Below are 214156 nucleotides of genomic sequence, written 5' to 3'. Positions count from 1 at the left end.
TAGAGTAGATAAGACGAATAAGCCGGCATATACAGGGTAACGATGTTATTCTTCTTACAAAAAATCTCGAAATCCGCGGAGTAGTGACTTTCGTGTCCGTCGATGACGAGGAGGCGGTATTGACCCTTTGCTCGCGGTCTTATATGCCGTTCGAAGTGCCGAGCCTAGTCTAGACCTCTTTCATTTGTTGTCCATCCATTTTCAGGCGTTACGATGACCTAGTCGTGTGGGAGACCGGATTCCGTGTACCAGGTGGAGAGGTGATATTGGCCCGCAATGATGATGTACGGCGGAACGCTGTAGCCCGACGGGCTGATGGCCTGAATGACCGTAACCCATTCACGATTGCCAGGCTGCATCATTTTCGTGTTTGAACGTCTTTCGGCACTGGTCACGACCATGCCGGTTGAGATCTGGCCTATTATAAAGCTAGTCTCGTTAAAGTTGTAGATGTTTGAGTCTACGATGCCGTACTTCGCGATTGTGTTCGCCACAAGCAAGAACCACGCGTTAATTGCGCCCGGATCTTCGCATTGGGCCCTTTTGTAGTTGTACTTACGAAAACGACGCGTTCGCAGCTCTAGTTGTCGCTTTATGAAGTTCGAAGCCTATCGCTTCCTAACATGGGGCGCGTCATGATTAGCAAGTAATCGATTCGCCATTTCTTCAACACCGCGAAGACGGGGAGGAAAGCATCTGGCGTCCAGGTCGAGGATGTACTTAATCAGCTTCTTCTCTTCTAGCAGTATCAAATTCCGTGAGTTGGGTGTGTGTGCTATTACGTCGTGATAACGTTCCCTCTAATCTGCGGCCTAAGGTAACGCGATTGATGTTATAATGCTTAAATAGCGAATACGTAGAATGGGACGACTGTAGACACGACCAGTGCTAGATCCACTACTTACCCAAGGTAAAGGCCTGGAGAGAACACTAAGAACGAATCGAACAAGATGTTAGACTAAGGAACAGAATGATAAAAAACTAAAAACGCTAATCGACAAGAGATACCGAAAGGCGGAGAGTAAGGATAAGCGCCTATACTTAATAACACGTCTTAACGACGAACATCTGAGAGTGAGACTCTAGATAAACGGATATAATATATACGCGATTATCGACAGCGGCGCTTAACGAACCTTTATATTACTAAAGATAGTGAATAAGTTAGACCTTCTATAGGTATAGAAGGAAGAACCTTATACCCTATAGAATATAGAAGGAGAAAGAGTTAGGTATGACGAAGGAGTTGTCATTCGCGAGACTGTATACCTTACGATATACGTTAACAATTATCTAGAATAACTCCAGTACGACATTATGGAGATCGGAGATATCGATATCATCCTAGGAATCTCGTAGTTATAAAAGCATAATCCACGGATAGATTGGGTGAATGGCCACATCTAATGGACAGATTTAGTCACTGAACGACCTAAAAAATAGGGTTTAAACGAGTCTTACGCAATACCTAACGAATAAACGAAATATATTGCCTACGTTAGATACGTAGAGCCTACTAGGGCGTTAGCACCCGGCACGGGCGATTAGGGATCGAACCTATTCTAGACTATACCCGAGGAATACCGGAAGTATAGCTAACTGTTCGTTTCTAAGGAAGGAACAGGACTACTAGAATATAGTAGCTAGGACATGGAAATCGAACTTAAAGAAGGAACATAACTAAAGTTCTACCTACTGTACCCTATGAACCAATAAGAGTAGGAAGAGCTCAATAAATATATCGACGAAAAGCTCGTAAAAGGGCATATTAGACTGTTACGAGCTGGACAAGGCAACCAACTGTGGCACAAAGCAAAAGCTTCGATAATGATGACCCCGGTCATCATTGTCCCTTGTTCTGCATATATAGCTACGCGCCCACAGTGACAAGTTGCGGCGGGCGTAACATAGACCCTTATCATTACCCGCTGGAGCACTACTCTTCTTCGTCCCGAAGAAGGGGAAGAAGAAATTAAGACCTATAATCGATTATAGAGGACTTAACGTAATTACTAAGAAGAATTGCTACCCCCTACCCTTTATTACAGAGCTTAGAGATCTATTATACGGAGCCCAATGGTTCACCAAAATAGATCTTAAAGAAGCATTTAACCAGATCCGAATTAAGGAAGGAGACGAATAGAAAATAGCATTCCGAACCCGCAGAGGACTCTTCGAGTACCTCGTCATGCCCTTTGGACTCACCAACGCACCCGCCACGTTCCAGACAATGGTAAACCATGTTCTTAGAGAATATATAGACATCTTCGTTATTATCTACATCGACGACGTCCTTATCTTCTCCCTAAACATAGAGATATATAAGGAATACGTCCATAAGGTATTCTAGAAACTTCAGGACGCGAAACTCTTTGCTGAACCTGATAAATGCGAATTCTATATATAACGAGTCGACTTCCTCGGATACACGATCACACCCAGAGAAATCCACATGCAAGAATCGAAGGTAGAAGCAGTTAAGGACTGGCCTACACCTCAGAACGTCAAGAACGTTCAATAATTCTTAGGATTCGTCAATTTCTATCAACGATTCCTCAAAGACTATGCTAACATAGTTAGACCTCTTAACAACCTGACACGAAAGGATATGCTATTTATATGGGGCGATAAATGCGAAGAAGCATTCGTCAAGGTCAAGAACATGGTGGTTTCCGAACCAACTACGACGATCCCAGACCCAAGGACACCATTCGAAGTCGAGACCGATGCCTTAGACTTCGCCATGGGAGCATTCCTAGGACAACGAGGCGAGCAAGGAAAACTTTACCCTTTTGCATTCTACTCCAAAGCATTCCACGGAGCAGAATTGAATTGGTAAATCTACGATAAAGAACTAATGGCCATAATCAAAGCCTTTTGAGAATAGAAACCATAGCTATTAGAAACCAAGTATGAAGTTACGGTCTATATAGACTATAAGAATCTTATAAACTTTACGACGAACAAGAACCTGAACAAACGATAAGTTAGATAGAGTGAATTCCTCTCCGAATTTAATTTCCGAATCATCTACAGAAAAGGTTCAGAGAACAGTAGAGCCGACGCTCTTAGTAGAAGACCCGACCACGAGGTTAAGGTCCCCAAGGAAACGTAAGTTATCCTTAAATACGACGACGATAGTAACCTTATACCTACTACGAAGCTCCTTATAATAACTAGGAAGATCAATACCAGCCCGACTAGAAGAATGACCCCTCAGCTCATCATGGAAATTCATAGCGCTAAGGTATACGGTCACCAAGGCGTTACAAAGACATGGAAACGAATTCGATAATATTACGATAAGTTTACCACGCGAGCAGAAGTCGCCGTAGTAATCAAGGATTGTAATATTTATAAGAAGAGCAAGAACAGCCCCCATAAGCCCTATAGAGAGCTATAACCGCTTCCGATACCACCCGAAGCATGGTACTTAATCTTATAGGACTTTATCATTAAACTATTAAATTCTAGAGAGCCACTCACGAACGTACTGTACGATAGTATCTTGGTCATCGTCGATCGACTTACCAAGTTCGCCTACTTCGTACCATACAAAGAAGTAAGCAATACAGAGGAACTGGCATAAGTTATACCTTCCTTAAGACTATTGTTGCCAACCACGGTCTACCCAAGGAAATTGTCTCTGACAGAGATAAGCTGTTCACCACTAAGTTTTGGAGATCCCTGATCTCGCAACTCGGTGCAGACCATAAGCTATCAACCTCTTTCCACCCGCAGACCGACGGACAGACAGAAAGGATTAATCAAATCCTCGAAATATACCTTCGTTATTATGTGAACTACGACCAGAATAATTAGGTATCGCTACTACCAATGGCCCAATTCGCATATAATAGCGCAGTTGGCGAGAGCACGAGAGAATCCCCGTTCTATCTTAACTATGGATTCCAGCCAACAGCGTACGGAGAAGCACGACAGGGACCACAGGCCGTGAAAGCCGTGGCCGACGTAACAAAACTCAGAGAGCTCCAGAAGAAGGCTTCTCAGGACCTCGAGTTTGTACAGCAGCGCATGAAGAAGAACGCCGACAGATCAAGGATTGGAGGACCAACCTTAGAAGAGGGGGATAGCGCCTATCTCCTTCGACGCAACATCAAGACGAAAAGACCAAGCGACAAATTGGACTACAAAAAACTTGGACCCTTTGAAATCGTTAAGAAAGTCTCACTAGTTAATTGTAAACTGAGACTCCCAGACATAATAAAGTGTTACCCGGTATTCCACATCTCACTCCTCGAGCCAGCACCACAAGGCTCGCACACGAACGATTACATCGTTGTGGAACCAAACCAACCAGAATATGAAGTCGAACGAATCATCGACCATAGAGTTAGGAACGAGACACGAGAATTCCTGATTAAAAGGAAAAACTACGGACACGAGGAAAACACATGGGAACCTTTCGCGAACCTTCAAAACGCAAAACAACTCCTTGAAGACTACAGGAAAACAACTAGGCCCCAGAAGGCTCGCTCGTAGCCGGAATGCCTACATCCGCAAAACCAGTCCCAAAAAAAGACCAGTCGGTCTCGTCGGGAGCACCCTAAGTAGCTAGATCGCCTATAACGCGCATCTCCTGCGCTTCCAGAGCCTCCTCCTCGGCCTCCCACTCTTCGACAGACTTCATCCCACGACGAATTAAATCCGAACCACGCTCTTTCAGAAACCGCTTCTGCTTTCGCAAACGAGATAAGCGACCCAAGGCAGTCGCTAGCTGAGTCTGCAAAATCTCCAAAGCCTCCTCGGCTTCTTGCTCCTCATGCTCTACTTTTTTCTGTTCTTTGAAACAACGATTCACTACGAACAAGTCAACAAAAAACGCAATAACCAAAAACACAAGAAACTTACAAGCACTCGCCACATCACCACCATCGCAGTTCGTCAGACCACGTACGATACATTCGCCACAACGCTTGGAACTAGCAAAATCCATTTTGCACACACGGTTGTGCTGTAAACAAGGAGAACACGGCATCACGTCGTAACCTCTATGCTCTACGAGAACTCCGAGGGCCTGACGATTCCGTTTAATTTAATTACGACGATCTGCGCGAGATTCAGATTTTTGGATACGACCTGACATCGTATCAGTATATTATGAAGGAACAAAACTTGACGGACCCCAACCTGGGCCACGACCACTTACTTATAGGTCTACGGGACTAGACCTTTGAGAGGGAGAGCTGATGTTACGACCCAACATGCACGACCAAGAACAGGGCCTGCCCCGCAGGCTTACGACGGTTACGATACGCCATACATGCACAGGACAAGGGGGACACAAGGCACCCTCTCACGGAACGGAAGAACTATGGTACAAGTCACGTGATGATAAGATAAGGATCATTTGGGATCAATATGATCCAACACGACTTGGGGGCTAAACCCCGGCAAGAGCCGGATAAAGAATGGACGTACTATCTTAAACGGGGTTGGTAGTCTGCTATACTAACTGGACGTAACGCAAACCAAAGCCATTAGAGCGATGGTCCCCGTATACAGAACTACGCCTGTACCGATCCTATAGCGCGAGGCGGCTCTACCCCCAGCAGAGGTGATACTGGACGCGAAGCTCCACACAGCGTCCACCAGAATCTATCGTCTGGACGAGCGACACCCTCTCCGAACGAGACTCAGGGATAAATCAGGACCAGACTCACGGCTATGACGAATAGCAAGCCTCGTAAGCAAAGATACCGAATACATCGATCCGTTAGAACTCCCCCCTTGGGAGCAACTAGCGGACTGGCAGACAGCCCTCGCCAGGGTCGGCTACGAACCTAATAAGTCCAAAGAAGAACAGGCCCTCTCCTTTACAGGCAGGATGGCAACTTTCTCCAAGCGGGACATTATTGTCTATACTAACGGGTCCCAGATGTCGGACGGCAGCAGCACCTCCGCCGGAGCAGGCTAGGTAGGGTACCAAGCTACACGGCAGATCTTCCGCGGATCCGTACCACTCGGCTCCCAAACTAAGGTGTATAACGCGGAGGCACATGCTGCATATCACGGCCTGATGGAAGCCACCCGGGCTCCTACGGCTCGTATGGCAGATAACGTCCACATCTGCCTCGACAACCTCGCAGTCGCGGCTAGACTATACTCCCAGAGCACAGGAAGCAGCCAGGCTAGATTTAGGGCCTTCAATAGGCTCTCTTCCTCCTGGACTCGGAGACAAAGAGAGAGCTGGACAACCCCCGGCAGGGTTTATGTTTGGTGGTGCCCTGGGCACACGGGAGTACCAGGAAATGAAGAAGCGGATGCTCTAGCCAAGGAAGCCTGCAAACTAATCCCAAAATCACAACCACAGCCCTCATTAGCGCACCTAGAAAGGCAAGCTAAAGCAGCTGCCTTCCAAGCCTTTGCCAGAAAATGGCTGTCCCAATGCCCTCGGCAATATGCCGACCTCGAGATAATTCTTCACCCCAAGCCGCCCGAACTCCGCCTCCCTCGGCACTTACTAGGAAGGCTATACGCAGCAAGATCCCATCATGGAGACTTTGCAGCATACCACGAGAGATTCGCTCATCAAGATGCGTTGCTCAACTGCAGCTGTGGGAAACCCAAGACACCAGTCCATTTCTACTTCTGCAAGCGTGGACGCAAGGCTACACCGCGCTACCTCCGCCAACGTATGGCTAAAGCAAGTATTGATTTCTTGTTAGGTTCTGCTAAGGGAGCCTCTCTTCTATGCGAATGGATAGAGGAGACCAATTTCTTTTCCGAAATTTGCCCGAGTCATTGAACAGGAACGTTAGGTGAAGACGGTAGCCTGTAATATAGTTTAGATTAGTATAGACCATGTCGGCATTGCGCCCGGCACGTCCTTTTGTTACCAGACGTTAAATACATCATCATCATCATCATCATCATCATGGGGGCTAAACGATCATTCTGGATCAGAATGACCCAAGACGACCCAAGGGACAAGGGACATGTTCAGGATCAGGACTTGTATATAAGGATGGACTTGAGCTGGACTCTAGGACAGACTTTCCATAGCTCTTCAGCAATTAACTTCGTATCAGGATTAACATCCGCTTTCAGCTACTACCTTGACAAGACTACGATTGATCACCGAAGCCTTACCTACCCTTACGATTGACAGACATAGTTTCCTTGAAACTATTCCACGACTACGATTACTGTTACCAGTTCCGCAGCCTCAACTTCTGCAAACTACCCCTACGACTAGCTGGCCGTAACACAAGTGTTTGGCTTAGACGTCCGCAAGAACCTTCTAGTGCCTAGGGTAATCGATGAGTATAATTATAAGATGAATGGGGTTGATATAAGTTACTAGATGAGGTCCTATTATTAATATAGCTACCCTATTCGTCGAGGGGGCTGGTAGTTAATTGCGTGGAATTTCCTGCTAGAAGTTGTAATTATGAATAGCTTCCTACTGTAGCTTTAGAGCAGCCCTAGATGGCAGAAGGTGAAATTATACCACTAATAGCGGTAGCTGCTTGTAGCCCAGCTTATTTAGCAGTTCGGACCATTAGTATAAGGGCGGCAGAGGTCACGGCCTAAACGGGCTATAGATAAGAGGAATACCTCTGTTTTATAGGAATAATATAGAAAGGGGTTAAGGAAGGTTAATTCGCCTTGCTCTTATTATAGTAATCTTCGGGTAATAAGAGCCCGCTAGACCCTAGATAAGATATCTGGGAATAACCTCGCTCGAAAAAAAATACGGAAGGGCTGCTTGGATTATAATGTACCGTTATGTATGAATAGAAATTACTGGTACCTCTGGTATATGTAGAATTTATAGGCGATAGAAGTATTGTACCCCTATGTTACGCCCGCCGCAACTTGTCACTGTGGGCGCGTAGCTATATATGTAGAACAAGGGACAATGATGACCGGAGTCATCATTATCGAAGCTTTTGCTTTGTGCCACAGTTGGTTGCCTTGTCCAGCTCGTAACACCCTATTGGTTAACTCAATAGATTCACAACCCCTTATTGGCTCTACCCCGCCCTTGGCGAAAATGGGGTCAAGCAGCACCCGATGGGTTAGCACCTTTCCTTGCTCGATTCTATTTGGGTTAATATAAGCCACTTTTACCACACTTCACATGCCCATTGCTGCGTGCCATAACTCGTGACACAGTCGCTCAAGTTGGCAGCTCAAAACCAGACGCTCAAGCATGCAAGGAGGTGATTCTACGCCCGACGTGATCAAAAAATTGAAGTGGGAGAAGAAATCTCTCGCGTCAATGATATGTGTAATTGCCAGTTCCCTCAAATGAAAGCTGGTGGGAACCGCTGTCTGAAGCACCTCTACCAGCTCGCTTGCTTCCTTCGAGTCACTTTGACTTTGAGCTTGAGATATCAATGTGGACCGAGACTCCCATATGGATAGTCTCTGCAGAGAAGGGATTCGATCCGCAATCGAGAAGGCGAATCGGTTTCCGATTGCTTGTTGGATGGTTTGCGTCGTTCCCAGCTGTTGTTCAAAACCGAGTCGTTGAAGACACGGCAAGCTGTTGGCGAGACGAAAAAGTAAGAGAGACGAACAGCTCCAAGAGATTATTGTGCTGATGGAAATTGCGGTGATACAAGGAACCATCTTAACGGGCCCTTGCTTACTTATTACAATGTCGATACTAAGGATTTCCACGAAAAGATCTGGAACGGCGGGCGATCGACGGTGGACACAATGACGGCGACCACGCCTAGGTACTAAATCGCCTGCGTTCGGAACCGAGATACCGCTCAGTTCAAGCGAAATTGTCAGAGCCCTCCCGGACAGGGGCTAGTTAGAGGTAGTAAGGAGTCCAAGCAACAAAGGAGTAGCTCAGATATATATATACAGCGCAGGGAGTACACGTCGAGGGAGGAGCAGATTTCAGTAATTCATCATTCTACCCCTAACTGCAGTTGGCCTCTGAGAGCTTCCACCCTGCGTCAACAACCCCAACTTGACAGAAATGCCGTATTTGGGTATGTCTTCGGTCCAAAGAGCAAGGATAAAAAAAAGCTCTTCCAAATTCTTAAAAAGCACCCTCTCTCTCTCTCGATAATTGTATGTTGGCCTCCGACCTCCCGGAGGCATCGACGACAACGGTATTCTTCCATTCTCAGACAAAGGCAGATGGTCTTGATGAGAGATCTTTGATGACTTTGAATAGCCTCGCGAAAGCCTTGAAAGTTCGACTCCGAAGTCCAGGGCCGGAAAGTCAACTTTTGCCAAAGCAACGGTTCGCAATTGCTCTGCCATTCCTTAGAAACAGTAGCGTAGATGGCGATAGGGATTTCTTCAGAGGTCAAGACGGTGGCTAAAGACTGCAGAATACTGCGCCGAAGGTCTTGTGGAAGTGCTGTCCAGCGAGTGTTTCTTCTGCCTTCTGCTTGGATGACTATTTGCTGCAAGGCTCTGTGAGATGGGAGATGCATCATGATGGCAAGAGAATGTGTTGGAAGAATATGTCAGGAGACGAGTGGCGAAGGATTCGATCTAAGCTTTTTTTGTTGGTGGTGAGAAGATGCAAGCCAGGGTTCGTTCCGTATTTTCTGTCCGCTTTATATTGCCCTACAGGGGCCATCAAGCCCCTCAAACTCAATCAAAAAACCATACTGGAGATAACTCTATTTTCTTATTGCTGCCTGGGTCTCGCTGAACTCTCCATGAAGGTGGCATTCAAATGATCATTGGAGAGTAAGAAATCGTACTTGCGGTAATCGCCAAACCAAATCCCTCGAGAATAACAAGGTGAAAGTCCCCTCGCCCATACATCTACAGTGAGACAAGATAGACTTTTGCCGGCGCCAGAATGATGGATCGCTGCATGGTCGCGCAATGCCGAAATTTTGCAGACATTCTAGGAACGAACCGGAAAAACCTCGATTACGGGAGCTGCGATGTCGGGGGACGTGTAAATGCTCCTTCTAGCTATCTACCCTCCCTCGCAGCCCGACTCGGACAGCACAGATTTCGCCGGGCTCCCGTACGGACACGTCATCGTTGGCCCGATGGATGATCAGGGCTACGAACGCTATGAAACTCGATCAGTGGAGGGTAGCGGGAGAACGTACTTGAGCTTTTGCTCGAGTCTGGCATGAATCCCGAAAGGATCATGGGCGACATATTATCTCCTCTGGCTGTGGTAACACGTGCTGGAAGTATTTCCATGGTACGAAAGCTCGTCGATCACGGCGCGAGTCTACACGATGGGCCCGGAATCACACTACTTCAGTATGCCGTAAGCCTCGAGCACACAGCAATACTCGAGCTCCTCCTAGACAGGGGGGTTTGTGGTGATGAGCTGTCAGATTTCAAAGATGTTGTGGAAAGAGCAATAGAATTAGGGTCGGAGTCTATGGTTTCTACAACGACAGGAGAAGGAATGGGAAGCCAGTGATGAGGCTTAGCCTACCCGCTACATGTACTTAGCAAAGGTAGCTTCACTGAACTTGACGTCCTAACACATTCTTTACAAATCTTCCTGAGTACCTTGCAAAGATGTACTCATACGAGTGATTGTTATCAATAGGTCTTGGATCTTTGAGACTCCAACTGAGCCACATGAGTGAACGTTGCATTCACAGGCCTATGTCATTATTTCTCTTTGCCCATTGCTCTATTTCCCTGCGGTAGTCAAAGCGGTCATGCAAAGGACGCTTTAAGTTACAAGGTCTCTTGTCTCTACTCATTCAGGTCCACGCTGTCAATTGCTTTCGGTCATGATGTTGACTCTCGAAACAATTCTCTCGAATATTTGAGTTAAATCTAGTTTCAATGGTGGTCAGAGTTGTGAAAATCTCTCCCGTGAGAAGGAAGAGCTCAGCAGTTTCCTGGTTGTCACGTGGACAGCAAGGGATGGGCTTCGTCAATATAATCTCACTGTCACAGATTTGAGAATTGACAATCAGGACTCCTTGTATGAAGATCCCTAGGCCAGTCAAGTGGTATCACGTGCCTCCGGAGTTTATCCTCCGGATATGGCCTCACGGAGGTGTCCTAGGCGCCTGAGGCGTATCCCTCTCGGTGAGGTCTCCAGGTCACCAAATCACGTGTTGAAGAGGCATCAGCATGCGCTCCTTCCTTTCTTCCAGACGGAGAGAATTCTAAGCGAGGCGCTAGTGAAGTTGTGTGCCTCACTGCCTCTTCTTTGGCTGCCCACTTGACTTCTCCTTATGTCAACACCACGATCCCAACTTTCCCTTCCACCAACCTTCTCCCCACAACAAACCTCATCCAAACAAATCCATCCTGAGCGAACGCCGTCCATAAACTTCCTTTTCCACGCCGTCACTGGCGTGAAATTGATTCCTTCTCGTTCACCTTCACTTATTCCCCCCTGCAGGCTACTCTTTCCCACTGGTCCTACACCTTGAGCAATTGGCCAAGATGGCAGCTCATAGCCAGCTGTCCCTTCGATTCTGTGCTTCACTAGTCTTCTGGATTACAATTGCTCTCATCCAGGTTCCCCTCGCTTTGTGTGGCCCTGTCCACATTCGCGATGCTTCGCCACGAGCAGCCTTTGTCTCGCTGGTCTCGGAACAGCAAAGAGAACAGATGGTAGCCTCTGTCGCACAGCTCGAGCAGCGATTCAACCACAAGTACCACTACGACTGGGTATTCTTCAGCCACGAGGAGCTTAGTGAAGAGTTCAAAGACGCTACCTCCAACGCCACTGCCTCCACTGTCACCTACAACCTGATCCCCCAGCAACACTGGACAATCCCGAACTCTGTCGATCCCGGTCGCTTCGAGGCTGGTCTGGTGCGCACTTAGGGAGTGAATGCCGACAAAGCCCTCATCAGAACGGTCTATCACAAGCGTCGTTGGTCTGCTGGACTCTTTGCCAGAGAGAAGCGTCTCCAGGCCTACGAGTGGTTCTGGATGGTCGAGCCTGGCGTAAGTTGACATCGTTCTTTCTTCCCATCCCTGCTTTGCATTTTCTTGGCTGACGAAGCTCCTGTACTAGACCAAGTTCCTCTGTGACATCACAGTCGATGTCTTCCGTCTCATGCGAGACCGTGGAATTGCCTATGGAGTCAATGAAGTATCCTTCGAGGGCGCCGCTGACTCCAAGCTCCTCTGGAAGAGCACAAAGTCCTTTATGGATACGCATCCCGACATGGTCCGACCCACGGCCGACATCACCTGGATCCTAGGAAACAGTACAAAAGCCAACAAGCCTACTCGTTCATCAGAGTACTACGTGGGTGGGACTGACGATATGGAGAGGCTCGATCTTGCCTTGGAAGATGAAGGCTGCAATGCCAGCGGACAAGGAACTGAGGGTGACATGCCTCCCGGTATTTCCCTTGAAGCTGATCCTCAGCAGTGCGAGCCAAACACGGTTGCCGACGCCTTCACTACTCGACTTGCTGCCAGCTACGACCAGTGTAACATGGATACCCCTATCGAGATTGGCAACCTCAACCACTTCCGTGGACCTGAGCACAGCTCCTACTTTGACTATCTCGACAATGCCGGCGAATTCTACTACGGAAATACCGGCAACATTCCTGTCCACTCCCTGAGTGCCAGCATGTTCCTCCCACGCGACCAGTTCTGGCTTCTCGGTGACATGGTTTGCGAGATGCATGGCCTCCACAGTTGCCCTCCAATGCCTCACCAGACCTCCAACTCCAACCTACAGACCGAGAGCAACCCCAACTTCCTGGCTGATGTAGTTGGAGCTTCTTGGTTCGGCGCCTGTGAGGACAACCAAGTCTTGCTCATCCATCGGGCCTGGGAGACAATGGCGTTCGAGATGGCCCGCCAGAGAGGTATTCCAGCAGCTCAACTCGGCCACACCGCTCTTGATGAGCGCAACTTCAAGCTCTACAAGCCCGAGAGATACCCTGTCGATGTCACACTGACTTGGTACTCGTTGGAGGATAGCTGGTGCTCCTGGTCTTGTGATCGCCTCAAGTGGTTCCTTGGGGTCTTGGGATGGTAAATCTTTGGCACGGAAATCGGGACTGTCCCTTGAGACTCGGATTCTTATGGAGAAGGGACGTTCAGGCAGAAAGGCAAGAGTTCCAGACTTGGTATTTCGTTTGTTTCACGGTACAATTTAACCTACACAGCTTCTATCAGCACCGAGTAGCCATCCTCAAAGAATGACTGATGATTCATACCTACCATCTTCGCCTGGCCCCACATGAGTGAAGTATTCTGTGGACTTTTCTGGTTGATCAGACTGTGAACATGCTTGTGAACATGGCGCAACACACGCATCGCATCGGCTTTGCAGATAAAATACTACCAGCGGGTAATCAAGACCATACAAAAACACAGGAAAATCATGAAGCTGATCAAACTCGTATTTTGAATGCTACCGAAAAGTCAAGCAAGTCCCCCCCGAGCCTCATCCCTAGTATCTCATAACAAACCCAGGCTCTCGGTAGCAATATCAATCTTCCCAATAATTTCAGTGGTTATGGTTTCCTGTCCAAAAAGGGTCTGACCAGAACCCCAGTTCTATTTCATCTCCTGAGCTCTCATCTGTGTCCTCTTCCATCAGTATACTCCTCTTCTCGGAAGCTATCTCCCTACAAGCCCGGCAATTGTCGACCCTTTCAGGATAGGTCTCCTGTCCCCAAATTGTGTACTCTCTGAATTCCATTCTCACTAGTCTCTTGTGATCGTTGAGGTCCGCTGTGACGAGCAGGTTGTGGCCGGGATGGTTGGAGAGGACTTCCTCATCGCTTGGCCTATACCACGCATGACACGCAATGTGGCCTTGGCCATAGGTTATGAGGAGTGGAACAAACTCCATGCGGGGTTCGGAATTGTATTGGCTAGCGAGATGATCGTTGATTGCCTCTATACCTTCGAAGGTTGTCCCAGTGTACCGTGGAAGACCGATGCTTGTAGTCAGCGTTGCGTTGTCGGTGAGCCATTCCCAGCTGCCATGGAGTCTTCCGGAATTGATGTTGTCGATGAGGGGCTCGAATTGGGTGGTCAGCATCTGTAGGAACCATTGTTCGTTTTCGGCATTGCACAAGGACCAGAATCGGAGGACGTTCTGGACGGGATCCATCACGGAGGAATCGTTGAAGGCGGAGACCTGAACCAATGGTTAGCAATGCAGGAATAACCGGGGGGGCTCTTTGTCATTCAGCTTACAAGTCCGATGGGATCCTTTTTCCTCAATTTTAGTAGAGATTGCAAAACACGAGATTTTGCAGGGTTGGAGGATGATGAGCAAATGTGGCGGGCGAACTTGTCGCTAGACGTTGAATCGTTTTGGGCGAGGAGATGAACACGGCAGAAATTCAAGAGGGACTTCCTGGCGTACCTCGCTAGGTCTGTGGGGACTCTTTCTGGTTGTCAGTGAACCGGAGAAGGAAGAGCGACCATTTCAGGCTTGCAGCCGGAAAAGGTCGTTGAAGAAGTCGCGATGTGAGCATGTCGGGCAGGCGTCCCTGAATTGCTTCCCTTCCGGTATTAAATGGCAGGTTTCACTCGCTGACTGGGGACTTCGGGAAATCGTAAAGAATACTTTTCTTTTTCGGCAATTCATTCTCGCCTGTCGCGGCCGCGTCATCTGCCATGTAGTCCCTGTAGAGGACGGAGGTTTTTGCAAGTCTTTTGTCACCATCAATCAGAAGGTCATCATCTTGGACATCGACAACGCAAAGCAGACCCGAAAAATGGAGTATCAAGACATGTATGGCGGACCCCGTGTGGAGTATGTCAGCACCAACTTCGACTATTTTATGATGGAACAAGAAAACGCCGAGCTTGTCGTCGACTAATGATGATGTCTCGAAAGGCAATGTCAATTCCAGAACCGAAGGCAGTATCTCGATCCTGGCGGCTGATATTATGGTTGATACGTTGAGATGACAGATTGGAGGTCTCGGTGAACTGAGAAAAGGGTGAGTGGGGAACGAGGAGGACATGAATGCGATTGCTTCTTTGCGCTTTTACATGAATGGAACATGATTCCAATTCTCACTTCTCGAGACACTAGGATCCCAAATCGCCAATGATATAGAAGTGTTTGCCACTGTGCAGTCATTCTGACCGGTGCAGATAGATCATAGTCAGAAAGGGTGCTGCAGAAATCGCATGTGCATATTCTTGTCGTAATGACGCGAGCAAGTCACAAAGTCACGCCTGTGATGGGACCTTGCTTGAGAAATTTTGCCGTACTTTTCCGACGATCGAATGTGTCTATCTCCTCCCCCCAAAGGTATTGCGCGGACTAAGAAGCACGACTCCCTCTCCCTCAACCACGAAATGTCCCCCAGAATTAATATCCGAAATGCTCCATCATGACCACGACATCCTTCTCAGATTCCGCTACAGCGTGATTCATTTTCTTGCGACTGCCCTTTGTGACGCTGATACGTTCGCTTGTGTCTCGATACTCGATTCGTTTGATAAGGTGATTCTCGTCCAAGTCAATGACACAGACTTCACGTTGCCGCATGAGGGTCGTTGCCTTCATGGCTGGTACATCACAGCGATGTTTATCTACCAGCCAGAAGGACTCCAGAGAGCAGGTAGCCCTGCCTCTGTCGATAACCAAGAGCTTGATCACAGTGCGTTTCAGTCTGTAGTAGCGAGCTCTGTAGTAATCGACGACCGAGTTCGTATTTTCGTGGATAGAACCTGGCATAGCTAGATCCGCCACGAGCTTGGCGTCTTCTCTCAAATACTCTGCAGCCGTATTCCAGTGTCCGTTGTCGATCGTTTGGTAGAAGCCTCGGATTTTGACGTCGATGATACCACACATGGGGCGATCTGAGACCTCGCCATTCACCTCTGTGGCGAAGAGTTTCAGTTCCTCTTGGCTAAAGTCAGCCATCTTGACGTTCCGGCTGCATGAACATAGTCAGTAAAATATCTGGGAAGGCGAATATATTAGTTACAAGCATACTTGCGAGCTCTCAAGGCAAGGACGTTGTCTGCTTATGAGTGGTTTGGAGGTGGTTTGTGCAGAAGGATGGATAATGTTGGATAGCGGTGGAAGTAGACAGTGTTTGCTCGAGGCCGTCGGCTATTATCTCATGTGGAAAGCGAAAATTTTGAAGGCGGCTTGCTGAAGCTGGGCACCAAGCCCGCCGAGTCGTCTACCTTAGTGGTGAGAGGGAAGAGAGGAGGGAGGGCCGGATGCTCATTGAACTTTAGAGAAGGGAGGCATTTGGTTAGGTGGAAGGGAGCAGATAGAATACGGAAGGTACGATTGTGGTTTAAAGGGCAAGTACGCCTCCGTAGCTTCTGTTCTTTTCTGATGTATTCTTTCTTACTTTGGCGTTTCATGAAAGCAGCGAGGTTCACAATTTCAACACCAGCAGATGGGTAGAACGATGGGACGCACTTAAATTATAGCTCTTTCTCATACTTTGCTCAGCCAATCTTCGAATACATCCAGTCTTGCTGAAAGCTAGCCTTACCATCAGCACCTACTGTTAAAGCCAGCCCTACCTCCGCGAAACTTCGAAGGCAACACTGAATGACCGCTCCCACCCTCACTACACTCGCCGGCAAACATTTCGAATCTCTGGCCGCTGCCAACATTGTAACATGCTGAACCGACTTACAACCATGGTCGATGCACTTCAAGCTCTTCCCGGGCTGTCAGGACTCAGAGCGTCCATATGATCTGCCTCACAACACGTACTCTCTCTGGATTTTTGAATCAAGTGTTCTACAGATATCTCGCAAAGCAACAGCATCAAGACTGCCAGGAATACGAATTGCAAGAATGGAGATAATAAGGTAGTGGGAGGGAAGGAAGTGACTTGTTTGTTGGCCGGCGTAGTAAGGTATTCTGTCCCCCCACTTTAAGCCCGAAGGCCCCATATATCTGCACCCGCGACCGCGACGAGCAACGGAGCGAAGGGACCCCACCCGGAGCGAGCTTACCGAGAGAGGTATAGCAGGGACCCCGGCAGATGGTCTACCCCACCTCACCGGCCCAACCCTCCATTCCCTTCATAGACGGGGGTGGCGGCTTGCAAAAGTCCCAATCCGGGCGGGCATGACGTGAGGCGATGGACATTTGTTCGGAGGCGGGGGCGAACCTCCCGCTCGATCCTCCTCCTCCGCATGCAGTCTCGAGCTCAACCCTCGTAGAGTTAGGTTTGACAAAGTACCTTACCTTACGGAACGGGCACCACAGACAGGGTGGGAGTTTCACGTATCTTTCAACTACACCTTCAATTCTTTCATTTAGGCAGCGGGCTACGATGCCGAACCAGATATCTAAGCAGTGGTACAAGGACGAGTACCTCATCTCCACCGACCGGTCGCTAGTCGACCTAAACGCCGTGAACGATGCCTTTGACTCCGAGCTGCTATGGTGGACGAAGCGCGTGCCGGAAGTCGCTCTGAAGAGGCTGATAGACAACTCGCTGTGTCTCGGCGTGTACAAACTCCCACAGTCTACCGCCGACATTGCAGGTATGTCGACAGGACTTTCACCTAAAGCTCCTTTTCTGACCGTCACGCAGGGAAAAAAGGGCCTGAGCTGATAGGCTTCGCCCGTATCGTGACGGATTACGCCACCATTGGGTATCTGGCAGACATATACGTTTTGCCCTCGCACCAGGGTAAAGGGCTGGCGCCGTGGCTGATGCAGTGCTTGAACGAGATCTTGGACGAGTGGCCCGACTTGCGACGCTTCTTGCTCCTGACGTCTTCGACGCAAGCGAGTAAGTTGTATGAGCAGGCCTTGGGGACAACTGAATGGGGTATGTCGCATTCAGGGAAGCTATATTTGCTTGAGAAGCGGGGGCCTGCAATGCCGAATGGTCCGTCGGATGAGGAGGATGAAAATTGAGCGCAGACCCAGGCGTGGTACTGAGAAGATTTTGTACTCATCATGCCTTGATTGACGTCTTGCCGTACGCCCCACCGGCAGCTTTTCTCAACTCAATCGCGCGCTTGTACGGGGGTGCCGTCGGGGGTTGAACAGGGTCCAAGGAGACATGATCTTCGGGCAGTTGGTATGATGCATCAGAGTCGAACGCCGACAAGTCGCCGCAGGCAATGAAGGGCGCAATCCATCTAATGTGTTTCTCGTGATCCGTTATCTCATCCGTTTCGTCGTAGGCTTCCACCTCAACAGCCTGGCCGTCTCCTCTTGTCGCAGACGCCGTGGGAGCAGAGTCCCATTTCCCAGTCAGGGGGTTTTGCATGAGCGCATCAGCAGTAGCAGGCAGCTGGCTCCTCCTCTCCTCGACCATTTTCGGTAGCTCGTGGCCAACGCCAAGCGGGTTCTCGAGACTGGCCTGGAAACCGGCGGGGGGCTGGAAGTTGATGCAGACGATGAAGGCCTCAACACTGCTTGCGCGGGAGGATCTTGGCTTCGCGACGATGACGGTCTCGAAGAAGATCTTGAGCTGTGCGTAGAGGAGGTCGACGTTGCGGCCGCGGAAAATCTTGGCGACAAACTTGCCGCCGGGCTTCAGTACGCAAAGCGCGAGGTTGAGGGCGGCGAAGAGAAGCTGTGACTGGACGTAAATATCCAGGTCGTGAAGACCAGTAACGTCGGGGGCACCGTCGCTGATGACTAGGTCGACACGATGGCTAGCTTTCTGGCTCTTGGAGTTGGCAGCGTCGTAGTCGGGATCCAGAGCCTTGAGGAGTAGAGGCACCGTGGCGGGGTGCGTAATGTCGGCACGCAATGTGATGATGCCAGGAAGAGGACTGATGGGCTGCAAATCGATGGACACAATCTTGACGTCCTTGCGAGGTTGCGTTTCTTCAGGAGCAGTCTCGGTCTGGGTCTTCTCCCCTAGTATGGCAGATTCAGGGGTGGCGGGGAAAACGCCCAACATTTCCTGGCGGAACTTGGCCTCACGATCCTCCCATGCTGAACGGCCGAACTTCTCTCCCTTGATAAGAACACGGGATAGAACCTGAGACCAACTACCGGGGGCAGCACACAGGTCAACGACTCTGGTCACGTTGGCGAATAGGTCAAACTCTACATCGCCATTAGCGTTCACAGCCAAACTTCACGGGATGGCGGGGTAAAATGAGTCACCTTCATCCAATTGCAACAGCTTGAAGGCACTGCGTGCACGCCAGCCTTGCTCCTTGGCCAGACGGTAGTAAGCATCGCGTTTATCCTTGGAAGACTTTCCCATTTTGAAGTGAGTGCAAATGAGAGAAGGGATTTATCGAGTGAGTGGTGATTTGAGATGGGAAATTGCGGGGGAGGGGAAAATGCCAGCAATTATTTTTTTTGGAGGGGTCGACGCCTGCTGTGGCCGCCAAAGAAAATTTGCTGCAGCGCTGTTCTCGTAGGGCTGAATTAAGGTGCGGTCTGTGCATTCGTCGGCGTCCAGGGGTCCATTTCTCCGGCCGAAGTATTTTCCGTGTCCGCCAGAAATTTCGAGCAGCGCAGAGCAGCGGCGCTCAATTCCTTGGGCGAAATGCACATCGACTTTTTTTTATTTTTTAGTGGTAGACGTGAAGATTACCTACTCGCGGGGCATTTTCCACGACAAGTCTTTTGCGCCCTCTGTATATACGACATCAGGACCGCCAAGATGCAGCACAAGAGAAAGCAACAGCCTTCTGGGGCTGCCCAGAACCCCCAGAAGCGCCAAAAGTCTGCCGCCGGAAAGACTGCGGCCCCGAAGAAGCGCAAGGTCGCCGTCAGTGCTCTGCCATGGAAGGCGGTTGAAGTTCCCGAGATGTTTGAGGATGCAGAGGGCTTCTACGGCTTGGAGGTTATCGAGGGCGTTGATGTAGTCAAGCATGGCGAAAACGTCGAGTTTGTACGTATTCCAACTTATGCCCCCCTCCCTTTCCCCTTCAGTGCATTGTATGACTGACTAAAGAGCAGGTTGCAGCTATTCCCTCTGGCGACGAGAAGGAGAACGACGAAGACGATTTCGAAGGCTTCAGCGACTCTGAGCCCGCGCCTACACAACCCGATACAATAATGGAGGCTGAAGCAGAGGTAGCACCAAAGGCAGAGACTAAGAAGACCAAGAAGGAGAAGAAGGCTGCTGCCAAGGCAGAACAAAAGGCGCAAAAGGTGGAAAAGACAAAGGAAGACAAGCCTCTAGACAAAGCCGACGAGAAAGACGCCGATACACACGCACCCGCAGCCGAACCCGAAGGCAAGAAAAAGAAGGAAAAGAAGCAGAAGAAGGCTCAGCCCAAGCCGGAGGACGCCAAGCTTGAGAGCAACGTCTTCAAGGCACTCGAGGAAACTGAAGAGGCCGAGGAGGATATCGACATGACCCCCTGGGTGGACCTTGGTCTTTCCCCCGCGCTCGTTGCGGCCATTGCGAAGTTGAAGTTTGCGAAGCCATCAAAGATTCAAAGCTCGTCGATACCCGAAATCCTCGCTGGCCACGACGTCATCGGCAAGGCCTCTACGGGTTCCGGTAAGACGTTGGCGTTTTCGATTCCCATCGTGGAGGAGTGGCTCGAAAAGTTTGAGGGAAAGGAGGACGAGAAGAAGCCGGATAACACCCCTTTTGCACTCATCCTCTCGCCGACGAGAGAATTGGCTCATCAAATCACCAACCACATCAAGAGCCTTTGCGCCGGTTTGCCCCACGCGCCATTTGTTTGCTCGGTGACGGGAGGTTTGTCAATCTTCAAGCAGCAGAGACAACTAGCCAAGGCGGATATCGTCATTGGTACGCCAGGTCGTCTGTGGGAGGTCCTTAGCTCGAGCACGGAGCTGCTGAAGGGTTTCAGGGAGATCAGGTACCTTGTGGTCGATGAGGCTGACAGACTGTTGAGCGAGGGACATTTCAAGGAGGCGGGAGAGATCCTCGACGCCCTCGACCGTGAGGTTGTGGACGAGGATGACGAGGATGAGAAGGAGCTTTCGGAACGGCAGACACTCGTCTTCTCTGCCACGTTCCACCAGGGACTGCAGCAAAAGCTGGCCGGCAAGGGCAAATGGGGTCTCATGTCCGAGACGGAGAACATGGAGTATCTGCTGAAGAAGCTCAACTTCCGCGAGGAGAAGCCAAAGTTTATCGACGCCAACCCCGCAAAGCAGATGGCTGCCGGTCTCAAGGAGGGTCTTATTGAGTGCGGTGCCATGGAAAAGGTAAGATAGCATCGCCCTCCCAGACTATCCCAAACGCCGAAACTAACGCTGTTCCAGGATCTCTACCTCTACACGATCCTCCTCCTCAACCCCAACCGCCGCACTCTGGTCTTCACAAACTCAATCAGCGCCGTCCGCCGTCTCACCCCCATGCTCCAAAACCTCAACCTCAACGCCATGGGCCTCCACTCCCAAATGGCGCAAAAGGCTCGTCTCCGCTCCGTCGAAAAGTTCACAGCCACGAAGGCAAACACCACATCCGTTCTCATCGCCACCGACGTCGCCGCCCGCGGTCTCGATATCCCCGGCATCGACCAGGTCGTGCACTACCACGTCCCCCGCGCCGCCGACATGTACGTCCATCGTTCCGGTCGTACCGCGCGTGCCGAGAAGACGGGTCTGAGTATCATTCTCTGCGGACCCGAGGAGGTCGTGCCAACGCGCAGACTCGCGGCCAAGGTTCACGAGAAGCATTCGAGTAAGAAGAAGTACTTTATGCGGACCATTGATATCGACCGCCGCATCGCGTCCCGCCTCAAGCCTAGGCTCGATCTGGCCAAGAAGCTCACCGACGCGACGCTCGCCAAGGAGAAGGGCACAAAGGACGAGGACTGGGTCAAGGCTGCTGCTGAGGAGCTCGGTGTAGAGTACGACAGCGACGAGCTGGAGAAGGCGGGGACGTGGACGGGTCGTGGAAGTCAGCGGAAGAAGAAGCAACAGGAGGATAAGAACATTAGCAAAGCGGAGATGGGGGCGATGAGGGCACAGCTTCGGGAGTTGCTGTCAAAGCGCGTCAATGCTGGTGTCAGTGAAAAGTACATCACGTCGGGCAATCTCGATATTGAGGAGCTGTTGCGAGGCGGTACAGGAGACTTCCTGGGCAAGGTTGACGGCCTGGACTTGGAGGATATGTAGGATGGATTGCATCACGCATTCACAAAAGACAATACCATTTGATTTCAATTGCGCAATCAAAGCTTTTCATTCCTGGTATTCTTGAGCGACACATTCGGCTCAATACCACGACCAATTATTATATCCGTAGCGGAATTCCGTAACCATAACCGTACCCGTAAACCGTGTTCATGACCGTGACTATCCTATTATAAACGAAACCATTCCATGACCACAACCATGTCCGTATCCGTGAACTGGGCTCGCCGGCCCTCATCACAGAAGTATAATACAACAGAAAAAATGGGTTCGCACCGAACAGGAAAGAATCGAAGCACATGGCCTCCTCGCTCACTCCTCCATCGCCTCTGAAGGGCCCGCCTTGCTCTTCGGGGGCTGTTCAGACTTTCTTTCTTCTGTTGGGCAATGGCTTCATCGGTCGCATCGTCTTCGCGCCGCTTGCCTGCGCGCTTTCTGGCTTCTCCGCGGGAGTTGGGGCGAGTGAGAGAGGGTGCTTGCCATCTTCAATCTGCTGGAAGATTATTGCCACGCTTCCGGCCTGAAGGGCAGTGAGTTTGGGGCGGGAGTTGGGGTCCCGGAGTTGTCCCTCGAGATCTCTGATTCTCGAGACCAAGAGCGTGAGGTCCTCGCGGCCCTTCTTCGTCTTATCGCGTAATCTGGTATTGCCCGCACAGCTCTCAGCGTACTGCGATGACAGCTTTTCAATCGTGGCCTTCCTTTCGTCGAGCTTGGTTTGCTTTCTCTGAAGTTCGGTCTCGTGGGTTTTCTTGAGGAGTTCCAAGATACCGTCCTTGTTGGATAGCTCCTGCATCTTGCCTTTCTTCACCAAGTTGGCCTTGAGCAGCTGGTCGTTGGCAAACTTCTTCATCTCAGTCGTCAACTTGGTGTTCTCGTTCACTAGACGTTGCACTTCCTCGCTCAAGCGTTCGGTCTCGGCGCAGAAATCATCCCTGGCCACTTTCAAGTCGGCGATGGTGTGTAGGGCAGCCTTCTCGGCTTGCAGGGCATTCAGCAGCCTCTCTTGCTCCTCTTCAAGCTCTTGGGTGAATCCGTAGACGTCTTCTTCCGCCTGCGTGGTTTCGTCGCGGGCCTTCCGCAGATCGAAACTCAACTGGGTTATTTGCGCCGCCTTTGCTTGCAAGGCCACCATCGCTTCGTCCTCTACGACGCGGGCTTTTTGAATCGCGCTGTCCCTCTCTTGCTGTAATATGGCAATCTGAGAGTTCTGGGCCGTCAATTGCTCCACTTGCTGTTGGAAATAATCCTTCTCGAGGCGCACTTGCTCCGCCTCTTGTTGCATCAGGGCGATCTGAGGGCTCTGGGCAGCCATTTGCTCCACCTGATGCTCAAGATCATCGTTCTCCTGGCGCATCTGCTCTGACTCTTGTCGTAACACGGCAATCTGGGAGTGATCGGCAGACATTTGCTCCAGCTGCTGTTTGAGGTTATCGTTCTCCTGGCGCATCTGCTCTGACTCTTGTCGTAATACGGCAATCTTGGGGTGGTCGGCAGCCAAATGATCCACTTGCTGCTTGAGGCTATCCTTCTCCTGGCGCATCTGCTCGGCTTCGTTGCGAAGATCAGCGACCACTCTCTCAGCCTCCGCCTTGAAGCCTGCGGCTTCTTGGATCTGGGCGCCTTGCGACTCAATGGTCAACTTAGCTTCGCCCTTGACATTGGCCAACTCTGTTTGTAGCGCGACAACGGTTGCCGACGTTGATGCATTAGTATCTTGCCGAGCGACTTGCCATTCTGTGGCAGCCGTTGCTTGTGCTTGGGTCTCGATCAATTCCGCGCGAAGCTCGGCAATGGTCGTCAACAAGCCGTACTCGGTATTCTGGCTATCAGCCTTGAGATCGTCCATCTGTGTCTTTATGATGAAACGCTCGAATGCGGCCGAGTTCGCTGATGTGCGGTTGAGCGAAAGCTTGGCCTGAGTTGCTGCTAACTCGGCCTGGGTTGTGGCGAGCTGTTCCTCGAGGTCATTGAGTACTGCGTTTTGGTCTGTGACGACGAGAGCCGACGGTTGTGTTGTCTCGAGAGTAGCCTCCATCTCTTCAGTCTGGATTCCTACCGCCAACAGCTCTACCCGAAGGGGATTGTCTTGCTTTCGCTGGAGTGCCCTGATATCAGTACGCAACACGCCAATCTGGTCTTCCTTGCGCAGGGCGTATTCTTGGAACTTCGCCTTCTGGGATTCGATCTCCCCTCTGAGGTACTTCTCGTGCGAGTGGGATGCCTTTCGACAGACGTCGGCGTTGTGGGCCTTCGCTTTCTCGTCCTCCATCTCTGCTTCAAGTCTTGCGATGGTAGCTCCGTCTGTCTCATGTGCAAGAAGTCTCGCCTGGGCTTCTCGGAGATTGCTTTCGGCCCTTTCAGCCCGACATTGCTCCTCCTTGAGATCGTATTGGAGATCTAAGATCTGCTGATCAAGCTGGCACCATTCCGATGCGTAGGAGTTGTTTTGCTGCAAGGACTTCGTCAGGCGCTCCTCAACATTGTCGCACACCTCCCGTTGACTGTAGCATATGTTGGGATCTGCTTGGATTGGTGTGGGACTTCTTTGTTCAGTTGGCTGCTCGGTAGCGTATCGGAGGGCAACTTGCTGCTTGCCTGCATTCGAGGCCGGCTGGCGAGATGTGAAAACTCGGCGCAGGTCATTGCACAGGCTCATGACAGCCGCTTTGAGTCCCCAGATAAATTCCAACATGACAGCACCCACGCTGGCTAAGACGCCGAGGACGTGATTTCCGATCAGTGGATGAACAGAAAGGAGTATGAGCACGATGAGGAGAAGGAATCCGATGCTTTTGGGGTCGAATAGGTCGTTCTCGCGGAAGAGCTGGTAGATTAGGCTGCCGACATAGCTCAGGGCCATGAGAATAGCCATGATGCCGGCAAAGACAAAAGCGACGATAAACGGGTCGATCATGATGTTTGCCCGGCGTTCGCTAGAGGGACGACTTGGTGGCGACCTTCTTGGATTATTCTCGCTGAGCGATGGGAGGATGAGTGAGGAGTGAGATGAGAATGAGAATGAGGATAGGATGAGGGGAAAGGGCAACTTTCTGATGATAATTGGTCGTCTGGAAAGTACTTCGGCGAATGGAAGTTCTGGCGAAATTTAGGAATTCTGTCGTGAAGTTCTGTCGACGAACGGTTGAGAACAGGAGAAAATCGGAGGGATGGATGAGTGAGATGAGAGGGTGAGTGAGAAACGAGGATGAAAATACGGACGGTTGGAAAGGTGAGGAAGGCGCCGATGGGGAAGCTGCTGCTGAGGGAAGGTGCGTCGAGAGGAAGGCGCGAAAAGGTGAAGCAGGTGCGAAGGTGAGGCAAGTACGAATCGACGGAGCAAGCGGAAATTCTCCAGTGTGGAGGGCTTCGGCGCGACCTTATTCACCTTTTACTTACTTGCCTGAGGTGAGATATTGAGATCTTGAATATCACAGGTTTCTTGATCAAGCGCAGCTGTTTTGTTCTGCATCTTCCTACCTTTCCATACAATGAGTTGGGCATACAAAGGGGGTGAGCTGCAAGAGAAATGAGTTCACTCTTTGCTAACCAACCCCCTTTGATACGAGCTGTTGTGGTTCAAGGCGGCAGTGCGCATTTAGACTCAATCATCAGCTAAGTATTTCTTAGGTCGAGGACGATGCTAATTGCGAGAACTTGGGGATATCATACGATCTGGAGTGCGTCCGACGTCGGGTCAGAACTTCAACCACAAAGGTGTCAATATCTTTGGTATAGCATAAAAATACGACACAACATAAGAAGCTGATCTCTGATGAGTAGGACTGTTGAGGTTGATGAATGTAGTGCATGATCGGCTTTCTCTTCTGTGGGACTCCAATCTCGTGATATCGGACGCCACCGAGGCCTCACCGAGGCCTTACCGCTCGCTCACCGAAGTCTCCACCTCTAAGTGAAAAGCGTTTTCGTTCCGCCAGGCTCGACGGATATCAGAGTATTCCACATTTCCAAACAAGAGTAATACATAGTGTCAAATTTTCAAGAAGGTGTCTTGTGGTGGTATGCGATTTCGGCTTGATTCGTGATGGCGGGCCAGCTTTGAAGGGCAATCGGTGAACCCGTGACGAGTAACATCTCATGGGAAGGCCGCAAGGCAGCATCACTCTCCGTCTACGTAGAGTATTTATGATCGGAAAGTTGCAAAATCAATTACGCCATCATTATCCATGACTCGAATGCATTGGCGAGGTATAGTAAACAGCATCAGCAGGTCTGCTCATAAGGTTGTTTCGGAGCTTTCCTCACTATTCTCGGTCCATCTGGCTCCCATAAGCACTCAGTTGCAGATTTACTAGAACTATCGGTTGTCATCTCCAATCGACCTCTATTCAAATCATTCATATCTGGTATCAAGTGGCGCTAACTCATAAAATATTAATAGTGCAAACCCTCGTCCGAGGCCAGCCTGGATGCCCATCAACTGTCGGTTTCGTGATCTCATCTGTGACCCTCCTTGAACCAGTCGAGCTCTATTGAGCTTTCGCCTTCGCTGAGTCCCGTTAATCTTTCGTGCCGCACTCTCACTTCTTCGGTCTTGATGATGCCGTTCATGCCTGGGAGCGGCGATGCTTGGCCGCCTTCTGCCTCCTGAAGGGCTTCCTGCGACTCTTGCCACCCTCCGGTGGACATGACAACAACAGAGTTTCGACCATATTGTGAGCCTGGGCCATATCTCTTCGTCGACCTAACCTCCTTCCTCGTTCCTGTTTCGAGCGCATGCGACTGTGACTTGTTTCGCGCATAACTTCGTTGAGTTGACTTGAGCTCTCGATACAGCATTCTCCTACTTAATGTCAGACCCAAGATACGACAGACGTGGTCAAGGGGAAGATAACTTACAAGACTGGAATAGATACTGCCATGATCGATGCGGCAGGCTCTGTCAAAGTCCAGATTGTCAAGTCGACGCGTTCGTAGGTGATGTCTGGGCTGGTCATGTGAACCACCAGTACAGCTTTCACGATGCCGCATATTCCGGCACTGAGTTCATTGTTAGTCTACCGCAAAGTGGTCAAGGGGATTCCGAGAATCTTACATGGCACCCAAGCTCATCGCTACAGCGACACCAAGCCTTTCGCGACGTCGCATCGTTGCGCCCATGAGAATCGGCCAGGGGAGGAACGCCAAGACGAAATCGAGAATGGCGGAGTAATCTGGAAGCATGTGAGCATGCAAGCCTCAAGAGAACAATACTTTGTGGCAGTCTTACAGGCAGCAAACAACTGGAATTTGACGAGTTTCTTCTTGTCCCAGCAACTCCCAGGTACGTTGCTGTCCCATACTCGTTGCAACGGCGTGCATTTGGCAAACCCGAAGATCCACACCAAGTTCATCGAGATGTTGATGGAAACAATGATGAAGATAAGGAAGTGCTTCAACCATTGGTTCGTGACGATCCGGTACAACGTCAGGGCGAATGAGCTTTTGCTCGTCGTCGTTGCGATGATTCCGAATGTGGCGACGAGGATTGTATTGAGTTTAATGAGCTTGAGGTCATCGCTGCTGATTGTATCGATATGGCGTCCGAATCCGAGAGAGACGATGTAGGAATTAATCGAGATGGATATCACCAGTGACACCTGCAATCATGAATTAGGGCAGCAGGACAACAACGACGATCTTTCTTCACATACCATTGAGACAATCAAGAGGTGGTCATCCCACCATAAACCACGTCCACGCCATAGCTTGCAATAGATACGCAATGAGAGAAGCGTAGCGCTAGCGACACAGAGAGACCATGTTACGGCGAGGAGTCTGGTGCCTCTGTCGTCGACCATCGTCAACCTCACGACACGCGCACAGTGCCACGAGATATGATAGAAGTCGTCGTAAGAAACAAGGACGGGAGTCAATCAGTGGATCCCCAGGAATTCTGCTCAAAAAATCGGTCGAGATCAGCGCGCACGCGGGAAGGTGCATCACTCCCTCATATTATACATTGGCATCGCACATGATGAAATCTGAGACCAGCATCCTTAGCAAGGGGGCCCCCAGGTACCAGAAAGCCTCCTACCCTCCATGAACAGTCCTTAGTTTCGGTGAGTGCACCCGAATTTTCACGCTATGTGCCCCCCCTCGAAACCGGCGCGAGTATTGCCTGTGTCGGCGATAGGATTTCTCCTCCCTACAGAGGGAGAGGCAGGGAGGGAGACAGAGTTCGGACGAAGTCCCGCCACCTGCCCCTAGGGATACCTCGTCACGGACAGGCGAAAGACAGATCAGGCTTCGGCCGGTGCACGACGTATATCACGGCGGGCGGAAGCGGAAGATTTGGGTTCGCAGTTCGTACTCGCAGTTCGTACGAAAAGTCGAGGCCAGCCGCCGCCAACACGGCGGTGCTGGGACCAACTCATGATTTCTGCAACTACGGATACATTACTCAAACGGAACTGTTGGATCGCTGAGCCAAGTTCGTTTTGCGTCTGAAAATCCGGGAGGTACGGATGCAAGGGAGCTAAAAACCTGACTAGAGTCACTGGCTCATCACTGACGCTGTGGCTGTTGGTTACAACCACACTTGTCTTGGAATGATCTGATGGGAGCATGAAGTTGGTTACCATTGACTGCTTAAACAGTAAGGTAGGACTGGAACGTTCCCATGGGCTTTTGGGTCGGGGTCCATCAATCGGAGATTCAGCCATGCTCCAACAGCGTCTCCGCATACAGACCACGTTCTCCTCTAGAGACGCATAAAGGGTCCACTGGCATCACGCAACTGTCATCAATGAAATTGTAGTGTGCGTGGTCTCGTTAACTGATTCTGCTACCAAAGTTCCTTTAGCCCTGCCAGGCCGGCCCAGCAATGCCGGGGCAGCTGAGGAATGTTCCCACTTCTCAACTCAGGATGGCTGGGGTACTGGGTCTCTAGTGCCGAACTCTAATCCTGGGGCTTGAGCGGAGAGATCCCATTCGTGCGCCAGCGATTTTCCCCAGGATTATAGCCGATGGTCAATATTACATATCTCGTTTAAACAGGACTCTTATGGACTTTCCGGGGCTCTAGAGAGTCTACTAACCAACACGACATTGGCTGCGCCGTTACTGCGCAGTAGCGTGGTCTCACCATCGATTTTGCTAACCACAATAAGGCATGCTTCTCCGATGTTCCGCCAAGTCTTTGGGGGCAACGGCAACAGGGACGGTTACCAACTACGACTTCAATCTGCGGGGGATGCTGGGCATCAGGCCACAACCCGTCGAACCCGTAATGGATGAATCCTCGGCCGAGATATCGATAGGCAAGCCTCGCCATGCTCTCGCCATGCCACACAAGGATGAACTTACGTAGTAGTATCTAGTCGAGCCCCCTGAGCCGAAGCACGCAAATCGTGTTGGAGGGTTGCCAAGTGCCATCCGCAGGGGCAATGACACGGTACGGACTTCTTGTATGTGTCATCGTAATCTAAGGTAATAGACCAAGTCTGCTAGAGATTATCGGCAGAGCCTTGGAAGAGCCGGTGATTATTTTCCAAAACGGCTCTTAGTCCAGAGTCGTCGTAGCCCAATATTCGGGGCAGTGCAGGGACTAAGTAGCCCTCTTTACGGAAATTTCTTTTTACGCCAGCAGACGTTGAGGCAATTTCTAGACGATATGTCATGATTGGTTCCCGAGTAGCGTCAACGGGCGTGATCAAAATCTCCCTGCCTGAACCTCTGTGCGACTGACATGAGACACGCAGGTGTTAGCCTCCCTTTCCTTCTACACCGCATTCTAGAAGCTGCACTTCTTCGCCCGTTGAGCCTTGCCTGCCATGCGTTCCCACGCGATTAGAGTTCTTCTGGCGTTTTCGTCGTGCTTGGGCGTGTCCGAGTCCTCCTCGCCCGGCTATTGGGGTCCTCGTCCCAAGCCCACGCCGCCTGGACCTCCTGCTGTGCACCTCTCAGACGGAACCTACGTCGGAGTGCGGAACCAACAGTATGCGCAGGACCTCTTCCTTGGTATCCCGTATGCACAACCACCCGTTGGGCCTCTCCGGTTCGCTGCTACTCAACCGCTCAACGAGACGTTCGAGGGGACTCGGTCAGCTTCCGCATATGGCTGGATGTGCATTGGTTATGGCTCCGATACTGCCAACTTGGGAAACCCCGTTTCTGAGGACTGCTTGACCATCAACGTTGTGCGTCCGGCCGGTGTCCAGCCAGGGGATGATCTGCCCGTTGGAGTTTGGGTTCATGGCGGCGTAAGTTTCTGCCAAGTGTAAGACAACCTTTACCTGGTACTTTGGCTGACTTTGTCGAAACAGAGTTATGTAAACGGAGGCTCGCGCGACCCGAGGTACAACCTAAGCTACATTGTCGATCAATCCGTCAAGGATGGAAAGCCTATTGTGGCTGCATCCATCAACTACCGTGTTTCGTATTGGGGCTTCCTCTTTAGCAACGAGCTGCAAGACGCTGGTGCTGGCAACATTGGTCTCCGCGACCAGCGTCTCTCTTTGGAATGGCTCCGGCAGAACATTGGCGCCTTTGGCGGCAGCGCTGACAAGGTCACCATCTGGGGAGAGTCTGCCGGTGCTCGTTCCTTGGGCATGCAGCTCGTCGCCTACGATGGTCAATACAACAACTTGTTCCGCAGCGCCATCCTCGAGAGCGGCAGTCCCATCGCGAGGTTCGCCGACGCCGACGACTGGCAGCCGTGGTTCAATGCTCTCGTCGACAAGACGGGCTGTACCGATGCCGCTGACAAGCTGAGCTGCTTGCGAGGACTTCCCTGGGAGACCATCAACGCCATCTACAACGGCACCAATCCGTTGAGCGTCACACCGCCCACCATCAGCGCTGTGGTTGACGGCGACTTCATCACGGCTCAGGGATCCGAGCTCTTGGGCGCTGGCAAGTTTGCACACGTCCCCCTTCTGCTCGGTAACAACTTCGATGAGGGTACCGCGTATGCAAAGCAGGGCATCAACACCACCGAGCAGTTCCAGGCCTGGCTTACTGCCCTTCAGCTGGACAGCGAACAGGTTGCCGCCATCTCGGAGCTCTATCCCGACGACCCTGATGTTGGAATTCCCGTTTCTCAAGTTGGCCGACCTGCTGCCTATCCATTCGGTCTCCAATGGAAGCGAGCAGCTGCCTTTGCTGGTGACTACCAACAGCACAGCGGCCGGAGACTCCTGGCCAGCACGTACGCTGGTGCTGGACTGTCCGTCTACTCTTACCTGTGGAACGTCTACGTCAACGGTCTTGCGGCTGTCTACGGAGCGACTCATTTCCAAGAGGTCGCGTTCGTGTTCAACAACGTGAATGGTGTTGGCTACGCTACCAACCCCTTTGCAGGAAAGCCAGAGACCTTTGTCGAGCTGGCGGATCTCATGAGCAAGATGTGGGTTGCCTTCATTCACGACACCGATCCCAATATCTGCAGCGGACCCAAGACAGGTCCTACGTGGCCATTGTACACAATTGATGAGCCCAACAACATCGTCTTTGATGTAAACCGTACGGGTCTGGCCTATGTCGAAGAGGATAACTACAGGGCGACAGAGATTGAGTATCTGTTGGAGAATGTCTTCGTGTAATGTTGAAGTCGCTCTTGACTCGTCCATATCACCGAAGCTTGCAACCTACATCAAATCTTCCCTGCCTAAAGTGCTTGGATTAATAATATAGATCAATCATTCTGTCTTAGCTCTTGTAATAGAAACACTTTATCTTGTTGACCTATGTATTTCAAGGGCCATCAGCCGGATCTTCCTGCAATACCATCGTTTCAAGCAACACCTTTTCGAGAGGATCTTTCACCCTGTTCAAGTGCCCACCCATTCATTGAGCAGTAATCAAGGAAATGCTCGGGATAATCCGGAGAGTTTCTACAAGCGAGTCCAAACCGGTTGCGTTTGGCGGCAACTCAGAGCGTTTAAGGTTCATTTATATTAATATCTGCCTCTTGATCAATGCAGACCTAGCCGTTGCTCTGCAGGCTCCGGCCCAGTGAGTGCTTGTGCCAAGACTCGAACCCGCTTCTCGTCATAATCCCAGCGTTGATCTTGCCGGCTTATCAATCACCCCGATCGTGAACCGAATATGCCACACTACCAGCCACTCCACTGCGGGGTGGCGGGGTAAATTAAACAAGGTATCGCAAACGATGGGTGGGTGATTTCAAGTTTGGGCTGGCCGTGGGATATGCAGGAACTCATGGAACATTAACATGAGGTTGTCAGGATCTACTTACGCTGAGGAAGACATCCTTAATTTGCGGTCTCTACCCCTGTGTCAGCAGGACATGTACATGTAGTCAACCAGATCAACTGAGCACAGTCGACGGGAAAGAATTCGGGCCGAAAATAGCTGCCGGGGCTGCATCGTCGTCAACTGATCTGTTTGGGACCCTGTTGACTCCTCGATCTCCACAGAGGTTGTGACCGTTTGTTGCATGTGAGCTAGGTACCTTGTGTGGCAAGGGCTAACACTCTCAGCCGCATTCAGCCATCGCTTTCAATGTTCGACTACCTCTGGAGTCTGGAACATCCGAGGGCTGTGATTCAAGGCCTCGCCCAAGATTTTGCAGATCTTTTCAGAACGCAACCCGATACCTTCCCACCTTCGCGTCTCCAGTTCAAGTTCTTTGATCTACAATCAGTGGTGTATAATCCTTACGGTCATCTCTTCGAAACAGCCGATGTTGTTCATTTAGCGCCATTGAGATGGAGGGTAGACCGATTAAGCTCCTCGCTTGGAGTATGAATAAGCCTTGCGCCTCATCAGTCCAGACCAAGGCGATGGCTTGCCAGGCTTCCTGCTTTCGTCGCCAGCCTCGGCCATGAGGGTACGGTGATCTGATATGGAGAGGTCATGTTCCGATGGCGTGGCGGCCCCATTGAGCTCAGGTCTGGTTTGAGCCGTCTCGAGACCTCTATAGGTATGGAACTACGCACCATTGTGAGCATACATGTATATAATCTCTAGATGATCTATTCCCGAGCAGGTTGAATTGTCAAAGGAACTTACGAAGAAATCCCCGCGAGAACTTTGACCATGTACGGCATTCAATCAACAGTTTTTGGGAGGTCGAGAGATTCTTCACCTATCAAAATGGCATCGTCGAGGAAATCGGCTGGGTTCGAGAGGAGAATGAGCTGCTTCTCCGCCAGCAACATCAGCAAAGCCGCCCCTTTCATGATGGCGTTGGACCAGCAGCTATATCAACCTTACAGTCCACGGACGCCTCTGATTATGCCGCCCTCGCAGAAAGACGAGGCATTTCACGCAGCCAAGCGAGAGCAAGACGGCGGCCCTGGCGACGAGTCCGACGTTGACAACTACTTCGAAATCCCGTACGATGCCAACGAAACCCGAGCGGCGCGGTCCCCGGAAATTATGGAGGAGGAAGAAAACGAACCCGAAATAACTCAACGAGAAAGGGACGTCGCAAAGGCATGCACTTTTCTAGAAGGCTTCATCGAGGAGCGATGGGAATCGCAGTGGCAGTCGGGATACATCAAGATCGACTGCGACTTGACCTTGGATGAGATCAAAGAGCTTGGCCGACTACGCAGGGCAGAAGGCACTAGAGAATGCCGAAAGCTCGTCACTGCTCCAGTAATTCACGATGCTATTGGCCATGCTCTTTGGCTTGAGATGGCAAACGAGGTTGCTGGGCACGAGACGACGACACAACTCGTCAATACGAACCTGACCGCAATGGAAAAGAAGGAGGAGACACCAAGACCTTCGGCCATCAAGTGGTCGAGCGAGCAGGAGGTGGTCGAACGCAGAGCAAGATCGATGAGGAGGCGAGCTACGGAGAGCGAAGTGTCTACTGAGCCGATGGCTTCCTTGAACCACTCAGTCCCGCCCACCACGGATCGTGTAAGGCGAAAGAGCGAAATGCCGACGCTTCGGCCCAATCAGATCATGTGCACGACTTGCGGTAGCCGTGCGATGCCCGACTACAAGTCCGACGAGGAAGATGGTCAGACCGACGAGGACGAGGACGAAGACGCGGACTTGAACACCCCGCAAGAGAATGGCGACACTGAAGTACAGGAGACCAACGGCACGGAGAGGCAAGTGAAAAAGCGGAGCAGCATTTCCAGGCGGTTGTCCCTCAAGGTGAACCGGACTCTGACAAAGTTCGGTGAGGGCCTCGCGCCTGGCTACATGTACGCCGGTGGCGCGGGCGGCCGGGTGCTCAGTTGAATGGCAAGAGGAGGGAGGCTCTGCCATAGTAAAAGTGTTTGACCGGGCTCATCTATGATACACAGGACACCCTCGTTCTGGAAGATTGAAAGGTGGCAGAAGTCAGTTGGCACGGATCGATGCCATCAATGAGTACCTTTTGTACAGATCGTAACCCAAGAAGCAAGGTAGGTGGAGGAGGATACCCAGAATGATACCATCGTGGTAGAATGAAGAGACTCTTGTATCTAGGAACCTGGATAGTCTGTCAAAGAGTGAGTAATCCATTTGGTTGCGGTTGTGCATGACTGACTCTGTTGATCCTCACGTTCTGAATAAGGTGATTGTTAGCGACAGGATACCCACCGAGCTCGGCCGGGCAACAATCCGGCTGCCGACGGCTCTTGACTTACCTTATGTAAGCTGAAATCCTCCTTCTCTGTCCCCAGATCCCCCCTGGTGCCCTGCTCCATGCACCTTATGAGGAACCCAGAGGAACAGTCAAAGACGCTGTGCTTCTTTCAACCTCACATTGGCAAATTGTGTCGGCGTGGCACAATGATTAAGGCTAGCCCTTAGCGGAAAGCTTCATCTTGGCACGCCAATCGCGTCTACTAGTGTCTGTCGCCCCTGGTTTGTGGCGTCTGCCGGCTCCTGAGTCATTTTTGCGAATGTCGGAGGTTATCATCACATCACCATCACGAAGCCATCACGACTCCGTGAGAGGTCTGCAAGTACCGACAGGTTAGACAATCAGCCTTGTCTTCTGCATGGATCATTTGTCGACCCTCTGAACCGACATCTGTACTGTCGGCGAGGGAAATGGGCTATCGCAAGTGCGAGGTCCACTGCTGTACACACCAGACAGTGAACTTGCTTTCGAGACCACGCCGGCTTGGGCTGAACCAGTGTTTGATTAAGTAACGCCATCGCGGCTGCAGCTAAGCTGTCTTGTGGACACCTCCAACGGTGCCCCTATCTCTCGCAGCCCCGGATGATTAAAGACGCATTGAATTGTAGTAGGAAAGGCATTTTACTTATCCAGCTTTGGCATCACCGCATCAGATCCGATGTTTCTGGGGTAGTGAAGACTCCGCCAGACTCCGCGATGAGTCTGATTATTCGTATCTGTCCGGACAATTGAAGCTGAACATGAAGTCCCCACTGCGGAACCGCAGACGCGATCACGTTGAAGCTATCCCTGGTTCAGCCCTTCAGCTGTCAAGGGGGTTGTGCAACTTTAGCGCCATCATGACAGGGGCTAGTGACAGCCGTGGTGGTGATTGACCATCAAACCACCAAAGTCTGCCTAAGCCAAGATGGAGAAACTAAGCTTCCACGCTTCTCACGGCCCCACGGGCTCAACGGTGGACTTCATTACCCCTTGCAGGGAGTTAGGAACTGTTTCTCCCCCGCGCTTAGCTTCCCATGCCTTGTTGATCGCTCTAGGCAGAGACATGGCCATCTGGTCCCCTCTTCCTTCTCACATCATGCTTCGTGAGAGGCTTCCTGTTGTTTCTGACTCTGTTGGCCTTCGTCGACGTCCCATTCCTTGATACACTTTGGTTCCTGTTGCAGTTCGCCTGGGAGAAATGTCGCGGATATCAGCCCAGCTATGGCTGTCTCTCTTTCTCGTCGGCCTTGGGAGAGCCGCAAGCATCGTCTATGTCACAGATCTATCCATTTACACCTTGTTGGTATGTTCAAAGCATATGCCGGACTGATGATTTGGACGACACTGACCCATGTTACCTCTGGCCTCGCTTTCTACGACGCGTACTGCGCTATGAAGGGCACCACATCGTTCCCGCAGCCCTCGCCGCCTCCAGGAGATATGACCTACTACATGACGGCGCTTTCCCAATACAGCTCGCTGGCTGCATGCGCGCAGTCAGGGTTTTCAGATGCCATCTACTCGCTCACGAGATATCAGTGCCCGACAGGGCCTCAGGCCTTGGCATCTTGTATGTGCTTGAAAGACGGAGTGACCAACATCGTCATGACCACGGTGACATCAGATATCAAATGGTACTGCTCCTCCACAGCTACGGATGATGTATCTTCTGCGGTCGCCGTGCTGGATTACTATTGCAAGGCTGCTAGGAATGAGGTGGTGGCCACCGTCGCTGAGTCAAGTGAGTAGATCATGCACCCTAGGACGCATCGGCTTTGACTGACCTTACGATAGTTGCCCAGACATATCCAACAGCACAAGCTGGCACAGGGTCAGGGACTTCGGGAGCCGAAGCTACTGCCACTGGCTCGTCGGGTACCTCTGGTGACAGCACGGATACCAGCCGCAAATCAAAATCCAGCATTCCAAGCCTTGCAGCCATCATTGGAGGCGTCATTGCCGTCGTTGGTGCCCTGTCTATTGCCGGTCTTGTTGCCTTCATCATCTACCGTCGTCGGAAGAAGAACGAGGCCGGATTCCCGCTTTCAGGGACTGCTGGCCCTCCAGAAATGACGGGCAAACCCGAGCTAGGCGGCACGATGCTGTCCGAGCTGCCGCCCAAAAGTCCTCAGATGAGCGTCTCTTACACGACGGGATCTCCACATCCAGACACGATATCGCCTGCGTCCAATGGTGGCGGTGTATGGGCTCCATCCCCAACCGGCGTGGAACTCCACGGCCAGACAAGATTGTCGTCTGAGATGCCAGCCAACTCCAATGGTCAGCTACAGCCTGCGGGTCAATATCTGCCGTCAGAGCTGCATGGTCAGCAGGGCCAACCTGGATACGTGCAGCAGCAACCGTATGGCCAGAGCTTGCCACTACCACCTGAGCTCCAAAGCAGCTACTCCCAGCCACAGGTGCAGAGTACCCTAGCAGAGGCTCATGGACAACCCATTCACCAAATGCCGAGTGGACCACCGGCGATATATCAACGGCAAGGACAAGATAGGGCAGAGCTTCAAGGAATGGGATGGCATGCCGGCCCAACGCCAGGATACTCTGAAATGGATGGAGGGCAGCAGCGACGATAATAGTGGCGCTGACACTGGTCATGCTGGCGGTGACTCGGAGAATAATGGAGTCAAGGCGTAATGGGGATGATGAGGAGGATTTTACGAATAAGATACTGTCAGGCCCATCCCAGTACACTCGTTACAACGATTGTCACACTATGCCTATGAAACAATATGGTCTTACACAAGCATGACTAAGTTTGCCAAGGATATGCCAGTATAAAGGGTCTTCCACTCACTATATAGATAGTCGGGATATTCCCATAGCCACTCGTTCGTCATACTCATCAATACATCCCATTGACCCCCTACCTGATAATCGCTGCCCAACAGATACCTTGATTGTTAGATAGTTGAATTCGACAACAGAACAAGACAAACACTTGTTTCTTCCTTGTTTAATTCTATTTAAGCTTCATTCCGAGAGACCTGCTACGTTTGCAGCAAAAGGAGTCGAAAAGAATAAAGAAAGTCAATCAAAGGCGACAACAGTAAAACAAGTGGAATGGAAGAACTTGTGAGAAGGTGAAGGGCAAAGAAAGATGCTTCCCGTCGTGTGGAGCTTGCCTGGCCCTTGCGCTCTCACCGGCCTAAGACTTCGGTGAATTGTGTTGTCATCGAGTAGGGGCGTCGGTGAAGGCAAGGGATGATCGGTCAGGAAGCTCTGATTTCCCTTCACCGAAAAATGGCTCCACTTGTCTGCAGAGCCTCTGATGACTCAGCCGGGTAATCTTCGGTGGTCTATCCATCTTCCTCGGGCAAGGCTCTCTGATTGGTCCAATGAGCTCCTTTGTCGCCGTTGGTTGCAGGCAGCTCTCCCCCAGCCTTGCACTTGCACTGTGCGTTGGCTGGAAAACATTCGCCTGGTCGCGCTCTTCTCAAAATCTTGCGATCTACCTGTTAGCCGCCAAATCCCACCCAATTCCTCGTCGCCTGGATCCAAATCTTGACAACCGCCTCAACCCAAGTTGGCGGCTCTTGGTTGTTTCCTCACCTTCCTTCGAGGGACTATCCTTTTTGCTTTTGTTTTCATCACAACAACACCTGCCTCAGCCTTCCCGACCGGTGGGCTGTTTGACGCGCGACCTAGCGAACCTATCGCCAAAACACACCTACCTAGATTCCGAACGCAAACAACGCCGAGATCCGCTTTCGATGTCTATGACTATACCTTGAGATAACAACAACATGGCAGCGGTGGTGGATTTTGGCTATGTGGCCGGCCACTTAGGGCTGTCCGAGTCGACGGTCTCGACGGCCACAACCGATCCGACCCCCGAGCTCGTCGCGAGCCTTCTCGAAGCCGTCATTGCGAAAGCGCGCGAGCATGATGAGTTATATGCCCAGAAGCTTCAGGTCGACATCGAGCTCGAAAGCGCCCACCACAGCGCCGAATCAAGATGCCAGACTTTCAAGGCGACAGCCGACAAAGCACTGAAGGATGTCGAGGAGATTCGCCAAAAGCTCAAGGAGGAAGGTTCGTTCATCCACGGAACTGCCAGATGTGGGGTTATAAAGATTTGAGGGACTGACTATACCATTACAGAAACAAAGCGACAAACGGTCGAGAATGAGCTCCAGTCGCTCAAGTCCCGCGGATCCGACCACGACTCCGAGATCACTACTCTCCGCGACCGCATTGAGTCCCTGCAATCTTCTAACCGCGCGAATATGGCTTTGCTTGAGTCCCGAAACGCCCGCGATTCAGAGCTCTCCGAGGAACTAGCGAAGCAGCACCAGAAGAACGTCCAGCTCCAAAAAGAGATCACAGCTTTGCAGCAGTCCGTCCAGGCTGCCCAGGCCGCAGTCAGCAGCGCAAAATACCGAGAAGAGTCCCTACAGCAACAACTCGATCTTGCGCGACGCAACGGCGAATGGTTCGAGACCGAACTCAAGACCAAAAGCGAGGAGGCTCTCAAGTACCGCCGCGAGAAGGGCGCTCGAATCGCCGAATTACAACGACAAAACGAAGACGCCAAATCCAGCATCGAATCCCTGAAGCGAAGTGAACAACAGCTCCGAGATCGCCTCGACGCAGCACAAGCCAAGGCGGAAGAGGCCCTCACCAAGGTTCAGCAACAACAGGAGGCATTCGCCCGCAGCGAGGAGAGCTACAAGCACGAGATCGAGAGCAAGCAGCGCGTTGTTGACATGACCAACCAACTTGCCGACAGTCATAAGGCCCGCGTACAGACTTTGGAGGGTGAGAAGGAAGGCCTAAAGGAGAAGCATGCCAACGATATCCGACGCATACAGCACGAACTCGAACGCGAGAGGGAGACGTGTCGCGCCTTGGAGGAGCGAGTGACTCAGCTTGAGGGCGAGGTTGACGAGCTTCACGCCCGTATGGAACAAGGGCCTCCCCCTGGATCTACACCTCAAACACCCCGTATGAATGGTTCTCTTCTTGGAAGACCTGCCTCGCCTTTTGCTACTCCCGCTTCTGCACGCAACAAGTCTGCCATTACCGCAACCCAGGCTATTGACGAACTGTACAAGGTCAAGGGGCAGTTGGCAGGAGAGAAGCGCCGCAACCAACAACTCGCCGAGGAGCTCGACAACATGATTGCTCTCTTGGAGGCCAAGACACCCGAAATCGAGGAGCTCCAGAACGAAGCCGACACACTTAGGGCTGAGATCACTAGGATGTCCGAACTTTCCCAATCGAGCTTCGAAGAGCGCGACGCGGCTAAGAAGAGCGCGCGAAAGGCTGAGAGTGCCTTGGGCAATGCTCAGGCTGAATCCAAGATCCTCCGCACTCAACTTCGTGACCTCAGCACACAGATCCAGATGTTGGTTTTCAACATGCATGCCCGCGAAAAGGGCTTGGAGCAGTTGACTCGCGAGGAGACTGTTCGCCTGGAGCAGCTTTCTCGCGGCGAAATTGCCGAGGGTGCACTCAACGACATGTCGGATACCCACCAATTCATCACCCAAAAGTTTGTCGTCTTCAAGGACATCCAGGAGCTCCAAGCCAAGAATCAAGAGCTTCTGAGAGTTACCCGCGAATTGGCAGAGCAGATGGAGAGTGAAGAGGCCGTTGCCGCCAAGAGCCAGGCTGTGGAAGACCACCAGTCGGTCGAACGACTGCAGCAAGAGCTCGCCAATATGATTGAAGAGACCAAGTCCCTGAGATCAACAATGGAGAGCTTCAAGTCTGAGCGTGACATGTTCAGACGTCTCCTCCAGCAGAAGGCCTCTGCCGGCGAGCTTGCTTCCATCCTTGGCTCTGATGACGGCCAGCGCCTCCCGCTCACTAGCATCGAGACCGAGGACGGCGATGGCGTGTCCCCACAAGCTGCTCTGCGTAACCTACAAGTCGAATTCGACACCTACCGAAATGACGAAGAATCTGTCCGACGTTCCTTGCGGGAGCAGATTGACAGGCTTTCAAGCGAGAAGAACTCCCTCCAGGGTGAGGTTGCCAAGATCACCAGCCAGATTACTCTCGCCTCCGAGAGATACGAGATGCTCCACTCCAACTTTGTTGCGCTGCAGAGCGAGAACAAAGAGATCCAGAAGCGTAACCAATCGCTCTCAGAGGACTCTATCAAGCACGAGATCCGAACCCAGCAAGTCGCCGAAGAACTCATCGATGCCAAGGGCTTGCTCGAGAGCGTCCGAAATGAGGCTGCCAACCTCAAGGCCGAGAAGAAGTTGTGGAAGGATATTCAAGATCGTCTTAATCAAGACAACGAGAGTCTTGTCCAGGAGAAGACGAGACTCAACAACCTTTTGGCCAGCCAGCAATCCATGCAGAACGAGCGCGATATTACCGAATCCGAGTACAGACGGAAAGCCCAGTCCAAGATCGACAACCTCGAACAAGAGCTGAACAGCACGAAGCGCAAGCTGTCTGATGAAATGGAAGAAGGCAAGAAGCTCCAGCTCAGGAAGGAGTTTGATGCCCGCGAAGCTCAGAAGCGTATCGACGAGCTCTCTACCAGTCTGAGCCAGATCCGTGAAGAGCACGTCGCTGTTAAGACCAGCCGCGATCATCTGCAAGCTCGGGTTGATGAGCTCACCATCGAGCTTCGCAACGCAGAAGACAGAGCTGGTCGCCTGGCGCCCCGACCCACGCCAAGGCCCGGCACGATGGCACCTCCTACCCAGACTGACCAAGACAACGAGGCCGAGGTTCGCGAACTTATCAATGAGGTTTCTGACCTCAAGAGGGAGCTCGACATCGCCAAGTCTCAGCTCGAGAATGCCAAGGAACAGACGGAGCAATACAAGCAACTCAGCGGACAAAACGAAGAAGCTTTGACTGAATTCACATCGACCACAGAGCAATTCAGAGAAGAGATGGATGCTGCTTTCGCGGCCAAGGACGTCAAGATCAAGGAGCTGGAGCAGCGTGTTGAGGATCTGTCGTCGGAACTCGCAAACTCCAACAAGGAGTTGTCTCACCTTCGCGATTCCCAAGCGGAAGTCGCCCGCAAGTACGAGGACGAGAAGACGATTCTGGATGAGGAGGTCAAGCGTTTGAAGGAGGAGGCGGACCGCCACTCAGAGGCTGCTAAGTTCCACCAACAGGATCTTCGTGCCCAGTCGGAGATTACCGCGAAAGCTCAACAGGACTACGAACATGAGCTCGTCAAGCACGCCGAGGCTGCAAAGCTCGTCCAACAATTGCGCACCGAGTTCAACGAGCTCAAGAGCCAGTCGGCGACTCTGAGAGCCGAGGCGGAGTCGGCCAAGGTTGCCCTGTCTCAAAGTGAAAGCTCCTGGGAAGAGAGGAAACAGCGAATCGAGCAGGAGATGTCGGAAATCAAGGCCCGCCGTGATGATGTCAACGCACAGAACAAGCTGCTGCACGAGCAGCTGGAGAGCATCACAAAGCAGTTCTCGGCACTCAAGGAGGGTCGCAATGCGGCAGCAGGAGACGCCAACGAAAACGCGGAAACCGGAAGCGACGGCGCAGCTGATGGACTTCGCGAACTCAACAATTATCTCAGACGCGAGAAGGAGATCTTGGAGGTGCAGTACGACCTCAAGGTGCAGGAATCCAAACGCCTGCAGCAACAGCTCGAATACTCCCAGTCCCAGCTGGACGAGGCTCGCTTGAAGCTCGACCAGGAGCGACGCTCGCAAGCCGAGAGCGGCCAAGCCTCCATCGCCCACAAGGATCTGATGGATAAACTCAACGAACTCAACCTTTACCGCGAGAGCAGCGCTACTCTTCGCAACGAGCTCGCTCAGGCCCGGACTCAAATCTCTGAGAAGAACACCAAGATCGAAGAGTTGGAGGGCAGGGTGCAGCCCCTGGAGGCTAGAATCGAGGAGCTCCAGACTCAAAAGGGCTTCCTCGAGGAAGAAATTAAGCAAGTTCAGGAGGACCGTGACAGATGGCAGAAGCGAACCGAGGGCATCCTTACAAAGTACGGCCGTGTTGATCCCGCCGAGATGGAGCAACTCAAGCAGACCATCACTGATCTGCAGGCTGAACGCGATGCCCTCAAGGAGTCTGAAGGCCCTCTGCGAGCAGAGTTCGAGGAAACCAAGCAGACGCTGGAGATGGAGAGGACCAATTGGGCGAACGCTCGCCAGCGTATGACCGAACAGTTCAAAGAGCGGTCACGTAAGATCACCGGCGAGAAGAATGAGGCCTTTAGTGCGCGGAACGAGGCTGTCGCAGAGAAGGACGCTGCGATTGCTGAGCGTGAACAACTGCAGCAGCAACTCACCTCTATAAACACCGAACTCGAGTCAACAAGACAGAACTTGCAGGCGACGACGCAGCAGCGGACAGAGTTTGAACAACAAGTCAAGAATTTCCAGCAACAGGTACAGAAATTACAGCAAGATGCTCAAGCCAACCAATCTGGCGCACCACCCCCTGTCGCTCAACCCGCCGCAGACGCGTCGACATCAGTGTCTTCAGAAGTAGTCGCTCAGCTAGAGCAGCAACTTGCCGAGATGCGAAGCCAGCTGGAAGCCATCTCAGCCCAGAAAGCGACCGCCGAGCAAGAGCTCGACGGCCTACGGACGCAGCTGCAGACGGTCGTCTCCGAGAGAGATCAGGCTGTCGAGGCCGCACAGCAGGCTGCTCAGGCACAGCCGCAGCCCGCCGCTGAGCCGATAAGCACGAACGCGGCGGAGACAGGTGCCACGAACGGCGCGAGTGGTTTGTCCGATATTGAGCGCAAGGCTTTGGAAGAGAAGATTGCTGCCGCCGAGGCCAAGGCTACAGAAGCTGACCGCAAGGCGAATGAGCTCGAGGAGAACATCACCCAGACCATCAAGGAGCGGTCGGATAAGATGCGCAACGCACTCAACGAGAAGCTACGCCAGTCTCGCGAGAAGTTGGAAGCCGAATTCACCACCAGGATAGAGCAAGAAAAGGTGATCTGGAGGGCCGAGCAGCAAGGTGCCGCCCCTACTAAGCCTGCAGGGGAACAACCGGCTGTACCTGCTACGCCCATCAAGCAGCAAGACCCGGATGCAGTCCCGGCAACGCCAATGACCGGCACACCCGCCGGCGCCGCGGACTTATCCCAGCTCCCCGATGCCGAGATTCGGAAGTTCCTTTCCACTAATGCTACTGTGCGAAACATCATGTCGGGAAATCTTAGAAAGAAACTCGAGGAACAGACTGCCAAGGTTAAGAACGAGACAGAGACGAGTTTGAGAGCCGAGTTCGAGCAGAGAATCGCAAACGCTCGCGAAGAAGGTCAGCTGCTGGCACAGAAGAAGTCTGCGTTGCAAATCAACATGAAGGACAACCAGCTCAGAGGTGCCAACGCCAAGATCGAAGTCGTGTCCACGGCAGCGACCAAGACACCTCAGCGACCCGTCGGGGAAGTCTGGGAGGAAGCTAAAGTTGCCAAAGCAGCTCCCGCCGCGCCGCAGCAAAGCCCGGCGAAGCCCGCTGGCAACACACAACCCACGGCACCCCGTCCTTCGATCTCGGCGCCCTCAGCTGCCGCGCCGGCCCAAGCTGCTGCTTCGACAACTGGTGAGTTCCGTGGTTCAAACAAGCAACACCCTTCTCTTTCTAACCGTTCCCAAGCCCCCGCAGCCTCAACCAAACAAGCACAGCCATCTGGCGGCTCTGCTCCTAGCGAGATCCCTCCGCCGGGCAGCAGCATCCCTCAGAAGAGACAAATACCTGCTCCCGGAGATACGAAATCAGCAGCCAACACTGCTGCAGCGAACCCGTTCGCGGCCGGTGCTGCTAACGGCGCTCCGGCCCAGGCCAATCCTTTCTCACAAAGTACACAAGGACAGCAACAGCAACCACCGCAGCAGCAACAGAACCCCTTTGCTTCAAGCACACAAGGGGCACCGGTGGGCCAGGCCGCGCAAGGTCATGGGCTACCGCAACCGCCTGCGCAGGCTGCCCCAGGCCAACGTAGTGGCATTCCCCTCCCAGGACGAGGCGGTGCAGCTGGACGAGGTCGAGGTGGTGCTTACGCTGCCGGAAATAGGGTGTCGAGCGGAGGTGCAGAGAGAGGTGGTCTGGCAGGACGTGGTGGGCGTGGTGGTGGCCGAGGAGGACACAATGCCGGCCCGTTGAACCCTGGTGCCAACGATTTCCAGCCTGGTAACAAACGGCCTAGAGGAGATTCCGAGGCTGGCGGGAACGCTGGCGCAAAGCGAGCCAGAGGAGGTGGACACTAAGTGTCGAGACACGAGTTCATGGGCGATGTGGTAATAGCGGTGGTTATTGCTTTCTAGCTTTCAATCTGTATCGATATGCAAAAAGGGTGCAAGGTGGCTCAAGGAATGGATGAAAACGGGCAGGCCAAAACGGTCTGCGTGTGTGTACAACCAGCATATACTCTACAAAATGAATTTTCCTATGTTTGTCAAAACTGTTTCTATTGCCATGGTCGCCAATGGTGTGCTAATGCGATTTTGTCCTCTTTTGATTCCTGGGCGGGAAACCAAGTTTGAAGCAACACAGTCGAGGTGTCTTATTGATTCTGCCTTACCATAAACAATAAGTCGCCATCTTGCCTTGATTTATGAAGTCTCCTTCAAGTCACTTACCTCACATGCAAGCAGAGCAGGTACCTTACTTAAAACATGAGGTATCTCAAAGAGCTCTGGTTCAGCGTGCTACTCGGGCATATTTTCCTTTTTGCCACAGGATAGGTAACATGTCCCGTTAAGTATCAGCGTAGTCTATCGGTTTCAAACATGATAGAAAGCTAAGAAGGCACGTTTTACATGCTGGACTGTCCACGCATCCTGATTGCGAGGACATCTTCTTGGAAACAAGCCATCCGACTCGCGCAAGATCGAGAACTCGGTGTCATGGCGGGTTTCTCGGCCTGGGGCGTTCGTCCGGCCCCTCTCCAACTGCATCCGGGACCCCGCACCGTAGTCCCTAGAAAACAAGCCCTATTTTCTGGAAACGCGATAACCCCTGTCAAGACACAACGCGTCCAGAGATGGATCGTGAAAATTGCACACCCCGTCCGGTCCACCTACCAAGTGGTCCATCAACTGACTTTGGCTTGCCCACGGCAACACACCAAGCCATTGGATTCTATCCGCCCGGCTAGCTCAATCGGTAGAGCGTGAGACTTAATCTCAAGGTTGTGGGTTCGACCCGTAAGTTACAGCTCATCTCATGTTGATCACCGAACATCGTCACTGACCCCTCCCAGCCACGTCGGGCTCAATTCCCGTCAGCGATTGACGCATTCTCTTTTTGCTTTTCTTGCTGCTTTGCTCCCTTTTGGCTTACCCGATCCTTCGTTCTTTTTTGCTGCTCGTGTATCCTTACTCTCATAACTCAATCTCAGGTGTCCTCGCCCTACACCCAATGAGCGCCCTCGGATCCGGCACAAACCGGCTGACAAACATGCTCGTCGGTGGCTTCTCTTCCACAATCTTCCAGTCGTAGTTCATGATCAGGTGCGCCAGCACAATCTTCATCTCGTTGCTAGCAAAGAACTGCCCCGGGCACGCGTGCGTTCCATGGCCAAAGGCGAGGAACTCGGGGCTTCTCGAGACAAACTGCCATCGGTTCTCCTGCCCTGGCTCCTCTCGCATGCGGAGGAACCTGTGGCCGTCGAATTTCTCGGGCTCGGGTCCCCAGAGGGCTGTGTCGCGGGTGTTGTGCGTGGCTACCGTGATTAAGGTGCCCTTTGGGAGGTAGGTTCCGTCGGAGAGGGTCATGGGCTCTTCGACTCTGCGGTTCATGATGTCTAGGCGGCGTGTTAGCAGAACATCGCTCCGAGAATTCCATGGTAGGAGGGGCTTACGGGAACCCAAGATGTGCAACCGCTGGCTCTCCTTCATACAGCTGTCCATCAACTGCAACTTGAAGAGGCTGTTCTTGCTCCAACCCCCATCCTCGGTAAACACCTTGACAATCTCTTCTCTCAGCAGAGTAAAGTACTTTGGATACGCTAGTAAATCATACAATATGGCAGTCACCACAGAAGACGTTGTATGAATCGCCGCAAACGTGAGAAACAGCTGTCCAGCAACAACATCAAACTCCCGCCCGCGTCGAACATCATCAATCCACGACAGTGGATCCATAGGCCTCTCCTTTTCAATCCTCGACAGCCTCCGCGCTGCAAACTCCGGCTCCATGATCTTGCGCGCCTGCTTGATTTGTTCCCGAAGGTACTTCAACGTCGGCACGAAGCGATGCACCAGGGGGCGTAGTAGGACAGGCCAGGCGCGCAGAGCTCGGCCTGCGCGGAGGACGACGCCGGTGAAGTTGATGGAGACTGCTATCCACTCTTTATCGCGGCAGAGGCGGTCGCCGAGGAGGATCTTTGCGGATAGACGTGCTGCTAGCTGAGTTGCCACGGGGAAGAATCTGATTTCTTGCCATTCTTTGCTTGATGGGAGTTGTTCTTTGAGGATGAGGGATGTCTCTTCGCGGAGTCGCTCTGTTAGGTACACTGAGATGCGGATCAGTACTTGTGTCTTTGAGAAATTGTGCCTGCCTCTTTCTTTATTTGGAGCTCACTCACCCAGCTCTTGGTTGAGATTCGTCCGCATTGCCTCTTGAATAACTTCCCCCTTTAGGCCGTCTTGAAGAATATCTAGGCCAGGGTAACGTGTGAGCCATTGCTGCAGTCATCACGATTAAGCCATCGCGTCGAGGTTCGTCTCTTCGAGGCCTCGCATTCCCACACTTACTCTATCGATGAAACCGGTGAATGTCAAGCGTTTGTCATTTCTGATCTCGTCGCACAAGCTCGGGGGCAACATCACTAAGGGCCCAAATGGGGATAGAACTTGGAATGGCCGGCCATGAGTCTACACAATCAGGTCAATATTGAAGTCTCAACGACTGTGATCAGCTTCAGCATACTTCCTCAAAGCCCGCCCTCAGGAGCCCAAAGGCGTTGTTGTTCCACCTTTCCCTCGCCTTCTCGTAAGACCACTCTCCTCGTTCCTTGCCGACCAGCTTGAATCCCGAGTACGGTTTATCCTCGCGGAGATGCCAAGCTAAAAGTCCTAGAGCACAGAGAGAAAAGAGGACTAGTGCTGTCGATGTTCCGAGTTGGTCCCATGGATGGTAGTCAACGAGACGTTGCAGGAGGATGCCCATGTTGTTTCGGGGATTTGGGGGCCTTGCAACGATGGTCCTTGTCTTCAATTTCTTGGCGAAATCAGGCCACGCGGGATGCTCGGCAGTTGAGCTTTGATATCAGTGAGGATTCTGTATCTTTCAAGTTGATACTATCACTCTGACCAAAGGGACTGGTGCGGTTGTCTGAAGTCAGAATCGGATGGGTGCGCAGTGTCTTTCCTTCCCGCGTGTCACTGGATGAAGAACACGAGGGGTCAGACTTCAGACCTCCGGATGAAATGGGATCTGTGTTCTTTATCCTGATTCCTATGCTACATTAATAATACTCGGTGTAACGGTATTTTGACTTTGCCATGGTTGGGCCTTTGGAATCCAACGAGCCCGTGCTGATACACGCTGCGAACTCTATTTTGAGCTGCTCCGGTAGATCAAATTAGATCAGATGCACATACCAACGTCGTCAGGGGTTCATTGGAGGCTGAAGCTCTTAACGATGGGATTAATGCACTGGGACATATACAAAGACTATCAATTGTCAATGAGCATCAAATAGGATTATAGGCTGAAGAAGAAGCTCGACAGAGATTTCTAGAACCTGACTGCAAGTAACGTGCCACGTAACGAGAATTTTGTGTCAAAAGCTGAAGCACCTACCTAGACTGATAAATCTCACGTTTTTCATGTGATTGTGACGAAAAGGTGACTGACCTATGCGGCAGATATACAGACCTTGCGCGTGCTTGATCGACAACGCCAATACGATCGATGTATCAAACACTTGCATGGCAGCATGACCTACCCTCTTGGAGCTAGCTACTCATAGGACTGCCCGCCAAGAACGTTCCTAATAATGGCCTGCAAATAAAAAGCTGAGACACCTTCTTGAGCAAAAGATGATCTTGAAAGGGACGAGACTCGAACTCGCGCGGGTTGCCCCACCAGGAAACAGATGTTAAGCTGACCTTAACCTGGCGCCATAACCAACTCGGCCACTCTTCCAGATGAACCAGACTCCGTTGGAGCTGTTGTGGATGCTACTCTCAGGCAGGGGAAGCATCCATAATGCTGAGGTGGAAGATATTTCTGCTTGTTGTGGAGCGTCAGAGGACATAATTATCAGTGCGGCTATGGATTGAGCTTCAAATGTCCTAGTGCGGTGGAGTTGGGGTTGAGTGTGGCTCTTCGAGTGATCCAGGCCCCTCGCGACCCGCAAGTGTTGATCGGGACTGGGCAAGAAGCTTCCATGGACCATTGGGATTCATCACGATTGGTTCGCGCGAAAGTAAGTAAGGTACTGAAGTACGAATATCTAAATCAAACTTCGGGGTTGATAACAGTAAAAAAGAGAAAACTCATCATGGCAACTTCTTCATTTAGGATAATCCCACGACAGTTATCCTGCGAGATCTTTTCAAACTAATTTCTCGACATGAGTCTGGATGGATTCGGTACTCCAGTCTAGACTGTGCCTTTCGAAGAGAGCACAGCACTGCTTGCACAGTATATAAATTCCGAGGAAACTTGAAGAACTTCGCTCTGCTTGTATTCTGTGCCATCCGAAACATTTCATCAACTGGAGCCATGGACATCCTAGGACCTCATACCACCCTCTTTGAGTCGCTTAACCATCTTTACCTCCTCTTCCAGCAGATGGTTGTCCTATCCCACCGGCCCGGCTATTGGATAAAGCAGATGCAGTGGGACCTCTCGGACGCTGACGGAGCTGTCATCCTTGCTTCCGACCAACATCGTCTCCGCCACGTTTCCATCGCCAAACTCGGGTTCGCAAAGCACACGCATCAGGACAGCGGCGCATTGCTGCGGAGTGAGCGTCAGATCATCGGGACGGACTCTATCCCGGCAATACTCGGGGTGGAAGATAGGAGTCTGTGCTCAGTCAGTTTGTTTCCGGGATGAAAGAAGAACCGTGAGAAGAAATTGGTATGATGCATTGCAGGGTCTTCGCCACTCACATAAACTGCTCCGGGGCAAACTGCAGCATTGCGGATTCCCAGCTCCTTCCTGAGACCACCAAGACTCTTAACCATGCTTACAATCGCAGCTTTGCTGGCAAAGTACATGGGCGTGTGCATTGAATGGACGTATCCGCCTAGACTGGCGATCCAAAGGAGGTTGCTGTCGGATTGGAAGTCTAATTCGGCCGCGAGTAGGGGCAGAGCATGGGCCACCTCGAGGGGGTATACTTAGACCTCGACTACCCACCTAACCTCCGGTTGGAATCTCCCTTTTACACATTACGCAGAATCAATCCATACAGAGATATTGATACTTCGTCACCCCCAGGACCCTACGGTTCGAACCAACTCCCCTGTGATAGGGATACCAACAGTTGCCCTCAATGCTGCGGTTCTGGAGCCAATAGTCAATGGCAATCTGAGCCAATCGAATCGGTCCAATCGTGTTGACCGCGAATGTCTTGTATTGTCCAACTTTAGCATCAACGGGGTCTTGGGCAAGAGGAGAAACCCCAGGGGCATTCCAGAAACAGCTTGACGGAGGCTCATAAACACCAGCGCCGTTGCAGACGATATCAACTTGTGGGAAGATTTCGAGTGCGGTAGCCCACAGTGAGCTGATCTGGTTCCAGTCGGAAACATCTGTCTCGTGGAAGATGGCCTAGGCGCCGTTGGCATCAATAGAGTCCTTGGAGTACTTGGCCACAGTCGCTTCAGCTTCGGGCCTCAACACAATGTCGGCAAGTATGACTGAGCATCCCTCCTGTAAAAGGAGTTCAGCAAATGCATGGTTGATACCTAGTCCGAAAGATGTGAGATTTCTTCCATGATGTCTTCATAACTTTATGCTTGAGTTGCAATATTAACCTACCAGAACCAGCGCCGGTGACGATGGCGAACTTGCCCTTGACTTCGTAAGCTGTCATGGTCTCTGGAGTGTGTGTCTTCCGGTGATGCGAAGTCAATGGAAATTGGAATAGAAGTGATGTGAGCCCAAGAACGGTGAAAAGATTATCATGCGATTTGGGGCCGAGAATCTGTTTATCAACTCAGTTGTGTTCTGTATGCCTCCTGTCCAACATCCCACCCTGCATGTGTTTGTCACGCATAACCCGTGGACCTCAGACCTGGAAGTTGAGCCAGGGTTCTGACCATCCTCATAATTACTCCACATCTGCGCGTCGTGTTGGCGCTAGGGGGATGCCCCAGAGATCATCATCGGAAGAAACGGCAGGTCTGCACTTTGCGTGTTTCTGGTTGTTTCTTGGAAAACTCCAAGTAGCAGTTGAAGACGGTGGAATATAGATTTAGAGGCACTATCAGTGGCATCTGTTGAGGCCGCTATGCGCCTGGACTGGCCAATGATCATTGAGGAGCCTATGAAGGGTTGGATACCTCTTGTGTCTGGTACCTGCAGAGTCTACGGAGTAGGTACTTATGCACTCCCACTCCGGGCAAGTACCAGTAAACATTTCTCATACATGCCTAGGGTTGATGCGTTGTCTTGTGGTCCTACAAGGGGCCTTGTCAAGACATATTCCCTCCGTTGCGCAAGGAGTCGTCTTTGCCCCTCGATGAAGATTGCAAGGATGCTGCTGTTACATCGACTCTGGTCGTTTTGATGATCCCATGCGTGCTGTCAGTTTCCGTGTCAGGGGGGCTCTCTCGATTACTCCGGCTTCGGCTGTGTTCTAGAGCTATCATTCCTGAGCGTGCCCGAAGGGCATATGTGTCATCTTTGTTGCTCAACTCTTTCGCAAGCCCCTTGAAAAGCTGGTGAAGCATGGGAAGGCATCCAGCAATGATCCCCATACCGCACTCGACCACGGTCCAAAGAATGATGTTGCCAACGTTATCTTAATATTCTATTGTCAACTACCAGTGATTGAGGGAGCGGCATGGCAAGTGACTTACGAAGAAGGTTGGCGGGGTTACTATACGCAGAGGAATAAGGCATGCGGATAATCGTCGCGGTTGATGCGCTGTCTTAGAGTCAGAAGACTGCGAAAAAGAGCTCATGTAACATGGAGTGTCTCACAGAATTCCCAGCCCCAAGATGAAGATAGTCAAGACCTTCAGTCGCCTCCGCATCTGTATGTTCCACAGCATAAGGACCGGAATTATCGCTACCGCAAAGTCGTTGATGATGTTGATGACCGAAACAACGTATGTAAGGGCGATAATAATTGTTTGGTCAAGACAAGAGCCGAGAGATGGATCTCAAGATGCAGCCACTGGTTTGCACCTAACGAGAACCGCTAAGATGACGATCAAAGTCGATACTGCTGACATTGCTACTAGCCCGTATAAAGTACAAATAAATCGGCGTCGAGTAGCGATGCGAACGAGCGTTGCGCAGATACTGGTTTTGATAAGCAGAGAGCCACTGACATAGAATATTTGCCACAAGACGATGGCCTTTGTGTCGAAAATTAGCACGTCGCAGTAGTTTCCATGTCACTTCGACTTACCTTTGCTCCCTCAATCATAATGGCAGTGTTCAGCTTCGAGTCTGGAGAGCCAATCCCTGTGAACGTTCCATACATTGCAACAGCGTTGTGCACCATGTTGAGAGTCTTGACAGTCAGCGAAAACGAATGACACCAGTAGATGAAGCAGTGATTGCAAACGGAACTTACGACTCCCGCACACATGAGATAATCTTCGGTGCCGAATGTCGATAGCTTCAATCGCAGCCACACCCTTAAACCAACAACTAGGAGGCAGGCGACGGTGAAGCCGATTGTGACGCTCAATATCCGCGCAGCAAGACCTTCGGGTCGTACAGCATGCCATTCTTGGCGGTCAGTCATGCTGTAAGGCAAAAGATCCGTAGGACATCGGGTTGTAGCACCTAATCCTTTCGAGCTTGCGAAAATTAGGTTGTAAGTGTCAACAAATGTTCCATATGATTCTCAGAGATGACGTCTGGAAACAGAAAAGGAAGTTTCCTTGAGCAGATTTCTCGACTTTCATACGTGTCTCCTTATCAAGAGAAAAGATAAACCAGAAAGCCGTGGAGGCCCGATCAATCGCTCTCACTCAAAACGAGGAGACATCGGTCTGTTGGGAGCAAACTCCAGTTACAAGGAATGCAGAGCTATGTTCACCTGACTGGGCCATGATGTAGATACATGTGCACTGTTGGGAACAGACCCAGCGAAAGTCGCGACCAACACAATCGAGGAAGGGGGTTCATCCAACAGCCTGGTGTTTCTTACTGCAGATCCAAATACCCGGAGCAACGGATACGTGTGAATATTTTCGACCGGCATTCGTTGATACAATCGTCATCTCACTACACACATGCAGGCACAAGCGACCAGATGCGGAACCTCTTTTGGAAGCAACGAGAGCGCTAGGATCGTCCTGACGTTGTAGAATTAGGAGATTTGAACAGGATTCAACTGTTTGCCTGAGTGTAATTAGCATAATCCAGGAACGATAGGTACAGAGATGTTGTAAACGAGCATCCTCAATCAGCTAAAAAGAAAGAAACAGGCCTACTACCCGACTGTTGATGATTCAAATGTGTCTACAACCGTGGAGGGAAACTTCCACACAGGAGATTCGGCCATAGGTAAAATCCTGTATCGGTTGTGTGTACGCACGTGTGCTCTACATTCTAGAGTACAAACCTAAGTCGTACAATGTTCAAGAAGAGGGCAGATTCTTCAGTTGGTCGTCCACACGCACATGCATTGGAGATGAGACTTCCTTTCCAAGATATCAGGAACCCTGTGGTGTCGGCCTGGTCGAGGTATGATTGGACCGGTTGCTTTCATATGAGCAAACATTGTCTGATGCGGTTGGAAGACCGCCGGAGCCCTGTCACGCGATGCTTCAACGTGATCAGCAAATGGTACAGCTGCAAAATAACAGTTCTGAAATGGAGTCGCTAACGACGTAACATCAAATCCGATTGATCAGATCGTTGGATGGGAACATGAAAGGATAACGTTGACGGAGGATTCCTTGACATTGATAACTATAAGATCAAGCTTCGTACTTGATGTACCTCGGTTATTTTGATCTTGCCAATTGGATTTTGTACGCTCTTCACGCGATGTCCCAGTCTGTAAAATCCTTGGTCTCATGCACCTCGGAACATGGGGCTTTATTACGCGAGCTGAAGTGGACCCATAGGAAGGAGGCACGACCTTTCTGCACTGCATAGTACATTGCAGGGTATTACATGTAGTCATCATGTCCCTGGGCTGATACGGTGCCCAACAAAGGTACGTGGACCCGGGGTGACGGCGAAGTGGGTGATCTGCCGATCTTCAAAGGAAGCTCGAGTTTCTCGTGGCAGGATGGTTGTGGTGGAGGACGACAAGATTCATGACAAAATGCACTAACCAATAAGGCATGTTGCCGATAGTCCCATAGCTGGGCCAAGTCATCCACTCCTAAAATGGTCCTCAGTGCCCAGTCACTATGCCACTTCATCTTGCTTTAAGTTTCCCACAACAGACGACGTCCAAGGGATGTAATCTATCAGCCCATACCAAAAATGATACGGAAGGAAGCTCGCCCTTGTCTGCTGTTCTGGAACACCCCATGGGCTCAGTGCAATGTCATTGGCTTTGGCTCGGCTGTCATGGAGGACTGAAACTTTAGTTCAACGATCTTCCTTCACAGGTTGAGTTTACATCGCGAGATTGTATGGGCTTCCGAAAAGCACGAAAAGCACGAAAATGCGAAAATTCGAAGTTTCCATCATCACCAGCATCGTTGTACCTAGCAACTTGACGATTCTCTTTCCTATCATAGCTCCGGTTAGGCCGGATTAGGCACAGACGCAGGGTAGGAAGGTGTGATGGTCAGCTCTCATGCGACCGTATCGCCTGATCCACTTGACAAGCGATGCCATCTAAAGCAGCATCATGGCGCCCCCATCTCTGCAATTACGGAAGGTGTCAGACTTGGCCGAGATTCGTTTCTCAGAAGACTTGATTGGTAGAAAGAAAGACTCAATTGAGCGCTTTAAATACCTCAACTAACGTGATGAAGTAAAGTACATATCCAGTGTTTCCCCCTTGCGCACTCCTACGGAAGGCGTAAAATCCACATTCGCAAGACTTTCATTGAATTCTTCTTCAGGTCTAATCATCTCGCCCTCAATGTGCGTTTCTCTATCTAGGCTACTTACACTATGTGTGTTGTTGGGCCTGATAGTGTCTGCTGAGTCACAGTCCGCGACGTGTAAACAGCTATCCGAATCGACCAAGATCCAACTGCACCATGGAATCGAGATACAGTACACCCAGGAATTACAGAATTACTGGTAGGCTTCTTTCTCCATCGTCAAGTGTTGCTAACTGTCATTAGGTCGACTAGTTGCAGCAATCTGAAGCCAGGCTGTATCCTTGTCCCAACGAGCGCTGCAGAGGTTTCATCTATCGTCACGGCCCTGCTCAACAACAAAGAACAATTCGCTGTCAAATCGGGAGGACATAACCCGAACGACTACTTTGCAAGCGTGCAAGATGGCCCTTTAATATCGACCAAAAGCCTAAATGAAGTCGTGTACCACAAGGAGAACAACACGGTTAGCGTTGGCCCTGGAAATAAATGGGAAGATGTCCACGCCGCCCTCGAAGGAACTGGAGTCACTGTTGTCGGGGGCCGCATCGGGAACGTCGGCGTGGGAGGCTATCTTCTAGGAGGTATATTCTATGTTGATCTTCGGTACGGAAGTGTCGTGTCTAATATTCCTCAGGAGGGCTCAGTTTTCTCAGCACCCAATACGGCTGGGCATCAAACAACATAGTGTCGGCGGAGATGGTACTGGCGAATGGATCGATAGTAACCGCGTCCAGTACTTCTAACCCGGACCTCCTTGCTGCTATCAAGGGGGGCGGGAATGCATACGGTATCGTAACCAGATATGACTTGCAAGCATATGCAATAGGACAGGCAAGTACCCCCTGCACGTAGCGACTTTCTCGTTGGCGACAGAATCTGTTAACATAGGAAGCAGATATGGGGCGGGAACTTGGTATTTGGTGGCGACAAAACAGACGAGATACTCGCGGCGATTCGAAACTTTACCGAGAATTATAACGATCCAAAGGCAGCCATCATCGCCACCTCGGAATTGACTGTGCTGAACAGCGTCAATATCTGGATCTTCTTCTTGTTCTACGACGGACCCCAGCCTCCATCTGGAGTATTTGACGAATTCTTGAACATCAAACCAACGCTGAATACTTGTAAGACGAGGTCCTACACAGACTTTCTCAAAGCAAACAACGTCTTCGTCTTGAAAGGTAGTGTGTACACCATCGCCACAGAGACGACGCCTCTTCCACCAGCCGCAGCGGGTGCAAAAGTGATGCGATCTTACTACGATCACTGGTACAACACGTCGGCTGCGAAACCAGGAGTAGCCGGAATTATTGCCTCGATGGCGTTTCAGCCCATACCCAAGTCGCTAGCCCGAATTAGTCGAGAGAAAGGTGGCGATCTACTCGATCTTGACGACGGGGTCGACAGGATCATCTTCGAGTTTGACTACTCTTATTTATTTCAACTTGATGACGCTGCAGTCGACGAGACAATGGTCAAATTATATACTGGCATGAAGTCTCGTGTCGATGGGTTTGTCCAAGATGGCACTCTTCCAGACGTCTACAGGCCCCTTTTCATGAACGATGGTTACTTCCGACAAGACTACTGGGGAAGATTGAAGTCAGAGAAGCGAGCGTTGGCGGAAAGAGTCCGGGCATCCGTTGATCCGGATGGGCTATTCCAGAAAAGGACAGGAGGATTCAAACTGTAAGTTCAAACCATTAAAACAAGCAGAAATGAGCCCGTGTACTTACGTTCGCAGTCCCAGCACTGATTTTATTACTGAAATCTTGACTGGGGGTTCAGTCAGCTCAGGTGCTTCCTCTGTAACGTATTCCATTTGGGGCATAATTTCGGTTTGGGTAGTCTCAAAGTTTGTATTAGGGTCATAAACCTACGTTGTCGAACATTTACGAATTGACTGTTGAGGCCTCAACGGATGTACTTCTCTTAATGCGAGGCAAAAGGACAATCCTGCAGATCAGTTAATCTAGCAAGCACCCGTCTGAAGGCCGGAACGATACAACGCAGAAGCCTGTGGTACGGCGCAAATTTGCCCCCTTTGCGAAGCTCTTGTCTCAACCAATAGTGCATTCAGAAAGCAGCTGCTTGAAATTCAAATGTTTCCTCGCAAAGTCTGAAGTCCCAGTTATGCTCCTTGAGCCCCATGTCTCTGACCTTATTTTCTTTCGTCGGGATATTAAGAGTCTCAAAGGGTGTATCTAAACTCCTTGTTCATACGATCAGTCATATCGCTGAACTCTACATCCTTCCAATGGCCTAACTCCGCGGCTTGAACAAGTCCATCTCGTCGCTTATTTTCCCATTCGTAATAGTACCTCAGCATCAACGTGAACACCATCGCCAACCCGCAGGTCACGATGATTGCTGTCTTGGCGGGGAGGTATCCAGGCGCAGACTCTGCCGTGAATGTCAATGGCCCGATGATGTTACCAAGACAGAAACATATGAGTAAAGTAGCATTCATGGTGACCTATATACACACGCGTCAGATTTGTTGCGGAATGTTTGTCAGCACGTTCCAACGTACCTTTTTGGTATGACCAGCATAGTTGGCGCCAACCAGAGAATACAACAAAGGCAAAGTTGCTCCAATGCAGTTCGTCATGTAGTTGCCAATCAGTTTGCCAGCTTTGTTGTCCTCGGGAAGAAAAGCCATCAGGGCGGCCCCGATGACCCCGGGTATCAGAAGGCAAATGATATTGATGGCTCTCTGGTTGAACCTCCCTGCCATATTTGTAGCAGCCAATATTGAGACGATGCTGACTGCCCCTGATGGGATAGAAAGAAGCGTCGTTTCCTTGGACGTGTATCCAAAGCCTTTGATGATGGTTGCCTGGAATGAAGAGACGGCACCGTTAGGCACATTTGAAGCGATGGTGATGAGCGCTAGAAGGTAGGTCTGCGGGTCTGTGAAACATTCGATTGCCTGCTCGCGCTTGAATCGCTTGTTTTCGACGCCGGTTTGGTTACTCCTCAATCGCTCGATAGCCCATATCTTCTCCTCCCGGGAGAGGAAACGTGCACTCATGGGATTATCCGGTAGAACTAGAATGACCGTAATACCGATGGCAATGGTGATCAATCCGCAGATGAGGAACATGATCTGCCACGAGGTGAAACCGGAGCTGTGGTAGTGCTGGAAGCCGAAAGAAATGAGGGAGCCGACGATGGTCCCGCCGCCAGTACCGAGATACCAGATGCCCATCCGAGGAGGCTGCTCTTGACGCTTGTACCACTGCAGACGAGACGTTAGAAAGACCGTAGTTAGAAAGACCGTAGTCAGAGAAGCAGAGGCGGATACTTACCATCGTCGTAATGACGATTAGTGAAGGAGCAACAGCACTTTCGAAAACTCCTAGAAGGACTCTTGTCACAACCAATCCCGCCCAGTTGTGGCAGGCTGATGTAGTTGCCAACACCGTACCCCACATGCAGACCATGATCCCAATGTACTTGGCCGTTGGGAATCTTTGCATGCCCCAAGCGTGAGGGAACTCGAACGCTAGATAGCTCACGTAGAATATCATGGCCAGTTGTGAGTACTGGTCGCCAGTGATATTGGTGTCGCTCTGCAACCCCATGACGTTCGCATAATTGATCAAGGTCTTGTCGAGATACTGAAGAATGTAACACGCGAACATGAGAGGAACAATTCGCCAGTCAATCTTGCGCTTCAAAAGGCGCTCGTCCTCCGCTGTCATGGGTGTGACATCTCCGCCATCTCGAAGGAACTCAAGCGCGGCATCAGCGTTCTTGATGTCCTTGACCTCGCCGATCAACACCTCGGACTGACCACCACCAAGGCTAGGGGCCTTTTCGACATCGATCTTTCCGTCGGAACTCATGATGATGGCGTTGCTGAGCTTGGATGACACTCCAGACAAAAAATGCTCGTTATCGAGACGAGTGCCCCTGCCATCGTTATATGTGACTGCGTGACTGCCCGTCGGAGCCCCTCTACTGTTATCACAGCTGTCTATGACGCACCTATATCTCGGCGGGTGTAAGGATCGCGTGGAGATGTTACGCATTTTGGAGAACATCCCCATCGATAAGTCTGTGGCGACCATCGAGACCGTTACAGTTTGGACGAATCAAATGTTGCATCGCACTGAGAACCATGCCATTGCAAGAAGGTGACTAGGGTCTTGGTTGGACCCGGTAGTCGTTATCTCTCACTCCGGAAAAGAAGAACCCGAAGATATCATCTTATTCCCGATCGCGGTGCGGCACAATACGTCTGAATACCGATAGAGCTATGCCGCCATTATCTCGTTCGGCTGATAGCGCAGCGCAGTGGTTGAAGGGTTCCGGAGAATTCTCGGTCTCAGCGCTGAACTTGGAGGACGGAAAGCAGCTGGAGTTGTTCGCCAAACTTCGTGCCGGACAATGCCAGTGGCGAAACAATACGATTGACTGAGTAATATTTTAAGCTTATCTGAGTAAACAAGTAAACGCTACCAACTCCATGCTATCAGATGGGTCTTGTCGCCGAGCTGTTTTGCATGATGGTGATATCTTTAAGATAAGGTAGGTTATCATGCTGTAGAGGTAAGCATCATAGAGGCTGCATCCTACTCCTTGCTGATTGATACTCACACGTCCTTGCTCACAAATAGGTAATGTACTTTGTTTCTCCCCACGTGTGTCCATGTACACCGGTCAGACATGGATCTGCTGGTGAAATTGATGGGCAAGCGCCCTTAGGATGCAGGTACTTAGTTTAGTTCAAGCAACTGCTAACAAAAGATCATCGAACCCGAGCAAGCATGCTGATGACAGTAACATCAACCATACATGTACCCAAGCAACGTAGACATTTCAAATGGATTGGGCGCGATCTGATTCATCTGAAAGACTCCTATGGGCTGGAAATCACCGACGAGAATGCTACAGTTAACATGTGTCGTAGGGTATATATGGCGTTAATTGCTGCCCGTAATTAACGGCGTCGTTTTTGCGACAACATGGGATTGAAAACTTGTACAAAGATGCTTAGGCGTTAAGCTGCTATTACATCATGGACTATCCTCTGTCTTCTCTATCCGTTGTTATCAGAGTTGGACTTCTTCGAGCCTTGAGGATGACTACTACTATTCAACAAACATTAATGAATTTGAAGCTTAGACACCGGAATCATATTGGTTCAAGTCAGATTGGACCACGTAGTTCATCCAGTTGGTGCATGTCTGGTTCAGCACATCCGTGTCATAGGTAATCTCCGACTCGCGCTCAACGATTTGCACGGCGAAGCCTTCCGAGGTGTGCCACGCGATGTGGCAGTGCATCAACCAAGCCTGAATAGAATGTCGGTCAGTGATCTGAAAATCTTGAAGACAGCTGGTATGATCGAATACTTACACCAGGGTTATTCGTCTTGAATGCGATGACCAAGTATCCACTACCAGGCATCATAGCTACATCTCTTCTGGGAGCGTTTACCAAGGTCAGGCGATCAGCCTGATCGCTGTCGAAGTTGCCGTATCCAGAGTCCAGAACCCAGAAATCGTGGCCGTGAAGATGCATGGGGTGGTCCTGGGCAAAAGGCGAGTGGATGACCATATACACCCACTTGTCAGCATCAGGCAGGTGGATGACATTTTGCTTGGTGAGCCAAGTCGAGTTCTTTTGTGAAATCTGCATGGCGGTAGGATACTCCCACTGGGTATGCATGGAAGTCTTGTTCATCGTCCAGAGAAGTGCGTTGTCTGTGACTTCGACGGCAACCTTCTCGTCAGCGCTGATGTAAGTGTCAGACGCATTAATGGGAAGGTAAGGCACCAGGTTGGAGGATGCCTCATCCAAGCATGAGTCAGTGTAGCTGTACGCCGAGGTCGTGGGGTCTGAGGTGGACGAGTTGGAGTATCGAATGATGCCCTTGACATCGTCAACGGCATCAGACTCGGAGCAAGACTCCTGTGCGATAGATCGTAGCCAGAAGTCGCCATCGGTAAGATCCTTGGCCTCCACAATGATGTCGTAGCGCTGACCCATACCAATGCTCAGCTGGGTGGCATTGTATGGGACAATCGGCACAAAGTCCGTTGCAATAACCTCCATGGTGTGGTTGTCAATCATGAAACGGAAATGGTTGTCTGCAGCGGCATTGACAAGGCGAAGGCGGTACCTGGTCCCGGCTTCGAACACCGTTTCGAACCTGGAGCCCATGGTGTCGTTGAAGGTGTTGGTACCGTTGATCAGACCGTTGACTGCTGTTGGGGGCCCTCCCGTGGCTGCTTTGGTAACAAGCTCATCCGCAGTTTGCTGAGTGGGAAAAGTTAATTACTGGTTCTCTTTACAACAAATCCAAGATTTGAACTCACGTGGTACCAGTCATTGAGGAAGAGGTGGCCTAAGTCGACATCGTAGTTCGCTGAGGCCGGTGCGTTGATGGTGATACCACCAAAGACTCCATCCCAAGCTTGCACGTAGAAGTGAGAGTGATACCAGCCGGTTCCAAATTCAACAGCCCGCGACTTGTAGGTATAAGTGTCGTTGGGGGCGATGGGGCACTGAGTGATGCTAGGAACGCCATCCATTTGATCGGTCCAGTTCTGTCTGATACCATAGAAATCGAGACCGGTTCCGTTCGTCTGCAGCGAGTTGGTCAGGTGAACAACTATTCAACTCCGCTGTTAGCTCCGCAAGTTGACGCAGCGAAGGCTCGTATCTGTATGTACGTACCAACAGTGTCACCCCAGTCAGCAATAATGGTTGGGCCAGGGAACGATCCATTGATGAGTTGCACTGGCATCTCATGGCCATCTGGAGATGCGGTGCCGTTCTCGACATTGAACCAGTACTCTCTCACCACGCCTGTATCTGGAACTTCATCGTAGTAGTTTGTGGATAGGTCAAATCCTTCCGTCCAGCACGCTCTATCCGAAGGACTGTTGACGCAGGCGGCACTGGAGCCAGGCGAGCCAGATGAGTCAGATGAACTGGGCGAGCTAGGGCTGGCAACACTCTCGGAGACTGGTGATGCGTTTGCGGCTGCATCAGCGGTCTGGTGTCTGTTTGACGTACAAGCTGCCGTGGCGCCGGTGATGGCAGCTATCGCCCAGGTGGCGAGAAGCTTTCCGCGAACCATCGTGATGATAATTGTTTGGGTAATAACGAAACTATTAGTACACAGTCGAACTTGTAAGAAGCGAGTGTTTAAGTCAATTAAGTAAAAGAGTGTTTGAAAGACACAACAAGATCTGCCACGCCTGCTGGTCTTGGGTGCGTACTTTGGGGCCGAGACGAATGCTCAGAAGTCGGGGCCATCCCTAGATATTTGACGTCTCCATCAAGCTCTTTGCAAAAACTCTGGACAGTTGATTCTCTCCCCCTTTCATGATGCGGGATGTGGGCTTTGGTGAGCAGCAATAGCAGACGGATTTTGCCGTCGGTTCTGGCGTCATGCGGAGCAAGATGACTATCGTCATGTGGGTGCAAACAGAGTTTCTGCCTGGCAGAGACTAAGTTGTCCCACATAGTACGGTGATTCCGCGCTGGGATAAACTCCTCAGCCCGGTAGGCCGCGATGGACTACACGTCGACTACACGTCAAACCGGCCGGTGAGGTAAGAAGAAAGCCTGCATCAGTGGGGCTGTGAGAACGGGTTAGACGGGTCTGTCTATTTCCAGAGTGGCCGTGGGCATTATGGTTGATTCGCCGTTAAATGAGATGCGGGTGATGATGGATCTAGCAACTTACCTTAAGCCGCGCAATAAGGCTGACCAGCAACCGCAACGTTGGAAGAATGACAGCCGCAAGAGAAGTTGAGATGTAGGATCCCGGCACGGCCCCATTTCTCCAGGGGTAAAAACATCAGAGCCTTCCTAGTCAGGAATAAACCCACAACTTTGACAAGTCTGACTTGTTTATTTTTGCTGTCTGTGCTTCCCGAGGGTGGGCATCGATTGCGTCTACGAGCTCGGAACCGCCCCTCTTTGCCAAAAGAACCAACGACGATCACCGGGCAAGCGGCATCTCAAAATGGGCATTGTGGGGGGGAATGCTTAGCATCTCCTTGTGGGTTGGGTGTAAGTGGTAAACTCCGCGGTCTTTAAGGGTTAATTCAACCTGGAAAGTATCTGTCGGAACGGCAAGGCTGATAAGGAGCAATGGGCAGGTATCGTGGGCTGGCTGGCACCTGCCCTGGGCGAAGTGGGACAACCGGCTTAGTCATCACGGCCGGTTAAGGTGGGGCAACCACCCAGGCCGTCACCACCTACTTCGACCGACCCCTGCCCACAATGTAAAATAGGAAGTAACAAGAAAAACAACAGCAATTATCACGGACATCGACGTGATTGTTGCCGAAGATACACTCTCATGAGGAAATGTATCACGCCTGTGATACCAACAGTATCTGTTATGTGAGGCGACATCTACGTGCTCTGTTCCTTTCGTTTCTCACTTAACCCGGCCGTGTCCTATCCTTCTAGCCTACGGTCTCATTCAAAGATTACATACCACCACGTCCAGTCGTTACAGATTATTCTTCATACAATGTATTTTTCCAAGGTTGGAGTTCTCGCGCTTTTGCAGACCGGTCTCACATGTGCCTCGGCCATCTCTCCTTCGTGGAACGTCAACGTCAAGCGCAATGTCAAGTTGGGATGTTGACGCAGGGTGGAAGCTCTCAGAGGCCAACTGCAGTTAGGGGTAGAATGATGAATTACTGAAATCTGCTCCTCCCTCGACGTGTACTCCCTGCGCTGTATATATATCTGAGCTGCTCCTTTGTTGCTTGGACTCCTTACTACCTCTTACTAGCCCCTATCCGGGAGGGCTCTGACACGCAAGGCCGAAACAAACGCAACATTCTATGCTTACGGAACAAACTCATCTTCGTGGCCTATTGCTTATGGACTGGATGACGGTATGAACCCCCGGCCATCTGTTTTGCGGGAATCTTATGATGACAAAACCGAATTGCTGACTTCCATTCATCACAAAGGCTACCTATACATCACTCAGACCCCTGACGACGCCAATGCCAACCTTGCCCCGATCACTTGGGATCTCCCACCCACCACGGGAGAGAACTGGAAGGTTAACGGCATGTTCGTGAACGGAACATCTGCCGGCCCTTTGACCATCACTGACAGCGATGATAATACAATGGGCCTTACTCAAACCCCTCAGGCAGTCACTGTCAACCAGACTACCTATGGATGGGCATTGTTCGCGACGCAGCTCGTGTACAACAACAACTTACAGCTGGAGGCACAGTTCTGGGCGAAGCCGTCCGAGTGGGAAGATACCTATCTCCTGTTCTGGAACGCGGACCAGCTAGTTACGGATGGAAGTTTCCCTGTTGTAGTTAAGGGAGTTGAGAACTCCTAGAGTACACATTGTTTGCTCACTTGTTGGCTCTGGCCGTTCAAATCACTATTATGAGTCGTGTTCTGAGACAGTTGAGTTGAGTGATTTTCGGTGCAAGGCCGTTGTTTAAGCTGTACCTAAGGTACTTTGATGAGTGGTGCTATAGAGAGCCATAATATCCTATGAATGAAAGCAGCCAGGCCGTTACCGTCCATCCCAACTTCATTGTGGCAGGTTGTCTTGCATAAATGCAGCTTATATGATATTCACCGAGGGTGCTGTCGTTTCTGAAAACTCAATAATCGACGAATTCAGTCGTATGAAGTTCACAGCAGAGGCGAGCGGCCCTTGCCACATTTGTGGACGGAGAATGCCTTGAAGTCTTGGTCCACCCCTTCATCGCTATTTCAATTGTGCTGTTCAGATTTGTTAGATTTCATAACAAGCATGATTGAATGAAACATGTCATTTGAAGTTTTTACTTTTTATTCTCTTATTTTTACGATTACCTGTAGTTATCTTAAGTACTTTAAGTAGTGACAGTCTTTCCAGTCCGAAGTCGTCATGTGTCCCACTGCTTTTACGCTAACCCAGTCACTCGCTGTAAATAAGACACCATCGATGGCATCTTGAAGAATACCACAAGACTGTCAACCTAAACCATCTGCTAAAAAGCGATTTTCACACAGACACACGCCGTGTCTTGAGTTAAAGGCCGCGTTTCTTTCCTTTCGCATGCCATACGACTTCCTACATATACTCCGTAGGTCTTTCATCAAGCTATTGACCCTTTTCTTCAGGGGGAGCGATCACAACCGTAGCGGGTACTTCCTCGTCTGCCGCGGTAGTCTCTCGTCGCTTTCGCTTGGTAAACCGGCCAACAGGAGCGAACATCTTCCCAAGGAATCTGTACACCAGCACAAAAGGCTTTCCGACGAAAACAGCAACCCTTTCGAACCATATATCTGGGAAGATACGGACCAGCACACCCCAGGGCAAAGACATGAGCGCAATCACGATGGAGATTGCCCACTGAGTTCCATCGAGGCCACCTTCCTTAATCTCGAAGACGCGACCGCCGATGAACACGATTCCAACTTGGAGACCGACCATCAAGAGGTTGATGAAGATGAAGAACTGGTTGCGGTGCACGCCCTCGAGAACGTTGAACTTATTATCAAGTCGCCGATTGTTGAATTCGTTGAAGATCTGCATCCAAACAAATGTGTTGAAAATGACTGTATCGAGTTGCAGCATTTGATCCTCGCTGTTTCTGTCAAAGTTGAGGATCTCGGGGCCAGCGAAGTAAAGTGTGAGTGTAATGGTAAGTTGGAAAATAGCTTGTCCAATGATCATCTTCCACATCTAAAGTCGGTCGTTAGCTATGCTCGCAGGGGCCAGCGACAGGAGTGAACTTACATTGATTGTAATCAAGGGAGCATCTTTTCTTTGAGGAGGTCGGTCAAGAATCTTGTCCGTCGGAGGATCCGTTGCAAGTGCCAGCGCGGCAAAAGTGTCCATGATAAGATTGACCCAAAGCAGTTGAACAGCCTTCAGCACCGGCTCCATGTGAGGGTCATACATGGCTGTGATGAATGCCAGTAGGACGGCAGTGATGTTGACGGTAATTTGAAACTACACGACAATGAGTCAGTGACCTGGTACTGAGAGCTGTCCTCGGAAGCGACCGCCAGGTGATTGATCGCATCATGTGAACAGAAACTTACTTGGAGAAACTTTTGAACGGCATCGTTGACTGCACGACCCCACTTGAGTGCAGTCACGATTGAAGCGAAGTTATCGTCCATAAGCACAATCGCGGAGGCCTCCTTGGCGACTTCAGTACCCGAGATACCCATAGAAAAGCCAACATCTGCAGCCTTCAGGGCCGGGGCATCGTTCGTACCGTCACCTGTGACAGCGACCGTCTCCCCGAGCGCCTTCAACCTCGTTACGAGAATCCGCTTGTCTTCAGGAGATGAACGAGCCAATACCTGTAGCTTAGGAAGGATATTGTTCATGTCCTCGTCGGAAAGCTTCCTAAAAGCCGGTCCTTCCATGATCACCCCTTGAGAGCCCGTGAAGATACCGCACTCGGTCGCGATAGCTTGAGCGGTGACAATGTTGTCGCCAGTAACCATGCGGACAGTGACACCAGCATGCTGCGCAAGCCTGACCGCCTCGGGAACACCTTCTCGGACGGGATCTTGAATTCCGACAATGCCTAGGAATACCAGGTCAGATGGTGCCAGCAGGGCCTCGAGCTTGACGTGTCCATCTTCTGAAGGCATATTTACAGGCGGCCACTGGGGGTAGTCCTTGTACACGATGCCAATGGTCCGGAGGGACCGGCGAGCGTATTCGTTGATGGTTGATTCGAGTGACTTTCTCTCAGTGACCGTTATGGGCTCCTCGGTCAAAGTCTCCAGATGAGTTTTGGACGAACAGTACTGAAGCATAATCTCGGAGGCACCCTTGACCAGTACACGATATCCCTTCGAGGCGTCACGAAGTCTGATCACTGCGGCCATACATTTCCTTCCGGAATCGAAGGGAAGCATCTGCACGACTTGCTCGTTGGCGCGGGCTTCAGCAAGTGATTGAAGACCCAGGTGATCCTTCGCCAATTGGAGAAAGGCTGTCTCGGTCTTGGATCCGATGAAAGTTGCCTGGCCATCCTCTTGGCCCTCAAAGGCTGTGGAATTTACGGCAACCGACTGAACGATGAGTTCTTTGGTTCCTGTAGGTAAGCCAGCAGCCCATACAGTTACATGAGGGGTCCCCGAGGTCTTCTCGTTGTCGGACTGAGCCAGAGCTGTGAAGCTGGTGGTGGAGAAGGTGCCAGCCACAACCTTCATCTTGTTTGTTGTCTGTGCCCTCGTCAGCTGATTGTCATTTCACGTCAGAGAAGGTTAATCATACCAGAGTGCCTGTTTTATCCGAGCAGATGGTTGTTGCGTTACCCATGGTTTCGCAAGATCGAAGAACGCGAACGAGGTTGTTCTCCTTCAGCAGCTTCGTGGTAGCGAACGCGAGGGCAAGGGTGACGGCCAGCGGCAAGCCTTCAGGTACTGCAACAGCAATGATAGCAATGGCCACGACAAGCAAGTCCATGAAGGTTGATGCCTTGTCGGCGGGCGATCTGTCATCACCAGGGAGACTGGCAACGAATCTGAAAAGCAAAATGAAGAACATCAGAGCCGATGCACCTCCACCGAGCTTGGCGATGGCGATAGCAAGCCGCTCGAGCTTTTTCTGGAGAGGTGTGGCTTCGATATCGTATCGTACGGACATCATGATCTTGCCGAAGCTGCTGTGGACACCAACGGAGGTGCAAACGTAGGTTCCCATGCCTGCGGTCTGTTAGCTTAGTCTAAGGATTGAGGAATGGAGGACATACCTTCAAGAACCTTGGATCCTGAGATAATAAAGGGGTCCAGGTCGTCATGATTGTTGTGTTTTGAGTCCAGAAGCTTCATAACTTGATCGCCAGCAGTCTTCTTCAGAACATCGGATTCGCCACTAGCCGAAGATTCGTCGCACTTGACTTCGTGTCCTTCAATGAGTATGCCATCAGCGGGAACCATATCGCCAGGCTCCAAATGGAGCACCTCGCCCACAAGGATCTCGTTGACGTTGATCATGACTGATTTTCCGGAGCGAATGACCTTGACTTGACGGTCATCCTTCTTGGTATTCAGCCTGACGAATGCCTTCTCCTTCTGCCAGTCGTTGTGGGATCCGACGAGGACGACGATGATGACCGCAGCGCAGATAGCGACGCCTTCAACCCAATCGACGGAAGCCGGTGCGCCTGCAGGCCTTTCCACGCCGAGGGTCTCGTATAGTCCGAGTGCCAAAGAGATGACTCCGGCAACCGTCAAGAGGATAAGTACCGTTTCGTTGAACGCAATCCACATCAGCTTCCAGATTGACTTGGGCTTCTTTGGCGGCAGTACATTGCGACCATAAACGCGAGTACGATCCACGAATGGTGCCCCAGAAGACGGTACATGCTTCTCGGTTGATGGCGAAGCCGGTTTGCTGTCGTCGTGGCTGTCGACTGCTTCATTGAAGCTGATTCTGGATCTGACGCCTGCTTCGTCAACGCTGAGGCCGCTTCGTACGTCGGTCTGAACGCCACGAGCAATGCCTCGGAGCCCGCCGAGCGCTCTGAGTGCTGAAATTGACTTGGGGTTCAGCAGTTTGTTGAGTTGCCCAGGGGAAAAGGCAAATGGGTTGTTGTCCACGTGAAAGTCGCGTTTCGTGCCAGGGTCGGGCCTCAAAGACGATTCAACGTCTTCTAGGTCGAGGCTCGCACCAGCAGTACTAGGCGTAGCGGTTGTGCCGGACGGCGTGAGAAACGGGTTGGACCCATCCGGAGCAATGGTATCGGCATCACTCGTGGCCCGCGAACGGGAGTCCGCATGTGGGGGGTTGGGGCTGAGAAACTTGTCAGCCATCATGAAGGGATGTCATGTACGGCCCGGTAGAAAAAGAGAAAGTGCTGTCGAGCTCGAAAGCAAGACGTGCCGAATAAGTGGCGCCCAGAGAATATGAATACTCTTCCGAGGGCAGCTTTCGCCGGGCTACCTCTCCCAAGCATGGCCATCCAGCCTCACCTTCATCATAGCTCTCCACTTTCCGACAGAACGGCAAAAGCAAAAGAACTCAAACCCCGGCCGGACCAGCACTGCCACACTCCAGGAGACATATTACTGAGGAACCGATATTTCTGATCTCATCTGATAAGCCCGAATTAGGTAGATTGGGGCCGGAAAATCGTCCTGACAAGCTTAAACAAGCAGGCATAGCACCGTGTGTGTGGAGAGATGACCCGCCGGGATGCGGCCTAGGTCAGCCTCAGAAACCAACGAACAGCACATGATGCAGGCTTGGCAGTTTAAGAGAGCATTCACAGGTTGATTATCAAGAGTAGCTAGAGGTGTGAAGCTTGCAGAAAACGGGAAGGAGGAGGCGAGAAAGATGAAGACTAGCTTGGGGATCGGCAGAAATCTTAGTAGAGACAGGGGTGAACAAGGGATATTCGAGCAAAGAATAAACGAGATGATGGTAGGATCAGACGAGTTTTCGAGAAGAGGGGAAGGTTTAGCCGTACATGACAGACAAGAGTCTAGATGGCGCGGGTTTTGCTTCTGTTTCTCGCACTGGAGACAAGCCAACAGTCAGGCAGTAAGAGGGGTTTCGAATCCTAATTGGCAACGGACAAACGAAAAAGTTCTCCGATATGTCGTCGGCAGCATATCAGGAGCTTGAATGGAAGGTCAGGCGGAGCACGTGTGCGGTTGATACGACCTCGCCAAAACTTTCCCTATCATTACCTCTCATCACCTCTCGCGACATCCAGCTGGCAATCACTTGGAGCGGGGGCAACTCCACCCGATTAACAACTGTTTCCAGCTTCCTTTTGGTTGCTCATCGGCGTTCGGGCGGGAGTAAGCTCCTGTCCTGAGTTCACCATCCTCCGCACCGTTTCCCGCACGCGCTTTGACTCAGGGGCGAGATCGTGTTGCAAAGCTGTTGAATTGTGTGGGACTTTGTTTCTTGGCTAAAAGAGCTGTCGTTTCCACTGGAAAATCTTCCTTCTGTCCATATGTTATGACGCCATGCTATGGCCATTGTTCAAGACGGAGCCATAGCATTGAAAGACGTCCTCTAACATGCACAGCCCGGCCAAGAGTCTCGAAGAGCCTCACAGAGTCTGAGGATTTCACAGAAATCTGATCTACACGGAATACGAGACCGGTCACGTCGAGCCGAAAGCCCCTCTCCCGCTGATCACACCCAGCACTGCATCGCAATAGAAAGCCAAGAGTTTGCTGACTCCTTAGCTTCGCCTTTTTGTTGTCGAATTCAAGTCAAACTCTCAGCATGCAAATGTTGCCGTTGAATTGATGCGACTCTGGGCTCGGAAGTTACTGTAGCCGATGCGAGCTACCCATGAAGTCCGGTCGGCAATAATTACTGGCGCAAGTCGGCGAGCGCTTGCGCTGTTCGCCGACGGAAGAGGTCCCAATCGAGCATGCGGGGAAATTTAAGTCTACAGTTGACTCGCGTGCTCGCGTTCGCTTCGACATGCAAGTTTGACCGCCAATTCACTTGGTAGTTTTACAAACAGCGTTAGAGTCCACTGCACGATTATCAATCAGACTACAACATACCTTAGGTAGATCATAGACCTTCGTCACCTTCGTTGCAGCTCATATCTTTTCCTCTAGCACAAGCTGCTGCCATCACATGCAGAAATCACTTCAGAATCGCCGGGATGCAACGATTTCCATCTCCCAATTCGAGTTTAATTCCTTCAACCTCGAGAGATACGTTAATCAATGGCAAGCTCTTCTAATCAGGCCTTGAAGTCAGCCAACTTTCAATGAAACGCACTTGAGAGCAATTGAAAGCATGGCTTTGACAACAGTTTCGAAACGGGAATCAATAGCATTCTGTCAGAACGACTGAGCTTTATGTCTTTCCGAGAATTCAGAATCTCAGAATTAGCTCGATATAAATCAGTCAGGATGCAGCAAAGCTGTGCAACTTCTGAAGTTCTGATACTGGTCCACTGTCTGGGTAGTCATTTGGCCTAGTAAGGCTGCGGGCATGGTCGTTCAACTTGACCTTGACAATAGCTTAAGTACTTATGTTTGGCATTGTCTACATCACCCGCTCTCTATTTTCACGACAGCACTCGATTGAATTACTCATATGAACTGGACTATCTAAGCAACACACGACGAAGCAAACAAGAGAGTGGCTATCACTAAAAGAGCCTCTACTCAATTATTTCAGAACCGTCATCAGAGCTCTCAGAAACACTTGCTGTAGTGAATGATATAGATATTCTCGAGCTAAGTACCAGGTCTTGACTCTTGAGGTAGATAAAGCACAGAACTGCAAGTGTGAGCGTATTTCTAGTTCAACAAACGGACTGTGGGCTTGTGCCAAAAGGTACACATGAGAATACGACAAGTGGGGAGACATAATTTGGCCATTGAGACAGTGGTCAGAGCTCAAGCCGCTTTAACGAACTCATATCCACAAATTCAACAACATCGAATCTGAATGAAGAATAATTCGACGGCTTTTTAGTGTATAACAGCACGTCCGTGAGTTATACTTGTCACATTGCATAATTAAATGCATGTGTGAGTTGATAGCACTCGCCTGTCGAACTTCAACTTACCCGAGCATCATCGAATTCTTGAAAGATTTTATTGTAGTAAACACTCAATTAGTAGCATGTTGATATCTACTATCACGACGAGCTCTAGGATAGATACCTTCGCTGGTCCTCACTATCTACTATCTAATACGATGCGCCGGATGATAATTCTCCGATTTATCTTGAAAGATAATATGGCAGCCGGTCTCCTATAACAGGACCCAAGCTATGCCGCCGTTGATTGTACTCATTTGAACCAGAACCATTGCCAGGTATCGGCAGGCTCGATTTCGCCCCCGTTGTCCGAAGCGACGTAGGTCTTTCCCAGCTCAAAGATATGAGGCAGAACACCTAGGTGATTGTGCAGATTCTGCACACCAGCCGTGATGGTTCCGTGGATACCTAATCAGAAATAACATCAGCGCAAGGTCATGACGCGAAAATGCTGGACTTGAGGATATGGTCTACCTGGGAAAGCTGCATCGAGAATGATGCAAATGCGGTTCTGGGCATCGACCCAAGCCGTCATCAAGACCGCATGGCCTGCAACCGTGATAGCCTGGGCGGCAGGACGGACTCGAGGAAGCCAGGCGGGATGGAAGATTGCACCGGCGATGGTGACGGGGGCGTTACCACGTTCCTTGATATTGACGTCGACGTCGCCGGCTAGGGGCTCAGCATCTAGTACAACGCGTCAGAACTTGTTCTACACTGATCATGGGTTAGGTGACACCCACTGGTCATGGCGATAGAAGCAAGCCCCCCGAGAATGATCGGATCAGCTGGCGCAGGACTCCAAGAATCCGGGGCTGAAGATTGTCAGTTGGCTTCTACACAAACAGTAAATGGGTCTGGCTCTTGCCTGCTTGCTTGATCTCTTCGGTAGCGAGACTTTCGGTGACAGGCATCCCGTAAGCAATCACGCCGAGGGCAAGGGCGGTAATGAGGTTCGATGTCTTCATTTTGGTAGTGAACAATGGTGATCGGGCTATGATACTAATGGTTGAGTGAATATGTGAGTGAGATGATGGATATTTGAAGAAAGAGATGAAATCATCGCCTTCTTATCTTCAGGATACCTCAGCTCGTGTTTAGTCCAATTGTCGAGGTAACTCAAGACTTCATCGCAAAGGTTTGATAATACGCCTTATAGGCTAAAAGCGTTTAGCCTCCGTCTTCGGGATCTTCAAATTAGACACCGAAGTTTCTTTCTCGAAGAAGGGCTAGTTTAATGCCTACTATTGTTTTCAAGAGAGTATTCCTGAAGACCGGTGGGATGGTTGTGGGATAATTTTGCTAGCTTGGGGACGTCAAAGAACTTTTGAAAAGTTTTGCAAGATACGAAAAGTCTGAGAAATTCGATGGCCAAGTACGATCCAAAACTCTTGAACTTCTCATTTAGTAAGACAGTTTATCCGGCGTTGTGCGCGCATACGACGAAGTTAGAATTAAACCGCGAACTGGGAATAGTTTAGTGCCCTGTGGGATGTCTAACTTCCCAACTCCGACGAGGGTCCCTCCCAACCAAATCAGTCTGACTCAGTTGGCAATACGATTTCTATCTTCGCTATTATCGTTCTCGTCATATGACATGCCAATGCGTCCATGGAATTTTCAACGCAGTGCTGTCGTGAGTATATAAGCTCGCCAGCTTCCCCATTAATGAAGAAGCTTCCAATGCAGCTAAAAATTAAATCCCAAAGTCATGGGTTGAGCGATAGCCAGTCATGTTCGATTGCTTCGGGCTGAAAGGAGCGCCTCCGGTCGAGGGAGCTCAGAATGGGTTTTAACCCTGCCTTCAGCCACTTTCTGATCTATTTTGACAGAACTTCCAGCAGGTTCTCTTGTCTAGAACTGATGGGAAGAGCATCAATACGATTGTGAGAGAATGTGTGTCAAGTTCAACCTCAAACACCGTGAGCTACCGGCCGCATCTTGGACGCTGACTATGGGGGTCGCGTATCTCTTCTGCAGAGAACTCGAGCAATGTGTCCGGAAAATTTCGGTCCGTCGGGTTCAAGGAGGAGTTGAGAATGACCAAAGACGATCATCGCTTTCGATCCCATGGTTGCTGCCAACAATCTTCCCCCGCGGAAGCTCACGCAGACCTCTTGAGTCCAAGACTTCTACCAAGTGGCTAAATGTTCTTTCGATTCGGCAGTCCATGTTTCTTGGTGCTTCCATACGCTCCAGGCATTTCAGTTGAACTCAAAGTTAAGTATCCAGTGAATTGATTGGAGCAGACGATACGCCAGCTGAATGTAACCCTGCGGTGCGCATATGCAGAGCTGCATGAACTCCAAGGCTCCTGAATCATTCACCACCGATGGCGCCCTGGAGCTGTCGGTTTGCAGCGGGGCGTCCCAGTAAATCCCTCAAAACTCGACTCTTCCTTTTTTCATTGTGGCCTCTGTCAAAACATGTTGCCGTCCACGAGCCTTCAGCTATGTCTCTTTGTCAAGATTGCTGTCAGCTCGATCTTGCCGACCTAGTTGACGACGAAGACGAAGTCCAAGACATTAGTCTTCATTCTTCAATTGCCGACCTTGAGCGAAATATCTCCTCATGCGATCTGTGTCGACTTTTCCATAGATCCATCATCGAGAAGCTCCAGAGCGAGGGAGTCAGTGTTGACCAAGCGGCTTGGAATGACCCAGATTCGCCTGTTATCTTACGGGGTGTTCAGTACACAGATGAGAACTACGAGTCTCTTGGTCTATTTTGGGTCAAAGTTCGTTGCGATCGCCTGAGCCCGAGAGCTTACTGCTATTTCAGCTTCTACCCCAAAGACGAAATTGCCAGCCTGGAGCAATCCATCGTAGGCAGACCTATCAAGCCTCCCTCTGAGCAGATTAATCTCGTGAAAGATTGGGTCCGTGAATGTGACGAAAAGCATAGCTGCCATTCAGGACCTACGACTCTACCTACACGAGTTGTAGATGTCGGTGTCGAGGGAGTGAAGGAACCTCAGCTCACTATTACGAACGGAGAAGCTGGTCGCTATATGACATTGAGTCACTGCTGGGGCTCTCATCCTGTCATCCGTACCACCAGCGAGACCATCAATGACCATATCAAGTCATTGCCACTGTCCATCTTGCCTCCGACGTTTCGGGACGCAGTATTGATAACGAGATCGCTTGGTGTGCAATACATATGGATCGACTCGCTCTGCATTTTGCAGGACTCCAAAGAAGACTGGGAACTCGAGAGCGTCAAGATGGGCACCATTTATGCCTCATCATATCTGACCATTGCAGCCTCAGCCTCCGCAGACTCGACGGGGGGTTGCTTCTTGCCACGTTCGACTTCAAACCATGTTCAAGTCAAATGTACTCGGAAAACTAGTGATAGAACTGAGTCTATCCCAGTGTTCATACGACCTCGACCGCGTGACTTCAGCCATCTGCCCCAAAGCATCCTACATACACGAGCATGGGTGACCCAGGAACGCCTTCTATCTGCGCGAATGATACACTATGACTCGGATCAACTTCTCTGGGAATGCCGGGAATCTCGTCTGGCAGAAGATGGGGTTCCGACTGATGCATTCACTGTGCAAAAGCTCGTATGGGACGAACGCCTTCACCTTTCATACCCCTTCGCGCAAGGACGCCTATCGACATCAGAGTTCGTGTGGGACTGGTACGATATGGTGTCGGCATACAGCAGCAGAGGCATCGCCAAGTCTTATGATAGACTGCCAGCGCTTTCCGGTCTTGCCAAAGTGATGGGGGAATGTACCGGGCAACGGTACCTTGCCGGGTTATGGGAGAACCACTTGCATTATGGGTTGCTTTGGAGGAGAAGGGAGAATTGGCTTGAAGCTCCGTCTGATGGCTTCCGCGCCCCGAGTTGGAGTTGGGCGTCTCTGGAAGGCGCTGTCACAATGCCCGAAGTTGCAAGCATTCTGCCCTCGGGGAACGAGATGGAGGTGACCGTGAGGATCGTTCAAGCAGAGACGATGCCACTCGGCCTGGACTCGAGAGGCATGTTGAGATCAGGATACCTGCAGTTGAAAGGAAAACTCAGACGGGCTGATCCAAGAGAACATCCGGCAGCTCCGGGTTATCAGAGGTTTTCAACCTATCGGAAGGAGTTAGCTATTGATTTCCTCAAAGAAGACGGGGTCATGGTCGGATTAGCAGTCTTCGACACGGATTATCGCGGGATCGATAAGCCTCTCTACTACTTACAGGTATCAAGAAGAGCCAAGGAGCCAAGCCGTTGGTACGGGCTGCTGCTAGAGCCGACGGACCAGCAGCAAGAGTTCCGCCGTATCGGCTTCTGTCGCACAGAAGAATATCCGCTCCGAAACTGGTTCGCACATGTCGAGGAAGAGACGATCACGATAGTCTGAGGGGTCAATTGCGCTAAACCCATGCTTGCGGGAGTTACATCCAGAAGACCGGTTCGGAGAGAATATCACACATGTTTTGGACACCTGGCCTCGATGTGAATAGCAAATGCCTTTGGTCAGAATCAGGTACCGTGTGTACAGCTGGTCACAGCATATATCATTACACCAAACTCGTCTAGGTCCTCCAGCCATGCATTGACTCTCATACGCCTATGAGTGACTTCATCCTCGCTGAAATCTTCAGGCATAGGCCATAATTCGTCGATGGTCAGCCAACTCTCTGGCCATTCAGCCTGCTGGAAGTCATATCCACCCATCCAATCATGCCTCGTTCGAGCCTCCCACAAGGCTTTGGATGCTGGCGCTAATAGACCGCGTAGCTCGGTGGCAAGGTGGGTTGGGAGGCCGTCATGTGTTAATAGAGCGCTATCGAAGAGGCACATCGTGAACAGCGTTCTCCGTTTGACCTCGGCTGCGATCCAGCACTCCCACCTGGGACGCGTCTCATCTTCTCTGGAAACGCACGTGAGTCCCTTCTTCGCCGTCGCACACGCGAGCTCCTGGGTGTTCATCATGGCCTCGCGTAAGAACGGGTAGTAAGATCTCCCAAACTTGAAAAAGATGACCATGGCGTAGATGAGATGTGCTTGAAATGCTGCAAGGAGAGTCATGTCATCGTGTGTTGCGTATTGCTGGAAAAGCCTTGCCATCTCTAACTTGAGTTCATTGGCTACGACCTCAGCTTCTATTATATCATGCTTGTTGCATCTTCGAATGACGGAAAAGCAAGTTGATAATGGGTGGCTCGATGGCAGAGTTACCTGGGACCAATGTACAAAAGGGGGGACCTTGCGGCCACGGACGGAAGAGTTTACGTAGGATTCTAGAATCCTCTGAATGAAAGCTGATACACTTGGCGTGTAGTTCTTTGCCTGTTGCTCCGGCATTGGGACAAAGTTATTCAGCCATCGATTGGCAATGTCATCAGCATTGATGTTGCAGATGATATTCATGTCCGAGAAATCGAGTAGATCAGGCTCTGGAGCCTCCTCCTCTGATTGAGCAATTTCTGTAGCCGACAGATCGCCCGTACGAGAGAAAGCGCTCGTCTTGTCTGGCGTAACCATTCGAAACGGCGAGAATACCGCGATCGTTTCCACAGTCGCGGATATCGTAGTTGCTGCGCGGTTCGTATCGACCTCGGCTTCAGCCTCTGTACGAAACCCGGCAGCACCCGGCGCGGATGAAGGGATCGTCCGAGCCTGTGGATAGAGACATGAGAGGCCCCGCTGGTGGCACCGGGAACATGCCACAGCTTTCCGGTCGCATTTGGCTTTGGCGACCGCGCATGGCTGGCACGCTTTTTGTCGTGAGGTTGAGTACCTGGTGGGCCGCATTGCTAGGCTAGCACGGCTACAGTAAATGGTCCTTTCTGTCTGGAGAAATTGACCATCTTAGACCCGGTGGGATAAGCCGGTTTCGCAGTGAGAGCCGCGCCAAGTGAGTTGAAGTTGCATCTAGAACGCGAATCTGCATGGGAGTCATGGAGACGGACGAACTTCCCCGCAAGACCAAGCGAGGCGGGGAAGCTTGAGTTTACGTAATAGAGAGACTGCTGTGTCATGTATGTGTACCAAATGTTATGGAGCATGAATTAGGCGCTGTATTGACACCGTGGAAAGGAAAATGACTAACTAGAAGAAAGCAAAAATGATGTTCGGCTCTAGGTGTGATTCGAACACACGACCTGCAGGGCAGTGGGAACGGCGCCGGCCGCTCTCCCTGCTGAGCTGCCAGAACTTTATGTTGGCAGCACTGACCGTTAGAGGAAAAGCGAACGGCTTGATGCATGATTCCAAGCAATGCGTTGGTTGTGTTGGCTGTGTTGGGTGCCTGAGCTGGCCTGGTTTGACGTAAACATGAATGAACACCATGCTATAATCGTAGGTGTCAAGGTGGCTTAGTGGGATTAAAGACATCAAAGTCAGAGCAAAGTGCCTAACCAAGGGCACACATCAAGTGAAAGCGGCAGTCGCATAGTTGACAGAATATTGTTTATCATTGGAACAAGGAAGCCATTATCGTTATGCTAGCAGCAACTTTTACCAAATCTTTTCCCAGGTTCTCCTGACAAAAGACATCTCAGCCAATCTCGCCCTCTCCACCTCCTCGATGCCACCCTCCTCCCAGTGGCGGCATTCAGCATCAACCTCAGCCTTTCCGCTGATAAGATCTGCCTCCTTGGGATGGACGAAGCGGGTCCTCTTCAGAACCTTCCAGATTACAAAGGTGAGGACACCAAAGATGAGACCAAAGTAGGAGGTGATGAAGCCTCGCACGCTGAAGGGGTAGAAGTTGTCGAAACCGACAAAGATAAGGGCCAGGATACCCAAAAGTAGGGCCAGACCGGGGAAGTAAGGGGTCCAGGGAGAAAGGTAGGGCAGGGTCTCGGGAGGGAAGTTCTGGGCAACGCGGGCGCGGTAGAAGCCCATGTAGGTGATGAGCATGAAGGTGTAGGTCATGATGAGGGCGGTGGTGGTCAAGTCGACGAACCAGAAGAAGACGTCGACGGCGCCGTTGGAGGAAACGAGGAAGGTGATGCAGGAGATAACGGTGACGACGAGGACGGAGTAGATGGGGACACCGGCGTTGGTGCACTTGAGGAGGAACTTGGGGGCCTGTCCGTCGCGGGCGAGGCCGTAGAGAGTGCGGGAAGTCGAGTAGAGGTAAGCGTTACCGCAGGACCTTTGATGTTGTTAGCATGGCATGTTTTGGAATACGAGTACGCAACAGAGGATAACTCACCATCCAGAGAGCAGGATGAAGGCGTTGATGATATCGGGAAGAGCCTTAATGTGGAGGTTCTTGATGCCAACAACCCAGGGGGAAGCACCAGCACCGGGCTCGCCGCTCTCAATGGCCCCCAGCAAGCCAGGGTCGCGCGAGCTGCAGATAATGCCGACGCACAGAACACCAACGACGTAGAAACCGACGAGACGGTAGAAGATGAGCTTGGCGACGCGGGGGATGGTACGGCGGGGGTTCTGGATCTCACCAGCGGCAAGGGCGATCATGTCGGGGCCGGCAATGGTGAAGGCAGCGTAGATGACGACCTTCCAGAATCCCAAGAATCTTCCTGTCGAACCGTCGGTGAAGTAGGCGTGGATGTAGTTGCCATCGCCCCAGTTGCGGAAGCCGTAGGCGTCGTTCATGGGGTTGCCGCCGGACATGGTGATGAGGGTGATGAGGCACAAGCCGATGAGCAGAATGACCTTGGTCGAAGCCATGATGAACTCGGATTCTCCGTAGTACTTGACTGCAACCAAGTTGACCGCCACACAAGAGACCATGGCAACGGCAATCCAAGCAGCTGGGTTGATATCCGCGTTCCAGTACTGAATAACCGTTGCGACAGCGCTGTACTCCGTACACACTAACATGAGACCGGCGAAGAAGTAGGTCCATCCCATGGCGAAACCGAGAGCAGGGTCAACAAAGCGAGAGGCGAGTTCGAAGATGGTACCGCGAATGGGCAGGTAGGCGCACATTTCGGCGACAGACAGGTTGAGCGGCCAGATGAAGAGGAGACCCCAGAAGGTGTAACCGAGAACGAGGGAGAGAGGGCCGGCTTTGGACAAGACACCGCCAATACCGACCTGGAAAAGATTGTTAGAATATTCTGTCCGCTGGGCTGCGAACCGCAGCACTGCAAGGCTGGAAGAGAACCTACCCAAAGACCGGTACCAATGGAACCTCCAATAGCCATGAGCTGGACGTGGCGTGGGCTGAGACCGCGCTGGGTCTCGCCGTATTGCTGAGCAACAGCAGCATTGGTTCCAGACATGACGGTACCAAGCTTGTTACTGTTGGTGCTGTCGGCGCGGTTGAGGCCGACAGTCTTTTCTTCCATCCCGGAAGCCATGTTGGGCGGGTTGTGGATGGTAAAACAGATCTGTATTTTTGGTGATCCAGCGTCCGACTGTCTAAAAACACAAGTTGTCCAAGGTGAGAGGTAAGGCTGGCTGAGGTCGGGTAGTACCACTCTCCAAGACGCCGAGCAGATCGAATGGGATACGACTCAAACACAGCTCAACGACCTAGACCAGCGAGGAGGGCAGTTATTCTATATATGAGTTCGTTGCGAGCCCCTGGCCCGACGCTACCTTGTGTCCGGCGGCCCCCCTTCCCATCCCTGGTTAGCTTGCCAACCTTCATCTGACGTCTCCCGGTTCCTGGGAGAGAAATAAGACTGTACGGAGCGGTACGGAGGTATTACCACTGGGTATGTGTGTAAGTATGTGACTTACTCGGGTCGTGATAGACAAGACCAACGGACGGGCCCAAAGGCTCCATCTAATAGGGAGCCCCGCAGAGATAAGCAAAGCGCGCCGGGGGATGGTTGGCAGCTGGCTGGGGCGATCAGAAGTGTGGGCGCGGGGGGGAGGAGACTTGAGGAGAGCGAGGAGAAAGAATCCCTGCTTTGCGGGAGGGAGGCAACGTCAGAGCGGACGATACCAACGATAACGGAGAGAAAGTCGTCTCGTCGAGAACATCTTAACGCGTTTCCATGATCCATTTCCTAATGAAGATGCCCCCATTCCCACGTTTCGATTACCCAGCCGTCGAAAGGTTCCACTGGCGTACACATCCGAATTCCGCGCCTGGTCGACGCATTGCAGCAACGGGCCAACGGCAAGCCATGAGATGAGAATCACCTCAAGCATTGGGGTAAGACGAACGTGGTGCCCGACGATAGCCACTGATCCGAAAGAGGAGACTTGGTGGAACAGTTGGTACTTGGGAGACAAGGGACCCAGAAAATCCCCGGCAGTCGTCGATTGGGCGGCCCACGCATCAAGCATTTGCTGAGACTTTTCTGCTCCTTTCGCTCCCTTTCAGCTCTCCCAATTGGCGTCAAGCTGACCGTCTGACGTGCTTCACGTTCTGAACTTGTCTCCAAGTCTCTCTCCAAGGCTTCAAGCCACAAGCTTTTGGCCTGTAGCCAGATCTCCTAATATCTTGGCAATGGGTCGAGCGACATCCGACGTCGGATTCGGCCATCCATGGGATCAAGGAAGAAGACCCCCCATTATCCGATAGACGTCGAGTTGATGGTTGGCTGAAGCACTCAAAAGACCGAAGAGACCCTTGGAGAAGCGCGGGTGAGAGGCGAAAACTTGGGGCTTAGCTCCAATTACTGCCGACAAACGACCGCGTTCTCACAGACCGACGGTTCTGTAATTACTGCGTGACTGCTTCTGCTGCCGGCGGCCACGCCGAGAAGGTGTGTAGCGTCCTCGAGGAACGCGGCAGCAGAAGCCCTGCTTAGCTCCGGGTTGGCATGTCCATGTTCCGTACCTTTCCCATCAACAAGGGGCATGGCGGGATGATTTGCGGTGCCATCGCAGGAGAAGATGCACAGAAAGCGGGTAGAACCCCGACAAAGAACCAGCCCCGGGTCCAAGTCGCCCAACATGAAGGCAGGCTACGCCGCTACGAAGCGCGGTCTGGCGTCGTCCCAATCACGGTTGGCGGGAACGTTCGGGGCCTGACTCGCTGGCCTGCAGAGTGCAGACTGCAGGATTCGGAATGCCGTACCTAGTTTGTCTGTAGGGCGCGCGTTTGTCTAGGTTTGGCTGTCTTTGGTCCTTGTAAATTGTCTTGGCTCTCAACTCTTCGGTCAACTCGTACCCATCACCAACAGCCAGAACGCGGCTTTCGAGACGAGACAGAGACCTGATAGTAATCATATGACAGTAGAGTGGTGTCAGGCACTAACGGATCCCCGTCTCGTCATCCGGGGAAATTCACTATCACCGCGCGAACCCTCTTTTTGGAATGTGTTTTATTACGTACATTTGGTGGTATTAAATGGGTCGATGCGCCCCAAGATAGGATCCAGACCGAGAGGGGCGCCGACGCTTGACCGATCAAACTGGAACCAGTTCGGCTTGAAGGAAGATAATGACAGGCCGGTATTCCGTTTGCAAAATATATAATCAAGACCGGGAGCAAAAAAAAAAAACACGGGGAAGCGGCGCATGCGTGGGGTCTCTGAGATGCGGCGATGCCCTCCACTGTGTGATGTGCAGCGTGTTCACCGAGACAGGTACGAGTTTTCAGCATTGCAATGGCAATACAAGCAGTAGGTCATTGAGCTTCGTTATATGCTTCTTGCACTCCTAGGGCGCGCGTTTGACAACCCAACTGCCAGGGGGATCTGATCGGATCTTCCAAAGCGCATTCGCGGCTCTAAGGTCAACAACACTGCGGCCGGCGCGGAGCCAGGCCCGGTCCCAAACTCTCGGGGCGGCGCCATCTGAAAGTGAGACTTTGAGAGCCTAAGAGAGGGAAAAGTGGTGGTGTGAGCCGGGAACGCGTCCCGGTCCTCTCCAGCCTTAGGACCGGCTAGGTCCCGGCCGCCGCTCTGCAACGCCCGCCCCGTTGATCAATATTCGCAGTAATTTTTCACGTCTCACACTCACAGTCTACAGGCCGTAAATACGATTGCATACAAAATCAAATGTGGTAAGATGAAGAAAAAGTATCGGGCCTTGACGGCGGATCCCGCCAAGCCCATGAAGATGCATGAAATCTCGCAAAGTTTCGTCTACCAATCGTTCCAGTCCTCAATCGCGGTCCGTACGGAGTACAGTCGTACTGGACATTGACAGGTCTTCATCTCTCGATCTCGAACTCATTCGTCATCTACGGGCATAATGTGTGCTTTCTAGCGTCACGTTGAAGGGGCGGCCTTCCCATCCTCTCTGTCTCACTCACTCTCTCTCTCGCTCTAACAATCTCCTCCTCTATGACCCAGTCCTCCTTCGACGGGTTGCCCGATTGCAGGGTATCACGGTAAGAAAAACAGCAATCTAGACTTTCGCCGAGGTGACCGTGACTGTGATGGTCTCCTCAGCCCCCTTAGAGGTCACAGTCTCAACAACGGTGTCGGGTTCCTCGTCATCCTCTTCCTCTTCCTCCTCGATCTCCCTACCCGACGAGTCTACCTGTCGCCGGTCGCCGCGCCGCCATCGCCCCTTCAACCAACGCCGTCAACTCTTGCCACTGCTCTTACTGCCGTTGACTACTGTCTTGGGCGGCCCCGCCGTCGCGCGAGGGGTGCGATCGCCGCTGCTCCGGGTGCCATTTGTAGGAATGTAGAAATCGTAACGGCTCGGGAAGAGAATGATGTTGGCCAGTCGGAGGAGTTCTGTCTCCGCTTCCGTCTTTGACTTGTTCCTGATGCCCTCCTCATCGTCAATGTCCATCGCATCCGCGTGTTTGGGCGGGACGACACCCGCTGGTTCGACATCGTAGGGCGCCAATCCCATCGCGCGGAGGCCGTCGACTCCGCCGTACTCCTCGACCTCCTTGGCACCGGGACGGTCTTGATGGGAGGCTTCGCTGCCCAATCCACCGAGGGTATCAAAGTCCGGTCCCGGTTGGCCGGTCTGGAATGCCTTTCTCTGGCGAGCGAGGAACAGGGCATTTGTTTGCGTCAAGGGGCAGACGGGGGTGTACGTGAGAAGGGAGAGCTCGTTGGACTCGTTCTGCAACGACGGCGGAACACCTAGTCTGGTGCCACCCGTGATGATCGAGTAGGCCTGATCGCAATGCCAAATGACGTAGTCACCAGCCTGCAAGCTAGGCATAGAGACCAGACTCCTGCGCAGATGCAGATGCGGGTGCCAGCGTTCCGTGAGACGCTGAGCATGGCCCGGAACAGCTCCGTGGATGATGGTATTGGGCTCCAGATCGAGAGTCCAGTTGGACGCATCGAGATACGCAGCCCACTGGTCCGCCTTGCCGCCATCCGGCTGCTCTGGCGGCCCACGCTTCGGCGAGAAGAACGGCCGTAGGAGGAAGTACGCGGCCACCAGCTTGGGCGACGGCAGCACGCGTACCATGCCCTGCTCGACCTCGGTGAGCGCGAGGATGCCCTGGAACATGCGGAACACGCTGCAGGCACCCGCGCCGTTGTACAGATCCGTCGTGGCACCGACTCGGCCGGCCGGGTCCCAGGGGTCGTAGGACTCCCAGTCGCCGCGGAAGACGGCCTCGTAGGTGCCGCCGCGGCCGTAGCCGTCCGGTTCCCAGCGTTCCAGGCTGCCGCTGTCGATTTGCGCAATGACGGTCGACGAGGCAGTGGTGCTGAGAGAGTCTGCGGCCGAGTTGCCAGTAGGCTGGCCGACGGCGCCGAGTTTGTCGTTGTGAATGCGCAACCGATCTGCGTAGCTTACGGGTGCGCGGGTGATGTGCACGTCGTCTGTCGATTCCCAGAAGGACATGGCGAACTTCTGCGCGCGCAGCATGTTGGGATGCGCGCGGGCACGTACCTGAACGGGCGTCCAGAAGAGATCAATGCAAGTAGGATCGTGAAGCGCGGGTGGTTTGAACTCGCGATTCTTGTCGAGATAATCGTGAGTTTCGTGCACCCATTTCTGAGCATCGTTGGGCGGCACAACGCCGCGGATGACGGCTACACCATATCGGCGCAGCCTGTGCGCAAAGGCCTCGACGCGGACAGGGTCATTGATGTCAGTGAAGTTGATGGACGGGATCAGCTCCGATCCACGGCTCGAAATATCTGCAATTTCGGTCCGTAGAGCATCGATCAGACGGTGCCACGAAGCCTCAACGGCGGCCTCGTGGCCGGCAATGAGCCGCTTCTTGACGCCGGCGAAACGCGACGGCAACGGGATGGGTTCCGCCCCGTAAAAGGAGACGACGGGGGGCTCCATACTTTTGGGGAAGACCTTGCGGCTTGCAGCGGCTGCAGCTGCGGCGGCGCCGGCCACTGCAGCAGTGGGAGTCGAGGTGGACGAGCGCGTCGTCGCGGCGGAGGTTGCAGCTGTGATGGCCGCAGAAGAAGGGGGCGAGGTGAGGAGAGTAGAGGTAGGGGAGACGGAGGTGGCCCGGGACACGGCGGTGGACGACGGCGGGGTCGTCTTAATAATTCTGGAAGAAGTCCTGCGTCTTCCTCCTCCTCCTCCTTGCCCTCCTCCTGATGGTTGTCCAGGTCCTCCTCCTAATAACGGTATCCCTCCCCCGATGCTCCCACCGCTTCCGCTTCCGCTGCTGCTGCTTGACCCTGTACGTGTACCTGACCCAAGGCCCCTGCGAGTAGACTTCTTCCCCAGCCGTGATTTGGGGGACTTGACGGACGGGGAGGGTCCAGCGGGAGCTGGTGTTGTGCTTCCTGAGCTCGTGTTGCTACTGGTTGTCTCGGTCAGGATCGCTGTGTTGCCGGCATCTCCAACTCCCCCAACTGCTGCACCTCTTCCTCCTCCATCTCCTCCATCTCCATCTTCTCCTCCTCCTTTGCCCCCCTCCTCATTTGCGGGGGGCGCCTCGGTGGGGCCAGCGGCCCAGCGGGCCAAGATCATCCGAGCTGCCGTCGCCCAGAGATCGAAAGGGGGGGTGTAGTGGGGGAGGGAGACTCAAGTAACTCTTATTACTCGAGACTCTCGAATCGAGAGCGGCGTCAGCAGTGTGTCTGGATGCACACACTCACACTGATACACGCCTATGCGTGAGTCCTGCAGCCGACTCACAGGTTGAGGTATGTACAGATACCAAAAGGTTTGCAATTGATCAGTACAAGTCCTGCTCAACAGAACCTCTTGCCAGCCAACAGATGCGATTTCCGATAAATGATCAATGTTGTTTATGGCCCGGTCTAGCTCTCGAATAGAGGGTAAGAGCGAAAAGTTCAAGTGCTCAAGTGACTGTCAGACTGATGCGTTGTGTTGTTGAGACTCATGGAAAGTGAGATCGAATATCCTATCCGGCTGGCCGAGATGAGATTGACGCTGTCAGTTGATCCAATCGTTGCCCCAAAGCAAGGCTCCTCAAGGGGCGAACGAACGCAACGCGTAGACCCGGTTCTCAGTAGTCTTCTTTTTATATATCCCGAAATGTCTCGTGACGGCGCAAACCACACCACAATGTCGTAGGCTCTCAACGGATGTTATTCCCAAGTGGTGGAAAATGGAGACAACTCCTGTCCTGCAGACGTATTGATCCAAAAACCCGGGCAGACAGCGGGCGGCGGCGCAGGAACAGAGCAAGTTCTGGGCCTAGTGTCGCTCGGGGGTTTTCTTGACAGCAGTTCCGAATCGAGTGAAGAATGGCACCTCGTGACCGTCCCAAAGAGGGTTGGAAATAGTGGCGGACCAAGACGGCCGAAGTGGTAAGAAACGGTAGTTGGCTTCTCTCCGTTTGTACTGTGCCTCGAAGAAGACGAAGAAAATATCTGTAAGAGTGTCGATGTGGCTGAAATTCACAGAATTCACAGGAGAGCCTTTTCAAATCAAAGTAACTCGCACAACGTGTGTACTCTTGGGGCATCACGAAGACTTTATCATCAAGGGATTCAAGGCCACGGCCCGCAGCACGACGCAGAATGTGTCCACAATTCTCATCTTTACCTTAGCGTCAGCATAGCCACAGGAACAACAGGATACAGGGCCGACAAGCTGGTCCGGCCGTTCTGGGCTTGGTCTGGGGGGGACCATCCATCTGCGACGAGATAGATTGCTTCAAAGCCCTCACTTGCACCAAGACGGTCTTCTTCCGGGTGAAAAGAGGATAGGACGGGAGGGGGCGCCGCGGAGCTTACGGGCAGATTGAGCGCTCGTGGCCCCATCACGACCTGCCCGCCGGGCCGCGAACCCGCGCAGCAGCGCCACGGCTAATGTGCGGAATCTCACTCTGAGCGTGGGTTGGTCGGAGCCTGGAACAGCCTCCTCCAGAGTCTCCAGACTTGCTAGAGTTTCTGAGAGTCTCCCCGGCCAGAGAGGCCGCTTCTTCCTTGGGCGGCATCCTTGTCACAGTCTGTCGTTCTATCCAATCAACCCCCGGTCTCACGTATGCGTGCCATGGACGGAATCGTACAAGAGCCGTTGGGAATTTGGGACTTTTTGGTCACTTTGAACATGGGATTCTACGGAAGGAGACCAGTCGGCTTTGCCTCATTCTCCCTGGAGGCATCATACGGACATTCCACTGGCTAAATCCCAGAGTCTCTATCTTTCACATCGGTAGTTCGGGACATGTATTCAGTGTTCAGGGCCAGGCCACAGTCAGCCACCCAAACCCTGACCTTCGGGGCACATTGCGCCGCAGCTGAAAGGGTGACAAGACGTACTCAAACTGAGTCGCGCTCGACATGCGACTTCATGCCAAAAAGAAGAATTGCGTTGCGAAATCGAGAGCATGTGATGATGAACAGCAATTGCAAAACACTTGTCCAAAAGCCTTTTAGGTTCTCCTCCTGACGTCTTTGCATTGATAATGGTCATGTACTATCGCCATGTTGTGCGCGTTTTCGGATGCGAACATGACTGGCAGCTTTTCACGTAATTCTGAGACGCGGACCCGAAGAGCTTCATGAGGGCCGAAAGGCTGGATGGCCAGAGGACTACTCCATTACTGATGAACACTGGCTTGTAAGTTGCAACGTTGCTGCAGTTCGTTGGGCCGAACTGCTGACTGGCCAGACTGAGCGATACCAGACGAAGGGGTGACGACGCCAGAGAAGTAATTTTCCATCTGGATTTTCGAACTTGTTTGAGAAGGATGACGGACGGCGTGAACCCTCACTCACTCCTCAAGGTGAACTAGGTATCAGAGCGTGGCAACAGCGAAAGCGACGTGAACGCCCGCGACCGATGGCGATATGAGCCTCCAATGCCGTGTTTATTTCACACAGAGGGGTGGCCCAGACTGGACCGTCGGTGGTGGGAGAGTCGACCTCGATCGAGATTTGCCTTTTGGCTCCTGGTTTCATTGCCAACGTTTCGTGCGCGTCAACACACACCACCTGTTCGTTGCAGACGGTCCATTGGGACCAATCTCTACCACACCAAGGAGCAGTTCAACCAGTCAGTTCAAAGCATGTTGGCTCCGGCCTACGGAAACTGGCAACCTGGGAGCATCCCACGAAAAGACTCCGGTGGCCCAGCAGTGCAGCACCAAGGAGCACCAAGCTGGCTGCTGGCCCCCAAATGTCGGACAAACGCAGAGGCTCCGTCTACCCCGGTTCCCCGAGACCCCCAGTCAGTCATTATGATTGCGGGCGTACTAACTCATAAGCAGGGCTTGCTGTTCCGTTTCTGCCAGGGCTTCTTCCAGCCGCCGACATTGCAGGAAGGGTCTCCTGTTTGCCGTCTCGCGTGGATTGGACTGGGGGACTGGGGCCAGAACTTCACGCGCACTTTTCAGTGATACAAATATCCGTACATTACGACGGATACTGCCTGCTTGGTCATCAGTAACCGAAGATTCTGCCCCGATCCACTGATCCGAATGGAGGCATAGAACGAGCCCTTGATGCTTGGGTTAGATGGTCCCGAGGGAAAAGTCCGCAACACGGCACACGCCGCCGTTGAATGGCACATTGCCCGCATTCTGCACGTCTTGCAGAGTGCCAGACAGGAAGGATCCGGCAATACGACGAACCCTGGGCTACGACGAACGAAATGTCCTGAGACCTGATGGTCTTCGATGCTCGGCCGCCGCAGACTAATAGATTCAGTGTTACTATCTGTACCAGCCTAACTCATTGCAACTTTCTGACCAACCAGTCGCGTGCTCTCACGACTTCAACTTCTGATGTGAGGAGCTACTTGGAATAAGGATTCAGTTGGGGATTCAAACGGACGAGCGGTGCATATAAGACGTTGGTTCTCGGACTCGTCCTATCATCATCGATTAGTTTGGATAAGGGGTCGCGAGTGGGTGTTGGGTGTATGTGTGTGTGTGCATGGAGTCTTCCAATGCAGCTATTCCGTCCGATTCCTGCCATTGTAACTCGTTCTTCCGCATGCTTCTCTCGCAGCACCCTTCTCTTGCAGCAACCACCAACGTCTTTCCTCTTCTATAGGTAGACTACAGATCTGCACACTACAACGAGGCTGTTAAATCGGCGGCTCGGCCGAAACTCATATTGCCCCAAATGCCGCCGATTGGGACCATGGCACGGATGGTGCCGACAGGCAGATCCCAAGCCGAGATTCGACAAGAATGAAGAAGCACCCAATGATCCAATCTCGTCCTGGCGGCCAGCCCCTCCCGAGATTTGACTTGGAGGATCCTCATCTCCATCGTGATCAGACTTTCTGCCCAGCAAATAGCGTAGCACGCAGAACGACCCCTCCACTGTCCAGTGACCAACCCATTACCCCCCCAGCCCGCCAAACCTGTCAATAAACTTCCGCTTGAAACGGTTTTGGGCGAGTCGTCCGTGATAGTCCAGGGGTACCCGTCGACCTCGACGTGCCTCTATTTCCTTCCAAGCGACTAAGCCTCTGGAGTCTCTCCATAGACTGCCAAGATTGACGATTTAAACTTTAGGCACGAACCTTGTTGCCATCAGTCGGACGGAGTTTGCTTTTTTTGCTGCTCACACACGCATACTCTGCTTCACCGCTTGGCTTCGTCTTCGTCTGTTCTTTCTAAAATCCCCTTCCAAAGTGTTTGCGATGAAGGAAACCAAACAGGCTTGAACCCCGCCAACCCCGCGACTGGGAATGGCGCCCATTCATCAGTTCCCCCGACTTCCAGCCGTCCTTCTCTACACCATCTTCCGCCGTTGTTGATACACTACTTGCGTCCGCCAGGGACAAACCTGTGCACGATCACATCGTACCTTAGCTACCTACTGTACTCTATCTACCCCTTGCTTGCTACCTCATGAGCAAGCCTCGAGGGTCCAGGGGCCATGGCGCCGAGTTTCAGATGGCGGTTAGCACGCTCAAGGAGAGAGGAAAAATGAGCCCTACTTTACGACAGTACACAATCTACCTCGAGGTTTGCTGGTCTTGGCCCGTTGTAACTTGTAATTAACTCGAATAAACTTTTTGTGATGCCTTCCCAGATCGTCAAAAGATTGTCACAGTCGACGACCGAACATGCCGTACGCTTTTTTCCTCCCAACTTTTGGTTTGGCACGCCTTTGCCCCTACTTCTCTACTCTATCGAACCCAGGCCCAACGTGGTCTCTTTCTCCACGCACCACATGTCAACAGAAACTCTCGACAATTCCATGTTCTTCATATTAAGGGACCTGGTCTCCCGGTCCCGTCAACCTTAGTTTGCTGTCGTCTCCAACGGGTTGTTCTGGCAGCACACCGGCCGTCTTTAATTTGACATTTTGGTCCAATTTTGCAGTAATCGTGTCCGCTCACTATTACACGAGTCTCTCTCTATCTCTCTCTCTCTTTGTCTATCCTCTCTCTATCTCTCATCTCTCTCTTTGTTTTGTTCCTCGATTCTCCTCTTTTACGGACACAATGAGCCGCGCCAGCAGTCGATCTCCAGACCGGCCGGCCTCGGCCAACCTTTCTGGCAGCATTTACCTCATCACCTCCGATGGCAAGACACTCAAGCTACCCATGCCGAGTAATTCGCCCTACGATCCGTTGAACTGGAGCTTGTCGAAGCGATTCGTCGCCATGGGAGTACTGATATTATATTCAATTGTTTCCACGCTGGAGACGCAAGCTGCCAGTCTAATGTACAAATCTCTCGCTGTCGAGTTCAACGGACAGGTATAATTCCCTTCCCCAATCAGGCGGTAATGCCTCAAACCAGTTAAACCGCCACTTACACTATCCCAGCAAGCCGACAAGTTTCCACTAAATCTTCTTGTTTCAACACCGAGCACAATATTCCTCGGTCTCGGGGCATTTCTCTGGATACCCCTGTCGGTAGCCGTCGGAAGACGACCAGTCTTCTTGCTGGCTTCGTGTTTTCTGACACTCGCCACGGCCCTGGCTGCGAATGCCTCGGGTTTCTACCAGCTCCTCGGGGCTTTGGGTTTGCAGGGGTTCTCCGCCGGGTTGAGCCTGAGTGCGGTATGTCACGGCCCTTCTATCTCCGTCCCTCTTCCCCGGTGCTTGACTGACTGGTGCTTTGCAGTCCATCTTGATTGTCATTGACTTGACCTTCATCGACGAGCGCCCAAATGCTCTAGGCATGTTTTGGAGTGTCGGGTGCGGCGCTGGCCTCGTGTCCCTACGCATCGTCCCGGCACTTGCGGCTCCAGGATGGAGAAGCTTTTACACGGCCTGGCTCGTCCCTTGCCTCGCCGTATTCGTCTGCGTCTTCTTCTTCCTGCCCGAGACGTACTTCGTCCGACCAGCCGTCGCCTTTGACGGCCACATTCTCGTCCAGGATGGTTCGGAAAAGGTCAAGATGTACGACGACTGGGAAGAGCTGCCAGGCGGGAGAGCCAGCGCGGCCATCCAAGGCGAGGCCGTCCCCGAGACCGTCTGGCAGGGCATGGTAAGGCGATGGGGAGTGCGTAAGAGTGGTGCAGGGTTCGGGGAGATGTGGACGTGCTATGTGCAGACGATGCTCTGCGCATGCAATCCCCTCGTTCTCTGGGTCGCGATCCTCAACGCCCTCAACTTTGGCGCAATGATCTTCATTGGCGAAACGTACGGGGTGGTCATGTCCCAACCGCCGTACAACCTTCCCGAGCGTGTCATCTCCCTGGTCAACCCTGTCTCGGCGATCGGTTCCCTTCTCGCCTGGCCCGTGTCGACCATTTTGACATCGCGTGTTGCCCGCCGTTTGACGCTCCGCAACGGGGGAATCCGAGATGCGGAACACTACCTCATCGCCTTTCTCCCCGCCGTGCTGGCTGGTGCGGGCAGCGTCTTCTTGTACGGTTTCACTGTGCACTACAAATGGAGCTTCATCTGGATCTTCGTCTCCTATCTCATCAACGCCTTCAGCGCGGCTGCCTACGGCATCGCGTCAACACTCTGGGTTACTGAGGCTTTTCCTCGCTGGGCGGCGCCAGCCATGGTTATCGTCGGCGGAGCGGGGTACATGTTGAGCTTCGCGACGAGCTACGCTGTCACACCGTGGCTCAGATCACAAGGTTACCTAGGTGCCAACTTCGAATTGGGCGCTATCCTCCTCGTCGTGGGAGGCGTCGCTGTGCCCCTTGCTTTCTGGGGAAAGAGTTTGCGACAGTACATTGATGGCCGGTGGGGTGTTTCGGAAGCTGGAGCGTTGCGTCCACAATAGGACAACGCGGCAAACAGAACGTAAATGGAGTTTGCACCCATGTATGGCCCAGTCAGTATCATGGGAGGTTGGTCATATTACAACGGCGTTGAGACCCTATTTCCTTAGTTCACGTAGCTCGTCAATGAACTAGACCCGATCATCAATGATAATCATAGTCACCAAGACTGATGGCCCGAATCCATGCCAATGGTGATGCTCTAGTATATATCGCTGAGACAATGGTCAAGCTCAAACCATTCCAAGATCCGTATCTGGAGTAGTATGGTGATCAATCGTGGAGAGGAGTCCAATTGGCGTCCACTCCCCGCCGAGGAAATTTTGCTCCATGGCATAATATGCATCCGCCCGAATGTGAGAAACATCGGCAAATAACACGAGTGGTGTTGGTACAATATGCGGAATCGGAGACTCCAGAACGTTCTGAGAGTTTTCTACTCTGCTGGAGAAGTCATGCCGCTCCCGTGTGGGGATCCGTGCCTCGACGGAACCGGGGTTGGTATCGAGTTGCAGTACAAGCGTCTCTTCTATGGCAACGGCGGAAGGTTCGGATGCATTGCTTTCGTGACTATGCGAGGAATGCAACGCCGTGATGTGAGCCTCAGTTGCCGGCAATTGACTGCCTCCAAGGCCTTGGGATAGCGGTTGTTGGAGGATCCTCAAACTCTCGGCGAGTTTCTCCATCTCCATATCATGGGCGAAGGTATCGCCAGAGCAGAAATCACCAAAGAGGTATCGTATACTAGTGGTGTTTCTGAGCCAGTCGGCAGGGTTCACTGTGCAAGGCCACACATCTTTGGGGCGAAAGACTCGGACCAGGTCGCATAGCTCTTGATAGGACGAGTGTCGGGAGTACGGAAACGTGATAAACCTCGGCAATTCTCCACTTGGTCCGTCTATTGGTGGTTTTAAACTTTGTGTGGATTGCTCTTCAAGCTGTTTCTTTCGACCAACTGCTTGAAAGACGTCCATAATGGCTGCTTCGTTCTTCTCTCCAAAGGATGCAAGGTCGAGATCCAGGGAGAGGTTGCGCCCGGTTTTGGCACCCGTCTCGAGGAATTCAAAAAAACGAAGCTTCGCCTCTGGGGATATATCCGCTTCTTCAATCAGCTTTGAGACTGCCGCGATGTCTTCCGTTGACAGAGGATCGAGTTCGGCGTCGCGCTCTAAATCATCCCCGCCGCCGCCCACACCAACTTCAGCAATATCAACACCACTTCGAAGATGCGCAATGACCGGCTGAATGGACACCACTTTGGAACTTTTCACAGTGTTACAAAAGTTTCCCCTCTCGCAACTGTGAAGTCGGACATTTTTATCTCGGGTGAGGCATCCAGGGTGGGGTGTATTACCACACACGTAGCCGGCTAGAGCAGGGGCTTCTGGACATAGATGAATGGAGGAGCTGAAACGATCATTGGTTCTCTTGCCGGTGAGCGATGAGAAGATGCGCATCTTGTAATCGTCGACATGGATTCGGGACTTGAGGGCTTTGGCCAGAGCTATCCAGACCTGTTCGTATCCATAGGTCCATGCTTGGATGTGGAAGACGGTGTCGTCTGGGTACTGCGCTACTTTGCGAAGTAATTCCGCGGTACCCTCGGCCTTGGTTTGGAAAGGTATGTCCTTGATGAAAGAGGTGTCAAGGTAGATCTTATCGAGCGTTTTCATGCCGGAGGTGTACTCGATAATGGCCGGGTTTCTGGCAATCGTGTTCACGAACCATGGCTCGCTCCGGATGTCGCCCGTGTAGAGAATGGCGTGATATGAATCCTCAATGAGGAACATGACAGCCCCTGGGCAATGATTTGCGTCAAACAGGGTGACCTGGATGTGACTGCCCGGCGCCAGCTCCAACGTCGTGGGGGTCTCCAAGGGCAACGGCTTGAGCAGATTCTTCAGATGCTTGTAGGTCTGCACGCGTGCCTCGAGGACACCTTTGGCGTAATTGATGCGACAAGGGTAACGCTCAAGACGGAGGAGCATCTCCCGAGTGGCTGCGGAGCAGTAGACGAAAGGAGACCGCAGGGAGTCGAGCCCAGCCAAGTGATCACTGTGTATATGGCTTAGGAAGCATGCGAGAGGCGGACGACGGTCTGCATGTTTCCGAAAGAAGTCAACTGTGGTATGATTAGTGATTGCTGTACGGATCGCTAAGGCGCACCCAACGTTGTGAGGTGAATGCTGTGAGGCAACAGACGAAGCGCGTTGTGCATTGTTAGGGAGAAGACTTACTTCGTATGTCAGGGAACTCCGCGACGAGTCCGTTGAATGTCGACATGTTGCCGATTCTTCATTATTCAGGCCGTGGAAACACGAAGAGCAATCATGTGATGCTGTCGAGAAGTGAGGTTGAAGTTGCGTCGGAAGAAGTAGGTGAACTCACCTGAAAGGGGAGCACACGATTCGGGAAGGAAGCTCCGGTCCACTTCTGGCAAGCACCAGATGTAACCAGCTGGCAGCGATAGCTGATAGATCCGTCGGCGTAATGTCGGATGAACCAGACGGCGGCCGGAACAAGTGGATCTGGACTTCCGGCTCCGGATTCGGACCCGAAAGAAATCTTGCGCGCTGGGTCTCGATTTCTTGTCCTTTGGCAAGAATCAGTCTACATGACTTATCCTATCGAAAGTTGGAGAGGAGTCTTCTGAAGAGTTCCTCCCATTACCTAAAGTATCAAGTTCACAGCAGTGTACAGATTTCAGCCGCGGGGGCTCACTGTTGCGATTGAAAATGGGGCAAAGTCTCAACTCCGGAATAGTGGGGCTCAGCTCCGGAGACCGTTCGTCATGGTCAAGCCTATTACAAGACATCGGCATCGGTTGCAATTGTATTTAGTCTGGCTTCTCGTCCTCTCAGTCCTAATGGATTGACTGTTGTTAAATGGTTACCAACATACCCTGAGTCTGTCAAGAAAGACAAACCCCCACGATGGCTCCTCAAAGCATAGAACAACCCCTCAACGCCAACAACACGGCGGTGCCCCCCTCGTCTAATCAATCTCACGAACCATATACCATCTTTGATAAACATCAAAAAAGAGTCATCATAGCTCTAGTCTCTATTGCAGCTACTTGTGAGTCCAGTGGATGACTCTGATAGACGTCGCTTTCCCTGCTAAGTTAGCCCCCAGTCTCAGGCTTCGCCTCAAACATCTACTTCCCAGCCCTGCCCACCATCGCCAACGGCCTAAACGTCTCAGTAGAGCTCGCCAATCTCACAGTAACCACATACCTCATATTTCAGGGCCTAGCACCAAGCATATGGGGTCCAATCTCAGACGTCAAGGGCCGACGGGTCGCCTATTGCTGCACCTTTGTCGTGTTCCTGGGCGCATGCATCGGTCTCGCGGAAACCAAAGACTACGCCACTCTAATCATTCTCAGATGTCTCCAGAGCACCGGGAGCGCGAGCACCATTGCCGTAGGCTCAGGAGTCATCAGCGATATCACGACTCGGCAAGAGAGAGGCGGGTATATGGGCGTCTTCCAGGCCGGCTTGCTGGTTCCCGTCGCCGTTGGACCTGTGATTGGAGGCGCTTTGGCTGGATCTTTGGGATGGAGGAGCATCTTTTGGTTCCTGGCCGTATACTGTGCCGTCTTCCTCACATTTCTTGTGCTGCTCCTACCGGAGACTCTGAGGCCCGTGGTCGGCAACGGTGCTAGAACACCGAGGGGTTGTTTAGGAAAGTACCCCTTAATCGTCTACCAAGCATCCTCACAAGTCCCTCGGTATGCCGGCGCATCGATTTCAAAGAAGGCGACAACCAAGCACGTTGACATCACTGGACCCCTTCGCATACTCTTCAACAAATGCGCAGCACCTATCGTGGTGTTCCTCGCAGTCTACTACGCGGTATGGCAGATGAGCATCACAGCCATGTCAAGTCTTTTCGAATCACGCTACGGCCTAACAGAAACTCACATTGGCCTGACGTTCATCGCAAACGGCGTGGGCTCCGTGATTGGCACGCTGGTCACAGGAAAACTCCTTGACATTGACTATCAGCGTGTCAAGGCAAAGTATGACGCGAGCAACGATCAAGAAAGCACCCTTGCGAACTCGGACCCCCACCAGGGATTTCCAATCGAAAAGGCACGTCTCCGTCTCATACCAGTCTTCGCGCTATTACAATGTATATCCATCGCAGTCTTTGGCTGGACCATCAACTTTCCTCGACAGGTGCACATCGCAGCGCCCATCATATCGACATTCGTCACGGGCTGGACCGCCGTTTCGACACAGTCTCTAGTCATGACGTACCTCATCGACATCTTCCCCGACCGCAGCGCCGCGGCTAGTGCTAGCGTCAACCTCGCCAGGTGTCTTTTCGCCGCCGGCGGTACAAGCTTTGTGATGCCTATGGTGAAGGGAATTGGGGTAGGATGGGCTTTCACTGTGTGTGTTGTGGCACAACTGGTTGCGCTTATAGGCGCGGGGGTGCAGTGGAAGTTTGCCGCGCGATGGAGGAGGGAGATGGGCAATGGCTGATCAGTATCTCTAAGAAGATAACGAACATAAATGGAGAACCCAGGGACGATTGGCGCTATGCTTCAAGGGTGAATAGAGTACAGTTGGGTTTATAGAAAGGATAGACAAAAGTACAAGCTCCAGCCCCTTTTCAGGGCATTCCGTGCCCCCTGTAGCGGCTTGAAGATCCCATTATGGTCAGTGGTCTCCTTGGCGAACAAGAAGTCTAGAGCCTCGTTGATAGGGCATCAGAATGACTCCAAGAATCTCACAAACTCAAAGAACGTAGACATCAAAGTGACTCGTAGGAGCCCCTCCAGCGCGAAACCCACCCATGAATATGCACCTTCCCCATCAAAGGATGGCGATGGTATCTAGTAGGAGGAAGACGCCGGCGTGTTCTTGGCGAGAGAAGATGGGCATGTCAGAGAGGTTTTGCCATTTCGAGTAAAATTGGAAAGGGAAGGATGAGGTGAGCCCGATATATCAGGCCAAGATGATGGTGGAGAGAAATGGCTTAGTGTCCATGGTTATCGAGTAGATCTCGTTGATGAGTCGTCAACTTGATTGATAAGCTTGCCATTGAGTCTAGTAGCGAATCTCTTGAAATCTTATATTTCTATCCGATCACAGTCAAAATAGCTTCAAGCGCGGATAGCTCAGAGAAATCATTCAATTTCAAGTGAAGCCAGCGGTGAAGAAATTCTAATGCTCCGTGTTCTTTTCTCAGTGAGGTGAATTCAAACCACCATCCTGGGCATTGATCCCGTCTCGCTCGGAGTTGCAAAAGAGACTTTTTGAAGTCCACGCATCGCCAGGATACCGAATCACTCCTTCTCTAACCAATTCTTTATGAAGATCGAAACGTCAATGTCATTAGGAGACGTTGAAGAAGCAGCGTGGAGATGAGCGGACGATGGCGGAGGTGGTGAAGTCACTTCCGCTCAGCCCCTCCACCATAGTACCGCGTCAGCGGCGTGGTCTCGAACGCACATCGACCGTCCTTAATTACAGAACTTCTTCCGCCCGAAGCTTAAGCCGAGAATTAGAAAGATGCATAATTCCTCAAGCTCCTGGCCCATGCCCTTAGGGGTGCAAACGGTTTAGATGCCTCAAGTCTTATTCCAAATCCAGGGAGTCACTGTATTGCCGTCTGAAATGGAAAACTTCATGATTAGTTTAAATCTCACTCGGTTTGACCTTGAAGGACTGTAGAACACAGATGAAAGCCACTTTAAACTCGGTAAAGAACCTCGGCTTCGCTCGTGAAGATGTCAAACGTTCCTAGACTCCATCAAGGCCTTCACTCTAGACTCCACCAAGGTCGTGTCACAAGCCGCAAGAGAGTGAAGCAAGGGCAAGATTTAGTCACAAAAGCACAACAACAGGCAATTGGGTGTGCGGTTCAATTCCCTAAAGATGGATGAGGAAGAAACAGCCGGCAATAGAATTCAATAAATAGTCCATGACAGGTCGCCGAAGAATGAGAATTTCCGAGCCGCTGTGGGACCCGAAAGTCTGTGGAGATTTAAAAAGCCACCCTCCGCTGTTTTCAGGACCATCACGAAACCATGAGTCAAGTAGGCCGTGATTCTCACGGCGTCAAGGTGGTGTATCTCGCGTGGCTGCCATGAGAGTTTCTGAATTGACGAACACGTCATGCAAAGTTGCCTTCGCCGACGACTTTATGAGTCTGACAGCCTTCAACTCGGGAGAAAATGTCGCCGACTCTTGAAGCCATCTTCGACGAACCCAGCGGGAAGCTCATGCAATGGATAAGCCACCGGGAGTCACAAATGGACTAATTCGCAGTCAAGAACCACAGGGTTGCTGAGCAAGTCGAGACCCGGCCTACCAAGGTCGTACCACGCCCATAAGGGTACGTGCCTTCTCAGCATATGAGCCCGTGAGGACGCTCGCATTTCAGGATTCTCATGCCAAGCTTAGTACATCTCTCATTATGCTACCCATTTCAATCTGCATCGCCATCAAAACGCAGCCCCTGAGGGTCAAGCCCGAAACGACGAACGCCAGGGCGGTAGAGCGGCAGTCCAAGGAGCAATCGAAGGACCGGCTCAGCTTCGACCTGAAGTGTCGTTATTACGCGACCCGAGAGGATATTCCTCAATGCCTCATATCATTGTGGAAGTACCTGCTTCTTGACAAGCACAAAAAGCAACTGACAGGATGGCATCTGTTTGCGAAAAGGCTGGCGCGTGGGCAAAACACCGAAGACAAGACGACCAAGATTGTGGTTTTGGAAGTAAGTCAACTGCTTGCCTATTAACCCACCCTCGTTCAGGCGTCACTAACACATGGAGTAGATGAGATTCATGCATAAATGGCTGACGTATGATCAAATGGGCGTTGCAAGACGTGCGTTTCTGGATACCATGGTAGTACTCAGAGACATCATGTCAGGATTGGCCAAGGCGAATACCGATGAGCGAGGCACTCTCGACTGGGGCAAAGTATTTTCGTTTGCCTGCCATCCTCGCATTGCTGGAGAATGTACCACACCTTGGGGCATCGAGCCGGCAGGCTACTACTGCCATCCCCGTGAGCAAGGCGGGCCAAGTGGCAGTGCCCAGAAGGCAACTCAGGAGCTTCTTCTTAAGTACATGGAGGTATGTATCGAGGCCGATTGACTGTGTCTCTGTGCAGAACGCTGACACGCTATGCTCAGGTGACTGATCCCGTTCGTGGAATGACATTGGCGACGACCTCGAGTTCCGTCGCCCTTCGAGAGGCTCGCAGGCGAGTCGACCGGAGCGACGACAACACGCAACCTCTCTGGAATGCCATTATGTTTTCTTCGGTTCTCGGTTCGGACCCTCTTCAGCTCGACGTTGACTTGGCTGTCTTCACAACGAAGAAGGTTGTGAAGTGGTACGACGAGCTTCTGTCCTTGTGCAAGGTTGCGGTGCAATCTCAAGGCACCGAGAGCCGAGTGGACAAGGCGATCACCCTTGCTAATCAGCTGCAAGTAGCGTCTGAACGGGCAAACGCCGCAACAGACAGTATGTCGGCCACATCCGAGTCCGCGTCTGAGAAGACTCTCTGCGGAAAGAAAGACTGGGGGTTAGGCAAGGTGACTGTTGTCGAAATTGAGGATGTTAGAGATTCGGCGAGCTACGAGGACCGAAAGGAGTTGGCGCAGCCTAGCAAGGAAAGATGGTGGAGAAGAGTGCTTCAGTCGTTCGTCATCAAAGTCAGGGAATCGAATCGCCAACGGCAACAGCACGCGGCGAGCAAGTTGGTACGCCGTTCGTTGGAGATCAGCCGCACAAGGACCGAGTTGAGCAAAAGCGTTGTCGAGTGTGAGCATGTCCCCAGGTTCCCTGACAAACCATCGATATTGTGGTCGCTGACACTGTTGTGAGGTGTAGTCAGCGCTGAAGTCGACCAATTACGGCTGCTAGCCAGAGGTTTCATTCTACAACTGAAGCTGCAGACCAAATGGCGTCAAGTCCAGGCAGTGGCACAGCGGCCTGGGGTGACCATGGTTGAGGTCAGCAAAGTGACGACTGTCAACATTGATCACTTGTCGTGTGAGCGGCGGCGGACGCAGGCGATCCGGGAGAAAGTGAGCAAGTTGAACCAGGCAGACGAAGCCATGATGCAAGGTGCAAAAGAGATATTGGGGCGTAGCAAGAAGTTGAACAAGGAGCTCAAGAGCTTGCACACGGACCTGAGAAAGCATGCCTATCGGTACGAATCCAGGACAAGTTTGGAACAGCGTGGGACACTTTTTCGGTGCGGGTGAAGGCGTGGGGGCCGAACTTGGTAAAAGGGGAGTTGAACGGTCGATTTGTACATAAACGCGAGCCGTCAAATTCAACTTCCTTTCAAACACTTCCACTTTTGGGTTTTGATTGCCACATGGCTGTAGCACAAGTGCAAGTACTGAACATGGAACGTGGACTTTGGGACTTCTGAATGGCTTCGAAAATTGTCGCGCGGGGTCTTACAGTGTGGATTCCTGAAGATTGACTTGAGAGAAGCGTGTTTGCGGGGCTCAACGGTCTGGCAGCAGCAGGGCCAGCACGGACAAACCCTTGGTGCAGATAGGGCGGCGGGGAGGCCCTTGGGCGCGCCGTTGGAACGATGATCGCTGTGGGACGTGGCCAAGATCCCCTGGGCGTTTTCTCTGTGTACGAGGCGTGCGTGGGCTGTGGGTGAAGGGAATGGCGAAGGGAATGGCGAAGGGAATGGCGAAGGAACAGTCTTCCCATTCCGCCATTATCACCTCATCCCGTTTCTTCGGATGCTCCTAGTCATTCTTGTTTTCCTTGTCCGTCACTCCAACATGCGGGGATAATAGTCTCTTAACATGAAGACGTCGCCATGTGAAGCAGCTTGAGGAAAGCAAATGGGTACGAGAGCGGGCGTGGCGTTCGCTGTGGTCATGGGGCACGCTTGTGCTGCACGGTTCAGGCGGACATTACCGCTGAAGAAGCATGAAGATTGAAGAGTCGATGACTTGATACTGAACATCCGTAGTCGAAACTGTAGAATGTGGACACGGTGGAAGGGAATCTCGGCGAAGGCGTCTGTCATCCGTAAGGATAAGCCGTAGGCCGTAAGCCATCTGATCCGTCGCAATGGGCTCCCGTCGGAAACGAGAAACAAGACTTCCAGAGACCGGGGAGTTGGGCGCCAGACGTCGCGTGCCGGGGGTGGTTTCGGTCGGTCTAGAACTGGCGCGTCCTTCGCTTGGGTTCATCATGTGCTTGGTCTATCCGCACCGTCTGGTGGGATTGCCGTGGCCAAATCTTGCCTCGAAATTGATTACGATGGCCACTGCGACGATTCGAGGGACGGTGTAATCAGACTGAATAGTGCTTGAGGGCCTGACTGCATCATGAGAAATGTAGTCAAAAAAGATGAAAGGACATTTTGACATGAGCCAAACCCCACGCCGAATCTGGGGAGGCTAGAGGTGGGAGGTGACTCGGTATTGCCGGGTCTGCGCCGAGGCGGGAAAATTGATGGAGAAAATCATGGTAAAATCAGGAATAGAGCAAAAGGCAAAAAGAGGGGAAAGGTAAAAGAATACGTGAGGGAAATGCAAATGAGAGAGGGTCGACAAGGGCAGGACGGGGGGGAAGATTCAAGAGAAATGGGGGACAGAGCCAAGGGAAAAGGGGGGACACTGCGTGACTGCCAACCTCAGGTACTGTAGTCTGTGGTGAAGAATGAAGTGGGAAGGGGCGCCATATCAGGCCGTCTTGCCGTGTTTGATAAGACGCCAAACCGACGGGTAAGAATCAAAACAAATTGTTTGAGCCAAAGAGCAGGAAGGACGGGAGTCAGGTAGGTAGGTGCCTACCTACCTTACCTTTTAGATACCTTACCTTCCTACCCAGACTCCAAAGGGAAAGAAAAGGGAAAGGAAGGGAAGGGAAGGGAAAGTATCAGACGCAGCTGCCCATTCGGGCAGATCCCAACCCATCCAGATCTTGTGCCTTCTTTCCCTCCATCTTGCCGTCCCAAGGTCAATAGGGTGCTCCTTCCATTTCATCATCTCGCAGGTTCTTCAGGAAAGAAGGTGCGGCTTTACTCCATTCATTTGAAAGATAATTTAGTTAGCCAAATGAAAGTAAACAACATGAAATTCAATTCTATCCACAGCCTCCACGATAATCCAATTTCCTAAAGATGTGTTCCGACACCGCTCCTCCCGTGCGAAAAGGTGTGTGTGTGTGTGTGTGTGTGTGTGAAGACGTGTGTGTGTGCCCCTTGTGACCGTCCACCACCAGCACCACCGACCGCCAGCACTCAATCAGCCATATCCGCAGTCCTCCCCCCTCCCCTCCTCTCGCGCCGCAACACGAAACCACGTCACCTCCCATCTTCTCTTCTTCCACAACAACACCTCGCCATTCCACCACTTCTCGTCGCAAACATCACCTTTTCCATCGTTCTTTGGATTAACTCGATTCTACAGCTTCAGAAAGCTCTAACTCGTCACTTTCCCATAATCTTCATCCTTCCGTAAGTCTTCCAAACTACACACTTTTGGCCCGTTTTTCCCGCCCATCGCGCCATCGCCATACGCCTCTTGGGTTCCCCCTCCTCCTACTCTCTTCTCGTCTCTTTCTCACGAGCGCATTCACAACCACAACCTCTTCTTTTCGTCGCATCACATCTATCGCGATCGCGTCAATCTACTCATCGTATCTCAATAACTAACATTCCATCGCGACACCAGACCAACCGTCAAAATGGCCCGTGAAGGAACCCGCTCCCAGACCGGCAACTCCAAGCCGCGTCTCTTCCCCGTCGTCGACACCGCTCCTGTTCGCAAGCAGAACACCACGACTACCACGACTGCGAAGAAGCCCAAAACCACTTCTACTGCTGCCAAGGCCGCGAAGCCCGTCGGCGTCACCAAGAAGAAGGCCACCACCGCCAAGAAGGGCCCTTCTGTTGCTACTAAGGTATGTTCGCGATGCACTCTGCCTTGCCTCTACTCTTGAGGCGCGCAGCCCTCCACCGCAACCACCTGCAAATTCTCCTACTTCCCCGGATCACATCCTTTATTCGGACATATTCTATGATTTTGTTTCTGTGTTTGGAAAATTTTGGGCACGAAACTCGCGCGTCCTAGACGAGATCCTTACCCCTGCCCAAACCCTATGATCAGACCCTCTTCTTCTCGTATCTCTTGTCACCCTTTGACATTTGAACTTGATGCTAACAAATCTTTCCGCAGGCCAAGTCAGTAGCCAAGAAGGCAGAGACCAAGGTCGCCGCCGCCACCAAGGCAGGCAAGAAGGAGACCAAGCCCAAGACCACCAAGGCCAAGGCGACACCCGCCGCCGCCTAAGTGTGTCTTGGTTGCTTCTCTCCTTTTCTATGTCTTTGACTCTGTCTCCCTCTTACATCATCCGTCACTCGCCTCGACGACGAATCTGCCGCCCAGCCTTCTTCGAAGCATGCCTCGCGCATGGATGAATCTCTCTCCCATCTTCATTACGGGGCTTGCTAGTGTCTTTTCTCCTCCAAGATACCACCTTGATTGTTGTTGAGCGAGCGGACTTTTGGGCTTGCTGTTTGTGACTTTGGGTTACCACTAGTAGGGCGTCTTCTCTCGGGTTGCTGTCTGTCTATACGCGCCTCGTCCGCATGTTGTTTTTGGAGGCTACCTTATCTCTATCTCTCTCTGTCTTTGTGCAACGTTTGGGTTTTGGACCATGGGGCGGAAATGCAAATAGGGTATCTTACCCGTTGGGTCTGGGTCTGGGTCTGGGCTGGTCTGGTTTGCTTCAAGTCTTGTTACTTTTACTGCAGCAAGGACCGAACAGGGGTCCAATTCAACAGTGAATTATGAATCAACTTTGTTTAAATCATCTTCTGTCCCAAGGTCTGACGTGTTTCCAAAGCGTCTATGATGTGGGGGTTTCCGGCTTTTCTGGCGCAAAAGTTGGACGTCGAAACGAGTCGGCTTTCAGGGGAAATCACATCGATTTTGCAACGTGAGGGCAGCTGCGGTGGGTATGTATGCCTACCTAAGGTAGCTTACGAATGGTGCCCGGGACACTCGCATCACTCATCCAACTCACGATAGTCCAATGACGAGGTCATTCTGTCCAGGGACGGGTGATGGCAGCGGCCATTGAGAGGAATCGTCGATAGTAGTGTATTCAAAGGTATAAATGAAAGTGGTATCAAGGTGCACAAAGTGTGCCAGTACGTATACGGCACTTTTTCCAAAAACCCCCCTTTTCCCCCTTCTCTTTTTCGCACCCTCTCCTAGGTGGCAGACAGCCTACCCAACAACGTTCTCCGCGTCGAGCCAATGTCGATATGCCCAACAGGTTGATCCAATGCTGCCGAACAAAAAGTAATGCTGATGCTCCGTAATCAACCCAGCCCACAAGCGCCGTGTTCCCCATTAAACCAATCAGTGAAAACTTCGTCAAAATCGAGAAACATCAGATGGGAAAGTTCAACTGCTGCTCCGCCCACGGGATGTTGTAGTAGTTCTCCCAGTTGCGTCCGTTACGTGGGCCCTCCTTGATGAGCTGCATCTCCCGCACTCCGCAAAACATGCCGTTGCGCCCTGTCCGCTCAACCATCTTCCACCCTTCCCGGCGCTGGTAAATCTCCTCCATGAAGCGCTGGCCTTCGACAACCTCTCTGTGGGGGTTCGGGGTCGGGAACCGTGAAAAGTACGTAATGATTTCCTGAGGCAGGGCCATGAGCCGTTCCCAATGACGAATAACACGCTCGAGGCGCTGGGTCCTCTTACGGTAGGCCACGCGCACGTATGGGTTCACAAAGACGCCCATGTCCGGCTCGCCAGCCTTGTCCGCAACACTCGTGATGTCGGCAAGGAACAGACAGCATTCGCAGGCGTCAAAGTAGACCTCGGGTTCGTAGCGGAATCGGACGGGTGTCGTCGCGTTATGAGGGTGATCCGGGTTAATGACGTGGTGCGCAACAGCTTGCCAGTCCTTGGTCGGCAGTTTCTTGTCCATGTTTTGGACGTACTTGGCCTGCATGGCCACCATTCCACCCCAGCAGCTCTTGACGGGGACCGCATCCGTCTGCGAGATCATGGCCTTTCGCGAGGCCGCCTGGCCCTTGTTGGTGAAGTATGGGAAGATTGGGATGCCGTTGGAGTAACCTTCAGCGTCGCGCTGCGCATAAAGGTCATATTCGAGGAAGGGGTTCCAGTCATAGTCCAAGGAGCACGCCGAAAGGTAGTGAGCTCGGCCGTCTTCGCCTGCATTCGTGTTGAACAGCAGATGAGCGGCGTCTACCGGCGCGAATAGGGCGTCGTTGAGGAACAGGATCTTGTCATACTTGACAATCCCTGCATCCGTGTCGTACCGGTCCAATGGATAGAGGGCGCGGTTGCGCATCTCGGACAGATACGCCAAGCGTTTCAACCTCTGTGTTCCATCAGGCAGGGTGACATGCGGGAAGACGTTGTAGTCGACCTGACCCTCGCTGACGATCTTGTACTTGCATGGCACATTTTTCTTAAACTCCTCCAGCGCAGCAGTACCCAAATCACCACTGTCATTTTCGTAGATGCTCAGGAATGTGTTGTCCTCGCCGAGCATGTGAATCAGATCCAACACATTCTTGGACCATTCTCCGCCTGCAATCTTGCCCTCTGGATCAAACAGACTGACGGCAATGAAGACCTTTTCGTTTTGCATGTTGGCGCAACCAGACAGGCTGTCGGACACCAGACATCTTTTCCTCAGATCCTTATAGTGCTTCGGGTGGCGCGTGTATGACGGGAAGAATATTGGTGTAGTAACAAGGATGAAGAATATGAACATAAACGTGTATCGGAGTAAGAGTCGTGGGAGTGATCGAGGTTGTCGACGGAACTTTCTCAGCAACGACTTTGGCCGTCCTCTGAGCCACGCAAGTAGCGTTCCTCGTTGCCTCCTGCGCGAGATTGAGGCCGAGCCGGGTAGCAATGGCTCTTTATGTTCATCGTCGAGGTCGAAGTCTTCTACGGACGACGAAGACCGCTCTTCAGCGTAGGTGATATCCCCCGGTTTCGGCATTCTGGTATTTATTGGCGTACCGATGGAATGAGGTTCGGTTCGGATCGAGTCGTCGTCGATGTCGTCAATGTCGTCGTCGTCTTCGTCTTCGGAATACAGAGTGTATCTATGTAGGTTCTAGAGGTGTTTACAGTGTAAGTCTACGCCAACGTCGGGTGCCAAGACAAAGCTCACGATGATATTAAGCGTCCAAGAAAGAGTCCCGTCGGCCGTAACTGAAACTCGATGTTACAATAACTACGCAGAGGCAAGGTGTCAAGTCCGGCCGTTGTCGAGTTTTGTTTGGAACATGCGCGGTCAGAGGATTCAAGATCGGACGACGACTGCAGGGCTTGGACCGAAGACGAGCTGACGTTGTCTGAGCAGGGGGAACAGGTCCAACGGGTCTCCTTGGCAGATATGGGGGAAGGGGGTACTCGGGAGCAAGGCGAGGGAACGGAGGATTAAGCTAAAGTCAAGTAGGGCAGGAGAAGAAAGAAGATGGGGGGATAAGCATTACAAGAGCAGTGGCTTCTTGACGAAGTACAGGAAGGGTAAGGCGTGGAGGCGAGTTGGTCTGGAACGACGGCCAGGACGAACCAGGACGAAAAAGGCTTCGAGGAATGGGCTTAGAGTTTGGGATCGAGTTTGGGGGTAGACCAAATATCAGTCCGGCCCTGCCCCAACAGCAGCCACAATTCATTCCATAGCGAAGACCCACGGTCCATTCATGGTCTATGATCCACGGCGGCCCACGGCCCACGGCCCACGGCGATGACGGCCACCGCTAGAGGATGGCCGGGGACACGACGCTTCCGAATTGGGAGCAGCATTGTGCCATTGGGGATGGTCCATGGGAGGGCGAGAGGTTACTGCACAGTCTGGTCTCTAGTGTACTTTTACCATTCTGTAGCCGTACAGAACGTGGTACTCCGTACACTCTGTACAGTATCTATATTTGTACCGTCGCTGCGTATCCGTAGAGGCGTCATGTATCCGTACGAGTAGAGAGTGTATCCTAGGCGTAAACGGGGAATGGCGAGGTATGCGTAGCCGCAGGTGCTAGGGCAGACGCAACATGGCGAAACCTTGACTCGAGGGCAGCATGGGTTCAACGTGGTCAAAAGGTCGTGGACAAAAGGGGCGCGCCGCGCGCGCAGTGATTGCCAACTTGCTTGCTGTTGGACCTCCTTGGTGCCCCGGTGGATGCAGGGGAAGCAAGCGCGCTGCGCAGGACGCATGTCGCAGGGCAGCGTGGGGACTGCAAACCCTCGACGGCCTCGAAACTATGTTTCTGTCCCGGCAATGCGGCGTCATCCCGGTCTCGACCTATGCTCAATGTTGTTGGTGGTGGTGGACTAGTGGTGGGTGGTGAACCGTTGGGGTATGGCGAGTGTTTGCCCTTGCGTTGGCTTTGGCGCAGGAGGACTCATGGACCATGGTGATGCCGCTGGAGGATAGCCTGAAGAGAACAGACTTGGTAGATGCAGATGGCGAGACGGGGAGAGAGAGACTGGGAGTGAGACAATAATCCCAAGTGTTGCTTTCATGTTGGAAGATATCAAAGACAAGCGTCATTGGGAAAAGAAAGAAGTTCCGCATCCATAGAAGCTGGGCTGGGCAGCCGCAGACATGGGGGTGGGTGCGTGGGTACCAGGTAGCTCCCGGTACTTGCCAGCGTGCCTTCCCACATGCTCTAGGACCTTGGGATGCACCCCAAGCTTTTTGTTTGAGTGGAAAGAATGACCATGAAGTCAAGACATATTCAGATTGCAAGTAAAGTGTAAACATCACTTCAAATGAATGTTTGTTTTGTGTTGTCGTTTGCACAGCCAAACATGGAACGAGTCCATGATCATCAGATTGTTGCCAGTTGCTAATTGCAAAAAGACAAGGAGGCAAGGGGTAGCGGGCCCCGTCTCTCAAAGCAATCGAAGATCGCAAGGTGAAGCAGGGCTGTGAACCAAGGAGTGAAGGAGGTTTTGGAGCTCCTTACGGCAGACTGCAAGAGGCACTCCGCCAAACCACTTTTTCTCAGTAGACTTACGGTTGTTGAAGTGCGGAAGTGGAATTGGGCGGGTATACTCGGACCAGAACGAGCAATCTAGACCCATAATAATCTGGGTGAGACTAACTAATGAAAATGTAGGAATCCAGGTGCCTCAGATGAGGGATATTCCTGGCTGCATCTGGAAAGGAGAGAACGCAACATAGACAACAATATGATCACGATAATCCACGACAGTTTTAGTCCGCTAAAGGCTTTGTACGGTAAAGAAATCGAGAAGATAATGCGGATGTAGATTATGTATATTACTAAGGACGACTTCTTTCCTGCCTTCAAAGCAGTCTTTTTTACTTCAATGGGTAAAGAAACGTACGAGCTGGTTTTAGATAGGCTGGACTTGTACCTTTTAACCCAGAAGTAGTCATTTCCCGCCTGGATTTTAAGCCAAAAACGCCAATACTATCTAACTTACGCCTAAGCAGCTAGGGCTCTTGGGACCTAAAGATACTAACTATAGCACATGATGCCATACAAAGCTCTGATTTACTTAAAAAAAGGATTCATAGCCATTAATATAGCTCACTAACATATTTATACAAAGTTGTTGACTTATAAGCTAAAGGTATTAGTAAGTTAATATATAAACTAGCTCTTATTAAAGCTGAGTGCTGCGAGCTTCGTATAGTAAATGAGATACTAAGTAAGCGCCGGAGGGCTAAAAAAACCTAACTGCGTCTTGGAGGGTCACTTAATGTAGCTGAGGCTGAGGTAATCCGGGTAGAGAAGGGGGTTGTTGATGCTAGAGGCGAAAATATACGTTAGGAGGGTGTTCGTACGGAGGGGGGTGAATTGTGCGAGTGGCGATGTGGTAATTACGGAAAGACTGGATATGATTTACAAATATGTTAGGTAGTTTAGAAGACCTCTGAAGAAGAGGCTAATGAGTAGTTCTAATTAATTTTGTACGATGTGGCTTAATTGACTTATACAAATGGCTGGAGGGTATTTGAAAGTGGGCCACTCGCTATGCATGTACGTTATAATAAAGGTATAATAAGAAGGAAGAATTTTTATAATAGTTTATAATAATACGCAATTTTATATATCGCCGTACGGGTCTTATAAACTTAATCAATAATATATCTCAAGCCGTAACTCTATGTAAACTATATCTATGGTTTATCTTACTAGTGTAAAGTTCAATAATCGGTGGTGGAGTGACTGTAAAATTCGATTTCTGCTTTGACGCATGAAAAAAGTGTTTTGGCGGAGTGCCTCTTGCAGTCTGCCGTACTCCTCCAGCTGTGACAGGAATTGCGACACTAGACTCCAAGAGGATTAACGTGGTGAGCCCCTGGTCATGATCAAATCACCACTACCGGATGCACTACGGAGTAGCCAGACACGCCAGATTCCTTGCATTTTTCCCACACAACACTTTTTTTCTATTGCTTACCGAAGTCCGGAGGCACGGATACTCTTTGCTTTCCCCGAGGCAGGTCTTCGAGGTTTCTCATCCTTCCCGTCTCTTCCTTCCGCGACCCCTCTCCTCACTGGAGCATCAATAGTCTTGGCAAGAGATATCTGCATTCACGAATAAACTTGATGCATCATTGATTGGGATTGATGGAATGATGGAAATTGCACACAGGAACAAATGCCTTACGTCACCATCCCATACTCCGTACATACAGTAAAGGCACGCTCGCCGCTCGCCTTATCGTTCCACCATCCACCACGGCATGCTGCACCACCCACCTTCCGTCCAGTCCTGTTGTGCTGCGCTGCCACAGCCAAACTCCACGTTGCATCCCTGCCGTTGTGCCGACCGGATCCGCTCCTCTGGGAACTTCCCCTTGCTGTTCGTCTTTCTGCTGCGCGCCCAGAGATTTTGCAACGGGCAAGTTGGACGATCCTCACTGGTCGCAATTTTCCCCTTTGCAGGCCATCGTTCAACTCCCTCACGCACCAGCTCCACCCTCATTTCGGCTCCGCGGCATCGCCAACAGGCCTGTAAGAGAGCGGGGCCGCGATTCGCGGCCTCCGATCGCCGTCTGTCAGCACTATATTCCTATCCTCCCACACGGCCACGCTTACTTCGTGCATCTCTTCTTCTGGCTTAGATGCAAGACACCCAAAAACCGCGCTATTGCCTCCCCAAGCGACGCTCAAACTTTAGCTCAATGGTGTCATGACACTGCATGAACAGAGTGCTCTGGTCGGACAGATATGGTTTCTGACTTTACAATACCATCGCAATCCTTGTATTCTTTACTCTACACTACCCAAAGAGGATGGAAATCCCTGTATATCGAAAAGTCGATTCGAACCTTGCCTTCTTGTTGTTGATCCTTGCTTAATGAACTTAAGGTACTCCATAACTCGCGCCATGGCTCTATCCTCCGCACTGTCCATCATGGACTTCACACACGGAGTGCCTAGCGGTATCCCATCGACTGCGAGTGGGCGTCAGTACATCTCCAGTGCGGAGTACAGCCAATCAAAGCTCTGCTAAGCAAAATCTTAGCTAACCAAAAAAGCTTGTTCGGAGGTACTTCGATTCATTAGAGAGTTTGGTTATGGAAGTTGTACTAGCAAACATCTGAGTTATATAGAGACATATTGTATTCCTGGCATCCTGATCTCGAGTACTTCCTTCTGCTACTATTCCTAGAGATCTCGTGTAGAGCCTGCCTTGCTTTAGGGCGACTGCTATAAGTAGAGTACGGTGAGCAGCTTCCTTGCTTCTTCCTAATATGCTGTTGCTAGGGAATAGTGTTGTTCTGCTTGTCTGTTGCCCGTTGGGGCCGGGTACGCTGGCGCGCCTTGACTAATAGCCCGAAGTGCTGAATAAGCTGGGTAGATAGTTCCCTTCGCTATTGATACTGATTCTTTAACTGCTGCTAGTCTGGCTCGCCCTATCGCTGTAGAAGGAAGGTGTTCACAAGTATAACCTCGAGGAGGAAATTCCAGGAGATTGACTGCTAACCTCTGCGACGGATAGGACGTCCGAACTGATGGTATGACCTTATCTGATCCCCTGTATCTACACCGTTCATATTGTGGTTGTAATTGTTAATATAGATAGGGAAAGGTAGCTCCTTTTGCGCATTATCTCCAAAGACTTTGCGGGCAGCTCGGTGGGCAGTAGAGGAGCTAGTAGACCGGCGGCGGTTACGGATGACTTGCTCTGTGTCGTGATATACTGTAGTAAGGAAAAGTACGAGGGTATTATCCTTCTAACTTATTTGAAGAACCTGCTTCAAATACCAAGGAGTTAATAAGTACCATATTATCATTAGAACTAACTTTCTTCTTATATACTTACCTGCCCGTCTTTTGTTAGTATGGTATGAACTTCCCCTTATAGGATCCCCTTACCCTTATTCTCCTTCTTAGCCACTAATAACTTATCAATGCTACTATCCCTTTGACAAGTCCCTATTACCCCGATTTGATTTAATCGGAGTGCTTTAAAGAGCCTGACTAAGGCAAATAGATTATCAAGAAACACGTGGTATATAGCAACTAGTAGTAGAGCCAATAAGGTAGTAACCACTCGCTGAGTAGGCGTTAGACGCTCCTCTACTACCCCTTTGTTGGTAACGCTTTCTTGCTCCTGAGGCACCAGCCCATATGGGCCTTTACTATGGACGTGCTAAAGCTATCGTATATAATAACCCTTTTGTGCTAAAACCTATACTTTGTATCCGGTGGGCGTGGGCTTTATTGGTATTGTTGTTATCTTTAGCGAGTGCCTAGTAAACAGTATTATTACCTTATTAATAGTAAGGTTACTGTTAGGTAAGAAAAAGGAGTCTCTAACCTCCTGTATATGGGCTGACTATTTATTGACCTGGCGATAGACCTTTGGTATTAAATCTTCGCAGGATTGTTCCCGTTGCTACTTACTATGTTTTATAGCTGGGATGGCTAGCTGATCGAATTTAGTGGTATTAAAAATACGAAGGTGACGGAGGAGTAATTAGAAACGGTCTCGAGGCAAAGCCCGGGTAAAAATGTGGACGGGATCTTCCTTCTCTTGAGACGAGGACCAATATCGAGATATTTTGGCTTCCTCATGGATGCCCATGTAAATCAAAACGCTAATAAACAGATAGATCTCCTCTGCAGAGGCTGGCATCCATCTATTCTCTCTAGAGTCCTTTTTCTATAGACCGTACCGCGTATTCCTTGCCTCATTAGTCCACTTTACCCATGATCTAACCATCCTTTGAGGAATGTACTGTATCAAAAATTATAGTGGCGTTTCCAGCAGGCTTCGAATCGTGGGATCTCGTTAAGGGACAGTAAGTAGGCAGTACTGGTCGAGATAACCATGTTCAACTAACGGCGATTCTCGCGGCCGTACTGTTGACTCATCACATCTCTCTAGCGTACAGTTGGCTATGCAGACGACGGCGAGGTCCTCGGGCGTCATAGCAACAGTAATATATAATCGAACGGATCCATCAGAGTCGTCTAAATCCATCGTGGGATATTACATCGGCAAGATATTTGATATTAGCGGTGGAAGTATGGGAATGAAAACGGCGGCCAAGTGACGTACTGCACATGTACCCCTTTTGTGAGGGGCAGAAGTGGGGCATAGAAATGGGGCAATTGTACTGACGCCCACTCGCAGTCGATGGGATACTTACAAGAAGAAATGGGTGACCAGCTGCCGAGCCGCGAGCAACCTTCGGGGTCTTTGACTTGGCATGCCAAGTGTCACCCTCGCCAAGCCGGGGCCTCATGCAGAAGAAGGTGTCCAACGGGCCTTACAACATGATCTACCTTACCATGGCAGTGACTCTCACGAGCCAGGCAGCAGAGACACTACTCCCAGGGCATGCTCCCAGCAACTTGGTCCTGATGGACGTAAGTCGAAGTCATGTCGAAAAGTACACGTATGTTAACAGAAGTACCAAGGTCCTCCAACACTACCAACATATTACAATTGTCAAACACCAAGACGGGCCTTCTCTCTAGATGGAAATCAGATTTGGTCTCCCCTGTATCAGCCCTCTCCCCCATTTCAGACATAGTTCCATGTCCAAATAAGTGCCCTCCTAAACGTACTCGAATGTGTCATGTCTTTGCGGCGCATTGAAGTAATTATCCGACTTATCCGCCATGGCCTTCACTCGCCTTGTCCCCAAGAACCAAGCAGCTATGGTGAGCAATGTGAGACCAACAGTCAGGACTGCAAACAACCAGATGTGCTTTGATACGATAGACTGGCCGTCAACTGCTTCCCAGTTGAACATGTCCATAGAGAAGATAGCCTAAGGTCGTCAGTAAAGATGAACGTCTTTGTGAAGAGGTCCTAGCAACATGGAACACATGACGTACTGCGACACTCGAAAGAGGGAGGTATATCATGGTCAAGAGCGCAATCGTTCTCATCTGCGCGCTCTCGACCTTTGTTTGCACTGCAATGGCAGCATTTGCTTTCGAAATCTTGGTGTTGGTCTTTGAGTCCTGTCTTGCAATGTGGTTCCAAACCTACATGTATTGATGTTAGTTCGTTCAACTATCGGAGTAGAGTAGAGTCTTGGGCAGACAACTAACCGTTTGCATTGCCAATGATGTGTTGCAGATCATCATGTTACACTCATCGATTTTATCGTCATACTCGATCATGATGTCGTCCACCCTCCTCTTCATCCTTATTCCCACCTTTGCCACCTCTGCTGCTCTCGGTTCATTGCTGTAGATATATTCGGCACCATCCAGTGACTCAAGCTCCGTCGTTACAACATCAATCTCTTTTGAAAACTTGGACAACTGTCGTTTCACCATGCGAATTTGATCCATCAGGCTTTGACTCTTAACACAGAGAGTTAGGTGTTGTTGTGCTTTCGCGCCCTCCGTATCTGCGTCTGGACTCCACGGCTGTCCTTCGAGCTTTTCTGTCTGGAGCGTGAACGGGTCCAACAAATCTTCTACCGCATTAACCAGCCTAGTTCTCTCTAGCTCTGCAAATATTCCTGGTACTAAGAGTGGGTGAAAGGCTTGCTTGCCTGCTCTCCGCACTTTTGCCTCAATGCTTTCCATCTGGTCATCGTTACAACCGTAAACGACAGCGAATGTGGACCCGGTACTTGGTATGTAAGTGGTAGAAATTGCTAGATCGTCTGGAAGACTTGCAGACATGCGCGCAGAGAATGCTACAAGGTATGTCAGTCTTGGCATTTGCTGATGCAGAAAGTACCGAGGGGGGGACGAACACATCTTGAGATGACCTGACGTCGCGTCATCTTCACGAACCGAGGAGAAACACGGGACCAGTCTTGCTATCGTTCGCTTCACATTTCGGGAAACATGAAACTCTCTAGTGAGTCTCTCCCAGGTGTTCTTCATTAACGGGAGATATTGCACTCTGCCCGGTGTTTCGGAGTCTGGAGGAGCTCTGCTACATAATCTAATTGGTATCAGTATGATGTCGCGATGCCTAGGCCCGGAGTTTGAGGTCTTCGGATTATTCGGCTCACACTATATGTATCCCTGGCTTCAAGTCCTCCCAGTCAGGAGAGCTGCTCTGTGACTGTTGGTACTTGTAATTAGCGCTAATAACAGGCGAGTAGAGAACAATATCAACTTACGGAGCTGAACCATCGCTCCCAGTCTTCTTTAGTGTAAAGCTCTTGACTTGTGGGCTGTGAGAGATCAGTCTCTACGAGAGCTACAAACGATGGGTCAACACAGACCTCTTCGCCCTCTAAGTATCTCAGAACCACAGCCTTTCGCTCGTTGTATCCAAAGAAACTAAGATCTGATGCCGACCACGTCACAGTCTCGATAGGTAAATCCATCCTTCAGGTTATAAGGTCTGGTGATGACGAATCCAAAGTCAAATCAACGATACTAGCTCAACGGCATGGGTGTTGAGAGGCACGCTGTGCCAAATGTAGGTAGAGTGGGCGAGAAAGTGTTGGGTCCTCGACAGCGTCGACAGCCTATGTATCTTGACTGCTTTGAGAGAAACCTGTATCAATATGCGAGAGGCGTCTCTGACAGGAAGGCTGTTTCCGTAATGTCGTTCATGGTTTCTACAATTCCAAACCCCTCATGAGATCCCGCCCTCTAGCCTGCCTCGCAGAATGCCTTTGGCCACTTTAGTATGCCTCCACGCTCTCTGCGTACACCATGCTGGCCTAGGCCAAGACCGATTAGTTGCATGTCGGCTTACATGCAGCAGCCAAAACACCTCTCCTTCTAGTGTATGTAGGCAGAGCCGAGGTGGAGCGATAGGCAGTGTTCATGTATGTGTTGTCGGGCCGCCATTGGGATTACCTCCATGCATCATGCAAGACAGGGCAGGTGGGACTCGATATCGGGATTGGTCACCTGCACGCATGATCCAATCCTCTCGAGAAGGAGAGCCTCACAAGTGAAGCCAGCTCGGATGCCGCCCCCGCCCGTTGTGCCTTTTCAGGTTTCCAACCACTCCTCCCCTCGCCTCAACTTGGACACCGATAATTAACAAGCCTCTCGCCAAAAACGCTGTGAAGCACACCTTGCCGGCACTGAACGGATTAGTCGGCCTTGACACCTCGGAATGTCCTTCTTTCGCAAAACCTTGAGTCGCGGTGACAAACCGGAAGCGAAACCAGAACTTGAAAAGAAAGATACATGGTCCAGTACGGAGACAACACAAACAGCACCGAAACCAGGTCCAGGGTCGGAATTCCCATGCGAGGAGGTGATGAGAGCGAGATATCATGATTCCGCAAAGTTGAAGACATCGCTGGACACAATCTATGGCCAAGGGAATTATAAAGTTAAGGTATACTACATACTCTCATTTGCGAACGGTATTACACGATTCTCACAATTGCTTCAAATAGGAAAGAGCCAACAGATTCATCCTCATGCTACCAAGGCCTTTGAAAAAAGTCTGAATCTTCCCTCTTTCAAATCGAGTCATCGACACATCGCACTGAAATGACTAACGCGTTCGGTTTCGTAGGGCGAGCTAGCAGCAATCGAAAAACGCATTAGGGTACACTACAACGATTGAGTTAGTTGGCCTTCATGCTCGGGATGTGGAAGTTCTGACCTTTCGAACTGGAACGTTGTATGGAAGTTGAATGCATGCGTAAAGAAGACGGGACACCCTGCCATTTCTCCTTGAAATCGGGCAATAGATGATGGTATTATCCATATAATCGCCATCCAATGTGGGCCTCATGATAACTCTTGCTTCTGAGCTTGAGCTTGGGGTTGAAAAAGTGTGACCCATTCACCTTACCGGGCCTCGGATAGTTGCCTGAGCCTCTCAGCCATCCGTTTCGTAAATCTCAGTGTTTGGGCTTAAGATAGTAATCTGGGTCGACGGTGCAAGTCTTCAAAATATCCTTCATCTTTTTGCTCAACAAGCTCGATGGGATTCTCGTCGTGGATTCGGGATCTAGCATACGGTCTCGAATGATATCCAGCAAGTCCGAAAGGTACCAAGAGCAATCGCGATGGTTCTTGAGTTTCGTGATCCATGTGGTAACCGAGGACTTGAGGAAAGCCTTTTTGTCTTTGATTGAGAAGAAAACATCAGAGTCAAAACCATGTTTATCTTGTTCCAATCTGAAATCGGGAAATGTTTTCTCCACATCTTCAAGTCCGAGCAAAAACCAGGTGACGTATTCGAGGAAAACACACCCCAGGCTGAAGATATCGGATCTTGGTGACACGAGACCGAATTCCAGATCAAATTCGGGGCAGCGGTAAGTTGCTGTTCTCTCCAAGCTGTTGGGATCTTGCTTTGAGCGGGAAACTTGGGTATGCAGTCTTCCAAGACCAAAGTCCGCCAAGGCCAGAATACCAGGGAAGCTATCTGATTTGAACCACAGGAAATTCCCTGGGAATCACAATTTAGAAAATTTCGATATGTAGTAGAGATAGTCAACGTACCTGGCTTGATATCCCCATGACGTCCGTATAACTGCTTATTGGAGTCTCGGTCTTCCAGATATCGCACAGTTGGTTCGCGGTCGTTGTGAACGTAGCGGAGGGCCTCGCAGACTTCATAGAATTGAGTGGCCATCCATTTGCAATGCTTCTTGTCTCTCACCAGAGCTTGATTGCTCTGCCAAAATTTGTTCAAAGTTCCATCAGCCCAGTCGAACAAGAGATAGAAGGTTGATTCCCTTGTCGCCGCATTTTTGACCTCGAAGGTGGCCAATAGCTGGATGATGTGTTTCTTTTGATAGTTCTGAGCAGTGGAGACGAGTGACGACAACTCAAGATTGAAGCTGTCGCGACTATGGGACGTAAGCTTCTTCAGCGCAAAGTAGCCTTGTGGGTGTCGAATCTAGATGAGTGAACTTGTTAGTCGAATGGCCGAACCCGGCTCAAGGTCTATTTCACAATGTTACTTTAAGTACTTACCCCATGCACTCCAAAGTCGGAATGACCCTCGTGAATTCTCACTTTGTACACCTCGCTGAAACCTCCGTACGAGTTTCCACCGGAATCCGATTTCCTCTCCTCTTCCTCGACCTTGGCCACAACTTCCATAGGGAAGACGTCCCCAGTATCAAGTATGTAATGCTGATGTCTTCCTTGTTCCCACTTGATAAAGGGCGAGCATACTGTGTATGACCACTGAGAGAACCTTGTACGATAATCTGAGCGAGAATATGTGTTGAGCTGTCGATGATCCTTGTGCTTTCTGCAGCGAAGAGTTCGACGTCTGTCAGCAGGCACCTTCTGTAGAGGAAGACAACTATCTCTCAGCTCATCAGCCGACATGTGAATCAACATGTCCTCGGCCTTGTCGATTCCGATCAGAATTGCGAGAAGCTTGACACAGGGCGCCTTGGAGCCGTCCGCACTGCCATGTAGAATTTCCCTAGCGAGCTGATCCTTATCTTGAACACCTTTGAAGCATTTGAGCACGTGAACGGCGGATAAGACCCGGCTGTACGTCATGATTTGTTCAAATGTGCGCCGCGGTACAAAATCTTTATCGGGTTCAAGGAGGTGAGGCACCATGGCGGCCGCCTCGTCAAGTTCGCCGGCAATATTCCTGATGACATCGCGTTCGAAGCGAAAATCTTCTGGCTTTCTGGAAGCCCCGTTGATTCTTCGGCTTGGCGGATTTCTTTGTTCGCTCTTCAGTCGAAAGGACTCGCCTCTATCATGAATATGTGTGACTTTCTGCGGGTTATCCAACACGAGCTTCCCTTGTTGGAATAACAGTCTGAAAACTTCCTCGGGTTTGGCTGCCATGATGAAATTTCGAAGTCTGGGTTGCACGATGTTAGTTGACTTGGTCCTTAGCCTCAACCCATAAGATAGGGAACTTGCCAATGATGTCCAACAAGCTTCTGTGTGGATTCAGTGGTCAGCCTGAAAGCTGTTTCTCGCAGCTTGCCACCAATATCTGTCGACCAAATATGATGCGCAAAGACGTTGCTCCAGCGTAGAGAAATCGAATGAGGCGACACTAGGTGAAGAAGTGCGAAACCCACATGCACTCTATACAACGGAATGGAGTCGGGTTGGATCAGATCTTAAAGAGAATCGTGTACATAGACGGGCTATGAGCGTTGAAGTAACTTTCCTAGAGTCTACATTCCCACTTGATGGAGTGGTGCCTTGGACCATGATTTGCTGGCCTTGTCATCTTCTTACCTGTGTCTGCCACCCATCCTTGGCCTTAATAGGAAAGCCTCGTTGACAGACCTTGCATCAAATGTAGAATTCGGTCAGAAAAACGGCTTTTGAGCAGCGATGGCATCTTGATAAGGCAGAAGCAGCAAGGCAACGGGTCGCGCACCAGGATCTCAACAAGCCGCAGCAAGATGAGGGCAGTGTCGTGATTGGTTTGGGTATTATGTCTTGCACTTAACCAGAATTCGCTTTCCACACGTGCCGTCGGAGAGCCTGCTTGTTCCATCCGACAGAGCCCGACGAAGTGTATGCCCAAGGAGGCCTCGGCCCATCACCCACCCACCTTCATCCTTTGAGCCGAGTGACGGCCCCCACTGGCTGCCTCAACGTTGTCTTCAAAGGAATCAATTTCGAAAACAGAGATGGGGGCTGGGTCGTTGGCTCTTATGTCTTAAGGGCCTGGGTGTTGCAAGTACGTTGGCTGCACTCTGAAGAAGTATTTCAAGAGTCTGGAAAGACGAGGCGAATCAATCCTTGCCAATAAGGTCGACGCCCTAGGAAGAAAATGAGAAATCAACAGATCACACACTCAGTCGAATCACACTCCCACATTTCATACCATCCGACGCGTCAATACGGAAATAGGTGAGGGATGCACATACCCGGTGCTTTTGATGAGACTGCTGAGGATGTGCTGCGCGAACCCCCCCCCCCCCCCCCCCCCCCCCCGTTCGGCATGATGTTCGATCGTGGCAAGACAAGGGATGGCCAGCAGCAGCGATAGTCAGCCCACATCAGGGCGAGTTGGCTACGGGCAGACCCAAGTGCGCTTAAGAAGCACACTCAGCACGAAAGACACAGGACTCAGAAGGGATTATAAACCTTGCTTTTATTGCCTGCAGTGTAACCGATAATATGCGCTGACAACGCAGAGCTACTGCGGCTCATCCGGCAAAGCCTCCAAAGGGGGCTGGGTCGCCATGTGGTGCGCCTGAATCCTTGCCCCCTCTATCCAATCAACAAGCCAAGGCTGCCTCCGACGATGGCCGGAACCTCGAGAGGAAAATATGACCGGTGAGAGACATTGTTGATATGGCGGTCTAGGGCAAACCGGGCTCGAAAATCACACAACCTCATAAGTGAAGTAGATCCTCGATGAGCAGGTTGCGGAACGACTTTTGACCTGTCAATTAGGAGACTAATCATTATTTTCATTGGTAGCAATGTGCCGACCTTCGCCACTTTGATCACCCGGCCGATTTGTTTTTGCGGGACATTTCCAGGTTGAAATAGGAGTTTCGCCTCCGACAACTGTAACGTAAGGCGTCTGGTTGCCTGCTTTTCCCACCGCGACCTTTCAGTCCCACGGATAATTACCTTTTCGATTTCGTACCTCAAATTTTGACTTAGGGTCATGGCCTGGCAGCAAAGTCATACACCTTCCGGCAAGGTTCAATGGCAGAGTAATCAGGATGGCACCCGGAATGCCATAATTTCTGCATCCCAAGTCAGCTCTAGCCAGCTTAAGGAATACCTGGACACGAATTATCCTGGACAGTATTCGGTGCAGGTAAATCTTTTATCCCCTGCTTTATTCATTCACCTGCCGTGAAAACACTGACCATGATGCAGTTGAAGCGGGATAAATTCAGAATCACGCTCGGTCACGCGTCCGTCAGTCGCATCGTGAGTCTACACAACGAAATGCAACGCCAACAGAAACTAATTCTTATACAATAGTAACAACTTGCGCTAGTATTGAGTCTGACCCGTGTCAATATGGCCTTGCACTCAAAGCAATCATACCGCATTGGTCAATGCCACAGAAGGATGAGTGACAAGGCTTGCGCGGTGCTCAGAATACTTTGCAAGGCAGCGTTAGCTTGGTAGAATAAGCATAGCTAGCAATGGCACAAAAACAATCAAGAAATTTCAAAACAAGTCAATCTAGTTTAAAATCAAGACCCATGCACAAGTGGGATTTCGGAAAGTTCTCAAGGACGCACCTACCTTAGACAACCTAAGTAGGCCCCTGGACAGGAAGTGTTACTTTTGTTAGATGGCACGATGAATGAAGAAGAGATGGCTGCCGATCAAATCGTCAACTTAACATGATAGGAGGCACACGGCTGGTATCGAGGAAAAAGGACAAGTTTAAGGATAATAATTGGTATCGAGTGGAGGGGATCTATTTTCTAATTCGTAGCGCTCAGAAAGCCTTGTTATACAGCCGTTGAGTTCTTCGGGCCTTACAATGTGAGTGCCCGAACCTTTGTTTCCACTGCTGCCAATGCATCCATACCGTCATTCTCATGCTTCAGTTTCATTGCTGCCTTTTTGAACTTAGTGTCTTGGAATATTCGATCAACGCCCATCCTGATTTGATCTGCCGAAGGCCTCTGTGTTGCAAGACTGACTCCTAGGCCCGCGTAAACCGCCCGCATAGTGACCTCAATCTTCTCTTCACTTTCTCCCGCTAGGACAATGGGCACACCATTTCTCACAGCATGTGTCAGAGCACCATATCCCCCGTTGGAGATGAATACATCGGTGTACTCAAGCACAGTGTCATAAGGCATGTAGTCCACGACCCTAGCGTTGGAGGGAACGGTGAAGTTAGGCGGAAGTTGAGCACCACGACCTCCTAAGGTTGCAACAACAAGGGTGTCTTCAGTCTTTGAAAAGGCTTCGATTGTCGGAAGAACGAGTTCGGAGTAATCCATATTGACAGTGCCCTGGGAGACGAAGACAACATGCCGATATATGTTGTCTTTCTGAGCTCTCTCGACCTCTAACCACCATGAAGGGTACTGAAAGCTTGGCGCTGCGGACTTTCGAGGCAAAACACCTACGAATTCCACAGATGATGGCAAATCTGAAAGGTCATATTCAAGGCTGGGAGAGCAAAGCTGCAATGTGTAGTCATGCGCCGCATAGCATGAACGGAACATGTTTGTCTCTAGGATGGTCGTACACCCTGTGTCTTTCATGGCCTGCTGCCATGCATCGATCATAATTTTCATTGGGCCTTCTTCAACCAGTTGTCGAAGAACCGCGTTCCGCTGACGACCTGATTTGGTGGCATCCGCAGGCAAGCCGAGTGAGACCGGTCCCATGTCTTGACTTTCCATCATAAATGCTGCAACACCAATGCCGATTGACTTGGGCGCTGCAACAAAGCCCTGAGGTAGAGGACGGCCGTGTCTGAAGGGAAAGATTGACCAGTTGAAGACATCCTCGACAACAATGATCTGGCGGCCTGGATCACGTCCTTGCAACTCGGCAAGAACCTCTTCCATCTTCAGTGTTCGTGGAGGAAGTGTCTCTAAGAAAACAGCTTTGATCTGCGCAGCGAACCTCTCCGGACCAATTGGCAAAGAAGCTGCTTCGCGGAGTGCTTGAAAGGTTGTGTTGGTCATAGGGTTGTCGGTATGAACCCATTCGGCTCCAGCTTCTTCGACTTTGTTACGGAAGTTCTCAGTCGTGACAAACACAACTTCGTAACCCTTCTTGGCGAGGTATGCTGCGATGACAAGCAGGGGGTTGGTATGACCTTCCCCAGGGAAGGCCACCATGAGAATGAGCGGACTGCGTCCTGATTCATGTTCGGTGACTTTTGCTTTGTTTACGGTCATCGTGTAAAATGTGATTGAGCACTTGATCATGGAAAGATCCTGCCACAAGGAGTAGATAGGTCTCAGGCTTCACATAAATACTGTTCATCAGTCTATGATAGTTCGCGGTGTCACTCTTTGCTTATGAAGCATGAATGGAAACCATGCATCTTGTGGTATCAAATATGGACCATCCGTGACGCGTGGGGACGGATTTGACAGTCATTGATGAATCTGGTTGGCTGTTGAAAGCACGTACGGATACAATTGCTGACTAGGCTTGGCGATCATTCAGAGACACGGCGTGACTGCTCATGATCGAAGGCGTGTTCCCCCGACTGAGACTGTCACTCGTCTGTTGGTGATCCTATTGCTTGTTCTTCTTGTTGTTGTTCTTACATTGTAGGCAGGAGTCGGTCGAAGTAGGTAGTGACGGCCTGAGTGGTTGCCCCACCTTTATCCGGCCGTGATGACTAAGCCAGTTGTCCCACTTCGCCCAGGGCAGGTGCCAGCCAGCCCATGGTACCTGCCTATTACTCCTTATCAGCCTTTGCTGTTCCAACAGAGACCCTCGTCCTGAAGTGCAAGCACAGTGGAATCGGGGGAAGTCTTTGCGTCTTGACATCGCAATTGCGCATTCAAGCACCCAATCACGAGCCTCGCAGTGCTTACGACTGATTGCAAATCCAATTGGGTCGCTGTTTGAGGTATTGGTATCTACTTAACTTGCACATATTACCTGGGTGCCAAAGCTTGCGTATCGCTGGGCAAGGCCGAAGACGATAGTGCTTACAGAAACTAGTGGTTCATCTTGGAAATAAAGGCTAAGATCTTGGCACTGGTGATCTGTCGGGCATGCACTCGGAATACTCTGAGCTTCCTAGGCGACTCGGTGTTACGAACGGCGCCGTGAGTAGCCGTACGTGATACGTCACTTAGATCTTTGATACTGCTGTTCGAATGCCTTACTTGCATTGATGCCATGCCGCATTGACAAGGTTCTCGCTAGTGATGCGGCTGCTCCCGCATCTCAAAATCAACACTACCTTACCATTGCTTGTTAGCTATACCAGGCACACTTGTTGAGACTGTCCCTTGACACTGGGAGCACTATGATGTTCGCTAGAACGGCAAATACAGCGGGTCTCTGCATCTTTGCGCAGAATTCATCCCGAATGGCGAGTTGGCGAGGCGCTAACGTCGCGTTCTCGGACTAATCACCAAACGCGAATAGCGAGCGCTTGAACGACACAATTTCTTATTACTAAACGGCTGCCAAACAGCCCGGTTATTTCCTGAAGAGATTTGGGGTTCCGAATCTTCACTGCCTTGCAATGCCTAACGTGAATGATAAGCGAGTGAGACAGACAAGTGAGTGAGACACAAAACTGCGCCGATGAGATAAACTGGCTTCCATATCAACATCAACAGCATCAATTCAATTCAAACTACTCATAATCCTCATCTTCAGACATCTCTTCAATAAACTGGCACGTTCGTGAATTGTGTCCCGGGTGACCACAAACGCCACACCGTCGCTGACCTGTCTCGGCCCTCAGTTTGCGACCACTAGTACGACGCATTTCCTCCTGAACCTGCGCAGTCACATCTTTCTGTGACTGTATATCTGCTGCGTCAGCTACAGTAAGACTTCCTCCATGTTGTAGGCGTGTTTTCTTAGTTCTCCGTCGTCGACTGAGTTGGTTATTCTCGTCTCTAAGAATCTGTACCTCAGATCTAAGTAAGGCTACTTGGTGCATGATGCCTCTTGTACCTTTAGAAAGTCGTTCAACAGCCTCGCAAATAGAGGTTGGGGAGCTGCTTTGGTGACGAGTGATCCGACTCTTAATAAAGTTGGATTGAGAGCTTGCCTCTACTGGGTTGTTTGGTGTCCTTGAAACCCAAGGCGGAGGTGTCTGTGGTAGTGATGCTGGAGGCGTTGGAGTGTGTAGCCGGATATCCAGCTTTGATAGGACGCTTTCTGCACTCAGAGGAACAAGCCCAGCTCCTCTAAAACCCCCTTGGATGTTTTTTTCAGTCATCGCTTGACTAAATGCGCTGCGATATGCAGGAAAGAAGTCCTCCTTTGAGATGTGGGTTACGCCCCGCCGCATCTTATCCTCAATTTGTTGCCCATACGCCGTCTTTAGCGGACCAAAGCACCCAACGTCAAGGGGCTGGAGTAGATGAGACGAATGAGGCGGCATACAAAGTGTAACGATCTTGTTTGCCTTGCAATATAGCTCAAAGTCTGTTGAGTGGTGACTTTCGTGCCCGTCGACGACGAGGAGGCGATATTGGCCTCTCAAACGTGGTTTCGTATGACGATCATAGTGCTGGATCCAATCTAGGCCTCTTTCATTTGTTGTCCATCCGTTTTCTGACGTCGCAATGACCCAGTCGTCCGGGAAACCTGACTCTGTATACCAGGTTGAGAGGTGATATTGGCCTGCAACGATGATGTACGGCGGGACGTTATAGCCTTGCGAGTTGATGGCTTGAATCACTGTAACCCATTCTCGATTACCAGGCTGCGCCATTTTTGTGTTTGAACGCCTTTCAGTACTTGTGACAACCATGCCAGATGCAATCTGGCCCATCATAAAGCCAGTCTCATCAAAGTTGTAGATATCAAACTCATCGATACTATACTTCGCGATTGTGTTCTTCACAAGAGCGAACCAGCCGCGAATAGCCTCTGCATCCTCGCATTGGGCCCTCTTGTAGTCGTACCTCCGAAAAAACCGCGTCCGCAATTGTGGTTGTCGTTTGACGAAGTTTAAGGCCCAGCGCTTCCCAACCGGAGGCGCGTCGCGATCAGCAAGCAGTCGATCAGCCATTTCTTCCACACCACGGATCCGGGGAGGGAATGATCGGGCACCTAGATCGAGAATGTGATCAACTAACGTCTGCTCTTCTAGCAAAGTAAGATTCCTCGAGTTCGGTATCCTGTCGCTTCGAGATGTAGAGCCCTTCAATCGTCGACTCAATGTTGCATGGCTGACCGAGTAGATCGTAGCTGCAGCCCGTGCACTAAGCTCTGGATTGATTCTGATAGCTTGAAGGGCCAGCTGTATGCCTGACTCATTACTTCTGGATGCCATGATGTGTTGTGGAAGAAACGTCTCCATTTGTGTTGAAGCATCATCGGCGCAGTTTTGTGTCTCACTCGCTTGTCTGTCTCACTCGCTTATCATTCACGTTAGGCTAACTGGAAAAAGAGTACTAATTCGTCCTAATTGTATGAACTTCTCTTTGGAAATACCTTCAAAGTTCTGTCATCGCTTTGAAGCAGGCTTGCAACCATGCTACTTGTGTATCAGACTGTGATACTCCAGGCGTTCAAACTACCTTATAACTTACGTACAAAGATGCCGTTCACTGTTTTAACAACTTGAGCAGGCTGATCTACATTTGAGAGGGTGGCAGTGTGAACGCGATGCCGACATATTTTGGGATATCATTTTAGTGCACGTGCTCATAATTGCGTCTGCACATTTATTGTCATAGACTAAGGTAAGGTCTGATATGTCAAGTATTAGTAGATGGCTAAAAGACTCCGGGACTGAATCCGTCAGGTCGTCTTTTGAGAGTATTGGTGTTTTGATTTATTATAGGCACGTAAGTACGTAATGAGGCTCACACTTGGTAAGTATCTCTGGACGTTATCAGGTTTGAGAGTATTTTCATTGGCCTCGCCTTTACTCAAACCATGCGTGCTCCTGGAGAGACATCAGCCAGAAATCTTAGCCACATGGACATTTGTAAAACTATCCGTATGGATGGGCTACTATGGATTTCATGTTGTACGGCTCTAGGTCCGAGTGCGTACCATTCGCGTTCTGCTCTACTAGTACAGTCCTTTCGACAAGGATACCAGCGTGACCAGGCATGCTGGGTCCTCCAAGCCCCAACTAGGTGAGCTTGACTCAGAAAAAAAAACTAACGCATATTGCATCGAATTGTGGACTGGAATGATACCCTCAGTCTGTAAGCGTAGGAACTTCTGATAGCTGGCTGGCTGGCTGGCTGCTATGTGACACCACTTCTGCACCGATAAGGCTCGGGCTTTCCTTTGCGTAGATTTTCAGTGCCCACTGCTGATTCAAAAGCCGGAGACTTAGGAAGTATTAGTGCGATCGAGGCATCCCTGTTGTATTATCAAGAATGGTTTCATGCTGTCATTCCGTCTCGTCAATCGGTATCCTGGCTTCAAAGGCTAAGTACTAGTATCAAAGGGAGACTCACGGCTCTGCATGTATGCGCTCAATATGAAATCCTGATTGTTTTCTAATATAAATTAGCGTAAGAACCGCCAGGCTGTAATGGTCCTTGAATAGTGTCTTCCTACACGTCAAGTCCCCCCCCATCGTCAAGGAAGGTGGAAAACATTGCATGGTACCAATCAGTTTATAGACGATGAATCCTAGTCTGTCGCTCGGCTCATCCAAGCTGTTTCTCATTGAACGCCGTTTCCCAAGGTCCTCGATTAGACCTACCGCATCAGGTCAGGTTAGTTCCGAGTAGTTTGTCATATTGTTGGAGTCCCCGCGTTTGCTCGAGTCAGATGAAAGTAGGGACAACTGCATACATACTCTTCATCCACCTCATTCCGAGACTGAGAGGCGCTAAGTGCTCCTACAGTGTCGGCGAACGCGATGAGTCCAACATGATCATCAAATTTGGTCAAGATATGACAAAGGTTAGCAGACGGCCATGACTCTTGATAACGTGGTTCATCAGTCAGCGACGAACTTTTTCCCATGCACGTAATGGTATTTACTATTGCACAACCACAACACATTGAATTAACTATTCCTCATTACTACTCGAATCATTTGACAATTCCGTATCCTTAGAAAAGGTTCCCGCATTATGACCGGTCTCGCCACACACACCACAGCGTCTCCGAGCTGGCTGGGCTCTCTTTGATGGACCCCCCTCCTCATCCTCTTGAGGTGCTGGACGTTTCCCTTTTTGTTTCCCTTCAAGCAAACCCTGAGATTCCTCTATACTAAGCGCCCCTCCAAGCTGGACCCGCGTCCTTTTAGCCCTCCGGCGCTTACCAAGTGCAACATTCGCATCCTCAAGGGTACAAAGCCGATCAGTCAAAAGAGTGATTGAGTACGCCATTGCCTGCGCACCCTTTGATAATTACTCAACTGCAGCAATAATTGGCGTTGGTGAGCTTCCTTAATAAGCAGTGATCCGAATTTTGATAAAATTGGACTGCGAGACGGTTTGTTGTGGGTTAGAGGGCGTTTGCGACTACCAAGGTGGTGGTGTTGAAGGGTTGGCCACAGGAGGTGTAGGCGTCCGTAAACGTACATCAAGCTTTTCAATGACATGCTCTGGGCTCCATGGTGAAATTCCAGCGCCTTGAAAAGCAGCCCTAATGTTTTCTTCATTAAAAACTTTGTTATGGGCCTGGTAGAAGGCAATAAAGAACTCCGACTTGGTGATGTGGTTTATGGAGGCTTTGATGAATAGGTTGATTTCATCACCATATGCGCATTTTAAAGGCGAATAAAGGGCAATATCTAATGGCTGTAGTAGATGTGACGAATGTGCAGGCATACTGACGGTTGTAATATTGTTCTACTTGTAGTAATTGTCGAATTCGGCCGATAAATGGCTCTCGTGGCCGTCGATAATAAGCATCCGGTAGACGCCCTTCGTTTGGTTCTTAGTATGTTTCTCGAAGTGTTTAATCCAGTCAAGACCCGTCTGATTATCCGTCCATCCATTATTGGTAGGTTTGATAACCCAGTCGCTAGGAAAACCTGACTCCGTGGTCCAACTAGCAAGGTGATATGCGCCTTTGACAATCACGAACGGAGGGATGCACCACCCGCCCGAATTGATACATACAATAACTGTAGCCCATTCACGGTTGCCAGGCTGGACAGACTTTGCTTTGCCGCGTCGATCAGCGCGTGTTACTACTATTGACGCGGTGATCATGCCCATCATAAAGCCAGTTTCGTCGAAATTATATAGGTCCCCCTCTTGGATACCATACTTGGCCATTATATTGCGTAATAACACAAACCACTTTGATATAACCTCAGGATCTTCTTGAAGAGCCCTTTGATAATCGTATGGACGATTAAACTTGGTTTTCAGAGCAGGCTGCGAGTCCACAAACCGCCTGGCCCATCGCTTGCCAACAGGCTTGCCATTACGCGCTCGTAGCAAGAGATTGGCCATATCTTCCACACCAGCGAGACGCAAGGGAAACCTTCTTTGATCCTGCTCAATAACGTATTGGAGAGGCGCTTTCTCTTCGAACGCATCAAGTTTATATCGTTAGGGTTAGGCACGTTCGCGTCGGGGTCGATCGTTCATTCTATAGCGTACGGAACTTTCGGGGACACCGTAAGTCTTCGCAGCACGCAACACACGTAGTTTTTGGCCGGCGGCGCGGGCTGATCGGATAGTCTCGATGGCTAGAAGTATCTTGTCTTCTTGTGTGTAAATTGGCATAATGGTTGTGGAGTTATTACGCGTCAAAGGTTGGAGTGGTTTAATGCAAACCGCATTTGGGAAAAAGTTCGTCGCTGACTGATATTCGTCGCTGACTGATGAACCACGTTATATGATTCTTGGTACTCTTCATTTAAACCCAATCTGGGGTCGGCCTACGCCGTAGTCGAAATCAAACCTTTTAACAGTACTACGTAGTTTGTTGAATTTCTTTAGCGTGCAGTTGCAGGTGAGCTCGCATGCTAGGGCGGAAGCTAATCTAATAAGCGCCCGCAGATCTCAAGAGACCCTTGACATCAAGTCCGAGGACTCCGGACACGAGGTGGACGAATGCAGAACATAGCTTCGAGACGGACTTTCGGGAACAACCATCAAACAAAGAAACAGGCTTATACAAGGATCTGTCGCAAAAACGACGCCGTTAATTACGGGCAGCAATTAACGCCATATCCCATCGAGTGCGGATTAACGTCAAAAACGCCAAGGCCAGAACTACCCACTATTGTACCCACTCTTACTCCGCACTTTAATGAGTACATGACGAAACATCATTTGAATCTTTGTTTTCTTCCTTATTATTACCACTAAAATTATCATTTTGTTTAATGCCGCGATGTCTTCTAGCGATTCCGATGCCTCCGGGGCTTCCGGGGCTTCCGGGGCTTCCGGGGCTTCCGTACGGAGCTGTATTATGGTTGAGCTCCTTCCTGAAGACCTCGCCGTCGCTTGTACTGCCGATTGTACGCCGGAGCGGTGCGATAATAGCACAGTCCGGCCCCACGAACCCCCGGCCCCACGAACCCCTGGTCGTTGAACGCGGGCGGCCGGGCACCTTCAGACCCTTTGACGTACCCGCCCGGGGCCGAGGGATACGGGACCTACCGGCAGCCCCGCTTGACCTATTTCTCCAGTATGTCCCCCGGGACCTTGTTGAGCAGTGGGCGTAATGGACGAATACGGCGCCGTTATCTAAGGAAGGCCCCCGGGCTAAACGGTCAAGAGTGTATGAGTGGAGAAAGACCTCTGTAGAAGAGATTTACCTCTTCTTAGGAATCCTACTTTATATGGGGATTCATAATGAATCTCAAATATCAAGATACTGGTCAACTCAACAGCAAAAGGAGGATCCTATCCATCTATTTACCCGGTTTATCTCCCGGGACCGCTTCCAAAGTCTACTCCGGCAGCTACGCATCTTTAATACCTCTGATTTCCAGCCTAGCCAGTCAGGTTAACACCAAGCCTAAGCCGGGATGCCGGATATATACCGGAAGGTTAACGATTGGTCAGCCTATATTCAAGATACTGGAGATTCCTTCTATATAGCCGGCTCTGACCTTACTGTTGATGAGGCTATGGTCTGGTTTACAGGCCGGTCCCTAGAGACGACAACAATACCAACAAAGCCGACCCTAACTGGCTTCAAGGTCTGGATTCTTGCCCAATCAGGCTACTGTCTACGATGGCTCTGGCATGTACACGGCAAGGGCCCGTACGGACTAGTCCCTCAAGCCCGGCCAGCAGATAGTCAGGCTGGAGTAGCTATCACAGTCCCATTGACACCAACGCAGCGTGTTGTAACAACACTTATTACCTTACTTCCAGCTGCAGTCTACCATGTGTTTCTAGATAAACTCTTCGCGTCTGTACGGCTTCTTCGGGCCCTCCGGAAGCAGCAAGTCGGAGCTTCTGGAACCTGCCGGAAAGACAGTGGGACAGATAAGATCCTTGTCACCGAGGAGGAAGCAGAAGGTCAAGGTATCTCTTGGGGGCAGACCCATTGTATCCCTACCTTAGATGGGGAGGTATGATATTATAAATTACTTTCTATAGAAATCTCTATACTGACTAGTATATCTATTTTTAGGTTAACCAATTCACCTGGAAGGATAATGCTCTTGTCCTCTTTATGACAACTGTCTTCCGAGACGGCCAGGAGGTTACCCGTCTCCCGCGCCGGCCGGCTGGAAACTCTGCAAGCAAGCGGGCTGCCCGGCAAGTCTTTGGCCCATACGTCCGCAAGAACCTCCCAGTACCTAAGGCAATTGATGAGTATAATCATAAGATGAATGGGGTTGATATTAGTGACCAGATGAGGTCCTGTTATCAATCTAGTCACCCTATTCGTCGAGGAGGCTGGCAGGCACTTGCTTGGAACTTCCTGCTAGAAGTAATTATTGTGTGTGTGTGTGTGTGTGTTATATTTAACGCCGTGGCGGCAAGGGCGCAGCCGCCCTTGCGGCTGACCTCCCGAAGGGTATATGGCGTGGAGAGCCGTTGCCCTATAACTATTGCTAGATACAGTTCAAATCGTCCTCCAAATCGTGCCTTATGGCTACTATGCGTTCTATCTGTCCCTGGTTCCCACTGGTGCCCCAGTTCCATTCTTGAATTTTGCGGCTTAAGGCCGGATATGTCTGGAGAGGGCGGCCTGCCGAAACAGGCCCCTCGTACATGTTCTGATTTGTACAAGACCATTCCTGCCCCAGTACTTGGTTGACGACGTGTACTCGCCGCATATCCACTTTTTCTTGGTCGGAGGGTGTGGATATGAGAAAACCCTGGCGAGGGCCCGGAAAGGGTCCTAGGCCCCGCATTGGGCTCTGCCCTACCCTTCCCACAGGTAGTTAAAGCAGTTGCCGGCGGCTGGAATCGAACCAGCGACCTCTGGGCTCCAGAGGCCTTGCCAGGTGTATGCCACTACACCACGCCGGAAGGTAATTATTGTGAATAGCTTCTTTCTACAGTTCTGGGGAAAGCCTGAGTGGCAAAAGGTTAAGACCTATTACCAATAGCGGCAACTACTTACATCCCAGCTTATTCAGCAGTTTGGACCATTAGCAGGAGGTCGAAAATATTCACGGTCTCAGCGGGCTTCAGATAAGAAGAATACTTCTATTCCCTGGCAGCAGCATCGTCAGGGGTCTAGGAAGGCTTATTAGCCATGTTCCTATTATAGTAATACGGCAGCACTAAGATCTCGCCAGGCTCTTAGTAATACAACTAGGAATAGCCTCAAGCGGCAACGTAGGTTCACTCGGAAAGGCTACTTAGATTGCAACGTAGCTTTATGTACCAGGGGGGATTGCTGGTACCTCTGGCATACCCAAAATCAATAGGGAATAGAGGTACTGGAAATCCTAGTTATTCATTGGTTGACTCCAGTGGCCTCGCAAGCCCCATATTGGCTCTGCCCCGCCCTTGGCGTTTTTGACATTAATCCGCACTCGATGGGATATACCCTACGACAGGATCAGCCAAAGGCTATTTTAAAGCCAATAACGCTACGCAAGCCCACTCTCCTCGCATTCGCAGCACGCTTGGGATTTCCGATTGGAAACAATCATATTTTAGGTTTGCATCGCGGGGCTAAACCGGCACAGGGCCGCTCGACCTGCAGTGCCGACAACGTGTGCGTGCACCGCCGGCGAGGAACGCAGCTAACGCTTCGGCGGGTGCGCCCAACGGTAACTTTATTAGTGAAATGAACGAAGAGGGGCTACGAATGTCTGCGGTGATACTGGAATGAGTAGCGCGGAAGGCTAATCCAATGATGGCATTCCCTCATCTTTGCTGTGAGACATGGCGCCGAGTGAGGGGTTCGTGAGCGTCTCTACATCTAAAGTAAGGTCCTTGGCCATATTCCGTTCGTTGTATCCGGATCCCACACGCTCTCCCTTCCTCTGTGCGTTCATTGACCATGATGCAGTCGTTCGTTTCGGTACTTTGTTTCTTTGCCCTGCTTACGCAGGTCTCTGGTTGGGGCCCGCGCAAATCGGATCACGGGCCCCCGGGCCACTATGGAGGTCGACATGAGCATGGTGCCAGCTTTACGCCGGACTTTGTGTTGAAGATGACCTACGAAAACGTTTCAATCGGTTGTCAGACAAGAATGTCAGCTCTGATCAATGGCACACTATTCGGGCCAACGCTCAGACTGAAGCCTGGGCGAAGAAGTTGGATCAGAGTTTACAATGATATGCCAGACCACAATGCCACCATCCACTGGCACGGTCTGAGTATGCGCATGGCACCTTTCTCTGATGGCAGCCCATCGGCCACCCAGTGGCCCATTCCACCTGACCACTTCTTTGACTACGAGGTCTACCCCCTGCGATCCGAATCGGGCACCTACGTCTACCACTCCCATGTCGGCTTCCAGGCAACGACAGCTTCTGGTCCATTGATCGTCGAGGACAAGGCCGAGCCCCCCTACGCGTACGACGAGGAGAGGATTGTCTTCCTTACCGATTATTTCAGCAAAACGGATACCGACATCGAGAAGGGATTGGTAGCGACGCCTTTTACCTGGTCTGGTGAAACCAATGCGGTCCTCATCAATGGCGTTGGAGTCTCTGTCGGTGAAACAGCTGGAAATGGGAACTGCAAGTTGCCAGTTATCGACGTCGAACCTGGGAAGACCTACCGCATGCGCTTCATTGGTGCCACGGCCTTGTCTATGGTACAAGTTGGCATAGTGGATCATGACAACTTCACCATCATCGAAGCAGATGGTCATTATACCAAGCCTCACACCGAGAAGTTCATGCAGTTGAGCTCGGGCCAACGCTTTGACGTCATCTTCAAGGCCAAGAGTGAAGCAGAGCTGAACGGGAAAACCGACTACCTGATCCAGTTGGAGACCAAAGACCGTCCGAAGGTGTATCAGGGCTACGGTGTGCTACGATACTCCAAGGCACAGCCTCAGATCACCACGGCGCCAGTTACTCCTCCTTTGACGCTTTCGAATAAGACGTATGAATGGGCAGAGTATGCACTAGAACCTTTGGTACCCAACAACTTCCCCCAGGCTAGCGAAGTGACTCGACGCATCCACATCGACAATCGTCAACTGGCGACTCAAACTACCATTTGGCAGCTCAACGGGTTGCAGTGGAACGAGACTTCGACACCCTATGCGGGAGATCAACCCTACTTGATCAACATCTACGAGAATGGGCCGTCTGCTATTCCGAACTACACAGCAGCCATGAACAACAACGGATGGGATCCAACTACGTTGACATGGCCGGCAAAGATGGGCGAGGTAAGTAATTGCTAATTCTTTATCGCATCAACTAAGAGGATAACGAGTTAACATGACTACAAGGTTCTCGAAATCATCTGGCACAATACTGGATCTCTCGTCAATGGCAATGGTGGCCTCGATTTCCATCCCTTCCACGCTCATGGCGGCCACTATTGGGATATCGGCAGTGGAAATGGAACGTACAACTGCACCGAAAACGAGGAGCGGCTGAAGAACTACAATCCAGTCAAGCGAGACACAACAAATCTTTACCGATATAGTGAGAAAACAAAGTCCGGCGAGGTTTCCGGGTGGAGAGGCTGGCGTCTGCGCGTGGAAGACGCAGGTGTATGGATGGTAGGTTTGCTTCATTTCCACAAGGCAAGAAAGACATGAGCTGACCAGAGTCTAGATCCACTGCCACATTTTGCAACACTTGGTGATGGGCATGCAAAGTGTTTGGGTCATGGGAGATTACCTAGACATTACGGCCATTCCTGCTGTTGATGCGGCTGGATATTTGCAGTACGGAGGAAACGTGAATGGCAACGCCACTTTCGCACCATCAGTCGTGCACTTCTTTGAGGAAGATGAGGAGAAATGATACCCATAGACTGAGATAATTGTTAGATTTGATGCAACTTGAGGTCGTTGTGTGTCCGCCACCAACCCCCGGTACGACCATTTGTAGCGGTCCCGCTGCAGGGATGGTTATGGTTTATGCAGTGAATCAAAGCCTGGAAGATACCCACGTTTTGAAAGCAGCCCCTCTGTTCGTTGATCTCAACGCGATTCCTGACTCGCGATGCGCCATGTGAACTCTTTGGTGGTGAGAATAAAAAGCATTCCTGTGCCGTAAGCTTTGGCAACGCCAAGAGACCTGTGTATTCACTGTCAGTTGACATTGGCTCTCAGCAGCGGGCAAAACCTTTCTTCCAAGAGACCGGACTCTTCCAAGAGACAGGCTTCATGCACTTCATTCTGGGGTTCAATGCGCTCTGCGCATCCCATCTTGGGCTAGTGCTATTTCTTGTCAGCTTTTGTGTGAGTTAATGTAGGCTTCTTCTGATGGTTCTTGGCTGTAGCTAACGATTTGAAGTTTTCTGCTTTCGTTGTATCTCGCACCATTTACAATGTTTACTTCCATCCTCTAAGCCGCTATCCTGGACCTCGACTCTGGGCAGCTTCTCGACTGCCGTGGAACACTGTCAACCTTCAAGGCAACCTCGCCTGGAAAATCCGTGAGCTCCACGAAAAGTATGGACCAGTTGTCAGAATTGCACCTGATGAGTTATCCTATACGAGCTCTACGGCCTGGAAGAAGATCTATGGTCAGAGATCACCGGAGTTTCCGAAATGTTTTGACGGACGGGGGATCGCTGGACCTAGTGTAACTAACCCAGCGGTTCGGAATGGCGGCATCGTGACAGCCGACCAGGGACCCCACTCTCGACTCCGAAAGGCAGTCTTGCCGGCCTTCAGCGACCGGGCACTGAGAGAGCAGGAAGACATCCTTCAGCTTTATGCCGAGAAATTGATGAAACAGCTGCGATCCTCCAGCAAAACCGGAGCTCCCCAGGACATGGTCAAATGGTTTAGTCTTGCTGCCTTTGACATCATTAGTGACCTGGCGTTTGGCCAGGCGGCTGGATGCCTAGACGACGCATCTCAACCTTGGTTGCAAGTCATTGGTGCTCGAGCGCAAGGAATTGTTCGATATCAATTTGCCATATATTATGGGCTTGAGGCCTGGTTAGAGTGGCTCGCCCCGAAGGCCCAGAAACTGGCACTCAAGAGACATGGCGAGTTGACTGCAGGGAAGGTCAAACGCCGACTCCAAGAAACCGATAGCAAAAAGGATTTCATGAGCTACATCTTGGAAAATCCGCAAGCCGACCTCAGCAATGCCGATTTGGTCAGGATGGCGTCTGCTTTCATGGTAGCAGGCAGCGGCACTACGGCTACTGCACTTTCTGGCATCACCTTCTACTTGTGCAGCAACCTGAAGACGTACATCGCGCTATCGGAAGAGATCAGAACTGCATTTCAGACCGAAGATGACATATCAATGGCATCGACAGGGGAGTTGAAGTATCTCAAGGCAGTCATCGAAGAAGGGCTGAGGATGTATCCCCCAAGCCCGAGTACTCTGCCAAGATTTGTGCCTGGGGTGGGTGAAGAAATTGATGGGAGATGGGTGCCTGGAGGCGTGAGTGCCAGCCTCGGATGAAAGTCCATTCCTGATGACACAAGCAAGATGCTAACTTTTCGATGTTGTAGACGGCGGTCGGCGTTCATCAGCTTTCCGCTGGTCAGTCGGAGCAAAATTGGACTGACCCTAGGAATTTCATCCCAGAACGTTGGTTAGACAACAGCAATGACTTTTCTTTTGCCAATGACGATAAGTCTGCAAGTCAGCCTTTTTCTTATGGCCCTAGGAACTGTATAGGCAAGAGGTAGGTGCAGGTACTCCATCTAAAGTAGTCCTGTCTAACCACGTTTCTTAGCATGGCCTATGCAGAACTACGCATCATCTTGGCCAAGTTAGTTTGGAACTTCGATCTTGAGTTGATGGACGAGTCAAAGGAATGGACGTCGAGACAAAGGATATACATCATCTGGCAGAAGGTGCCTTTACTGGTCCGGTGTAAGGACAGACACTAGCAATCACTGTTCGTAACTCGGCTTAAGACAAATAAAAGAGGAAAAGGAGCGAGAAGATTTGCCAGTCACTTATTCATATTTCTTGCTGTCAGCAATTGACCTATGAGCAGTTCCATCCTTGTGAAGAATCCCAACTGCATTGTCCGGCGCCATCCCAGATAGAGATGGCGCAGCTGAACTCTACCGGTTATCTTCAAGTGCAATGGTAGCCAAGTCGTAACTTGTCGCAAAAACGACGCCGTTTTTGCGGGCAGCAATTAACGCCATATATACCCTACGACATAACTTTACATGACATAAGGATTATACACGCTGCCGTTGCGAACGGCCTCCCGGTACAATCTCTGATTTGCCTTATAGAGGTAGAACTTCAGGCCTATGGCACTTGCGCATGCAATCAGGCCCATGACCATCATCATAATGAAGGCAAGCCGATAGCGTGGCTCATCAGAGTCAACGAAGAAGTAGGGAGCAATCAGATTCCCAATCTGGCCAAGCACGTTGACAAGTGCGACAGAGATGGCGCGCTTCTCCGGTGTCCTACCCATAGTGTTGGATGTCCAGGTTGAAATGAGGGGGTTTGCAAAGTACATCCCCCCAACATACACAAAAGAAGCAGCGTACCGTGCTGTCTTGCTCTCAGTAGCCAGGCAGATGATGTAGCCAATGCACCCGAAAGCTATGGGACCAGCGAAATGGTAACCGCGCTCCTTCTGCCGATCAGAGTGCCATGCGTTCACGAGAGAACCAAGAGCCGCAAAGATATAAGGTGGCGCGGTCAGGACAAGAGTGATGGTGTTGTTGTAGCCGAACCCCCGGACAATGGACGGGAAGAAGTTCGAGAATCCATAGGCAGCTGAGATTCCGATATTCATGCCGACAAGCAGCCACATCTTGTAGTCGAAGATGCTCATCTTCAGCCCAGCCCAGACACCAGCTTTAGCTTCCGAAGTTGACACGCGATCGGCCAGAATGCGAGCAGCAGCCACCTTCCGCATGTCCTCCGTCATGGACCAGCGAGCACTGCCGGTAGTCGAATCGGGATAGTCTGGAAGGATAAAGAGGGCGATCATGGCAAGTCCTGCGCCGGTTGACGCCAAAACGATGAACAGCCACTGCCAGCCTGCTAAGCCGTATTTGCCTTCCAAGGTACCAAACACAGCCGCTGCAATGAGGCCGGCAGTACAAAAAGCCAGAGTTTGGCCAGTGTACAGCAGTGCGCAACGTAACGCCATCTCCTTACGCGTGTACCAACAAGACATGACGTAGATCGCCTAGAAAGTATCAGAAGCATGCTCGAAGGATAGAAGTGCAAAAATGTCGAGTGAGGACTTACCCCTGGGAATAACGGTGCTTCAACCACGCCGAGGAAGAATCTGACGGCGATGAGGCCTTGGTAATTCTTGACACCACATGTTGCTGCCGAGACGCTAGACCAAACCAAGGCCATTAAGCAAAGATAAAGACTAGGTCGGACTTTTCCAATAATCATGTTGGACGGAATTTGACCAAGGACATATCTGTTTCTCGGTTCAGAAGCTGAATAACACCAAGGGACGAAGGTTTTGTTCATTCGCTTACCCAACACTGAGGATTGAAACAGCAGTTCCGTACTGATAACCTTCAAGGTTGAGATCTTCGTCCAGGCTACTGAGGCGAGCTTGTCTGAGGCAGTCAATTTCAGTCAGCATGGACAAGGCTAGGCCTATCTCGTCTCATTTATGTTGGAACTTACGCGATAGACGCTCGGTCCAGATAGTTGAACAAGTAGAGTACCCATAAGCACGGCATGAGAGTCATGTCAAGTCGCTTGACGAGCTGCTTCTCGAGATCACGCCAGTTAGCGATTCCAAGAGCCTCAATCTGCTCTTCAGGAGTGGGAAGAAGATCCCCTTTGCCGTTGGCCTCGTTGGCCTCTATTAAAGAGGGGTCCTTGGTAACATGATCCGCGGTGGTGTTGTTGGTACCAGTGAAAGGAGCCGTGCCGATGCCTGGCTGGGCCGTGGGCTTCTCTTCGTTGACCATGTCTTAGGATTGCTTTGACGAAGGCAAGCTGTCTAGTGTAGGCAGTATCAAGAGAAGGTTGAAGCGTCGCATCTAAGGAAAGAAAAGGCATGGGAGGTGCTTTCTTTTATATGTACTAGAGAAAGAACCCCTTACTGATAGACTCGTACTCTTTGAGCTGCCATCATCTGGTTCTAATGGATGCTACTGTTTTCCCTATTGTGCTTCGCTTCCCCATGCTTCTCCGCCTTCCATAATGAAACTTCCCCGGACCCCGCCTCCATACTCCAGACAAGCCAATGTCTGGCGGGTCTCCCCCGGGTCAAGAGAAGCCACAGGTAAGAATCCAGGGATCAGACTGGAGTTGCCCTCAGCCCCGCCTCAACGAAAATACTGGGCAGTGCTCTCCAGATTTGTGTTCCGGAGGCCTACCAAAGGACTACTTTCGACGAGAGTCCCGAGGGAGGCGTAAGACCTCGCGGAACAGCAGTTTATCAAGGTGGAGTCTCCGCGGTGAAGCTGAAATAGTCTTGGCCACTGGGCATGCATATTACTTGGAGAACCACGGACCAAGACAAAAGCCTCTGGAAGCACCATACGTAAGCCGATCTCCGGCTGAGCTTCCTTGGCCCCAAGATAATTCGGGAGAATTCGGATAATGTGACTAGGTCTGACGCTAAATGAAATCGAAACTCTCGTAAGTGGTGAACCTGTTGTGGAGTGTGTGGCCGTATTTTCACGATACTGAGTTGGAGGGAGGACAGGGTTGGTTTTGGTAAGCCAAGACATCCAAGATACCAAGATCTCTTGGTAGTCGGGAGTTGACCGAACGGCCTGATGTTAACGAGAATCTGGCTAGAATCTCGACTTGGCTCCTGTACGATGACCACGCCCAGTAGAGCCGCAACTCCAACGTCCATGGATTAAATCCTCAACCCCACCCGTACGCATGAGAGATGATTAACACCAAGAATATCGCAATCGACTCGGATTGCACTTGAATTCCCGACAGGACACGCTGTTTCCGCCAATACCTTGGCCTGAAGACATTCAGTCCATCGATAGTAGAAATTTCATAAGATCTTCATGTTTTCTAAATCTGATCAGTGATCAGTCCTTCCCTCCTACTGGCTCTCTGCCGTAGCAGAGAGTATGATGAGCCTGGAGGGATCTCATGGATGAAATCTCTAGAACCCTCTTCGCCACAACCCTTGTCAGTCAACGTCAAGACTGGTCGTTTCTGTCGTTAAAAACTGCATGTGCTCTCAATCCTTCATAGTTGTGCTCGGAAATTGTTGACACTATCGAGATAAGTTCAAAGCTCCTCTGACCATTGCACCGACGTAGAAGGGGGCGATAACTCGTTCCTCGAGATCGTCGTTGCCCGAGTCTGCCCCAGGATCTTGCCGCTGGCACTGACAGCTTGGGCGAAAACCAATGAGTTGTCTTCATTGACCCTTCCTGAAAACGTAAAATGCGTCTCAAAGCCGTCTCTTTTGATCTCACCCAGTAGACGGGCATCCGCCTCTACTGCACTCGTAGAGGAGAAGCGCCATGATGCTGCTTCGGTACCTCCATTCCACGAAACGTACACGTCGATGACAGAGTCCTTTCCACTGAAAGCAACTATGGCCGGCTCCTCTGTGGGCGTTCCCGTCCAGTTGAAACGGAAACACGATAACTCTGGACTAAATGGCCTTCGGGGGCTGAGTCGAGGTAGGCGTGGAACAAGACGTCACCGTCATTGCTGTACTCGGTCACTGCGCCCGCCTGGCCCCAGTTGATGAAGGCATTACCGTTAGGAAGCACTTGGAAGTTTCCCTGAGTGTGAGCCGATAGTCTATCCGGGGCGTTGTATGTTTTTAGAGCCTTGGCTGTGCCATCGGTGTGGTTGAGTTGGTAGATGCGGCCGCGCGAAAACGGATTCGTCTTGACTGATGTGGAGTGCGTGCCGTTGTCAAAGAGCGAAATGATTTCGATCTTTCCATCAGCCGAACGACTGCGGAAACGTGCGTGATGCTGGTAGCTAAAAACGTCTTCCTTTGAAAGTACGAAGGAGGACACCCCCCGTGGAAACCTCCCAGTTGCCAGATAATGTCGCCACTTGTGCCGTTGATCTTGAAAACGGCCGCCGTGTTACGTGCTGACACGAGGTAGTTGCCCTCATCGTCTTTATCAACACTGTTGACGTGGAAGTAGTTCCACCCATCAGCCTCGGTTCTTCCGCCTCCTGGAAGGCCTTCGCCAAAATCGAGCGGGAATGCACTATCTGTATAAGGTCTTAGATAAGCGGGCTCATAAAGGCATGTTGTCTGGCCAATGACTCCCACTTCGGGTCTACATGGTCAAGACTTTCCCATTCGAATATAATTTCACCCGTTTCAATGTCAATCTCTACCACCTCAGTCAGCTTCGGATATCTTCACTAGTATCGAGTCTGGAAGCACATGAGCACCATACCTTGGAACCCGGCGGAGATGATCCATGTCTGGTCTTCGCTGCCTCCCCAAGGCTTCAGAGAAACGGGCCTAGGAATAGGCGTTTCTACCAAAGCCGTCTTTCCGTCAACCAAGCGAAACTCATGGGCCGATACTAGTCGGTGCGGTCCAACTCGCACCACCTTTGCAGCTTCGTAATCAGAGCCTAGGAGTGTATGATATCCAAACATGCGGCCATGGTGCCCGTCAAGGAGACCTTGAAAACCGCGAAGATATTGCTGCCCGTTCCAAGTATCAGGGCGAAAGTTGGCAAGCCAGCCGGCATAGTAGCCAATACTAGACCATACGAGTTCCCCGTCATCTCGGAAGATGTAAGCTCCCGGCTGGTTCAGTCCGCTGTTGCCTTCTTCAAAGCCAGCATAGGGGGCGACGAAGATGAACCCCTTTTCCACTGAGTCCGCGGCCGGGATGGTGATGTTGAGTCTCGGAGGTGCGAGGTCAGGTCGCGAGCGAAACTGCCAGTCAGCCGTAATTGGTGACACAAGGGCACCCACGGTCATGAACGTAGTGAAAGCCCTCATATTAGGCTTAGGATTCTCAAGTAGTGGGTAGCAAGAAGTGAGCTTAGGCCTACTTCGATGTCACGAAGCAATGCAGTAGCATCGACGATTCCGTTCCTTCATACACTAAGTGATTTCCGACACAAGGCAAGCACCCATTTCTTCATACCGAATTGAAGTAGACCCCCTCCACGTCAAACGCAAAAGATAGTTCAGATGGCACAATCCATTTGACGTGCCGTTGTTGCGCATCGTCTCCGTCTTGTCTCCGTCTTATCCCCGCCGACTGTGGACAAGACCTCGTCCGATGTAACTGCCCCAATCAATTCATCAACACTGATAGTATGAGTTTGTGGACATCGAAACCTCAAATGAAGACTAGTATTGAAGATCACATCGCTGGAATGACGCTTTTTGAATGCACCGCTAAACGACTTGAATGACCAAATGAATCCACCGCTCCATATCTAGGGCTCGCAAGCCTCCCCAGTAGCCTGAACCGTACCCAATTTATCATCACAGGCAATGTCAAACCTCGACTTGACAAGAGCATTGGACTGGTCAAAGCAACAGATTCATTCCCTCGTCAGTACGACATCCTCTGAGACACGTCCATGGTATGTTCATGGTAACTTACGCCCTTGCCAAGAGGAGCACCTCCGGCCGTAGAACAGACCCCATTATCCTCAATAACCTTGTTGCCCACGTCTTTGCAGAGGGAAGTCGTCTTGGCGCTTAGACTCATGGTAACGAAGAGAACAAGTGTTGCGATGGTGGTCTTCATCTTGGCTGTTTCGTTTATTGGAGCAAAGGTGTGGGGGAAGTTGTTGTATCGCGTAAGGTAGAGAGGGATGAGTCGTGTGAATACTGTGCTGGACGAGCTGATGACCTGATAATTAAGACGAACCAAACCTGAACACGACAGCGTGGTTCATCCAGTTCATATACACCTCTCCATGCTTCAAAAAAGCCAAGGCAAAACAAGGCAACTACTAAGCTGAACTCCAGCCCAGACCTGAGCTCGCCCTGCGAGTCATTCTCGCACGAGGACGGTGAACCGCCCCGTCGGGACGTCTCAGATGTCAGGGCCTGAGACTCCGAAACGGCGACAGCGAGCATCCTGTCCCTGCTGCCGCGCGCCCATTGCCCATATCACACCGCGGGAGAAGGACTTGGCATCAGCCCTTTGGACCCTGGAAACTGGGCGTGTCAGACTGTTCCAGAACGCCGCGTCGCGTAGGCTGAGTTCGTCGCATTGAACGTGCTCGAAATAAGGTTTAGTCTCCCGACACATGTCGTGACTCGAGGCATCCATACCTGGTCCCCAGCTGATCGGAGCCTTGCGACAAGACTACGAGCTCACAGGTAGGTCTCCCAAGTCCCTCGCGAAGACAAACAACTCTTTGGATAGATTCCGAAGCCAAAGCAGTCGAGGTTATCAATATGTACGATCAAAGCATGGATATGAACTACAAAGTCTACTAAATTCACAAGCACAATGTTTATTTATCCTGGGCCTATCTATCAAGGCCATGCAATCCTGCCTCCCCCAGTGGATATCATTCCGTCACCATGCCTTTTATGACTGCCCATGTCCTAAACCGAATCAACACACGCATGCACGCTACATGCTTGAGCCATGTCGCGCCGACTATGCGAAATAACTCTTCCAGAGCACACCTTCCAAATCCTCGAGCTGTTCTGATGTGAAGTACTGTTGATTTGTTAGACGATATCCAACACGAGGCTGAGGGTAAAATGATGGACTGTACCTTTTGATCCACACTCCAGCTATCTTGTCTTGTCTTCTTGAAGTCGGACAAAATTGATTTGGTAGCCTTGCCAACCACGCCAGGATCACTAGCAGCACGAGTAGCAAGGATTTGAAGCACCTCCGGCATCCAGGACGGGGGCGGTGTGGCGTATGGGAAGGCCTCGATGAGTGCTCCGAGACCTAGAACAGCAGCGTGACGACGCACAATCTGCTTGTTGTTGTCCACAGGCGTCTCAGTGCCTGGGAGCTTCCTCTTGGGCATGGGGTTAAGGCGAAGCTCGTTCTCGAAGCGTTTCTTGAGGAGTTCAATGGTGGGGTCGCGAATTTGCTTTGGCGAACATCGAATCATGCCGGCCAACGTGGCCGATGCGCAAGAGCGGACTTCGAGTTGGGGGTCGGCGAGCATATCGCTGACGGCGTTGAACAAGATGTCCCGTTGCTTCTTCTCGATGAGGAACAGGCGACGGAAGTAAATGACTTGCATGTTGACCATGGATCGCAGCCGCTGATGCCAGCTCGTGGCAGACTTGCCGATGCGGACCAGTGCATCAATGAAAGCCCCATCTTCGCCAATTCTGAAAGGAATGTTCGGCAGATGACGGTAAACGTGGTAGGCGAGCCTCATAAGCTCGGGATCCTCCTTGACGTCCATCATGTGTAGAAGCTGTTCCATGAAAGGCTCAGGGAAGAATGGCATCAGCTGTGTGCATTCCTGTGACGACAATGTGCTATCAAGCCAGGTCAAGACAGTCTTCGAACCACTGGTGTAGGACGAAGGTGTCTGTTGACCAGGGGTACGTTCATGTCGCCACTTCTCGAGACGGTCGAAGATCTCAAGCATAGTCTCGGAAAATTCCTTGCTTGCCTCGTACGGGCGAAGACCGAGAGATGAGGCCGACTTGTTGGCCTCCAGCAACTTATCGACGTTCTCGAAGGATTCGTGATAGCGGGTTCGATAGATGGTGGCAATGACGCGGCCCATGGCTTCTCTCACGGTCTTGTAGGGGTGGTCAATGTGTGCGAGGAAGTCTGCGAGAATGGGCTTCTCGTGACGGAAGTGCCAGCCCGAGTCTGTGATAATGAACTCCAGAACCTGGACCTTGCTGGACTCCTTGAAGGCAGCATTGGAAGACATATCCAGCCGGAAAGAACTCAATGCGTCAACGAGCTCGTGCGACCTACGCGGATCCTTCGGGTCAACCGTCAGATGCAAGCATGAGACCCAGTACTGCAAGTTCTCCGGTGTGAGGTCCTCGTTAAGGACCTTCAGCATTAGAGGCGCGGCGAATCCCCATACTTTGTCGCGGAATTCGGGCGGATCATCGCTTGATCCGCACAGAAGCGCCGCGATGATCTCTGCCGTAGCACGGTGTTGATGCTTGTCGCTGCCGTCGCCATAGACTTCATTGGTGAGTTCTTTGACGTCATCTAGCTTGATCGCAGTGCCCCCATAATGCATGAGATCAAACACGTGCATCAACATGTACACGTTGCCCATGCGGAATCTATCAGCGTTCGCATCGCGAGGTTCCTGCTTGAGGTAGTCGAAACATGTCTTCAGCCACTCCTTCGTGATCAGTTGGCCGATTTGCTTCCGGACCGCCGTCTCGGTGTCGTCATAATCGGTGAAAGGCATGGGTTTCGCACGCGATGCGAGGAACTTCTTGCCCCAGACCAGCCATCCTGGATGATCAGAGTCAACCATGTACTCTGCAGTCTCGGGACTGCCGGCAAATGCATCCAGATACTTCTGCGTGAAGGCTGCATCGCCTTTGGGGACCTCAATCGTGATCTTGTTCCGGTCCTTTTCCTTCTCAAGAAGATAGTTGCGGTAGGTGTGGTCATAAGCAGCACGCATCTCTACAGCTTCGAAAACGCTGGTAAATGCAGCCATGTAGCTGGAGCGCAGGCCAGGGTGAGTGTCGTTGATACCCTCTGTCACTAAAGCGATGAACTCAGGAGGCGCGACCGTGTCGAAGCGCAAGCACATGTTGCTGGCAAAGATTGCGCATCGAGACGCGATCTTCCAGTGAGCTGCTTTGGCCATTTCGGTCAACTCCAAGCCTAGCGCAAGCTTCTTCTTCTCGACACGCTCTCGCCGTTGAACAATGAAGTTGTGGCGACTTTCTATGGCTTTGGAGCAGTCGTCTGAAGGTTGGATCTTCTCGACAAAGTCTTGGTTGACGATGATCATTCGCTCAAAAGGCTTGCCAAAGTCCAGCAGAGGGAAAAGCGCCGTAGCGTTGAGCTGCTGAATGCTGGGCTTGTCAATGGTACCAGCACGAAGGTACAGTTTGAGCGCATCCGGAGCAAATCTCCAGTCCTTGACCATCGTCCTCAATAAGCCAGTGAAGAACAGGGTATACATGGCACCCTTGATGCGATCGTGGTCGACTTCGTCCAGAGCTACTCGGAGTCTGTCCAAAAGAATTGGGATCACGAGAGGCCGACCACCAATAAGGGCTTTGAGAGACGAATCGAGAGCGCTTTGTGCGACACGCCTGACATCAGCGTAAGGGGAAACAGATGACTGGGCAAGGTTGAGCAAGAGTTGTTTATCCAGGTCACTCTTTTGTCGCGCTGATGCATTGTGCTTGACACGGAGGAGTTGGTACGCATCCGCTCGCTTGATCAGCAGTGGTCGTGGGTACACTTTGCGAAGGCCACTGATCTTGAATGCAGAGATGTCCGACTTGTATAGGCGAAGGTGTCTCTCCAGCGGATGGGCAGACCGCTCAATGCCAACGTCAGTAATCCAGGTCCGATAGGCCGCATACAGCGTCGTGAAACAAGAGACGTCGTCTTCTTGATTTTGGTTGAGAAACTCGTGGCTTCGGCACAGCAGTTGTCCCACATCCTCCCTCAGCTCATGCAGCTTGTGGTAGGCAGGATCTTCGACAGTCAAGAGATATCCAGCGTCGTAGCGGTACTGAGGTCGTGTCTCCTCGTCTTCGGCCGCCTCAGCGAGAGGATCGTCATCATTCATTTCTGTGTCGCCTTCGCCGTCCACACTGGATTGACCATTCGGGCTTTCGCCGGAGGCACGGTGCGCATCAAATAACGTTGCCACTCCAGAGATGACCAACCTTATCTGTTGGAACAGCCGAGAGACCTCATCCGACCACTCCTTGTTCTTTCCCGTTCGGCTGACTGGAGGCTTTTCGCTCATCAAGAGATCCAGCGTCTTTGTGGCTGCTTTGGTCTGAGAATCAAACAGCTCCAGAGCAAATTGCACTTCTCCAGCCGAAGGTCGATGCCACTTGATTGTAAGATCAGCAGGAGAGGTTGTCTTTCCCCAGTCGGTGACATCGAGTCCGTGCTTGATAACATCGGGCTCGTACAAAGCCGTGTCGATGGGATAGGTGTGTGTCAGGTTCAGTAGCAGGTGGTGAATGTAGTTGGAAATGTGAATGGTGGGTAGACCACGGCACTTTTCTTGCATGTATTTTGCAATGTCATGGAGCTCGGTCTGGTATTTCAAAACCTCATTACCAACATGTACAACAGCCATGCCTAGCATGCTCACATGCCAAACAAGAGCACGGTCTCTTGGCAAGTAGTCAGTGCCGCTGCTTCGGTCTGATGCAGCATGATTGAAGTCAATTTCATTTCGGATGTTGACAATGAGCATGGGAATGAAGACCTTGAGAGTCTTTTCGGGGTTGACCTTGCAGAGGGCATTGAGAATCCAGGCCATTGCGTCTCTAGCCTGGTGCACGACGTGAGTCGAGACGAAGGAAGCGAGCTTCTCGAGGGCTGTGTCGAAAAGCTCAGGGGACAGTGATGCGAAGAGAGGCGAGAGGGCTGCCGGCAACGCGTTGATAACATTGTCCTCAGGCGTGCCTCCCCTGATGTGGGAAGCATCGGGCAGATTCTCCAAGAGCGTAAAGACTTTGCCCAAGAGGGCGATGACGAACTCGCCGAGTCCAGCTGTCGATGATCTGAGGACGTTCGCTTCGTCCTCGTCGGAAAGCTCGGTTTCGTAGTCCAGTTTGATATCCTGGCCCTCACGCTCCATGCGTTCCATCTCACCCTGTACCCACTGCATGGCCAAGCTGGTGTCGTGGACGTAATCGCCATCCTTGACAAGAGGCACCATGGGAATACTGTAGGCGACACTCTGGAAGAAGTTCAATGTGTACTGCGTCTTGCCCAAGTCATTGGCATCGATGCCCGGAAGTGCAAGAGCCAAAAGAGCGGTGATGTGGCAACGGAAGCCCTTGGTCTTGGACATGACGTTGGCAATCATTTGCAGGCCATTCAAACTTGACGTTGTCCGGTGCACTTCGACGAGACCCTGCAAACTTGGGTAAAATCGCTGCAAAGCTCCAGGCAGAATGAGATTTGGCTCGAGGTATGCCAGTCCTTGAAGCGATGCGTAATAGTAATGTGCAACTCTGTTGCTCTTGGAGAACAGACCCATGTATGTAACCTCCTTGAGGGCAGACACGAATCGTTGCTTCAAAGCGGGAGTGATCTTGCGATCTTCTGGCGTATCCAGCTCGCCGCTCTTTTCGCGGTTCCATCGAGACACAAAGATATCTGTCAGGTAGACGGTGAACTGACCCAAAAAGGTGGTCCACGATCCCACGTTGGAAGGGTGGTAGAATGTGTCGATGGCTTCCAGAAGGCCCTCGAGGCTCGCCAGAATCGAGCTCTCTTGCTCCAAGCACTTGGGCGACAGAGAGTACACAATCCACCTGGCGATCATATAAGCCGTAGGGTATTTCTTCTTGTCCTTCTCAAGATACAAGCCCAAGCCTGAAGAGTAGTCCAGTGTCGAGTATGGGGAATTGGACTGGCCGACCGGAATCTCTGTCAAGCGAAGAACGGCAGTGAAAATCCAATCGGACTGTTCCCTGGTGAAAATACCGTGGGCATCAAAGGATGTATTGGAGGCCTGCAAAAAGTCCCTCGCCATGCGGGAGTAGAGATCAATGAAGAAGACATCGAAGCTCTTGGATCTCGCAATCAAAGACCACAGGTGGAATAGTGTAGGCATGAACTCTTGCGGCTGAGAGCACGGCACGTTTTCTGGGGCAGCATCGGTGGGAAGCAGCGCGTTGATAGTTCCGACGACAATATAGGCGTTCGAGACATCCGATGTGCTAAAGTAGGGTAGGAATTCGTCGAGCATTTGCTTGCGGTCCTTGGGGTCGAAGTATGTCTGGGCATGGAGGCACAGTTTCCACAGTTGCTTCTGGGAGCGGCGGCGGTTTGTCTGGTGTGAAGCAACCTCTGATGGAAGCACCAAAGCCTTGATCTCGCGCCATAAGGGGCGCCAATCGAGTAGGAGGTCATCGACGGGTTTGAGGTAGTGGTACTTTCTGCACGAGGAAATTGGTCAGCGGCTGGTCAGGTACGGAGAAACAAGGTTGGTTGGGAAGAAGCGTATGGATGAGTAGCAGCGCACCTCGTCAGGATAACAACCATGCGCAGGAAGCGATCGGCAGTACTTGGCTCAAGTCCAGGGGCGAGACACAGGTGATAGTAAAGCTTGGCCAAGGTTGAGCGAAGCTCCCGTGTCATCTCAAACTTGAGATTCAGCCATCCCGTGAGCTCCCTTGTCCAGTGCAAAGCACCGGGGCTAAAGTCTTCGGCCTTGATGGCGATGTATAGATGCTTCAGAATACCGGCCAGAGCGGCATCGCGCTGTGATTCCTCTTCGACGGGGAAGGGCAGGTGATTGAAGTAGCTAAATGTGCGCGGGCGGTATCGCTTCTTGTCGTCCTCGTCGTTCTTGGTGTAGGGCGGACCGGGGGAGTTTGATCTTGAGATGGTATCGACCGAAGCGAAGTGGCTAGAGAGGAAGTGTGCGGTTGAGGCAGCAGACAAGGCTGCGGCATGGTTGGAGGGCTGCGGCCCCGGTGTCTCGTCCATGGCGGCGATGGCGTCGTGTCTTCGACACTAGACACTAGGAGTATGGGTGGGAGGTGTTTTGCGACTCTGGATATGAGCGACCGAGCGGAGGGGTAGCAACGATCGGGGTGGTCGCACAGGTGCAGCAGGAATCAAGTTCCCGCTCCCACACCACAGCTGAGATGCAATGCAGCTGGGGGCGTCCGTGGAGGTCGGGTGTCGTCGGTCGCGGGGCGTGCGTTGATCCGGGGGGATACAGCGCGAGATTGAAGGCGAGGCGAGACGACAGTCGACGGATCAGCGGATGGGTGGTGGTACGAAGAGGACGTCAGGAAGAAGTCGAAGAGGAGGGGGAACGTCGCGGGAAACCAGGTCGGATTCTGGTGGACGCTGGGTGAAGTGGTTGTCTAGCAATGGTGGTCAATTGTGTCGTTTTGTTGGAAGTTCGACCAATGATGAATAATGGACGATGATGCTGTCTGGGTCTTGTGTCTCCGCAGAACCCCCGTTTGGTCGTCCCAGTACAGTATTTGGCGGGGATATGAGCACCGCAAAGAATACCTGGGACAAGGGGAAATCTGAACAGAAAAAGAAGCAGGACAAGAACAAGAAGAAATGGTGTTGGATGGCAATGCAATCTAATACTGCCCCGTCCCAAGCCGTCTGGAAAGGAGGAGGAGGAAGAAGAAGAAGAAAATAAAAAGAGAGATGCATACGGGATGCAGGTGTGCAGCTGTGGTCGGAGCGGGAGAGGCAACAGAAGCGGGCACGTACTCACCGGGGAACGGGTGACGGGTGACGGTATTCGGTCGGCGGCCTTTGCAGCACCTTTACAGCGTACCTACGCATTCAAGTACCTACCTAACCTACGGAGTACCTTACCTTACCTAGGTAGGTGCCTAGGTAGAGGGCGCGGAGGGAGTGATGATGCAGTAGAACAGCAGCCTGGGCCTCACCTTTGCTGGGGAGGGCCGGCGAGGCAAGGTGAGCTCCCAAGTATCTCTGCTACAAGAGCTGGTGTGGGGATACATCTGATGTCAGAAGACCCTCCCAACGAGGTAGAGGACCTTACGCACCTTTGGCAGCCTTGCCTCTGCCTTCCTGGAGGTAAGGTACGTGCCAACGTGGGTACCTGGTACTGCGGTACGTGAGTGCCTTAGGTAAGCTGTAGGTACCCACTTTGATGCACCTTCCTTCCCTCCTTTCGGGCTTCGGCTTCCGCTCTCAGTGACAGCTGCATCCCAGCGCTTGCCGCCATTCGCACTGCTAAGTGCCTTCCGTTAGGTAGGAAGGCCATCTGAGCGGGAGGAAAGACCCCGAATGGCCCCTCTTTGAGCCTCCAAGTCTTGACAAGTATCTTGTCGCCTGAATCAGACTGAGAACTACATATCAAAACCCACCACCAATAGGTATTGAATGAGAAGGTCGAGGCTTCTGTTGAAGGGCACAATCATCACAACTACCTTACAACTACAACCACAGCCAACATCTGCCACCAACAGCAAACACCACACCTCAACCACGTCTCATCGAGTTACATGTGCAGACTGTGCCGCAGCATGTTCAGTCAACACTGACTGGCGGACTCGATATTGCATCGCCGTACTTGCGCTACTCCAGATGAGACAACAGGCGCAGAACCTGATTGCTCACATATCACTGCATCTTAACTACCTACCTACCTACCTACCTACCTACCTACCTACCTACCTACCTTAAGACGACCTTCCTTGATACACTTCTCTGACCTTGCCCATCAATGTCTTCTACGACAGTAAATCAGGTCAACGCCACCAACGCCAAATCGTCGTCTTCATCCTCTTTCACGTTACGGATACGGCTGCGACACTGCAAAAAGCATAAACCACGCGTTCCAACATGCTGCCAACATGTCGGCAACCTGCATTGCTACCCATGTCTACGTGACTATCCTCGTCGAAATTCACCTACGCCAATCGGTAGGCAGGTATCGAGCAAGCCGTCCCAGTCACGCCCACAGCTTTATTTGCACCGCATTACGGCCAACAACAGCCTCAAACTAAGGAGCAGCCAAGCACCACTCGCCAACTTCTCGCATGCCAATCCGCTCATTAGTCATGCTTGACCGGACGATATCTGCCCACAGGCGGGCACGGCGGGGAACCGGCCGAACGTTCCCGGCCCGACTACCTAGGCCTGTTCGTCTGCAGGCCACCTCGCGCCACATCTATCCGTACCTACTCGCTGCTGTGAGCATCATAGACATTGACCAGGTCAATGCGCTTCTTTTCTCTTTCAGCTCGCCGAAGGCGGCACTCGGAAGACGCAATCATCCACTCCATCTCTGCGTGCTCACTTACCACGCTTGAGCTACCAGAAGCAGCCGTGTTTCACTCTCACAGTGACTGATTCCATTCTTGAACCTGAACTTTGTCACATGAATCGGCGGCCACGTTGTCTCTGGTCTGCCTGCGTCCTGCAAACCATCGATTCAGGGCCTGGGCAAATCCATTTTCAATCCTCACATGAGACCTAGGAGAAGGCTTTCTTGCATGCGCGTCAAGATCTTGCTGCCTCGTCTTTAGCCCTCAGGGCCCAGGATCTGAGGAAGCACCAACTGTCCGGTCCGTTATCGTGCCTTGTTCATCAAGTCGCGACAAGTGCCGAATTCTCCAGATTTCAAGCATTTGACGGCCACTGTGCCCCTGCATGACAATTTCGCCTCTGCGAACACTCGTGGTCAAGGCTGTTCATGTGAGGGACGTTCCACCTCATCTGGTCTTTATTGACGGATAGCCGCTTGATTGCTTCACATCTGTGGACGACCATCCATAGTGGAAGACGAGCAATGGTCGTGAAAAATGAACATCTCTGCTCCCACCAAAGATGAGATGAGACCAGTCCCTCTTCCGACTCTTGATAGTTCGAACTGCGAAGTTGTGATACAGACACGACCATGTAAACTTGTTCCTAAGATTTTCATGTGAGGGGCACCCATGCACCCGTCCGCCCAACACACCCAAGACCCGATGGCACGGCGCCACGCCGGCAGTAGCTCGCCGCCTCCGAAACGAACCGTTGCCCGGCCTCAATTCGGCCCTGCCGATCAAGAATTTTCCAGACCGCTGTTCATCCTCACTTATCTTACGTATGGCTCGTTATTCCCGCCGCGCAGCGGCCAGCCAGTTTACATCCCAGGAACAAAAAGCCCAAAAATACTCAAATCATACGACCGCCCCTTTTCTCATCACTCCAATACCGACTCGCCAGCTTGACCCGCAGCTTGGAACCGCCGCAGAGGTTGGCTGACTCATCTGCTGCAGACTCTTAATTTAATGTTGGACCATCCCATCGGCGGCCCAAAGTGCAGTGACGTCGATCATCTGAGCGCCAGGAACCTCGAACAAGAAATCACGTCCAAGTTGCATCCAAGAAGCCATCAATCGAATCTCACAACCCATCATCTCAGTCAGCATTCTCACTCTGAAAACCTCACAAGACACGGTGTTCTCATGTCACATTCACCATAATGGCCGCCGCAGACGAACCGATAAGTCAGTACTATGCTCTCCCTCTCAAGCTCAGTCTCACTCACTCACACAAATTCGCAGATGTCGTCTCCAAGGCCTCAACCCGGACCAGGGACGAGGGCCAAATTTCAGACGAGCCACCTCAAAATGCCCTCATGGCCACCCTCTCCCGCACAAAAAGCAGGACCAACACCCTCCTTGAAAAGGTCTCTCTGCGCGAACGCATCCACCACTTCACTTTCGCATGGTACACCCTAACGTAAGTCTCATGCCTCGTCCCGTGCCGGCCGGCTTCCCGCTGGCTTGCCCGGCCTAGCCCCCCCTGCATCTCACTGACACCTCCCACTAGCATGTCAACAGGCGGCATCGCCCTCCTCCTCGCCGAGACTCCCCACCGCTTCCGCGGTCTCGACACGATAGGCCTCATCGTCTTCCTTCTCGACATCGTCCTCATCTTCCTCATCACGTTGGCTCTATGCCTCCGCTTCTCCTTCTTCCGAAAGACGCCAGCAAAAGCCATCACGCACCCTTCAGAATCCCTCTTCATCCCGACCTTCTTCCTCTCCATCGCCGCCGCCCTTTCAAACATCCAACACTACGCCGTTCCGAAATGCGGTCCGTGGCTCATCGTCACGTTGAGGGTGTGCTTTTGGATCTACCTCGTCGTCACCTTCTTCGCCTCCGTCGGCATGTACCACCTCCTCTTCACCGGCCGCAGAAGACTATCCCTAGATAGCATGACTCCGGCGTGGATTCTACCCATCTTTCCCGTCATGTTGTCAGGTACGCTGGCGGGCTTCATGGCCGCCTCGCAGCCGCCGAACCAAGCCGCTGCTATGCTGGGCGCAGGTCTCGCGGCTCAGGGGCTTGGCTTCCTCGTCTCGGCATTCATGTACGCGACGTATCTCTCACGGCTCATGACTATCGGTCTCCCCGTCCAACGCCCTGGCATGTTCATCGCCGTCGGGCCACCAAGCTTCACTGCCGCGGCCTTGGTAGCCATGGGCTCTAACCTGCCCCGTCTCATTGCGTCCGAAGGGTCCATCATCTCCGACTCCCTCCGCGATGCGGCTTATCTGTACGGCATGGAGAACCCTGGCACCGTCGCATTCGCCGTACGGGCTGTAGCCTTGTTTACCGCCGTCTTCCTGTGGGGCCTCTCCTTCTGGTTCTTCTCTTCCGCTTGTCTCTCTACAATGTTCGGCATGCCGGATCACTCGTTCCACCTCAGCTGGTGGAGTTTCGTCTTCCCCAACGTCGGCTTCACCATTGCCACCATCCGCATAGGCGAGGCCTTCGGCAACGAGGGTTTGCTGTGGTTAGCCACAGTGTTCACCATCATGCTAGTGGCCGTTTGGCTGTTTGTTGGCTTTTGCTGTGCTCGTGCTGTCATCAGAAGGAAGCTTGTATGGCCAGGCCGGGACGAGGACAGCGACTAAGCAGTGCGATTTACGAAGTTTTCGTTTTCTAAGGACTTTACTTTCCCATTCGCATTTAATCCTAATGAAGACGACGTGGCAACATAGAGCCTACTCGTTCTGCTGATGACCTATTCTGACCTACTCTAGACTCTATACCCCTGGCCTTCAACAGCAGGCCTTTCTGTGCTTTTGGATAGCACATAGCTTTTAGAATCAATGGAAGGACTCCTTGTTCACTCTGCTGTTTGCCTTTTTGGTGTTGCATATGCTCATAGCCTTTCAAAGCCAGACAATGAGCCCCCTAGTCTATGTGAAGTCCAGGCAAAGAAGCCAATAGCTCAGCTCAAAGACGGCGGTCTCTGATCTTTCGGCTTCCCGCGCGTATACGTAGGCAAATCGACGTGACAAGCGGAGGAGTGAGGGAAACCAAGCCCTAATGAAGCCACTCTGAACATCCTTTCACAAATCCATTGGCTCTATCCGTTTCCAGCCCCAGACATCATCACTCCTTCAGCTTCCATATCATCAGCCAGGCAAACAATGGCAGAAATGGAGGGAGCTTCTGCCGAGGGTACCCTCGAGGTTGAAAATGGCCTTGTTATCCCTCTGCCCGTCACTCCAACCGCCGACTTCGCCTACGTGATTAGCGACTGCAGCGAAGCAGCGGCAAAGTATGAAGCTGAGGGTTGCTTCATTTGGCGCGGCGACTGGACCACTCGCAACTCAAACAAGGTGATTATCTGCCCTGGTATCAAACAATTCAGACGTACTGATTAATCCACAGAGAGACGAGGCGATCGTCGACACTCTTAAATCCGAGGAGGATCACGGACATCTGCCCCTGGAGTTCCCCGGGCCGTTCCCCGATCACTTTGGCGTCTCTGTCATTGACTACTTTCGCCAGAGTCCTGATGGTTTCGAGTATGAGGTGATCAACGCCGCGGTCAACGCCCCCGACCAGCGTGTGGCCTTTGCCATCCGTCTAGTCGTCGGTGACAACGAGAAGGCCTTCCCCATAAGCGGTCACGAGCTCCGCGTCTTTCTTCAACTGACGGGCTTCTTCAACTATGACCATCGCCAAAAGACCTTTGCTGCCGCCTGGCTGAACAGTGACGACGACTACATTCCCAGTCGTTCGTCGCACGTTTACTGCAATAACGCGACGGTCCCTGGCGATGACTTTGCGGTTCGGATTATCAAGTTCGTCGTTGGCCAAGCCGACCCCTTCATTAGCATCGCTCACTTGCACTTCTGGCTTGAGATTCACCAATTCCAGGACGTCCGCCGCCGCGATATAAACATCTTGCGCAAGGAACTTCGGTTTGAGGACGACTTCACCCTTGAGCCCGAGAGAATTGCTCGTACCTTGAAGTACTTCCGTGAGGTTAAGCAACAGCCTCCTCAGTAGAGGGCTGATCATTGGCGCAAGTTCTCCTCGTGACGACATTCTTTTCGTCAGTGCTGCCTGCTTCGTTTATTTCGTTTATATACTAAGCATTGCTCTTGTAGGGAACGAATCGCAATACTACGGGAAACCATCAATGATACGAGTGTGAAGAACAGGGTGAGCACTGGAAGGGATTTGATGGGTGGAGAGATCGCGCCGCACGTTCTTGAACACTGGCTTGTAAATTCAAGTCTTTACTCTACGACGATTGAATGTTGACCATACGAGGTTAAGCGTTACGAAGATGGCATCAGGATCCGGCAGCTATGGTGGCTTCCATTGACACTCTGGCTCGAATTACTACTTTACTCAGGCTAGCAATAACACCACCACTGACATTGGGTCGGAAGAGAATTTGGTTCAGGGGTCGTAATCTCTGTCCCAAGAATTAATAGCTTTGAAGGTGATTCATGACGACCACTCGACTGCGTGTTGGACTTCGTTCTTGGTAAAACTCAAATAAGCCCCCATTAAAGGCAGTGTTCGTCGTGTCAGGCTCGCCTTTTTGGAAAGCATCACTATTACATGCTATAACCCAAGCATTGCTTGATTCGCCAGCGGTACGTCGAGAACAAGCCAAAACGGTGAGTAGGGTGACAGATCACATCGATATAGACCATAGACGGGCAGATGGCGCAAGTGACCTGGTTTTACTATTTTTTCCACAATAAAGGGCATATTCAGGACATTCTTGACAGCAAACTGACATTAAGGTGTCCATAATCGACCATTCTCGTATAGTTCATCCACAGAATCACCACTGTCTCATTATGACTAGGAGTTTGCCCTTACTGTATTTCTTCTCTCATACCTGCTATGAGGCTAGGCGGTGGTGCAAAACTGTGTCGAGCTGTTGCAATGCGACTCATGACTTAAGACACTCGGATGCTGAAGTGGCCACTGATGGTCATCCGACATTAGCCTTCAGTCATGATCTTGGACCCTGAGAGACCCTGGGATAGAAAATTTCGTGGCATGGAGATGACATGAACTTGACATAGACGTCAACTGACACATAGAAGCATGACATCACTGTATATGCTCGAGTCACATTGTTTTGACTACACCTCATGCACAAGGCTTTAGGTTTGCTTGGCTAGTCTGCCAGCAAACAGACAGGGTCCAGATACAGGTCCATGAGCTTTCCAGGCTATCCGAAGTGGCCGACACTCTTGGTCATCATCCCATATGCAGTGAATGGCGTTGATATGAAAGGTTCCCCCATCATGGGACTCGATGCCAGAAGAAAAGTTTATTCAATATGACGAACTGAGATCCATGCGCCGAAGCGGCAGAACCCGGGTATCTCAAGCAGGAGGAAGGAAGGACGCAAACAACACACCCTGAATCATGGCGTACATTACCGAAAAGATGACAACTTTGCCGCCAACGTCCCGTCTCTTGCCGTCGGCACCGTCGTCCAGCAGACAGCCGGCAACCCACCAGTACCACACCGCATACCCGGACGCGATCCTGGTGATGATCTGGACATGGTACGTCGTGATCGCCAAGGCGGCAAGCAGGAGTTGGGCAGCGGCCATGCAACCTACCAAAACCGACGTCGTGCCACTCTGCCCTTGCTGCTTCTCCGCCGTCGGACTCCGCGCCAACCCCGAAGACCTGTTGACGACCTCCCACCCGGACACCATGAGCAGTCCCAGCACCGGCGCGGCAAGAATGAACAGAGGAACGTTCGATAGCGTCCAATACCGGAACAAGCCAACGCCCCTGCGTGATTTCCAATATTAGCAAGCGAGAACAGAATCTGAAGGAAACAAGTGACATTCACGATCCCACACAAAACCCAGATCCCACCTCAAATCTCCGCAAGTACCGACCCAAGGCACTCGACGGGGCCCGAGGGAGGAACTCAAGGGAGGGGGGTGACTCAACGACAACAAGACCCATGGCTAGTGTAGGGCTGGAAAGAAAAGAAATCTTTTTCCCAAAGAGAGGGACACGACGGTGAAGCGCAAAGAGTACATACCAGTAATGTTCCTGTACAAAGGAGTAGATGCTGGGCACGGTCCGCCCACACCATGCGCGCGCCTCGGATGCGCCGGAACAGTATCGCAACCAGGCAAGCGCTTGTGGCACGACGGAGCCCGTTGCCACGAGGAGCCCGCCTGTGACAGAAGCCAACAGAGCCGCAATGTTTCTCAAGCTCGTAGGGCTGGCCAGTAGTGGGGGAAGGCTGATTAGACACTCGACGGCGAAGGGGAGGCCGTTCAAGAGGCCGTTTGACCGAGAGGCCGTCGCGAGACCAAAGATGGCGCCGGCCAGGATCTGAGCTGTGACCCAGGAAAATGAACCCTTGGAAGAGTTCGAGGCAGATGCGAGGACGTAGTAGCCGGCGAATGAGAAGAAGGCGCAAAGACTCTCTGCGTAGGGTGCCGAGAGGAATAGGCCAGCCGGAGACAATATGTGGAGCAGGGCAGACAGGAATGCCAATCGAGGTCGAGAGAAGAGCTTGAGGGTCAACTCATACAGCATGAGTGCAGCCAACAGATGGGCTACATGAGCGACCACGATGCTGAAGGCAGCCTCCAATGCACCGGTCCCATCACCCTCGAAGCCAAGTAGGCGCGTAAGCCGGACCAGGCCGGAGACGACAATTGGCAGACCTGCGTTGAAAGCCCACTCCTGCTCGTACACGTAGCCACGTCTGGCGGATTGGGTGAAGTAGAGAGCGTCCCAGCGCGTCAAGCGGGTGACGATGGAGATGTCAGACTCATTGCGCTGGAGCATCAAAGTCGTCGAGGTATCGTAAGATGGCGCCACAGCGCTGCCGAGGGCGATAGCCAGCAGGAGGGCCTTCCAGGCGACGAAAGAGGTTATCAGGGTCTGACGGGGTTGAGAGTCATGGCGGGAAAACATGGCTGTGATGGATGACGTCGGGCAAAGTCGAGTTGAGGTCGAGGAGCGGGAGATGCCGCGATTCCGGGCGCGAGTGAAAGTCCGCGAAGTGCCAAGGCGGCGGGATTTGTAACAACCACAACTTGACAACGGACAAAAAGAGTGGCAAGAGCTCCACTGTAGGGAACTCTGAGAGTGAAAACAAAGTTTGACTGCCGCACTGGTAGTGGTGGTTGTGGTGGTTGTGGATGAACCCTTGGCTGGCGTTGCCTTTGCCTTGGAGATGCCGTTTGTCACGTTGAGGACTGCAGGCGGGAACTTGAGGTGAGGTTTAATGGAGTGGGAGCTGTTGCTTTAGCCGCGCCGGGACGGGCGGGAGCAACTGTGGCCAATTACAACCGCCGAGTGACCTCGGTGAGCCGGCGCCGTCGGTGACTCGGTGTGCGGCAACAACGCACGGACCACCGAGAAACCCTGTTCTGTTCGGATTTCGTTTTCCTTTGTTCACTCTCTTCAGGATCGCTTCAGCTACACTACAATGGCTACCCAGGTAGGTACGAATAGCTAATCCTGGATTCGCTCGAAATAAGGAGTACTTGATCTGAAAACCTAAGAGGACTTGTCCCGCCGAGGCGGAGTTCGGGGTCAGTACAATGCGAGCGGGTCTTGATCCGATTTAAACGCTGACGATGTGGGTGAGACGAAAAATTTCTTCCTCCAATTTCTCAGCCCTTTCTCAGCCCTTTCTATTCTTCTTTCTTCTCGAAGCGTTCCAAGCGTTCGTCTCCATGGGACGAGCCGTAGATTGTGGATGTCAGTGTCCACCACGCTGTCAAGACTTGAAGACAGACAAGGAGTCAAAACTTCAAGACTGCTCCGTGTTGGGGGGTTACCCGGGCCTGGTTACCAGGATTGTAATCAGCGGAAACCGGTGGACTGCCCCTCTCGATTCCAGCCTCCTTTGCCCCTCTCCGGTCCAGGGCATTGAAGTACAGGGCTCCAGGGCATTGTTGAAGAGCGGGGAGCCCGCTTGGAAGGTGGAAAGCTCCCTGAAGCAATGGACCAGACCGCTCAGCCCACGGCGCAGTGAGCACAAGTTTGGTGGACTTTGACCGCAACAGGATCAGTGTGCGATGAAGGTGTGGCGAAGTCTCGGACCAGGTTCCACTGAACAGGGCTCGTCCAGGGCCACCCGTGGACGATGGGGGGGAACCTCTTACGGATACCTCACAGGAGGAGACAGGACTCAGGAGGAGACAGGACTCAGGAGAGCTTCAGCCTTCATCCCCTGAATCTGCCGCCCCGTGTTTCTCTTCCCCTGAGTTTCCATTGAGTGCATTCCAGCTTGACGAGAGTAAGATGAAGAGCACCTCGTTCGCAGATGCTCATTGCTCAGAGACAATACACAGCCCAGTCCACTTATGGCGGCGGGATGCGTGCCAAGACCAAGGTGCGCCGCACATCTTGCTGTGCTTGCATGGGCCGGGCCATGGGTTCAAACTTCAAGGGAGGATGAGGCTGGCTGAATATTGACCTGTCTCCGTGTCTCCTTAATCTGATGTCTGTCTAATCTATCAGTTATCCGCCGTTGATGTAGTTGCTTACCGCCATATGCGGACCGAATCTGGTCTCCCAGCCATAGGCATGACCATGCAGCCATCGATCCATCGTGCAGGCTGGACTGACAGGACGAGGGTCCAAAGACCAGGCCATGAATGCAGGCGCGCAGCCACCACCATTTTGACGACCTCGAAAAGGCTCAAACGTATCCAATGAGCCAAGTCCCGGTAGATCCGCTGCAGTCCAGCCGGCTAGGTATGCGGAAGGGTGGAGGAGCAGCGCGGGCTGGCGGCTGGTCCAGATTCCTCTTTTGTCACTTGACGTCCACCGAGATTCAACCCAGGTCGCCCTTGAGTGGTCTTTCAGATGGTCGACGGCGGCTTGAAGCATGTGCAAATGCAAGTTAGCAACGAAGGTACCTTACGCAGGGAAAGGAAAAGGGACAAGATGCATGTGACTGAGACCATCGCTCGTCACATCTGATAGGTGTCAGGCGCATCTGCATCAAGGTAGTACGGTATGTACCGGTATCCGTCTGTATTACTAGGAAGGAAGGAATAGGGCTGCGAGGAGGTGCCTGACAGATTGGACAGTGACATCCATGGTGACATGTTCATCGTGGGCAGGAACCAAAGGTCGGGTGGGAAAGAAAAGAAGGTGGGAAGGTGACATTCCGTCCAGCAAGGCAGGTCGGCCCCGGTTCTTTTCGCAGATCGGCATCGGAGCGGAAAGCACCACTGTGCCGTTCCTCCGCCCTTGCTTTCCTTCAACTTCCTCGCTTCCTTCCTCCCTCGAGCTCGCACGGCTTCTCCGAGCTACGCCTCCACTGACCAGCCATCACAAGCAGGCACCTTAGGTCCTTCCAACTGTCGATATTCATCAAATTACGTGAACGTTGATTGCGAGCCGAAGCTGAATGTCATGTGCCCCTTTTACATAAGCCTCCGCAACAGGCAATTCGCAGCCGGAGCTAGGACTTGGCCTGTCAACCTGGGCTGAGGACAGTTGGAGGATCTCGCAGGCATGGCAGGCTCGCAATTCTGGCGTTGTTTACCGTGTTTCACATGGCCTCCCCTGCTCCCTTCAATCACAGCACACTTTACGGATACACAGCAGGATGACGAACCCCTCCAACCTTGTTCTCAGCTCCAGCACGCTCAGATGTCTTCGTCTGACCTTGCGAGAGAAGTGCTCAACTCTATTGCGGACGGCCCTGAACATTGCTGCTGACACGACCAAGAGACATGGCCAGTCTCCGACTCTCCGTTTAAGCTTCGCACCCGAGGGGACCCTTCGCTCTTGAGAAACTGTCACCAGACTGTCAATCCGCGTCCGTTCGGCACCACTGGCAGCCACCGGATTGGCCGCTGCGTCTAGGCCCCTGATCTTTACTTCCAGGTTGACCTCGTTCGTGCCAGTTCCAGTCAGCGACAACAACGCCTTGCTTACTCCAAGGTACGGAGCCACATAATCGAGCAACATCACAGCTTGGATTTTGCAGCCTACAGATACCTTATCTGGAACCGTGGCTCTGTGAAACCGATCCCTCTATGACAGGGCGCTGACGCTGTCAAGTGACCCCCAAATCATAGTACTGGGGGTCATGGCGGTACTTTGTGCCTTGTGCTTACCTACCTTATAGCCGCATTCGCTTGCGGAAGCCAACGATGACATGGAGCATCATCCGCAATCTCGAGTGAGGCAATAAGGTAGCGAAGGATCCAATCGCCAGGCTGATCTGACCAACTCTAGTGATCAGCATGCCCATCACCGCCCGTCGGATTGGTACCTAGGCGTACTGGGCCGACTTGCGACTGAGCTGACGACAATCTCGCAGCTGCCACACTGCTCAAGACTCAGAGTGCTGATGAAGGCAGCTCCCAGAACGTGCCACTGCTCCATCGATGCACTAGGTACACTGCTGCTCCCAAATACACATAACCTAGGTATTGGCACTCGACGGAGACAATAATCGAATACGTACCCTGAACCTCACCGCTGTTCCGTATCTTGAACTGTCTTGGAAACGAGTGTTACTATTCGACGATCGATACAGAGGCGTCGACGTTGCATTGCGGCATCTCAGCCAACGGTTGAACGAATCAACCGACGCTGAAGCACCGCCGCCAAGCTTGCAGACCCAAATTCGAGACTGCCATGCGCCTTTGCCATCTCGCAGGTTGCCAAACACCCAAACTAGCAATGGCCCGGCGTCTTACCCCTCTTGTCTATCTGAACCTGTTCCGGCTGCTTTCCTTGGTGCAACATTGGCAAGACAATTCACGGCAACTCTTTCAATCAGTCGAGACACAATAACCACTACGGAGTACCTAGCAGGTTAGCTCGGCTTTGCCGTCCGGGGCCACTAACAGCCATTCCGCTCAACACGTCATGATCCAAGTGCAGGCACAGCGTGGCTAGCTAATGTTCAGACGGCCCCAACCAGCTGGGCTCGTTGGGCCCAAAGACAGCATAAGCGCACTTGTTAGCCGTTGCGGATAGTTCTTGTTTCTGGGCGACAACACCGAGAATGTCAGAATTAATTGGAGATGGCGCGAAACAAGCGCTGGAAACGAAACAAACAGGCCTCCCACATGCCATCGAGTCGACATTGCTACTTCTGAGCAACGACAAGTCCGCGCCTGCAACGTGTCACGGCTAGGGCAGCCTCGGCGTGCGTTCTGAGTTCGTCAGGTGCTGTAGGTGCAGTAGGTGCGGACGCCTATCGTGGATTCGTGGGACGGTCTGATCTAAGACTTCCATCGGCTCGAGACGTCTCACGCCGTGACTGCGACTGCGCAGAAAGGCTAACCCTTCGTCTGCGACGGCGCCCGTCTTCCGCGACCCGTCTCTACTTTCTGGGTGGTGTTGTCGACCCTACGGTTCCAGGTTGTTCAGACTTCGCCCTGGTGGCTTCGCTAGCTTAGTCCATATCAACATCAACAAGCGTGGTCGCAGGCTGAGCAGTAGTTACGGCTGTTACTTGTTAGGTGCTGTGCTCCGTTGGGTAGTGCTTCACCCGTCACAATGGACAACTAATCAAACTGCGCAGTGACAAGAAGAAGAAGGATTCCTTCCTCCGTATGCACTACCTACGGCCTGCCTGCGCATACGGCTTGCGCATCTTGGGATGCCCAGTCCTGTGGCATGTGGGCATCCCCTTTTCTGGGTGGGAAGATGAACCCTCGTACCCTGCCATGTCAGCTTGCAAGGGAGACCCGAGTTAGCCGTCTATCCAATCCGAGTACGAATCCACCACACCTCACCCACGCGAGACTGCAGCCGGCGTGTGTCTGCCCTTAACTGGCCTAGCCGCGCCCGATCGGAGCGGCAGACTGTGCTCCAGTGATCCAGATGGTCAGTCTGGGAGAGAACATCTGACTGACACCAAGAACGTGCCCTCTAGAACCTGGAAGTCGGGGGCTTGGTGGTCTTTCAAAGTGGCCTGACATACGGAGCATCTGCCGCCTTTTTGTTCAACGGAATTCAGAGGAGTCCGGTCTTCTTACTGTGACGGATGAAGGATAAACGGAATTGAAATCGGTGGTCTTTCGTCGTCGCTGCCCGCCGCCTTGCAAATCGAAGGCATCGACGATTTCCAATGTGTTGGTTCACCTGGCTTCCCTGGTCGGGAACTTTGCCAGCAGCCCACAGTTCATTTGGCTGGACTCGGGATAACCCTTCCCGCGGCGGGAGGGGTAAAGACGACGCGCAATTGGTACTGGAGCCAACTGAATATAGCTGCGCTACTAAGGTGGTCCCCAGTTGGCGGGACGAGAAACTAGACGAAATGGTTGTAAACAACCTTCCGGGCACCTCCTCCTCGGCAGCCGTGTTTTATGGGGGCGGCAGGCAAAGTTATGTGATGAGACTGAAAGTTCTTTGCGGCGAGCCTCAGAGTTAGATGAGGGGAAGCTCCAAAGGCTGAAGATGTCGAGCAACCATCTCAGGAGGTCCAGCCCTCACCGGCGACGCCCATCAAACACGACGCAAACACAAACACAGTTTGCTGTCTGTCATCATCTGTGCAACACACATGTGGATTGTTCTACGGATACAGTATTCCAGCAAAGAAGCAAGGCAAGTTTCTAGACAGACGCACAGAAGGACCTGATACGCAAAGAGAGGCTTGTGGCCTTCAGCACTGATCTGGATCTGGCCCCTCCTTCGTCAGGGAGCTAGCTACTGACGGTCCTGCTGGGCAGTGGAAAGCAGTACCCGTACAAAGGGCAAACTGCGAATGAGTTGGAGCTGCGAGGTCAGGACTCTGTCCCGTCAGAGACGGTCGGAGAGGGAACCCCGTCCCGTCCGATCTAGGGTCTCGCAGTTCGCCGACGAGCCGATGCAGAGACGATGTGGAGGCGGCGTTCGGTACCTTGTCATCGTCGTGGGGCCTCTTTTTTTTTTCTTTTCAGTTTTTGGTTACTTGTCTGAGTAAGCATGGCTGAATTTGCAGCACAAAATAGCACAGCACATTCCGCAAAAGACTGGGCCAGGCGACGCCATGTCGAAGCGGCCGGGCTAGATGAGAAGGCAGACAAAAGCCACCAGGCCAGGCTGGGCCGATCAATACGTTAACGACGCAAAGCAAGAGTTTCGCGTCGATGAGAGAGAGAGAGAGAGAGAGAGAGAGAGAGAGGCAGCTAAACAGGGTGGTTTGGTGTGATGCAGAGGAGAGGAACCAGAGGGAGGGGCCTTTGCGGTTCGCACTACGGCACGGGTTTGGCCATGTCACCGTCGTCACCACGATGGCGGGCAGTCCGTTGTTAGCAGTCGTTCGATGGACGGGGCATTGTAGCGCGGAATTGGCTTGATGGCGACGATGATGGGATTGAGATGGATGAAGCTACGATAGAGCGAAGGAACGTACGGAGTACAATATCCATGATTTCATCTGGTGCGTCTTGGCTTGCTTGGCTTGACTGGGGCTTCTGATGGCCAGTAGAACTCATAGCAGGATACCTGAGAGGATATCTGAGAGGCATGAGAGTATGAGTCTGTATTCGAAGGTATGCATGATAATGTGTATGTCGGAGTCAGCGAGGTTTTTGCGAATTACATTCCTGGCCTTCCACGATGCTTCCCCTGAATTTCCACTTTGAGGGACTTTGCGCCGCCCGGTCGTCTCTTGCAATAGAGGTACGTATCCGCCCGCAAGTACATTCTCAAAAGGGATCGCAAGTAGGTACTGCCCTCTTCCCAAAGACCCAAGAACTTCAGAGCATTGCTTGGAGCACTGGCAGCGCATATGTCAGACTTACCTCACTGACAGTGACAGGCTGCAGCATCCAATATGCACTTACCTGCATAAGTTTACAACACAGCAGAGACAGCCGGAATTCGCCTCCCAGTGCCTCGTCACCCCGTCATGCCCAGATGGCCTCCACTGCACTGAGGTAGCGTGGGTAGTACCTGTATTCGTGAGGCAGGTACTGAGCAGCATCGCTCTTGCCCATAATTTCCTTCGGGTCCTTAAGGTTCTTCCCCCCATTCTCCCCCCTGGTCGCGTTCCTTCCTGGGCAGGTCGTCTTGACATCGTCACTTCCTCCTGAAAATTGAACATAAACCGAAGAAAAGGTACGTACTCAATACATATCTCCGCTACGGCTCTTCCACCTGAAAATACGTACCTCATCCCGTACCTCATCCCGTACCTTGCAAATTTCGCCCTCTTCCCCATTCCATTCCAAGTTCCCTCTTGAACTTCGTCTCTGCTCCCGTCGGGTCTCTTTTTTCTCTTCTCTTTCGCACATTTTCCATCTCCGTTCCTCTCTCGGCGCCCAACCTCGCAACTTTCTTTCCTCCGTCACTCCCGTCTTTCTTCTCTTCTCCGACGGCAGGCCGGTTCGCCCTGTTATTGCCCCAGAGGCAACACACATCCTTTCTCTGCTCTCCTCTTCTCTAACGCAACCCTCGCACCCGGCAGTGTGTACGTACCCCGACTCTACTGTGAATGGATACCTTACGTAGTCCGCCGAACCAAAAACCAAACCAAACGGCGACCATTCCACCTGCAAGTCCAGGTTCCCGCTGCGTCTGCGACCGCGTTTCTTGAGAAAGACAGGGACTCCCTCTCTTCTGCTTCGAGCACTCTACTTTGTTCCGTCTGTTCCTCTCGGCCACCACAAAAGACGGCACTCGGACACCCACACCCACTCACCCACAGTGAACACCCACCACCCACTCGATCTGCACTCTCCCTCCTGAGGTACTCCCCCTCCACAGCGCATCCGACACTCGCTGGACACCTGAGAGAGAAAGCCAAAATAAAGAGCCCTGATATCATCCTTTCCGGCTCCGTCCCTCCATCTCTCCCCACCTCGCAAATCGGCTCTAATACACTTCACATCCTCGCCTCGCCTTTGTCAAGTCCCTTCGTTTACCTACCCCCCCCGGTAAAGGTACTTCGCATTCCGGCACAAACGAATGGGGTACACACCTTACCGTCTTTTCCAACCTGCTCTTCGGATACAATAGCTCGCCTCCCCGAGTTAACCTTCGACACCCTTGCCTTTGACTGCACTAGCCTGCTGTTGCATCCGCCTTTCCATCAACTTACATCTATACATCTGGACCCTGGTGGCCGTCTCCTTCTCCCTGACCTGCCTCCAACCTCTCTCCTGCGTCTTAGACCCCCTCGCCAAACTGCTCTCGCATATCTCCTTCACCTTTTCGGTCTCCTTCTCGCTCATATAGTGTATACAACATACAAACCTGCTCCACGACTTTCACGAGAAACGAACGATATTTAGCTGCAGGTTTCTCACGACTCGGACTCACTCTTGCGTCGACTTCGGAAAGCCAGCCGGTACGCGGTAAACGAATCCCGACCCGTTCAGCTCAACTCGCCCAGATTGACGAGACATCGATTCCCCTCTCTTCTGCAAGGCGGGTTTCCATCATCACTCCTCCTTTTGAGAATACGCACCTTGGGTCAATCAAGTCTTGTTCCCGCCATCACACGATCCCATTGGACATCGAACGCTACTTTTCAAGCATCTGGTAAGCCTCTCGCCTTTCTCCTTGCTCTTGTCACCTCAGCTCAGCCCATCCCGCGCCCACGGACACACAGGGCCAACTGGGTTCTGGGGCCACTGACCGCTCACGAGTCAAGCCATTCAAAAGCCTTCTGTTCTGCACCCCCGCCAAATACAGCATAGCTCCCTGAACCTCGTCAGAGAAGGTGTTTCTGGGCTGACGCTAGATGATGTACTTGTAGGCCGCTCATTCCCTCCACAACTTGCTCTGCAGCACCGACGTCCCCTATTTCTCTCTATTCTTTGTTCTGTTGTCTGCCTCACCCAACGCCTCTACCGCAATCATTCAAACTTGTCGTCGTGTCGACCAAACTTGCCAGTCACCGTAGCGATCGATCCCACGCCGAGCACACTTCGAGGCCAGTGTAAGACACCTTGCGGTATTAAACCACTTAGAACGGAATCCCCAGGACCCGAGCTGCACTGCACCGCTACCAGCATCAGCATCAGCATCCACCCCTCTTCGACCAGCTGCAAGTGGAGAGCTTGCCTGAGATTCATACCCCTCGCATAAGACGATCCAACCTTTACCCAGTCGCTTGACTTAACCACACCGGCTATCCTGCCTGCATTTCCACCTGGGAATTACTGGAATACGATCCTCTGCGAAACCGTACGCTGGTTGGAATTGGGAACCTCGCCTTGGTCGCGTCCATGATTTCATCAACGCCGTGTCACTAAATCCCAGACCACCATCATGTTTCTCCATTCTGGCGCAAGCCTGCATGGGCACGAATACTCCAACAAGACCGCTGCCAGCGGCAATCAGCCTGCGCGCAGGCATATTCTCCTACGCTCATCATTAGGCGCATCGCCGCTTCAGCGATCGTCATTCTCGACCGACGAGACCGAGACGCCGACCCAGCGTGTCAGCCGACGCCTTTCATTACAAGAGCCCGCCGCCGCCGCCGCTCGCCCCGTACGCAGAATCCGACCGGTTTCCGACTTCGTCCAAAGAAAGGACCTCGTCGTACGCTTCGAGGAAGAACCTACCGTTGTAGGCGAGGAAGTACACGGCCTCGATGGCGTGAGCGAAGATGAAGGCAGCCTGGTATCGGAGATCAGCGATACCAGCACTGTCATAAGATCCAAAAGATCAAGGCGAGCTGCAAGGCAATGTACCAATTACATGCTGGCCTACCCTCCTCCAAAGCTTCGCACGAAGCAGAGACGCTTCGTCTCCATCCGGCCGCGACTTCTCCTCCAGCTGCAGCAACTGTCGAACGATAAGCGGCCCATGCCCGCCATCGACGTCGTCCCCTCGAGCATGATCGCTGGGACAGTCATCCTTCCCCGCCTCGCACGACGTTTCCCCAAGATGTTCAGAGTCAAGGGACAACTGGGCATGAACGGTCTCATCTTGGCCAAGAGTGAGGACTATGACAATAACGCCGACGGCTCTGACTCCGACGACAAGGATCTCGATAAGCGCGACTTGGTGGCCGTCATCTCGCCAGTTTCGTCGCGGAAAGAGGGCGAGCGAAGGGATTCTTGTGAACAGACCGAGATTGTTTTGGCGGATGGTTCAGTGTGGACGGCTACCCAAACCAGCAATGGGTCGTACGACTTCGTCCACGTCGATGAAGCCGGCCAAACGACAATTGCAAGATGGGCCAGACGTAGTGCCCGGCCTCTGTCCACGGCGACCTGCACCGCAGCATCGACCCCCGCTCCCTCGGATTACAAGTTCACCTTCAGCATCCTCGATCCTCAGCTTCGTCGACACCCCGTCATGGCAACTTTGACACCGGCTAACCTCGAAATCTTGGATAATTACACTACCGTATCGCAATCATCAGGGCGCTATCCTCCTACGCGCCCTTTCAGCATGGATCTGAGCGGCGACAAGGAAATTCCATCGCCCCCAACGACATCCCTCGGAGTGACACAACGAGCGACCCACCCAGTCGATGAAGCGACTCGAATTCTCATCACTGTGACGTCCGTCTGGGTATCACTCCGCCATGGCCAAGGCTGGGCATCTTCGGCAGCGTCTCCGATTCCGGGAACGTCCCGACCCGCGCAGTCTCGTACTGTTAGCGGCAGCAGCTGCCAGAGTCGGTCATCAACGTTTCCGGTGTCAACGAGAGAGATGAACCGGATTTCCTCCCCACCTTTAGTACAACAACAAACTGTAACTCAGCCCACATCAGTCGTCGCACCCAAGAGGACATTTTCATCTGGAGCCGCCTTCATGCAGCGCCGTCAAACAAAGCTTGGGGGCGAGTCGGTGACCACCGACAACGCGGCCGAGTCTGATGATTTGGGCGCGCTCGAAAAGGTGCCCGAGCCCGCGCCTATGAAGAGGAGTTTCTCCAAAAGAATACGGGACTGGGGCCATCGCTTCACTTCAAGGAAGACAGCAACTGCATAAAGACAGGAAGAAATAAAAACATGGAACACAGGAACATATCAGGAACAGGCGTCAAGACGCAAATAGGACCCATAGCTGGTTGACATTCAGCCCACATTTTTGTAACTGTATTATTATCATTAAGCATAGGTATACCCGGAGAACGGAATCTGACAACAGTCGTTGTGCTGAGCGCACGATGACCAAGAGTTGTGTACATTTATTGGCTCTCTGTTCATGGTGATTGACAATGCTCATGCGAGGTGTAGAAAGTGAACCAGTCAGGCCTTCCGCGATCTAGACCTAGGGCGAGTGGCTCACCCAAGTCCTGATACAGTCAATGGAGGGCCAAACGTGTAAGGCTGAGTGGGGCATCGCCGGAGTTGGCAGTGGAAAGCGAAAGGTCTCCGGATGCAGCGATCCGGATAAACTGTGGGGACCGCCCCGGGGAACCAGAACATAAAAGCTGGGAACGTGAAGTGATCCTTGCGGGCGATCCCGATGCGCGATTCGCAGCGTTGCTCATGATCGGCGATGGGGTTCCACCCCGGAGGTGGCCCGTGTGGGGCCCCTTTAGAATCGGAAGGCGAGCAGAGTTCGGTTCCCAACTGATGGGGGAGGTTAACCTTGCGTTGTGGGATCAAACCAACGTTTCCTCAACGTCATTCGTGACATTTGAGTGTGACTAGGGATTGAATGTGAGGTGTATCCGTGCATAGTATGCCGGGTTTCGGGGCGCTTTACCTCTCCACCCAGACCTTGTTCAACGCAGTTAGAGTGTGGGAGAACAGTTGACCCCGGAAAGCAGCCACAAATAAATGAAAGTGGTTGGCGGAAGCTGAGACTCACTATCGAATCATTGATTTGTGAACTTGTCCCAGTAGCTTTGTCGTCTGTTGTATTGGTGAGAGTAGTTATTCAGCTCTCGAGACCAAAGCAGCGTTCTCGCCCGTTTAGATATTTAACGATCACGGGGTCTGGATGTTAGCCCTTGTCAGAGATACGAATTTAATTTCGATCTAGAGGACCCAACTCACAATATCTGTGAATCAGACCAAGAAGCTCTGCGGAATCATTTACGCGAGTGGCCTACAGTCATGATTCAGCGACGCACCTTCAACGACCCATCCATTCCGGCATGAAACCAACGAAGGGCGCCTTCAACCCTTCTTGAGAATTACACATGTTCAAGGTCAATATGAAATCCAATAAAATGCAATGCCAGGCAATACAACTTTCTCGGTGTTGAAACAATGACCAAGACAACCATGGGCGAGTGGAAGCTAGGCTGCATCACGCTGATCCTTCCAGGGCGGAAAGACCGACGTCAACGTGTACCCAGCTTTGACAGATTTCCGAGCAGACCAACTTTGATTCCTATGGAATACGATAGGTTTAGACAAAGAATGCCGAACAAGTTTGAGATACACTTGGCCCCTGGCCAGGCAGTGCCCACGACATTGCATCCTACATCGTTTGGGGAGACATGGGCGTCATTCGGGCCAACCGGGCCACCGCTTGGGCACGTCATCGAAGTACACGCGAGGTCGAGGTCAATAGACCGTGGAAAACCTTGGGAGACATCCTTTTGCGACCCAAGGAGGGCCTTGACGATAGGATACTCTAGAAGACGGCATTATGGGGTGTAAGGTAGTCGATGCAAAAATCACAAAGACCAAAATAACGCGAATAATTTCGGTCAGCAGAACCCGAAGACCTAACTCTTTCCACCCCATGTATGGTCTCTAATTCTTTCCAAAATAGTTCAACAAAGTATTTGCCTGCCCTGGCTTCTGCCCTTTCTTTGGAGATTCTCTTTCAACCTTCTTCCCAATCTCCAACACAGCCATCAGCTCCTCAAATTCAGCCTTGGGCACGATCCCGCCGCTCGCTTCCTTATGCCCCCTCGCGAATGAGTCGCCCAACCGCTCCCTCAAAGTCGAGTCTTCGGCGCGAGAAGCGACATCCTTCAAGACTTCGATAATGTTAACCGGAGGTTCCTTGGCTCGAGCACAGCGTGGGACACGGCACGAAAAGTTCACCATATCAGGCAAGTACCCTTCATTGGCAACCAACAACACCTCGAGCTTAGACGAAGATAGATGGCCCGCCCAGCGTGTAGCGATGACGGGATGAACCTGAGCCTCTGAGCTGATGCGAAAGACGGCGATGCGACCATCGGCAGAGAATTTGGGAGGCGTGTGGGTGCAGCGTTCGACCTCGGCGTTGACTTCTGCCCTAGCGATGAGCAGGGACTTGTTATTCAGCAGCTCCCTTGGCGACTTTGACGCACGGAGAGCTTTCCAAGCTGAGGGAACATCGTACGATGCTGTTCGTCTTGGGGCATTGATGAGTGATACGGCGTCGTTGAGAGCCTTTTTTGTGTACGTTTTGAACGTGGACTTCATATCGGGAAATGGAGGTTCCCACTTCAAGGTATTTCCCAAGTCTCCATGAGTCCCCATGATGCACAGCCAGTCACAAGCTTCTTGCACGCCCTCGTGGAGATCTCGACAGATGAGGTATGTGAGTAGAGAGCTTGTCGCGACGGGAGGGGAGTCGCAGGCTGTAACATGCAACGCGTCTTTCGGGTGGTCGTTTTTCAATGCGTGATGATGGTCGATGACTATGCCACGATGGGGACCGTCTATGATAGGCGGTGAAGAGCGAGAGCCTTGGTCTAGGATGAAGATGTAGGTAGGCTTGAGAGAAGCCATATCTGACCGGCATGCTTCGTCATGGATGTTATGGCCCTTTGGAGGTAAGTATGCAGTGATGAGAGATGAATCTAGACCGAGAAGAACGAGAGTACGTTCCAAGATGGCCCCAGAGGTGAGGCCGTCTGCGTCTTTGTCTGGGACAATCAAGGTAGGCTTTCCGGCAGAAACACTATTCATAAGTTAGCAACCTAGCATGGGAGGAAATCACCATTTGCTCCAAATTCTTTAGCAGAAGCGAGTGTTGAAATCATGAAATCCCCAATCATACCATTCGCGGACGAAGGCCCTTGCTTCCTCCATCTTCTCCTCTGACGCTGGCCACACAATTTCGCCATCGTCATCTCTTACTGAGGGGGTCAAGTGATATTCGGATACTGCCGGCCGTGGTTTCTTAACACTTTTGCTTCCGTTGGACAGGTTTGCAGCTGTAGCAGTGCGTTTCATGATGAACAAACTGCGCGGCACAAAGTGACTGCTGACTGGCCTCAAGCGAGTATTATAGGCATAGAATATGGCTTTTAATGGTTGCTTACATCTACCCAAGTGCATGATTGTGATAAGTCAGTCATTTGGAGATGGGGAAGTGTCGTCAAAAGAAGGCTGCCGTTACGTCCTTGGGTTACAGTGTAAGCTCGTGCATGTCGTCATAGAACGGCGCTGTCCCTGGATCGACGCTCGGCCTCAACACAGTGTGCCTGTTGTGCTAGTGGACAGCCTCACACTGGCCTGCAACGGTCGCTCACTTCATTGTGGCGACGCTCCGTAAGGAAGAAGATATTTAAGTACAAGGATTTGGGCAAGGACGTCTTTGATTGGAAGTATTCGAATGTAATAAAGTGACTGAGGATATCAAGAGTTTGAAAAAACTCGACCGTCTACCTACGCGTCAATGCATGTAGCTCTACATGTGGATCATGGTTTGGAGATGCATGGAGATTGAAGACCACCATGGCTGCCCATCATTGTTGGACGAAATTGAATGGAACAGCCAACTGCCACGTAGATTTTACTATTAGAAATAGACCTCCGCAACTATCTAGCGCAGGAACTCGTTCATCTCGGTCATCGATTCGTCGGGGGCGAGGAAAGTGCCCCAGATGGGCGAAGCTGAAATCTGACAATATTCAAGTAAAAAGCTAGAGTAATATCTATTGTGGTATCCTGATATCTAAAGTGAAACAAAGAAAACATCGGTACAGAGTCTTGAAGAAATCGCAAACCAGCACATGTATGAACAGCGATCAAGTGTAATACACGGCGACATACTCGACCTCGTACGTCCCGCCCGACAAAGTGGTACTGAGAGGTGTCTTTGAACCGTAAATTGCATTGGGGAAAGATCCACCAATGGCCATGTTCAGCAAAATGAAGTGCGGTTTCTGTACAGTTCCCTTCCAGGTGGCGACCGGCATTTTTGATTGAAGAACCTGGTGGAACTGAACGCCGTCGACATACCAGCGAAGTGCCTCTACAGACTTTGATCTGTCGACTTCTACAGTGAAAGTATGGAAGTTTCCAGCGCAGGACTTTCCAGGGCAAGAACGGTACCCGCTGAGGCCAGATGGCTCATTGCAAGCGCCTCCAGGGTTGGTACCGCAATGCAAGACGGCATAAGCGCGGTCAAGATTGTTGATATTTTCCATGATATCGATCTCACCAACTGCCGGCCAGTTCCTAAACAAAATGGGTTAGACTAAAGGTCTAGAGAAGGCCGGGGTCAAAAAGCCTACCAGTAGTTGCCACGATATTCAGCGCCCAGGGTCCAGAACGCGGGCCAGTAGCCAATACCGGCGTTGCCTCCTAGATTCGGGATCTTCAGGCTAGCCTGAATCCGCATGATTTTCCCCGGTTGCGCCATAAAATTGGCTCTGCGAGTCTCAATCCTCCCGGAAGTCCATGCGCCTGTGGAAGGGTTCTTGATGGCGGTGATATGAAGATTGCCAGCGCCATTGACTCGGATATTTTGAGGACTGTTGGAGTATGACTGGACTTCCTGGGTGCCCCAATTTGCTGGACCGCCAGGATAACCGGTACCAGTGTCAATGATCCAGTTATTCTGGTCTGGAATCGTGTTGGCCTTGCCGCTGAAATCGTCGTACCACGCCAAGTTGAAGCCGCTGACTTTTGGTATTTGTGCTTGAGATGTTGACAGCAGAGCTAGGAAAGCTGCGGTGGTGCTGATAGGTTTCATCATGACCATGGAAGTAGCCGGGTTGTGGCTGAATAGTCGATCAATTTGCCAACTAGGAGTTGCTCTTGAATGCCAGAAGATGTTTCAGAGTGCCCCCGGGGAAAACCGAAACACCTACGCGAGAGTTGCAACTGAAAGACTGTCGAAGAGAGGATACTGGTGAGCGTTACACCACGCTTCGAAGGGAAGACCAACGTGAGTGTAATATACTTGATGGCGGTGGGGTCAAGACCTGCTCACGAGATGGTCTAGATGTAGCTTCACCAGCTCCTATCGGGATGCAGCACCGGCTCGCTGCGTGCCTATGGGAGATTTGTTGACAGGAGGGTCCAGAGCGAAGCCAGACGAGTCCAGCCTCCCATCCCAAGCCCATCCCAAGCCCATGGTTCTAAGCTAGGCACACTTCTCGCCCCCCCACGAACAACACAGGTGTGAGTTCGCGTGGTATGTGAAAGAAATGAGACTAGATCAGCTAGACGCAAAGCGGAAGCACTGAGACATGTGGTCGAGATCAGATACGACGCTGTTACCAATGCGGCCATCAGCTGCGCAAAGACTGGCTTGGCTGGCCAATAACTCTGTACATCCTTGCAACTTAGCACTCGGGCTATGCAAGACGAAAGAATCCCATGTTCAGCCGCGTTTGCCCCATCTTGAGTTTGTGAATGTTCACCGAATGATTAATCATTGCGGTGGCAAGCCACGCTCCATGGCTAGATATGGTTGGCCATCAGCCATCCGGACATCAATCGAGCTCGGAATCTTGTGCCCTCAGTTACTTACATGATTGATGTCAATAGAAATTGGATAAAATTTTCGCAAGTCAGCAAAATGCTTAACGTTGATTATGGGTTGGCAAATGTGGTTCATTGCAGGATGACTGTAGTGTCCTCACCTTTACGTCGATTACCTTCGATCGCGGATCTGTGTCAAAGCATTCAGCTCGTGAGAGTCGCCACAAGGTCAATGACGAAGACAGCGTATGGCGCTTTGAAATATCTTGCCCAACAATGCTTGCAGGTTCACGTTCCAATGTCGTCAAACTCTGCTGGATGATGTACAAAGGCCTCTAGATCGGAGTATTGAACTACCGTGCTGCTTGCCCGTCAAGATCATGGGGTCTTTGGCAAAACTCCAGCCGCAACTTCGTCCTGAGAGAATCTGACATAGAGAGGACAGGTTTAAACCCGATATTGTTCTCCGGGTTTCCTTTAGGATGAAATTCTCCGACGGCTTCCGAATCCTTGCTGGCATATTAAGGTACCGACCGACACGGACTTCCACGTGGACCTCAGAGCCTGGCACGAAGATGGAAGGGAGAACGAATTAAAACATCCACGATCACGACAACAAGACTCCACATAGAAAAGCACTGTCATTGGTCTTGACCATCTCAGGCTAACGTTCGTCCGGAAGAGGGAAAGCGTTGTAAGCCCATTGCAGAAGCTCCGCCCCCCAGAGGATGAATGAGCAAACACTCCCTTGGGAGTTGACGCAGCCTAGGCAGGCAAGGCAGGGTCCAACAGAAAACTTCGTCTGGGATTCCATCAACGCGCTTCACTCAAATTCATATTCTATCTCCATAGATTGCCTTGATCAATAGTCGCGATTTGTCTTTCGCCAAAAACCACTGACTCGGCTTCGACTCCGACGCCGCGTCAGCCTCTCCATCTTGATCCGTTCAGCAATGAACGCTCTGGAGGCGGAGCCAGGAGTCCTTGTCTCGGGTTCCATGCTTCACTTCTCGGAAGCACAATGCCGTGACGATGACTGGTCTGGTCTTCGGGATCGAGCGGAAAGACGCAAAAGACAGAATCGCCTCAACGTCAGAGCTTACAGTATGAGGAGCCCCAACCAGACTCAGTACTACCGAGACAAAGCTTACGCGGCTCACAGGGAAGCGAAAGGCCCTCGAATTGTATCAAAATGAGCAGACGAAAGCATCAACGGCTGATAGGTCACATGATTCTTCTCACAAAGACTCGCGGCCCATTCTGAGCTCGGGAACAAGTCTAGATTTCATACATTGGGCCCCACCGACGCAGCCCCCATCTGAAGCGTGTCGCTGTCCAAGGCCTCGCTCTGACGGAGGTGAGATTCGTACACAGATACAGCGACCTACCAGTCACCATAATAATGGCATGTCGCGCTCAACGAAGCGTGTTACGCCTTACTTCCAGAATCCCACTACTTGGTTCCCTCTGTATAAGGATCACCTCATCCCGCTGGTCTACTACAATGTCTTCAGGGCAACTATCACCAACATTCACATTCTATCTCTTAAATCTCTGCTCACCAGCCCATGCACACCAGACCTTCACACAACACCACTATTTCCGACACCATGTCAAGTGCCAGAGACTTTGATGCCTACTCCCACACAAAGCTCGACCCCTCACGAATGTTGGATTGATATATTCCCGTCGGGTGGCATGCGCGATAATGCCATCAAGTTTCGTGATCAGTATAGCCAGCATGACATTTGTACTGATCTGGTGGGATGTCAAGAAGGCGATGTATGTCTTGATCAACCAGGTATCATTGCTTGGTCAGACCCTTGGCATCCTAATGGGTGGGAGGTCACGGAGAAATTTGTCGAGAAATGGAGCTTTCTGCTCAAGGGTTGCGAGGATGTCATGAGAGCGACCAACAAATGGCGCGCACTGAGAGACGAGGAGCCGCTTGTATGGGAGCTGTGAAGGTCTTGCCAGTGGACTCTCCATGGCCGCATAAATTGCACAGAGTCTGCACATGATGCTTGGCCCAGGAAATGTTTGACCATTGTTAGATTCTGAAAATACCCAAAAAGCTTCGGAACAAACAGCAGTTCTGGGACCTAATCTACCCCTAGACACCTACATGCCACAACATTAGTAGACGTATCTGAACTGGGGGATTTCCTTGTCCGTTTTATCAAGCAGATTCAGGGACACGTCGTTTCCAACACCCGTGTCAAGCTCCTCTCCAATGCTGTCGCGTCGCTTGTTTTCCCATATTAGATAGTAACGAAGAATGAAGCACATCAAGACTCCAAGACTGTAGCATATCAACATGGCCAAGAAACCGGAGCTGTAAGAAGGTGCTTCCCACTCGAAGAAGAGTTGCGGACCGATGATGTTACCGGCACAATAGGCAATAAATATCTGTTGGAATTGAATCAGTTTCGTATCCACGGAGCGTGAAATGCCGTACATACCATTGAATTCACTGTAGTTTTCTTGTTAAATCCGCCAAAGTTGCCAGAGGACACGGACAGGATCATGGGAAAGTTGGCACTGTACGCGATCGTGAGGCAGTACCCCATAAACCGTGCCCACTTGAGTTCCGATTCTATCTGGCGAACCATGGCAGCACCAGCAATTGAGATTGCGAGGTTCAATGCCATCCAATAGGTGCGGCTGTTGCGGAAGTAAGTGCTTCCTCCCGTGACCATGAAGACGAATACGAGCTGGAAGACGGACCCCAGCATCTGTACAAGCAGGGTGTTGAGAGTACTGAAGCCCATTCCTTTGATTACGATGGACCCGAACCCGTGGACGCCACCATTAGCAATCTGGGCGCTGATTTGGATGCCAAAGAGAAGCCAAGCCTTGATATCAGTCAAGGCCTCAACGCACTGATACCACTTGAACGTATCACTTTTGATCCCCGTCAGGTTTTTCTCAACCCGTTCAATCGCTTTGATTCGATCAGCTTCGCTGAGAAATCGAGCCTTCATTGGTGTGTCAGGCAAGAGGAAAAAGATAGCAAAGGACCAGGCTGTAGTGATTCCGCCAAAGATAAGAAATACGGCCTATGCTCGCAAGAGTCAGCAACTCATTCGGCGGCGAATTGGAGGTGAAGTGCATGCCTTCCATGGGGCTATGCTATCGACATGGCCAATAGCGTAAGCAACAACTCCACCGAAAATACCGGCAACAGTATTGCCAAGGAACCAGGCGCCATGTCGCAGCGGCTGTTCTGAGCGTTTGTACCACATGGAGATGACGATGCTGAGACCTGGCGCAATAGCGGCCTCAGAAATCCCTAGAATGATTCGGTTTGCCAGTAAACCGCCAGCATTGGAGCAAAGCGCAGTAAACATGAGAACAATTCCCCAAACAAGGCTTTGCCGGTTAGTCACATCTCCCAGATTTGTTGCTCAGGAAAAAGTGCTTACACCGAGACGGCAATCATCTTACCGACAGGAAGTCGAACCATCATGACTCCTGCAGGGTACGAAGCAATGAGATAACCGAAGTAGTAAATACTACTTGCCCATGAGTATTCGGAGCCAGTTAGATGCAAGTCATCCCGCAGGCCCATGATGGTCGTGTAGCTAAGAGCTGACTTGTCAAGGAACTGAAAAAGGTACGACATGGCCATTACTGGTAGAAGACTATGGCTTGAACTTAGTAGACGTATCACCAGGGTAGAGGTTGCCACAGGATTCCTTACCACATGTCGATCCTTCGCAATATCCTCCTGTCTTCGCTGTGGGCCAGACCCCGGATCGAGGTTGTGCCTTCATCAATATCTTTCAAGGTCTCATCGGCTGGACCGATGCCAAGATAAGGCTTGCCATCCTTCTCTGAGATATTGAAGGGTAAAGTAGGATGAACCAATTTGCGGATTGTGAAGGGAAATACACAAATTTCAGGGGCAAGTTTTGATGCGAGCCTCCTTGGACTTGAGTGAGACTGCGACTTCGATAAGCGGACGAGGTCGATGTTATATATGTGCCGTCTTCACCTGTTGTTCCAAGCTGTTCAAGCTTAAATGTGATTGGTGCAAACCAATCCACATCCATGGATGTCCGGCCTCGGTCAGGAACCATACGAAAGGTGTCGATATTGCCCACATGCGCAGGTATTGTGGGGTTGATAGTAGAGCCATCACGGGAACAAGAGCTCGTTGCCCGGATGTCGTGTTCCAACACGATGCCTTTGGCAAGTGGCTGATCAACTTGTCACTGATAGCCATAGTTGATAGCCGATCCACATGTCCGCCGTGCCGGCCCATGTCATCCTTCAACAATGCGGGGAAACATGCCGGACTCTGCCTTTAGAAAATCATGATTATCGTGGCGGAGACGCTAGATCAGCCTGCTTAGGGAGACCGACCGGGCATATACCGAACTGATGCTGGTGGCTCAGATAACGAAGAGGCCCACTTCACCGGATTGGAATCGTTCGCGGACGTCTACCCGTCTCGCAAGACTGTTCTGCATCTCTATGATGTCCTTGAGAAAGATATGGGCCCGGTCGAGGTTCTTGCTAAATCGACTCATAGCCTGAAAACGGCTGATAACCCATTCGCGGTGTAGTAAGTCGTCTGTCTCCAGAGCAACCATGAAAAGTGGCCACGCGATACGTGTCATGGCCTCATCGCCTTCATGCTTGAAGGCCTGGAAAGCTAGATTCATGATCTCCCGTAAAGCGTTTCGTTGCCGAGCCGAGAGCATTGGTGTTGCATCAAATCGCGTCAAACGGAGGAATTCGAGAACGACGGCATGGTAGTGAGGCACGATGCCGCGAATGTTGGCTACCAGCCGATGTGAGTTATCCGTACTGATGGAAAGCTCTGCTGCAACCTCCAGTAGTTCAGTGAATTTCCAGCCCACTTGTTGAATGGTCATATCGACAGCCATGACGCGCTGTTGTTGCGAAGCATCATCTTCATGTATGAGATTAGCAAGCTGGGCAATCATGAAGCGCAACTGGCCGCATGCTCCCAGAAGAGCGTATACATTCCGATTCTCTACGTCGTCGAGAAGCTCTGCCTGGGGGTACGAATCAGCCCACATATTCCGGTAAAGTGGATTGGAGAAACGGTGCAATCTCTCGAAGGCGTCAAGCGGCTGAAAGGGGCTGGATATCCCACTGCCAACTTGGCTATCGAGGGCACTCATGATTTTGTGCAGAGCGCAATTGAGTTGCCCGCCAAGGCCGTATGATGCGGCAGCGGCATCGTGTAGCGCGATCCAAACAAGCATTCTTGCTGAGTAAAGCGAAAGGCGGGAACCGCTCGCATCTTGTCCTCGCCTCGTGAGGGCTAAACTTTTCCGATTCGCCTCCGGTGAGGGAGCCGGTAACTGGAGGAGTAAATCCTTGAAGCGGTGTTGTAATATCAAGCTTGCGCCGACAAGATGATTGGACAAGCCCTGACACTTCCCATCTCCATACTTTTGTTCGTAGAGAAGCATGAGATACAGTCCTGTACAGACTGCGTCCAGATCCAGCTGACCGTTATCCTCGCCTCCGATGGTGTCGGCCATCATTCTAAGTGCGGAAGAATAATGTTGAATCGGTGTCTTTGGGCCACGTGCCTCTTCTGCATTCTTGTTGCGCCGGAATTCCAGCTCCCGGCCGCCAAGGGCAAGCACCACATGCATGACCATAGGATCGGTCTGGGCGATGTCGAACATGATGGAATACAGTGAGTAGTCCGGGTTCTTAGTGTGGTTCTGCTTGGCGAAGGACGTGCGAAAGTACCGGATTGCCTCATGATCAGCCGACGAAAGATCAAGTGAGCAAGCCCCCATAGCCGGAGCCGAGGGATTGAACAGAGATAGAGCCTTGGACTGGTCGAGCTGAGACACTGTCTGCACCCATGTCGGCAAGCTGAGCGACGTTCTGTTTCCTCCAGCCGACGAAGAAGTCGACATGGACGCGACGGGGTGAGACGAGAAGAGCCGGTCTTTGCGTGTTTTGCCCCTCTTTGTAAGCTTGACGCGAGGTGCATAGTCGCAAAGAAGTCGCAGGCGTGTGCAACGATGACAATTTGGCCGCTGCTCATCACATTTCACCTTCTTTGTGCGGCAAGTCCAACACCCGTTTCTCGAACGTGGTCCACTCCGACCCTCGCCCGTGCGCGCCGCCGCGGCCGCCGCGGACGCGGTTGTACCGACAAATCCGGCCGCGTCGAGGGAGGGCCGTTCATCGGCAATACTGGGGAGACCGTCGGCTGATACTGAGCTTGTGCTGCCGGGTGAGCTCCCATCGGCTTCGGAGGGAGAAGCGCACATTGGTAGTCGTCTAACCAATTGATTCGAGGTCGGCTGTATCGGCGAGTATAGAATTCCAGCGGAAGCACCTGAGTGGAGGTTGAGGGCTGGGGTGTTTCACCGGGTTTCCAACTGAAGAACACACTTCGTTGACACGCCTGGGGAACAAAGGACAGTTTGAGTGGGAACTGTGGATGATATGACTGAGATGCGTTGGGGGCGCGTTCCCGTCGGAACTCATGAAGAGTCAAATTAGCCGACGAGGAGTACGGAAATGGAACGAGGATTTCACAATATCAGCAGGAGAAAGGGATGATAAGAAAAGCTGGCTGTTGGATTGAAAGCGAGGTGACGAACTTGGCTATTAGCAATAACGTGTGGTGAACAGCGGCCGAGTGCTTGTCGAATGAAAATATCCCAAAATTGCCGACCATCGGCTATCTTCCGTAATCCGTGCCTATCTGGAAAACGTCTGGAGACCGCGACGTGAGGGTCTGTTGGTCGGCTGGCTGAAAGCACCGATTGCCGATGGATGGCACCCCCGTCTCAGCTGCGAGGCGCAAGCTCTCCGCAGTCCGCACCAGCAAATGTAATGACGGAAACATGTGTTGGAGGCAGACCTAAATAATATGTCTGCTCATAGTCAACGAGTGGTCAATGACTTTGAAGATTATTGTATTCTACATTTATCGAAGACTCTACACTATCCCGAGCTTCATCTCACTCAGCTTTGGTGTTCCTTGTTAATTATTCCGCTGCGCGTAAGGGATTTACACTTCGGATTCGGTCGCCATGTCCATCATCCAGATCCCGGTCGCCGCTAATGCTGCTGGGGAGCAACAGAACGCCAACCCTGTTCCCGAACCAGTGCAAGTGGCTTTTGACTTCGAAGAGGCCCGCAAGATCATCAACGCACACCTCGATGACCTGGACTCTTCTCTTCACAACAACATCAACAAACAACTACACGCAAACCCAGAAACAGCATACAAGGAGTTCTTTGCTCACGATACAATCACAACTTATCTAGAAAAGCAAGGGTTCACTGTGAAAAGGCAAACCTATGGCCTCGAAACGAGCTTCGAGGCCGAAATAGGCACCGGCGGCCGCCAAGTCGTTGTTTGCGCTGAATACGATGCTCTGCCAGACATTGGCCATGCCTGCGGACACAACCTGATTGCAACGTCCTCAATTGCTGCGTTTCTGGGAGCTGCTCGCGCACTCGTCGACTTGAAAATTCCTGGCCGCCTACGCATCCTCGGTACCCCAGCAGAAGAAGGGGGTGGCGGTAAAGCGAAGCTCATTGATGCTGGCGCCTTCAATCCACCCGAGGATATCGCAGCCGCTATTATGGCACACCCAACTGCAGCTCACCAGGGCGGCAGTGGAGATGGTTCCTCGGGACTGGCAGGCTTCAAGCTCATTGCAAGCCACAAGTTCCGCATTGAATTTCGCGGGAAGCCAGCTCACGCAGCAGGTGAGCCATGGAAAGGGCTGAATGCATTGGATGCAGCTGTAGCGGCCTACAACAACGTGGCTCTCTTAAGGCAGCAAATCCAGTCAGACGAAAGAGTTCATGGTGTAATCGAAGTCGGTGGCACCGTTCCCAACGTCATCACGGACTATACCCGTATGAATTGGAATGTTCGCAGCCCAACGATCGAGCGAGCTGATGCACTGTTGAAGAGAGTCAAGGCATGCCTGGAAGCAGGCGCAGCAGCGACGGGCTGCGAGATCAACTACATTGTGTAAATATCATGACCGCTACCACTTTTGCGACTTTACTAATACGGCTCCTACAGAGCGCCGACGTACATGAACCTACGAGCTAACAACACACTCTGCAAGGCATATGTGGAAGACATGGCGGCAATCGGGCAGACAATCCAGCTTCATCAGGCAAAGCCATTCAACGCATCGACGGATATGGGAAACGTTTCGTATCACGTGCCTAGCTTCCATGGCGCCTTCGTCATCCCCACCTCGCCAGATGTGGCAGGCCACAATCCCAAATTCGCGGCTGCTGCTGCAACTGACGAAGCTCACAAGGCGGCCCTTACATGCGCCAAGGGTATGGCGATGCTTGCCGTAAGAGTGCTTGTTGATGATACTATTGCATCACAGGCGAGGGAAGACTTTGGAAGCCCAGATGAGGAGTGAAAGAGAAACTTTGGGGAAAGTAATGTTTAGCATTTAGTATCAACAATGCTACAATGTCAGGTACCTGGCAGGAAGGAGCTTCTATTCAGACTCGCAATAGAAAGAAATGACAAGATTCTATCGGTAACTTGAGGTATTAATCAAGGCAAATGCCCGTCGTACCCAGCTTCTATAAGCCTTTGGTTTGCCTCCCAAACCTCGGGAGGAATTTCTTGCTCAACTTGATATCCCTTTGCCGGGTACTCTCGGATTCTCATCAAGTCTCCCACCATGATTTCAATAACCAAGTCTCTGGGATTTTCTTTATTCGAATACTGGGCAAACTCCAGTTGAGGGCTTGTTACAGTGAACACTGTTTTGGGGTCTGGCCATTGTTTTCGGAAGGTCGCGAATGTTCTTCTTTCCATGTATGGCTTCTGGACTAGCACGAAACTAGTGGCATCTAGCCCTAGTTCTTTCAAAAGGGCGTGGGTGAACCGAACATTCTCGCCGGTATTGCTGGAATTTGGCTCGACGATAATCTTATTGGCCGGGACCCCCAACTTCTTTGCAATGCCTGCAAACACTTCGGCTTCTGGTTCCGTGAATCGATTCGCCGTGAGCTTCCCTGATCCGCCCGAGTAAATAAGATAATCTCCGTATCCGTCGAGAAAAAGCTGTGCTGCGCGTGTAGCTACGCGTGTGTCGAGACTGCAAAGGCAAAAAATGGCACTAGCAGGACTGACAGCCATATGCATTCGATGATATTCATATACAATCTCCGCATCGAGGTTGATCTGAGATGACTCGGAAGCCATGGTGAGGCGGGATGTGTATAAGAATGCTGTAGGGCAGTTGCAGTGGCTTGTCGTGACTCGTGAGGGAAACAAGAAAAAGACGAGAGGATTGAGAGGTAGAAAAGAAAACAAACGAGTCGACCTTAGTCAGCGCATGGTGACTATTGTCTTTGTCATGTGGCGTGGCATCGATGATATGCACGCGACGAGACATGCATGTGGCTCCTCGACTACGCTTCGTCCTTTCGAGTTATCATTTTGCACTGTACCTGTCAGCATCTAAGGTGTGAATTTGACATATCTACTTTGTCAACGGCAAAATGAGGGGAGAAAGAAATTGGTAATGATGCAGTTTCATAATAAATGTCATTCAATATTTGGCAACTCTCTCCCGAGAACTGACTACTACACGCTACTGAATTTCAATGGTATCTTGCAGAACGAGATCTCTGCTCGATGACCCAGACCATACAGTGTAAGTTCCCCGACGTAAACGCCACTGCTGAGCTTCGACATCCCAGATGCTCAGATCACGTCTTGTGAGTTCAAATGCGACCGACTGCGTCTGCCCACGAGAGAGGAAGACACGGGAGAAGCCTCGAAGCTGTCGAATGGGTGTGTCGTCGCCCGGAACCCCGATGTATAGTTGCGCAACCTCCGCTCCATCCACATCGCCGGTATTAGTGACAGATACTCTTGCGACTGCGACGTTTTCCCACAGTGATGGATGGCCTCCCTGCACAATTAGCACACCAGGGTCGGGATATTCTGATGTATCAGCGTCTGCCGTGAGCGCGACGGACAAATCAGCAAAGCTGAAAGTGGTGTATGAGAGCCCATAGCCAAACTCATAGCGAGGAGTGATGTTGTGTGCATCGAAATAGCGGTAATCGATGTAAAGGCCTTCAGTGAAGTCACTGTCAGGGAAGAAGTCATCTGAGGCACTCGAATTGAGATGGCTCCCATAATCCGACTCCTGACGAGCGACAGTAAAAGGCAGCTTGCCAGAGGGATTGATGTCACCCCACAATACATCCACAAGACTGTGACCGCTCTCCTGGCCAGGCAGTCCGGCAAAAAGAACAGCAGTGACGTTGGGGTGCTCGATCCAAGCATCAACAGTGCGAATGCCTGAGATCCATTAGCTTTTGAAAGGGTCCCATGAAATGTCTTTATTCATTCCACTTACCAGTTGAGTGAATCACGACCACAGTGTTTGAACAGTTTGCGGCTACGTTCTGGACGAGGTTGTCGCTAAATTCGTCTGTGAGGCTTAGGCGATCAAAGCTCTCAGAGGCATAAGCGTTGATGAATACAAGGCAGGCTTCGGAGTTGACGTAGGGCGGGGAGGGGTTCTCAGAGTAGAAGTCCCATCGGAGAATGCCTCGGTTCTTGGAGATTCGCTCCTGGATTGCCTGGAACGGCGATACCACGTATGGAGGAGTACTGCCTCCAGAGCCACCACCGGTGATCAGTGTCCCGTTGAATGTTTCCCAGCCAAAGTTAACTTCGTAACCGCCGCCATAGCGAGTGGGGTTTTGCCAGGGGATGGCATTGACTGTTGCGTCGTAGCCATAGATAGACAGGAACTTGGGGTTCTTAAGCGGAAGCGTATGGTTGATGTTCTTCACCAAGACTGTGCCAGCCGCTCCGATTTGGCGGATCAAAGAAGCATGGTCGTCTTGAACATCGACGGGGTAAGCCTTTTGAAGATTGGAGTGCACAGCCGGAGCAGGGAAAGCGTGCTCTTGGTGAAGGAAGTGATAGCCAGCGAGAATTCTTGTGGCCATGTCGGAGAGTCGATCCTCTGTTACAGAACCATTCTTGACAGCCTCGATCAGCTTGTCTCCCCAGAAACCGTCATCCGGCATCACAAGATCCAAGCCAGCGTTGGCTGAGGCAACACCGCCCATCTGGCCTTCCCAATCGCTAACAACAAAACCCTCGAAGCCAAGCTCAGTCTTCAAGATACCATTTAAGAGTTTGGAGTTTTGGCAGCCGTAAGAGTGATTGGATCTTTGGTATGAGCACATAACGGAGGCGGCACCCTCCTTGAGAGAGTTCATGAAGGGCCAGACGTAAAGTTCATGAAGTGCTCGGTCGTCCACGTTCGAACTGATTGCCTCGCCCAGGTCGGATACTCGACGGCGATACTCTTGCTCGTTCAAAAGCCAATGTTTGGCAGTGGCGATGACACCGGCATTCTGGATACCACGGGTAATCGCGCCCATGCCAACACCTGCAAGGTATGGGTCGCTCGACAAACCCTCCCAGTTGCGACCACCACGAGCAACCCTTCCAAGAGGTCCAGCGGCCGGACCGAGAGCGACGTTGATACCCTTCCCGTAGTACTCGTCACCTAGCGCCTTACCATACTTGTACAGGAGGGTTTTGTCGAAGGTAGCGGCAACATGGATTCCAGTTGGGAAGGCAGAAATAAATTCTTGACCGCGAATTCCGTCGGGTGCATCAGCAAAGCACAGTGCTGGGATTCCGAGCCGAGGAACCTCGCCGGAGTTCCCTACACATGTGCCAGTCCACCCTCGAGTGATGTTTGCCTTCTCTTCGACGGTGAGCTGGGAGACCAAGGCCCTTGCGTGACGATAGGCGGCGGCCCAGCCAGCGTTGCTGGAGCCATTGCCGATAGCTGCTTCATGTTAGATGGTTTGGACTCAACCAATGAAGCTCGAAAACCTACGGGATGGGTACACCGGTGGACTTCTTCCGTAGTATGGCACTTCAGATAGCGCAGTGCTGTTTGACTGTGCCGCAGCTGAAGAGCTGGCAAGGGCAACAGCGAGAGAAAACCCTGTAATCTTCATTTTCTCGTTGACCACGAAGCTGATCTGCAACGTTGAGATATCGACAGGCAACACAAGAGACTGCTGAAGTGCCACGAGAAATCGGGAATGCAGTCGCTGGAAAGGAGTTTAATATAGCGAGTGTGAATCAAGCAGACACCGAGTTGAGATATTGGACTTAGGTACGCTGGTTGAGTGAATATCATGCAAATTGCGCCGGAAACGTCATCGTCGGTGAGGCAGAGCCCGAGATGGGCAACGGTCAATCGGTCCTATTCTCAAGATGCGATGGGCACCCGCAGAGTGTGGATTCCTGACTCGACTTTACCCGGAAAGTAACAGCGGTCATCATCAGCCAACTTTGTGTGTATGATCGTGCTGGTGTAGGTAATGAGAAATGAGCCAACACGGCGGCAAGCCAATGGTCAACTCGGAAGACCACCGGCAGGGTCACCAGACGAAAAAGCCGGGAATTCCCCGGGGAAATATTTCCACTTCTCCACCGAAATGCCCTCAACCCCTGGACTTCAAGCTTGGTTTGCGTAGTAATAGCGGGCAGTCCCCGATGCAGAGAGCGCGGGGTAGACCGGAGCAGCAGCGCATACGATAGTCCAAGCCGAAATGGCGCAACTTTTCCCACCTTGACATCTTGCGGTCAATGATAGTGGCACACGTCCTCCACCGTGGCAGTGTTGCACTGAGTAGCGAGTAAGAATATTGCCGTGAACCGTACCCGTGGACTGAGCCTGTGACGCGCTTTCGGGATTTGGCCGTGGGTGTAAGTCCCTGCTAGCGCTTAGAGAACACCGTTCGGCTCACTACGCGGCATCGGACCCTGACCGCAAGTTGCGCTGCCTTTGCCGCTTCGGATTCAAATTGCTGTCTGCGGTATCGGCATATTCCGACATACCATTGGCATCGTCTCGTTGAAGTAATTGGCTCTGAGATTTCCAGGCTTATCTCAAAATGACAGTGTTTGATAGCAAGTGGAAGATGCTACAATAGTGAGGATGTTTGGAATGCAAACTCGTGGGAATCCTCTTTTTTCCTTTGCATCCTGGAGACACAGAGACACAGACGTCAAAATAGTTGAGGATACTGTACTGTAAAGCCTTCAAATTGACTGGACTCTCCAAGTTTATGGGAGTTTTCTCAAGCTAAGAGAAGTCCTACCTGTAAGTGCTGATGATACTTAGATCCACACATCGCAAAAATCTAACATTGCCGCTAAACGGCCGGACCTACTTAAATCTTAGTCAATCCAGCAAACCAACCTAGAGCTAATACGAATGCCAAGGCTGCCATCTGATATTCATCTCAATCTTTTACCGACTACGATTGCACAGACAAAATATCCTAGAAGAATTTGGACCTTGTAGCCAATCGTGTCCTCACCCGGACGCTAAAAGCTTGTTTGAGGCTTGCTTCACATCGGAATGGCTTCATCCCTGCTGCAACGTTCATTCCCTTGAACATGCGAAAGCATTTTGCACATGATGACTCTGCCTTTGCTGCCTAAAACAGAGTCAAGACAAGTGTCATCATCCTCCATTCGAATGTGCAATAGCCATTTTGGGCAATTGGCCACCTTATCGCCGAGGCATCACGCTGTTGATCTCGAAGATTTGTAAACCGAGTATTTCATCAGAGTGCTAGAATCGCATTTAATATCAACAACGAGGAGAATTAGGTCGATTGTCATAGAGACAGCCAATCGTAATAGAAGTAAGTATGCAAACAAAAAGTCTGTGTTGCAAGCCAGCCGGGAGTGAAACGGCTTCCGGTTCCGTGCGAGTATCAGACATCAGCGGAAATACCCTTGGGTCCATGAGCGTCCGAACCCCAAGTTTCCACCCAGGGAACTTTCAGGTATAATAGGCGTGGCCCTGGCCTCGAAACTCAAAAGCAATGTTTTATCAATTCGGATCTCATTTGCTTGATATTTTCAACTCAACGTCTTGCTTCGCCTAGTCAATACAATTGGAGTCTGGAGATGCGCCCCCCTTTCCTTATGACCATTTGCGTTGCCGGCGCGATGGCGGCTCCAAACATTCCACGACAAGAGCCAGGGCCGACCGTGCCACTGCGGATAATGGCGCTGGGTGCCTCCGTGACATTCGGCACTGGATCTTCAACTGGAAATAGTTATCGAAAAGACCTGCAGGACTTACTCGTCTCTAAAGGCATGAATGCCACCTACGTCGGCACAAGGGCTAATGGCAACTTCCCCGACAATGCCGTCGAGGCAACGGGTGGCTTCAAAATCGACCAGATCGCTGCCTCGGCCGACAAGGCCGTTCCTATGCTCAAACCAAACCTCGTATTAGTCGACGCTGGCACGAACAATTGCAACAAGGGTGGAGAGGTACCGGACGCAGGAGCCAATGTCACAGCCTTGATCAACAAGATTTACCAGCAGAGTCCCGGAGCTACTATAATTCTTACTTCAATTCTTGCCAACAAAGTCCCGGAACAAGACGCATGCCGAGTCAAAATAAACGACCAGTACGCAACCTTAGCAACACAGCTCCAGCAATCCGGCGCCAAGTTTGCGATGGTTGATATGCGCAGCGCAGATGCCCCAACTCTCGATGATCTTGCTGACACGAGACATCCAAATGATGGAGGATATGTTAAAATGGCAAATGTCTGGCTCAAGGGAATCCAGGAAGTCATGTCCAAGGGGTTCATCACTCTACCATCTTAAACGATGAAGCGAGGGAGGAGATTAATCAGATATTGAATGACTAATGTAATGCAATCATCAATTTCTGTCACAAGCAGAGCCAGCCAAGTGACTAACGTTATTGAAACATGCACCTACATTATTGAATTACAAGTGACGATGGTTACTTGAATGATAATGAACCAATATTCTTCAGCTTTCCGGAGGGCGAACATGATCAACAGCTCCATGGCTCCAGATAAGCCCTCATAGGCCCTTAAACCTTTCCCAAGGTAAGTCAAACCCCCCACTTCCTGGCACCCCCCTGTTTCTGGCACCACAAAAACGATGGGATCACAACCCGACCTCCTCATTACTATTAACTATTGATCCTCAACCACACCCACTACAATACAGCTGCCAGCCTCACTAGGGCATTCAGAGTCGCTGGATTCAGCCGTGATAACCTCCTTTTCACCCGCTTCGATTTGAGCCCGATGGATATCCCTGATGTTCGCGAACTTCGTGTTGGGATCGATTTGAACAGTCTTCCTCTTCCTCACTGCAGCGTTGGTAAATTGAGCCCTCAGGTGAGCTAGTTGCTGCTGGGCAGCTGCCAGTTGCCAGGCCTGCTCTGTGAAGCCTTTTTTCACCTTCCTGAATAGCAGCCGTTGAGTGCTGGTATCATTGTCGAGTTGGGTGTATAAGTGCAGTTGACCGCTGAGCTCTGCCAGCTTCCTGGGTGTCGACCAGACCACTGCAGAGGAGGCAGAATCCCATGGCTTAACAGGGGTAGTTTGTTGACCATTATGGCATCGCTTTCTGCCCTGACTAGTTGGTTTGGGTGTGGTGGGCTTAGCAGGAGGCTCAGGTAGTACCATAGGGTTCATCAGGGGCTTAACCATCGCCACAGGGTGTAGACCAGTCCACTTCCAACCACTTCTGATGTTCGAGACTGATAGACCAGCAAGTCGAGCCTTCTGGTAACAGTCCAGGAAGTTCCTTTTACCTATAATGGTAGAGTCGTTCCATTGAGACAAGTAACCGAGCTCCTTCCGATAGGCTGACTTAACAGGGCTGAAGACAGACTGGTCAAGAGGCTGGAGGACATGAGAGGAGTGTGGTGGTAAGAACAGTAAATGGATATTGTTAATATAGCAATTCCACATGAAGTCTGTCGTCGTATGACTCCCATGCCCATCCACAATCAGCAGTCGAGCCTCCCCCTCAGCCTCAGGCATAGTCTGTGGGATGAACACCTTCTCTAACCATTCAATGGCAGTTAAGTCTGTAGTCCAGCCATTATCTGTTGCTGTGAACTCCCACCCATCGTATGGAACGAGATGTAATGGAAACCACTGCTGTTGGACTGTCTTCCCCTTGAAAATGATAAGAGGACGAAGTGCCCTACCCAAGGCTGAGATACACTCAATGATAGAGAACCATGCCCTCGACCCAGGTTGTTTCTTGCGAACAGACGTCGTCTCAGCCATACCCAGCACTAACCCATTAGCTCCCTGACCCTCGAGGATGCCAGTCTCATCCATATTATATCTGTTGGCTGGTTTGATGTCCTTGATCTCAGGGATAGCGAGGAACTTAAACCAGTTCCTAATGACCTCAGTAGATGCCCCATTAACGCGTCTAGAATCGATAGAACGACTTCTCTGAACCTTAATGATAGGGTTCCTTCTCACAAAGGCATAGATCCAGCCTTTTCCCAGTGGTTTGGTATCCCCAGCAGCAGCCAGAACTCGCTCTGCGAATTCCTTCACCTGTTGGTGCGTTGGTGCGAGGCCCAGCGAAGCCTGAATGCGAACCCATTGTGCCAGCTTACTCTCCTGGTCAGGAGACAGCCTCTGCCAGTCAGCAAAAGCCACTTTCCTAGTCTGACCACCTTGGAGACGTAGTTGGAGGGTTGATCGTGGTATCCCATACTCCAATGAGGCTCTCTTTTGACTCTTGCCGTTTGAGATGTCCTCGAGAGCCTGACGAAGCTGATCTTCGGTATATTGAGGCATTAGATATAGAAGAAGGTATGTGCAAAAGATGAGCCCATTTGGACGCGAATTGAAAATGTTGTGATAAAAGGAGGTTGGGGGTGGGCATTGGGTTGTGGTGGATTTTCGCGTTTTTGTGGGTGCCAGAAACAGGGGGGTGCCAGGAAGTGGGGGGTTTGACTTAATGAGATAGCTAGCAGCAATGACTAGAATGGCAAGAACCAACAGCAACGATAGTTGCACCATATTCGGACTATTAGTCTCTGCTTCTAACAGAAAGACTGAAGAAACGCAAGATTTGGGGCACTATGTTTTCTAGCGCAGGGAGCTTCCCAATAACCGCTCCATAACATGTATAAGCACTTTGGTAGGGTAGGGGTAGAAGAAAAGCTAGGTTTTGGAACCGAATTCATAGGTTCGCAGTCTTGAAAATATATGACCAATCGATATTTAGCCAATACCCGTCTCATCCCTTCGACCCTAAGCGCAAACGGTATTGTCCTTCGTAGCATGTTTCCATCACATCTTAACCCGGCCAGATTCTTCCGCCATCCTGCCTCTCATTTGCCCGCAGCCCAAGTGACAGACTCAACGGGGCTATCTGTTTTTTTTCAGGGAGAGCAGGGATCGCAACCAAGTTCCCCAGGAGCTGTTGATCAGCTTGTCAGAAATCTACTCCCAGGGCGAGTGTCGAGTAGGATACATCATACAACACGGAAGATGAGGTGCTGGACACAAGCGCCATGGTAAGTAGACAGACGAGGCCATCGGCGTAATTATTCTCCCGCGCTCGATAAATTGCTCCGCAAAGTGGGTAGGTTAGCAGGACAACGGTCGATGCCAATTTATCATCACCAAGCTGAATGCGGGAAGGGTAATGCATCTATCCAGACTTTCAACACAACCTTGACAATCTGTCTGAATCAAGGGGTTTTCTGCCAACTTACGTAAGGTAGGTGTAGCCACCACGGTCCCAACTGACTTTCACCTTAACGTGGATATGGACTGTGGTAGAGCGCGCAAGCGACGCGTTTGGCGCAATTGCCGTACATTGCCTCGACACTGGCAACGTGTTTGACGCGATGTCCTCTGTCAGACAGCATGGCCAACCCCTTTTCTTATCCTGATGGATGTGCTACATCACACGGAAATGGCTGTGGCCACGCGAGCTGGTGTCTTACGGCGCAAATTTAGTGCTCAATAGTGCAGAGATGCTTAGACACTAGCAGCCGGCACGGCGTTTCAGAGGGACGCCATACACCATAATCCCTTCTTAGTGCATCCTCCCAATTTTCATTCACTGTTTATGTACAGAAAAATGCCCTCTTCACTTGGGTAGGCACGTTGTGCCTCCATCCTCCTCCATCTGCGTTTACCTTTCAGATCCACGTTTCGCAAGGTTTTCCATTCCATGTGGAATGAATTCGCGAACATGAGGCGAACGAAGCATTGCCTTTTCGTGCTCTTGCTTTCGCCCTGTCTCACGTCCGTATGGGGCGCGGAAACTACTTTAACCAGCCTTGTATCACAGATTCCATCATGCGTAGTGAGTAACTCCAACTTGATCTCCTGGTCTATTTCTACCTTAATTTTCGGGGCCTGAATTAGAGTCGAGGTGTAATAACTGACAAACTCTCTCATCTTCGCAGCTCCCTTGTCTTCTTACTGGTCTCCAGCATGGGGGCTGTAAGTTGAATTCTGTTTCTACTATCGCCAACTGTCTCTGTACAGACATTGAACTTCAAGCAGACTTGTCGTCGTGTGTTCGTCCCAAGTGTTCATTCGAGGACCAAAAGCGTAAGGATATGTGTAACGCCATTCTAATGTGGGCACAAAGATGATTGATGTTGTTATAGGTGCTGCTCAAGTTGAGACAGACCTTTGTGTCACTTTCCCAAAGCCATCAAGAAGAGAAGAAGCAAGGGCAGTGGCAATAGCCCTATCCATAATCGCCTTCACTGTTGTCGGACTTCGATGCGTTTCGCGGTACTTGGTCGACCATCGGCTTTGGTGGGATGACTGGATGATCATTGCGGCCACGGTATGTACGGACAGTGACGATTGAGCAGGCTGTGAGGATAGAAGATTAACAAAATAATGCTAGATCCTTCTCGCTGCGATAACAGGCATTCAGATATCGGGAACCAGCCTAGGGTTCGGCTTGCACTACTGGCATGTCGAACCTTGGGCAAGCACAAGGCTCATACAGATGTTCTACATCGGCGAACAACTTTATATCTTGGCCCAGATCCTAGCAAAGGTCTCACTGCTCCTCTTTTTCTCGCGAATATTTTTCTCTTCTCGATGGTTCTACCTCACGACCCAACTCTTCATATTATTTTTGATTCTGCACGCGGCAATATTTCTCTTCCTCGTCATCTTCGAATGTACACCCATCACATCGACCTGGGATCTTGATGATCCATCTCGAAAGTGCATGAATATTGCAGCAATTGGTTACTCCGGTGCAGTGTTCAGCGTCATTGAAGACATTGCTATTCTTGCCCTCCCAATTCCCGAGCTTCTTCGACTGCAGCTTAGTACCAAGAAGAAACTCTGGCTCAGTTTGATATTTGGGTTAGGGTCATTGTACGTAACCAGCTCCCAGGACTTGTGGAAAGAATTGACTAACCATTCCATTGGTACCTCAGTGGATGCGTTACTAGCATGGTCCGATTGAAATATCTGGTCCATCTTTCGGTCACATCTGATGTTACCTGGGACAACGTAGATGTTATCAATTGGTCTCTCGTTGAAGTCTCGTGTGCAATTCTGTGTGCAAGCCTTCCTGCGCTTCGGCCACTATTGCGGTTTTTGGCTAGTAAAAAGCCAAAGAAAACGACGGACGCAACACCTTTCGACGAATACCAACCGACTTGTAGGATGGATAAGTTCAGTAAAACTTCAGACGATCCATCAACGGAACTTTCACTATCGCCAGTCGATACCGGGCTCGACGACATAGCTAGGGAGTTCCAGATGTGGAAGAGGGGAAGTTCCTCAAAAGATAGCATACACTCTGTGACGACCAATAGGTCGAGGAATCCTACTTCAAAGACTGGAGCATAGGCAAACACATTTATTATATTTTTCCAGTTCGAAAGACTTCCTTCTTGTTATAGTGAAGAATCGTGTGATCATTGAATAATGAATGAACATGCTCAGTTTGATGCAGATGTACTGTTGTGTTGTTGTTGTTGTTGTGTTTAACGCCGTGGCGGCGAAGGCGCTGCCGCCCTTGCGGCCGACCTCCCAAGGGGTATATGGCGTGGAGGGCCGTAGGCTCGAGCCATGTACTTTATAGTACACGCCTCTTCCTAACGTCCTCCAAATCTTGCCCGTAGGTTACTATCTATTCTATCCGTCCTTAGTTCCCGCTGGTTCCCTAGCTCCGTTATTACCGTCTATCCCTCTAGGAGAAATTTGTTAATTAGGCCTAGGTTAAGACCTAGTCCTTAGTACCGTAGGTAGATCTTTTAAAAGAAGTTTATTTGTTGGTATCACAGGCGTGATACATTTCCTCATGAGGGTGTATCTTCGGCAACAATCACGGACATCGACGTGATAATTGCTGTTGTTGTTCTTCTTCCTATTTACAATGTGGGCAGGGGCCGATCGAAGTAGGTGGGGACGGCCTGGGTGGTTGCCCCACCTTAACCGGCCGTGATGACTAAGCAGGTTGTCCCACTTCGCCCAGGGCAGGCGCCAGCCAGCCCACGATACCTGCCCATTGCTCCTTATCAGCCTTGCCGTTCCGACATTGTTATATAGAGAAAGGCCTAGAAGCTAATAGGATTAGTAATTAACCCTTTATAGTACCGTTTAAGAGATCCTATAGTGTTACGACCCAACATGCATGACCAAGAACAAGGCCTGCCCCGCAGGCTCGCGGCGGCTACAGCGCACCATATCCCATCGAGTGCTGAATGGCAACAGTACATCCAGTGAGGGGTAATAGCCACTCAGAGACCAGCCAAGCCTTTTTCCAACCAATCAAAAGGCCTAGTTTTCTAGTACCTCTTCCGTCTATATATTCTGGTTATGAAATAGGTACCAGCAATCTTCTGAGTTACAAATCGCAACCCCACACTGCTCACACCCTGACCTCGTCTTCTTCCTATGGGATCGTGAGTTTCCTGAGACTTCGCTAAGCGCCTTCTTTGGCCGATTACACGCAACGCAGGCGGAGGCGCTCTTCCGCGAGACCCTTATATGCTGTTGCCACGGAACAGAGTTATTTCTCGTATTGTCGGCTTCCGCTCGGGTACGTTGAAGGGGTTGAATACGCTGCCCCTTTCGAGGGATGGGGGCTCATATGGGCGTACGACCGCATTATCGCATCTCTCGGGTGTACAGTCAGCAGTACAGGCAGCGGCTAGGTCTTCGGGAAGTACGGCGACGTTGATACACGACCGTACCGACCCCTCGGAATCGCTAGAAGTCATCGCGACGTTTCATCACATAGGAAAATGTCGGTCTTGGTGGTGAAAATAGGGAGGAACCCATAGGGGTAAATGACGTACCGTCATGTATCGCTGTTGTGAGGGGGAAAAGTGGGTAATAATTGGGGGGGGGATGTACTGTTGCCATTCAGCACTCGATGGGATAAGCTGCATGTTCAAAGACTAAATGCTCTCTATGGAGGCTAACAGCTTGGAAAAGATCTATTTTCGGCTGACTATAGTAAATAATGCTATATATCCACCAGCCGCTAAACCTACTAGATGTGCAACTTGGGAAGCTTCTAGCCTCGTCCGTCTTCTTGGTATGCGGATGCGAGTACTTGTTGTGACGTGAGTCGATCGGGATGCCCTTCGTCCAGTATGCTTGCTTCTACCTCTACTACGTGTTCTAGTAGCTTGATCGCCTCTTCTACTCGTCCGTCTGCTTGATATGCCCGTGCGAGTTCGTGTTGTGACGTGAGTCGATCAGGATGCCCTTCGTCCAGTATGCTTGCTTCTACCTCTACTACGTGTTCTAGTAGCTTGATCGCCTCTTCTACTCGTCCGTCTGCTTGATATGCGGATGCGAGTACTTGTTGTGACGCGAGTCGATCGGGATGCCCTTCGTCTAGTGTGCTCTGTCGTACTTCTACTACGTGTTCTAGTAGCTTGATCGCCTCTTCTACTCGTCCGTCTGCTTGATATGCCCGTGCGAGTTCGTGTTGTGACGTGAGTCGATGGGGATGCCCTTCGTCTAGTGTGCTCTGTTGTACTTCTACTACGTGTTCTAGTAGCTTGATCGCCTCTTCTACTCGTCCGTCTGCTTGATATGCGGATGCGAGTACTTGTTGTGACGTGAGTCGATCGGGATGCCCTTCGTCCAGTATGCTTGCTTCTACCTCTACTACGTGTTCTAGTAGCTTGATTGCCTCTTCTACTCGTCCGTCTGCTTGATATGCGGATGCGAGTACTTGTTGTGACGCGAGTCGATGGGGATGCCCTTCGTCTAGTGTGCTCTGTTGTACTTCTACTACGTGCTCTAGTAGCTTGATCGCCTCTTCTACTCGTCCGTCTGCTTGATATGCCCGTGCGAGTTCGTGTTGTGACGTGAGTCGATGGGGATGCCCTTTGTCCAGTGTGCTCTGTCGTACTTCTACTACGTGTTCTAGTAGCTTGATCGCCTCTTCTACTCGTCCGTCTGCTTGATATGCCCGTGCGAGTTCGTGTTGTGACGTGAGTCGATGGGGATGCCCTTCGTCTAGTGTGCTCTGTTGTACTTCTACTACGTGTTCTAGTAGCTTGATCGCCTCTTCTACTCGTCCGTCTGCTTGATATGCGGATGCGAGTACTTGTTGTGACGCGAGTCGATCGGGATGCCCTTTGTCTAGTGTGCTCTGTCGTACTTCTACTACGTGTTCTAGTAGCTTGATCGCCTCTTCTACTCGTCCGTCTGCTTGATATGCCCGTGCGAGTTCGTGTTGTGACGTGAGTCGATGGGGATGCCCTTTGTCCAGTGTGCTCTGTCGTACTTCTACTACGTGTTCTAGTAGCTTGATCGCCTCTTCTACTCGTCCGTCTGCTTGATATGCGGATGCGAGTACTTGTTGTGACGTGAGTCGATCGGGATGCCCTTCGTCCAGTATGCTTGCTTCTACCTCTACTACGTGTTCTAGTAGCTTGATCGCCTCTTCTACTCGTCCGTCTGCTTGATATGCGGATGCGAGTACTTGTTGTGACGCGAGTCGATGGGGATGCCCTTCGTCTAGTGTGCTCTGTTGTACTTCTACTACGTGTTCTAGTAGCTTGATCGCCTCTTCTACTCGTCCGTCTGCTTGATATGCGGATGCGAGTACTTGTTGTGACGCGAGTCGATCGGGATGCCCTTCGTCTAGTGTGCTCTGTCGTACTTCTACTACGTGTTCTAGTAGCTTGATCGCCTCTTCTACTCGTCCGTCTGCTTGATATGCGGATGCGAGTACTTGTTGTGACGTGAGTCGATGGGGATGCCCTTTGTCCAGTGTGCTCTGTCGTACTTCTACTACGTGTTCTAGTAGCTTGATCGCCTCTTCTACTCGTCCGTCTGCTTGATATGCGGATGCGAGTACTTGTTGTGACGTGAGTCGATGGGGATGCCCTTCGTCCAGTGTGCACTCTTGTACCTCCACTGCCTGTTTCAGTAACTTCACAGCCTCTTTGGTTCGTCCGTCTTCTAGCAGACACCACCCAACTCGTGAATAAAGACGCAGCTTCTTATTCATTTCAACTTCTGTACTTTCATTCAAAACCTTCAGCGCATGAGGCATATACTCCCTCCAACGAGCACGGTCCCCATAGCTATATGTTGGGAATATCTCTTTGATACGCTCCACTGCATCCTCCTTAATTTGTGCGTCGATGGATCGCTTAGTCACCCAGATGCGTGTCGCCAGGTGCACAAGACTATGCATATCGAATGTTTCGGTTTCATCTCGCTCCACGAGAAATGCGTATGAACCCAATATACCAATAGCGTTATCCAATTTGTCTTCGGAGCCAGAGCGAGGCAAAATTGACCGTGGTATTGACTTGGGCTCGATCCGTGAAATGAAGTACAGCAGGTTAGCGGCATAGCTGTCGATTTGCTGAATCTGTTCGAAAGAAACCAACCATGTAGTTGCGATCGCATTGGGCGAGTTTGGATACCGGGTGCTATCGCGAAATTCCCGACTCATTGTACTTATCAGGGTTTGCTCTGTGCCCTGTAGTAGTTGAATATACCTTGCAATTGGCACGCTCTCGTTCCAATTTAGATACGCTGAGGCTTGGGTGATTGCTAGAGGTAGGAAGGTGAGGAAATCCAATAATTTCGCTACGGAGTCGTGATCCTGTAGGTGTTGTTTCCGAAGAATAGACTTCCTAAATAAAGCCTCGGCTTCGCCTTGGTCCATTGCACGGAGTTTAATCAGCGCATTTTTCGCTACCGCTAACGCTAGTTCTCTTGAGCGCGTAGTAAATAGCGTAATACCATTTTCGCTTCTCGGTAGGTGATGAATCAACCCATCTTGGTCGCCTGCTGATCCGTACAAGAGTTCCATGTCATCGGCATTATCAATGATCAGGAGCCAACGGCCAGCCTCCTTGGAGTTTAGGAACTGTCGAACAGTTGTCTTAATGTCTTCGCCTTTAGTATTCGGACGAAGGCCAAGCTCTTTCGCTATGTCGGTGTAAACTTGCTCAAAGCTTGCGACGCTGAGAGCTGGGATCCAGAAAACGGAGTATGTCGGCTTATTCTCCTTAACCCAGTAGGCAAAGTTCAAGGCTAGTTGTGTTTTTCCTAAACCACCCATGCCTACTAGGGCAACTGTCTGGTGCGTGTCGTCAAAGAGCATTCGTTGGACATCGGATAACTCAGTCCGCTCTACATAATGTTTATTTTTCGCAAAGGGGATGACGTAGTGTACTGCATCTAAAAAGGCGTCAATAATACGGTCTCTATTATGGCCATAGCGCAGATAAATACTAACGAACCGGTTTTCTATCAATTGGCGCTATCATTGCGGAGACTCCCTGTCGCAGAACACCCACAATCGCGCGATATCGTTCGTCGGTTTTACTGCTGCACCTAGCCATCTCCATGTGGTTCGCATTGATGCTTTCGACTGTCTCGAGTGATTGAGGCAAATCGAGCTTAGAGGAGAAGTTATCCACTACCTAGAAACCCGTAAGTTAGCTTAGCTGAATTGGAAGTGTTTAGTGAATGATGTTTCTTACCTTGTTGTGCAAACCTTTCATGCCCGTGATCCCTCGCGCCTCCTGAAAAGAGTGTACTTTGATGTTGTGAGAATGCACAATCGTCTTGAACTCCTCATGGATGTTGTCAAGGACTTCACTGTTTACCTCCAGCATCTCAATGATTTTCTTATTTGAGTCTTGCAGGGCCAAGCGAGCTAGGTTCGAAGCGATCTGACCCCATTCCGAGTAGGAGGAGCCACGATGCGGTGTGCCCAGGAAGATGATCAGTTTCGCCCGAGCTTGACAGCCCTGGGAACGATGCAGCATCTGTAGCGACTCTTTAGTCTAGTCTTTAGTCTTCATCGTCCGTGAAATCGTACTGACATCTTTGACGATAATACCACCGAGGCTATGCACGATAAACACGATTGGATCCTAAGGTTATTATTAGAACATTGCTCTTCTTCGCTGCGGAGCGGAAAGGTTAGTACATTATTATTAATCTCCCGTTCGAGCTTTGCTTTGAGGTCGCGACCATGCTGAGACACGCTGTTCTGGTTGTTCGCCTGGAACACGCCACCAATAACATCGGCATCATATCCATATGTCCAGATCCTCGCCTCAGGTATATCGTCCGTAAGAAAGTCGTCCGGCCAGAATACACTCGGTGGAGATGAGACATCTTGAGCTTGGCTTGGGCTAGGGTCGGGAGTCAACCGTTTCGATTTGAAGAAGGACCTGAGGCCAGTACGCTTCTTTATTGTTGGACCGTGGTCATCGTTCGTATTGACAATTTTACCACTCTCCCACGTATGTCTGGGGTGACCCCGAAGTCCATGGACAAGTATGATGCTGCCTTGTGTCAGCTGAGGTTCGGCGTCAGGCCAGGCGAACGTGGCGAACTTGACGCGGTATGACCCCTCCTCCCTTGTACCACTCTTCCCTTGAAGCTGTGTAAAGCCGATGCGATGAACTTGTGTCATTGTTCCCTGTGACGCTAGTTGAGTCAAACTTAAGGTTTCGTCTGTTGCAGCCGTAGTCTGGTTTATCGTAGTCTGAACGTTGTTGCGGGGTTGCGGGGATGCTGACGGATAAAATCGCGCACAGACGGTGGCTAGTCCCGATCATGTTTATTTGTATAATGTCACGTGGCGGTGGAGCTGAGACTATGCAAATCAGGCGCTATCGTGGCCACAGAATGTTCTAGAACAATAGGCTGCTAGACTGGCCAACGTAATCCTGAATAAACTGTTCCTCTATTATCAACCACTTTCGGCATCGTTCCATAGCTGTGATTCCGAAAGCGCAGGTTTCAATCACCATACTATAGCGCCCAACCTCGCAGTCTCCCAGCACATACTCATACACGACATGATCCTTAGTAGGTCTCTCACTAACGCCCAGATGGCCCGCATCGCTGGCTGCAGTACCCGCTTCATCCGACACATCAAGGCCAACCTTCGGTGCTTTGGGACGACCAAGGCGCCTCCGAACGCGGTCGGCCGGCCCCAAAGCCTAAAACCGCCTATGCTCGAGGCACTACTTGCGCAACTAATCGAACAGCCGTACCTATACCAGCACGAAATGGTCACATTTCTGTAGAACAAGTTCGAGGTCCTCGTTACGACGCACAGCATTAGTCAGGCTTTAGCGTCGGCAGGTTGGTCGAAGAAGACGATTCGTCAGGTGGCTCAGCAGCGGAACGATGAAGTATGGGACTGCTACTTGCATAATCTTTCCGACTTCAAGTCGTATCACCTGGTATATATTGACGAGTCCGGATGTGATAAACGAGCTGGCTTCAGGCGCACTGGATGGTCGCCACGAGGAGTAGCGCCTGTCCAAAAAGCACGATTCCGGCGTGAACGCAGGCATCATATTTTACCCGCCTACGCCCAGGATGGTATCATATTGTCACGCGTGTTTCAAGGGATAACTGATAGCGACGTGTTCGAGGATTTTATTACGCAACTACTATGCCACTACGGAAGATGGCCGGAGCCAAAGTCGGTTCTTATCATGGACAATGCGTCGATTCGCCACTCGGAGAGGCTTACGCAGATGTGCTCCGAAGCGGGGGTCAAGCTTCTTTATCTTCCGCCTTATTCGCCCGATCTAAATCCGATTGAGGAGTTTTTCTCGGAGCTGAAGGCGTTCATCAAAAGGACGTGGCCAGAGTATAAAGACCTCCCGCAGCAAGATTTTGGGAAATTCCTATAATGGTGCGTAGATGTTATCGGGGCTAGGAGGATAAGTGTTGAGAGCTATTGCCGGAACGCTGGGTATAGGATCGAGGAGCCGTAGTGCTATAGGGGGTCGCCCGACGGCGAAAGCTCAGGCTCAGTCGTAGCTGTAGCATTTAACCCAGTTCTCAACGTCGCTAACAAACCTAACGGCTATTCCCCTTCTTACCCCGCCTTGAATAAAAACACTGGTGTTTGGGTCTTTGTGTATTAGCTCGAGGTCAAGGCCATCCTTGAGAGCCAGATCGCAAGCCGTTCTGAAGGCCAGCTTGAGGTCCTCATCTCGAACCTTGGAGCACTGCCAGTCGCAGTACTTGCGCATGGCATCGTCGCGCAGACCTGGGATGTCGAGAGAATTGCGGAGGCCGGTTGATATGGATGCCGCAGACGTCGAAGTTGACGGCGAGAGAAAAGGAAACCGGGGTGACTCTGACACGGATATGTCGGAATGGTCGGTCAGATTGCTGGCTGCTGAGAACTTTGTCCGTCTCCGTTGACGCTTTCGGTGTTACTGTTCTTCTACATATAGCTGCTGTTGAAGAAAGTCGGGCACATCGTCGTGGCACCGCAATTCGCCACCCTGTTCTACGTGCTCGACGAGTGTTCTCAGATGGTGCGTCTTCAGCCTGTAGTGTTTGTTGGTTGTTGCATCGCGCCAGCAGTAAGGGCCCACGCGGCAAGGCGGGCCAGTACACCGCATCAGGTTGTACACATCTGGCCAAACTGGCGACACACCAGTGCTGGATCTCTCAGTGCTGATTTGTAGACCTCGGTCGGACAGCATCTGGTCAGAGACCGATGGCCGTCCTCGAGCGGGCCGTTGTCGAGCTGATCTTTCACTTGGCAGACGTGTCTGCATGTAGTTGAATGACAAGTCGATTCTTAGACTTTTCCCTATGCTGGTTAAATGGCTCCACGTCTGTAGTTGCGCTTCCAACATTGACCAATCTATATCAAGCTCATCAAATCGTTTGACAAGATCGCGCTGTGATCGATCAGTGACGGATACGACAACATTGGTGTCGACAGCTTCGAAAGTCTTTGTTGATGGCAACTTTCTGTCGAGCACGTCCCTCAGCTTTGCTCTCAAACAGGTTCTCCAGAAGACATCGGGAGGAACTTGAACGTTCTGTTCAGAGTCTTTGGTGACCATTCTGTTGTTGGTGTCACGGGCTGGAGCCCGGTTGAGATCTCCGGCTCTGCCGGAGCTACCATTCTGCCGCAGTACACCGCTGAGTCCGGGCGTGTAATGCCACGACCACACGCGTACCCCTGTAATTCCTCCTTCTCCTCTTCAGCTTGAATAGTCAATCGACGGCACCACTACGTTGAGCAAGCCTAGAGGCCAGCCCCTTACAGTTGGCAGTTAACTTCCACTTAACTGAGTACGGGGCATTAGTGGCGTGTGATTCGTTGTTTTCCAGTTGTGCCGACGAAAAGTCCTGGTTAGCGACAGATCGCTCTGGCAGAAGAAGTCGTCGCCACCCGAGTCTTCCAGCTCATTAAAGTCGAATAGAGACGGGCTTTGGGGTTGTGAGCCGAAGAGTTGGTTCGTTGACATCGTGTAGGTGTTCGACTGGTCGACAGTTTCGAAGAGGACCATTACCTGCAAGACTGGTCAATAGTGCGGCGGACTTCTATTTTAACCAGCTGAAAAAAGCCAAAACGGCCTCTTAGAAGTCGTTGACTTGAATCAGCACATCGCAAGGTGTTGATCACGCCGATCACTGCAGCAATACCTCAAGAGCAGATTTTGGCTCAGGTGTCTCCACTTACTAAACACCTAAATCTGATGACGGTCAGCTTCAAACGACCGATAAGTCCGATGACAATCCCCACCTTCAATATAGCGGGACTTATGATCCAAAAAGGGCTCTTCTGCCCACCTAGACCCCGGCATTGATGACACGGGAGCTATTACCTGCTGTTCGTCGTGCACGGACCCAAGTGAACTTGCTTACTTCTTGTCATCCCAAAGGGTCAGAACTGGCTCCGTATTGTTACGGTTAGATGTAGCATCATCAGCCGTTTTAGGTATCACCTGACTCTGTACTCTCTCCTATTGGTCAGATTGAGATTATGTCGTCTAAAATCATGAGTAGGCAGTTTGTTCGCTTTATTTTGGAGCCATGTGTATTAAGGAGTCTTGTGATTTTAACTGTATGTAGAGACATATCATATAGTTACGCTCGCAATTATAGCAAAACGCCTAATCAGCATCTAAAGTCTTGTATTGAGCAACCTGGGAATCCGAGAGTATGACAAATAGCGGGCTTTGAATGTATCACACAACTGTAGAAAATAAAATGGGCGCCTGGGATGTCCGCTAGCAGGCAGCAAAGGTTGAGGCGCCAGAAATGCCGTGCATAACCCATTTCCGAATACTTAGTTCAGGTGGAGTGGGAACGTCGTCATCGGGGCCCCACAGTGGGTCGGTATACCATTGTTAGCTTGTACTGTGTCTATGCCAAGAAGGCATGCGTCCGTGCGGAAAGAAACCAGAGAGTTAGCAAAGGGAGGCCCTTTTCGCTGACTACTATAGGCTTTCTCGTTTCTTTTCAAGAATAGCCGAATAATCCTCTCTTGTGTCATCAGTCCCTTCTCAGCTTTTGCCACATCGCGTGCAATCTGTCCTATTCCTTGGAAGCTGATGCTCGTAGCTCTCTAAATGATCGATACCGGTACATACAGGTGGAAATCTGCTCTTCTGGCGACACAAGCAGTCGTAAAAACGACGCCGTTAATTACGGGCAGCAATTAACGCCATATATACCCTACGACACAAGCACATAGACTCACAGGAAGAGATTGGCCATCTTACAGAACTCAATGCAAGAAGTAACGATGAAATGTTCAAAAAGTATGCTCCTCAATGCTGTCAGGTTTTATTGAGACCGAAGTGTCTCTCAAGCCTCTTCAGCCAAACTTGTCGGGCTTGGCCGAGACTTAGAGCCACCTCACTGGACTTCCCATGTGGTTTATGAAAAATAATTGACGATTTCTGTTTGCTCAGAGGCTCAAAGAGTACGAAGCGAAAAGCTGAACCTCCGACTGGCTCCATCGTGAAGCCTACGCTGCACAAAGCCGTGCGGAAATCGGTCCAGGAAAAAGTGCGTCGGGTGCCGTTCCGCAAAGATAGTAAGAAGTCTGATTTCTGAAGCTTGAGGCTTTGCGGCAAGTGACTTGGAGACGAGCTACCCAGTGATCCTTGGATTGACTGCTCGTTCGGTCGATTGGGGTTGCTGGTCTGGTTTTGTTTCCGATGCCGGCGCTTTTGTTTGACTTGAGTGGCAGTGACTACCGCCATGGGCGCTTCGCTGAAGGTTGAGATTAAGGGTTCCGTTAGGGTTTCCAGTGCAAGCTGTTCTGGCCCGAGGAGCATCATTCGTTCTATGTCACGAAACACGACTTCGAGGGCTTCATCGTTCTGCGATACCTTTGCCATCTGCTGGTCCAACCGTTGCCAAAACTCCCGATGTCCTCCCGCAAAGCTAAATTCACCGGCTTCCTCCATTGCTTTTAGCGCCTCCTGGAGGATATTTTTCCAGGGCCGTAGCATACCATTCTGCTCCACGCGAAAGGACTCGACCATCTGAGAGTACTCCACCATATCAGAGATCAACAGGCAATGGCGCTCCGTCTCTTTGAAACAGACGGCCAAGACGTGCAGGTCGCTAAGAATCTGCGAGACCACAATCGGGAAGAACCTGCCTTCCACCGCTTCTCTCTCGATTGTTCTCATCACCTCCGAGAGACCCATACAACGGAGGGCCGGCTCGGCAAGGCTGAGGACGTATATGTCTAGTCCGAAGCAGCCCGCAACAGACATGCTAAGACTGGATTTGCCGGTTCCAGGTCGGCCGTACAGTAGGTAGCCCCTCCGATACGGTCGTTGAGAAGCATCTGCTTTATCTCTTCGTTCATGACGACTGTCTCGATCGGTCTGATGTCTCGGGTAATGGTTCTTTTCCAGCCGTTGTTATGGTGCTCGAAGATTGAGGTTTTGTTATCCGACAGCCTCAGGTATTCGAAACGACACTCGTCCATGAGGTCTCGTATGATCTGGGACGACGATACTACGATCGATGCCGCACAATACTACAGATTACAGACAGATTGGCTCCCTGTCGCCCCTTTCGTGAAGATGACTGGTGTCCCTTCAACGCGCGACAACGTCCGCGGAATCTGTGCAGGAGCTCCCATACCTAGTAATCGAACACGCCGGAGTCAGTGGAGCATTGTGCTTCGTGGAATAGGCTTGGGCCAAGGCGGTGGACGGCAATAGTGGTCAATAGACAAGAAACACGAGGCCACATAGGAACCCGGCAGGAGGCAACAAAGGACTTACAGATACAACCGAGAAACGGTCCATACGAGTCCGAGAGGATGCGGACAAGAGAAACAGACGAAGCTAAGCGCCGGGGGGAGACTGTAGGTACGCAGAACCACATACGGTGCCTAGCACCGACAGAGCCTAAGCAGGAAGACGCAAAAGAAGGATTCTAGAAGGCAACACGAAAGCGAGAAAGCAGGCAGGAGGACAACACTCTTCAACAGAGGGCATAATCACACAGGACAGATAGTACAGTGGGAAATTTGGGAACAGCTGGCCCTTATCCAACAACAGGGCGAAGAGGGGCATCGCGGGTCTCTAAACCGGGGCAGAGCTGAGTCCGGGACTGATAGTGACTGTGGTTGGTCTGTCTGTCTGTTGTTGTCTGAGCTCTTGAAGCGAGATTGTTGAGATAATTGCTTGATGATCGGCCCCTGGGTGAAGGTGTGGGCTGACCACTGCGTGTGCGAGGGGAATGTTCGAGAAGGTACGGTCGAGAACATGACCTTGGGCATGGGTCGCAGTCCCTGTCTCGCCAATGAAAGACAGGCTGTGGCAATCTGCCCAGTCTGCTATGTCGTCCCTTTCCGTATGTAGGTCATTACCCTAGGTCTGGTTTCCCTGTCCCTCCAGAAATCTACTGGGACGTAGGAATTGAAACCTAGGCGTGTGTTGATTTGCATTTTGTCAACATAGCCTATCCATGGTTCCTGGACCAGTACAATGTCGATCATCTCAGCCCAGCAGAGCTCCAGGAGAGCTGTATGTGCTGGGGACTGCTTCCCTACGTTGCACTAAGCTATGTGTAGCACCTGTGGAGAGGCCTGCTTCGGCCTACGTCTCCAAGTCGAGTTCCAGGTGGGTGTAGGCATTAGCAACGCTGTTACCTGGTTTCTGGGCTACCCTCTGACTTCTGCTCAAGAGAGGTAGGATAGCGCGGTTAGTCTGGGGAGAGGCCTCGGCGTCCTCAGGCTCATCCTCACTTATGCTGCTACTATCGGTGTCCCTGTTCCTGAGGCACACAATCGAGCTCTCGGAAGGTGTCCTTTTGCGTGGCCGCTTGGAGCCGAGCGGTTGATCCCGGTCGGAGGGAGGGAGGTCCCTAGGCTATTGGGTGCTGTTCCGGGCCTGCTCCTTCCGGTCTGGGAGAGCAGGGATGCGCACTTAGGTTGAGCTATACAGGGCCCAGTCTCGTGCGATTCTGAAGGTCTGCTGCAGTTGTTGCAGAGCGGCTGCCGGTTGCAGTAGCTTTTTGAGTGGTAGCCCTAACAGCCAGGGTCGTGTCTGATAAGCGTCTTCCTCTTCTGAATGAGTTGGGACCTGCTACTTTGGTTAAATAGTCTGAACGGCTGTACCTCTGTCAGGAATGAGATCACCCAAGAGACTTCGTTTGTGATGGGGTCCGGCCCAAGGCGGGATTGCCGGGTCCGGGTAGGCTTCTGCCTTGTCTGGGCAAAGACCTCGTCTTCGATCAAGATGGCTGGGTCCAGGGCGTCCCCCTCAACGCTCCATAGTTTGGCTGGGCAGCGTGGGACGATGTAGGTAAACCACTTTATAGGGGTCTCTTATCTTGTAAGCTCCTAAGCAGCCCGCTAGTTTTCGCCTGTTCGCCAGGAGGCCTTGCTGGATCTGCTTGTTTGCTGGCCTAAGTGAGTATCCGGTTGCATTGTGGTAGATGTGAGGGATATCTGCCAGTTGGAGGTCAAAGGTCCGGCAGACTGTCTGGCGTAGGGCAAAAGGAGCGTTCTTTCGGGCAGCTGACAGGCCCTCCTCCGGGATGCAGGCGAAGACCCGGAGGTCCTCCTTCAACTGGGTTGTCTGGGGTCTGGCCTGCGGGCGGGTCGGAGCCCGGTGGAGGTCCGGAGCTGTGGCTGATGCCGAGGCCGTGACGGCGGCCCAGCTCCGGGTCAGTGTCGGAGCATGTTCCTTGTTGATGAGCTTCTTTAAGGCTTGGATCACATAGGCCGTAGCCTCTTTCGCGATCTGCTTCCTGGGGCCCTCAAAGCTGGAGACGACATTATTGACGAGGAGGCCAGGCACTATGTGGCCCGCAAGGATGTCTTCTTAACTATCGCGACAGACCCAGTGGCGGTCCTGCCAGTAGCTGGAGTTGAGATCGGGGGCCCCTTTGCCGATGGGGAAGCCGGATTGAAGGCGTTAGGCTGGCTTCCCGCGAGGCTGGGCCGGAGTGACTGAGTCTCGGTATTGCGGCGGCGTTTAGCCCTGACAGTCATTGTTTGCGTCGACAGCCTGCCGACGATTAAATTTGTATGGGAGAAATTTCGGCGCTAGCAGGTCATGGGGGTTGCGACGATTGGGATCAACGTCTGCCGACGATTAGCGGTCTGGGCGCTACACGTGTCGCGGTGAGTTCAAAACAGGTAAGCTTGTCAAAGGATCAACTACGAGCCGATTGATGTCAACAGTAATACGTTTATATGTAAGTACGGTCGCTTTGAAGCCAGTCTGCTTTTCGGTCGGTTTTTTGATGGTCGTTAAAAGACAGGGTATATAAGCACGGACCATCTCGTCACAGCCAACCAGGTCGCATTCTTGACTTACAAAGTTTAACAGTAGCCGTAGCAACATGTCTCATTCAACGGCATTTAACTTGATTTGTTATCAAAGGATAAAGAGGGTGAAAGTAAGTACTGCGACTATAGGATAGATGGCTAGCTTAGAAGATTCAAGTACGGCATTTCCAATTTTGAGTGTGTTTACAATGGACTACTTTGTGTACGAACCAGAACTACGGCTTCTCTGCTGCCGTACATGCCAGACCGCGGTTACACGGAAACAAATTAAGGTACATCTTCGTAACAGTCCGCACACTCTTAGCGGTCAGGAGATCAGAGAGATAGAAGCGTGGGCGTTAGGTCATGTTATCTTCCGTAATCAGCAAGAGGTCCACGACGGTCTACCATCCAGGCCAGACGACGCACCGGCCATCGCAGCGTTAGGTCCGCCAGGTATAGGTGGTTTCCGGTGCGAGTTCGTGGTCGAAGATAGTACGTTACCGCCCGACTGTCGATACGTAGGTAGAGACCGGCGGCGGATCCGAGAATATCTCAGGGTCAAGCATGGCTGGGACTTGGGACTCAAGGGTGGACGTCGCTCTACTACCACGGCGGAGGAGGAACGAAGTATCAGTCCGTGGAGGACGGGCGTCCATCACCAGCGACTATTCACAAGCGGACTCGGGAGCGAGCTGTTCGAGGTGGCAAGGGGGCTGCGTCTTGAACAAGCAAGGGTGCAAGAGGACGAGCCCCACGTCCGACTCCAGCGGGCCATCGAGGCGTTCCAGAACAAGGGCGACGATATCCGAAGTCGAGAGGCGGAGCGCATCGACGAAGAGGACGACGTCAACGCGCCCAACCCGTGGCTTCGTCGGCTCGGCTCCGCTCTTCACTTGAAGGCGTTCAGCGGGAGAAAGGATTTCTTAAGGGACTTGATCGCCATGGAATACGACGTCGACCCCGACGACCCAGACAAGTCCGACGACGCCCAACTGCGGTTCGTGCACATGGCATTCGATCGGCTGGTCGACCACGCCAAGGCCGTCATCACCCCCAGCGTGGTCACTTGGAATGCTCTGTTCGAAGTGAACCGTACCGAGCTGTCGAAAGAGAGGACGAAGCCGTTCCACTTCCGGTTTAAGCCCGAAACACAGAGGAGGTACGGACTCGTAGTCAAGCAGCTGCTCGCTTACTTCGTACGCTGCATGTCTCTCGATAACGAGGCGGATCGACCACCGTTCAAGCTTAGCACGAGGCAGCAGACTGCGTATAATGCCGTGATGGACCATGCAGACGATCTGGCCGAGGCTTGGAACGAGGGCGGCCGTGACCCGGACGCACCCGGTATCGCCGGGCTTCTCGACGGGCTCGAGACGGCCGTTCTCGAGTTGTACATCTCCGTTCTCGACCACTTCACCAAGGACTCCGAGTACGACAGCGTTCTCGTCAGCTTCTTGACCGTTCTCAGCATACGGGCGGACGGGGCGTGGGAAGGGTACGGTGGGTTCACGCCGAAGCTCTCCGCTATCATGGCGATCTCCCGGCTCTGCATCGTCAAACATGCGGTGGACCAGCGAGCTAAGGCGGTGAAGCAAAAGATGCGGCAGGGCCAAAGCCAGGAGGAGGCCGAAGATAATAGCCCGAGCCATTTTGCGCTTATATCGGATATGACCCGGCGGTTCATGGTCGGCGGGGGCGAGGGCTGGGAGACGACGCCGACGCAGTTCATCATCCGGCTCCGTAACTTCGGCATAGCCATACAGAATAATACGGCTATGCACGGCTCGGTATGCTGGGATAGGAGTAAGGAGGAGCTTTATTATAAAGGTACCCGTCTCGGCGTTCTTGACGTCCAGGCGATGATGCGAGTCGGGGTCCGGCAGCTAGAGACGGTGCTCTATAAGGACTTGCTGTTCTTCGGCGCGTTCTCCGAACAGTCGGCGGCCGAACTGGGGCTGCCGGCGATCCCGTGGGCCGAGCTCTTGGACAACGCGGCGGACGAAACGGTCGGGCGCTCGCTCGTCGACCAGCTCTTCCAACGCGACGGGGGCGTCAGCCGAGGATGGGTGATCAAGAAGATCGTACAGGACGACGGCTTACGGTCCCGGTGGGTCACGTCCACGAACGACGGCGGCTTGACGCTGCACCCCATGCCGGCATATCGATACGGGCTCCGGGTCGAGAAGGCGCTGGAGCTTCTGGCGGTTCTCGTGCACATCAGCAGCGGGTTCCCGTTGCGGGCGTGGGAGCTTCTCGTGGTGCGGCACCGGAACACGTGTAACGGAGGCATACGCAACATCTTTTGCGACCGAGGACTCGTCATGGTCGTGACGGGGGCGCACAAAGGCTTCACCACGACAGGGCGACTCAAGATCATCCACCGCTTCTTGCCGCGCGAGGTCGGGACTCTGCTGACGTACTATCTGTGGCTCGTACTGCCATTCTGGGAGGACGTCCAGGCTAACGTATGGGACCGGTCCCGGTTCGACGCGGGGTTGTGGGCGACGGAAGGCACACAGGGGGACGAGACGCAGCAGGGGGGCGGACGGACGGTTCAGGACGGAGCAGGCGGGGACGACGACGACGACGACGATAACGACGGGTGGAGGCTAGGCCCCGGAGAACATTGGACGTCACCGCGCTTGTCACGCAGCATCGGGCGGCTCAGCGCGTTGGCTTTTGGGCAGAAGCTGAACATCAGCAGCTGGCGGCATATCTCGACGGCCATCGGGCGGCGGTACTTCCGCAACGCGTCGACGGCGCACACCAAGCTGCTCTGCGAAGTCGACTCCGACCACAGCGGTAGCGAGAGCGACGACGACGACGAGGACAGCCCGTACGACTTACAAGCGGGCCACGGGTCCAAGGTGGCGGGGTTGATCTACGGACGGCTGGTGACCGAAGGCGGGTTCGAGACGAACGAACGTCGGGTCCGCTTCCGCCAGATCAGCGAAGAATGGCACCGACTGTTGGGTTTCCCGTCCGCACTGGGGGGCTTCGGCTTGGCTCTCACGCCCGGCCGCAAGCGAAAGACGGCGTCGACGTACGACGAAGCGCTCCGGGCGCTACAGCTAGCGAGGTGGAAGCTACGGCGGCGGATCGATATCGACGGTGAGCTCGTCCGCTTATACGGGGCGGACGCCCGGTTCCGAGGCGCCCAGCGGTCGGCGATCCAGGCGATCATAACGAACAAAAGCCCGATCGTAGTGGTAATAGGGACGGGGGGCGGGAAGAGCTTAAGCTTCATACTGCCGGCGGCAAGCTGCCCCGGGGGCATAACGGTCGTCGTCGTGCCGCTTGTATCGCTCCAAGGCGACTTAATAGAACGCTACCGGCGGATGAAAATCCCGTACGTAAAGTGGCGCAGCGACGGGTCCCCCGGGGCGGCATCGCTCGTATTCGTAACGCCCGAGTCGGCTATAACGAAGCGGTTCTAGGATTATATAAAAGGGCTCCGGGTAATGGCGTAGCTCGACGGGTTTATATTTAACGAAGCGCATACCATCTTAGAGGGTATACGGGACTTCCGGCCGAAGCTGCGCAAGCTAGGCCGGCTCGTACTCGTCGGGGTTCAGATAGTATATCTAACGGCGACGTTACCGCCGCGCCAGGAGGCGGCGTTCTCGGAGCTTATTAACGTAGGGCGCGAGGAGGTTACGACGATTAAGGCTAGGACGATACGTACTAACGTCGTATATAGCGTAGAAACCGTTACGGCGACGACGGCGGAGGAAGCTACGTAGGGGATAATACGACGGGTTTGTACGCTACTCGAGGAGAAGCTCGAGATATATAGCGCGCCGGTTAAGATGATCGTATACTATAGGACGGTAATAGCGACGGATACTCTCGCTACAGAGCTAAACTACGACGCATACCACCGCAATATCGATATACGAGATAGAAAGGCGGAGAAGCTGCGGGCTTGGACGAGCGGACTCGAGCGGGTACGATACGGAGGGGGGCGAGACGGGAAGGGCTACCGCGGGCCGCCCGGCTGGTGGTCGTCAGCGCGGACGTCGTCAGCGCGGGGGAGTTTTCCGCGTATACCAACGGACTACTATATACCGGCTTGCTCCGACGGATATTCATCGACGAGTGCCACACCGTTATCACGGATATCGGTTTCAGGGCTCGGCTAGGAGAGCTCCGAAGCTTACACCGCTACAGCTGCCCGTTAGTACTCTTGACTACGACGATGCCGGAGGTGCTCGAGGACTGGTTCCGGGAGCAGATGCTAGTAGAGGCGGCAACGATGGTGCGGGATCGGACGACGAAGGTGAATTGCCGGTACCGGGTAGAGCAAGTCACGGCCGGGGGCGGGGCGGTGGAGCGGCAGGTAGCGGAGACGGCCAAGCGGCTAGAGGCCACGATATCCGGGGGGGAGAAGGGCGTGATCTACTACCGATCGAGGCGCCAATGCGTCGTCATAGCCACGAGGTCGGCTGCGGCTTCCACCACAGCGGCATGAGCGAGGAAGAATGCCACGGGGTGCGGGCAGGGTGGGCCGGGGGTGGGGGACAGCGATGGATCACGGCCACGTCGGGCTTGGGGACAGGGGTGGACATCCAGGGCATCGTGGCAGTGATCCACGCGGAACAGCCGTACGGGCTCGTGGACTTTGTGCAGCAGACAGGGCGAGGAGGACGGCGGGCAGGGGAGGTAGTAGAGTCGGTCATCGTGCACGACGGACGGCCGAGCCGGCCCGACCCGCACGGCAGCTCCGTAGACGAACGTAACCGGGCCGAGATGGAGGCGTTCGTGTCGACGGCAGGGTGTCGACGGACGGTCGTCAGTGCGTTTATGGACGGGGTTGCCGGCGAATCGTGCAAGGACATAGCGGGCGCGGAGCTTTGTGACCGATGCGAGGAGCAGGCGCGGACCGCTGCCGCCAGTGGAGGAAGAGGCAGGGCCAGACAGGGCGAGCGGTGGAGCAACTTTGGGAAGGGGGAAGGGCGACGGGTCCGGACGCTGTTCCGCTGGCTGGACGAGGTTACGGATGAGTGCGCGGTATATCATGTCCGGCGCCACCACGCAAGAACCGAGAGGGAGGGGACGCCAGACGAGCCACGGCATACGCGCCGGGACGAGTAGTGCAATAAGGTATCCGGCGAGGGCTACGCGGTGGTACGGAAGAAGATAACGTTCGGGCCGCTATCGTGCTGCTTTACGTGTAAGCTGCCGCTTGACTGGTGCGAGGAGAGGAGGGAAGGCGAGGCGGACGAGGAAGGGCGCTGTGAAGATATTGACAAGGTGTTGCCGGTGGTTCTGATGGGGCTAAAGAGCGGGAGGGTTCGGGAACTGGCGAAGAGGGAGTTTGGGGTTGATGGTGGCGACCGGGAGGGCTTTTTCCGGTGGCTCGGAGGACGGCGGCGGTTCCACGGGTCGGAGGGGACCAATATGCATGCGTTATGGGAGGCAATTATATGGAAGCATATAGAGGGGGTATATATTGGTTCGGGACGTAGCGATCTAGTTTCTACCGAGAAAAGAAGGAGAAACTAATCAAGAAACGAATTCTAGGTTTTTTTTTAGTATAGAGGAGGAGGATGGAGAGGTGTTATAAATAAAACGAGGGTTACTTTATATTATATAGAAAAAAGGGTTAAGTTAATGAATATATAAAGAAGGTAGAGAAAAAGCGATATATGTTAGGGTTGAAAAGGTCATTATAGATAGAGTTTGATGAGAATAAGGGTTATTATTGATATTGATTTACGCTCTATTGCGAAACTTTATTGTTAGTTCTTAGGGTTGTCTCCGTCGCCCGGCGTACTTGTATGCGGGGGCAACCCGTGGTGTCCAGCACCCGGCAGGGCAGCGGT

The 214156-nt window shown here is 51.7% G+C and overlaps 62 protein-coding genes, 1 non-coding gene and 2 pseudogenes across 65 annotated transcripts; 29 read left to right on the top strand and 36 right to left on the bottom strand.

Moving 5' to 3' along the window:
- Positions 1-11382: 11382 nt before the first annotated feature.
- On the top strand, positions 11383-12946 carry BDP81DRAFT_326832 (glycolipid 2-alpha-mannosyltransferase; the record flags this gene model as incomplete). Its single annotated transcript, XM_060585092.1, has 3 exons — positions 11383-11752; positions 11774-11892; positions 11963-12946. 3 exons carry the CDS (start codon positions 11383-11385, stop codon positions 12944-12946), a joined length of 1473 nt encoding a protein of 490 aa, XP_060441869.1.
- A 474-nt stretch (positions 12947-13420) lies between these two features.
- BDP81DRAFT_452367 (uncharacterized protein) lies at positions 13421-14546 on the bottom strand (the record flags this gene model as incomplete). The annotated part of the gene is made up of 3 exons (XM_060592740.1): positions 13421-14059; positions 14119-14300; positions 14495-14546. 3 exons carry the CDS (start codon positions 14544-14546, stop codon positions 13421-13423), a joined length of 873 nt encoding a protein of 290 aa, XP_060441868.1.
- Positions 14547-15250: 704 nt separating this feature from the next.
- Positions 15251-15808, bottom strand: BDP81DRAFT_452366 (uncharacterized protein; the record flags this gene model as incomplete). Its single annotated transcript, XM_060592739.1, has 1 exon — positions 15251-15808. One exon carries the CDS (start codon positions 15806-15808, stop codon positions 15251-15253), a length of 558 nt encoding a protein of 185 aa, XP_060441867.1.
- Positions 15809-17192: 1384 nt separating this feature from the next.
- BDP81DRAFT_463476 (acetyltransferase) lies at positions 17193-17785 on the top strand (the record flags this gene model as incomplete). Its single annotated transcript, XM_060594028.1, has 2 exons — positions 17193-17406; positions 17457-17785. The coding sequence occupies 2 exons, from the start codon at positions 17193-17195 to the stop codon at positions 17783-17785; spliced, it is 543 nt and encodes a 180-aa protein (XP_060441866.1).
- A 40-nt stretch (positions 17786-17825) lies between these two features.
- Positions 17826-19097, bottom strand: BDP81DRAFT_463475 (uridine-2'-O--methyltransferase TRM7; the record flags this gene model as incomplete). The annotated part of the gene is made up of 2 exons (XM_060594027.1): positions 17826-18934; positions 18995-19097. 2 exons carry the CDS (start codon positions 19095-19097, stop codon positions 17826-17828), a joined length of 1212 nt encoding a protein of 403 aa, XP_060441865.1.
- Positions 19098-19413: 316 nt separating this feature from the next.
- On the top strand, positions 19414-22103 carry BDP81DRAFT_354795 (DEAD/DEAH box helicase). Its single transcript, XM_060586273.1, has 3 exons — positions 19414-19733; positions 19802-21031; positions 21089-22103. The coding sequence occupies exons 1-3, from the start codon at positions 19503-19505 to the stop codon at positions 21944-21946; spliced, it is 2319 nt and encodes a 772-aa protein (XP_060441864.1). The 5' UTR covers positions 19414-19502; the 3' UTR covers positions 21947-22103.
- Positions 22104-26348: 4245 nt separating this feature from the next.
- BDP81DRAFT_71578 (uncharacterized protein) lies at positions 26349-27996 on the bottom strand. Its single transcript, XM_060596199.1, has 5 exons — positions 27616-27996; positions 27192-27561; positions 27018-27135; positions 26822-26962; positions 26349-26765 (listed from the first exon to the last, which is right to left on the bottom strand). The coding sequence occupies exons 1-5, from the start codon at positions 27760-27762 to the stop codon at positions 26420-26422; spliced, it is 1122 nt and encodes a 373-aa protein (XP_060441863.1). The 5' UTR covers positions 27763-27996; the 3' UTR covers positions 26349-26419.
- Positions 27997-29736: 1740 nt separating this feature from the next.
- On the top strand, positions 29737-31506 carry BDP81DRAFT_463472 (carboxylesterase; the record flags this gene model as incomplete). The annotated part of the gene is made up of 2 exons (XM_060594026.1): positions 29737-30165; positions 30229-31506. The coding sequence occupies 2 exons, from the start codon at positions 29737-29739 to the stop codon at positions 31504-31506; spliced, it is 1707 nt and encodes a 568-aa protein (XP_060441862.1).
- Positions 31507-33061: 1555 nt separating this feature from the next.
- On the top strand, positions 33062-34129 carry BDP81DRAFT_463471 (uncharacterized protein; the record flags this gene model as incomplete). The annotated part of the gene is made up of 1 exon (XM_060594025.1): positions 33062-34129. The coding sequence occupies one exon, from the start codon at positions 33062-33064 to the stop codon at positions 34127-34129; it is 1068 nt and encodes a 355-aa protein (XP_060441861.1).
- Positions 34130-35894: 1765 nt separating this feature from the next.
- BDP81DRAFT_326571 (uncharacterized protein) lies at positions 35895-37096 on the top strand (the record flags this gene model as incomplete). The annotated part of the gene is made up of 2 exons (XM_060585075.1): positions 35895-36243; positions 36297-37096. The coding sequence occupies 2 exons, from the start codon at positions 35895-35897 to the stop codon at positions 37094-37096; spliced, it is 1149 nt and encodes a 382-aa protein (XP_060441860.1).
- Positions 37097-38266: 1170 nt separating this feature from the next.
- On the top strand, positions 38267-38602 carry BDP81DRAFT_326595 (uncharacterized protein; the record flags this gene model as incomplete). Its single annotated transcript, XM_060585076.1, has 1 exon — positions 38267-38602. The coding sequence occupies one exon, from the start codon at positions 38267-38269 to the stop codon at positions 38600-38602; it is 336 nt and encodes a 111-aa protein (XP_060441859.1).
- Positions 38603-42631: 4029 nt separating this feature from the next.
- Positions 42632-44701, top strand: BDP81DRAFT_326895 (uncharacterized protein; the record flags this gene model as incomplete). Its single annotated transcript, XM_060585098.1, has 2 exons — positions 42632-44036; positions 44091-44701. 2 exons carry the CDS (start codon positions 42632-42634, stop codon positions 44699-44701), a joined length of 2016 nt encoding a protein of 671 aa, XP_060441858.1.
- An 884-nt stretch (positions 44702-45585) lies between these two features.
- BDP81DRAFT_t261 lies at positions 45586-45648 on the top strand (annotated as a pseudogene). Its single transcript has one exon. The product of its transcript is annotated as a tRNA-OTHER (tRNA).
- Positions 45649-45708: 60 nt separating this feature from the next.
- On the bottom strand, positions 45709-47606 carry BDP81DRAFT_483311 (P450 monooxygenase; the record flags this gene model as incomplete). Its single annotated transcript, XM_060595050.1, has 5 exons — positions 45709-46239; positions 46297-46950; positions 47023-47122; positions 47192-47311; positions 47367-47606. The coding sequence occupies 5 exons, from the start codon at positions 47604-47606 to the stop codon at positions 45818-45820; spliced, it is 1536 nt and encodes a 511-aa protein (XP_060441857.1). The 3' UTR covers positions 45709-45817.
- An 882-nt stretch (positions 47607-48488) lies between these two features.
- Positions 48489-48587, bottom strand: BDP81DRAFT_t257. Its single transcript has one exon. It is a non-coding gene; the product is annotated as a tRNA-Leu (tRNA).
- A 660-nt stretch (positions 48588-49247) lies between these two features.
- On the bottom strand, positions 49248-50490 carry BDP81DRAFT_452355 (uncharacterized protein; the record flags this gene model as incomplete). Its single annotated transcript, XM_060592738.1, has 4 exons — positions 49248-49475; positions 49562-49740; positions 49865-50206; positions 50436-50490. 4 exons carry the CDS (start codon positions 50488-50490, stop codon positions 49248-49250), a joined length of 804 nt encoding a protein of 267 aa, XP_060441856.1.
- Positions 50432-52424, bottom strand: BDP81DRAFT_495453 (uncharacterized protein; the record flags this gene model as incomplete). Its single annotated transcript, XM_060595405.1, has 7 exons — positions 52204-52424; positions 52036-52140; positions 51880-51982; positions 51603-51783; positions 51479-51546; positions 51315-51420; positions 50432-50495 (listed from the first exon to the last, which is right to left on the bottom strand). Exons 1-7 carry the CDS (start codon positions 52375-52377, stop codon positions 50432-50434), a joined length of 801 nt encoding a protein of 266 aa, XP_060441855.1. The 5' UTR covers positions 52378-52424.
- Positions 52425-54687: 2263 nt separating this feature from the next.
- On the top strand, positions 54688-56348 carry BDP81DRAFT_463465 (FAD binding domain-containing protein; the record flags this gene model as incomplete). The annotated part of the gene is made up of 4 exons (XM_060594024.1): positions 54688-54851; positions 54896-55233; positions 55287-55483; positions 55548-56348. 4 exons carry the CDS (start codon positions 54688-54690, stop codon positions 56346-56348), a joined length of 1500 nt encoding a protein of 499 aa, XP_060441854.1.
- A 492-nt stretch (positions 56349-56840) lies between these two features.
- On the bottom strand, positions 56841-58506 carry BDP81DRAFT_495442 (major facilitator superfamily transporter; the record flags this gene model as incomplete). Its single annotated transcript, XM_060595404.1, has 3 exons — positions 56841-57131; positions 57189-57896; positions 57967-58506. 3 exons carry the CDS (start codon positions 58504-58506, stop codon positions 56847-56849), a joined length of 1533 nt encoding a protein of 510 aa, XP_060441853.1. The 3' UTR covers positions 56841-56846.
- A 1278-nt stretch (positions 58507-59784) lies between these two features.
- On the bottom strand, positions 59785-61751 carry BDP81DRAFT_326833 (extracellular dihydrogeodin oxidase/laccase; the record flags this gene model as incomplete). Its single annotated transcript, XM_060585093.1, has 4 exons — positions 59785-59958; positions 60023-60925; positions 60985-61280; positions 61346-61751. 4 exons carry the CDS (start codon positions 61749-61751, stop codon positions 59785-59787), a joined length of 1779 nt encoding a protein of 592 aa, XP_060441852.1.
- Positions 61752-62968: 1217 nt separating this feature from the next.
- On the top strand, positions 62969-64061 carry BDP81DRAFT_408845 (uncharacterized protein). Its single transcript, XM_060589059.1, has 3 exons — positions 62969-63260; positions 63429-63534; positions 63613-64061. The coding sequence occupies exons 1-3, from the start codon at positions 63162-63164 to the stop codon at positions 63999-64001; spliced, it is 594 nt and encodes a 197-aa protein (XP_060441851.1). The 5' UTR covers positions 62969-63161; the 3' UTR covers positions 64002-64061.
- A 699-nt stretch (positions 64062-64760) lies between these two features.
- BDP81DRAFT_463462 (calcium-translocating P-type ATPase) lies at positions 64761-68443 on the bottom strand (the record flags this gene model as incomplete). Its single annotated transcript, XM_060594023.1, has 5 exons — positions 64761-65345; positions 65400-65615; positions 65708-66850; positions 66903-67333; positions 67381-68443. The coding sequence occupies 5 exons, from the start codon at positions 68441-68443 to the stop codon at positions 64761-64763; spliced, it is 3438 nt and encodes a 1145-aa protein (XP_060441850.1).
- A 2967-nt stretch (positions 68444-71410) lies between these two features.
- Positions 71411-72125, bottom strand: BDP81DRAFT_397147 (uncharacterized protein; the record flags this gene model as incomplete). The annotated part of the gene is made up of 4 exons (XM_060588278.1): positions 71411-71565; positions 71632-71844; positions 71901-71972; positions 72056-72125. 4 exons carry the CDS (start codon positions 72123-72125, stop codon positions 71411-71413), a joined length of 510 nt encoding a protein of 169 aa, XP_060441849.1.
- Positions 72126-73609: 1484 nt separating this feature from the next.
- BDP81DRAFT_452347 (heterokaryon incompatibility protein) lies at positions 73610-75523 on the top strand (the record flags this gene model as incomplete). Its single annotated transcript, XM_060592737.1, has 1 exon — positions 73610-75523. The coding sequence occupies one exon, from the start codon at positions 73610-73612 to the stop codon at positions 75521-75523; it is 1914 nt and encodes a 637-aa protein (XP_060441848.1).
- A 122-nt stretch (positions 75524-75645) lies between these two features.
- Positions 75646-76920, bottom strand: BDP81DRAFT_326869 (uncharacterized protein; the record flags this gene model as incomplete). The annotated part of the gene is made up of 1 exon (XM_060585095.1): positions 75646-76920. One exon carries the CDS (start codon positions 76918-76920, stop codon positions 75646-75648), a length of 1275 nt encoding a protein of 424 aa, XP_060441847.1.
- Positions 76921-77625: 705 nt separating this feature from the next.
- Positions 77626-79445, bottom strand: BDP81DRAFT_327080 (amino acid permease; the record flags this gene model as incomplete). The annotated part of the gene is made up of 3 exons (XM_060585115.1): positions 77626-78268; positions 78329-79179; positions 79254-79445. 3 exons carry the CDS (start codon positions 79443-79445, stop codon positions 77626-77628), a joined length of 1686 nt encoding a protein of 561 aa, XP_060441846.1.
- A 2260-nt stretch (positions 79446-81705) lies between these two features.
- BDP81DRAFT_452345 (uncharacterized protein) lies at positions 81706-84912 on the bottom strand (the record flags this gene model as incomplete). The annotated part of the gene is made up of 4 exons (XM_060592736.1): positions 81706-81864; positions 82009-82011; positions 82304-82398; positions 82602-84912. The coding sequence occupies 4 exons, from the start codon at positions 84910-84912 to the stop codon at positions 81706-81708; spliced, it is 2568 nt and encodes an 855-aa protein (XP_060441845.1).
- A 4947-nt stretch (positions 84913-89859) lies between these two features.
- On the top strand, positions 89860-91561 carry BDP81DRAFT_273894 (major facilitator superfamily transporter; the record flags this gene model as incomplete). Its single annotated transcript, XM_060582952.1, has 3 exons — positions 89860-90078; positions 90148-90384; positions 90449-91561. Coding segments are annotated over 3 exons (1569 nt in total), but the record flags the coding sequence as incomplete, so codon positions are not given.
- A 121-nt stretch (positions 91562-91682) lies between these two features.
- BDP81DRAFT_71376 (beta-lactamase-like protein) lies at positions 91683-93918 on the bottom strand. The gene is made up of 2 exons (XM_060596198.1): positions 93803-93918; positions 91683-93687 (listed from the first exon to the last, which is right to left on the bottom strand). The coding sequence occupies exons 1-2, from the start codon at positions 93846-93848 to the stop codon at positions 91799-91801; spliced, it is 1935 nt and encodes a 644-aa protein (XP_060441843.1). The 5' UTR covers positions 93849-93918; the 3' UTR covers positions 91683-91798.
- Positions 93919-94498: 580 nt separating this feature from the next.
- BDP81DRAFT_397140 (major facilitator superfamily transporter) lies at positions 94499-96058 on the top strand (the record flags this gene model as incomplete). The annotated part of the gene is made up of 2 exons (XM_060588277.1): positions 94499-94643; positions 94701-96058. The coding sequence occupies 2 exons, from the start codon at positions 94499-94501 to the stop codon at positions 96056-96058; spliced, it is 1503 nt and encodes a 500-aa protein (XP_060441842.1).
- A 1939-nt stretch (positions 96059-97997) lies between these two features.
- On the top strand, positions 97998-99803 carry BDP81DRAFT_452341 (uncharacterized protein; the record flags this gene model as incomplete). The annotated part of the gene is made up of 4 exons (XM_060592735.1): positions 97998-98300; positions 98362-98664; positions 98724-99357; positions 99427-99803. 4 exons carry the CDS (start codon positions 97998-98000, stop codon positions 99801-99803), a joined length of 1617 nt encoding a protein of 538 aa, XP_060441841.1.
- Positions 99804-101885: 2082 nt separating this feature from the next.
- On the top strand, positions 101886-103019 carry BDP81DRAFT_71330 (uncharacterized protein). Its single transcript, XM_060596196.1, has 3 exons — positions 101886-102034; positions 102252-102480; positions 102756-103019. Exons 2-3 carry the CDS (start codon positions 102265-102267, stop codon positions 102867-102869), a joined length of 330 nt encoding a protein of 109 aa, XP_060441840.1. The 5' UTR covers positions 101886-102034; positions 102252-102264; the 3' UTR covers positions 102870-103019.
- A 958-nt stretch (positions 103020-103977) lies between these two features.
- BDP81DRAFT_452339 (cryptococcal mannosyltransferase 1-domain-containing protein) lies at positions 103978-106793 on the bottom strand (the record flags this gene model as incomplete). Its single annotated transcript, XM_060592734.1, has 4 exons — positions 103978-105679; positions 105927-106021; positions 106309-106424; positions 106517-106793. The coding sequence occupies 4 exons, from the start codon at positions 106791-106793 to the stop codon at positions 103978-103980; spliced, it is 2190 nt and encodes a 729-aa protein (XP_060441839.1).
- A 5839-nt stretch (positions 106794-112632) lies between these two features.
- Positions 112633-113206, bottom strand: BDP81DRAFT_397137 (uncharacterized protein; the record flags this gene model as incomplete). The annotated part of the gene is made up of 3 exons (XM_060588276.1): positions 112633-112848; positions 112916-113068; positions 113135-113206. 3 exons carry the CDS (start codon positions 113204-113206, stop codon positions 112633-112635), a joined length of 441 nt encoding a protein of 146 aa, XP_060441838.1.
- Positions 113207-114979: 1773 nt separating this feature from the next.
- BDP81DRAFT_71241 (uncharacterized protein) lies at positions 114980-115726 on the top strand. Its single transcript, XM_060596195.1, has 3 exons — positions 114980-115352; positions 115414-115461; positions 115536-115726. The coding sequence occupies exons 1-3, from the start codon at positions 115125-115127 to the stop codon at positions 115584-115586; spliced, it is 327 nt and encodes a 108-aa protein (XP_060441837.1). The 5' UTR covers positions 114980-115124; the 3' UTR covers positions 115587-115726.
- Positions 115727-115866: 140 nt separating this feature from the next.
- On the bottom strand, positions 115867-117793 carry BDP81DRAFT_463450 (protein kinase; the record flags this gene model as incomplete). The annotated part of the gene is made up of 3 exons (XM_060594022.1): positions 115867-116420; positions 116474-116873; positions 116951-117793. 3 exons carry the CDS (start codon positions 117791-117793, stop codon positions 115867-115869), a joined length of 1797 nt encoding a protein of 598 aa, XP_060441836.1.
- Positions 117794-120426: 2633 nt separating this feature from the next.
- On the bottom strand, positions 120427-121812 carry BDP81DRAFT_452336 (uncharacterized protein; the record flags this gene model as incomplete). The annotated part of the gene is made up of 1 exon (XM_060592733.1): positions 120427-121812. One exon carries the CDS (start codon positions 121810-121812, stop codon positions 120427-120429), a length of 1386 nt encoding a protein of 461 aa, XP_060441835.1.
- Positions 121813-130914: 9102 nt separating this feature from the next.
- BDP81DRAFT_t256 lies at positions 130915-130992 on the bottom strand (annotated as a pseudogene). Its single transcript has one exon. The product of its transcript is annotated as a tRNA-OTHER (tRNA).
- A 988-nt stretch (positions 130993-131980) lies between these two features.
- Positions 131981-133910, top strand: BDP81DRAFT_326945 (L-ascorbate oxidase; the record flags this gene model as incomplete). Its single annotated transcript, XM_060585103.1, has 3 exons — positions 131981-133324; positions 133388-133663; positions 133719-133910. 3 exons carry the CDS (start codon positions 131981-131983, stop codon positions 133908-133910), a joined length of 1812 nt encoding a protein of 603 aa, XP_060441834.1.
- Positions 133911-134275: 365 nt separating this feature from the next.
- BDP81DRAFT_326921 (cytochrome P-450) lies at positions 134276-135766 on the top strand (the record flags this gene model as incomplete). The annotated part of the gene is made up of 3 exons (XM_060585100.1): positions 134276-134354; positions 134392-135515; positions 135587-135766. The coding sequence occupies 3 exons, from the start codon at positions 134276-134278 to the stop codon at positions 135764-135766; spliced, it is 1383 nt and encodes a 460-aa protein (XP_060441833.1).
- On the top strand, positions 135492-136038 carry BDP81DRAFT_434459 (uncharacterized protein). The gene is made up of 3 exons (XM_060590966.1): positions 135492-135515; positions 135587-135762; positions 135814-136038. The coding sequence occupies exon 3, from the start codon at positions 135815-135817 to the stop codon at positions 135968-135970; it is 156 nt and encodes a 51-aa protein (XP_060441832.1). The 5' UTR covers positions 135492-135515; positions 135587-135762; position 135814; the 3' UTR covers positions 135971-136038.
- A 219-nt stretch (positions 136039-136257) lies between these two features.
- BDP81DRAFT_495347 (major facilitator superfamily domain-containing protein) lies at positions 136258-137995 on the bottom strand (the record flags this gene model as incomplete). Its single annotated transcript, XM_060595403.1, has 5 exons — positions 136258-137244; positions 137307-137490; positions 137552-137635; positions 137706-137886; positions 137938-137995. The coding sequence occupies 5 exons, from the start codon at positions 137993-137995 to the stop codon at positions 136258-136260; spliced, it is 1494 nt and encodes a 497-aa protein (XP_060441831.1).
- Positions 137996-139289: 1294 nt separating this feature from the next.
- On the bottom strand, positions 139290-140993 carry BDP81DRAFT_463445 (ASST-domain-containing protein; the record flags this gene model as incomplete). The annotated part of the gene is made up of 5 exons (XM_060594021.1): positions 139290-139615; positions 139651-140000; positions 140039-140239; positions 140305-140384; positions 140430-140993. 5 exons carry the CDS (start codon positions 140991-140993, stop codon positions 139290-139292), a joined length of 1521 nt encoding a protein of 506 aa, XP_060441830.1.
- Positions 140994-141302: 309 nt separating this feature from the next.
- On the bottom strand, positions 141303-141799 carry BDP81DRAFT_434458 (uncharacterized protein). Its single transcript, XM_060590965.1, has 2 exons — positions 141610-141799; positions 141303-141529 (listed from the first exon to the last, which is right to left on the bottom strand). The coding sequence occupies exons 1-2, from the start codon at positions 141754-141756 to the stop codon at positions 141440-141442; spliced, it is 237 nt and encodes a 78-aa protein (XP_060441829.1). The 5' UTR covers positions 141757-141799; the 3' UTR covers positions 141303-141439.
- An 824-nt stretch (positions 141800-142623) lies between these two features.
- BDP81DRAFT_397129 (GPI mannosyltransferase) lies at positions 142624-148626 on the bottom strand (the record flags this gene model as incomplete). Its single annotated transcript, XM_060588275.1, has 3 exons — positions 142624-142686; positions 142745-148073; positions 148160-148626. The coding sequence occupies 3 exons, from the start codon at positions 148624-148626 to the stop codon at positions 142624-142626; spliced, it is 5859 nt and encodes a 1952-aa protein (XP_060441828.1).
- A 3487-nt stretch (positions 148627-152113) lies between these two features.
- Positions 152114-153776, top strand: BDP81DRAFT_483293 (C4-dicarboxylate transporter/malic acid transporter; the record flags this gene model as incomplete). The annotated part of the gene is made up of 3 exons (XM_060595049.1): positions 152114-152138; positions 152196-152373; positions 152464-153776. 3 exons carry the CDS (start codon positions 152114-152116, stop codon positions 153551-153553), a joined length of 1293 nt encoding a protein of 430 aa, XP_060441827.1. The 3' UTR covers positions 153554-153776.
- A 194-nt stretch (positions 153777-153970) lies between these two features.
- BDP81DRAFT_408830 (uncharacterized protein) lies at positions 153971-154943 on the top strand (the record flags this gene model as incomplete). The annotated part of the gene is made up of 2 exons (XM_060589058.1): positions 153971-154267; positions 154320-154943. The coding sequence occupies exons 1-2, from the start codon at positions 154076-154078 to the stop codon at positions 154941-154943; spliced, it is 816 nt and encodes a 271-aa protein (XP_060441826.1). The 5' UTR covers positions 153971-154075.
- Positions 154944-156289: 1346 nt separating this feature from the next.
- On the bottom strand, positions 156290-157859 carry BDP81DRAFT_326951 (mannosyltransferase; the record flags this gene model as incomplete). Its single annotated transcript, XM_060585105.1, has 2 exons — positions 156290-156710; positions 156970-157859. The coding sequence occupies 2 exons, from the start codon at positions 157857-157859 to the stop codon at positions 156290-156292; spliced, it is 1311 nt and encodes a 436-aa protein (XP_060441825.1).
- A 397-nt stretch (positions 157860-158256) lies between these two features.
- BDP81DRAFT_434454 (uncharacterized protein) lies at positions 158257-159404 on the top strand. The gene has a single exon (XM_060590964.1). The coding sequence runs from the start codon at positions 158528-158530 to the stop codon at positions 158948-158950; it is 423 nt and encodes a 140-aa protein (XP_060441824.1). The 5' UTR covers positions 158257-158527; the 3' UTR covers positions 158951-159404.
- A 7199-nt stretch (positions 159405-166603) lies between these two features.
- On the bottom strand, positions 166604-167034 carry BDP81DRAFT_71093 (uncharacterized protein). The gene has a single exon (XM_060596194.1). It carries the CDS (start codon positions 166934-166936, stop codon positions 166718-166720), a length of 219 nt encoding a protein of 72 aa, XP_060441823.1. The 5' UTR covers positions 166937-167034; the 3' UTR covers positions 166604-166717.
- Positions 167035-167132: 98 nt separating this feature from the next.
- On the top strand, positions 167133-168809 carry BDP81DRAFT_397125 (uncharacterized protein; the record flags this gene model as incomplete). The annotated part of the gene is made up of 1 exon (XM_060588274.1): positions 167133-168809. One exon carries the CDS (start codon positions 167133-167135, stop codon positions 168807-168809), a length of 1677 nt encoding a protein of 558 aa, XP_060441822.1.
- A 1724-nt stretch (positions 168810-170533) lies between these two features.
- Positions 170534-171952, bottom strand: BDP81DRAFT_463440 (DHH family protein; the record flags this gene model as incomplete). Its single annotated transcript, XM_060594020.1, has 2 exons — positions 170534-171677; positions 171777-171952. The coding sequence occupies 2 exons, from the start codon at positions 171950-171952 to the stop codon at positions 170534-170536; spliced, it is 1320 nt and encodes a 439-aa protein (XP_060441821.1).
- A 797-nt stretch (positions 171953-172749) lies between these two features.
- On the bottom strand, positions 172750-173699 carry BDP81DRAFT_463439 (endo-1,3-beta-glucanase; the record flags this gene model as incomplete). The annotated part of the gene is made up of 2 exons (XM_060594019.1): positions 172750-173182; positions 173239-173699. 2 exons carry the CDS (start codon positions 173697-173699, stop codon positions 172750-172752), a joined length of 894 nt encoding a protein of 297 aa, XP_060441820.1.
- Positions 173700-175431: 1732 nt separating this feature from the next.
- BDP81DRAFT_463438 (uncharacterized protein) lies at positions 175432-176398 on the top strand (the record flags this gene model as incomplete). The annotated part of the gene is made up of 2 exons (XM_060594018.1): positions 175432-175537; positions 175596-176398. 2 exons carry the CDS (start codon positions 175432-175434, stop codon positions 176396-176398), a joined length of 909 nt encoding a protein of 302 aa, XP_060441819.1.
- Positions 176399-176569: 171 nt separating this feature from the next.
- Positions 176570-178064, bottom strand: BDP81DRAFT_397122 (major facilitator superfamily domain-containing protein; the record flags this gene model as incomplete). Its single annotated transcript, XM_060588273.1, has 4 exons — positions 176570-176842; positions 176896-177492; positions 177574-177805; positions 177859-178064. 4 exons carry the CDS (start codon positions 178062-178064, stop codon positions 176570-176572), a joined length of 1308 nt encoding a protein of 435 aa, XP_060441818.1.
- A 724-nt stretch (positions 178065-178788) lies between these two features.
- Positions 178789-181077, bottom strand: BDP81DRAFT_495319 (uncharacterized protein). Its single transcript, XM_060595402.1, has one exon. The coding sequence runs from the start codon at positions 180703-180705 to the stop codon at positions 178831-178833; it is 1875 nt and encodes a 624-aa protein (XP_060441817.1). The 5' UTR covers positions 180706-181077; the 3' UTR covers positions 178789-178830.
- Positions 181078-181476: 399 nt separating this feature from the next.
- BDP81DRAFT_326828 (metal-dependent amidase/aminoacylase/carboxypeptidase) lies at positions 181477-182844 on the top strand (the record flags this gene model as incomplete). The annotated part of the gene is made up of 2 exons (XM_060585091.1): positions 181477-182432; positions 182487-182844. 2 exons carry the CDS (start codon positions 181477-181479, stop codon positions 182842-182844), a joined length of 1314 nt encoding a protein of 437 aa, XP_060441816.1.
- Positions 182845-182984: 140 nt separating this feature from the next.
- Positions 182985-183641, bottom strand: BDP81DRAFT_326817 (DUF218 domain-containing protein; the record flags this gene model as incomplete). Its single annotated transcript, XM_060585090.1, has 1 exon — positions 182985-183641. One exon carries the CDS (start codon positions 183639-183641, stop codon positions 182985-182987), a length of 657 nt encoding a protein of 218 aa, XP_060441815.1.
- Positions 183642-183960: 319 nt separating this feature from the next.
- Positions 183961-186774, bottom strand: BDP81DRAFT_380172 (glycosyl hydrolase family 3 N terminal domain-containing protein). The gene is made up of 3 exons (XM_060586836.1): positions 186319-186774; positions 184810-186267; positions 183961-184751 (listed from the first exon to the last, which is right to left on the bottom strand). Exons 1-3 carry the CDS (start codon positions 186440-186442, stop codon positions 184033-184035), a joined length of 2301 nt encoding a protein of 766 aa, XP_060441814.1. The 5' UTR covers positions 186443-186774; the 3' UTR covers positions 183961-184032.
- Positions 186775-188456: 1682 nt separating this feature from the next.
- On the top strand, positions 188457-189148 carry BDP81DRAFT_380166 (GDSL-like Lipase/Acylhydrolase; the record flags this gene model as incomplete). The annotated part of the gene is made up of 1 exon (XM_060586835.1): positions 188457-189148. The coding sequence occupies one exon, from the start codon at positions 188457-188459 to the stop codon at positions 189126-189128; it is 672 nt and encodes a 223-aa protein (XP_060441813.1). The 3' UTR covers positions 189129-189148.
- A 3370-nt stretch (positions 189149-192518) lies between these two features.
- On the top strand, positions 192519-194155 carry BDP81DRAFT_326760 (uncharacterized protein; the record flags this gene model as incomplete). Its single annotated transcript, XM_060585086.1, has 5 exons — positions 192519-192632; positions 192763-192883; positions 192943-193127; positions 193191-193675; positions 193738-194155. 5 exons carry the CDS (start codon positions 192519-192521, stop codon positions 194153-194155), a joined length of 1323 nt encoding a protein of 440 aa, XP_060441812.1.
- A 1635-nt stretch (positions 194156-195790) lies between these two features.
- On the bottom strand, positions 195791-200222 carry BDP81DRAFT_473894 (uncharacterized protein; the record flags this gene model as incomplete). The annotated part of the gene is made up of 6 exons (XM_060594668.1): positions 195791-195923; positions 196050-198973; positions 199032-199218; positions 199279-199548; positions 199624-199674; positions 199731-200222. 6 exons carry the CDS (start codon positions 200220-200222, stop codon positions 195831-195833), a joined length of 4017 nt encoding a protein of 1338 aa, XP_060441811.1. The 3' UTR covers positions 195791-195830.
- A 1297-nt stretch (positions 200223-201519) lies between these two features.
- BDP81DRAFT_495291 (uncharacterized protein) lies at positions 201520-202649 on the bottom strand. The gene has a single exon (XM_060595401.1). The coding sequence runs from the start codon at positions 202633-202635 to the stop codon at positions 201991-201993; it is 645 nt and encodes a 214-aa protein (XP_060441810.1). The 5' UTR covers positions 202636-202649; the 3' UTR covers positions 201520-201990.
- Positions 202650-204347: 1698 nt separating this feature from the next.
- BDP81DRAFT_434428 (uncharacterized protein) lies at positions 204348-205061 on the bottom strand. The gene has a single exon (XM_060590963.1). It carries the CDS (start codon positions 205039-205041, stop codon positions 204361-204363), a length of 681 nt encoding a protein of 226 aa, XP_060441809.1. The 5' UTR covers positions 205042-205061; the 3' UTR covers positions 204348-204360.
- A 3476-nt stretch (positions 205062-208537) lies between these two features.
- Positions 208538-210612, top strand: BDP81DRAFT_452314 (uncharacterized protein; the record flags this gene model as incomplete). The annotated part of the gene is made up of 3 exons (XM_060592732.1): positions 208538-208823; positions 208854-210134; positions 210269-210612. 3 exons carry the CDS (start codon positions 208538-208540, stop codon positions 210610-210612), a joined length of 1911 nt encoding a protein of 636 aa, XP_060441808.1.
- Positions 210613-214156: the final 3544 nt, after the last annotated feature.

Source organism: Colletotrichum phormii (genome assembly GCF_030913505.1).
Source record: "Colletotrichum phormii strain CBS 102054 chromosome Unknown BDP81scaffold_18, whole genome shotgun sequence".
Taxonomy (NCBI): domain Eukaryota; kingdom Fungi; phylum Ascomycota; class Sordariomycetes; order Glomerellales; family Glomerellaceae; genus Colletotrichum; species Colletotrichum phormii.
This window is presented reverse-complemented; position numbering and strand designations above follow the sequence as displayed.

Coding starts and splice junctions, on each gene's coding strand:
- BDP81DRAFT_354795 (XM_060586273.1), top strand. CDS start 19,503: ATGCAGCACAAGAGAAAGCAACAGCCTTCTGGGGCTGCCCAGAACCCC. Junction 19,734..19,801: donor ATGGCGAAAACGTCGAGTTT/GTACGTATTCCA, acceptor ACTAAAGAGCAG/GTTGCAGCTATTCCCTCTGG. Junction 21,032..21,088: donor AGTGCGGTGCCATGGAAAAG/GTAAGATAGCAT, acceptor ACGCTGTTCCAG/GATCTCTACCTCTACACGAT.
- BDP81DRAFT_71578 (XM_060596199.1), bottom strand. CDS start 27,762: ATGGTCGACGACAGAGGCACCAGACTCCTCGCCGTAACATGGTCTCTC. Junction 27,562..27,615: donor ACCTCTTGATTGTCTCAATG/GTATGTGAAGAA, acceptor TCATGATTGCAG/GTGTCACTGGTGATATCCAT. Junction 26,963..27,017: donor GCGATGAGCTTGGGTGCCAT/GTAAGATTCTCG, acceptor CAATGAACTCAG/TGCCGGAATATGCGGCATCG.
- BDP81DRAFT_408845 (XM_060589059.1), top strand. CDS start 63,162: ATGTATTTTTCCAAGGTTGGAGTTCTCGCGCTTTTGCAGACCGGTCTC. Junction 63,261..63,428: donor ACGTCAACGTCAAGCGCAAT/GTCAAGTTGGGA, acceptor ACCTCTTACTAG/CCCCTATCCGGGAGGGCTCT. Junction 63,535..63,612: donor TGCTTATGGACTGGATGACG/GTATGAACCCCC, acceptor TTCATCACAAAG/GCTACCTATACATCACTCAG.
- BDP81DRAFT_71376 (XM_060596198.1), bottom strand. CDS start 93,848: ATGTCGACATTCAACGGACTCGTCGCGGAGTTCCCTGACATACGAA. Junction 93,688..93,802: donor GGAGTTCCCTGACATACGAA/GTAAGTCTTCTC, acceptor ATCATACCACAG/TTGACTTCTTTCGGAAACAT.
- BDP81DRAFT_71330 (XM_060596196.1), top strand. CDS start 102,265: ATGGCCCGTGAAGGAACCCGCTCCCAGACCGGCAACTCCAAGCCGCGT. Junction 102,481..102,755: donor GCCCTTCTGTTGCTACTAAG/GTATGTTCGCGA, acceptor ATCTTTCCGCAG/GCCAAGTCAGTAGCCAAGAA.
- BDP81DRAFT_71241 (XM_060596195.1), top strand. CDS start 115,125: ATGTCCTTCTTTCGCAAAACCTTGAGTCGCGGTGACAAACCGGAAGCG. Junction 115,353..115,413: donor AAGGGAATTATAAAGTTAAG/GTATACTACATA, acceptor TGCTTCAAATAG/GAAAGAGCCAACAGATTCAT. Junction 115,462..115,535: donor TACCAAGGCCTTTGAAAAAA/GTCTGAATCTTC, acceptor TCGGTTTCGTAG/GGCGAGCTAGCAGCAATCGA.
- BDP81DRAFT_434459 (XM_060590966.1), top strand. CDS start 135,815: ATGGCCTATGCAGAACTACGCATCATCTTGGCCAAGTTAGTTTGGAAC.
- BDP81DRAFT_434458 (XM_060590965.1), bottom strand. CDS start 141,756: ATGAAGACCACCATCGCAACACTTGTTCTCTTCGTTACCATGAGTCTA. Junction 141,530..141,609: donor GTGCTCCTCTTGGCAAGGGC/GTAAGTTACCAT, acceptor TGCTTTGACCAG/TCCAATGCTCTTGTCAAGTC.
- BDP81DRAFT_434454 (XM_060590964.1), top strand. CDS start 158,528: ATGTGGGTGAGACGAAAAATTTCTTCCTCCAATTTCTCAGCCCTTTCT.
- BDP81DRAFT_71093 (XM_060596194.1), bottom strand. CDS start 166,936: ATGAATCTCAGGCAAGCTCTCCACTTGCAGCTGGTCGAAGAGGGGTGG.
- BDP81DRAFT_495319 (XM_060595402.1), bottom strand. CDS start 180,705: ATGTGCGCTTCTCCCTCCGAAGCCGATGGGAGCTCACCCGGCAGCACA.
- BDP81DRAFT_380172 (XM_060586836.1), bottom strand. CDS start 186,442: ATGAAGATTACAGGGTTTTCTCTCGCTGTTGCCCTTGCCAGCTCTTCA. Junction 186,268..186,318: donor TCCACCGGTGTACCCATCCC/GTAGGTTTTCGA, acceptor AACATGAAGCAG/CTATCGGCAATGGCTCCAGC. Junction 184,752..184,809: donor GGTCGTGATTCACTCAACTG/GTAAGTGGAATG, acceptor AATGGATCTCAG/GCATTCGCACTGTTGATGCT.
- BDP81DRAFT_495291 (XM_060595401.1), bottom strand. CDS start 202,635: ATGGTCACCAAAGACTCTGAACAGAACGTTCAAGTTCCTCCCGATGTC.
- BDP81DRAFT_434428 (XM_060590963.1), bottom strand. CDS start 205,041: ATGCTACGGCCCTGGAAAAATATCCTCCAGGAGGCGCTAAAAGCAATG.